General features: G+C 43.9%; 6 protein-coding genes and 1 long non-coding RNA gene across 26 annotated transcripts; 6 read left to right on the top strand and 1 right to left on the bottom strand.

Moving 5' to 3' along the window:
* Positions 1-13,110: 13,110 nt before the first annotated feature.
* On the top strand, positions 13,111-15,376 carry olig1 (oligodendrocyte transcription factor 1). Of its 2 annotated transcripts, none has more exons than XM_048978837.1 (2): positions 13,111-13,391; positions 13,935-15,376. In XM_048978837.1, the coding sequence occupies exon 2, from the start codon at positions 14,020-14,022 to the stop codon at positions 14,755-14,757; it is 738 nt and encodes a 245-aa protein (XP_048834794.1). In that variant the 5' UTR covers positions 13,111-13,391; positions 13,935-14,019; the 3' UTR covers positions 14,758-15,376. The 2 variants fall into 2 exon arrangements, with proteins under 2 accessions (XP_048834794.1, XP_048834793.1); XM_048978836.1 differs by having other exon boundaries at positions 13,786-15,376.
* A 19,232-nt stretch (positions 15,377-34,608) lies between these two features.
* On the top strand, positions 34,609-37,383 carry LOC125710062 (granzyme B-like). Its single transcript, XM_048979247.1, has 5 exons — positions 34,609-34,733; positions 34,918-35,068; positions 36,099-36,240; positions 36,405-36,659; positions 36,749-37,383. The coding sequence occupies exons 1-5, from the start codon at positions 34,676-34,678 to the stop codon at positions 36,899-36,901; spliced, it is 759 nt and encodes a 252-aa protein (XP_048835204.1). The 5' UTR covers positions 34,609-34,675; the 3' UTR covers positions 36,902-37,383.
* A 4,412-nt stretch (positions 37,384-41,795) lies between these two features.
* On the top strand, positions 41,796-52,623 carry LOC125710323 (prostasin-like). Its single transcript, XM_048979909.1, has 11 exons — positions 41,796-41,932; positions 42,117-42,267; positions 44,647-44,788; positions 44,950-45,207; positions 45,296-45,444; positions 48,922-48,993; positions 49,555-49,670; positions 49,846-49,996; positions 50,251-50,398; positions 51,062-51,319; positions 51,460-52,623. Exons 1-11 carry the CDS (start codon positions 41,875-41,877, stop codon positions 51,607-51,609), a joined length of 1,653 nt encoding a protein of 550 aa, XP_048835866.1. The 5' UTR covers positions 41,796-41,874; the 3' UTR covers positions 51,610-52,623.
* Positions 52,624-59,953: 7,330 nt separating this feature from the next.
* Positions 59,954-61,917, top strand: LOC125709872 (uncharacterized). The gene is made up of 2 exons (XR_007382853.1): positions 59,954-60,435; positions 61,603-61,917. It is a non-coding gene; the product is annotated as an uncharacterized LOC125709872 (long non-coding RNA).
* A 19,240-nt stretch (positions 61,918-81,157) lies between these two features.
* On the top strand, positions 81,158-194,960 carry LOC125709747 (syntaxin-binding protein 5-like). 14 transcript variants are annotated; one of them, XM_048978499.1, is made up of 31 exons: positions 81,158-82,259; positions 94,519-94,616; positions 131,236-131,317; positions 140,352-140,452; positions 145,254-145,388; positions 150,815-150,878; positions 152,310-152,393; positions 155,524-155,647; positions 157,319-157,397; positions 157,759-157,913; positions 158,226-158,298; positions 160,327-160,474; positions 160,761-160,828; positions 161,378-161,418; positions 162,910-163,124; positions 163,209-163,375; positions 164,047-164,172; positions 164,927-165,078; positions 165,538-165,609; positions 167,036-167,107; positions 168,336-168,401; positions 168,522-168,554; positions 174,890-174,943; positions 177,330-177,482; positions 181,951-182,049; positions 185,065-185,304; positions 185,547-185,910; positions 190,362-190,527; positions 191,895-192,006; positions 193,756-193,976; positions 194,129-194,960. In XM_048978499.1, the coding sequence occupies exons 1-31, from the start codon at positions 82,092-82,094 to the stop codon at positions 194,168-194,170; spliced, it is 3,774 nt and encodes a 1,257-aa protein (XP_048834456.1). In that variant the 5' UTR covers positions 81,158-82,091; the 3' UTR covers positions 194,171-194,960. The 14 variants fall into 14 exon arrangements, with proteins under 14 accessions (XP_048834456.1, XP_048834470.1, XP_048834458.1 ...); XM_048978513.1 differs by lacking the exons at positions 165,538-165,609; positions 168,522-168,554 and adding an exon at positions 172,974-173,078; XM_048978501.1 differs by lacking the exon at positions 165,538-165,609 and having other exon boundaries at positions 81,159-82,259.
* Positions 194,961-196,804: 1,844 nt separating this feature from the next.
* On the top strand, positions 196,805-206,938 carry LOC125709750 (interleukin-18 receptor accessory protein-like). 4 transcript variants are annotated; one of them, XM_048978517.1, is made up of 11 exons: positions 196,805-197,339; positions 199,277-199,364; positions 199,470-199,728; positions 199,984-200,152; positions 200,346-200,511; positions 200,786-200,854; positions 201,107-201,230; positions 201,668-201,822; positions 202,013-202,153; positions 205,318-205,488; positions 205,906-206,938. In XM_048978517.1, exons 2-11 carry the CDS (start codon positions 199,301-199,303, stop codon positions 206,250-206,252), a joined length of 1,665 nt encoding a protein of 554 aa, XP_048834474.1. In that variant the 5' UTR covers positions 196,805-197,339; positions 199,277-199,300; the 3' UTR covers positions 206,253-206,938. The 4 variants fall into 4 exon arrangements, with proteins under 4 accessions (XP_048834474.1, XP_048834478.1, XP_048834477.1 ...); XM_048978521.1 differs by lacking the exon at positions 196,805-197,339 and adding an exon at positions 198,839-199,023; XM_048978520.1 differs by lacking the exon at positions 196,805-197,339 and adding an exon at positions 199,030-199,173.
* A 3,524-nt stretch (positions 206,939-210,462) lies between these two features.
* On the bottom strand, positions 210,463-281,844 carry kcnh7 (potassium channel, voltage gated eag related subfamily H, member 7). 3 transcript variants are annotated; one of them, XM_048978514.1, is made up of 17 exons: positions 281,278-281,844; positions 280,353-280,583; positions 250,103-250,258; positions 243,801-244,235; positions 243,455-243,475; positions 241,720-241,743; positions 240,336-240,550; positions 234,280-234,705; positions 230,367-230,766; positions 229,427-229,627; positions 226,194-226,448; positions 222,922-223,127; positions 221,390-221,474; positions 220,354-220,548; positions 217,173-217,335; positions 213,580-213,763; positions 210,463-213,485 (listed from the first exon to the last, which is right to left on the bottom strand). In XM_048978514.1, the coding sequence occupies exons 1-17, from the start codon at positions 281,351-281,353 to the stop codon at positions 213,189-213,191; spliced, it is 3,570 nt and encodes a 1,189-aa protein (XP_048834471.1). In that variant the 5' UTR covers positions 281,354-281,844; the 3' UTR covers positions 210,463-213,188. The 3 variants fall into 3 exon arrangements, with proteins under 3 accessions (XP_048834471.1, XP_048834472.1, XP_048834473.1); XM_048978515.1 differs by lacking the exon at positions 241,720-241,743; XM_048978516.1 differs by lacking the exons at positions 241,720-241,743; positions 243,455-243,475.
* Between the last annotated feature and the right edge of the window lie 6,514 nt (positions 281,845-288,358).

The following is a 288,358-nucleotide window of genomic DNA, read 5'->3' as shown; positions in this document are numbered from 1 at the left end:
AAGGAGCATATACTATAATGTAAGGAAAATGTTAATGTCTTTTAAGACATTTAGCTGTATAATTACAAGTAGTTAATTTAAAGTAGTACTATGTCCTGCACCTTCCGTGAGAACTCATTGTGTTACACACACACACACACACACACACACACACACACACACACACACACACACACACACACACACACACACACTGGCACATATGCACGTAGACTGGCAAGAAATGCTTGAAATATTAAGAACTAACGATTTTGTAATCTTGATGGTGGAAAGGTAACGCGAAAATTAGATGTTTTGCGGTATCATTTCCCTTATGTATGCCTATATGTTTTAATAGAATTAGAAACAACTTGACCAATTTAATAACATTAGTGATAATGCTGTAATAATGATTTGTCGTTATTATTTTGATTTTCCCCCTTTTTTAAAGTGGTGCATTGTTTCAAGATACAATTACAGTGATGGAAAAGAGCTGAAGTTACTTATTAGCAAACAATCATTAGCGGTTATTTTTAAGGACACTTCGCAATACAGTTTGCGGGTAGAAATACAGTTCATGTAACTCAAAACGACAGTGTCTTTCATGATGTGTTCAAAGTTTAAGTTTTTATGTTAGTTGTAGGTTTGCAGTGATGGGTATGATCACCATACACATTGCAGGATGTTATTCTAAAAGTAAACGCAGGAAAAACGTAATAATAATAAAAATAACAACAACAATACTACTACTAATAATAACAGCAATATTATTATTATTGTTGTTGTTGTTATTATTATTATTATTATGTTCTTCACAATTATTACTTACTAAACATAAAGTGCAACTGAAAGGATCATTAAGGAGTAATTTAGGATGCTGAACAAAAAGATCCCAGCAATAACAATATTAACAAACCGTGTATCTCTTTGGATTTTCCCTTTAACAAATAGTTATTCACATTATCTATAGTGGTAATTCGTTCATACATTATTATTATTATTATTATTATTATTATTATTATTATTATTATTATTATTATTATTATTATTGTTGTTGTTGTTGTTGTTGCTGTCTGCCGATTTCTAAGATTTTCATTTATTACGGGATCACCGTGTACTTAAATCTAATTAATACTGAAATGAATAATGTTCCAAAACATTAACGCCGACATTGTTATTGTGCTTTTTTTGGAACTTATTTCAGGAACACAGATCATAATAATTCGAAAGATTAAGCGGTCAGAAGTATTTTTTTCTGCTGAAAAGTGTTCAAAATACAAAAAAAGAAGGAAATTTAGTGTAGTGCATGTCGATGTCGGTTTATGCAATATCTTACATACACCCATGTGACATATAGACCTATTATTATTATTATTATTATTATTATTATTATTATTATTATTATTATTATTATTATTATTATTATTATTATTATTGCCGTTGTTGTTGTTGTTGCATGGTGGTGGTGGTATTGTTTCAATCGCTCTGTTTAAAAGTTGTCTGACAATACGTCGGTAGGGTCCGTTAGATGAGCTCTCTGCGCTATAGTGTGTATTTAATTTGCTACCGGCTGCACACACCTTCTGTTTCAGAGTACATAATGAAAATGGTTCACAAAGCGTAAACCGAAATGTGTGTTTATGTATGTCTGCCAGAGGAAAAGACCGATGGAGAGAGAGAAAAGGAGTGAAATCGTTTGTTAATTTTAGCAGGATATAATGCCTTTATAACCTAATATATGGTCTTTATTCCTGCATGATTAAATGATAACACATTTCCCCACAACATAAGCTTTTTTAAGACGAAGTGGAATAAACTTTGTTTTCGTTTTAAATACATCGCTACTTAAAATGTAGGCTACTCTGCTATAATCGTTGATTTCTCCACAATTATTGCCTACTTTATAGTGTTAAAAGTGCAAGAATGTCATGCATAATTAGTTGCTTTCCTGCTGGCAGTTCGATTCGATTTCTTTGCATTTTGCGTTCATTCAGCCTCATGCACCAATGTAATGAAACCATTTATGGATTTTACAAAATACTGTGATATCACGGACGTCAATATAACTTAGAAACAACTGACAACTCGAGTTTGCGCTTTTCTTTCATGTTTAATACAACTCAGCAAATACATACAAAGGACACCAAGTAAATAAGTCCGTTTTTATTATCGCGCCACCTATATAGAATTTACTAATTTTAAGCACACCGTTTATTCTAATATAAATTCAAGAATTTTGTTAGGAATAGGAGACGAGAAGAATTTAAACCATTGTAGAGATATTAAAATCTAGGGCAAAGCAACAGTGAAAATTAAATTATAAAAAAATTTGTGTTGTCATCTCGTTGCATCTCAGACCATAAAATATATGTAAAGTGCATGGAGAAATGCGACCCTTTTATCTCACGTCATCCATATACTGATGTGTATCATTTAATTCTATACGTCATTACGATGGGTATTATGTATAATTTAATAACCAAGTCGACCACCTCCCCTTCAGCCTTGCTGTTACCGTCTTTGATCCAGACACAGTATGCAATTAACTGTTGCCTTCAGCACACTCACACAAATCCCCTTTAAAGCGAAGAACGTGCAAAGAGATTGAATTACAAACATTTAAAATGACAATATAGAGCTATTAGCTGTTAGGCAACAGTTGTCGAAGCATTAATTTCAGCGACGTCTGAGAAATTCTGCATGACCCATACTCGTTATTTTTAAATTTACCCGACGCAGTTAACGGCACCATTGCGCAGTTATACTTAACCGCGGAGGGCGCACTACGTGGGAAGAAAACAAACTTTCTCGCGCAAGGCTGTATCTGGTAGATTGGTTAGTGTGTCCCTTCTGTTGCTAACGCCAGGATTCTTTTATATTTGGTTTTATATACGGGATGTATAACAACAACAAAAACAACAATAATAATAGTAATAATAATAATAATAATAATAATAATAGTAATAATAATAATAATAATAATAATAATAATAATAATAATAATAATAATAATAATAATAATAATGTTCATAGTGTGTGACTGTATGTGTGAGCTTGGGCATATGTGTGTCATTAGGCATCCAGGATGTCTAATGCTTTGCTCTCTACAGGCCCAAGTTCAATACTGCCACCCTAAGCTCAATACGTGTTTGAAAGTTGGATGGATGGATGGATGGATGGAAGCTTTTTAAACTGATGCAAAGTGATGCACAGCCTGTAGGGTCACTCTTCCTCTGACTTCTCTTTGTGGGCAAGAATGTCTTCGATGAGGCAGAAGAGGACTGGCGACACTAAACAGGGCAGGATGCAATTCATACTGAAGTAATGAAGTAAGTGTGACGGAAATCACACAGAGCCGCTTCTCTCGGCCAACTTCTTCTTTGCCTTCTCTGCTTTAGAGGTATCGCTCACTGACATCCCTTACCTGCCGGAAAAGGTAAGCAGCGAGAATTTTCAGGGGGTGTCTGGAGGCATGCTCCTGGCCGGGGAGACGCAGCAAATGGGCCCGGGGAGGGGTCTAGACTTCACTTTTTCCCTGCTTACTATCATGCAACTTCAAATCCGTAGCCCATCCACCCCTCCCCCAGAAGCCAACCCCCACCAGTAAAATTGCCCTTTGCTTCTTCGTTCCCATATCTGCTCCCCCTGGGAGAGGAATTTAGTCACAGTAACAGGTGGGAGAGAAGAAAGGGGCGGGACTCAGAGGTGGGAAGGGAATGCTGTAATCCCATTGTGCTGGAGAGCTATTGGCAAGCAGTGGTTAAAACCTCAGTCTGTCTATCTATCTATCTATCTATCTATCTATCTATCTATCTATCTATCTATCTATCTATCTATCTATCTATCTATCTATCTATCTATCTATCTATCTATCTATCTATCTATCTATCTATCTATCTATCTATCTATCTATCAGTTCAGTTTGTCTTTAAATGATTTGCTGAACCTCATCTAATATAAGTTTCCACCAACCACATTCACCGTATCATATGGCAGAATTAATTACCCCTCTAGCGCTCCAGAAATCTCTTCTCTCACACCTGATTTGCTCAGATCAGTGCTTGAACTGGGAAAAACACAAAGAACACAAAACAAGTGTCAGTGTTATTCAGTGCTTGAAGATTATGGGAGGTGCATTGTTTTGGACTAAAATAACGCATGAACACCTGTTGGATGGCCAATTCAATCGTTAAATAGAGCATGTAAAAATATGTAAATATATTTAATACACTTGGGCTGTGGTGATTTGTGTCAGAGTATTTATGTCATTTACAAACTTTTTTGTATGACAACCTCCATTTCTTTGCCTTATAGTCTTGTTAATATGAGGTTAAGTTTCCCTGTAACAATCACTAACTAGTGACAGCGGATTGCATCATTTTCGCAGCAGAGCAGCTGGCTCAAAAGAAAATCGTTCAAACTGAGCCACCACCAACTCAGGCTTTGTGCAGCTGAATATTCATAGCATGTCGCGGTGAGGTGGAGAATCCAGGCTAACACCAACTTACACTGGAATTAAGCATCACGGAGAACGGCGCAGATGTGCAGGCTTTTCAGGGAAATGCATCTTATTTTGTTGGCTGAAGGGATTATAGCCAAAGATTCGAGGAGAGGCATCGATGACAGAGGCAAACAGAAACAAGGAAACAGAGGGAGTGGAAAAAAAATAAAACTATTGGGTTTCTAGCAGACCCAGGGAAATGGGGCATTAACTATAGAGAGCTCAGAGGTCTGATTGTTGTTAAGACCATTGAATATCTTTTATATCGTATACCGGTCCTCGGGGACCCATAGACAGTCCATGTTTTTGCTCCCTCGCAAGGAGCAAAAATGTGGACCGCCTGACAGGCAGTCGGGAGGGAACAAAAATGTGGACCATCTGTGGCTCCCAGAGGACCGGATTGAGAAACACTGTCCTGTAGATTCTTCTCTTAAGGCACCTTGATGATAGCGACCTTCCTATTATGGAAGGATTTAGGAAAAGTCTTCCGGCTTGTGAAACAGTTACAGAAGATGAAGGCATTTATGATAGTTATTGGGTATGGTCACAATCACAATGGGTTAATCATGACATACTGTCACTTTTTTCATATGGGCATAAACCAGTAATATGCTCAGTAATATGCTTGGTATTAGCTGTAGGTATTTATGTAACAGTTTCTGCATTTTAATAAACAAACAGGGGTTAAAAACTTCACATTTTAGTCACACTTTAAAAAATTTTGAAATGAACACCATAAAACTGGATTATTTCCTATCATACAGTAACCAGGCAGAATAATACCTGCATTTATGCAAATTTTAATCTTACTGTATAGGCTAAGCGTTTCTTGTTATATTTCAGGCAATATTGCATTTACCAATAACCACTCTGAAAATGCCATTTTCTCTCTTTCCAGTGTTTCAAAATTTTGGGGAAAAAAATACTGCTGCTTCTTCAAAAAGATCACACAGTAAAATTACTGTCACGCTTTTCCAAAATCAACTTCGTTTTAATATTATTTTATATCACTTGTGTGTTTTTCTTCGTTTCAGTCTTTTATATGTATTTGCAGAAGTCTGCACTGTCAAATCAGTAAATTACACCTGACGAACGACATTCTCTATTTTTTTTCATTTATGATAGAAAAAAAAAAAAAACATTTGCTCCATAAATAAGCAACACGGGTAATAACAACATTGGTACTTAAAACAGTGTGTTACAAGGAGATTTTCTAGTTGTCTTGAAGAAGACCAAATCTTTCATGTCCTGCAGTGCCAGACCCTTCTCACATAGTTATTTTTTCTGAACTAACAATTTGCTCGCACATGATTTTGAGAGAACTTTATCTGAATTCCTGAAAAGCTGAAGCAGAGGGCCAGTTCGTCCTGGAACAGTTTCGGGCGTTTTCCTGTTCACAGCATGCAGTGCGTTATGAGATTTTTTTTTACAAGACTCAGCAGACTTATTTGCCATGTGTACACGCGTAGACAGTGCATGTACATAGTGGAAATATAGGTAATAGCGAAACATTATAAAGTGCAGTGAAATACGCATTATTAAAGGTCACTCTGTAAAAGTTTGTAAAGACACAAAGTAAAAAGAAAAAAGTAAAGCGACACAATAGAACACAAACTTTCATTTAAAAGAATTGCACATCTGAGAATATTGCACCATAATGCAATTATTATTTACCAATTATTTTTATTTTTTAATAGAAAGTTCAACCTTCACTTCTGGCCCACACTTCCTTATAGTCTACTTTTAATGAATAAAAACAATGCAAAATAATTTTGACATGAATGCTGTACCCTCAGTTATCATGTAAAAAACCTGGCATATTATTGCAAAATTTTATGTATATTTTTTGGATAGGGGCTGCTGTGGTAACTGTCCTTTTAATAGTTCTTTTAATTTGAGAATTAATCGTTCGTATATTTCAGCAGTTTTTAGCACCTCTATATCATAGTACATATTTTGTTATGAAAGAAAGTACCACTTTTAATTTAAACAGTTTCTGATTTTATTTGTGTTGCAATTTTTTTAAATGAGTGAATATTATGAATTTGTGCAATAAAACAGTTGAATGATTCACGTTGCTCTTGGACATTAGTATATAATTAAGAAGTCAAGACGCAAGGGGCTTGGCTTAAAGGGTTAAGGACTTTTACAGTTTACCAGTTATAATGAATTTTTGAGATTTTCTGTACTATTACAATAATTCCTGCTAACAGACGAGAACTGAGAACTTTAGACTGATCATGATTCCATTTGTTTCGACGGCATCTGAGGTTTCATGGTGCATCTCGTCAGAACAGAGCTACCGTCTTTGAGTGAATTAAGAGGGATTCAACAAGGGTGGAATCAGTATCCAACAAGAGGCCTGGTGAACAATCCCATGCTATAAGAAGAGACAGGGTGCATCAATGTATTTACTGAACGGATGGAGAGAAAGGGTGTTGTATGGGTGAGGTTTTGTTAATGGAGTCCTCCTGCTGGTCAAAGCAATTTTCAATGGGGGGGGTAATCCTGTCAAGTAAGCGGACCTTTGGATATTCATGGCGTAAGGAGCAGCGAGCGTTGGAAAGAAAGGGAGGTGAAAATGGGATTTAACTTCAAAGTGAGTGCGGGAGTACATCAACTGGACATTAATTGCATGCCTACGAGAGACAACGGCATCGCTGGAGCATGGCTCGGACTTGGTCAAGCCTGTCCCGGACAGGGTGGGGCAGGGGGGCAGGTTTGGGTGTAGATCCTGTGTGCTCTGCTTGTTGTGCACCGTCGAAGAAAAGGATGGCCTGCCTGGGGTAATTGTGAGAGATCCATCTGCCCCTGTTAAGGAGAAGTGATCAGATGAGGTCCCCTCCAAGGAACTCTGAGGTGGTTCTCGAGTGGACGGCCGTGTGAACCGCAGGCACGATTATCTACTGCAATCGAAACAGAAAAGAATATTTTAACTCAAACCACGACCTCACTGAACCCGAATATTATCCTGAAATGCTAGCTCCTTACGGAAATCTTCTCTTTATTTTTCCATGTTTTGAGTTGGGACATATGCATCGATACTGAAATAGGGATTCTTTCAATCTGGATATTTTGATTTTGAGAATCAATTCAAACATCAAAGGATCGATTTTTACCTGACAATTTAAATGCTTTTATTAAAAGGAGCAGGACGTGGACCATCACCAGGCAGGGATGCAGATAAAGGGAAAGATTTAACAGCAGCTCTCAGGCAAATTTTGTCACCAAATATCACTCATCCCTATTTAGGAATTAAGTCGTATAATGACAGTCAGGAGCGTAGGTTTCATATTTGGGGGATGGGGTATATTGGGGTCAGAGGTGTGATGTCACGGCGCCTTATAAGGCGATTCTATAGTCACTGTATACAATTACTTTTTTTCGTTTTTTTTTTTGCTGTTATAGGTATAATATAAAAGTGAAGTTTATCTATCCGGTTTACTGTTTTTCGTTGATAATAAGCTGTATTAACAGAGGTTAGGGTTCTCCAGATAGAAATTGTAAGGACATTTTTTTTATTAATCATATTTGTTTTTCATAAACCAAACATTGTATTTGATATTATTCAGGGGAGTGACCCCCCACCCCCCATTTCACCATTGCCCCCCCCCACCAAATCTATCCCTAAGATGGGAATTTTAGTTCACACTTCATCAGATTATTTGTGCAGTTACATCTGATTGCCATATTTTATGATTTTCCCAGGGGGCCATATACTCTGCAGTCTCCCACTTTTCCAGCAGGAGATGAAATCTGGCCTACATGCTGAGCCGGCATCCACTTCCACACCCCAAAGGTTCGTTGTTCAGCAGATGCTGCTACTTTGAGCCTGCTAGCAGTATTGAGTTGCACTGGCGTACCTTTCAGTTTATTATTAAATGTGATTAAGGCTCTGCTCTCAGTCTTGCGTCTGCCTCCCGCTTGCCCCACTCTGGCCCCGTGTCGGGCCCCCCAGATGCCCAGCGGCCGGATGGGGTCCGTTTACTGCCGACCCTGATTCAATTGTTGTGTAAGGGGGCACACGCTTTGAGCCTATCAGATGTCACAGTGGGATGCTACTCCACATGGTGACTCCCAACAATATTACCCATGTTTGGCATGACTTACACATAGAAAAATTCAAATTTTCCACAAATTTTGAAGATGACCCAGATTCCACAAAAAAAAAAAACAACACGTTGTGGCACGTGTTAGGTGGGTAGCATAATTTAAGTTAATAATATTGAGTAATAATTGAAAATTTAACACTAAATGATTTATATTTCCTAATCCTAAATTCCTATATTTAAATTTGCCATTTATGCATTTTGTTCAAACACACACACACAAACACACACACACACACACACATAGACACACACATGATCATACACAGGAGTTTCAGATTGGGTGAATCACAGTGATGGATGCGTGGGTGTGGCTGGTGTCTTACTTCTCCTTTCACTGTCCTCGTGTCCTTTCACAGCCTTGTTTAGCTCTGTTCCACAATTTATCTTCATTTGTTTAACGTGTCCTGACACTCTCATGAAAATCAATTCTGCATCAGCTTGGACTTGGACTTGTCAGGTTCAAATGGAATTGGCTTGTTAACACAAGACCAACCAGACTGACACACATACAGACACACACACACACGCACACATACACGCACAACAAGTCCAGACTGCCATCTGATCATAACTAGAGATTGGATGGATGGATGGATGGATGGATGGATGGATTGATGAACGGATTATCATCATTAGCAATCGATTCACTATAAAATAATGCGAAAGATTTTTAGTGCACCGATATCAAGACAAAATTTGTCAGAATACTGTCTCAGACTGTAGACTTTATATATTCTTCTTAATATTTGTTTAAGCCCCTTTGAAGATTAAACCAAAACAGTTGTAAATCAGATTTATTTTTAATCAGACAGGACTCCCATGCTCTGTTCCTCAATAGACCTCAAACATAATGATTGTCGGTGGGGGGGGTTTTGTTGCACATTTCATTGTAGATGTCATATAAGATTAACTTGCTTTTCTCTCTAACTCTCCTTTCCTCTTTCATAGTACGAATCCACCGCCCCCGCCCCTCTTTGGGGTGTGTGCATCCTCATCCATCATATCCCATATCCCTTAACCTTCTATGCCCCCCCTCCCCCCCCCCGGCCACCCCCTTCACCAGGAAAAAAAAACCCAGATTCAGATGCCATATAGATGAGTGTGAGCTGCAGTTTCCAGCTGATTCTGATGGGCGACGGTAGATCCATCACTGTCGGTCGCTGGCAAAAGGGGCTGATGGTGTATTTAGGACTCACTGTCATGGCGTGATCCCCGGGTTGTGCTTAGAGGGAAGGACAGCTTCGCTTCTGCATATCGTGCTTTTTTTTTAAAGTGATTACCTTCAGCAGAATGATTAGATCTTCGAAGGACTAAATCAATTAACTCTATAGCGTAATTGTGTATTAATTGTATATGTATAAGGAAATTCCTTTGCATGAGAAAGTTACTGTGGACAGGTTTAATGCTTTGTATTTTTTGCTTGTAGCATTTTATATCAGCCTTGCTTAAATTGGATCCTTAAATGCAAAACATATGTAATTTCCTTAATTATACTAACAAAAATTTCTCTTATTTCTGAAATTCAATTCAATTTCACTGTACTTATCTTTTGCTAAAAATGGCAATATTTTATCCATACTATACAATATATATGAAAGCGAGCTTCAAGGCATTCTGATGCTAGACAAACTGGCGGCTCAGTCCCTCAGTGTCAGTAAGGCAGCGTAAAACCGCACGCTACCCCGGCTGCGCGTATGTATACATCTTGCGCGTTAAATAGCCGCGATCACAGAGAGCGAATCATCAATGGCCTTTCAAGGAGCACCCGCGGGGTCACCCCTCCTCAGCCTGCATGGGACCAAATGCTCTGTCTCTCAGGCAAATGCTCCCAGAGGATGCTGGGAGGGACAATGGCCAGCCTTCAGCGATTGGTTCCACCTTATTAACAGCTTGTAATCTTCTCATCTCCTTGTAGGGGTCTGGCCGCCACACTCTCCATGACCGAATTAGGAGCTGAAGGGGACAAAATACTGCCTGCGTGACTCACTTTTGATGCATTAACCCTTCGCATTTTTGAAAGACGTGCCTGTTATATCAGTATTGTTGCCCGTGCACCTGTTCCCTCAGGAGGGAGGCGAATATAGACGTTTGCATCTGTTAATTTCTCATTAGCTTGTGGGCGCACATTTCAAACGGAAAATGTCTTTCGGTAATATTGCCTCAAGGTGTTGGGTCCAGCGTAAGCAGTTGGTCATATATTACTCCCATTGCAGATGAGACAAATGTACCGCGTTTGCCCCGTGTATGAATATTAATGATGGTATCACAACCTGGCAGTTTACAGTTTGCATTTGACCTTCTAAGTACACTTTTTTTTTTACATTTACAAACCAAATTCTTAGAAATTTGAATTATTGTTCTGGAATAAGGTCTTTTTTTCTGCTTTGATTAAAGAGTAAAGATGCAATTTTAACATGCAATGTATGGAATTGATGTCGTAAGAAGAATTTCCCATGGAATCAAGTCCATCTTATGCTAATCATTTGAAACAATCACACAAATAACTAAAAAATTATTTTAAATTTTTTTTTTTAATTTGTTACCAGCGCTCGCGTTCCAGTCCATGACAAGAGGCCTGGAAACCTCTTCAATCTGTCTACTGTTCAACTCCCTACAGTTATTGGACTACGCGATAACAAATTTATCGGAATTAGCGAATTGAGCGAAATGAGCAAAGCGGCGATTGAGAAACCATGACCTTATTTGCGGCCAATTGACATTCAGCCTGCGCTGGGGGCATTTGTCTCAATGGCAAGCTGCTCGCGCCTGCTACGCTGGTATTCATGGAGGCCGGATAGCTCCCACAAGCCTCTCAGGAAATTAGGTGAAATAAAAGGCATTTAGATCACAGGTGCAGCTTTGGGAGACGAGTTCTGTTGGCAGATCAGCAGACCAGGCTGGGAAAGCTGAAGGACAGGACACAAGCAGGCATCTGAGACCGGCACCGGTATCCGAGGCGGACGGGACGCCCCTAGCCCCAGCATCACTACCGCAGACAGATGGTCTCCCCCGGATGGACCCGGCTAAAGCCCCCACAAAGCCACCCCCCACCCATTTAACACACACACACACGCCCTGTGAGAGGCCTGTTCCTGCTTCAAGACCATGAAAAGGGGTCGGGGTGCTGGGGAGGCTTTTTCCGTGTGAAAAAGGATGTATTAGTCCCTGACACTGAGCTCCGAAATCAATTCCATGTTTTTTGCCGGCGAGGGGGGCAGGGCAAGGGGGGGGTGTGCAGGGGAGGGAAGTGGGGGACCTTTTCTTTGACATATTCATGGCCCTGGCTCCATTTTTAACTTCTGTCCGCGATCGCTTGTGTGCATCACTGTCCAGGCAGGTGTCCCTTTCGAGTTTGCACGCGCACATTGGGGGGGGGGGGGGGTGGAGAGAGAGAGGGGGGGGGGGGGACGACATTGTAGCCCTTTTCAGAGGAGAAAACTTTCTCCCCTCTTGTTTTTTCCCTCCTCTTCTTCTTTCCGTCTCTCCCATCCGAGCTGGTCCTCCCTAATCCATCAGTGGCAGCTCTATTCAGCGGCGCCGGGCAGGAGCTGGAAGCGCAGCCGCTCACACGCATCCTGGCCCCACCGCCGCCGCCGCCCGCCGCTCTGTGTCCCCCCGCAGCTGCCCGCCGCCCCGGCCCTCGCCTTTCATCCCGGCCCTTTCCTGTTCATCTGCGGCGCTCCCTTTCAGTCATGGGGGGGCAGGGGGGGACAGCACCAGCCGGGCAGCACCGGTGCCTGGCAGGAAAGTACCTCGGCACATGCCTTTGTGTTTGGGACGGAGAAAAGAGGGAAGAAAGGAAGGTCTCTTCTTCACGTCCTTTTGCATTTGCCATTACCATCTCCAGTCAGCGGCCCCTGTCTCCCAGCCTTCATTGTTTGTTTATAGAAGAGAGGCAGCAGCATAGAGGCTCATTTCAAGGTGTCTTTTTTCCTGTTGTCATTTTTTTTTCTGAAAAAAAAAAAACACAACAGTGGTGTTTCATTGCCTCACCCTTGTGTGTGACCTATTTATGTTTGCCTTCTTAAAATGCGATCTGTAAACGCCTTTGTTGCATTCAGTGTCCTGGTGCCTAATTAGCTTGGATGCTCATTTCTGCGAAAAGCCAGTGGGTTGGATGAGCCTTGCTACAGCTTTAAGACAAACAGGACAATGCTGATCGCATATGAGCCCTGGCTTAGTAACTGTAGTGAAAAGTTACGCGTGAAAAGTGTGCAGGTTACAAGCACAGCGAAGTGGGTGTTAGAAAACGATTGTTTATTATTGAAAGCAAAAATTAAGCAGTAAATTACTGAAAAATTCCACATTATGCAAAGTTAAAGTTCAAATGATCAAATATGCTTGTGAGTACATACATGTGAAACACTGATTATATATATATATATATATATAGTTTCTGATTAAGAAAAAAAGTCTCAGCCAATTAGAAAACTCGGCTGGTGACGGCAACACCTAATTGGCTATCGCTGTATGTGTGTTCGATCTTGAACTCGGGAATGATGCCATTCTCCACTCCCACCCATTCTCACTGCTTCAATCTACTCCCAGAGAAGTCCTCACCCTCTGACTAGATGTTTTCTCACACACTCTCAAGCCCGATTCCGGATCAGAAGCATTTGTCACCCACTGTTCCGAGACGAAGCTTCCAGGCACCAGTGAAAGCTGCCATCATCTTCCTGATCTACGACTGAGAACGTCGGTGTCACTTTGCAGAGAGAATCCTGGCTTCTCTGCATGCCTCCTCAATTGCTTGCTCCTCTACGTTTTGGACCGTGGTCTGGATTGTCTGGATGTAACAGGTAGTTTATCTGGGCAGATATCTGGAAGGGAGAGTCTGGATGTTCAGATGAAACCAGGCATGGACGCAGACGGACTACCATAAAGATCAAAAATTTAACGTTTGCGTGTTTCTGTATGTGGGCACATATGTATTTTTGAACACATGTTATTGTTTTGCAGCTGGTAGGTGGGGAAAACATTGTTCTGGGGAAGAATTGGCAGGAGAGACACAATTTAGTTTCTGTATTTTTCATCAGCTGTCTAAAGCTAAGCTTATGATCTGTACAAATTGTTTGTTGATATCCAAGAAATTAAGTAGTGTTAAGCAAAAAATTGTTGCTAGTGGAAAAAAAATGGCAATAGAAAAACTGATTTATTTGCCTTAACATTACAATTTTTTACAATCTTTTAAAGCAATTTTCCAGCCTATTAAAGAGAAGGACGACTTACCTGAAGCGTCTTATGGGAGGGCTTGACGACAGAATCAAGAAGCCTTAAGCAGATGTGGAAACTGGAGGTGACTTGTAAACTACTTCTCCTACAATCCTCTGTTTTAACTCTAGGAGGAAAGGACATTGAAAGTTCTCTTGCAGCCCTGTTGCTCTTGGCCTGGCCAGACCAGCACAGCTAGGGCCTCAGACACTAGAGATGAACACCAGCACCTCCAACAGCCCAAGCAGGAGAGACTCTGGCTTAGTCACTCCTCTGGGTGGCAGAGCTTCTCAACAGGCCCTGCCCAGAGATGTCAGCTCACTGGGGATGGGGCTTCTTCCTGGACCCGCGTTGAGCGCCATGGGGGCTGGAAGAGGGCCACAGAGGCCTGGAAAGCTCCCCAGGGAGCTGAACCCAGAGGAACAGCAGGAACTGAGGCGAAGGATCAACAGCAGGGAAAGAAAGCGAATGCAGGATCTGAACATGGCCATGGATGCCCTGAGAGAGGTGATGATGCCATACTCATCTCCTGCTGCCCAGCACCACCCCCACCATAGCCGCAGGCTCTCCAAAATCTCCACCCTCATCTTGGCGCGGAACTACATCCTGCTCCTGGGCTCATCTCTGCAGGAGATGAGACGGCTGTTAGGTGAGGTGAGTGTGGGAATGGGTGTGGGGGTGGGCAGGGGCGTTGGCCTGGGGGGAGTCACCCCACGGCTTCTCCTGGCGGGGAACTGGCCCTTCCTCACCACCCCCGGTCAGCTTCTCTTCACTTCCGACTCTCTGCTGACCTCCACCAAGAGCTCGGTCCCACTCCAGCCAACAGAGGAAGCTACTCTCATCCAACCCCAGTGGTCTACAGGAGAGGGACCTGGGGGGCAGCTCTGCTCCTGTGGAGCATGTAAGCTTCCACACGTCATTCATACCAGCCCTGGAACAAGGTACCCCAAGTGACTGAGAAAATCCACACCCCTTCTCTTTCATCACTGCGGCCACCTGTTCTAGCAGATAAACTTTACCCCATCTAACCAGAATGCACCTGTTATTAACTACTTACTTTTTTAGTATGTCAAGAATAACATGTTATGTTATATTATGTTTTCGTCTAGTTTTTCAAGAAGAACTGATGGCCACTTTTAAAGTGACTTCAGGCGTAAAAAAGAGAGAAACATAAATAAACATGTTAACATGATGCATGCATTTACACCTAACACACCTTTATTTCAAAGTAGTTTGCTTACAATCTAAAACACTGCACTCATTCCTGCACAAGTTAGATCGCTGCCTTTCGAATGAACTGTTGTAGAAATAGATCCACGGTTATAATATTGCTTTTTGCTCTTCATTCATTCTTTAGATTTTAATTAATTTCGAGGCTTTTCTTTATAGGTATTAAAATTGTTTCAAGATGGAGAATGTTTATTTAAAATTTTAACACGATCAAATTTAACTGGTTTTGTTTCACTGGTGCTACTGGAAAAAGTGACAAAATTATAGTAGATGATACATGTGCTGTCTGCTGCAATCCGTTTCACATTGTTCGCATAGAAATAAATGCTATTTTTGAACAGTCTGGTGTTAAGGACGTCGGCAGTGTTTCCGGCTGATGACTCTGTGCTTTTCTGTAGGTTTATCCTCATACAGCGACAACACACCCCACTGGCTCAACTTTTGCTTTTGGTGTAGCTGTTCTCTTCCAGACAGCTGTGTGTGGCATTAATTCAACCTGTGGGCTGGGCTATACAGATCAGGGATATAACTCTGCTTTAATGAAAGGCCCAGGCTCTTGGGGATCCCAAATAGTGAAACAGGGCCTTTTCATTTTGCATATTACCCCTGATCCCTGCTCCAATCATCCCCCAACGTGGACAAGATCAAAACCCACTGGCACAATTATTCCCTGACCTAAAATAAGTGCCTTTTAAAATGATTTTTCTTCTCTTCTCCTCCATCTTTAATGGAATTCTTGATGCTTTCCTCTATGTTGGAGGGCTTGTCCGGGTGTTTCAGTGACACACCCTACCTGCACTTCACAATATGTTCAAACACCCAGAAAATGTGTTTTCATCAAAGGGGGGGGGGGGGTGGGGGGGGGTATGGAGAGGGGGTATGTTTTCACTGCAAAAACTCGAACCTTTTGGAGGAAAAAAAAAAGCAGGCAGGCTATTTAAACTGCAGATAAGACACGAGAGAGGGAGGCAATCAGCCCCTTGGACAGAATAGACATGAATAATAGCAATAATAATAACAAAATACTCCAAATAATTGCTATCTCGGAATAAGGGGATTACAGCCGCGGATGTGTGAATGGCAAGTGCTGCGTGTAAAGCAGAGAATATGTTGCCCATTGGGGAGCACAAAAGGAGAGGTACATGCTATTAAGGGAGGGTCCCTTTAAAAGGCCTAGATTTCCTTGCAAGAAGCAGGAGGACGGATGGGAGGGGGTGTTGGATTCAGACCGCAAGATCAAAGTAGGGGGGTGCAACAAAAATCCTATTGCTTTCATTTACATATAGCTGTTTTATGTCTCGAAACATCTCAAAGGGATTACCTTTTTAATTTTTATTTATTTTTTCTTCTGTTACCTATCCCCACGCCTCCCCCTCTGACCCCCCCCTCGCCTGGACTCCCCCGTTTACCCGCCTTTGTATCGCCATACTTAAGCCCCTCTCTCCTTCTTCCCCTCGCTCCGGCGGCCGCTGGTGGCTTTGTTTGCTCTATGCGGGGGCTTCAGTCAGTTCGGCCGGCCGCTGGCCCTCACGTCGAACCCCCGGCTCCAGCTCTTGTTTCTTGCATCCTGGCCACACAGTGATTTGGGGGGGGCAGGGAGGAGGGGGGTGGGTGGCACAGCCATGTCAGATATGATGAAAAAACAAAGGGTCACAAGAGGAGTCAGAGAGGTTATAACCTGAAAACTCCTGCTTCTGAGCACATGCTTGACTTAATGACCGATCTGAAATGGATGCGAAGGTTTCACACAAGTAATATTTATTATCCTGTACTATGCACCAATAAAGGGTCGACACCCAGAGACCTGACAGTCAGAGGCACTGCTAGAGATTTTGGGCCCCATGAAAGCATACCGTATGGGGACCCTGACCCAGACCAATTCAATTGTGTCCCAAATTTGCTTCTGAATTGTTCTAACTTCCCCCTCTTCATGGCACCCCTGCTGATGGTAATTAAATATTAACTATTAAATGTTGAAAAGAGTGCTTCCTATATATATCAGTGAGTAATTATATTATTATGTTTTTTTTATGATACATATAAAGTTCCCCACCCTACCATTTAAATGAGCAGCCTGCTGACAGTGACATCCCAGAAAGACCATGGACCGGTTTCTTATACTTTGCTGATGACTGAAACTTCCGGAATATTCCAAGCCTGTGAAACAAACCCCTGTTATCTGCTAGTTCAGCAGATTGAGGCACCAGCAGGGGGCACCATCCACGGCAGCAGTTTAGCTTCCTACATTTAGCTGATGCGTTTCCTGAAAGCTACGTACAATCGAGAAAGCAGGATTAGGGTTAGGGTTAGGATTAGGGTTAGGGTTAGGATTAGGGTTAGGGTTAGGATTAGGATTAGGGTCAGCCAGCACCTCGCGCAATGGGGGTTAAGAGTCCTGCTGAAAGAGCCCAACTGTGAAATCAGCCCGTCGACCGCTACATTCGAACCAGCGACCTTCCGATCACTAGCACATCATCCCAAGCCAGGGGCACAGTTAGGGCCACAGATACCGTTGCAGATTCAGGGGGGCAAGCACTTTACAGGAGTCCTTGAGCGCATTCAATTATATGCAAAATTGAGCAGGGGGGCCAAAGGAGACATTTTGACAGGGGTCCAGGATTCCTAGCTCCACCCCTGTCCCATGAAGCTGAGCCACACATCCCCCGTTAAGCTCAGCTGGGCAGGTACATGTAGAACATGGTGCCTATTCTCGCTCATGAAGGTCTCTGTCTCGTGGGATCCTTCCTCCCACTATGTGGTCACTCGCCGCCGAATACAACGGGTTACAAATTCTCTCTGCACCCCCTTCCCACCCCCTGTTTTTTGTTACATTGTCCCAGAGCATGTGTTATTGCCTGGCCTTATTCACAGCCAGGGGAAGTTAAATTGCCCACCATTAAAGACTGATTGAGAACCATCTATCCTTCCCTTTGAGTGAATGGAAGACTGTGAGAAGAGCCTGGCTTGTCTTTTCATTCCTGCGCAAGTCTGGAGATTTATCTTCTCTGCCTTTATGCCCCCCCCCCCCCCCAGCCAGAGCCAGCCTCACTGTGAGTTATTTAGGGTGCATGAGCATATGAGTGCGTGTATGTGTGCTTCTGAAGGTGCGGCGTGGATGAAAGGTACATCTTCTTCCCGCTGCCCCATTTACGCGCCCTGTACCCTCTCTCATATGCCACAGGCATCTGGTATCTGATGCTTTGCAGTGCCACAAAACGTTTTTAATTATTTTTTTTTTGGATGGGGGGGGGGTCTTATTCTCAAGGGCCTGGTTCACCTTTGCCTTCCCAGCAGCCATGCCCTGTTCTCAACGTGGGGAGTCCTGAGAGTAGGAAGTGCTCAGCCATAAATATCCCCCAATGAATGGGGCAGAGGAGCGGTCAAGACCCCCCATTTAAATTAGCTTGTGATTCCCCCCCCTCCCTTACCCTGCTTATCTTTCTCCTAAAGTGTTAACAGTGGGACCTGTCCCTCTCTGCCATCACCCTTTCAATCTCACACTACTATAAAATTCCCAAGAAGCTCTCTGTTTCATATGCTAGCAAAGTGGGGAGAATGTTCTACACATCTTGCAGACCTGATTTCAAGGATTTCAGTGCAAACACTAATGCTGTGGATTTCGCCCCAGTGCAACACACAACCGAACTGATCGTTACTCTGCTCACAGAAAACTGGCCACACATTCATAGGCACATGCACAGGCAAGTGACTCGACAGTGTGGCACACATTTGTACATTATCTGCCCAATATCTCCGTGTGATATTTTAACCGGCAGCCCATTTTAAGATTTTCTAAAGACGGTCAATGCCTCAGCATTCTGCGGCTGTCAGAACACGATGACCTTGAAGAGGCAGCTCCTGTCCTCCTGCCAGCATGCCATTGGCCGTCGGTCAGACCACGGAGCGTGGCAAACTTGTGGGTTAACCTCGCCGGCTTTGCGTGGAGTAGAGGCTAACAGATCTGACTGTGTGTCAGCGAACAGCCCGCTTCACGTGAAGAGCAGAGCAAACACGAGCCGCTTTCGCACTACTTTAGCGTCCAGCTGGACTCATCAATCGGGGCAGGGGGGTTGCGGTGGGAGTGGGGCGCACCAAGTGGCAATGACCCCCTGGCCTTCTGTTTGCCCTTTGGACAGTTCGGAATGCCAGTTAACACGACACGGCCTTTTCCCTCCCTTTCCCCCGTAATTCCGCCTGGCTCATTCCGGCAGAGTTGACGTCCCCGCCTGACGGCCTCCAGCCCTCTCTTTCCTTCTGTTTGGGTCTTCCTTTCTTCCCCTTCTTTTTTGGTTAATTGAGTTGTTTGGCAGGCGGGCTTGTCAAACAGGAGCGCCGACGTGGGGAGTCCCCGCGGCGGGACAAAAGGACGGGGGTGTCTCTGACACAGAGAGAGAGATGCTCCTATTGTGTTCCCTTGGACGGGTTAGTTTTTCTCTGTTAGTGCTGCCTGACTGGAAGTTGCACCGAGAGAAGAATTGGAACTTGCCGGAACAGTGCCGCAGGACCGACTACCCATAACTACCCGCGGGACTTTTACGTTTGCATGGTCATGGGCTTCAGTGTGGAAAGACATTTTTTTCTTGAAACATAGCGATGAAAACTGCTAATATTTTGTTTAAATACACCATAATGATTTCATGATTAAAAACTAAAGACAGCAGCCCCCTTCCCGGTGACAGCTGATCATAAGAGCCCTGGGCAGAAGGGCGAATGGCCACCTGAACAGCATCTTTCGGCAGGTTACTGTCCTCCTAAATAAGGAGCCACACACTGCTGCACATCCATTCACCCAGAGTTTTATACTCTTATAGTCCTTTTAATTAAGCTTGTTTGCATCCTACATTTGGCTGTGTAACTTTATTTATATTTTTACTTTTTTATTTATTATTTTTATTGTACTCCCTCTGTTTTACTTTTATTCTTTTGTCTTTTAATATATATTTTTTTGTTTTGGTCATGTGTAACTTTATGTTTGTTTACGTCATACCCTGTCTTGATTATATGTTCAATTGTACGTTTAATAGTTTTTGTCATGCCGCCATTACTTTTTGGTACTTGGCAAATAAAGATTCTGATTCTAAAGGCAGGGCTACTCCCTACCGCCATTTGCAAGCATTCAGGCTGCACAGACAGTCAGTGTGGCATCACTTTTCATGCCCGGCGTTAGAGTACGGAGACATGGAGCGGTGGTGACTGTGAACTTGTGCCCCCCGCTTCTCCTGATTGAGCTGTTGAGACAGCACTCAGCTCAAAGTGCTCAGCAAATACTATAAAACTCTTTGTGGTTCCCCGCGCTGGACCCTGACCAGGGCTGAGCAAACACTCTCGGTCTGTACATCCAGGCTGTGACTTTTGGGGCCCATGCCGCCATCGCGCCCCTGCACTGATGACATAAAACCATCAGCGGGAGACTTTTGGGGCTGATGAGTGTGAACTATGCTAAATGCTATATAATAGGTATATGCTATCTTATAATATCTTATCATATATATTGTGTGGATTATGGTGCAACGAATGATAAAGGAAGGTTATTTAAAAAGAACATAAAGAACAGATTTAGTCTGAATGGCTGCAAGAAAAAATATGACTAATGACTGTTAAAAATTGACATTTTTGCCTTTCCCAAGTGACCAAGCACTCCCTGGACATCTTGCTGCTGTTATTGATGTTATTGTTGTTATTATTATTATTACTATTATTATTATTTCCATTATTGCCCTTTATTGGATTCACATTTACACTGACTTCAGAACATTCGAAATAACGGAGCTTCAATTGTATTTAAATCATTTGTCAGCTACATTGTCACTCAGGGTTACGGGCATCTTGCCACGTTATAAAAAACACCGGCAAATACATTTGTGTGTATGTGACTGTTTGGCTTCAGAGACAGATATAAATTTGCCTTTTAAATAAAAGATATAAGATTTACATATTTCGACACCTAGTTTGCTTTATCTGCATAATATCTTCGTGTGATATTTTACATACCAGCCCATTATGACACGTTCTAAAAACAGACACTATAAAATTCCGGAACGCTTCAACATTCCACTCCAGCTGTCCAAAATGACCCCCCCAAATGATTCCGCTACACACTCTCAGTGGAGGATGATGACCCCGCGTACAGCACTCCCTCACCGGCGTACCTGTCAGTCTGGGCTCACGCGTCCCGCACTGAGCAGACAGTGAAGGGCGCAGGGTGTTGGGCATACAAAGGAGACCATACAAGGTCTGGACTGGAGCCACCTGACTTCTTTGGCACCCCCCTCGCCCCCCTCCCCACTCCCCGCACCCCTCCCTGAGCCGTCATCCTTCCGCGTCAGCCTGACAGTGGTGCGCTGGATCGCCAGACAGCCGTTTTGCTGACCGCCGCAAGCCCTAGGCGCGTGGGCCCAAGGGCAGATGAGGGCGAGGGGGGGGCGCGGAGACGTTCCCCCTCCTCCAAGCTGCCCGTGTGCCACATCCAGCAGGCAGGTCACCGAGAGAGCGCGTCACCGAGAGCCGGAGAGGAGAGCGAGCATCTTGCATTTTTAATACACGTTACCGGAACAAACGACTTCGCCCTTGCCCTCTCAGGCGCAGCAGTAAATAAGTAGATTATTAAAGCATTGCAGGTGTTATGTACAAAGGTATACAGTTACAAAATAGGAGCTGGATCACTACCAGGCATCACCTGACAGTAATAAGCATTACCGCACTTATTTTTATACCGTTGGGATCGTTTTGTGAGGTGAATCGCTATATTGATATTATCTTATAGCCAGAAGGTGTGAAAACGTACCAGGTCTCAAAGCAGAGTGCACAGCACTGGGAGTGGAGGATTAACAAATCTGCCTCACTTGGGTGCAAATTGGTATGAAAGGGTGATGCCTCAAATGGCCAGTGATCTTGTTCTGAATGATCTAAGAGCTGGACAACAAATTCAGGGTAAAGATCAGAATGTGTGTCTCTGTGTGTGTGTGTGTGTGTGTGCGCGCGTGCGTCGTGAGTTTGGCGTGGTCACTGCTCCAGTCTGCAGGTGCCGCCTGGCTGGACTCCTCTTTTGCATACATTTGCATATTGTCAGAGGGACCCGGGCTCTGACAGTTTCCAGAGCAGTGCCCTGGACCCAGCCCAATACTGTCGGCTCCGGCTTGGGGCCTGTCAGAGATGGTCTTGGGGTCCGGACTTCACCAGGCACAGAAGTCCTCCAAATGTTAAAGAACAAGGAGCAGGAAAAAAAAAACTGTAACGTCACACTGCAATGTGTCCCCGAGTTTACCCCTCTCCCCCTACCTGTGCGAAGCAGGAGCACCGTACTCAACATTGTGTCTTTTTCTCTGCCTGCTTTTAACAGGTGCAATAAGGCTGCAGCCCTGTTTAACCTCTGCAGCCAAAGCTGATCTGAGATCAACCCGGTACTCCCCACCCGCCCACCCCAGTGAAGGCACTTTATATTTGTCCTCCCCCACTGGGGATAAAATAAAATATTTACCAAAGTCAGCCTGGAAGTCATCTAGGGTGACCCCCTCTCTCAGCACCCCTCAGATCTTTTGTAGGCTGCAAGGTTCTCGTACTATTACTTGACAAAATGCATGGGCGAAGACTAATTAATACAAGAAAAGGTACTCGTTAATTAAGCCATTAAGTAAAGGGTACATGAAGATAATTTCATCAACATATGCAATTATTAAGTTTTAATGGGAAAAGAAGATGAGAAGGGTGGGAAGTACATTAGAAGGGTAAAACAGGCAAAAATAATACCTGATATAATTAGATGTAGATGAGATTTGCATGTAAAATGTAAAGTTTCAGACTGTTTAGACTTTCATTTATTTGAACTAGATTACTTGGCAGAATTTATATGCAATCTAATACATGTGGTTTTATTAAGAAAGGGCATACTCACAGGCAAGAGATATTGCTATGAATATAAAGTATATTCAAATATCAACAAAGGCATAATGGAATGTATGACTACACAAGAGACCAAGCCAAGACAATAACACTTTTTGAAAATTCTGCTTACTTTCTTACGTTCTGCGTTATGTTACGTTATATAGTTGCCTATAAAGCAGTTTCAGCTTACCTGACGTACAAGTTAGCAAGGGCAGTTTGTGAGTGAACATGTGGCTTTACTGTGCGGGAAAGAATCATTTTAGTTTACTTAAAGGAACTGCAGCTTAAAATACGAAAATGCTCTCAACCAAAAGAATAAGAAACTTTCAAATGTAGCTACAAAGATCAAGGAATCAGTATCAAATTATATTAACCAAATTGAAGCGTATGTACTGTATATTCTACCAATTTAGGCAAGAGGCTTTTTATTGTGTCACTGAAAATATGTTTTTTGTTTTCAGAGACACTGTAAAGTTCTGAAAATGATTCTGCTCGTGTCATTATGTAGTAAACTTTGCAAAGCAATAAGGGTGTGTGAATCAGAAAGATAAAAAACATATCATTGATCACTATTAAGCGTATGCAAAAGAAGAAATGCAGGCCCTGTGTCTTTCCACAAGGCAATGGAGCACAGCAGTTTACATCTACTGCGAAATATTGCGGCAGAGCCAGTCTCTATCCCGCCTCAGAAAGGGCTCCTTTGAGCAGCAGAGACAAAGCCGGCATTAAAACAACAATCCTGGCCGTTCTGCCAGGGAACCAGTCTGACTCAACGCACATCTTGCAGCTCTTGTCTTTGTTTTAGCCAACTGATGTTTCGAGGCTTACGTCGACGAGTGGGAGAGATGCCAGCGTGAAATAATGACATGTACCCGAAAGGAGGAGGGAGGGGGGAGAGAGTGTTGACAGGCATGTGAGAGTGACAGATTCATAGATACTACAGTGTAATGGGCACTGGACAATTCGTTCTCTTTATCCGTGGACAAAGCTCACTCTGTTTGTCCGCGGCCTACAAGTGGCCAGGCCATCTGTCTATATCCCCCCACAGTAAAAACATTGTGGTATTACCCCCCCCCCCCCCCCCCAGAAAACAAACCTCATCCCTACGCTCCCCCTCCAAAATACCCAACACATCCAAAGCATTACATCGCAGCGGACCAAGCCAGAGGCAAGCACAATGAAAGCTCCCTTCTCAAGGCAGTGATATCATAGAGGCCAGCCGTGTCTCCCAGTCTCGCTCGCATGCCGGCACACGAACGCACCGCACCTCCTCTGCTACCTAGGGCCAGGATGCACGTGTATGTGCGTGAGTGCGTGTGTGTGTGTGTGAGAGAGAGAGCATCCAGAGTTCGGACAAGGACAATAAGATCTGGTCACCATACAGCACTAGTGACAGAAGACTATTGAAACGCTATTGGACTGATCCAAAGAAAAGAGAGTCTCTGTATCCCACAGGAACAGAGTGAGCCGAAGGGGTGGCAACAGGAGAGAGAGAGAGAGAGAGAGAGAGAGAGAGTTCCTTCAGACCTGATTCTCATGGAAACATCTTTCTGTAAGACGTTCTTTCTCTGCCCTTCCTCCAATCTTCCTCGCGGGGAGCTGGAGACAGAGACGGGTTGTATTGTCCATCGGCTAGGGCTACCCCCAGGCCGTCATACTGTGCTGCTTGTCTTAAGCCTCTGTTGAAGCTCAAGACTCATTCTCTTGTGGGACTCTTTCTCCTGCCAGCGTTGGACGCTGGACGTCGCTACCACCTGCACCCTGCTCTTGGGACACAGAGAGGTAGTCAGTGAAACGGCCACAGGGGCACCTGCAGCCCAGCGCAGTGACAGAACCCCCTTATTTACCATCTGACAGCCATCGCTGTCGATTTTTTTTCCTGTCTTTCCTTGCTCTCCGCGCACAGTACACACACTGTTTGCTGGACTATCACTGGCCAGTCACTCGTCTGCTTCTTAATCTCATGCAGGACACCCCGGCTTGGATTGGAACCACACTTCTTACCCCTCGAATATCCGAGCCGAGAGGGAAATACGCCATAAAACCGATGCTGCGCCGCTTCGAGCAGAATGAGCCATTTGTGAGGTGGCGGCCTTCGGATAATAAATGGTGTGCGTTTGCGTGTGTGCGTTTGCGCGTGTGCGTTTGCGTGTGTGCGTTTGCGTGTCAGCTCTTCAATATGTATCTGGTCTTTCACTTGGAAAGACAACCTCTCTCATTAAATTCTCTCCAGACACAGGCAGTAGAAAACCTGCAGTCCATGTCACACGTTCCCCCATCTTGCTGAGCAGAGGGATGGTGACCAGACATCGGAAAGGAGTTTCAGCAGTAGCCCAAGCACGGGCGTCATTATAGCCCCAAATATTATAAGCTTAGCCCTGAGTATTTCACCCCCGATGCCAGTCTTCCTTCAAAAAAAACAAAATGTCAAGCCCCGGGTAAACTTGACTTTGCCCCTGAGCCCAAGAAAGAGATTTGCCCTCTAAAAATTACAGAAATTTCACAGTGATGTACCAATGCTAAAAATGCTTGTAGCAACTTGGGAGCAAAATTAAATGGGAACAAGGGAAGGATTAACAGCAGCCTCAGTACTGTATGTCATGGAGTCAGATGTTCACACGCACGGGCAGTAGCCCGTCCAAAGACGACTGCTTCAGTTCCAGTTTACTTAAGGGCACGGTGATGCTCTCCAGGGTCCTGAAGCCTGAATCAAACGCTGCTATTCTGTCCAAAAACATACAGTAACATGTACACCACAGTGATATCAGCCTTATTTGGGTGGCCTGTATCAGCACAGAGTCCTGTCTGTATAAAAACTGTTTTCAGTGTTAAGAATGGCATTATTCATCTGTCTGCATCCATCCATCCATCCATCCATCCATCCACATACTACTCATCCAGGTGAGGGTTGTTCTGTCTGATCTGTCTATTCCATGAATTCTTAAAACAATCCAGCCAGAACGTATCTCTGTTAAATAAGAATTTGCATGCCCAGACCACTGATGGCATTTATTTAATGAATATTTATATACCATCACATCACGGAACTGGGCCTGGAGCTTGCAGTGTGTTTCCAGGATTGGCAGCTTTTTGGAGAAAAGGGGTCAGTTCTAATGTTAGAAACCATAGTAACCATCTACATCCCATGCAGCTGTTTGTCTGTGCAAACTTCCTATATTCATATATATTTAGTAAGACATTTCATATGACCTGTGTTACTTCAATAGATTCATAAGAGAGAGAGAGACAGAGAGAGAGAGAGAGACAGAGAGAGACAGAGAGAGAAAACTGGTGAAATGGCAGGACCTCTGCAGGATGCTGTATGCCTTCATAATTTCCCAGTGGACTTTCCTCTACTTTAAGCCCATAGCTAACCTTTCATAGCCCCCCCTTACCTCCTAAGCCCCCACCTCCTGAGAGAAGAGGCAACAATGATTCATCTCATAAATAAATGTTGACTACTGTGTTGTCTCCTTAATGTTGAAAATCTCCAATTACACACCCTAATTAACAGCCATGAGTCAGAGCGGAAGGCAGACACTAGAAGACAATCAGAGGTTCACTCGCTGTGACATTTATGGTCAATTAGAGCACAGATAAAAGCTGGGGGGGGGTGGGTGTCACACCTGTGTGGGACGATATGGCGAGGTTTTGGGGGAGGAAGATGGGGGGCACCAGGATTCACAGTGGGGTGCGAGTGGTGGCTGACCGGAAGCCAGGATGTTCGGCAGCACTCCCGTGGAGTGAGCTGGTAAGATAGCCGAACGTTCACGGGTGAATGGGAAAGCAGGTGTGAAAGCAGAACTGGGGTTCAGGTCAGAGGAAAACATTGTGTATACATTCTGTGGAGGAGGGGGGGTGGGTGTGAGGTTGTGGGATAGATAGATAGACAGATAGATAGATAGATAGATAGATAGATAGATAGATAGATAGATAGATAGATAGATAGATAGATAGATAGATAGATAGATAGATAGATAGATAGTCCCTCTTAATCTGGTGATCTTTCATCTGTACCATGTACATGGTTTTTACCAGAAGACAGGTTATTCTCTGCCGCTGCTGCCGTCTCCGTGCCAACCAGTCACCTAGCATCCCTCCGGCATCGTCTGGGAAATCAAACATTCAACGACACAAGTGAAACGATTCCTATACGACGACGGCGAAAGGAGCCACTTTCGTGAAGAGGCTGAAAAGTTGATCCACTGTCTGGTATTTTTAATGCGGCAGAAGGCCATTACACTGGGATTCTCAGGTAAAACTATTTTAAGGCATCTTACATACTGGCCAGTGTTCATTAACATTCAGCGGCATTTTATGTTTCAGCTTGTTTTTCCGATGCTTCCGTAAGTCACCTTGTTCGCCGTCTCGTCCATCCATCCTTTCCCAGGCACCTTCTCGCCTGCCTTCCTCCCCGCCCTTCCCTCCATGTTGCTCTCCTGAGCTTTGGCCATCCTCATTACCGAGTACTTTCTGCATGTTTCTTAATTGTGTCCCTTTTCCTTGCCACCTGCCTCCTGCCTCCCTCCCCCCATTAGCAGGTCTCATCTGTGCTCTCTAACAGCTCCTAATTGTCATCATAAGGCTCCCCTCCCTGTCACAACTGGAGAACAGGCCTCCGACCGACAGCGCGCAGCCTGGCCGGGGAGGACTCCCGAGACTGTGGCGGGCCTCGGCACACTGCTCCTGGGACACAGAGCAAGGCCTCTGGCAGGAAAACAGGGGCCCCACGGTGTATCTGACAAGGGCAAATGGAGCTGGGGCTCTAACAAGACAACGATGTACAGCGGTGTCGCTAACAACGGTAAATTGGGCCTGCACCCTGTAGGCAAACAATGTACAATAGTTTACTGTAACAGAGGCGCATTGGGGCAAAAAATGATTGTGAAGACACTGCAGGATAATTGCAGGATTAATAAGACAGTGTTAAAAACATCTAATGAGATAGATAGTTCTGACAGTAAACACAGAAGTAGAAGAATAACTCTATTTTGTAAGTTACGCTGCTTGCAGATACATGCTTTCTACTTAAGCTTGTAGTTATTATATCTTACATATGTTTAAAATGAAAATAAGTACAATTTTGTTTACTTGTTATGAGAAGGATATTATACTGGCCAATTAACAACACAATTATACAAATTAATAACTGAAAGAAAGAAAAGCTGCCATGTAAGTTCAGACCTCCTAAAACCTCGTTGTGTAAATATAGACCTCTTAAAAAGTCTCTGCTAGAAGTCCAAGCCTCTTATGAACAGAAGAGTATAAATCCAGACCTCCTAAAACACAATTGTTTAACTCTAGACCACTTTAAAACATTTCTGGTAGAAATCTAGGCCTAAGAACAGTACTATGTCATTGCAGACCTCCTGAAACACTGTTGTATAAATCTAGACCTCTTAAAAGTCTCCAGACCTCCTAAGAACTGTACTATATAAGTCTAGACTTCTTTAGAAAGTCTCTAGTGTCCAGACCTAAAAAGTGTAGTGTAAGCAAGCAGCGGCCTCGTCCTTGGCCCAAAGATGTGGCCAATTGATACGAACACCTCTGCAGTGGTGTGATTTGGCGATAGGGTGACGGTAACAGGGCAGCGTGTGCGAGGCGGAGGACCCCGGTTTGGGGCATCTGTCCCCCCAGCGTGGGGCCGCACGGGCCTGCAGCCGGGCAGCTGGAGGCTCAATCTGTTGTGCGGGTTGCTGTGGGGCGGTGGGGCGGAGGGGGGGGCGGGGGGGGGGGGTGGAGGAGAGCTCACAGCGGGCCGGCCGTTGGCGCGCTGGCTGGGACGAGTCGCTTGGCAGGCCTCAGCTGGGGGCTGACAGCTCAACACAGCTCGCACACCGGGGGGGCAAGCAGGGAGGGGGACAGGGGGTTGGGTGGGGGGGGGGCGCGGGGCACGGTAACAGAAGCACAGAGACTGACAGCCAGGCAGCCATCCAATCGCAGGCTTTTAGCCAACACTGCACCTCGGACAGGGACAAGGAGAGCAGGGACACAGTAACACAGTAAACAAGTAAAACGTGACTTAATGCTATTTTGATCTGGCAGCCCATGTTGCAAAGGGCATGATGTGTGTCTCAGAGGCACAGAGTGAGAATGAGAGAAAGATCTGCTTGAGATGGGAGCATTTATTTTAGCTTCCGGGTTCAGGTCTTCTTTCATTTTCAAACTCTTCACAGTGTATAAGAATTTTAACATGCCGAACATGTTATTTCTGTTTACAAAAAAAAAAAGCACTAATTGTCATTTTTGTTTCAGTGTCGCCAACTGCTGGGTGCCGTGCACCATCGCGACCCGGCCGCTACCTTAAGCGCTCACGCTGTGTGTCCTTGTCACGTCCTTCCTGGGTGCGCATCCAGAGCTGATAAGTGCTCACCCTGCAGCGATGCATGCTGCTGCTCTATATAAATAGCGAGATACACTTTACCCAAGTACGATGCTACTTCCTTTTAAATAACGAAAACAGTTTTCATGATGTTTCGGAGAATCGCAGAATGTGTCCTGTCAAGTCAAGTGTATTTGTACAGCACGCTATCGTACACAGTGGTTATAATGGCTAAGAAATAGCGCACAAAGTAAAGGTAGGCATAAGTAAAAGGATAAAATAGAACTGAGCATGAAAATAAAAAACTAAAAGAACACAGTATAAAATGTTATAAAACCTTTAAGAACAAGATATTACAAGAGGGAAGGTGGCAGTCGCATAATCAAGGTAAACGACATGAATTATGTAAAAGTAGTAAAGAAAAAAACTGCTTTCGTGAGACACAAATCCAGGTTTATTTCATATATTAATTAGCAAACAAACGCTGACAGAAGAATGCGTTTGAAGGTTTGATGTGAATTGGGGTGGAGCTCATTTGATAAGAGTGCGTCCGTGAGGATTACCCAGAATCCCGCTGGGCGCGGAGCCGCTCTGACAGGCTTGAGTGACAGGCTGAGAGGTCCTGCCAGGGGTTTGGCTTCGGCGCTCGCAGGCGTGCCTTCAGAGCCTCGCTGGCACCATCTGCCTTGGGGCCCGTCGGTTTTTTGGCACTGCCTCGCTGGCGCCCCCCCCATGGGGTCAAGGGCCCAGCACACAGCCCGCAAGCAGATGTCCCGCAAAACTCCACCCGGATCGTTAATTAAACGGCCAATGGACTTGTGTTTAGGGGCCGGGGCCCGCACCGGGTCTGGGGCTCGTGCAGGCCAACCACCCTGCTGGAGGGTTTAAATCGATGGTTAGAGGGCATGACCACTTGTGGTGGGGGGGGGGTTTCTCAGCAATGGGAGGGACAAGGCCACAATAGTATACATGATTAACAGTGTCTGTGACTTTGTGTGTTTGTGCATGTCCGGCCCACTCATGCGACCTCCTACTTCCCCCCACTTGCCCCCAGCCCCCATCCTCCTGTCCATCCACCCCCTCAACACCCCGCCCCCCGTCCAAGTCCCCTGCAATTCATACCCAGCATCTGCTGCCGCATGCAGTTATCATCTCTGGTGTCCATGCTGGGGACGCCTGTGTGCAATAAGTGGCAGAGCTAACATGTAACTGACAGGCGACAGAAAGAAGACACCCAGCCCCCTCCCCTCCCGCATGTGCGAGGCTATGTGTGCACAACAAGGGAAGTGCCGAGGGGGGGTGTCTGGAAAGCCTTTCATCCCGGGGCGGCTGCTGGGTATTCCTATTAACTTGTTAGCACGTGCTTTCACAGTAAAGTGATCAAAGGACTCCAGCGCAGACTGAGCTCACGCCGGGGTTAAGGGACCCGGAGGCATCACAGGAATGGAATTCGCCCTTGGAGCGGCTCTTCACGGACCGTCACGGGGGGAACGTAGGAGAAGGTTCCAGAACAGCCGACATGCCTCAGATTCGGCAGAATGCAGGAAAGAAAAAAAAATAATCTGTCATGCCAGTCTAATAATATTCAGCATCCCCAAAATGCTCCCATTATATCACCAAGCAATTTTAATTAAGTATATTTTGCACCATCTTTAAAAACCGCTCATTCCTCAAAACATTTCTGGCACACAGGCTTGCATCTCAAACATAACCTTGTCGGAAATCTCAGTTAAACTTTCAAGAAATGTCCACTTAGTCCCAATGCTTAGAGATTATCACCATCCAAAACATTTTCCTTATCATGCAAAAACTTTTAAATATCTGTTGTGCTCTTTTTGATTCCTGAATGCAACAGGAAAGTGTGCCATGCTTATAAATAAATAAATAGACAAGACAAGATAAGATAAGATAAGATAAGATAAGATAAGATAAGATAAGATAAGATAAGATAAGATAAGCCTCATGCCCATTGCTTCTGGGATAGGCTCCGGACCCCCCGCGCCCCAGTAGGATAAGCGGTTTGGAAAATGGATGGATGGATGAAAGATAGGATAAGATAAGACAAGATAAGGTAAGACAAGACAAGACAAGCTAAGATAAGATAAGATAAGATACCCGAATAGGGTAGGGGGCACCCAGGTGACACCTGACTGCGACAGATAGTTGGCCATTTCCCGAGGGTGGGACTGGACTGTGTATCGTCCTGAGGGGTTGCCAACTGGGATCCCGAGGCATTTTGACACCTGGTGGGCTGGACAGCTACACCAGTGCATGTTCCCCAACCTGACCGGACCTAGCAAATAAAATCACGGATATACCAAATCAGCGGTCGCTAAAAAGAAAGACAAAACCTATAAGTCCTGTGTTTTAATCTTAGGCAAGCTAAGAAGCCAAACTCAGCTGACCTGTCCCAAGAGCTGAACGTCCATTTTACATCAGCCTAATCTACATTTTGCCACATTTATTCTGACTCTGCTCTCAATAATCTACAGTGGAATGCTAGTCAGTCAGAAAGTCTCCGCCCACCACCAAGTTAATATTACTCTTTAGCGGTCAAATATTTAGCCTGTTGGTTTACAGCTACTGCTGAATATTAAACTACTATAAATATCAACATGGGATGAATCTATATCGGTATATTATATCAGGCTTGAGGTCATCTTGCAGGCCGTGTGCTTCGTTGTGGTGAATGAAGACACACTGACCGCTCTGCCGATTCACACAAACAAATAAGAAGCAGGAGAAAACATGAATTTTATGTGGATGGCAGTGATCAACCTTATCATAAATTTACCGATCAGATGATCCAAAGAACAACGTGGTTAGAGAGGAAAGGAAAGATTCCTGTTCAATATACCTGTGTGTGAGAGTAAGCAAATGCTTTTATTCAAAGTGCCGCATATTTTTAAGAAATCAGGGTCAGACAGCCCCTGGTCCAGTTGGGGTTAAAGGACAGGCTCAAGGGTCCAGTGGTGAAGTTAATCTACTGGCCGCAGAGTTTAAATCATCGACCTTCCGATCACTGACACCATTTATACACTGCAAAGCTACACACTGCCCCTATAGTTTAGTTCTATAATAAGAGGGTATGATAATTTATAGAGTAGAAGTAAACAGCACAAAACATAACCAATTAATACCAGCATTTCAGAGTATACGTCTTAAATGATCTGATGACGACAAGCACGGTTTAAAAATCAATATCAATCACTTCGTTTAGTTACAGTAATAGTGATACTTTATAATTTTTTATATATATTTAAAAAAATACTAGCAGAAAAGTAAAGCTAATTAATACAAAATTTGATCCCCCCCAGGTGGCATAGAAATACATCTCAGCTGTATCAAGGCCAACCGCAAAGTCGACGGAGAAGATAGTAAGATGTTCACCGACTCGACGATCGCCACCCCCTACGGCGCCCAGTCTGTGGTTTCTGCAATGACACACACTGATAAGACAGCCCCAGAGCTCCACGCTTCATTATTCCCATGCAAAGGTTACAGTAATCGTGTCATTGGCGAGCCCACTGCGCAGTAGTTAAGACAGGGAGTCAGGAGAGAGGGGGAGCACCGGCGCACCTGTTACCACCCGGGCACCGGGGAATTCTCACGGCTCGGCTCGCTTTGTTTCTCCGTGTGAGCTCTGCGGGAGAAGAGGTGAACTCTGGATATAATACAGCCAGCGCACGCTAGTGCGATCGCCGTGTTTTTTTATTATAATCCACCATAAAACTAGTGAAAATTCATATAAATGGCTCAGAGACGCCATCTTCAGGCAGACAGAAGTGTAACAGCGCACGCTCGATTAACAATATGAAAGCAAATACACTTTTTTGATTCTGGAAGTTTCGGATTTGTTACTTATATACTATAGTAATATAATATGAGTAGTGAACTTAGCGAGAACGGCCTTAGAAGTGAAAGTAATCATGAATAGAGAGGCATGCTGTGTTGGATATAGGATACAGCATTGTTTTGTTTTGTGCTAAAATGACCATGGTTTGTTGTAATCAATTGTATTTCCACAATACAAGTAACCAGAAGCAGAATCCTTCTAGGATACAGTCAGTTGGGAAGTCATACATTCATTCCAGTCGCCCATATAAAAAACAGACATAGATTTTTTTTACAAAGATGGAGCTGACTGAGTTTGAAAGCGATTGTGTGGGTGAGAGAGAGAGAAAAAATTGTTTGGGAGGAAAGAGTGTGTGGTTATTGCACTGTGCTTGAATTAGATGTGACAGTGATAGGAGGTTGTGAGTTTTACTCTCTGCAAATAAACCACCTTCTCAGAGAAAATGAACCATCTCTCCAGTGTGGTTTTCACTCTCTTGGTAATATTACCTAAAAAAGTTCTTATCTCCTTTCCTGAATTGTAAAAACACACTATCATTCTTCTCCAGGAGCCTCTGGGTTTGGCAGCAGGTGAGACAAAGCTGGCCCATTTTATCAGAAGCTTCCAAGGTTCTCAGTTAGCTTGCCCACCCGGCTTGTTATGCGTCACTCACTGCAGGCAGTAGGGGTGGTGGTCGGAGGTGTGAAACAGACGTCCTACGGTAGCTTTAACTGGAACAGTCAGGCTGTTAATGGCCAGCTTAACTCAAAAAGTACAACAAGACCAGAATGGCAGGCAGAGGGAAAACACCGCAATGTATGAACAAGGAACAGAACAGAAGCTGGCTCATAAATACACCACTAACAGCTGGACAAGTGAAAATCATAATTCAATTAACAAATCAAGTGGACTCGGGCCGACAAAGAACAGGTGGGGTGGATTACAGTTAAACAGGACTAGAGACTAGGGAGCGTTAGCAAACACAGTGATAAGTTGGACATAGGTAAACAAGGCACAAGCAGAGGAAACCAAACACAGGAACACAAAACAAAGATATAGAAAACCATACCAAACACTAAATAAAAATAAAAGCAACCCCATCGCCTATATCTGCACAATTTTATACATTTTGCTGCTGATATATGATTACCTGATTAGATATTTTCTTCATCAAGCAGTTGAACAGATGTACCTAATAAAGTGGCAAGTGAGTGTACATCCATAAATACAGTATATCTCCCACAATCATTTGATTGCGGTGATGGATTTACTAATGTTTGTAAATCTGCCAACCATTGCTCACCAAATTTGTTCTCATCTGTTACATTGTTGTTCTCCTGCAGTTAGAGCTTAACCACTGGATTTTATCTTTTATGTTTTTTTGTCCTTATAGTACCTTGTATAGACTCTTCATATCTTTGTAACTCTGGACCACATTTCTTGTTTTCTTGCACTTTGTTCTGGTTATTTCTATCTTCCTGTGAAACCCAGCACTGATCTACTTTTAGATAAATACATCTTCACCCACTTCCGGTTGCGTGATCTGTATAAAAGAGACCCCTGTACTCTCTCTGCCTGTCTGATGGGCTTTTTTGACTTTCATCATGCTTCTACTGCTGTCCCCGTTTTGTCTCCTTCTCCAGGAGCTTTTCCCTCCTACAGGTAGGGCCACCACTTTGCCTTTCCATTACTGTGTATGCTGTATGTGGCTGGACGTTTTATCTGAGAGTGAGTCCAGAAGTAAAGAGTTAAATCATATCATCACACTGTACCTGACACCGGTTCACCAAGCTGTGCTACTTGGTACCTGGATTCTGCCGAAAACGCAGCTGTTTATGTGGCGTAGGAGCGTCTGAGAGCGGTATCCTGGGAGGGGAGACCGCCAAGCCTCACTCCCGGCCCTACATGGCCTCCCTGCAGGTCCGTGGTGCTCACACATGTGGGGGCTTCCTCATTCGGAAGGACTTCATCCTGACTGCAGCTCACTGCACAAACGAGTGAGTTCGTCTGTTTTTATTTTTATTTTTCATTTGTTTAATCCTTCATCTCTGTTATTCTCTACTAATCTTGCATGGTGTAACCGAGGGTTTGCCTTTTTGTTTTACGGGGATCAATTAACGTTGTACTGGAATTATACAGAATGATAAAAATAAAATCAAGGGTAGGGAAATATGTGCGAAAATAATGGGAGTGAAAAGTTGCTGATCAGTGGGAGAGAAGTTTAACAGCTTAGATTTTTTGAGACATGATTGGAATGCATGAGAGCAAGAGGCTGTAAAAAGCCAGTGGAATACTGAGTGCAGGGATGGATTTGGGGTCCCCTGGTCTAACACCTACAGGTCACCCTAAGCTGCCTGGAATAAGCTGAAGAGCCTCCTTTGAGACCCTGACCGGGACAAGAAGCTGGAAGATGGATGGATAGATACAAAACAATCGTTATAATATGTAGCATTTTCATAGTTGTGTTTCTCATTGTTTTTGGCTTCACAAGTCCCTGTAGCTTCAGATTTGTTTTGTACTCGCTCTATTTCAATGTTAATTCGGTAATGCTTTACATTAACTGCACCTTCATAATGCATTCATAATGCATTCATAGAACATTCATAAGCAGCATGCAAGTACACCTTAACATCCCTTAGCAGCTTTAATATACATTAATAACAAACATTACATGATTATACAATTATAATGCTTGTTATTATTATATAATACTTGTTATTAATGTATATTACAGCTGTTATGGGATATTAGGATGTTAAGGTATACGTTAAGGTATATATTAAGGTATACATATGTTTATGAATGTTTTATGAATGCTTAATGAATACGTTATAAAGGTGCACTGAACGTTTTATGAATGCAATATAAAAGCATTATGAAGGTGGAGTTAATGCAAAGTGTTACCATTAATTCTATTGAATGTGTGCAGGTTTTCCAGTCTGCACTTTGGTTGTTTGGGGATACTGTTGTTGTTGTTGACCTGAACACAGTTTTGGACCGAAAGTAAAAATGTCCCTTATTTTACAGATGCAAAGAAATCACAGTGGTTCTTGGCGGCCATAATATCTCCAACAAGGAAGATTCCCAGCAGAAGATAGCAGCAGAAAAGTGTCATCGACATGGTCTACATACATTAGACAGAAATGATTTTGACATTGCACTGATAAAGGTGTGAACTTGACCAGGTTATCTTCCTTTTGAGTTCTGTTATATTAAAGTAATGCAAGAATCTCCTGAAAAAGTAAATCTCAAATGCAATACTTTTAACATTAATATCCACCAGTGTTACATTCCTCATTTTTTTCTAACTTAATCCAATTGCTTGCATAACAGCTCAGGAAAAATGCCACTTTGAAAAAGGGTGTGAAGTGCATAAAGCTGCCATCTGAGGGGGAAAGTATCTCAAGTCGCACCCAGTGTCTGATTTCTGGGTGGGGAATGAGAAAACCAGGTGGGGTAGCGGAGAATATCCTTCGAGAAGCCGCCGTTTCCATCCAGACTGATAAAGAGTGCAAGAAGATGTGGCAGCAGTACTTCCAGCCCAAAAGAATGCTGTGCACCTTTGATAGGAAGAAGGGAATCTGTCAGGCAAGGGCACTTTCTTTATTAATCATAAGACGGAGCTGTAGAATGTTAGGATCAAATGATGGTGGTTTTTCTCCATTCTCTTTCCCCAGGGTGACTCAGGTGGACCCCTTGTTTGCAAGGACAAGGCCTATGGAATTGCAGCATTAACAGACCCCAATTGCAGTCTGTCATATCCCGACATTTACACAAAGGTTTCCTCTTTCATCACCTGGATAAAAGAAACAATGAATGATAAATATTAAATAAAATGCTCAAAGAAGAAAAAAATATATAACACCTAAGGCCATATTTTTTATAAGTTATAAACACATTTATAATTCATTATAATGCATTCATAAAGCATTACAAACATCTATAATGCACTATCTATAGTGCATTATAAGCTTCATAAAGCATTCATAATGCATAATACATAGCTATAATGTGTTATGTCTATTGTTGAATGTTTATAATGCTCTGTGAATGCATTATTATTATTTGTTATGAATGTGTTTATAAATTATGAAAAACATGGCCTTAAGGAAATTGTTACCAAAAAAAAACATTATATTAACATATAATGTAACATATAACCTATTATCTCCTATTTGACATGCTTGCATATATCCTTAAAGGTTTTTTTTAATGCTTGTATGACATCTTTATATTGTATTCACCTGTCTAGCACTCTTTTGATACTGTTATAGTGTGCCCAACCACAATAAAATTCAATTTTTAAAATAAATGAATTTATAAATGTTTAAATTTTCATCATTAGCAAGAAAATTATTTAAGAAAGAACTCTGAGAAAGCATCAAGTCAGTATGTCGGTACAGCAAGCAGAACCATGTAACACTGAGGCTGAGCAGGGGATTAAGAGGTTTCCAGGGTGGGGAGTGGAAGGTTCATTCTTTAGATTTAATGGGGGAGGTTCAAGAATGGGATCAACACCAAACTGAACACAAAATGTAAACTTTGGTTAAAGACATCAGTTTGGCAGGTGGGAAACGAGCAAGAGCTCAAATTAAGAAACTCAGGTTCTTGCAAACTAACGACAACATCAATGCATCTGCAGAAGTAGTTTTTGGGTTTGCTGTCAAGCTGGGGGAGGAGATCATGCCTAAAGTTAGCATCAAGATCTTTCCTAACAAAAAGCTGTGGTTTTACAATACAATTTACGACATGCTGAATACACAAACTGCTGTTTATAACATGGCTGCATGTCCAAATTCAAAACTGCTTTATACAAACTACCATTTGCGGTGAAGGAAGCAAAAACCAGTTCTATCAATCCAACTAGAGTGGAGACTGTGAGCCAGGCCTTCTGGTCCTGACCTTACGAAGGCTCTCGGGGAAGAATGGTCAAAAATTCCCATAAACACACTCCTAAACCTTGTGGATAGGCTTCCCAGAAGAGGTGAAGCTGTTATAGCTATAAAGGGTGGGCCAACTCCATATTAAAGCCTTTGTATTAAGAATGTGATGTCATTAAAGTTCATGTGGGTATAAAGGCAGGTGTCCCAATGCTTTTGGAAATATGGTGTATCTCTGCCTCCCCCATCTGGCAAGAATGCCTGAAACTTTCTCAGCGTTTCAGAACTGGAAAGCAGGGTTTGCACACTTTTACTCATTTTTGTAACAGCCATAGAGGTGGCTGACTCACAAGCTACCATCTCCTGGAATGGACTGAGCACAAAACCAGAGATTTAGGTTGTAGTGCACCGGGGTGAGTCAGGCACAAAGCCAAAGACGATCTCAGCATCTATCGCTGGAGCGACAAAGCTGGAGGGAAAAGCAACATGCAGCCTGGGAGTCTGATTTACAACCACCGTAGCAGGTGTCACGCCATGGATACAATCACACAGAGAACCTTTTTCATCAGGGACTCAATACTCAGGGATGTGAGTAACTATTCTTCTTAAAAAAATTCTGCTTCCCCGGGTGCCATAGTCAGTGACAATGGAGAAAATGTTTGCTCTGGTTAGACTGATGTGCTGCTATGCTGGTCCCCGTGTTACTCCATGATTGTGGATATTTACTACCTGCGTGTGTTGCTTTCAATGTGTCGGGAATAGTGTTGTTGTTTCGATACATTTAACAGCGACATCTGGTGGACGGAAGATGTTATATCATGCAGTCTGGATGAGGGGCACCAACACCGCCTCATTGGATTACAATAAGATTTTGCGAACACTATTACAAATGTAAGTTACTAAGACTTTACAGACATCCTCTCTCCAGGGGCTGTGCATATGGCTCTGGCCAAGACTGCTGCAGTGTCCAACTAACCAGAACCACAACCAAAAAAGAGGTGCAGCAGTTCCTTGGGTCCACTAATTTTTACATGTGGTTTATCTGGAATTTTAGCTCCTTTGCCACCCCCCTCACCACCGTAACCTAGATGCCGCATCAGATAATAGGGTGGAATCTTCGAAGCACAAGCTGCCTTCTGATGACTGAAGCAGGCATTTTTCCAGGCACCCATTTTCTGTCAGCCAACCACTGATTGACTACTTGTTGTGGAGGTAGACACATCTGATATAAGCGTAGGAGAAGCGCTATGTCATCGCAGAGGCACACCGCCTAAACTGCATCACTGAGCAGCTGAATCTCACAAGTTTTCCGAAGCTGAGTGTAATTATGATGCAGATAATTGGGAATTCTGGGCTTTAAAATGGCCTTGGAAAAACGGAGACACTGGCTGGAGAGAGACAAAGATCCATCCCAGGTTCACTCTCAGAAAAAAGGGAAAAAATTGTACCTTTGCTTGTCTCTAGGACTGTAAGCTTGTAATTATACCTTTTACGGTACAGAAGTGGACTCAGTACAAACCGTATTAATGTACCCGCAATGGTACAGAAATGTTCCATCAGAGTCCATTTTTATACCTCAAAAGGTACAATTACCTCTAGCTAAGGGTACAATTGGCAGACCCTTGAGGGTACAGCCCCAGTGACAAGCAAAGGTACAAATTTATACCTATTTTTCTGAGTGTTCTGAAGATCACAAACATTTGGAGTATGTGAGTAACACTAAAAGGCTGAACCCTCAATGGGCTATTTTTGCACATGATTCAGATTCACGGTGACCTACTGGCTGGGGGAGAGAAACACCAAAGCGGTTGCCCTCTCCAGATGGTTTTACCAGGATCAAGGATCCATACTCGTGGATGCCATCCTGCCACAGTGCTGGTTCGTCGCACTTATAATGTGGGACCTATTTGATGACATCAGTCGTGCTTTTTAGAGTAACCCAGCACCGCCACTCGCACTAGTGAACCACCATTATGTGCCGGCATTACGTACCTGCGACAGATCCAGTGGGTGCATAATTCACTGAGCTCAGGACATCCAACGATTCAAGAGAACAACTAAGCTGGTTGGGGACCCAAACTTACGGCCAGATTTCGGAAGGCATCCCGTCACTGGATGGTGACAGTACTGAGCCGGTTATCACCCCCAGTCTAATGGATAGTTCAAACACCTCAAGGAAGGTATAGTGTGGATTTTGCTTTCTTAATGTTCCCATAGACCAGTGTTTCTCAAACTTTTTCAAATACATTTTTTTCAGGGACCACCTGCCAACTTGATGGTTATATTGTTGGATGACGTGCGGACATTTTTTAAATGTTAGCCTGATTTACCTCAGGTAGCATTAATCTACAACACATGAACTCATTCATTCACTGATTTCACTCCACTTGATCTGTTCCCTGCTCGGGAAGGTAGGGTTGTCTCCTTTGATTGTGAGAAAGCATGACAGTCAGACGTTTCTAGTTATTTATTTATTTATTTATTTATTTTTTTAAATAAATAACATATAGCAGGGTTTTAATTATAGAAGTTCCGGATTTGGTCCTACGAAACTAATTCAATGTAAGTCATAAAGTCGTGGAAAACTGCTCTAAATGAAAGACGCAATGTGAAAGTGAAACCATCTAAGGAAAAGCGAGCTGTACTTTGTATAGCGGTTACAGGGATGCCGCATTATTTGTATGATTCTTGCTAAAATTGCTGTGTTCGCCTGGAATCAGGAGTCTTTACACACTGCACGTAACCTGACAAATAATCAAACAGTTTCCTCCGGGATAATAAGAGAGTTCTGATTTCTAATTGTTAGTTGGGATGTCATGCATTCAGTTATATTAAATGCATGCAATCACCCATAAAGAAATAAATAAAAAAATTAAAACCAACCAAATTATGTATTACACAGACATAGGACATACACATAGATTGCCGTTCATAGTCCACGTGTCGATGAGAAAGTGCATGATATTTTGGTAAGTGTGTGTGTATTAGTGCACTGTGTAGATATGTGTCAGTGAAGATAAGCTGTGAGTCTTGCTCTCTGCAAACCACCACTAAAGGTGTGAAAACAACGGCATCCGTTTCTCATTTGGGCACATTCACCTCTCATATCTCAGAAAACAAACGACCTTCTCCGATCTCCAGTGTGGTTTTCACTCTCTTGCTAATTTTACCTAAAAAGTTCTTATCTCCCTTCCTGAATAGTAAAAACACGCTATCATTCTTCTCCAGGAGCCTCTGGGTTTGGCAGCAGGTGAGACAAAGCTGGCCCATTTTATCAGAAGCTTCCAAGGTTCTCAGTTAACTTGCCCACCCGCCTTGTTATGCGTCACTCACAGTCATAGGGGTGGTGGTCGGAGGTGTAAAACGGATGTCTTACGGTCTCACCTCTCACTTTGTTGATCTCTGCATAAAATTTTTTAGAGCTTAACCAGTGGGCTTTAGGATTTATGTTTTTGTGCTTATTGTCACTCCTTGTCATCATCCCCTTTCCTACAGTAAATCAGTCAGACCAGTCTCCCTGGTATAGTGGCTGTAAATATGTCCCTCTCTGTCCTGTGTGCTTATCATTGTCCCCTGTGAGCGTCCAAACTCCCTGTGGGCTTACATAGGGACCCACCCTTTGCTGAAGTCTCTCCAATAAAGCCCCCTTTGGGTTTTACCCATCTCCAAGTCTGCTTTTGGGGTTTCTCTTGCACCCCTCCTCACTCTCAGATGTGACACGTATGGCACCTTATATGGTCCGTGCATTTCTTTGTAATTCTGGATCACGTTTCTTCTCATTTTTTTTGTCTTTTTCCTCAGACACCCAGCACTGATCTACTTTTAGATAAATACATCTTCACCCACTTCCGGTTGAGTGATCTGTATATAAAGACACCCCTGTACTCTCTCTGTTTGTCTGATGGGCTATTTTGACTTTCATCATGCTTCTACTGCTGTCCCCGTTTTGTCTCCTTCTCCAGGAGCTTCTCCCTCCTACAGGTAGGGCCACCACTTTGCCTTTCCATTACTGTGTATGCTGTATGTGGCTGGACGTTTTATCTGAGAGTGAGTCCAGAAGTAAAGAGTTAAATCATATCGTCACACTGTACCTGACACCGGTTCACCAAGCTGTGCTACTTGGTACCTGGATTCTGCCGAAAACGCAGCTGTTTATGTGACGTAGGAGCGTCTGAGAGCGGTATCCTGGGAGGGGAGACCGCCAAGCCTCACTCCCGGCCCTACATGGCCTCCCTGCAGGTCCGTGGTGCTCACACCTGTGGGGGCTTCCTCATTCGGAAGGACTTCATCCTGACTGCAGCTCACTGCACAAAAGAGTGAGTTCATCTGTTTTTCTTTTTTTATTAATTTATCATTCGTCTCTGTTATTCCCATTAATACTGATGTAATATATATTTTTTGTTAATTCTTCATCTGTGTTATTCTCATGATGGTCTGACATAGAAATTGTTTGGCTCCTAAGGCACCTAGAATAAGCTCAACCAGGTGGAAGGTGAATGGAGCGATTCAAGATCATCACAGTTTTTAGCATTTTTAATGAATGAATGAATGTATTTCCATCCGTCCATCCATCCATTTTCCAACCCACTTATCCTACTGGCTCACGGGGGGTCCGGGGTCTATCCCGGAAGCAACAGGCACGAGGCAGGGAACAACCCAGGATGGGGGGCCAGCCCATCGCAGGACATACTCACACACCATTCACTCACACATGCACACCTATGGGCAATTTAGCGACTCCAATTAGCCTCAGTATGTCTTTGGACTGTGGGGGGAAACCCCACGATGACATGGGGAGAACATGCAAACTGCACACACATGTGACCCAGGTGGAGACTCGAACCTGGGTCCCAGAGGTGTGAGGCAACAGTGCTAACTACTGCACCACCATGCTGCCCCCATAATTAGACATGTAAATAGAATATAAACTATAGGATATAAACAAAATTAATAGAAAACAGAATATAATAAATAAAATATAAAACTGAATATAAAAAGAGTGTAAAGAAAAACATGTAACAAGTTAATGCTAAAAAGTAACTAAGTTTTCACTTCTCAATAAGAGACATTTTATAAGGAACTAACATGCGACGGTTTATTCTACAAGAGGACCAGCTAAAGGTGCAGACCTGATCCGAGAAGAAAACAATATTAGAAATTTCTGTACTGATGTCATAGGTCAAGGATAAGTGGACAATCGCACAAGGGAATACAGAGGAAGTAAGATGAAGACAGTAACTGAAAATAATTTGTTTAAATAGGTAGTGAAACCATGAGGATCATCGGAAAATAGGTTGACCCTGCCTTGAATTGATAACGGGCCTCTATAAGCAGAAGTAGCTGGTGTCCACAGATATACGACCCCTCCTTAAACTTTCCCACTTTTTGCTATGAAAGATGTTATTCGGGAGCAGATCACGAGACGTATGAAAGTGCCTGCTTCCCAGTGTTTAAATAGGGCAGTGATGTAGAAACAATGTAAAGATAAATTGAAAAAATGCCACAATGTAGGTGTGTAAATAAAATAAGTGCTGTGTTATAGGTTTTCTTCTCCTTGTGATTGAGTTTCACCATAAATATTTAAACACAGCACTTTTCATCAGTGTAGGAAAATATTGCTCATGCTAATAGGCAGTGATAGACAGAAAAACGCTCCATGAACCATCTGCTGCACCCCCTGACCCCCCCCAGATGACGCTGCTGGCTTGCGTTGAACATGCTTTGAGGTCGTTTTGAAGCATTGAGCATCATCTAGTTGGGTTAGAAAACACATCGCACAGCTCACACAGCATTGTTTTGGCCAACACCACAATAGTCATAAACATGTAAACATGAAGAACAGAGTGGGCTGAATTGGGTGAGATGATGTCTTTAGGATAAAAACTGTTTTTGAGTCGGTTTGTTCTTGATTTGATGGCCCTGTAGCTCCTTCCTGAGGGTATCGATTCAAACAGGGGTCCCGACTCTGCTGAGACAGCGAGAGCTGTAAATGTCCTCAAGGGAGGGAACCGGGCAGCCAGTGATTTTCTGGGCAGTGAAAATGACCCTCCATAGTGTTCTCCTGTCTGCTGAAGATCAGCTGGCAAACCATGTAAAGATGCAATAGCTCAGCACACTCTCAATGCAACAGCAGTCGAAGGACACCGGCAGTTTATCATCCAAGTTGATCTTCCTTATGATCCTCAGGAGATACAGTAGAGTCGCCACTGGACCTTCTTCAGAAGTGCAGTGGTGTTGGTATCCCAGGAGAGATAATTGGCTATGTGAACGCCCAGAAACCTGTAATCAGAGACGCTTTCCACACAATCGCTGTTGATGTCGACAGGCTCTAGATTGGATTTTATCCTGCTGAAGTCTACGAAGACTTCTTTTGGTTTTAGAATGTTCAGAGCTAGGTTATTCTTTGGGCACCTCATTGACAGCCTTTGAACGTCATTCCTGTATGCTGACTCATTTGCCCCTGTGATGAGTACCACCAGAGTTGTGTTATTTTCTTAGTTTTTATAATATTTTTGACCTCATCAGTCCCATAGGCATTTAAGGCTTAGCAAAAGCTCTGTTTCAGTTTTCACTGTATTGAAACAGTGCAGATTATCCAGTTTGGATGCTTCTAATATGGATGCTTGCGGGTATTATTGTTGTTGTTGACCTTACGCAGTGTTGGACCGACAGTAAAAATGTCCTTTATTTTTCAGATGCAAAGAAATCACAGTGGTGCTTGGAGGTCATGACATCTCCAAGAAGGAACCTTCTCAGCAGAGGATAACGGCGCAAAAGTGTTTTAGATTTCCTGGATATGCACATAATAAATATGATTTTGACATTTCACTTATAAAGGTGTGCATTTTATTTTGTGAACTTGAGCAGGTTATTTTCTGTTCGGGTTCTTTTACATTAAAGTGTAATGCAAGTTTCTCCAGATAATAATCAATATAAATATCCACGAGCGTTGTAGTCCTATTTTTTTTCCAAACCAATCCATTTTTTTTGTGTAACAGCTCATGAAAAATGCTACTCTAAATGAGAAAGTGAAGGTGATAGAGCTTCCAGCGAAGAGGGAAGACGTCCCGGATGGTACCAAGTGTCTGATTCCAGGATGGGGGTGGAGAGTCCCTGATGCGTTAGCAGAGAAGGTTCTTCGAGAGGTCACGCTCCCCATCCAGAGCAGTAAAGGCTGCAAAACGAAGTGGCAGAAATATTTAAAGCCTGGAAGAATGCTGTGCACCTACTTTGATGGCAAGAATGGGATCTGTCAGGCAAGTTGCACTTTGTTTATATGAGACATAACTGTAGTTTGGATGTCTGCCTCTAATGATGGTGGTCTATTTGTTTTTTTTTCCCCAGGGTGACTCAGGTGGACCCCTCGTTTGCAAGAACAAAGCACACGGAATAGCAGCAATGACAGCCATTCCATGCACTGCACCATATCCCGACATCTACATGAAGGTTTCCTCTTTCATCACCTGGATAAACCAAATAATGAACCAGAAATAGTGTCCTTGGAAAATAAAATGAGATTAACATGTTTGCATATATCCTCAAAGACTTTTTGGAATGCTTATAAGACGTCTTTATATTGTATTTAACTGTCTAGCATTGTTCTTCATCTATTCTGTTACCTATTATTATCGAGTATCTACAGTATAAAGCAGCGTGTTTGTATTTTTACTGTGTATCCACCCACCATAAAATGTTTTGCTTGATTACTTTGGAGTGTTTCTCAAATGACCATTCATATTTTCAAAGCAGCAAGTGTAATCCTCACACCATAACGTCACTTCTGCGCTCATCATCATTTCCCATTTCATCACACAAATTTATAAATGTTTTAGTACATAAATGCAAATTGTTTTGTACAATTTGTATAATTTGGCACAATTTTCATGTGCTTTAGTTTTGTTGGTCAAAATACTGTAGATTATGTAGTTCCCCTTTTATAATAACTTTACACTGAAAGCTACATATGTATGTGATCACTGTGTTAGCCACCAAATGCAAAACAGATAATCAAGCTGTCAAAATGATAAAAAAAAAATCATTAATTGCACTGATGGGGTAACATGGTGGTGCAGTGGTTAGCCTCACACCTCTGGGACCCGGGTTCGAGTCTCCGCCTGGGTTACATGTGCATGGAGTTTGTATGTTCTCCCCATGTCGTCGTGGGGTTTCCCCCCACTGTCCAAAAACATGCTGAGGCTAACTGGAGTTGCCAAATTGCCCGTAGGTGTGCATGTGAGAGTGAATGGTGTGTGAGTGTGCCCTGCGATGGGCTGGCCCCCCATCCTGGGTTGTTCCCTGCCTTGTGCCCATTGCTTCCGGGATAGGCTCCAGACCCACCGCGACCCAGTAGGATAAGCGATTTGGAAAATGGATGGATGGATGGATGGAATTGCGTTGATATAAGCTTTGCTGTGTTTCATTTGGAATTGTGAAGCTCATGAGAATGCTAACACTGATACTTTGACAATATATCTAAGGAATTAAAGATTTTGAGGGGTGGCGGGAATGTCCTTTTCTGGATTAAACAGGGGGGAGTCACACACTAACTAAAATTAAACATCAAGATTAAAGGTGCAAGTTAACCAGCTGAGAAACAAACAAGACCCTACTACGTGACTCATGGGCCTTACGGTGCTGAAACGGGTGACAGTGACAGTGTTTGGACTTAGCAGTGATACTGGCCAGGCAATTAAGGATTAAAACAAGATTCAGCACTTCATGCATTTTATATATATTTATAAAAATGAAGGTGTCGGACTTACAGTTTTTCTCAGTTGCTAAGCCACATTTCCCAACATCTTAACATCTTTCTCAAAACTCTTAGTGCATCTTCCAAGCCTGTAGACACTATATCACAAGTGTGAAAGAACCAAACATGCAACATGCCCAAAAGACACAAAATAAGTCATAAGTAAAATATTGCCACCATTAAGAAAACACACTTGATCGATGCACAGATAACGACACAAAAAATTAAATGTACTTGAACCAAAACCTGCCGCACGATTTCGTTTCTAGTCACAGGTATAAAATAAAATTCAAAAACAACTTTCAATGACATGAAACAAAATTATTTTTTACAATAGAAAAAAAAAATGCGATTATGAAATATATTACACAACTAACATTTGAAGCCAGCTCAGCATCCAGCCTGTCTTTTCTGTGCATCAGATGTGTTGTCTTCCTTCTTGAGTGCAGCACCCGCCCTCGGCATGCTTCCACAGCGATGTCCTCACAGGCAGCATCCATTGCACCCAGTAGAGACACCTGCTCACAGGGCCGATGGTCATATACAAGCCGCCTCCTGTGGTAGAAAAATCCATGATTATGCACATATAATGTAATTTCAATCAGTAATTACCACAGAAATTCATAATAACACTGTTGATTTAACTACGATGATTACAAATGATTAATTTCTGATTTGGAATAGTTATTATACTAAACATGTAATGCAATAATGCAAGCTTGCTTCAAGTACTAAGTTTTCACTTCTCAATAAGAGACATTTTACAAGGAACTAACATGCGACGGTTTATTCTGCAAGAGGACCAGGTAAAGGTGCAGACCTGATCCAAGAAGAAAACAATATTAGAAATTTCTGTACTGATGTCATAGGTCAAGGATAAGTGGACAATCGCACAAGGGAATACAGAGGAAGTAAGATGAAGACAGTAACTGAAAATAATTTGTTTAAATAGGGTAGTGAAACCACGAGGATCATCGAAAATAGGTTGACCCTGCCTTGAATTGATAACGGGCCTCTATAAGCAGAAGTAGCTGGTGTCCACAGATATACGACCCCTCCTTAAACTTTCCCACTTTTTGCTATGAAAGATGTTATTCGGGAGCAGATCACAAGACGCATGAAAGTGCCTGCTTCCCAGTGCTTTGTGCTAATAAAGTTTTGTAACAACAAATCGACTTCAGTGAAATTTCTACCACATTCCACGCTGAGAAGAATTCCTCTATTGGCTTAAGGAAGGGTGAGTGTAAGGTAAGAACACCACTAACATGCGGTCATGGGCAGTACACCATTCCTGGACTAGATTAGAGTGGTGAAAACTGACATTGTCCCAAATTACTACATAATGTGGCAAATCGGGTCTCAGCACTCTCTCATTCCCAGGAGTGAGAGTATTGTAAAACCCGGCCAAGAGGTCAAGGAGAAGAGCTGAGTAATAAGGTCCAAGTGACCATTTAGATAGATAGATAGATAGATAGATAGATAGATAGATAGATAGATAGATAGATAGATAGATAGATAGATAGATAGATAGATAGATAGATAGACTTCTGTTCATCAGATAAGCCTGTTATACATAGAAGCTTTATAAAACCATTTAAATCCCCACTGCCAAGCAATCTTTACATCCAGGCTGATCCCTGCCTGTCTTATGGCGCAGGTTCAACATGTTAGGAGGTTATGGAATTTTTATTAATTCACTGAGGACTCTCAGCAGGATAAGCAGCTGGAATACGGACGGAAGGATAAACAGGGAAAAACCCAGGACAGGACACCAAACCGTCGAAGGGCACACTGCACCATTCACACCTATTTAATAACTCCAGTTCACCTCAGCATGTTTTTAGAATGTGGTGGGGGGGGGGGGTTGGAAAAGAACCTGGAGAAATCCCATGACAACATGAGAACATGCAAACTCCACACACACAGAGACGGAGCAGAAACCCCAGGAGAGGCAGTGCGCCTGCAATAGAGAGAGACTTAAAAAGAAACACCAGCACAAGAAACAAGTGACAGTTAATTATAAAGGTTATTAATCTACTGATTACACTTTCCTGATGTCAGATAGGCCCCACCCACACTGAGATGCTTTCTGGTCTAAATTGGAAACAAGTTTTCAGAATTACTCTCTCAAAATGCTTCTCTCCAGTGATGCATGTTTTCTGTGGAGTCTCTCTGCACGGAGCTGTGAAACCTCAGCGAGGTGCTGCGCGGCTCCCTGCAGCTCAGCACTGCAGCGCTCTCCTCGCCTTTTCTGCATGCCAGTCTTTACCGGCACTTATGGCCACAAGGACCTGTGAAGCGACTGATTCCGTACTGTGAAGCGATCAAATGTTCAGGTCACACTGAAAGAATGCAGGACAAGCCCTAGTGGGTCAGCTATGAACATCCTTTGGGAGATCTTCTTTATTAAAGTGTAAAAGTGTCTACGATTGCACTTGCACACCCTCCAGTGTTCATAAGAAATATCTCACTTGTAGTACAAGGTTTGCCTATTCGTGTTTAGAAGGACCTAAGATTCCGTATGATGGTTTAATGAATGTTCCATTGTGAGCATGCAAATCAGGTTCTGCTGATGTTCATTTGAATTATGAGTTTTGATTGATTTACAGCAGTGTCACTCATATAAATGAAGAGAAACGTTCAGAAGCATTAAAAGATAGATGCATCATCAATGATCATTAAGTTTATCTGCTAGCATCTTCAAATGGGCAGCTTGGCTACATTTTTCAATTTGTTTCATTTTTTAACTACTTTGGGGCTGTTAGGAGAAAAAAAAAAACTACAAAATGAAAAATTACAAAATATCTTCCATGTCACTGTTGCCCACTTCCTGTTATGTGATCTGCATATAAAGAAACGCCTGCACGCTGTCTGTCTGTCAGTCGGTGAATTTTAAACTTCCAGAACTCATCATGCTCCTGCATCTGTCTCTGTTCTGTCTCCTTCTCCAGGAGCTTCTCTCTCTCACAGGTAGGGCCACCACTTTCCTTTCACATTATACTACATACTGTATGTAGCCAAAAAGGCAGCAGGAAAATGCAACTGGAGGGAAAAATCCTGTTACCTGGTGGTTGAGGCTAATTCACCAAGCTGCGCTACCCGGTACCTGGATTCTGCCGAAAATGCAGCTGTTTATGTGACATAGGAGCGTCTGAGAGCGGTATCCTGGGAGGGGAGACCGCCAAGCCTCACTCCCGGCCCTACATGGCCTCCCTGCAGGTCCGTGGTGCTCACACCTGTGGGGGCTTCCTCATTCGGAAGGACTTCATCCTGACTGCAGCTCACTGCACAAAAAAGTGAGTCCATCTGTTTTTCCTTTCTCATTTTTTTAACCCTTCATCTAGGAGGATGGATGCAAGACGATTGTGACGGTTTATAATACTGTTTATAACCGTTGATATATGATTGCTTGTCCCTAACACTCACGCGAGTGTGAAGGCTTGTTCAAGTGAGTTTTTTTTTTTAAATATAAGTTTATTTTTTAACTTTAACTTTGTTTTTTTTTTTGAAAATGGCTAAATATAACCCTGTCCTCGTCTTTGTTCTGTAGCTCCAAATCACTCACCGTTGTGCTTGGAAATAACAACATTAAGAAAAAAAAGTGGTTCAGGCGGGCAACTATAAAGAAAGTAAAACAGTGCTACAGCCATCCAAATAATTCAAAAAATCAGTATGACTTTGATATTGCGCTCTGCAAGGTATGTGTGTTAATGAAGTAAAGCTCACTTTGGTGACTTTCATGTTCATTTGGAATCATTCACGTGTTACACCATATGTCTATACATAGATATACCGTGTAAGAATTTAGTGATCAGTGGTCATCGCTGACACACCACAGTGCACAACAATGAAATGTGTTTTCTGCATTTAACTCATATGTGACATAGCAGGGGGCAGCTAATTCAGCACCGGGGGAGCAGTGCTGGGGGGCGGTGCCTTGCTCAGGGTACCTCAGTGGTGCCTTGTTGGTCAGGGATTCAAACCTGCAATCTTTCAGCTACAAATGCGCTTCCCTAACCCTTAAGCCAGCACTGCCCACAACATGTAATGTTTGAATATTAAACAATGAAAATTATTATTATTAATAATAATAATAATAATGAATGACAATTATCTATAGTAATGTTCAATGAAAAGTATCTGACATTACATTTGATAATCCTCATGACTCATTAATGCCTACACAGCTAGTAACTATAAGATGGATGGATGGATGGATGGATGGATGGATGGATGGTAGAAGGATGGATGGATGGACATTTTATGATCATTAATATGTGGGCATTTTTTTAGCTGAAGGAGAAAGTTGAATCAATATCTGCCAGTGTTGTAGTCTTAACTCTATCCATTTTGTGTTACAGCTTGCGAAAAGTGTTACTCTGAATAAAAAAGTGAATGTCATAGAGCTACCAAAGCAAGGAGAGAATGTCCAAGATCAGACCAAGTGTCTGATTCTTGGATGGGGGAAGACAAATCCTAATGGGGCTGCAGAGGACAGCCTTCGAGAAGTCACCGTCCCCATCCAGAGCAATGGAGGATGCAAAAAATCTTGGCATGACCACTTCAATGATAAAACAATGCTGTGCACTAAGGCTGACAGCAAAAGGGGCTTTTGTCAGGTAAATATGGTGCTCATCATCTTTTCCTGATGCTTTGGCTTATGTTGATAATCATTTTTTAAAAGAGGGTTATTTATATTATTGGTTAATATGTCTCTGGAGGCAACAGGAAGTAACATGAATACACTATTGTCTTGCAGGGGGACTCAGGGGGCCCTCTTGTTTGTAACAAAAAGGCATATGGGATAGCTTCATTCACTGCAGACCCCTGCACTGCACCCCATCCCAATGTTTACGTCAAGATTTCCCATTTCATTCCCTGGATAAATGAAACGATGAAGAGAAACTAGAACGTGTGTAGTGATGGGTACCAGGCGGCAGGATGTCTTCATGGTTTAAGCTTTAATTTCCTTTTAGCATGCTAGTGTAGCGCCTTACAAACTTTTTTTATGTTGCACTCATTTATTCGTAGTTGTTTCACATTTTGCTTTTTGGTGTAACATTTAACCTGTGCTTAAGCTGATATTTTATAATATGTAAAGACCCATAGAGTGAGCTTGAAATGCATCCAGCCACAATTAAATTATTATTAATTAAAAAATGTACATCATTATCCCCTTTAAATACTTGGAAAGTGATACTTCTCCCATGCATTAGGCTGTTAAAATCCATACCGACAGACATCCCTGTGTCGACAGATATGAACCAACGGATATAAACCAAGAAATTATGTATAATGTAGAGTATGCCATTATTGGTTATCTGCACAATGCAGCCACATGCTTGTCTGAAGCAATGTGGATCTATGGGTGGGCCTGTGTGAGTTTCTTGCTGCTCGTGCAAGATTTAACCCAGGCCCACTCATCAGTCACCTCCGCTGGTCTGAATGTTGCTTCTAAAGGCTCTACTGTCTGTGTTTGAGTTGTCATCATCATCATCATCATCATCATACTTCTTTTCTTGGCTGCATTATTTGTAACCCAGACCCAATGGAATATATTCAAGGCCAAGGTCTTTAACTCCATGCCTTGAGGGCCAAACCCCTACACATTGTTGTGGTTCTCCTCATTTAACAACCCAGATTCAACTCCTTGTGCTAATTACCACACAGCTCTTGAATGGAATCATTTGTGGAGAAACAGGGAGAGAACTGAGCTTCCCTCCTGGACTGGAGTTTGACCCTCCTGTTCTAGGTCTTTTATATTTCCAGAGTAACATTTCTGACTGGTAAGCTTTTTTGTTTTGTTTTGTAAATTTCCTTATATGCACGCTTTTTGTTTTGCTGTTGTGTACTGACGCTGGCATGAACACATTAAACAATGCATCACCAAAAAATAAAATAAAAATCATCCTTCTGACTGCCATTATTAGTTTTATTACCTAGCAAAACCAGCTCACCTGGTCAAAGACGAAGGTTCTGATCCTGCAAAACGTATCAGTGAGGTAAGACGACACTCAAAACTCAACTGCGGTAGACCGTGCAGATAAACAACGCAGTTGATTTACAGGCTCTGAGTTTCTAAAATTTTAATGCACTAGGTGGCAGTATAGCACTATAGAACTACTGCAAATGGCTTAATGGAAAAAAACGATCATCTCAGTGCACGTCATGTGTTGAGATGGTACATCTATACTCGTTTTTCTTGATTGCTTTGGCACGTTTCTCTAATGACAACATTTTCAAAACAACAAGTGTAATCCCTACGCCATAACGTCACTTCTGCACAGCCGAACATCATTTCTCGTTGCTTCACATACATTTCCGGATGTTTTAGTACATATATGGAAATTGTTTTGTACAATTCTCATAATTTTGCACAATTTTCAGTTGCTTTAGTTTTGTTTTTCAAAATAGATTGTGTAGTTTCCCACTGTAAAAATTTTACACCCAAAAGCTATATATGTATGTGACCATCGTGTTAACCAGCACATGCAAAACCGCTAACCAAGCTTATAAAACGATTAAAAACTACAGTATATTCCATTAATTGCAGTGATATGGCATTGCTGTGTTTTTGGTTCCCACAGTCAGTGACACCAGGGGGAGGAAAATTAGGATGATTCCAGGGGGCCTCAAAAATTTGGAACATAATTGGATTGAGAAATGATCTTATAGTCTTGAGAATATTAAGCATGTTTCATGAAAAGCAATGAAGAGAAACTGTAATATGTGTTGTTGGTACTTTAGAAAATGTAATAAAATGAAAAATAAGTGATAGATAAAATAACTATGTAATAGTTAAAACAGGCAGCACATTGGCTCAGTGGGTAGTGCCACAGACTCACATCACCAGGTGGTTGTGGGTTCTACTCCTGGGCCCAGTTCTGAGTGTGTGGTATTACTGGTATTGCTGTGTTTGTACAGATGGTGAATGAATCGGTGTTCCTAAATGATCATTAGCGGATGATCGCATGAGTTTGTGTCTCGCAGTGGACAACAGTAGGGGCCACCTTTCTGATTTCTGTGATCCAGATCTCCAAGCTCACAGAGACCCAGGGTAACTGCTTATGGAAGATGGATAGATGAAGTACCGGTGGATAAGTTTAACTCAACTTGACTATAACCGTACAAGCTCCAAAAAACATTTTTCTTTATGAGAACTCCACCTTGCTGAGCCATATAACAACAGTCACCCTTGATGTCGGCACATTAAAATCTTGCACGTCTAGCGGGCGATAGAGCAGCATCTCTATGCTGTACATAAAAGATCTTTCTTCAAGGTCGTCCAAGGTGACAGCACATTCTCAGCACTCCTCTGCCCGACCATTATCACCAGGCCCTGTTTGACAGCTGCAGCGTCTCCTCAGCCTTGGCACCTGCAGAAACTCACTTGCTCTTCAGCAAAAGACTTGAAACTCACCTTTTTGGACTGTGCATCAGCTCTGAACTTCTCAGCACATCCTAATCACATTCAAGAAGCCTCTTCTTTGCTTCTGAGGAAATTCACTGCTGCTCTTCAGGTGAGATACATTTGCATTTGATACGCTTATTTTCAGAACCTAAAGGCCTGATGATTTTGCCCTCATGTTTACCTTTAGATAATGACTTTGGCTGTATCGCAAGGCTATTATTTGTGAATCTAGCTATATAGCAAGTCCCTGCATCTTAAACAGGAATGCTGTGTTTTTATATTGCATGATACTGCAAGTTTTAAGGCTGATTTTTACTATGACACGCAGGTTGCAGCACTGCATAAGACTAACTGCACTTGCAGATTATATGCTTGCATTGAAGCTCTTGATCCAATGCCTGAATATACCGGTACTCACTGGAAGCTATAACCAGATTAAGATATGGAAGCGTAAAAATAAATGTGACTTAAAATAGCACAAAAAGGTGAATCATAATAGCAATACAATCAGTGATTAAGTGCTGGGATAAGCAGCTGGAAGATGATGTTAATGATGATGATAATAATGATGATTATGTCAATGATGATGTTAATGATGATGATGTTGATGATTATGTTAATGATGATGATGTTAATGATGATGATGATGTTAATGATGATGCTGATGATGATATTGATGATGATGTTCATGATGATGATGATGCTGATGATGTTAATGATGATGTTAATAGTGATGATGATGTTAATGATGATGATGATGTTAATGATGATGCTGATATTGATGATGATGCTGATGATGTTGATGATGATGCTGATGATGTTAATGATGATGTTAATGATGATGTTAATGATGATGATGAGGATAATGGTGATTCTTATTGATGTTTCAGTCATGTTAACATGGAGATAAATCAGAACAACAGAGTGACAGAGAATGTGGAGAGAGTCTGTGCTGTACATCCTTCATGATGGTTCTCAGAACTTTATGTACAGATCACAACGATGTCCAGTGAGAGTCCGCAGAAAATTTAAGCAGCAGAAACTGCTGCCAATTTCTACTTCGTCACACACTCACAGGCCTCAACACTCACTTTGTTATCTTCAGTAGCAGATCAGCGATGCTTAACAAGAAGAAATGGGTTGGGAGGGACTCAAAAGACAACGTGCAGTCAAAACAAACGTATCAACAAGGATCTGAAAGGCTTCTTTTCTTATTTGACTAACATTATACTGCAGTAGATTGCATCCCATTGAATAAGACCCTTTCTTTTTAAAAAGGTCTCACCAGCTATACAGTGACTAAAAGAACCTAACAGGGCTACAAAAAAGGTGGGAGGTCCTCACACTTTTTTGCTGTGTTGAACCATGCACAAAGTATTATATATTTGTGATATATTGCTGATATTGAAAGACAGGACCTGAACAAGGACTGTCAGTGCGTGGCTCAACAGGTTGGGATGTTGTGTTTATGCAGTGATCAGAAGATAGCCGGTCCAGATTCCAAGGTCAAGTAAGGCCATCAACCCCCAATCGTTCCGGGGACTGAAACTGCTTTCTTAAAAAAAAAAAATGTGCATCACTTTCGATAAAAGGATCTGCTAAATAAATTATATGTAAACCCACTTGAATGCCACCATGCAATTTTGCAGAGTTTCTATTCTGCAAAGAACGTTGGCCCCTGTGTCTACCCAAATCTTTAGGGTTTCTCCTGCCACCTTTACTCACACTGTCACATCTCCCCCAAACGTTCTGCTGCAGAGTGACACCATCCACTTTACAGCCACGCGATGATCCTCTCACACGTTCCACGCAGAATAACCACAGTCGACACAAACAGCAAATTGTCATCCAGGCAATTCCATTTGCAGCGGACTTGACTGATTTAATTTAGAATAGACCATTCCTGAAAAAACGCACAGGCCTCTCGTGAATAAATGTCCATTAAGGGCTAGACAGACAGCATTGCACCCTAATTCTCTTGTTCGACATGATCCCCCGGGTTTGGGTATATGAAGGCGATCGGCGTGCGGACCCTTTCTTCGGCGAGAGTCCCTGCTGCGCTAAACCCAACAGACTGGTTGCCAGGAGGCGGCCGTCTGCTGAGCGCTGAGTCATGTATAATTCATCTCACCTTCACCTTCTTTCTCCGCTTTTCCCGTTATTATTTACTGAACTCCGAGAACGTGAAGGGCGTAAGTCATCTACTTGACTTCTTGTCATAGTAAAAAATTCAAAGGTCACATGGCATTTATACCGGTTTCTGTCCCTTAATTTTAAAATTACCCAACAGCCCATCGGGGTTCTTATTGTACGTATGGCCAGGATCACTGCTATTCCATTTACTGTTTTTCCGTCATACTGTAGAGTTATACAAGAGAGCAGCATAGTAAAACTACGAGTTTGGAAACCCCAAAAAAAATCCACCAAAGGGGACCTATCGGTAGAGTTGCCGTACCTCACACAAAATTCACGTCTGGCTACAGGCCTGTTATGTACAGAAGCTCAGAGACATCACACCAGAATGAATGGACTGAGGGTCTTTGTCAGTCTCCCGTCCCTCTTATCCAGTACGGGGTCATGCTGACCCCGGAAGCCTATCCGAAGAAGCACAGCGTACCAGGCAGGACACCCCCCCTGGATGGATTGCCAGTCCATTGCAGGGTACACTATCCTGCCAGTTCATCTAAATGCATGCTTTTGCTCTGTGGGAGGAAGCCCACACGAACACCAGGGAGTGCATGCAAACTCCACACACGCACAGAGCCAGCGGCAGGGAAAAAAATCCCCCAGCCCCAGAGCTGAGAGGCCACAGTGGTATGCACTGAGTCACCATTCTCCCTACTGTGTGCCATGTCTACTAATTAAACTAATTAGGGGTTCATTGTCTAAAAGTGTTCACTGCATACAATGTTTCAGCTTACATTTGTATCGCCTTAGAGCCCTTCCTCATTTTCACAGTTCCCCTTTTCACCATTATAGCAGCGCTAGCAGACAGGTCTACGTCTAAAATATCCTTATTATTATGCCTGAGTTATTGGTATTATGACTGAGCTCTTCCCTCAGTGACAGCTAACATCAGTAATAATAAAATGGAAGGTGATTTTCCCAAGCAACATAAATTTCCGACCATTGGAGAATGGCGTAATTAATTTTCCCTCTCCGGTGACTCTATCTCAGCAGGGTGTGTCTGCCTATAGCGTGAAGGATCTCCTCTTAAGCCGCTGCCTCTTCCTCCTCATGCCACCATTCCTGCATGGAGTCCTCTGATAGTGTGAAAGAGTGAAATTCCGGTTAGGCCATCTGCTGTGACCAGGCTGTATTAATGGTAATGAAATTACCCAAGACCACAGTATGGGGCTGCTCCACGTACCCAAAGCTTGACCGAGGACTGGGGTGCTGCTACCGACTATAAGCAAAAACACTGATGAAATTTCCTTTGGAGTTTCACGCAAAGTTGTAGATGGGAGGTACTTCTTGTAAGTGTGTCAGCACCCAGAATGCCTTGCTGAAATGCAATCTGTCACATCTGGTGAAAGGTGCGTGCTGGTGTGTGTGTGTGGCGGTTAGATATACACCAAATGTCCCCACATTGTGATAAAAACCTGTTATTTGGATGTTGTGGGGACCATTTTTTTGTTTGGTTCCCATAAGGGGAAATTTAAGTGATACTGATTGATAAGTGATACTGATTGAATTCTGCCACATTTTCTTTTTAAAAGGAGAATTTCAGACCCATTTATTGAAAACAATGATAATAATGATGATACAGATTCTGACAAATTTACAGGCTATTTTTATAGTTGCGGGTTCCAACTTGCTTAAACGGAGTTTGCATATTTTCCCGCTGCTTGTCTGGGTTTTCTTCTGACACGTCCGTGTACTTACAGCTTTGCTGATCTCTGATCTATACATGATAGCCAGTGTGATGGTAGATATGCCCTGCGATAGACACACTTCGCAAAGCAATGGAACACCATGAACATATCTAGCAGAAATGTATTTAAGAAATATAATAACTGTAAAATTTAAGCTAGCTTGAAGGGTGTCTGGGATCCACTGTGTCTTGAGGCAAGTCATCATCTACACTGATAGATGTAGGCCAAGGGTCTCCAACTCCGGTCCTGGAGGGCTACCGTCCAGTAGGTTTTCTATCCTACCCGGCTTCTGATGAGCCACACCTGTTTCTGATATTTACCTGAGAGCTGGTGTGGCTCATCAGAAGCCGGGTAGGATAGAAAACCTACTGGACTGTAGCCCTCCAGGACCGGAGTTGGAGACCCCTGAAGTAGGCCATCAGCAATGTGACTATTGGAACTACTGACTGTTGGCAATACTGACTATTGGTTCTGCTGTTCTGAAAACGGATATTGCTTATTTGTTCAGTCCTTGGGATATACAGTAATGGGGGATAAGGAAATCTGGAAACAAAATGCACGTTTTTGTGTTTTGGACGGGGCACTACTATATCGAGCATCAATTATTGATGTGCATCCAAAGGGAGGTCTAGGAGGAGTGTCTTTCGACAAATCAGCCAGAATGAAGCCCTTTGATTCACTGCCGCACCCTCGACAATTTCTGAAGGTTTTTCTCACTGATCTCACTACAAGTAGTTATGAGCTGTGGTTGGGCTTTATGTAGCTATTAATCCTTTGTTCAATTCCGGGCTTTTTCTTTCAGCAGAATGGTGGTACAATTAAAGTGTTATTTTTCAATCACGCATTCACAATGAGGTATTAATTCATAAAAGCGGCATTTCCTCTTGATGGCATCTGCTTGAAATTTAATCATCATTCTCTTTACTGTCTCCTATGTTTTTTCCTTTGTATCTTAGTACGCTAACTAAAGCTACTCGAAAGAGTGGTGATAATGGGTCGATGTTGAGAGCAGTGTTTGTGGGATTATATTTTAACTATCCGTGGCACAGTCAGCGCTGCCTGCTTTTCTATTCATGTACCTGTAGAAGCAGCAGGTGTCCGCACAGATGCTTGCATGCAGGTTCCTACTTTATACCAAGCGCCCGTGTCTAATCACTGTATTAAATCTGCAATGTGTAGAGATTCTAAGCAGGTGTATCTCTCACACACAAGGCATTGTCTTCTCAGATCTGACGTACACAGGCCCCCAAAGAGCTCAGCTCTGAAACTTCACAATGTCTAAGCTATTCCTGTCATCTCGAAAGTCTCACAGGGAACGGTAAACCCAGCTGAACCCCCATCCTGGCTCCCAGTTCTCCCAGTACCTCTGACGCCCGACTCGGCTGCCTCTACGGAGAGACTGGCATATTTTTGCCAATACCAAACACACCACGTCCTGGGCTGGATCAGCAGGCATTGCTCAATTTTTTTTTGTTCTTACTGCATTGCAGTGCTCTTAGCTGAATGTTAAATTGGGGCAACACCAGCTGATGATTTGGACCGCAGAGGTAATAAGTGTTGTGAACATGTCAAGACTAGACAAAAGGCTCATTGTAAAATCTTTTTTGGCAGGTCATATGGGCTGTCAAAATTCTTACAGTGGTGACAAGAAATTAATGTTCTTATCTCGCAGTTTTCCATGGCAACTATTTCCCCTTTAATCTTTTGTCTTTGTTTGATAGAATAAGTGGCGTCTACTTTGGAAATATTACAGATATCATACAGTGCCTCCCATCACCCAGCATCATATTTGGTCTTTTACTTTCTGATTTTCTTACTTTCCCTTTAAGAAGGTGAAGTTGATGAATTATCCGTTTAATGTCAGGGGAGGAAGCAGCGTTGTCTGGTCCTGGGAAAGGACTGAGTTGGCCTCGGCTCCTTCTGTTCTTTTCTTTTTTTTAATAAATGGGCTTCATAAGGTACTATAATGTTCTTGGTCAGAACCAGCTGACAGTCTGGAATCACTGCGGCCATATGCCACAAGTTGCCATCTCGTTGTGGTTCAGCGTAGATATTATACAAACGTATTTCTATCGCCATCTAAGTCTGCATCGTTCGCTTGCACCCTCTGGGAACAGGCGGTGTTCCGGGGGCTCTGAGGATGCGCCGCACGTACCCCGATCGCTGCGATTAGGACGCAGCAGAACCCACTTTCTAACGATAAGGCGCAGCCCCGTCTGCCAGGCGGGCGCCGCGCATGACGGCTGACGTCACGCTGTCTCGCGACTCGGCGGAAAACGAAGCACGGGGGCGGGGGTGAGACTCGCGAGGTGATTTAATATAACGGCTAACAAATATCCCGGATTCCAAATTGGGGTTCGGCCACATTCCTGTGTAGCCTGTTTCTATCAGTATTCACTCAACATTTACACTATCGATCGACATATCCGTATTCGCACACTGCTTTCCGGTATGTACGAAATCATTATTTATTTCGGGTTTCTTTCAAATGCGTAAACGGCCAAATACATTTTGCTTTGTGGCACTATCCAGAGACTGTGGTGTGCATTTTTCTGAGACTGGTAAATGATCCATGCATATTTAAACCTGATATTTTATTCAAAGCTTGAGTGGAACCTAAAGCCTTCTAAACATAACTTACAGTTATGTCAGCAGAAACTAAAGTGAAATTATTGACATGTTCTGATTGTATTACGATTCTGATCCATGAAGTCAATATTTGCAGGCAGAATGCTCCTTGCACCAACTGTGAAGAATCATTAACTGTTCCTTATCAGCATAATTTAACCGGTTTAAATTAATTTTACTGGTTTAAACTGTCTTTTGTTTGTGAATGTGTGTCTAAATTTCTCCAATATTTCATCATTCAATTTAGGTAACACATAGACTGTTGTTAAGTCTGCCTTTTTAAGTGTTTGCCAATAGTGCTCAAGTCTGGACATTAACATTTACTTATCCTTGAAGTACAAGAGTGTACTTTTGTCCATTTAGGTAATTAGCTTTGGATCACTGTCCTACTGTACAGTAAGCTTTTGCCCTTGCATAAAGTTCTACGTCTCCCTCTGCTCATAAGGGATTGGGTGAAGTGTGCTGGGTCAAGTGTATTTGGGCCTCTGTGAGCTTGTCATTGTCTAACCAAAATTTTCTGCAATATAATTACATAAACTTCAATGACTATTTTGATCCTGAAGTCCTAGCCTCATACAGTAATAATAAAGGCTAAAAGTGTTTGTTTTTTTTACTGGAATCATTGCACTTGTGTCTTTTATAGTTGATTTACTGTACTGTTGCCAGGTAGATAGTCTGATTCTAATTCTAATATTGTATAAATATTACACCAGAAGATCATTATAGTATGTGAAACGATTGTTTATTTTAACCAGATTTGCCTATAGGCTGGTAAGAGTCAAGCTGTTGTATTGTAAGTATCGGCGTTTCTTTGCATAATTGACCTGGTGGTCTCTTTTGCTAATTAGCCCAATTTAAGAAGATGACTCTTGCATGTGATAAGACCTTTTGGACCTAGCATGGCGGCACGTCAGAGCCTGGCAAGGTGTGACCTGTGAGACATGGAGGGGCGGCCTGGCGGTTCACGTCTTTCACTTTCTCTCTCAAGGTCACCGGTATGGGATGCCTGCAAAGGAGCTGCCGACGGCTAAGGGTGAGACTGAAATCCCCAGCCCGTATTGGCTGCCTGCTGAAGGAGGTGGGGAGGATGCCTTTGTGAGCATCACCGAACATCCTTGTGTGATCCAGCTTATCTAGAGAGAGTCCATCACGCGCTCCTGACATAATGATAAGGGTGATTGGATCCAGCGGGGAGGCTTTTTCACCGGAGGGCCGCCGTGACCTTGTTTCCAACACGCAGCCTAATATATCGATTCTTCTCTCACTCGACCTCCTTGATATTAATAAAATATAAGTTTGTATACATCTGTCTACCTGATTTGTCTAATTTAATCTTTATTCCATCCATCTTCCAAACACGTATCCAGTAGAGGGCTGTGTATTTTATATCTGTTGTGGGAATGTTTTACTGATCAAATTTAGCATCCAAAGTAACAGCTGATTCTTTTCGGTTTCAGTTTGTGTTATTGCCACGCACATCGCTGTGGAATCGAAACGTACCACTTTATCTGCTCCCCCCCCCCCCCCCCCCTTTTCACTCTCCTCCTTTTGTCGCACACTTCACTGACAATCCACTGGGGCTTTGAGCATTTCAAGGAGTGACCCGGTAACTGGCGGCATTTGCTAAGCCGTTCCTCCCTGCTGGGTTTCTGTCAGATGCCGTTGATACTGAGGCAGGGACCGCACTGTGTTATCAGGGCCTTACAACAACATGGATAATCGCCAGAGCCTCTAGGATTAAGCACTGTTCCCAGGGGTCCAATGGCAGATTGTTTCTCCTGGGATGTGACCCAATCATATCCTTATTTCCTTTTGTTGGCTTGTGGTCAGTTGAGGAGCGATTGTTCGAGCTCCCTTCCAGCTGACAGTGGGATAAAAAAGCACAACTTGCTCTTGGATGTCTTCGTCTTGGAATCTTTATTTATACTCTACACCTCTTCCCCATGTTTTCTGTTAATTTTTTTCCTGGGCGCATTAACATCTGTCAGCTGGGCAACCGGGCTCGAAATCACACACGTAAAGCTCATTTTGTTCCCATTATTGATCCGATTGCCCTTTCAACTCCCCAAATGGCAGGGGGGTAGGGGGTGCACCTGGTCTGTGAGCATACGCACGTGGGATTATGGAGCATTTGTCAAGATCTGCGTGCTCTTCTGGTAGCTTTCCAGTAGGGGCAGCGTGCTTGCCTGATTGTGTGTTGCTTTGTGCGAGTTACAGGTGGAGGGGCTATTTCTGGTGCTGTGCACCTGTTATCATCAATTATGACTTACACACACAACATCTGTCCTCGTTTAAAAGCCATTAACCTTCTTCTGGCGCATGCTCGCTCCCATGATTACTGCAGCAAATCTGTCGTCCGTTATCTGACGGGGGGAGTCTCAGCACATCTCGCGTGAACTCGGCGCCTTTTTTTATGATCAAATGGGCAATTTGGAACCATTTTGCAATTATCGGGATTTTACTTAAAGTTGCGATCTGGCCCTAATCTGCATTCACGATATCAAATAAAGAGTTTCACTACTGAAGCGGCACACACAAAGGGTTCACGAAGTTTTCCCTAGAATTGTACCTTAGGTGTGTCTATTTTGTTGTAGTCACCCGTAGTTTTTGTGAAGGTTGCTATGGAGTCATCTTTGTGTTCTGATAGCTCCTATTGATGTCATTTTTTCAATGCTTCGTGTTTGAGTACCTTGAATGTATTCTTGTCAGAATATATCAGTTTGGAAACTTTTTAATATTGTGATCATCTATATAGAAATTCATCCACACATCTTATATAACCTCTTATGGAATGCAGGGTAACCTTGAGCAGAAAGCATCATAAGGCTACAGGAGGAACTCAGAGTACACAGGAAACCAGTTTTACAATGTATGCGTGGAACTTACATGTGGTGACCACTGTAGTTGTGATGACCATACTTACTAAATATGGATGGATGGATGGATGGATGGTGGATGGAAAAGAAGATCAAAGCCATGAAACGTCACGAAGATACAAACCTAGGAGTATCACTTTGGATAGCACATCTATGATGGTCCTCTTCTTTCATCTGAACATGCCCTTGGCACAACAGGGTATTTCAAAATTTCAGGGTAGCATTTCACTAAATCATGCTGCAATGACGAAACAGGCTGGTCACCTGTGAACCCAGTACACACTGGCGCTTTGAAGGAGTCCGAACAAAGGGCTCTGTTGTGTTATCAGAATTAGCTTGTTGCTACAGTCCTGAAGCCTTTTTGCTTTTCTCCCTGGGAACATCCATGTGTTGCATTTCTGGGCACGTTCATATTTATGGGAAACGAAAGTATAATTCTGGGGAGAGAGGGGAGGGTGCCGCAGCGTGGGGCTGCCAGACCTGGTTTGGACGGAAGCTTGTTAGCTGGCAGAGACCCTGCGGGCTCCACTTGGCCCTCTCGACAGCGACCTTCATGCCGTCTGCCGGAGAGTCTCGGCATCGAGGGCTTTGTGTGTCATCACTCTTGTGTGGGTACCAGTCCACCTGCCATGGTTCATGAAGGAAGCGGGAGGTATAGCCATCTCAGGCCAGAATGAGAAAAGTCTCACCGAAACAACGTTTGGTGCTTCTCTCCTAAACTTTTCTCCCTCGGGCTCTGTGTCTCGGCGTAATATTTGTCACCTTCAGCACCTTGCCCTGTACTCAGCTGATCATGTGGTCCATCTACTTTACGGACTCTCCCTTCCTGTCTCTCTCTCCTTCCCTCTCTCATTCCTCCCTCCGTTCGCCTCTGCCAATCGCTGCATCGGCCTTCTGCCTACTCCCTTTTGGCCCGAGAGCTTCTGCGAGCTGCAACACGGTGACGTCACCCCCCACGCTGCCGGACACAACCTCCGGGGAGTCTCTGTGTGGGTTTCAGAGTCTTGCTTTTCCTCGATGCAAATCACTGGTCTGAAAATGGAGAAAAAAAAAGGAAACTGCGGTTTAGGCTTTGTTAAGTCATGGTACTCGCTGATGATGTCTGCAGACTAAAGTTTCACTCTGCGGTGCTGCTGAGCTCTGCAGTTTCTTTCTCCAGGCGTCACATGGCTCGACAATTAGATTCGACTGCAATATTTTCAGGTAGATCTATAATTTAACCCAGTGTTTCCCAATCCGGTCCTTGGGGACCCACGTTTTTCTGGGTCCCAAAGGAACAGATAGGGAAATACTGGGTTAATTTGTTTCCACTCTGACTTTCACGCCTACTTTAGCTGCTTGTCCTACTCCTACCCTCCACTCCCACCACTGGCCCTGCCTCGGCTCGAACCCCCTCCCCCGGAGAGCCTCCTACATCCCCTGCACTGCTCCTTCGTCACGCCTCAGCTGTGGGCTGTGGAGAGGCCGGGGCGCGGCTGCCTCAGCAGCTCCCCGTCTCCGAGTGCCGAAGAACAGACTGGAAAACGGGCTCTGACCAACGCCCCGGCCATATGGTCGCACACCGTGTCTCCAAGGAGACATGCTGGTGGCAGAAACAAAGAAGGATTATGGTGGTTACAGTGGTCATTTCCCTTATCAAGAGATCAGGCCCGGAATAAGAAGCAGAAAAGCTGTGTGCATGCTCTTCTATTTTTAAAACCATTTGCATTAAATATTGCGTGAAATGGAGAAATGCATGCATTATCACCAAAAACCAACAGATACTGGCATTTTCTGAGCTCTAAAGATTCGTGTATCTCTTCCCTATTTGCACTTAACATGAATTGAAAACAACTGAATTAGAAATAGCATTATTACAGCCACTGCATACCGAACTGTCAGGCAGCAAACAAGTAGATGATTCAATTTTAATAATGTTGCATTAGATGTGACCTTTTTATTTATATTGCTACCAGCTGGGTATATATTTGTATGTGTCCCTATCCCTGGCACCGAAAAATGGATTCCAGGAAACACTGCCTTGCTTTTTGACACTGAAGCTTTATTTTTCAGCCATTTCTCAGAATGGATGCTTGGTGTCTCAGCTTGTCCAGACCCCTGTGTGTAAGACTGACTCACCACTGGTGGACGCTCATTAAGGATACCTAGAATATGCTAGTTTATGAGTCTGGACAAAACCCCTGTGACACCGGACAGTTACATTCTGGTAGTAAAGTCCCATCTAAATTCATCCAACTGAGAACTCGCAATGGTCTTTACAGGCATCGGTTACAATAAGGCTTTTATGACATAACCAAGTTCTAAATAATTCTATCTATGAGTTTTTATAACCATTTGATACTTTTTGGAAATTCCACTCTGTTCAGTTCTGTTTCCATTTTTTGTTTATTATGCTATTTAAACTACTATTCCCCCGAACTGTGGTATGTCAGTAAGCAGCACTGTGGTTTGAGTTTGTATTTGGGTGAACCTTTTGGAAATGGCACTATATGTAAACTGAATTGAATTGAATAGTAGTAAATATTGCATTCAAATTTGCTTAATAGCTTTGCCTTTGAAAATATTTATATCCTAACCACTAATCAAATAACATGGGTAAGTCCCTCATCCACGGATATAGTACCTGAAACTATCCACATTGAAACTCCTTCATTCAGCCAAATTTCCCATCCTTAACAGTTAAACTACTGCCTGGTAATGGTTTCTTAGATGCATTTAGATGAGTCAGGTCTTAAAATCAGTCACATTCATTTAAAATGAAGGGAACCATTATGAATGTAACAGCTCAATGACAACATTTCCGCACTTATCCCATAACCCCAGGAAACTGACCAAAGGCTGTCATTTCATGCTTTTAGGAAAATAAGCTTTTTGTTAGCTCCATTTTACTGCCATGTTTCAAATGTAATTTTAGTTTTAAACACAAACAATCTTGATAAAAGGTTCTATGGGTTAGTAATGGCCCTGAAGACCAGCATGGTGTGGCGATCCTAATTGTGCCATAATTACAGGCATGACTTGTATTTCGCTTTTCCCTTCCACTTCCCCCTGAACCTATTTAGTCAAAATGCTGACATCAGTCAAACATTTGGTAAATGTGTTTCCAGGTCGAAGGTCAACATTATCTAAAGCTTCTACTCAGTGACATTACCTCTTTTGTGTATGGATTAATATTTTTATTTAATCCCTGGTTCCACTTTACAAAAAGACTACCCCTTTAAAGGGGTTTTGAATGGTTTATAATCATTGGGATATAACACTTTTGAAATCCATCCATCCATTTTCCAAACCGCTTATCCTACTGGGTGGCGGGGGGTCCAGAGCCTATCCTGGAAGCAATGGGCACGAGGCAGGCAACAACCCAGGATGGGGGGCCAGCCCATCGCAGGGCACACTCACACACCATTCACTCACACATGCACTCCTACACAATTTAGCAAGTCCAATTAGCCTCAGCATGTCTTTGGACTGTGGGGGGAAACCGGAGTACCCGGAGAAAACCCCACAACGACATGGGGAGAACATGCAAACTCCACACACATGTGACCCAGGCGGAGACTTGAACCTGGATCCCAGAGGTGTGAGGCAACACTGCATCACCATGCCACCCCCATAAAAACATTATTATTATTATTATTATTATTATTATTAGTGAGTTACTATGATTTATAAGTGCCATATGGGAGCCCTTATTGTAGGGTGGTGGCTAATCCCTTACCTCACTGCAGTCCTTTACTTGATAAACATTTATCAAAGATGGATAAATTCAATTCCATAGCTGACTGCTTTATTTATAGTGTCACAGTTTTACACTGTCACGGAAGCAGATAAACTGAGAATCTCTCTTATGGGTATGACAGCAGTGCCCCCTCTGCGATGTGAAGCAGGATCGCGTCCTTAAGCAGCAGGGCACTGACTGACATGGAGGGCACAGGGTGTTACGGTCTCTGTTGACAGATTGGGAAAGGGGGCGATGTGGAGCTTCCTGACAGAGGCTGCTGAACACTTTACATGGAGTGATGAGCGTATTTGTGTACGGGAGACTGCATGGGAAGTCAAGGGAGCACAGCAACCTGGGGTTATCTCCTACCAGGCAAGCAATGGGGACCCAACCATTGAGCAGCATCTTCGTTCTACAAGATGATCAGCCCTGCTTTTGGCTAACTTTGACGTCTCTGTTTTAATAAATTTCTCACGAAGATGAAGGAGACCAAAAATCTGGAATCTTAAATGTGTATAAGAGAAAGGGAAAGCGAAAGTGTGGCCTTTATATAGCTGATGTGCAGATCATTTCTCTAAGTTTAGGCACATTGTTGTGGACTCACGGTCTCTGATGCAGATATTTGGTTCTGATTTGGTTAACACTTCATACGTTGTACTGGGAGCTAAGCAAGGATATAACATATATCTGTTATGTCCTGCCCATCATGTCCGCCTGACCCTCCCCCCTCTCCGCCCTGATGTGCCACACTTATTGCTTATTACCGCTCATTAGTCTTTGTATTTAAATACCTGATTGTCTGGTCAGCCCCAGTCTGGTCAATGATGTCGCTCCTCCTCTCTACCTGTGACCTTCCCCCTACTCGCCTTCTCGTTTTGACCCCTCGCCATCTTGTTTGTTTCCCTGCCCCCATTTAGTTAAATAAAACTGCTTTTTCTTTGCCAGCTGACTGCCTGTGCATCCATCATCCCGCATGTCATGACAGAATGACTGGACCCTACCAATCGCCTAGTGGGTATCCCCCAGAGCCTCTTGCACTCGGCATCTCCATCTGCATGCTTTTCCCACGCCTGACCCCCTCCTGGTGTCCGAGCCTCTCTCATATTGATGGTTTGTGGAAAATCCCCTCATCGATCTGCTAAGTGAGAGTGACCTGGAGGGGTCCGAGGAGGTGGAGAACCTCATGTAGTCTCCTCGCATATGGGACACCCGCCCGTATGAATGCTATACTGTGCTCATTGCCACGATGAGGATAACTTCTCCAGAGTATGAAGATGCTTAGCTCACTGCCTCTCTGCAGCATGAAGCCATTTGGCCTACCAGCCTCCCACACCTCGCCACAGCTTCGCCCACCGGCTCCCCACAGCTTGTTGCAGCTCCACCCATCATCTTTAACTGCAGGAGGAAGAAACGGAGGAAGAGGGCTGTGCCTGTGGCTGACGCCTCACCTGACCCAGTTGCTTCCACAGCCCATCCTCATCTCTGCTGCGCCTCAGGGCCCATCCTCCACTTCGCTACACCCCCAGAGGCCATCCTCACTTGGGCTGTGCCCTCAGCGTCTACGCTACGCCCGAGTCCCCGGCTCCCAGCCCAAGAGGGGCCACATCACATGCACCTGATTTTGCAGCTGTGCCATCCTGCCAGTTGTCCCGGCTTTGTCCTGCTCACTTCCAGGTGTCCAGTTGGCTCCTTCTTCGCCTCCTGCTGTCCCATCAGCTCCTGCCTCATCTCTTGCCGTCCCGTTGGCTCCTGCTTCATCTCCTGCCATCTCAACGGTGCCCGCCTCGTCTCCTGGTGTCCTGTCGGTGTCCTCTTCATCTCCTGGTGTCCTGTCGGTGTCCGCCTCGTCTCCTGGTGTCCTGTCGGTGTCCTCTTCGTCTCCTGGTGTCCTGTCGGTGTCCGCCTCGTCTCCTGGTGTCCTGTCGGTGTCCTCTTCGTCTCCTGGTGTCCTGTCGGTGTCCGCCTCGTCTCCTGGTATCCTGTCGGTGTCCGCCTCGTCTCCTGGTGTCCTGTCGGTGCCCGCCTCGTCTCCTGGTGTCCTGTCGGTGTCCGCCTCGTCTCCTGGTGTCCTGTCGGTGTCCGCCTCGTCTCCTGGTGTCCTGTCGGTGCCCGCCTCGTCTCCTGGTGTCCTGTCGGTGCCCGCCTCGTCTCCTGGTGTCCTGTCGGTATCCGCCTCGTCTCCTGGTGTCCTGTCGGTGCCCGCCTCGTCTCCTGGTGTCCTGTCGGTGCCCGCCTCGTCTCCTGGTGTCCTGTCGGTGTCCGCCTCGTCTCCTGGTGTCCTGTCGGTGTCCGCCTCGTCTCCTGGTGTCCTGTCGGTGCCCGCCTCGTCTCCTGGTGTCCTGTCGGTGCCCGCCTCGTCTCCTGGTGTCCTGTCGGTGCCCGCCTCGTCTCCTGGTGTCCTGTAGGTGTCCGCCTCGTCTCCTGGTGTCCTGTCGGTGCCCGCCTCGTCTCCTGGTGTCCTGTCGGTGCCCGCCTCGTCTCCTGGTGTCCTGTCGGTGCCCGCCTCGTCTCCTGGTGTCCTGTCGGTGTCCGCCTCGTCTCCTGGTGTCCTGTCGGTGCCCGCCTCGTCTCCTGGTGTCCTGTCGGTGCCCGCCTCGTCTCCTGGTGTCCTGTCGGTGCCCGCCTCGTCTCCTGGTGTCCTGTCGGTGCCCGCCTCGTCTCCTGGTGTCCTGTCGGTGTCCGCCTCGTCTCCTGGTGTCCTGTTGGCGCCTGTCTGGTCTCCTGTCATTGATTTGGAGGCCTTCTCGCAATCGCCTGGCTCCCTGCCTGCCGTCTTCTCATCCCCTACAGGTTGCTCTCAGGCTGACGCCTCAATCCGCCATCTCTGCCAGGCCAGTTTTGGTTGCCCGGCAGATGCCCCGCCAGAGGAGCAGGAGTGGGACCCTCTGGGCCTTGCAAAAAGTCCTGCTTCTTGGGCCCCTGTCTCAGGCCGATGGCCACACACACCCAATCCTATGTCCTGGTTCAGTAAATGATGTTAGCGGATGCCATGAAGAGGGGTTGGCCGTGTCTCCATGTCTCGGAGGGGGAGACAGGGGCACACTATTCGTGCCGATCCCTCCGATTCTCCTTTGCCTGACATTGTCCGCCTGGGCAACTCTGCTGAGGCTAGGAGGAGAGGACACAACACCCTCCTGCTCTGGCTCTGTGGTTCCCTTGGCATCCTCTGACTCCTGCCCTGTGGTTCCCGAAGCGCCCTCCTGTTCCGACTCTGCAGTTCCCATGACACCCTTCTGCTCCTGACTAGCAGCTCCCTCTGCGCCCTCCTACTTGAGCCCTGCGGTTTCCTCTGTTTGTTCTTTCTGGCTCTGCTGGGCCCTCAGTGCCATCCGGTCCCACTGACCCCTCTACCTGTTGGCCCTGTCCTGGTTCTTGTTGGGTGTCCTCTCTGCTGTCCCTGGATTTGTCTTTCATCTGTGCTTGGGTTTTGTTCATGTGGTGTTCGCAGGTGTGGTGTGTTCAGTCTGTCTCTGTGTTTGTCTCTCCTATTCCCTGGTTCCCATGGATGTCTGGCATTTCTCCCTCTGGTCCGTTGTTCCTGGTTTCATCCCAAGGATTATCTGATTCGTCTGTGTGATCCTGTTCAGCGTTAGTCTTCCCTGTTGTCCTTTTGGTCCCTGGTCTGGCTCCTGTCTGTTCCATGTCCATTTTTGTGCCATGTGTCCTGTCCAGTCCTCTCTGGTGGCTCAGCCCCTCTGGTCTTGTGTGGTGTCTGTTCTTTGTACCCTGTTCCCAGCCCTGTGTTTCCACCCTTGTGTCCACATCCCGGTTTATCCTATGTCCTTTGGGGGGGGGGGGGGGGGGTACTGTTACATCCTGCTCGTCATACCTGCCTGACCCTCCTGTCTCCCCCCTAATGTGGCCTTCTTGAGTCACACTTGTTGCCTCGTTAGTCTTTGTATTTAAGTACCTGTTTGTCTCATCGGCCCTTGCCAGTCATTGATGTTCCTTTTCCTGTCTGCTGTCTACTCATGTCCTTCCTCGTACTCAGCTTCTTGTTTTGACCCCTCGCTGTCTTTTTTTCCTTGTTTTCCTGCCCCCGTTTAGTAAAATAACACCCCTTTTTGTTTGCCAGCTATTTTACACAATATCCTGTAGAAAAGAGAATGATTGTAGGTGGGTTTTACATGTTTATGTTATATTTCCAATACTAAACAAAGATTGGTTAACTTTAGATATTTCCCAAATAAGAAATATCCTTGAAATTTTAAAGGCAAAAAAGATCTTGGCAAATTTTGTAAAAGTTTTGCTTTAGATTCTGTCTCGGTATCTTAGGATATCTTGAAACTGACTTAGTAGAAAATCTGAAATGTTTCTTCTCCTGACCTCCCTTGATCAAATATCTTCTGGCAGAATTAGTTTTTCTTGCTGTTTATACTATTCTAAATATGTTGTAGACATAAATACTACTTTAAAGATATCCTTTCTTTCATTTCTAATAATGATGACCCAAAAGTCTTAGTGAAAGTGTTTACATGAGTTAAGACTGTGATAAATTACTAGCATTTATTAATGACCACTTTATTATAAATATAATTCTTTGCATCATTGAACACAACTGTGCAGTTCAATTTGAGATATTCCTTGGGCTTGGAGGTGGTGTGCAGCTTAGGGGGGTTAGGACTCAGTGCCTCTGATCAGAAGGTTACTGGTCCAAATTGCATAGCAGACACTGTATTTTCACCGTTGGTGTTATATCCGCACGGACTGGGGAAGCAGGCGAAGACAAGGAAGGGATCGGGGAATAAGGGTTTTAATGGACACAAGGAGAGGCAAACGGGAGAGAATCGTCATAACAATACAATAATGGGACTAGGAAACTTAGATGCGCACTTAAATGCACAAGACTAATGAAAAATAACTTGAAACAGCTAACGACACTGGGATTCCATATGAGGTTAACGAGGGGGCGGGGCACACAAAAGGAGCAGATGATCGGGTCATGACAGAACCCCCCCCCCCCCCTAGGGGAGTGAGGCGACGAGAACAGGGACACGACTGGGGACTCCACAGAACCTAGGAAGACGGGGCACAGGGAACAAGACCGACACACAAAACAGGCACAAGGACAACAACCCAGACAATAACTGACACACCACGGGGAACGGAGAAAAACACAAGGGTACCAAAACAGGAGGCAAAGGGGAAACACCAACAGGAGGAACGAAGGGACCAGGGGGGAATACAGGCAAAACAGAGGGACGAGGAGGAAACACAGGGGGCACAAAGGGAGGAGGCAAAGGGCGGGGGGAAACAGGGAACTGGAGGACCCACAAGCGACCACTGAGCCAGGGCCAGGGGAGGCGAAGGTGAGCCAGGAGGCTGGGTGGGTGGTACCCGACCTCTGTATACATGTCCCCTCCCTTTCCAGGACACAGAGAGGGGGGGACCCGGTCGGGACCTCCTTGGGGAGAGGGGCCACAGGAGCAAGGTCAGGAGCCCGAGGAACTGGAGCAGGAGGATCAGGAATCACTTGCGGGTCTGGAACCATGGGGGGCATTGCAGGAACCGGCGGCACTGGAACCACGGGGGGCGCTGCAGGAACCGCCAGCACTTTAACCACAGGGGGCGCTGCAGGAACCGGCCACGCAGGTTTAAGAGACAGGCGCGTCCTGGAAAGGGCGCAAGCTGCTGATCCCGACAGCAAAGCGGCGGTGATGTGTACGTAGGGTGCTCGCAGGGGTGAAACTGCGATGGCGGCAGCGTCCGACGTGAACACCACCAGATTAAGAATCGGGAGGGGTTCTTCCCGATTCATTACAGGGCAGGCAGCGGAGACCATGACAGTTCCCTGGGGGATCTCTGCCGATTCCTCCAGTCGTCGGCTCTTCCGCTTCTTTATTCTTGCCGCTTTCAGCGAAGCTGGGGGTACCTCAGACAGCTGGCTGAAGGGTAGTCTGCTCTCCAAGGCTACCTGCCGCTTCAAAGCCGCCATAGGTTTTCGCGCACCTCTCCGGCAAGGTGCACGTCTCCGGGCAGAGACATCTCTTCCGGGATGTCTCTGCTCCAGTGGGATATAGCCCAAAATACAGGAGGTCCTGTCATTCTGTTATAATCGTGCAGGACACGGACCAGAGAAGCAGGCGAAGACAACGAAGGGATCGGGGAGTAAGGGTTTTAATGGACACAAGGAGAGGCAAATGGGGCAGAATCGTCACAACAATACAATGACAGGACTAGGAAAACAAATAACAACAAACAACTGGAAACAGCTGACGACATGGGGATTCCACACGAGGTTAACGAGGGGGCGGGGCACACGAAAGGAGCAGACGATCGGGTCATGACAGTTGGGCACCTGAGCAAGGCCCCTTACCCACAATTACTCCTAGGACCGGCTAAACCTACTGTTACCATTGTGCTTTGCTTTGTATAAAATTGTTTAATAAATAGATAAAAAACTTTTTTGGCTGGCTAAATCTCAGCATTACATGTGACATCAGTTTCTCAATCTTTCCCAGCTAAGAGACTTTCTCCTACCCATAGAGACATTCAGAGGGTCTGGATGGTTCCATTTTAACTTCACACAGCCCCTTTTGGCTCTGAGGTCATCAGAATGGCACATCCTCCTCGGGAAGGTCACTGCTTCCAACAGCCCCCCACTCCCCAATAGAGTGCCGTGTCTCTGCATTCCCTAATCACCACTGAGCCTTCTATTGTGCTTAGATCTATTCTGCCAGGAAATGGACACTGTCCGTCAGGCTTATCCCGTTACACACCTTACGCAGACAATGGCAGCCTGTTTGCACTACGGATCTGCAGAAGTGGGATTAGGGTGTAAAATGAGGCCCTGCAAGGAGAAAGGAGAGGGAGACAGGGACCCAGCGGCAATCCGTATTGTGCTAATGCACTTAGCGTTTGTCACCATCTCGCTTTCGGATGTATTTAGACTGATAAAGGTACACTGACAACAGCTCCTCCACGAGATCCATCACCACACTCCTCGGCTCTCTTCCACAAATGGGTCGACCACCATCTACACCCCACCCCACCCCTATGTGTGTGAATGTCCTCTGATCACTGATGTGTTTGAGAGTGCATGGATAAAGTGAAGGCTGAGCCAGAATGGGAGCTCCTTGAAAAAGCATCTGCACAATGCCCAATACTCAAGCAGCTGGAAGAATGAATGCTGGAAGAATGAATGCTGGAAGAATGAATGCACATGGCTTCTCAATCTCCTGCTCTTTGTGTAAGTGAAGAAGGGGGAAAAAACATTTCCTATGCTATTAAATGCAAGAAAACACCACTGGGAGATGATTACTAAACATCACTCACTTTTTTGCCCTCTGAGGAGATTTGGCAGGTACCCCTGCATGCATCCAATAATAATCGCTTCCATCAATGACTAACCCTAGGAAAGCAGTTAGGCAGCACAAGACGTCTGTGTTGCTTGAGAACTGAATAGCAACGGGGGAGAAAAAAATCATAGAGCTGTTTATGATCAATTATCTGTCCTTTCATGATAATTGCACAAATTGTGAGAATCCTGCGCACAAATATATCTTGCCCCTTTACTGTTCTACACCATTAAAAAGAAATGCGTCATTAAAATGTTTTTGGGATTGCAGCTACAACGACTTCTGAGTTTAAATTCTGGGCATGACGTTTTCGCAATTATTGCATCATTAGTATCTTGTCAAATCAATGGGATCAATCAGCTAATGTAAACCTCTGGATTTATCCACGCTGTGGTCAACCCCCCCCCCCCCCCCCACCCCCAGGTGGCAGAAAGCATTTAGTAGGGGGGGCAATCAAAAAATATTGGGACAGTTGGAGAATATCCTAGAACCTGGCCGAAACCCAAATGAAGACATGAGGAGCTTCACACTCACCAACAGGGCCAGTCCACGCCTTTTTGGAACCATGAGCAAAATCTGATTAACCTAGTTATCATCTGTCATCTTCTGTCTCAGCCTGACAAACTAATCAGATACGGGGCCCCCTGGTGGCCACTGGGCCCTAAGCAGCCGCTTAGTTTGCTAATGCCTTGGACTGGCCCTCCTCGCAAAGCTATACACAGGAACCAAACCCACCTCCCTGGAGCAGTGACATCAAAGTGCCACCCACTGAGCCACTTTGGGTAGAAATATATCTGTGTTTATCGGCTCCTACTGGAATCTGGAATCCACAACATTTGCAGTGACTGCATTTAGTGGTGCTTCTTCGTGCTGTGTGTCACATGAGCTTAGTGAGACTCTGATTGATATGCTCATCTTGCTCTGCCTCGGAAAAACACTTTTCAAGCTTTGCCATTCAACAGCTGATTTGTTAGGGCAATGCAATAACCCAAAGGGAAATGTATTCATTAACAGTCATCCAGGCCATTTATGTGTAAATCAGACCCAACGTCAGTCTGATGCTGCCCCCACTAAACTTACTCTATTAACCAGGATAGGGAGTTCAGCTTTCTAAGGGATATTTAAGAAAATAAGCCCCTTTCCCTCATTTGACTGAGTTGCAACGATTAACATGCATCTTTACTAGACTTCAGCTCCTCCTGACTTTGAAGTTAAATTTCAGAAATGGAATTTCCTCATTTATCAGTTTTTATGTGTGTTTTCCATTATAATACACTGAACAAAAATATAAACGCAACACTTTTGTTTTTGCTCCCATTTTTCATGAGATGGACTTAAAGATCTACAATTCATTCCAGATACACAATATTACCATTTCTCTCAAACATTTCTCACAAATCAGTCTAAATGTGTGATAGTGAGCACTTCTGCTTTGCTGAGATAATCCATCCCACCTCACAGGTGTGCCACATCAAGATGCTGATCTGACATCATGGGTAGTGCACAGGTGTACCTTATACTGCCCACAATAAAAGGCCACCCTGGAATGTGCAGTTTTGTCTCACAGCAAAATGCCACAGATGCCACAAGCATTGAGGGAGCGTGCAATTGGCATGCGGACAGCAGGAATGTCAACCAGATCTGTTGCTCGTGCATTGAATGTTCATTTCTCAACCATAAGCCGTCTCCAAAGGCGTTTCAGAGAATATGGCAGTACATCCAACCGGCCTCACAACCGCAGACCACGTGTAACCACACCAGCCCAGGACCTCCACATCCAGCAGGTTCACCTCCAAGATCGTCTGAGACCAGCCACTCAGACAGCTGCTGAAACAATTGGTTTGCATAACCAAACACTTTCTGCACAAACTGTCAGAAACCGTCTCAGGGAAGCTCAACTGCATGCTCGTCGTCCTCATCGGGGTCTTGACCTGACTCCAGCTCGTCGCCGTAACAGACTTGAGTGGGCAAATGCGCACATTCGATGGCGTCTGGCACGTTGGAGAGGTGTTCTCTTCACGGATGAATCTCGGTTTGCATTGTTCAGGGCAGATGGCAGACAGCGTGTGTGGCGTCGTGTGGGTGAGCGCTTTGCTGATGTCAATGTTGTGGATCGAGTGGCCCATGGTGGTGGTGGGGTTATGGTATGGGCAGGCATCTGTTATGGACGAAGAACACGGGTGCATTTTATTGATGGCATTTTGAATGCACAGAGATACCGTGATGAGATCCTGAGGCCCATTGTTGTGCCATACATCCATGAACATCAGGTTTCAGCAAGATAATGCACGGCCCCATGTTGCAAGGATCTGTACACAGTTCTTGGAAGCTGAAAATGTCCCAGTTCTTGCATGGCCAGCATACTCACCGGACATGTCACCCGTTGAGCATGTTTGGGATGTGCTTGACCGGCGTATACGACAGCGTGTACCAGTTCCCACTAATATCCAACAACTTCGCACAGCCATTGAAGAGGAGTGGACCAACATTCCACAGGCCACAATTGACAATCTGATAAACTCTATGCGAAGAAGATGTGTTGCATTGCATGAGGCAAATGGTGGTCACACCAGATACTGACCGGTTCTGAGTCCCCAGACCCCCAATAAAGCAAAAAACTGCACATTCCAGGGTGGCCTTTTATTGTGGGCAGTATAAGGTACACCTGTGCACTACCCATGATGTCAGATCAGCATCTTGATGTGGCACACCTGTGAGGTGGGATGGATTATCTCAGCAAAGCAGAAGTGCTCACTATCACACATTTAGACTGATTTGTGAGAAATGTTTGAGAGAAATGGTAATATTGTGTATCTGGAATGAATTGTAGATCTTTAAGTCCATCTCATGAAAAATGGGAGCAAAAACAAAAGTGTTGCGTTTATATTTTTGTTCAGTATAGATACAGCAATGTGTGTTATTTTTAAGCAGAGCACAGACCGCTGATTTCTTCCCTGCGATAAATTGAAGGTCATGTTCCCTATTTGGGGTCACGGCCGGACCTGACAACCAAGGCCGCCTTATTCTCAGAGCGGCTTACGGCTGGTAGGATAGGTTCTGTCAGGAAACAAATTGTAATGTGTGCAGTGCCGGTCTGGCGCTGTCCCAGAGGGCTGGACTGTGGCACCTCGGAGCTCAGAACCCTCGTGATAAGACAGGACCAGTTAGCACTGGTGCGACGGGCCACTGCCATGAGGAAGAGCGTGTGACACTCAAATGAAAATAGCGCCTAAGACTGTCTTATCAAAGTGAAGCGATAATGAGCTGATGTCTTTCTCAGTCGTAGAGTGAGCTACCTTGAAATGAATCCTGCACTTTTAGGTTTAAGCACTTCCAGTCCAAAGGCATCATTCCTTTCATGGCACTTAGTCCTTTGTCATGTCTTGGATAAAAGCTCCATAAAAGGCTTATTTGTCATCTATGACATGTTATAGAGCATCTTCACAAAGCACTTCTGTCGGGGATCACACCCCTGATGATGAAAATGTGCACAATGGAAACCTGTTAAAACACTCAATGTACATCTGTGACACCAGAGTAAACACAAATGTTACAAAGTGGTAAACACCAATGTTACATAACTATACTGTAGATGCATTTGGCGCTGTGTACAAACCTGCCACTGCGCTGTGCACATATTTCTTACATCGCTGTGTACAAACCTGTCACTGCACTATACACACATCCGAAACAGCAGTGTGTAAAAATCTGTCACTGCACTATTCACATATTTGTTATAGCGCTGTGTACAAACCTGCTACTGCACTATACTAGCTCCTGTTATTTTTGTGTACAAAGCTGTCACTGCTCTATACTCACACCTGTTAGTTTTGTGTACAGACCTGTCACTGCACTATACTCACATCTGTAACAGCACTGTGTACAAACCTGTCATTTCACTATACACACATCTACTACAGTGCTGTATACAAACCTGTCACTGCACTATACACACATCTGATACAGCAGTGTGTAAAAATCTGTCACTGCATTATTCACATATTTGTTATAGCACTGTGCACAAACCTGTTACTGCACTATACTAACTCCTGTTAATTTTGTATACAAACCTGTCACTGCTCTATACTCACACCTGTTAGTTTTGTGTACAGACCTATCACTGCACTATACATACATCAGTTACAGCACTGTGTACAAACCTCTCATTGCACTATATACACATCTATTACAGCTCTGTGTACAAACTTGTCACTGCAGTTCATGCACATCTGTTACAGTGCTATGTACAAACCTGTCACTGTGCTATTCACATATTCGTTACAGTGCTGTGTATAAACCTGTCACTGCACTATTCACACATCTGTTACAGCAGTATAAAGACTCCTGTTAAAACTCTGTACACAAAATGTGATAGCAATATGTGAAGAGCTGTTAGAGCGCTGTAAACACCAGTGTTACACGAAGTCCTTCAATGTTGTGTAAACATCTAATAATGATTTGCATTCAAAACTGTTACATTCTATATGCACCCGTTATCAAACAATGTGCACATGTGTTACAGCACTTTATATGAACCTGTCTCAGAACTATATAGGAACCCGGACCAAAGAGAGCAGAGTATTTTTAACATAAAGGGCAGCCTGATTAAGGGTTTTTCCTTCCAGAACTCGTTTGGCTCGCTGTCAGTTAGGCCAGAGTTCATTACCATTAACGCCATTTTCTCTCTCAGTTTTACTGTGCCTGTGCTGTTTTACACACACATAAATGTTTGTTTTCTACAAATGAGTCAGCATTCAATGTGAACTGCATAGGCTGGTTTTATGTCTGTGTTCGAAGGGATCCAGTGGAAAACGGTTGCCATGCTGCTATGGAAACACTGTACACAGTGAACATGCAACAACACATTTACAAAGTTTATCCTGTTAGCATGTGTTTCCTGCATACAGAATTTCAGTATACAAAAGTAACGAGCTGTTATACTTCGTGCAGTCATTGTATTCTATTGTTTTACAATGTGCAGTAGGTATTTGCATTAGAATAAAGATTTTCTTCCTTTATGTTATTTTTTTTAATGTGCATGCAGTTGTTAATGTAATGGCATAGTGGACATTAAAATGAACTTTAATAATCCCCTAATAATAATCCTCTGCTTTAAAGCTTTGTAAAGCTCTGTAATATAATACCATGTGTTTGATAAGTCAGAGAAGCTGTTGATCTCATATAATAAGCGCATCGTGGAATTTGTGTGATCACCGTTGCAGTCACTGCTAAGCGAGGCTCAGGGGACCTTTAATCAGCTCTTTATGTGCATATGATTATGTGTCTCCTTGGGCAACGGGCGCCCAGAGCGTGTCTGCACGCCACAAGGGCGCTGTGTGCTATCGCATGCCCTTCCCTGGGTGGCTGCTGGTATGCAAAAAGGGACAGACAGCACCACATGCCGTAGGGTAGGTCTGTAGTCTTTCTATGCTGGTGCAGAGACAACAGAGACCCGTGTGGATGTGCATGGACAGGCATCTGGTTAGCTGGTGTGCTAGGTTGGAGGAGCAAGTGTATAGCCGTTTTGATCTTTTCTTTCTACACATCCATTTAAAAGACGGGTGACGGGTACGTGGGACAGCTGGACGGCCATCGGTTCCTGCAGTGACTTGACTAAAAACTCTGCACCCATGAGTGGGGGGTGGGGCATCTTTAGATCTGGGGTGGGGCATCTGTGTTCCCTCATTAGGAAAGATTACACAGGTCACCTCTGTCTGTGCCTTGCAAAAGCATCAGAGTCTCAACTTCCCTTCTTCTGGACTTTGCCCTGTTGGTCTGAGTTGAGTTCATTATAACCTTCCTACGTGAAGCTTGTGGGATGGCAGGTGGTTGTTTATAAGAGCTAATAAGGACAGATCATTGTGTTACATGCTTTTTCAGGGACCATTAAGCTTTAATTACAGCCCGCACGTGCTTTAAGGAGTACCTGAAGTACGACGTTTAAGCGTATATAAAGATGAAGCTTCATTCAGTCTGAACTATAAACTGGCATAGCTGAAAATTTGTGTTAGGCAAAGTTGAAGGCATTTATTATTTGCAGTTGTTTGTAAAAAAGAATATCATTGCACAATGAGGAATTTGTAAATGAGGACACAAAACTATAAGTAGCAAAACGAACGTGTCGTCCATTCAGACCAGACACAGTTAAAAGAACGTTCATGTAGTCCTATGAAAAAGGCTTGTAATTATTATAATAAACATTCAAATTTACATGAGGTACTTGTCAGTGTCACTGTCTTGCATATGCCTTGAAATAATGTTGAAGATTAATATTGTGGTTTGTAAGGTGACGACTAAAGTTACGCAATACTACGTCTGGGGATATGACTAATTCAAATAAAACAACTATTAAAAAAAAAAAAAAACTACAGATTTTATTGAATAGATTTTTAATCAACATCTGCAATATCTAATTCCCGTATTTCCCCCGTAAAACACTAGATCAAAATACGGACGGCTCCTCTACCGCTGAGACACAGTGATGAGCCCCACTTCCTCATGCGTCGTTTAGACGGTGATTAATTACACATCTGTCAAGTAAAAACAGCTGGGTAAAGGCAGAGTCGACCAATCGGCTCAGAAATCTTACCCCTACACTACAGACACATTCATAATACGCCATTCGTGGTGTCTGTCAGTCGGGAGAAGGCTGAATACAAATACTTTCAGAGCTTCAAACGTGGAGTCGATGCAGCTCTGAAATCAATACAAATGATGATTTCATTCCTTCTTATCACTGGTCCGTAGCTGGTCTTTTCACATTGCGCCCAATAGGAGCTGGGAATGGGAGGAGAGACTTCAGAAGAGGGTTAGATGAGAGGAGGAGGCGTTAGATTTCAGTACCTCGGACAGCGACTGATACCCCACTGCAGGAAGGCTGGGCTGGAAGAGGAATTAAACGCACTGGATCTTAAACATTCTGCTCGAAGACACAATCAAGTTCTCAAACTTCACATTTGTGCGGCTTCTGAATTTTTTCCCTTTGTCTTTAGTGTCGGAATAAGCCTCCTGGATCTTCAGCAGCAAGCTTATATGCCATGTTTCCTTCCTATAATCGTTTTGGTGCAAATAGAACATATCTGTCGGCACGTGGTTAATTATTAAATAAGTTACATATTCGGGAGACGTTTTCTTTTAGTTACGTTCAGATAATCATTGCATGTAGATGTGCAATGCTTTTAGGGAGCTGCATTATCATGCTGGAAAACATGAAATTCCCTAGATTAGGCTTAACCCACCGTACATTTTAACACATCTAGTCAGTGTTTTGTTCGCGTTCGGTATTCTTAGTTCACATTTCATTCTTATTTTTCATTATAGATCCCTTTCGTAATTACGTCACACATAGACTAAAGTATTTAGTGGACATAAGATTTCTTATCAAGATGAAGTTCCTCTACGACTTTTTGAATTGCACTTAGAATTACAGGGGGAAGAGAGCGAGGAGCCGCAGACACAACAGCGTTCAGTTCCTGGGAGGTTTTTCCTGACTTCGCCTTCGTCTTTTTTTATCAATGCAATTTCACTTGTCCCGGAATCAAGTTTAAGCCATCATTAATTTTCCCCCCACATTATCTCCAAAATGAAGAAGTTTCGAAAGGTTCTGGACGGATTGACAACCTCATCTCCGGTGAATATCGGCGGCGCCCCGCTGTGTAGTAGCACAGCCGGTACCCCAACTGCGGCGCCGACTCCCAGAGAAATCGAAGTAGTGGAAACGCTTGTTTCCGAAAACTTTCAGATTTGCAAGGTATTGCTTTGATATTTTTGCATTTCACGTTTGTTATTGGTTTACTGTTGTTTTACAAATATCCCCATTCTCTCATAGCGTGATTTCCCTCGAGTTCGGCAGCCTGCGTCAATCCTGCTTATTTTGGAAATCTGAGAGGCGCTTTGGATGCTGTGATGTGTACAGCTCAACTGTTAATACCGCAGGCTACACATCAAACCCCGTTGCCCAGTCAATTGAATTGTGATCACCAAAAGTTTGACAGATTATGTCATTCGAGACTTGCCGTAGCCAGCGACAGCACCACGCAATACAATTTAAAGGCTGATTGCAATGAGCCAAATCCTTCCATTTTTTTTTTACTTTTCCCCCCACCAAAAAAAAGCTTGATAGCACACGGATCATGATGCACTGATGGCCCAAGCTCCATGAGTTCAGTCTGTTAAAACGGGTTTACGAACACGCGTCGCAGCCGCAGTTTAACCTCGTCCGCCTGTGCGCGTTTAATCGTTTGCTCGCTATTGCTTTCTGTGTGTCACTATATCGGCGATCACCACTATTTATACGGCTCTTACGTTTTCTGTTTTCTTGCCGCAGGGGAATATATATATATATATATAGCAGTGGTGGAAACATTATTACGCATCGATGCGTCTTGAGGTACCATTTTTACTGGGGATAGCGTGGGACTAGAAAAAGGCGCAGTTCATTCATTTAATACAGCTCCTGGTACCGGGATCTGTGCGGCGTTCACCTCATCCGGTTGGTGATTGTGTGTTTTCACTGATCACCATGCTTTTCACATTGACAGAACAGCTGCAATATTAGGATCCTCGAGTGGGTATATTTCTTCTTATCAGATTTAGTTTATCGGCTGTCTGGCCGGGTGATGACGGGACTCCCGATCTGCGGAAACAAATTGCCTTCAATCGATGACATAACTGGCGTCCGTTTCTTATATAAAGCACCACTTAGATCCTGCGGTACTATTTCTCGGTGATGTGATATTAGCGGGTCTATTTATAGAAGCAAGGGCTCTAATTGCTGCCGGCTGAAGTATTTGAAGCTGACTACAGCGATTATTTCTCGGCATTGGAGAATGTTTTTCTTCGTTTTCTTTTTTATATAAATCTATAGATATCGGTTGTGGAAGAAGGGGGCGGGGGCGGGTTGGAGTTGAGAGGGAAAGACGTTAAATGAAGCCAAAGACAACAATTCACTTCCAATGTAACTAGCGTGGCAGGGCGATTAAGGTGCAAGGTGCTTGAGGAAATACTAGCCACGTCGGCCTGTATAGCTGTGTCAGCCACAAATTAAAGCTCATGAAACATCTAGACCATAAACTAACTAGCTTATTAGACTCCTTTTATTTTTAATATATCTGAGCATTTTTTTAACCAAACCAGCCAGGTACCCAAACAACATCAATAACAGGCCCCTTCCATCACATCCATCACCGCTGAGCCCCATTACACAGAGAACATTGCACAAACGACAAAAAATGCTGACACAGGTGTAAGACATGCAGCTCATATGGCCCAGCCTGTTCTCTTGGGGAGATCATCTGACAATCCCACATACATTTCTCAGCACGCTTCTGCTGTTGCGCGGAAGGGTCATGTGTAGTGCTCTCAAAAAAGGCAGGCATACAATTTTAGGTAATGAAGGATGCAGCCCTGTTTATTTCGCGGTTTCGCCGTCTTTTGTGGCCTTGTAAACTAGAAAAAAAAAACCCAAGCTGAAGAGTCAGATGATCCGGTGATCTAGAGATGCTTTCCTGGAATACTGCATGGCGAGGGGCTCTCAGGATTGCAGGCTGGGTGGGTTTCAGGGAGCAGTTTTCCTCTGTGTGCGTGGCGTGGTCAGTGGGAATGGCTGCACGCTGAATGCATCAAAAAGCAGGCAACTTACGGAACACGTTTACTAATTCTGTGATATGCAAGACTCAGATCCTCTAGCACTTTTTTGCCAGCTGTATTTTTGTTATATACGCAGATATATTTTAGAGAGGAGACTCATTTTTATGTGGCTTCACTAAAACTCCTTTTGTTTGTGTGAAAGTAGCATCGGCTGAATGTCAGTGATAGAATCCCTGCTACAGCAGCATAATACCATTATGACTCCCCCTTTGTTGGTGTCATTCCTGGTTCACACTGCAGCCCAGTCAAGAGGGGGTCATGTGAAGGCCTTGCATTGAGGCTGGATGAATGTAATGGGGATCCCCCCCCCCATATTCTGAGGCCAAAGCGGTTGCCAGTGGTTATTCCAAACCGCCCTCCAGCCCAAGTGACCCTACCATGAAATCAAGCTATGTCACAATAAAGGTGTCTCCCCGCTGACCCCCCCACCCCGAGTACTGCGTTTTGGAGGGCAGAAGAATGAAAGATGACCAGATGGGTTGGCGCGTCGTCCGCTTGGCAAGCAGTTCACAGTGCCGAACGAGTCGTTACCCTGGACTAGATGCTGGACCTCTGACACCTCAATTAATTTCCTTCCTAATGATAGAGACAGAGTGGGCAGACTGTGTTACCTCATACCTCCGGAGTTGGGGGTTTGAATCCTGCGCTCTTGAATGTCTTTGTGGAGTTTCCACAGTCTCACGTGTTTGTGCTGGTTTCCTCCTGTAATCCAGTGGCCTGTAGGTGAGATGTCTGTGAATTGCCCATCAGGTGTGAGTGTCTGGACTATTCTGGTGTTGGACAAATTGTCGTGAAGGAAGCATGGATGGACATCAGAGACATTGTCAACAATGGACTCCAACATATTTTTTTTTATTCTAAGTATATATTCAATTGCTGATTAATTGCTAAAGTAACCCTGCCTCAGACGTGTAATAGGGTTGGGTAATCAGTGTCATCACATGCTACGCTAATTTTAAGGGTGTTTTTCACAGAAGAGCTGTACTCTCACTTAGCTTGCTGACATGTGTAATTCATACTCTGGCTTCTTTGTTGGCAAAAGTGATCCACCAAAGTCGGGGGTGCTGAAGAGGCGTGGACACCCTGGCCGATTGAGGGGGCCCTTGGATACATAAAAATATCTGTAAAGTTGATAAGGGGGGGGGTCAGGATCTCTAGATATGCACTTTATAAAAGATAAATACATTTGTATGAAGGTACGCCTTCATCGATATCTCTGCTCTAAGGAATAAAAACTATGCAAATATAGTGTTTTTTTGTCTCTGTTACTGCTCAATTAACTGGTTATGCATAAGTAATTAAATGGACATTCCTACCATTTTTAAATATATTTCATCGACTTGTCATAGGGTGTCCGAGCATCATTGCAAATATAATAGTTTCATCTTTAACACATTTCACAGCAAATATAGTTGGGCATCACCGAAAGTGGTTTTTGCCAGTTTTCTTACTTTTATCATGCGCAGTCGCTGCCACTGGTTCTGGTCCACGCCACAGAAGAATAATAGTTCAATGCCATAGATTCTACATCACTAAGCTGGCAATAGAAGGTTCCTTTCTAGAAGAAAAGGTGGAGGAAATATCACCAGCTCATTCCCTAAAGTAGGCCCATATGGAAAACATCTGATTCCATGACAGCATGACTGACAGGCAGAGGAACCAATCAGAATTGTATATAACCGGGCCTATTTATGTGCTTATGTCATTGTAAGATTGTGAGCAGGTCCATGCTGCCAAGAATAAATGGACTGCCTCATAAAATGCAAGTCAGGGGATTTATCAAACGAAAAGAAGTACATCTGAAAATGAAATTAAATAAAATGAAAAAATAAAAACAACAGGAACCAGTGGGACACATCTGATCTGCTGATCATATCTGTAGCAGCTACTCCCCCCTTCACCCATCGCACACACACACACACACACACACACACACACACACAGGTTTGTAATTGTCTTTCTGGGGACTTGCCATTCATTTCTATGGGAAAAACTCTAATCCCAACATGACGACCTTAACCCCCACCCAGCCCTAACATTAACCATAAGTAACCAAACAAAATACAAAACTTTTGGTATTTTTAGTTTTTTAATAGCATTCACAGATCTTTGTGGGGCCTTGGAAAATGGGCCCCACGGCGTGAAAAAAAAACAGGTTTTTATTATATTGTCGGGAACATTTGGTGTCCAAAAAGTTATATAAACCTAATCCAAAGAGACAAAGCGCACACACATCTGGCTTTCCTGGTCTGTTCTATTCACTTTAAACTTAGATATATTGATCTAATTTTCCCACAGTTCACTTCTTGTTTGGTTAGCAGTCAATAATCTTTAAAGGAATCAGTGACTCAAAAAATGCACTTTTCTGGCATGTGAATATGAATATATAAAATATTAACTTCCATGATTAATTTATTTATGCAATTATGCATTTGTTTTTGATTATAATATTCTCAGTGCCAACAGTGGGCAATATAACTGCCTAACAGCATGATTTGTTGTGATTGGAATGCATATAAATGTATATAAAAATATATAATGTGGGTTTATTAGTAAATGGTAACAAAGATGGTCATTGATACACTGCTGCTTTAAGGTTTATGAACCTCTTATATAGTTCTTCAAATATTACTTTTTCATGATGAAATAGTAGTTTAATAAAAGCAAATTAGTTTTTTTAAGAAAGATATTACCACGGCAGTTCTTTAATATTACGTATAAGTAAATTGCAATATGTGTGCAAGGTTTGTTAAGTCGTGTGTAAAAAGTTGGATGTCAAGTTAACCGACCAAAGAGTAAATCTCCAGAACACAGTTTGGTTGGCCCTCTCAAGTATAAAGGTAATAAATGTGAAATGTTTGGTAGTACACCAAGTTACACATTTGAGGGCCTCAGGAATCTTTTTTAAAGAACGTGCTAGTCATTTTTATTTGACTTGCGTATATCATCGCAGAATACTTTGGGATTCACCACACCAGAACAGCCAAATTGTCTAAAGGGGGACATTTACCGTTAGAGAACCGTGAGCTGGTATCGGTGGCTATATAGAAGGAAATAGAAGGAACATCGGAACCCATTTCATTTGCAAAATACCACCTGGATGATCCTGTGGAGGCATGAAATGTTCTCTGGATAGCTGAGCCGCTACCAAACACATGCACTCAGAGAAAACAAAGAACGTCTGCTAGATGCTGTGTACCACAAAAATAACTTTATCCCAACTGGCAAGCAAGCTAGTGGGAATGTGAAGATTAGTAGTACTTGTCTGCTTGGGGGGGCTAGACTGCTTACATTCATTGAGGGAATCTATTCATTCATCGTCATGCCAAAATATTCTGCTGACGAAGATTCTCGGATGAGATTAAGTTTAGACATTTTGAATTTGGGAACTGCCAAGTGAAAATCTAGGCTCCATTTGACAAGGAATGTTGTGAAGTAGACCGTTTATCATTGGTAGTTCTTTAAGTAACAATAATGGGTCCCAAAATTCCTCAAGGAAGACGTGAGACTGACGAGTCGCTATCGGAGATGCTTGGTCATAACTGCATCCGCCTTTGATTCTCACAATAATTTTGAGTTTTCTTCACATTGGTGGTGGAATGGTGGCTCAGAGGCTAGGGATTTGTGCTGGGAATCGGAAGCTTGCCAGTTTGAATCCCATGAATGCCAGGAGAGATTCTACTCTGTTAGGCCCTTGAACCAGATCCTTAACCTGCAACTGTTTCATCCTGGGTATGACGTTAACCTACATGCAGCCCCACAAGCAGGTCCTCCAACTTTCAGAGAAAATTGGGAGGTTGTTGGCAGGATTGGCACTCCAGCCCCTGGAAGAAACTTCACGCTGTTCCATTCCGTTCAAACTAGTGTGGTACTGAGGCATCACCCACCGCATGGCTGCACTCAGATTGTCATCCCTGAGGTGGTTTGTCGTGTGGTGGGCGCGGCAGTGTACTGTACTCGCTCTCAAACATTGATATCTCTGCTTTAAGGAATAAAAACTATGCAAATATAGAGTTTTTATGTCCAATACTGTGGTTAAAATTTCATTTTTGTGGCATGAAAGGCTCATACTATCAGATGGCACAGTCAATACATGGAATTAACTTGGGACACCATAACATAAAAGTATAATTCATGAAGCAAGCCTTCATCTTTAGTGTTTAGTATAGGAACATTACAACTTATAAATATTTCTTTTTTTCTGACAGTTGCTTCAGGGCAGCTGTCTATCTGTCTCCAGTGGGATCAGTCAACCCTACTTTTAAAACTGATGTGACTGCTTTCTGAGTGAGTCATATTTGACCCTGTGTTTTATGCCGAGTTCATATCTAGTGTAAGTATCTAGCTATGGAGTTGATGGGGATCAGTCACATGGTCACTTCACTACTCATGAAATAGCAATAGCATCAGGGACTAAGGTGAGTGTATGTGAGTCTATGCTTGCTCAAATACTAGTGTGTGGATACCTGCTTCTGATGAGTGCATAGATTCGTATGGGAGAAGGGTACTCTGGATTCTTTGCAAACTTCTTGTTAGTTTTCCCAAGTCAGAAATAAAAGTGCCATGCATATGTTTGTGAACCGTTAGCGAACACTGGCATTGCTATAGAAGCTAGCATTGTTGACGATGAAGCGCTAACTGGAGCGATTTACTCAGTGATGAATGGGAGGCCTTAAATGTTCACTATAGTGCTAAGATGAGGGAATCGAGGTAAATGGTAATTAAACAGTCCATTTCAAGACAATCCATTAAGGTGGCGGCATACTTATTGACCCAATAAACCAGAAGAGATCGTCTCCTCTCACTTGATTGGTGATCGAGATCACATTGCACCTATACAATTTGTCCCAGAAGAATCATAATCCAGATCTGACGTCTCCTCAACTTTTGTGAGACACCTCAGCTACGCCATGTTTTTTGTTCATTTTGTACATTATTTTCCAGCAGATTTTTAACGCTATCGGAACAAGCTGGACTTCATCTGATTCCCTTTTCGCTCCGCTTGTCTCCCGCTTCGGCACACGCCACGTCAGCGCCAGCACACTTGTAATGGGATATGGAAGAGGACCACTGTTCCACAGGAGGCGAATCGCTTCGTGTTTCGGAATCTCCATTGGATAGCATGGCCATTGGATGACTCAGCTGAAAATGGATCCTGGTGGCTTCAGGCCGTCCTGGACAGCTTCCGTCGCGGAATCCATAAACCTGTCAGGGTTTGCGTCTCGTGTCCATGCTGCATTTCTCTCTGCTCCAGCTTGTATATCAATGATTAGATACGAAGGTTAGGAATATTTGTGTGATTCCTCTTTAAATGTATGCAAAGTTCACATAGCAAGCAGTCTGAAAGTGTTTTCGAGATGGATGCCTCGTCAAGTCATGCATAGTAATATATGGCAGTATTTCCCAACCCAGTCCTCGAGGACCCTCTACATTTCGAGGATGGTCTACATTTTTGCTCCCTCCCGGCTCCCAGCCAATCAAGAACACCGAAAACCTGGCACAGGTGTGTTGGGAGCTGGGAGGGAGAATAATGTAGACTGTCTGAGGGTCCCTGAAGACTTTGTTGGGAAACTCTCCTGCAGAGAATGAATGTTCAGTTACAGTATGTGTATTCCTGTCTGACGCAGAGAGATGGCTGTGAGCACGCACCAAACGGTGACCTGCCCTTTTAGTGTCTGTAATGGATCCCTGTTCTTCATTTGATTATAGAGCACAAATATGCTGGGAGGCAAATTAGAATCTAATTTTTTAACCAGCTAAAAATATTCCTCAAGTTAAAGGAAGAGAGTGAAATGTTCATACGGTGTGTAATTGAAAAAATGACAGCAATCATAATTAGCTTGAAGGAAAATTAGGGAAGAACAAAACATACAGACATATAAAAACATACAGACATATAAAAACATACAGACGGAGGCGTCTGAGTCTTCGACTTGTGTCTGAATGTGCAATTTGTATGTTTCCTTTAGATTCTTTGGCTCTGCCCCACAGACCAAAGACATGCTAAGGCTAACTGGAGTTACCAAATTGCCTGTAGATATGACTCGTGTGTATATTGATGTCCCACCCTGGGTGACTCCATGCCGTGTTCCTGTAGCTTCTAGGATCCAGACCCCCAGGGACCCTGCAGAGCAAACGCAGGTATAGAAAACTGGTGGATGGATAGATCTTTAGATATCAGCTACTGGGCCTCGGTTTTGGACTGGACAGTACTGTTCCAGCAGTATGGGCGAGTCTTCGGCATCGGCGTGAGATGAGCCCCGGTCTGACGTATGAACATGTGCCTTGAGATGGAGGGAGCACCTGTTCGTTTGATATCGCCGTGTGAATGGCTGGCTTTTCCCCAGACAGCTCTTTTATCAGCTCCACTATTACATATTCAAAAAGCAGGGAAAAAAATCCTGTAGAAGATCCACGGCATAAGCCAGCTTAAATGACGATGATGAGATTATTTTTATTATTATTATGCATGACTTATATGGGACCTTTCATTACAAACCATATTTTTCTATTACTGAAGTGTTATGGCCATTTTCGTACAACAGACTCATAAGTTTACTTTTTTCAGTCGGCTGTTTTTTTTTCTTCTTTTTTCGGAGTGAGGGAGGGGTCTGCGAAGGCCTCAAGGGGCCCGTTTTTGGCTCAGCTGTGACTTTTATTGGCAGACTGAGGATTTGCACCAACCCTTAGCTCTGCTGGTTATAAATCCCACTCCCTCCGGAGGAGGAGGAGAAGGAGGAGGTGAAGCTGCTGGCGAGAGGCCAGTGAACCAGGGCAGGGAGGCTGGAAAGGGGCCTGGGGGAGGGGCAGCCGGAACCTACTGGAGACTGTTAATACAGATCTATTCTCCAGGCAGACAGAGAAGCTGTGCTTGGGCCTCCCTAGGCTCTCCTCTAATATGATTACATTTAGAAAATGTAATCCACCTCTTTTTACTGGAAATTTCTACCTATTGTGTCATTTCTGCGTACGATTAGCATTCTGATTCTGTTTTTAAGCTACGTGTTATTTACTTAAATGGAAATTCCAGTGCAGAGCAAATTTCACTTTATTCAGTGGCAGACAATTTCCTGCTACACCCCCCCCCCCCCCCGCAGAAAAAACACCCCTCTGTGGTCATCAAGATGGATTTGTAAATATTTACTGCAGGCTGCGCCCTTCAGATATATTGATAAAAACATTTCAGACCTTTGATAACAGCGCATGCACATTAAGAACATGTGAATTGCCCTTTATGCTTCAGCAATACTAGTATGCTGAGCATAAACAGCCATACAAGGTCTGCAGGCTTCTCTGAACAGTCAGCAGAAAATGGCCCATCATGTATATTCAGCTAGTATAAATACTTATACAGCAAATCTACATTTAATTTCATTTATGCTAATTTGCATAATTAATGCCTAGGTTTAATATTATTTCTGAAAGATGCATATTCATTTGTGATTTTATTCAAAGTAATCTAATGTATTAACTGAGCATATATTACTCAAATTATTAAGTAATGTATGCAATTATCCATGCGTCCGTCCATCCGTCCATCCATTCATCCATCCATCCATCCATCTTGTTACTTATTTAACATGGCATTTTGATGTCTAATTCCATAGAAATAATATTTTAGTCAGCAAATATAGTTGCAAATTAAGTGTCTATAAACCAGTCAAAGGCACCTCTAGTTCAGACATTCTAACAAGGTGTTAATGGTTTAATTCAGGTAATTAGCATATTAGATGTCAAATTTCCATGAATTATTACTAAGGTCATAATGGGTTGGCAGGTAAAATTCTCTTATAGACTCACCATATCAAGCATACTCTTATAGACTCTATTAGATTGAGTACATGAAGTATATTCTTATACACTCTAATAGACCCTATATCAAGTACACCCCTATAGTCTCTTATAGATTCACTGTATCAAGTATACTCTCATACACTGTAATACTCACTGTGTCAAGAATACTCTTACAAAATTCAGTAAACTCATTTTATCAAGTATACTCTTATTCACTGTAATACGCTCACTAGATCAAGAATACTCTTATACACTCTAATAGATTCACTATACTACATATACTCTGGTTACATTAAATACGATTCTTACTGCATGGGAAGAGGAACTTGGGATGGAAATTTCTGACCACACCTGAAATACTGCATTAAGTAGAATCGATAACATCACTACCTGTGCAAGACGTAGTTTGATTCAGTACAAAGTACTCCAGAATATTCATTATAGCAAATCTAAGCTAGCCAAAATATATCTTAATGTTGATGAACGGTGTGAGTCAATCTAACTCATATATTTTGGACTTGTCCCAGTTTAAAGAAGTAATGGTCTGAAATATTCAAGACTTTATCGGAAGCATTTAATCTAGACATGCAACCCAATATTGAAATGACTGTTTTTGTGGTTAGAAGAGATGGGCTTTCAATTAACAAAAAGAAGAAAGAAGCTTTTGCTGACAAGAAGACAGATCCTGTTAGACTAGAAGTGGGTATACAGGTGCCCACCCAGGGTCTCACAATGGCTTAGTGACCATTACAATGTCTTATACTAGAAAAAAATAAATACTCTCTTAGAGCGTCTATTCATTTTACGTTTTATGCAAAATGGAACCCATTGTATTCCATCTGACTAATCTCCAAATGGTCCATTATATATTTTCATATATTATATATATATATATATATATATATATATATATATATATATATATATATATATATATATATTTCCCCCCCCCCTTTGTTAGCAGCAAAGTGGGTGGGTAGAGGAATTTTTTGTGTAAAAGCATAAATGATGAACTGTCTTGCATCTTGGATGTTTGTACATTCTGATTCTTCTCGATGAAAATATTGTAAAGAAAAACAAAGAATTGCTGTGGCCACACACCGACTTTCACAGATACGGGAGAGAGTAGGACGTTATTCTCATGGATGGTCACCCAGGCACAGCTAAGCCGTAATAAGGAGGGGCGGGTCAGCGATTGATGCTGACACGATGAGCAGGGCAGCTCGACCTTCCTGTCTGTACCGCTTCAGCGAATTTAGGAGGAGGGGCAGGGTTCAGATGTCCTATCAGGGGCGAGCGTGAATGACAAGGCGGGGCAGTCTGGCTCCTCCCACGAAAGCAAGCCTCAGGAGGGGAAGGGAGGGCGGGGCTGACAGACAGCTGGCTGTGTGAAGTGTGAGTGCAGAGCAGGGGTGCAAAGGACACTCATACCTGCATTCCCTTCCCTTTGGCTGAGGCGTGGGCGGGTGTCCCAGCCTCGTGTCAGAGACAGCTGGGGACAGAGGTGACTCGTTCGTGTGCGGTTTATGGAGTGCGGCTGGTACATCACCCTGGAGTGCCCCCCAGAGGCTGGGCCTGAGGAAGCTGTTGAGTAAATAAACAAACAAACAAATAGTCTTTAGTCAAAATGGTAATTGGCAGGAGGTGAGCTTATATCCAGTGGTGGAACTAGAGATTTTGTACCTTGTGAAAGCATATTATATTGGGACCAATCCAATTATGTTACAAATTATTAAGACCCCTGTTACTCAGGGGCCCTTAGAATTGTCCTAATCCCCCCCCCACCCCATACAGCGGCATGTCGCACAGCGAATTCCCGAGGGTTCACTCAATTATTTTCTCATCTTTCCTTCATCTTGCCCCTCTACTCTCAGAAATCACCCTCATCCACTGTTTTTCTCTCCCTTTTCCTTGCGCCTGTTATTCTTCCGTTATCTGCTTCACTCCATTTGGATACCCTGGCCCAGCTTTAAAATAAGGGGAGGGGGCATGGAAGTGACGATAAACCTCGGGATTGTAGCGGGCTGAATGCAGGCGACCAGGCCTCGGCTCAACAGGGATGGCGGGACGGCATCTCTGGGTCAGACGGAGTGGTCCTCGCGCTCGGGTTCAGCCAGGCTCACCGCCTCCCCCCGATTCCCTCCCATAGCGACTGTACTCTGATTAACGATCACAAGGAAATTCTCACATGGACGGGCTTATATCACATATTAATAAACAGACTGAAGGATTATAAATATTCTATGATCCCTGGTCATTAAAACAACACTGCATTTTTGTGTTCTCGTAATCGCTCTGGGATCTGTGAAACCAAGCTGTTTTCTAGAAGATTAAAGGGCCAGCTCTAATTTTCACCTACTGAAGGAACTTTCCAGAAAAAAAAAAAGTGATTAACAAACAATGCATTTTATGATTCATCTCTGTGACCCTGCATTGGATTATCAGTCGCAGAACTGGTATAAGATTTTACATGCTGTGCAGGCTTACAGCGCTGTAGCGTCCTGCCTTACCATCACTGCGTTTCTGTACATGTGATTTACACGGCTTTTAACGTGTCTTCCTTTCAGACCGTCCGTCACGGATTCCCACATCAGCCAACAGCTCTGGCCTTCGACCCAGTTCAGAAAATCTTAGCCATCGGCTCTCGGACGGGAGGAGTGCGAATGTATCCTTTTCCTGCCTCTTTCGGCCTCATATGCATGAGCGCCGCGGTTTGATGTGCGCCTTAGTCTCCGGGGAGACGCGGCGTGTCTGAAGGACTCGCCCAGCCCCAGGTAAGAGTGTCATTCTGATATCCCCAGCTGCTCTCCTCCTCCCCCCTGGAGGCTGCCATGACACGTTGTGCTTTTTTATTACACAAAAATAAAAACGAACACACCAGCGATGCTGACTAACAAAGCTTACAGCGTAAACATGAATGGAGGCAATGATTGCACATGGGCGGTTTCTCAAACAGTGCTCGCACACAGGGACACACTCAGAGCAGGATAAAACCTTTAATATTTGTGAAAATAAATGGGTCGCTTTCTGAATAGATCCGAGCGCAGGCGAGGGCAGCAATTCTCATATCCTTAAGTAAAATTTTAATTAATTAATTTAAAAATGAATTTTTAATTCAGCGCTGCTATATATACGCACATTTTGACCTACATAGTCAAAGCCTGATTTTAAAATTTTTATTTATTTCATCATTAGGATATTTATAGCTCCGATGAGTCGAGTATGTGGAGTGCTGACCAGAATTTGGGGCTAATGTTCTTCATGCTTTGCTTCGTTTAAAATTCTTTGCAGTCAGCACTGGTAATGAATCCACAGAAAAATGGATAGGGGCTACTTAGTTTGGACTCCTTTTAAAACTTTTCATGGCCTCCGGTCTTTTCCTTTCAATTAGTGACTGCACGCTGTTTGTATATGGTGGTTATTCTCTTCAACGCAATCTTCTTATCTTTAGAAGAATACTCCTCAAAGGTGGAACCTCCCCTCATATTTTGTACGTGCCGATTGTCTTTTCTGGGGTCTGCAACTATAGCATATGCTGTGTTGAACACATGCCAGGTACTTTTTCTCAGTTCTTATTTAGACAGGGATAACATCTAACATCTGAGATGTGGCTAATCTTGCATATATAGGCCTGCCAAGCTGTTGATTAATTCATGTCTATGAGCTGTATGAAAATACGGTGTATCTCAGAAGGTGCCTGGGCCACTAGGTGGGGCCTTAGTCAAGAACAGAGGGTGCATCTGAAACTGTTTACTTGCACAGTACATACTGAATTTTGTTAGAAGCCTACTACTCAACTATTAATGAAGTGCATAGTATAAGTATGCTTGAAAACAGTATGCATACCCTCAGACATATTACAGTTGCTATCTTACATATTATCTGACTCAAATGTTTACCAATGACATAGCTTGACCTCCAACTTGGACCGTCTGAGGTTCGCTGGGGACTGGGTTGAGAAATACTGGCGTAGTATCTCATTCATACTTAGGATTCAGACATACTGCTCTCCTTGCATACTATATTTCACCTACTACATAGCAAACAAGTATTTGATTTCAGATGCACCCAGAGAGTGTGAACATCGCTGTCTCGCCTGAGCCAGTGTTCACATGATACATCCCTTCTCACAAACAGCTTATTATGTTGCGCTTTTGCTATAAACAGTTTTCATTGTGAAAACAGAATGGGAAGAGTTGAAGAAGAGGATAAAGAAGGTTTGGGATGGCAGGGAAGGTACAATAAAAGTGCCTGAAATGAATGAACAAAGGTACAATTAGTTCAGGTTAATATTTTTCCTCCAACATACAGTGTCCTCAAAGTCATGTGATGAAATGTGCATATAATATGCTTCATAATGCATTTATTAAGAATAAAAAGTGCTCAATTAGAGTGGCAAAGCTGTTCTTTTGGCCAACATTGAACTAAATCACGAAAGCCTGTGTTTTCAGGATGATGTCTGCATGCGTATGTGTCATGTTACAAAAACAGTAAAAACTACTATACTGTAATAATTTGCTGGAATTTCATTTTGTCCAAGAACTTTTACGAGTAGGGAGGCCAGTCTTAAACTTCGAGTTACCGTCTGTGGTTTCAGCTGCTATGCCTTGTATGTGCTCCGCAATGCCTTCTTTGCGAGTTCACCATTTTGGGTCTTAGACGTGCACATTTAATAAACAGGTATGAGCCTGTTTATTACACAGCAAGAGTGTGTAGGTGTGGACACCATCTGTCTCGGAGAAGGGGGTGAGTCAGGTGACCATCTGTGTTTCATGTCACCTGTTCCTTATGACAGTTATCTGTGTTTCTATGGCTGTGTGAAGCCCACTCCCAGTGCAGAGGCTCTGCATTGCGTATTCTCGCCCATTTCCCGTGGCATCTTTCCTGTGCTATCTTGCCGTTGTCCGCTTCACCTCCTTACAGCTCAGGTCGTTTCCCGGATTCCTCGTGTCAGATGGCTTCTGTCCTGAGCTGCGTAGGATTTCCCATTAACCGATACGAACCTTTTTGTTCAGCCTCCCACAGTGCATCCCGAATCCGTAGCCAGACCTTTCATCAAACTAACTTTACTTTTCACTTCGTAAGGTACATCCATCAGTCGTATGACCTCATATCCGGCATGTGGTCACTGAGAGCTTATCCTAAAGCGCAGGGAATAACCTGGATGGGACTCACCCTCAACGGAGGCACCAAATACCTACTTATATTGTGCCGCAGGAGGTAACCTTCCCAACCCAAGAGATCATGCAGTCATTACACATGTAGAGCGTGGGTGGAATTTGGGCCCCCAGCCCAGGAATTCTGAGCCAACTGTGCTACCCATTAAGCCGGATCAGTCTGATGTATGAAATCATGTATGGAAATTATATTATATGTTTTTTGGCACATATAAAAACCATGTATTAAGTATTGCTCAGTGCAGCTAGTGGTAACTAAAATAAGAGAATGAGCATAATTGCTTTGTAGAATGTGATTTGTTAATTATGCTGTGTGCGTGTTCACAATCTGGGCTCTGTATACAGAGTGCAGGTATAGCTAGTTAATAAGGGTAAAACCATTACACTCTGCGTTTTGAGATGATTTATGTAAATGAAATTCTCTCTGGTGGTGCTGTACTGTATGTGGAAAGTTCTGTAAATGGAGCTGCTGGTTGTGGTGCTGTACCTGGAGAGTTCTGGAAACGCATTAGCTGGTTGGTATGTTGTATGCCGAGAGATCCGGAAATGTACTTGTGACAGGGCTGCAGGAGTGACGCTGGGAATTCTGGGCCCCATGAAAGCGCATCATACAGGGCCTCAGACCCAGAACAACTAATTATATTTTACTCTATATGACTATATGTCACTCAAGGCCCCTTGCTGTCATTTTAATTCCTCCCCCCCCTTCATGGTGCCCCTGTGGTGCTGTACTATGCGGAGAGTTCCGGAAATGGATTCCCTGGTTGCAGTGCTGTACTATGCGGAGAGTTCCGGAAATGGATTCCCTGGTTGCAGTGCTGTATGTATTGTGTTCCGGAAATGGATTCCCTGGTTGCAGTGCTGTACTATGCATAGAGTTCCGGAAATGGATTCCCTGGTTGCAGTGCTGTATGTATTGTGTTCCGGAAATGGATTCCCTGGTTGCAGTGCTGTATGTATTGTGTTCCGGAAATGGATTCCCTGGTTGCAGTGCTGTATGTACTGTGTTCCGGAAATGGATTCCCTGGTTGCAGTGCTGTATGTATTGTGTTCCGGAAATGGATTCCCTGGTTGCAGTGCTGTGTGCATTGAGTTCCGGAAATGGATTCCCTGGTTGCAGTGCTGTGTGCATTGAGTTCCGGAAATTGATTCCCTGGTTGCAGTGCTGTGTGCATTGAGTTCCGGAAATGGATTCCCTGGTTGCAGTGCTGTGTGCATTGAGTTCCGGAAATTGATTCCCTGGTTGCAGTGCTGTACTATGCATAAAGTTCCGGAAATGGATTCCCTGGTTGCAGTGCTGTGTGCATTGAGTTCCGGAAATGGATTCCCTGGTTGCAGTGCTGTGTGCATTGAGTTCCGGAAATGGATTCCCTGGTTGCAGTGCTGTGTGCATTGAGTTCCGGAAATGGATTCCCTGGTTGCAGTGCTGTGTGCATTGAGTTCCGGAAATGGATTCCCTGGTTGCAGTGCTGTGTGCATTGAGTTCCGGAAATTGATTCCCTGGTTGCAGTGCTGTGTGCATTGAGTTCCGGAAATTGATTCCGTGGTTACAGTGCTGTATGCGGAGAGTTCCGGAAATTGATTGCCTGGTTGCAGCGCTGTATGTATTGTGTTCCGGAAATGGATTCCCTGGTTGCAGTGCTGTATGCATTGAGTTCCGGAAATTGATTCCCTGGTTGCAGTGCTGTATGTATTGTGTTCCGGAAATGGATTCCTTGGTTGCAGTGCTGTGTGCATTGAGTTCCGGAAATGGATTCCCTGGTTGCAGTGCTGTGTGCATTGAGTTCCGGAAATTGATTCCCTGGTTGCAGTGCTGTGTGCATTGAGTTCCGGAAATGGATTCCCTGGTTGCAGTGCTGTGTGCATTGAGTTCCGGAAATTGATTCCCTGGTTGCAGTGCTGTACTATGCATAGAGTTCCGGAAATGGATTCCCTGGTTGCAGTGCTGTACTATGCATAGAGTTCCGGAAATGGATTCCCTGGTTGCAGTGCTGTATGTATTGTGTTCCGGAAATGGATTCCCTGGTTGCAGTGCTGTATGTATTGTGTTTCGGAAATGGATTCCCTGGTTGCAGTGCTGTATGTACTGTGTTCCGGAAATGGATTCCCTGGTTGCAGTGCTGTATGTATTGTGTTCCGGAAATGGATTCCCTGGTTGCAGTGCTGTGTGCATTGAGTTCCGGAAATGGATTCCCTGGTTGCAGTGCTGTGTGCATTGAGTTCCGGAAATTGATTCCCTGGTTGCAGTGCTGTGTGCATTGAGTTCCGGAAATGGATTCCCTGGTTGCAGTGCTGTGTGCATTGAGTTCCGGAAATTGATTCCCTGGTTGCAGTGCTGTACTATGCATAGAGTTCCGGAAATGGATTCCCTGGTTGCAGTGCTGTGTGCATTGAGTTCCGGAAATGGATTCCCTGGTTGCAGTGCTGTGTGCATTGAGTTCCGGAAATGGATTCCCTGGTTGCAGTGCTGTGTGCATTGAGTTCCGGAAATGGATTCCCTGGTTGCAGTGCTGTGTGCATTGAGTTCCGGAAATTGATTCCCTGGTTGCAGTGCTGTGTGCATTGAGTTCCGGAAATTGATTCCGTGGTTACAGTGCTGTATGCGGAGAGTTCCGGAAATTGATTGCCTGGTTGCAGCGCTGTATGTATTGTGTTCCGGAAATGGATTCCCTGGTTGCAGTGCTGTATGCATTGAGTTCCGGAAATTGATTCCCTGGTTGCAGTGCTGTACGCAGAGAGTTTCGGAAATAGATTCCTTGGTTGCAGTGCTGTATGCATTGAGTTCCGGAAATTGATTCCCTGCTTGCAGTGCTGTATGCGGAGAGTGTCGGAAATGGATTGCCTGGTTGCAGTGCTGTATGTGGAGAGTTCCGGAAATTGATGCCCTGGTTGTAGGTAGGCCCAAAAAAGTTAGTAAGTGGGCCGAGAGAATGGATCGCCTAAATGGTGTCCTTGAATCCAGTTGATCAGGGGATGATGGCGTCTGACGCGAGCTGGGAAAATCTGCTGGGGCCTGGGTTAGGCCCATATCATGCGGTAAGGTAGTGGGGGTAAAATACAAGCTTCACTGCACTTTGTGCCATTATGTGACATTTAGCCTTTTTTTCCTGGTCGCTCTGAGGACCCTCCTTTGATCCCACCCCGCAGCCCGACCCCAGGTGCAGTCAGGGCCCCCCAGCGCCAGGCCGGGCCCCATACCTCTCTCACTCCTGTCGAGCAGCAGCAGCCTGACATTTCAAGCATTTCTGTGCACGAGATTTACAAGACTTATAGAGAGAGCGAAGCGTGGGGGGGGGGGGGGGGGGGGGGTTATAATTTTTCACACTGGGAGATGGGGGTGCTGGGCGGGTGAAGACCAAGCGGATGTAATGGCTTGACTCATGCATGAAGCTTTAGGAGGTGGTGAGTCTCCATCCTCCTCTGTCTCAGCCTCTGAATAAAAGGCAAAAATGGCCAGACTGCCTGTGACTGATCACTCCCCCCCTCGGCATAAACACACTCCCCTCCCCAAATCTCACCAATCTCTCTCAAACTTCCCGCCTCTGACTGCCCCCCCACCCCACACATCTTGTCGCATTGCTCATGCATACTGGTCCCACCTCTCGTCCCCCTCCCCTTTCCGGTCCCCTGCTTCTTCCCAATCTCCCACTGCTCTCCCCTCCACTCCTGCCAGGCCCCGCTCCTGGCTATTAGCACGCGTGTCACGTGTGGGCCTCACTGCGGCTCTTCTCCCTCTCCCCGGCTCGCATCTCGCATCACAGTGCTGCTCCCGCGCCTCTGTTCTCTAGCCGGGCTGGCTGCCGGCTCTCCATGTCACAATTCCCTGTCCCTCTATTGTGTGACCCTTTTATAGCACCCTGCGCGGGAAGTGCGGTGGACATATCTACTCCTGTCGTCAGAAATGCTGCTGTTTTTTATTTATAAATATTATCTAAATATAGCCTGTGCGCGGTGTCTGTGTGAATGAGGGGGTTTATTTATATCCTACTTTAGTGGGGGCCTTGCAGACCCCCACCAGTCCCAATCTCTCTCTCTCTCTCTCTCTCTGCTTTATGTCTTCTGCTTTCTCAGTTGTGCTCCCTGACATGTGTACCCTGTGGAGGTTTTATATCGCTCAGCAAAGCGTCTGTGTCATTTTCGTGCTCGTGGTGGGCACTAGTCGCCGGGGGGGGGGCAGGACCGCGTGGATCTTTTAGGCTGTGCCTGTCCACGCCCTGGTGCTGCCGTGCACCAGCCACTGCGCTTGGTTCTGCTCGATAGAGACCCCTATTTTCCGCGGCCCCCATCCCCCGAAGGCTCATAATTACGTCAGGGGGGGTTTTTTAAACTGATGTCTCTCTCGACACGCTCTCGTTTTTTACAAGTCTGTCTGGACGTCCGGAGCCCCCTATTAAAACAGACATTAAATTCCAGGGGTGATTTGCTGCTGCCCCTGTCGCGTGACTGCTGACACATCCTTACATCGTGTTCCACGAGTACAGTATACTATCTGGTTTGTTTCATCTGTGGCGTACAGGAACATGTCATCATCTGGGAACTTTCTCAGTGCGGGATGAAGAACACCCTCAGTGGAACCCCCCGTAGAACCCCACTATGGCTGCAGTATATTTTGATCCGACTGCATTGTTTTAATTTGATGTAGTCTGATTTATCGCTGCCATTACAGATTTGATTAATGAATAGTTGATTAATAGCCACGTGACGTTTTCATGCTTCTTCACGCAACAATTGAACTGAACTCACTTTGGTATGGAGATCCAGTGATCATAATCATTGCCTGTTTTCCAGATTAATCAGTCAAAGCTAGATGTATTGACAAATAGAATATGTCCAGTAAAAAAAAAAAAATTCTTGTTACTGTCACCCATGATTAATGTTTGGTTATGAAAGGAATACATCCATCCATCCATCCATCCATCCATCCATCCAGTAAAGGGTTACACTGAATCAGCACAGGAGCATGGAAGGTTAGTATATTTCAAGACATTAATGTGCTTTCGTTGCGTCTGGTTTTCTGACCGATACCACATTTCTCGGGTATGTAGAGCAATTGCAGTCCTGCTGCTTATGATTTTGTTTCACCTGCAAAAATAGTGATTGAGATCCTCAGCGATTTTGTGTTCCATGCTGGTCTAGGCGCAGGTCCAGCCTGGCTCACTTCCACAGCTCTGCTGTGGGGTGGGGGATGGGGGGATCACAGTGGTTTATGGCCTGTGTGGCGTAGCAGAGTTCCCTGTGGGTGTGATATTTCCCTCCATTCATGTGTGCCCAGAATATTCCTGCCATCTCTTTCTGAGGCGGGCTCCCCGGTCAGGCAGAACCCAGCCTGCTTTTCGGACGCTCTGCCACTGAGGTGGCCCCTCCCTATTCACCTTAAGTGCCGAAAGGCTCTGCGATTTAACGACACGTTTTAACTCCATTGTGCTGGGGTGTTTCAGCCCGTCTGAGCACTCCTCCTTCTAAATGAGCTCAGTTCCTTATACGGGAAGGCCTGCGGTGAGGACGGCCTTTTAAAAAATTTAACGAAAAAGGAAGATTTTTACAGCAAAGCCGATGACAAATTGGGAAAGCGGGCTAATGGCACTTGAACATTATCCTGCCTGGATGGGGATCAGGTAGTTGGGTGTTTGCTGTGGGGCCCCAGAGAACCCAGTGCTGCAGGGTGTGTCTGAAACACTCCCTTAAACTTCAGAGGACCTCCTTGCCTACAAAACCCAGAGAAACTGGCGAGAGCATACTCAAAGAAGGATACCCAACAAGAATGCGAATCGCCGCTGACCATCGGGTGGTGCCCGCTAGCGAGGTTTTACGCACGTGTGCTTGTCCGACACAAACCCGACAAAATAAAACATTAAATCAAATATATTAATTGTAATGTAATGATAGCATGCTCTGCGCGCCTTGTATTAAGACTAGGAAGGTATCTTGTTCTGAATCAAGAGCCTCCACAGCAGAAGCTTTGAAAAGAAGTGAACCGAGATGCGGCGAATCCATATTACGTTGAATCCAGGCGGCGAATCGAAACAGGTTACTTAAGGAAACCGAGGATTTTTCAGCTCAGGGTGATGGTGCGTTCGATAGTATTGATCACTGCCCAACACTGGTGTCGTCGCCATTGCATGGAGAAATCAACAACATTCCAGAGAAGCAGCTCCGAAGGCTCATTAAACTAAGAGCAAGACCAAGGTAAATACAGTGAGCAAGACCAACGTAAATACATACAGTAAACACCGGCATGTTCTCTTTCTGTGTTGTCTTCAGCAGTAATAGCTATTGAGATGGCAATCCCCTTGAGATACATGGAGTGTTGTTGTGTTCATTAGCTTAGTTTGGATCTTAGTTCAGTACACATACCGTTAAGTCTTCATTATGAATCTCGTTTCGAGTCATTCGCTCGAATAGCATGCCTTCGTTACTTGGAATGCAAAAGTGCTGTTCCAGGAGTGCGTTTATGCACCCGCCCCCGAGAGACCTGCAAGGCATTGGTGACGGAGTGGGTGGGTGATGGGGTTCTGGAAAACCAAAGCTTCCCCCTGTCATGTGTCTACGTGTGCATGGGTACCACTGGGACCAAAGTCCACCTGCAGTAAAGATCTGTAGCCTTGGATACGCCTTCGTAGCTGTGATGGCCATCTGGAGGAACATCGTGATCATGGCATAGGAGAGAGTTTGATATTGTGGGGGGGGGCATTTAATTTAAATACTGTACAAAGGTCTTGTTTAATTGGGGGGGATGATTGAACCCATATTAAATATATATTAAATATAGCATTAAAGCTGAGTTTTGAGGTAGGCAAACCTTATATTTGCAGTTCATTTGCAGTGCCTTATGCAGTGTTTCCTGACCTAGACCTTCGGGACCCCCAGACAGTCCACGTCTTTGCTCCCTTCCAGCTCCAACACACACCTGAACCAAACAATAAAGAACCCTGAATACCTGGTACAGGTGTGTTTGGAGCTGGGAGGGGAGCAAAGACGTGGACTGTCGGGGGGTCTGCACGGACTGACTTGAGTAACATTAGCCTAATGTTTTGAGTAACGATCAATGCTCACACTTATGGTTTCCGTTGATTGATATTAGAATGATTACTGTTAATGTGGAGGAGGAATAAGAGTGACTGCTTTGCTGGGTCTGTGAGCGCCCAGGTATAAATAATCGGAACTTTCTGAAGCATAAATAATATACATTTAATGTTCCTTTCTAGTTCATTGCACGTAATAACAATTAATTTTACGTTAATGGATATAATTATTGTTATTTCATATTTCACTTTTTCTGCATCCACATGTGTAATCGCTCTTTTAGCTTTTCCATTTTCTCCTTCGCTAATTAAGGGCTTCCCTGTTTGCTCAGGTTGCTTAAGTTGTGGATGGTGAATAAAAAAATAAACATTAACCATATCATTATGCGTAATGAATGAGCAAGACTTGCAATTAAACATGCCAGGAAATTGTGTGTAGTGCTTAATTTTGTCTTCCTACACATGCATGCACATACCGCTTTACTCTGATGTGTGATTATTTTAGTAGAAATTACAAACTCTCACAAGAAATCAGTAGCGTTCTGTAATATGTATACGGCGTTATATTTACAGCGCTTTATAACATATCGCATGAGATCTCTCAAACTGACTTCTTGTCATAGGTGTTTCCTGCCTGGAGTAGCCTGAAGCCCAACCCCCCACCCCCAGTGACCCTGACCAGGATATAAAAAATCGAAAGATCGCTTGCTTGATGGATGTCAGTTATACAATGGTGTGCAGGCCGAATTGTGATGGCTTACGGAAATACGTAATCTTTTGTGACACTGATGCATAATTCACAATGAAAAGATCTTACGTAAGGCATCATAACCAGATTTGCTAAGGAGAGAAAGGCGCTAGCGATACTCTGCTTCAGGTCTCCTCGTGCCATGCTGAAAAGCAGCACAAGCATAATGGAGATGCTAATTCATCCAACCACATGTCATACGATCGTGGGAGGACATCTGGGTAGCCAGGAGAAACCTGTGTGACACGGGGAGAACATGCATGCTCCACACACAGAGAGCGGAGGTGGGGCTCGGAGCCCCGGCCCTCGAGCTGTGAGGCACCATGCCACCCACATGATAAAGTCCTTCTTATGTCTCATTCTATTGCCTTAAATATTTAAATGGTACCTTTAAGAATAAGTCAATAAATGCAATAAACGAACACGAGGTTCTTCACAAATGTCATGTTCTCCACCAGTCACACCAGTCGTTTCTCATGTGTGGTTCCCCAAAGGTGCGATGAGCTGCCAAACCACGTCCAGTCGTCAGACTCCCTCTGCACCATCAGGAAACCCCTAAAGGCCAATCTGTTCCAGGAATTCCTCCTCCAGTCTGATGTCCCTATGTTCTGTAAATGTTCTTAATTTTGCACTTCTCATCATTGAATTGTCTTATTAGATTCTTGCTTTGTTTGGTAGATGTCGCGCAGCTCCTGCTCTAATACCACTTACACTAGTGTCTGGGCTTTCATCAGAAGCACTTAATCTAGCCTAGTTGACTCCTTGTCAGCTGTATGTTTATAACGTGCTATTTGCCTCACTTGGACGTCACTTTTGGACAGAAGTGTCTTATAAGTGAAAATAAATGTAAATTGCTTAATTGAAATCAAGCCAATGTGTGTGTGTATGTGTGTACATGTGTGTATGTGTGTATTTACTTATTATGTCTCTGTGGCTCCTGTTATTTACCCAGTTGGTCCAACTATTCTTTGGCTCCAACAGCCCCCCCTGCTATGTTGAGGGGGTGGGCCTGTCCAGTTTCGGCCAAGGGGGCCTCGCCGTGGTGTTAAAATCCAGCAGTCCTAGTTTTCGTAAGACTCTGTATGAGCAACCCTAACCCCCCCCCCCCCCACACACACCCCCCCTCCACAGCCAAATGGGATGCATGAACAATTCCCTCTTAACTTCAGGGCCCTGTGTGCTGTTAAAGAGAGAGTCGCTGAAATTTCAATTATAGACCCAATGGGGCATCTCTAAGGTCAAGTTTCAGTCAGAGAGGGATGAGGGAAGAGGAGGTAACTGACAAGAGAGGGGATTAGAGGCGATGCCAGGAAGCCGGGTGCGATTGGAAAGACAACGTGCTACTTTCCAGTAATATACTATGCAGCGACTCCTTATTTATTTAAAAAACAGTGTTTTATTGCAGTTACTTCTTATCTCTTGATCTTAAGGTACGTTGAGGAAATAGGTACATTCATTCCTTGCATGAATGAAGGCGAAATGCAGGCACGAATCTGCAGCTGGTACATGCTGTTGTTCGCCTAACTGTGCTGTCCTACGGCAACCTACTAGATCACATGGTGTCATTCGGCCATTTCAAAGCTGTGGTTCCAATGGCCCACTGATAAAATAAAAAGGGTAGCTTTGATTGCGTAAAGATTTTTTTATAATGCCGCCATTGTCCAGTGGTAGATGTGGCCTCGTGGCACGTCTCGCATAGTATGGGAACCGCAGATGCTGTTGCACTGACCCAAATTTCACCTCTCACAAAATGCCACATTCCAAAAATGCAGGTCAAGAAATGCAGCCTGTCATGCAATTTAACGGCAGCCAAAAAGCGTCCTGCTCAAAAATGAACAATAAGAGTAATACAGAGATTAGTATTTTTTCATTCTGGGTTTATTTTTTGTGAAGTTGTTTTGTGATGGATAGATATTGGGAAAGAGGAAGTGAATGGATTGCTTGGTGGTATAGTACAAATTTTTTGCTCTTATTGTATTTTGCGTTTTATAGAACTTCGTGTTTGTGTTTCTCTGTATAATATGAGTAACAGTATCTTCAGTTGTGTTGCTTTGTATAACGTTTGAGGGGGATAATTTTCTGTTGGCTAATTTGTTCAAGTCAAAATAAAGCCTTTCATAGAGCTTTCAGAAAGTGTAATTGCTTGATTCTTGGATTTCAGTGGAGAGAAAATATTTCTATAGGCTGTCCCTCTCCTCTCCAGTATCCTTACTGACTTCACAAGCTTGTGAGCATTTCACAATGATCTGAATAAAAAAAATCCGCAAATTGTCTTGCTGGTGTTTGTCCCTGAAGGATACAGTCATTTTGACTTAAATGTCATCATTTCCTGGTTGAGTCTGAACCAAAGGTTACAGAATGTAAATGTATAGTTTCTGGTCTCCTAGACTCCCCATTTGATCCTCTTCTCACACTGAATGTTCAAAAATTAAAAGCATCGGGATGATTTTGTTTCTTGCGACCTGGCTGCCACTTTGCTCGCTCTTCTGCTGTTGACTTTGGAATTTTGGGAAGACGACTAGGATGGGAGGCAGGGCAGTGGCTCAGCAGTCAGCGATGGACTATGGATGTCAAGTGTCAGCCCAAACTCTGAGTGTGTGGAGCTGCCTGTTCTCCTCCATGTTTGTGTAGGTTTCCTACAAATACTCTGGTTCCTCTGACTGGAGCGCGTGTCCTGCAGCCTCGCTGGCAGTGCAGCTCCAGGCTCGTCTCAGCCCCTGTGCTGGAAAAACGACTTGCCATGGTTGGAGACGCATTCCTCCCTGCAGTTGTTTTGCCTGCCTTGTGAGCTCATTTCATGCCACGTCGCACGCGAGCAAGCCAAAATGAAGCGTGCCTGACGACCGCGTCCTGACACCTCCCCGCCGAGCGAGATCTGCTCCTCGCTTTTCCCGTCCGGCATCAGTTAGCTGGTGAGTAGTAATAAGTTAGTTCCCTTGCATCTGCCCCCCCCCCCCCCCTTTTTGCCCCCCCACCATGCCAGCCTGCGTGAATGAAAGGCCGGTTATGGCAGGCGAAGGCCTCCGTTTCCGAACGGGCTTTGAGAAAGCAATCATCAGTGCAAACAATACAACAGCTGTCCCTGTTTATATTAGCTACGGTAATGATGGGTGCTGGCAGGCACAGTACGTACCCCCCCCCCTCCCCACCCGCCCTTATCTGATCGAATCGAGACAGAGAGGTTCAGAGCTCAGAGCAGCAGCCCAGGGGGATAAATGAGGGCTGTGGGAAGCCGGTCCCCTGGATTTCGGAACACGAAAGAGGAGAGGCCACAGCCCGCTGCCATATTTAGCATGCCAGACGCGGGCATCCAGTTTTTGCTCCTGTCCTAAAATGCTAATTTTGAGTGGCAGGATGAAAGTTCCAGTGAGAGATTGCGCTTCACACTGCTTATTTATTTTTGTTTCACGCCAACAGATGCGAGAAAGAAAAGCGCCACGTTTTTGTTTTTTTGTTTTTCCCCGAATGTGCGGAATGCGGCGCGGTTTCCATGACGACCACGATCAACGCCGCCAGCCGAGGCTGTCGTGCCGGGACCGCGTGACACGCTGACAAGTGGGAGGGAACAGCCGATCACTCGACGGGACGCTGCGACGCTGCGAGCAGCCAGCCTTTTTTTCTAACTCTGCCCCCTCCCTGGTGTTTGTTTGCTCTTGCAGAGCCCCTTCTACTCCCCAGCAATGCTTACGCCCTGGTCCTGTTGCGTTTAGCAACACCTGAGAGGGTTCTCTCATGGTTCTGAGCCATGTGACTCTCCTGGCCTGCAAAATGCCAGTAGCTAATATAAAAACAGGAATAAAAGTTTAATATATAATTACAACCCTACTTAATAAAGAACAGTGATCGGAAGGGTAAAATAACATAAAATGAAGGCCGAGCAGAGTAATCTTTATATGCAAATAAAATGAGGTGTGATCGCTTTAAGTGAGAGAGGTCTACCTTGACTTCATAATGAAGAAGGTCCACTCTGCTGCAGTCGATTAGTGCCGATTCTTTCCCTCCTCATCACATGTCCAGCGGGAGGGAACATCATGCATGGTGTGATTCTACCCACCCCGGGGCCAAAGAGTGTCCCAGTGAACTGGGGGGGGGAGGTAGAAATTAGGCTTCTTTCTTTATGATGCCTCTCCGCCTTGAGGCATTTCAATGCCGAACAGGTTTTCTGCTGTCATAGTGACCCCAATGTTTTAATTTCCCCTCCCGTTCGCTTGATTTCCCATGCTCGTCTCTTTCTTCTTTCTTACTGTTGCCGTGGCCCATTAGAGACGATTGATTTTGCGATCGGAGTACGCCCCCACCTTAACTTCCTGTCGTGAGGACGGCTCGGCTTGTTTAAGCCGGGATGTGATCGATGAGCCTCCCTTTGCTACAGGGTCCAGCTGGTGTTACGAGAACCTCTACCAGCCTGAGTCACATCTGGCGTGAAGAACGTCAACGAGATTTCGCTCCCGTCAGCAGACTTACGTAAGGCGTGAGTTTCGCTCACCTCGTGGGAGACTACTGGGGGGTTAACCCACGCGTGTGGGTTTATGCAAATGTCGGTTAGCGCTTTAGGGAACCTAGAAAAAAATAATACATTAAACATGCTATACTTAGTACTAAACTGCTCATGTTCCTCCTTAGACACTGAGGCTTGCTCTGACTATAGTGTGTGCATGTTTATAAAAGTCCACGCTTGAGTGTTTCGAGCCGTGCGTCCTCTTGCACTGAAGACCACGTCTTGCTGTGCACTTATGCCCCAGCATCTGCCCCGTACGGCTAACTGAGTGCGTCCATGTCAGATCGTGCGTGTAACCGGATCTCACCAAAAGCTTTGACATGTATCTTGGCGTAATGCTTTCAAATGATTGGGGGAAACATCATGCAGCCAGGTTTCCCAATTCCCATTTTCGAGGACAGAAGTGACATTTTCGTGTGCGTGCATCATGTGTGTATGCGCGCTATATATAGAACTGTCGTAAAACGTAATCACCTCTCACGCGGGTTCCATTGCATTCAGGTTTATCGCCAGAAGGCTGACAGTTTCGGGACTGACTGAGGAATAAATCCGATTTCCATGAAAAATATTAGACAAAAGCAGAAAGTAACAGCACTTTGGCTAAAATATAACCACAGTAGTTCTGTGTCTCTCTTACGGCTTAAAGCAACTCCTCCTTTCTCATGTTGTGCTTCCCATCTGATTCTGTCTTTCTTTTGGTTCACCTCTCTCTCTCTCTCTCTCTCTCTCTCTCTCCACATCCTTTCACCCGTCTCCCCACACACACCTCGCACATCTGTCAGGGAGCTGCCCCGTAGAGATGGAAACGTGTCCTAACAATCAGCAGGCCTCAGCCATAAAAAGGTAGCATGTGAGAATTGATTTTCCCTTACGGTGGGCCGAACCATGCCCGTCGGACTTTGGGGGAGGTTGGGGGGGGGTTGGTGAGCGGCCGCTGTCATCGCTGTCTGTGCTCCCCGTGCAGTAACACAGGATTTTATTATCTGCACTTAAATCTGTAGAGCAGAAAATTTTACATGGCTTCCCATTTTCGTTAGCTGGCGGTGGAGGGTGGGGCTACAATAGTGAGCTCTCCGTTTAAAGACACGAGGACTGAAAAAGGCCACAGCCATCAGAGAGTCACCCTGCCCTGCTCTCATTCTCTTTACATGGTTTCCTTATGCCTCAGAGAGGAACGCAGGCAGAGAGCCTGCCAGCTTTAGGGTCTCTGCAGCATCCTGTGTCCATCACTTCTCTGTTTCCCCTATTTTCTCCACTGCGGGATGACGAAGCAACGTAACGATGGAAGCCGGACGTGTGTGTCGCTTCTAAAGACGGCTAATGGCTATTGGGAGCATATATTCATCATTTGTTGATATTTTTTCTCGGATAAAGGGACAGTGTGTGAAAGCCGTCAGTGTCAGTCCCTGGAGAGGAGACATGTAGCTCTGGGTACAGAGGAAAGGCAGCATTTGTGTGTGGTGGACTGTGGATCCTCTCTGCTCCCCTGAATGGCACAAAATGTGCAAACCAAGGGTATATACAGCGGCGGGGTCACAGGGACACTGGGCCCAGCAGAAAGCTGATTGACCTCTGGAATGCCCATTTCCCTGTCAATTACCGATTCAGAACATTGGCTAATTATAAGGTTGGCCCATCTGTGTGAATTATCGCTCCTCTTATGCCCCTCCACCTTAAAAAAATCCAAGAATTGCTCCTGCTGCAAACCCAGGGCCTAAAGCTCTGAGTCCTTGTCCTGCAGGGGACCCCCTGTCCCCTTTATATGTCTATGATGCATACTGGTCTCCTGCGGTGAAGCAGAGCAGCAAGACACGGTAACTGAGCAGCATATTCCAGGGCTCATGGGAGTTTTACTTACACAAAAACGTTCTCAGGGCAGAATCATCATCATCATCATCATCATCGGAAACCCTTTATTGCTGATGCAATATACCATGGCACCAGTCACAAGTACCGGTGAATGACAAATGATTGGTTCAGAGAGATAATCAATCAGATTGTAGAGGAGGTGGGTCCAAGCAGCTAGAGGAGGCAAGACCAACCAATCTGATGTCTTGGTCCCACCTCTCCTAGTTGCTTGGGCCCACCTCCTCTCCAATCTGATTGGTTCAGAGAAATAGCGAATCATTTTTCGTTCTGCCCTCAGAATATTTTTGTGTAAGTAAAATTCCCACTAGCTATTTCAGGAAGTCCGTGGCAGGAAGCACCCTGGATAGGATTCTACAGTAGTTCATTACTTACAGTTCATTAATTACTTTAATTTCATTGCTATTTGCATTACTACTGCTACTTATATGTTATTATCTGTTAAAACAGTCAAAGGAGCGCATTTTGAATATCCTTTAGAGTAAGGGTTCCCAAATTGTTGATGCCTGCAAACCAACATGCATTGTGCAGAAACCTTGGCAGTGCTGGCATGGGGGAGTAGGGGTTTGCTGGGCGATAAAACTTGTGGATCGATCAGCAAGCTAGATTTAGTAAGTTTGTCCGTTTCCAATTTTTTTTCAGATGCAATTAGAATGTTCAAACATCAGGGGTTATAAAATAAAGACATGGCTTGAAAATATATGGTTTATTTATGGGAATAAACCAACCCCTCCCCCAAGCCACGGTACTTCAGTGTGTGGGTACTGCTTGGTGCCTCTCATATCATTCCATAGGACAGGGTTTCCCAGCACGGGCCTTGGGGACCCCCAGACAGTCCGTGTTTTTCATTCCTCCCATCTCCCTGCCATTCAGTCCATATTTCTGCTCCCTCCCATCTCCCTGCCATTCAGTCCATATTTCTGCTCCCTCTCAGCTCCCAGAAAAGTCGTGGATTGTCTGAAGATCCCCGAGGACCTGGTTGGGAAACATTGCTTTAGGGAGGGAATGGAGATCTTTGGAGATCAATGAGTGCACTGCGCAATACCCGCTAGACTAAAACATGATAACTGATTTATGCTGGCTGTTCATTTTTCTGCTTCTGACTGAGTGTGTCTGAATTTCAGATTCCATCTTGGCTGAATTCAGGATTTCAGTTGGCTGGTTATTCACAGTAAATGGTTTTACAAAGGGAATGTGCTACGTACTGTACAAAGGCATGATTCTGTCATGGCAATGCCAATAAAAATTATGGAGAATCAAATTGAAGTCTTTGTTTAAATTTATAAAATGAAATTTAAATTTTGAGGTGATGTTTTTTGTGTGATTATGTCAACACAGCTTTTAAAAATCACTTTTATTGGTTCCTCTTTGATTCATGCACTTTCAGTGGAGGCAGGCTGTTTGATAACAGTTAGCTTGCATCAGGATTTGGGGAGTTTGTGTACCTGACAGCGTGGGGCTTACACTGAGTCTGTATACATGACAGTGTGGAGATTACACTGCGCCAGTTTGCATGGCAGTGTGGAGATTACACTGAGTCTGTACAGTGCATGTCAGTCTGAAGGTTACACTGAGTCTCCATGCACAATAGTGTGGAGATTACACCGACTCTGCAAGACAATGTGGAGATTGTGGAGACACTGAGTCTGCACGACAGTTTAGAGATTAGATAGGTGTAAATTGTGGAGGGATGGGGATAGTGTATGTCATGTGTGCATGACATTGTAGAGATTACACTGAGTCTGAGTGCTTGACAGTGTAGAGATTACACTAAATCTGAGTGCTTGACAGTGTAGAGATTAGATGAGTGTAAATTTTGGAGGGATGGGGATAGTGCATGTCATGTGTGCATGACAGTGTAGAGATTACACTGAGTCTGAGTGCTTGACAGTGTAGAGTTTACACTGAGTCTGAGTGCTTGACAGTGTAGAGATTACACTGAGTCTGAGTGCTTGACAATGTAGAGATTACACTGAGTCTGAGTGCTTGACATTGTAGAGATTACACTGAGTCTGAGTGCTTGACAGTGTAGAGATTACACTGAGTCTGAGTGCTTGACAGTGTAGAGATTACACTGAATCTGAGTGCTTGACAATGTAGAGATTACACTGAGTCTGAGTGCTTGACAGTGTAGAGATTACACTGAGTCTGAGTGCTTGACAGTGTAGAGATTACACTGAGTCTGAGTGCTTGACAGTGTAGAGATTACACTGAGTCTGAGTGCTTGACAATGTAGAGATTACACTGAGTCTGAGTGCTTGACAGTATAGAGATTACACTGAGTCTGAGTGCTTGACATTGTAGAGATTACACTGAGTCTGAGTGCTTGACAGTGTAGAGATTACACTGAGTCTGAGTGCTTGACAATGTAGAGATTACACTGAGTCTGAGTGCTTGACAGTGTAGAGATTACACTGAGTCTGAGTGCTTGACAGTGTAGAGATTACACTGAGTCTGAGTGCTTGACAGTGTAGAGATTACACTGAGGCTGAGTGCTTGACAGTGTAGAGATTACACTGAGTCTGAGTGCTTGACAGTGTAGAGATTACACTGAGTCTGAGTGCTTGACAGTGTAGAGATTACACTGAGTCTGAGTGCTTGACAGTGTAGAGATTACACTGAGTCTGAGTGCTTGACAGTGTAGAGATTACACTGAGTCTATGCACAGCCTAAAGTTTGCTTTTTGTGTCCATTGACTTGTCTCTCTGGGTATTTGCACTCATCTATGTATATTTATCTATTGATTTGTCTGTTTGATTATTTCATTACTTGTTTAGTACCTTACTGATATGCAAAGAATGATATCAGTTTTACTTATTTGTAGTTTGTATTCAGCTGTGGAGGTTATACACCTCGTTTACTTTACTGTTTAAGGAACAGGAAATCAGTGCACTTTCTTTACAGAGAAAGTTGCCCTACCTTTGAAACTGAGCCATTTATTCATTTTATTGCATCTGCTCACACATTGAGTGTAGAGATCTTGTACAATGTGCATTAGATGGACATACAGTATGCTCAGAGCACAGCAATATTTCTATAATGAATAGTAAAAAATAAGATAAAAACAATATCACGTTAATTAAATGCGTGGTGGTTCTTTAAATTAGACTTACTGAAATAGCTCTTTATTCTTCACTTTTGCTAACAAAATAAAACCCCGATTCCACAAAAGTTGGGATGCTGTGTGAAATGTAAATAAAAACAGAATGTGATGATTTACGAATCATACAAACCCACATTTAATTGAAAATAGAACAAAGACAAGACATAACATGTTGAAACTGAGAAATTTTATTATGCTCAATTTCAATTTGAAATTTTGAAAAAGGGACAGGGGCGACAGAAGACCGGGGACGTCGTGTAATGCTAAACAAAACAGCTGCTTCCATATCTCACAAATAATTAGGTTCATTGGCAACAGGTCAGTAAGATGAGTGGGTATAAAAACAGACTCCCGGAGAGGCGGAGTCTCTCTGCAGTGAAGATGGGGAGAAGTTCACCGCTCTGAAAGACTGAGTGGACAAATAGTGCAACAAATTAAGAATAATGTTCTGTAATACTGCAAAGAATTTGGGAATTTCATCATCTGCAGTACATAATTTCATTAGACGAGTCAGAGAATCCAGAGAATATTGCTGTCTTTGTTCTATTTGTAATTAAATATTGGTTTATATGATTTGCAAATCATTGCATTCGGCTTTTATTTACATTTTACACGGCGACCCAACTTTTTTGGAAATGTGGTTGTATGTCTCATTAGTTACCTCCCAGAGTGCAGAGACATACAAAGATACTAATTGGCATCTCTAAAGTGCTCATTGTCTATGTGTGTGTGTGTGTGTGTGTGTGTGTGTGTGTGTGTGTGTGTGTGTGTGTGTGTGTGGTCCAGGTATACATTACATTTTGGGGACCAAATGTCCCCACAATGTGATAAAAATCTGTTACTTTCACATTGTGGGAACCACTTTTTCAGTCTGTGACTGCAATCGAAAAACTAAAAATACCAAAAGTTTTGTATTTTGTTTGGTTACTTATGGTTAAGGTTTGGGCTGGGTGGGGGTTAAGGTCGTCATGTTGGGATTAGGGTAGGATTTTTTTCATAGAAATGAATGGAGAGTCCCCACAAAGACATGAGTACAGGTATCTCTCTCTCTCTCTCTCTCTCTCTCTCTCTCTCTCTCCGTGTCTCTCTGTCTCGTGTGTGTGTGCGTGATATGGAATGGCATCCTGTCCAGAGTGTACCCCAGCCTTGTCTCCTGAGACCCTGATGAGGTAAGTGGTTAGAAGATTGAGGGATGGATTAAGTTTGATTAATTGATTCAACAAGAGTAAAAGCACTCACCTTGAGCACAAGATGGTTTCTCAGGCCATGGATTGAGTGTGCAGTGATTCGATGGCGGTTGCCATGTCGGAGTGGACCATTGTGTCCTGGCCGACAATGGATCTCCTGCAGAACCTGAGCAGGGCACCGGCTGGGAAGAGTGTGACCTGCAGAGCAGAGAAACTCTCCGCTTTGTGCATCCCGGCGTGCAAATGAAAAGACAAACTGAGATGGGTTGGGGAAAAAAATAAGATGTTCGCTTGAATGCTAAATGTGATACAGGCATGTGGTAACAGTATAGCACATCGAATCTATTCCACATGGAGGTTTATGTGGCTGTTTGTTTTTGTCCGGGGGCGGGGCTGGCGGGGGGGGGAGGGTGTCTGCCCTCTCCTTATCTATCTCCCCAGGCTGAGCGATGACGGCGGGCTCCTGACCTCTGACCTAAAATGTCTGTGAAGGCCATGGGCTTTACTGAGTCAAGCTCAAGCACAATTTCGCCACATCCTGAGATACAACTCATTCCGTCTGCCCTCCCCCACTGCACCCCCAGTCCAAAGTATAGAAATCACAGAGATTAATAGCGCAAGGAGAATCTTTTATGCCTTAGATCATAATAAATCGACACACCCAGTACATCTGCAGTTCTTCATTTCCCTTACCTTCGTTTGATTAACATTAGACAACAGCTGTTGCTTTAATTTGTTTTTAGCACAATTTATACATTTCCTTTCCTTTATCATATTTTTTTTTTTAATTTGGTTACATTTGCTTATCTCCTTCCTGTCTTTTTAGGAAGGTCATTATATTAGTGTATTAGTCTGGCCCCAAGCCAGGCCAATCACTCATGCCAGCCATAACTGACACAGTCTCGTAACAGAACAGAGGAAGCAGAGGACTTAATTATGTTCACAAGTGAATTTGCCGCCCCGGTAGGGCGTATGGACAAGTACGGCCCTACAAGCTCCTCAGCCATTTGTCAAGCAAGACGTTAAATTATGCAGCATCGTATTACGCACCCCTCCATTTCCGAGTGAAGCATATCCGTTGTCCCTCTCTTTTTTTCCTGTCTTGAACTCTGACCTGAATTTCACATACACGTTGCCCGATATTGGGCCAAGCAGGAGTTTGAAGGCTGCAAAGCATGTTTCATGCACTCAGCGAGACGACCGTTCAGTTGTCGGCTCCTGACCTGTCGCTGTGACGGCTGACCTCGCAGCAATGTGAGATGATGCCTGGATTCGGAGGGTTTGACATCAGAGAGACGAGCAGCCTCGCTTGTCTTTGATCAGAAAAGAGCTGGAATTAACATCCTCTGCCTTCTTTTGAATTCCATTGCTCTGTGTGTGGTAGAAAAGGAGCTTATTGTGACTTTACTGTATATTCTGACTTTATGATTATAGTATAGAGCAGTGTTTCTCATAGCTGTACTCAGGAACCACCAGACAGATCATGTATTTGGTCTCTCCCAGGTAATCGATAACACAGAATTCCTGGTTCAGATTTATTGGGAGCTGGGAGGGAGCAAAAAAGTGGACTGTGTGGGGGGCCCCAAGGACCGAGTTCAGAAACACTGGTATAGAGTACTTTGATTCCTAATTGAAACAGTTTTGCAGACCCGTTTAGCTATTAATTCTGACAAACTGTTACCTTGGACCCACCACCACCAGCCCATTTTGTAATTTTACATATTCATGGGCCCCTATAAAGAATGGGTCCCCTGAATCTGTCAGGATATTCATTCCCGAACTGTGTGCCTGTTGAGGACCGAAGGTGTCATGTTTAAATTCCAAGTGGGGTGTTGCAGTTATTTGCAAGAACGGGATTATGTTATAAAGTTTGTTTGTCTACCTTTAGTCTTTATTTACCTTCAGACGATGCCCTGACCTTCTCTAGTGAGTGTGTCCAGCATGTTGTGCCCGTTGAATATCCGTTCATCTCTTCCTGTTGATTTTCATTCCCCCCGCCTTGTCATTTAATTCTTCAACCCCATCGTTTATCAGAACTCCGTTTGATCTGGTTCCAATTAACGGAAGCGTGGCGAGCCAATGCAGTTCTGCTCCGGCCTATTACACACGACCTGTCCTCTCTCCGAATTTTTAATCAGGTGCCTTTTTTTTTTGCACTGCACAGACTTAATATAGGATACATTTATTTCCAGTTTAACAATGAAGCATTAATTGCTTAATCAGTAATAAGGGAGCGAAAAGAACTGGTTCTAAATGACACGACTCTGAAGTTGCACGTGCATTTCAAACGCTTGTGTCTTGTCCTGCATAAATTACTGAAATCAAAAGGCACAATGGAAAAAAATAAAGGGATTTATACCAGTATCCTACCTCCTTTATGCAGATATTGCCCTTTGCTGTAATTGTTTTCCTTTCATGTGCAATACAAATTCATGCGTGAAAGACAGGCGGAAAACGCGCATGCTGGCGGACACACTTTGGTGTGATTAGTCGTATTACAACAACACACCTGATTCAAGGCCTGTCTGCCGTTAACATTAGGGTCAAAAACGCAGATTATGGTCAGATTTTGTCATTCACAACTAAAGAAAGACTAAAGTTTCTGTAACCTCTTAACGTTTCCTTTTAAATTAGTACTGTAGATGTTTTTGTCCAACGTGACGTGTCAGCTGCACCATTCACGTTATGTCTGCGCTCCGTACACGGGCAAGGCCAGCAATCACGCTAGATGTGCACCATGCCTGAGTCTGACTAATCAAGCTCTGGCACATTTCAGCACGGTTAAGCGTACGGCTCCCGGGCACGGTAGGGAATGGTCACACTGGAATACGAACTAGACTTTGGGGGTCAAACAGACCCAGGCATGGTATGGGTCAGCTAGTGTGAGTACACCCTAAGTGGATGGCAGAATGCAAATATACAACTGTCAAGGCACTGACTAGGCGTCAGTGCAGCTAGGCTGAGCTTCCAATTAATGCCTGGTTATGAGCGTAAGCAGTATTCAGGCTTGCCAGCTCTCACGCGCCTGCCGTGACACTCACACTGTTAGACTCACGCTCATGCAAGAAATCGATATTCCATTATAAACCTAAAATTAGCCACATCAAAAGCATTGGGGCAAACCCCATAGACTATTTGCTAAGCAATAAAACTGTTACATACATGCTAATACGTGTGCAAACTTGTAGCAAATTGAAAATCCGGCTTTAGCCAGCCAGCTGAGCAAAGTTGGATACTCTGAGTATTGGAGCAGGAATTACGCAGCGTCTTTTCTGAACAGAGCGAAAATCTAATAAGACAACAGGCAAATGGGCAGGAAGTACAGCACTAAGAAATCCAGGGTCGAGTCAGAGTGCTGCCAGGCTAATGGTGTCATGTTGTTGATATTAATAGGCACATGTTTGGTCCCAGGTCATCCTGCATCATCTGGAAGGTGTCTTCAGGTTATAACTCATATCTCCTTATTCAAACATGTACATCATCCTATCAGATGTGATACCTGATACTGATCATACAGTGTATGAACTGCCCAAGCTCCAAATTTCAAATATTTTTGCAGATTACGATAATGACGCGTAAAAAAAAATACGCTGAAATATTAGTTAGGGAAGTTTGCGATAAAGAGAACTGCATGCATAAGTAATGAATGCCCTTGAGCTGATGTATTCTTTGTGAAGAGTGGACTTATGCCTGTTTGCAGTATTTACTATGCGCTTCTTTGGCGTCAGACTGCTTGGATGTGGATTGTAATGAGCCCTGGCCTAATCTCGAGAGGCCGTCCTTTATCTGCCTACAATGGTGAATTATAAGTCATTGTTTGCTTTGAACTTCCCGGTTAAAATGCGGCTAAGGGCCACGCTTTGTGTTTTTGCTCAGCTAGTTGTGGCATATTTATCTCCTCCTGAAATATTAATGTACTTGTTTCAGCTGTACCTCAAAGAGATGCAGTTTTTTTTTTGTAGGCTCAAAAGCACAAATGGCATTTTCAATATTAATGATAACTTTACTCTTTATAGAGAGGTGAGATATTAAAAAAAAAAAAATAGAGGAAAACAACTGAGTACTTGGTTTGATTATGTTGTGGTTGCATTAGCCCCTGGGTACAGAAATGTATCCTAATGATGTTTTTACCTTAAGACCACGGCGCAGGGACAACATGCCGGCACCGCGGTGAGTGCTGCTGCTTCACGTTGCTGGTTTGGGTCTCTTGAAGTTAGCAAACTGTCCGTGTGTGTGATGTGTGAGAGTTTATCCCTACAGTACTCTGAATAGGACAAGTGGATAAAGAAAATGGATGGATGGACAGGTAGATGGATGGGCTATGTTATATTATTGTGATGCTACTTTCCTTTATGTTATATTACTGGGATTTTATTCACTTAAGGGTTAAATATACATAGTTCTCTAGACTACTGGAAGTTGTACGGCACAAAAAAATAAGCAGTGGGCTGTTTTTAGAACCCGGGTGGCTCAGTGGGTTATAATGTTGCGCAACAGTGCCGGAGTTGTGGGTTTGATTCTGTCCTTGGTTCAGTGTTTTTGAAGTTTGCTTGTTTGTTTGGGCTTCCTCTGTACACTCCAGGGTCCTCCGGTCCAGAGACACGCGGCTTAGATATCTCTAAAACGTCTTTTGTGTGTGTGCCCTGTGATGTATCCATGTGCTTGCTGGAGATAGGCTCCAGGGGGGACACAGGCCTCCTTGTGGTGAGTGATTACAGAAGATGGCAGCATGACGTTTCAGGCACGCTTGCCTTACTCTCTCTCCCAACTTCATGCCTCTGGTAAAACACTCTGCCATGCCTCTTAACACAGTCCTTGGATGTTGGGTCCTCATCTCGACCTAAAAAAACTGTGCCTTCATTCCAAAGGGGCTCAGTTATGGACCGGCTCCCCCTGAAGTTTGTGACATATCAGGACAGCAACAGCGCAAAGTCCCGGAAGATTGCATGTGAAATACGGCTGAGGTTTGCGGAGATCGCCGGCCGTTGTTCTCGTTCTCAGTCTGGACATGCCTGCTCGTGTGACGTGGCCCCGTGCGGACGGCATTCATCTCCATTTAAATAAGAGCAGGAATGTCATCATTCAGCTGCCAGGTCAGATCAGCTGGAAGGTTACTCGCGCCAGATTAGGCCATTAATTCAGCCATAGGCCAACCAGGCGGCAAATGGGTTTAGAATAAATTTGGTAGCAAAGACACACCACTGATATCACATTTATTGGGGTTATTGTTTAACGTGAGATGCCACATGAAGTCTGACCAGGTATATTTCTATAAGTACAGGATGATCAAAGCCAAACCTTTATTATCATGATTATAAAGGCGTGTGTATTATAGATAGAAGTAATCAAAAAATAAATCATACCCAACCGATCAGATAAACTACAAACCTATCATGAAATCACACTGAACACAGCATTTAAGTAAAAGGACAAAAGCTACTGCCATCGGTACGTCAGCTGGGGGTGTTTGTCTGATACATGTGTAGAGATTCACTAAAGGAGAGGAGGGAGTCAGTTTGGATGGATCCGGGCTGCTAATACGGACTCAGATTCCATTCTGGAGGAGGTGCTACATGCAGACACGCTGGTATCTTTTGGCGCCCTTTTGAGAAGGTAGCTCCACGCTTATCCGTAAGGCCTGGACAAGTAACAACATCAAACAGCAAACAGCAGCAGTACATGCAGCTTCCTCTGTCTTATATAGATTCCCGTGAATTTCCCCAATACATCGTTTCTGTGCCAGTTAGTATGTGCAATGAGGACGGGTGGAGAGAGGAGATATGCGTCACGCAGAGCAGGGCTAAATTAATTCAGAGAAACTCTCCATGAGGCTGACGCAGCTTCTCACAGCTGATTTAACGCTGCTGAGTTTCAGTGAGCTGCACCTCATGTTGCCGTCTATTTCTGGGGAAAATGAAAAGAAAGAAAGATGTTTTTAAGGCGGTAGCATGTCGCTAATGTCACTAAAATAAAATCTTTCGCGTATTGTCTCTACAGATAAGGGAAATTATGACAAAACAAGATTCAAGAAAAAGGAAGTTCTACTTTTTTCCGGATTTATTAGACAACTGAATACAGAGGTGTCTATCAGAAAGTATTTGATGTTCACATTTAAGGCCTTCTGATTACTTGTCGGGTGAGTTTGATCTGCCATGTTCCATTGAGTACAAAACCTGCCTCGTTAGTGGGGAAACATTCTTAAGAGCAACTGATGGTCTGTGTTTGCAGTCAGATGCAGCCTCTTAGACAAACGTCTGAATGATCACTCAGCAGCCCAGGAGCCTCAACGGCCCATCTGAAGAAACACATTTCCAGGCATTTTGTCCCGTTCCTCACCACAATGAAGACTAAGTTCTTGCAGTCTTTAAAAGCAAACCATTCCCTCCAGTTTTCTGTGGATGCATATGTCCAGAGCTGGTCAGTGGGCTAATGACTGCTATATATTTAACACGATAATCCATTTTGACGGTTTTAAAAATGTGTCATGAAAAGAGCTGGCATGTATATGTGGTTTGTTCTGCTGAACAAGGAAATAAAAGTACAAGGATGTGCTTATTAGTGATGAAAAGCAAATCAATATTGTAGACAGAGAATGATCAATGAATGTATGTTGCGGGGATTGTGCTTTACGTTTGCATGCAACATGAGAGGCACCTGCCAGAAACGCCAACTGTAGATTCACTGGCTAGTCAGCTCAGTGAAGATGAGCAGAACTTTCCGAAAATGCTCAGCTCTGCAGTTTGGTGATTTCTTTTATAATTCATCTTGCCTTGATTGCCCAGTGGTCATGTGACGTGTCACCTCAACGGACTGAAAAAAAAAGATTAAAGATGTCAACCACAGTAAATTCAGTCTTGAATGATAGGGTGACTCAAAACAGATATGGTCACCTGACTCTTCCTCACAAATGGCCACGCCTCTCTCTGAACTTTCAATAGACTTACATTTAGTGGTTAGAATCAAGTTAACCTTGTGACCCTGAACAGGAGAGGTTAGAGGATGGATGGAGTGAGAATGGCACAAGCTATGCTTAAAGATATATTTAGATAATAAAAAAAAAAACGGTGATTTTAAATTGCCTGTAAAACAGGCTGGGATTTTAATGCAGGTCAGCAGTGATTCCCTTTATCTCTGCATTAGACCTCTGCTTTCCTGGATATATGCTTCTGCAAACCAGGACCATCTGCCGGACACACACAGACGCACACACACCATTTGGCTTTGTTTTGTGCTCTCTGAGGATCTCCCTCGTCCTCAAGCTGAAGGTTGCTGCTCTCCCAGGAGGTGCCCTGCTGTACCAAGACACTTTACCTTAACAGCTGCAGTAAAATTTATACCTGAATGAGTCAGTGAAATAGTTGCTTTGCACAGGTCTGCTGCCCTGAAAGATTAATGGAAAAGAGTGAGAGAAGAAGGAAACAAGAAAGTGTTTTTGTTCACTTCTTCTTATATTCTCTCCATTTCTTCTTCCTGTTTTTCTGCCTCTTCATCTCTTTCTGTAACTCTGTGGTCTTTCTACTCACTCAGCCAGCTCCCCACATCCATCGATCTTTCGTTTATTTTATTCACGTGGTAATTAAATAATTAGTTTCAAAATTACATAGATTGACAGTGCCTCTATCAGAGTGATCCGCTGGTGATAAATAATTCAGTACTACGTATGGTAAGACTAAACAATGCATTCTCTCTCTCACTCGCTCTCTCTCTCTCTCTCTCTCTCTCTCTCTCTCACACACACACACACACACACACACACACACACAGTCACATGATCAACATAATTTAAATAACTACATACAAAGAACTCCTGGAATATATTGCTGTGAGGATATGAATTGCAGCACAGAAAAAAATCTGACATACATATTTGTATTTTTATTTTATTTTTTTCATTGCAGTCACACATTTTTTTAAATTAAATTTCCCGTTTCCCTGATAAAATGCTTCACATGACATCAAAGTCGTGGGTTTTTTATTTTGGAGATTTTTGGTCACCATTATGTAATATATAAATATTGCGACAAACTGAATAGTATTTATTCTTTTTCAGCATTGCATTTGGGGTTTATTTTAATTTATTTCCCTGTATTTTCCTGGATGTTTTTTCTCATGTCATGCACTTCTATCGCACTCCCCAATGGAATATGTAATTTAGAAATGTGATCTATCGATTTAAGCTTTTCATTCAATTAAGGTAAATATGTAAACATGTGTGAATGCCCCAGTTTGTCCAAAATGGGGTTTGAAATTCCTTTTTTTGTACTCTCTGTTTCCCTCTCTGGCTTTCCATTCCATCTCATCTGCTCCCAAAGATTCCAAGCTGCCGTTAACGGCAGGTGAAAAACTTGTCAGGGAGCAGAGACTTTGCGTGGTCTATGGAGATGGGTGTTGGTTCACGCCCCTTTCCCAAGTCATCTCTTATTCTTATCGCATCAGCAGGCAGCGAAAGCAGGAGAACAGCTTTGTAATCACTGCCGTGAGATTGGAGACCATTCCCATGGTCTCCTAGGTTTCCTGCAGGGGAGAAAAATAAACTTTGGCAATATGATGTAGTTCATTGGGATCAAAATTTCATACAAGTATGGTGGGTAAGCAAAGGTGGAGAAGGGGTAAATTCTCTCTCCATTTGTGCACGACCACAGTCATTTCATTTAATTTGTGTGTCTTTATTACTGAGCTACAAGCCTGCGGTCAGTGGGGAAAAAAAATCCTTTTTAATGGGATTTTCAATAATTGCCCCTCTTCCAGTGTAGATGGCACTGTGCCCTGTTTGGAAAACTTGAGACCCACACTGAAGACACTTACAGATAATATAATGTGATATATGAGTCATTCTTATTCCGAACAGCTCAATTACAGCAACTGGATCTGTATAGTTAGTTCATTGAACGGATTCAGTAAAGATTTCAAGAATTAAACTTGAAAGCATTAAAAATAGCTAACAATGTCAGAGCACAATAACAACAGACTTAATTGGTCGTGTTTTTCATGGTCAAAAATTTGTTTATCACACTTCAGATATTTTCCTGCCCCCTTTGACTGGACATGCCTGCGCTTGTAAATTAATGCGAGGTCTGGCTTTGCACCTCGTGTGACTGAGCACTAATCCATAACCACTCAGTGCTTAATTTGTGTACTCTGACATCATACTGTAAAGTCCATGATGATGTCATACACACAAATCAGTGTTTACGAATGAGAATTACTTAAAAATGTGGTATTATCCAGAGGCATTGTTGTGCTTATTTTAAGGAAGCCTTAGCCCTTATGAAGTGTTTTTAGACCCCCAAATAAATGTGTATTTATTGGCTTAAGTCTTGAATAGCTTATTGTATTGTATATACAGTAAGTTTACCATTCCCCACCCCAGTAATGACTCTCTATCTAATCATTTCTAACTATGCCCCTGGTATTATCTATCGAAACCTGTTCCTTAAATCAAACTTTTCATCAACTTGCACTTTTCTTGCACCTTTTTGCAGTCCTTCTCATTAACATTAGCATCCACAAATGCTGCTCCTCTCCTCGCTATCTCTGCTTGTTCTCATTAGCATTAGCATCCGTAAATGCTCCTCCTCTCCTTGTTGTCACTGCTTGTTCTCGTTAGCATTAGCATCCACAAATGCTGCTCTGATTTTCGCTATCTCTGCTTGTTCTCATTAGCATTAGCATCCGTAAATGCTGCTCTGATTTTCGCTATCTCTGTTTGTTCTCATTAGCATTAGCATCCACAAAGGCTGATCCTCTCCTCGCTATCTCTGTTTGTTCTCATTAGCATTAGAATCCACATAGGCTGCTCCTCTCCTCGTTATCTCTGTTTGTTCTCATTAGCATTAGAATCCACATAGGCTGCTCCTCTCCTCGCTGTCTCTGTTTGTTCTCATTAGCATTAGAATCCACAAACGCTACTCCTCTCCTCGCTGTCTCTGCTTGTTCTCATTAGCATTAGCATCCACAAATTCTGCTCCTCTCCTCGCTATGTCTGTTTGTTCTCATTAGCCTTAGCTTCCAGAAACACTGCTCCTCTCCTTGCTATCTCTGCTTGTTCTCATTAGCATTAGCATCCACAAATGCTGCTCCCCTTTCTGCTATCTCTGCTTGTTCTCATTAGCATTAGCATCCATAAATGCTGCTCCCCTTTCTGCTATCTCTGTTTGTTCTCATTAGCATTAGCATCCACAAATGCTGCTCCCGTTTCTGCTATCTCTGCTTGTTCTCATTAGCATTAGCATCCACAAATGCTGCTCCCCTTTCTGCTATCTCTGTTTGTTCTCATTAGCATTAGCATCCATAAATGCTGCTCCCCTTTCTGCTATCTCTGCTTGTTCTCATTAGCATTAGCATCCACAAATGCTGCTCCCCTTTCTGCTATCTCTGTTTGTTCTCATTAGCATTAGCATCCACAAATGCTGCTCCCCTTTCTGCTATCTCTGTTTGTTCTCATTAGCATTAGCATCCATAAATGCTGCTCCCCTTTCTGCTATCTCTGTTTGTTCTCATTAGCATTAGAATCCACAAATGCTGCTCCTCTCCTCGCTGTCTCTGCTTGTTCTCATTAGCATTAGCATCCACAAATTCTGCTCCTCTCCTCGCTATGTCTGTTTGTTCTCATTAGCCTTAGCTTCCAGAAACACTGCTCCTCTCCTTGCTATCTCTGCTTGTTCTCATTAGCATTAGCATCCACAAATGCTGCTCCCCTTTCTGCTATCTCTGCTTGTTCTCATTAGCATTAGCATCCATAAATGCTGCTCCCCTTTCTGCTGTCTCTGTTTGTTCTCATTAGCATTAGAATCCACAAACGCTACTCCTCTCCTCGCTGTCTCTGCTTGTTCTCATTAGCATTAGCATCCACAAATTCTGCTCCTCTCCTCGCTATGTCTGTTTGTTCTCATTAGCCTTAGCTTCCAGAAACATTGCTCCTCTCCTTACTATCTCTGCTTGTTCTCATTAGCATTAGCATCCACAAATGCTGCTCCCCTTTCTGCTATCTCTGCTTGTTCTCATTAGCATTAGCATCCATAAATGCTGCTCCCCTTTCTGCTATCTCTGTTTGTTCTCATTAGCATTAGCATCCACAAATGCTGCTCCCCTTTCAGCTTTCTCTGTTTGTTCTCATTAGCATTAGCATCCACAAATGCTGCTCCTCTCCTTGCTGTCTCTGCTTGTTCTTCTGTCACTTTCATATTTCATATCTAGTCTGCTTGGGTTCCGACAGCTCGTTTGCTTTGCCAAAAGAATTCAAAATATTACTCTTTTATGTCTTTTAAACATTCCCTTTTAATTATTTTTGCTATAGTGCCCTGCAATGGGTTGGTGCCTCATCCTGGGTTGTTCCCTGCCTAGTGCCCGTAGCCCCTAGGAAAGGCTCAGGACCCCCCCCCCCCCCCCCCCCCCCCCCCCCACGATCCTGAATAGGACAAGCGGTTACAGATAATGGATGGATGGATATTTTGCTGTAACAACCTGGCATGTAACCTCATCTATTTTAGTGGTGAAAAACTGGATTTTTCTACACATGTATATGGTAGCTTTTCTCTTTCAAATCAAAAGGGAGATTAGCGAAATATATTAATTTGCGTGCGGTGGCAGATGTCAAAAATCTTTATTTCATTTTGTATTCATGCCAAAGTTTTACTCAAATTAATTTTAAGTTCAGTTATATTGGGTGTAGCGTATGAGGTGGCAGAGCATACCTGAGAGAGAGCAGACTGCTCTGTGCCAGAGGCTCCGGAGCTGAGCTGCGGCACAAATTAAGCTCTGCCGCCGCCCCCGAGGAATCGCAGGGTATCTTGAAGGTGGCTGGCAAGATTCATGGTGAAATAATGAAGATGCGAGGAGAGGCAGTGTACCATTAAAATATCTGTGTTTTGCTCATCCTCCTAAGGGGAGAATCCAAAGTTATGCTACTTAGCAAGATAATTAAACCAAGGACAATCGACAGCAGAAAAAGCATCATGGACAATTAAACTTTCATTTCGAATGTAAGTCGATGGACGCCCCAAACTCCTCTTGCCCCAAGGCTTGCCTCAGAGGGTCAAAAGCTCCCTGATAACACCACTTGAGCATGCCTGATTCGTGGCACTATTAACATCCTCCGTTCTTCACAGAATAGACAGCAGATGATATGAGAGTTTTAAATCATGTCAAATAAAAGGCACAATTGTTGCCGAAGAAAAAGTAGAGCAATTGAAGTCTGGTGTCTGGAAATCTGGTTTGGCTGCTAATGCGCTACATGTAAGCTTGCATTCTGTGGATAAGCCATGGTCCGCAAGCCTGGCGGGGGGGTCAATCACAGTTCCCAGCCCTCCTCGGCACTCGTCAGCAGACGCCATCCCCTCCCCATGGCGAGGGTACAATGGGGCTCTCTCTGACATCCTGGAGAGCTTATTTAAGTGGCTCTATCCTCCCCAGCTGTCACTGTTCTTCAAATCAGGACCTCCTGAGTTCACTTTTTGTTCCCACTCTGTACCCAGAGGAGGTCATGACAACTGGAATGGAAAAAAAAACACATGCAGGTGTAAGTGTTTGTAGGGTGGCATGGGGCTCAGTGGGCAGTGCTGTGATCTCATATCTCTGAGGGTTTTGGGTATGAGTCCCGCTGTGGTTCACTGTGAGAAGTCTACCTGTTCTGCCTGTGCTTTTTTAAAGTTACTCTCCTCTGCTTTCTACTCTTGGTAACTTCCCCATACTTTATACTCTTGGTTACTCCCCAAAACTTTATACTCCTGGTTACTCCTCTATACTTTATACTCCTGGTTACTCCTCTATACTTCATACTCCTGGTTACTCTGCTATACTTTTACAGTGCAAGATACATAATGCAGGTGGATTGTGTCTCAGTATTGTGTGTGAATGTGTTGTACTATGATGGACTAGCATCCCATCCTGGGTGTCCCCTGCCTCCTGTCCTGTATGAAAGGTCTCAATGACTCAGGAGATGTGATTATGGAAAACGGATAGCAGTCTTCTGCCTCCACATGTTTCATTAAGATTTCCTTGGCGGTATACATTGCAATTTAATCAGAAATTGCTAAAATCAAGCAAGCGCACCTGCCTGCCGAGCAGGGATGTGGATTTAAAAACATCCATTTTAGGGTACTGCTTTGCCTTCATAGATCTGGTTTTCATTGGGCTGTTCTGACCTGACCTAATTTGTGCTTCTTCCATTGATTCCATGCCACTCAAGTGTGTCATTACAAGAAAAGCAAGGAAATATTGTATGTAGTCTTCTCTCTTTTTAACTTTTTTACATTTTTTTTTGCATCACTGCCACTTTTAATCGTTCATATATGGCATAGAATTAAAAAAAGAAAATGAAAAAATTGACCAAAAAAAATGGGAAAAAACCGTACAAGGTAAACTATGATGCTAAATTGTGGGTTCTGCAATTTGCATATTCTGCTGCAATAAAGACTGTAACTGGAAATGCAGTTAAAAGTGTAAATTAATATTTGATTAGTCATATTCATTCTTTTCTATTCTATCATTTGTTATGAGAGATTCATGGCAGTTAATCTAACGGGGCATACATGCATATTTAATATAAAGGCGCAAGGGCTTTTACAAAATTGTTAGGACCAGAAAAGTACTTAAAACCTTTGCTTTGATGATCCTAAATTAATTTACGGTTCGAAAATTAAGGCACCACAGAATTATTCAAAAGACCTCTGTCTATATGCTGTATAGGTATTCTCATTCATCTCATCTCATTTTCAAGCATCCATCTCTGTGAAATGTCCTGGGTCAGGTTGTAAATTTAATGCAGAGCTTTAAAAAGTCGGAAAAAAAAATTATGGAGGTGGAAGGGTACACGGAAAGTGCCTAAATGTCCCCATAAACACAGTCTTCATGAAGACATTGTATGCTTTTGGTTTACGTTCTGGACATTATTATATTTGATGCATTTCCACCATAGATTATCTTCAAATTGACCCTGTCAGAAATATCATAGCAAGATTACCAAATGGATGAGAGTTCTTAGGGTTGCGCTGACATCACCGATATGCTTTCTATCAGAACACTCTTGCACCAAAAATCAAGTTCGCTGATCCAAATATTTATACAATAAACAAGGTTTTTTTTCACTTCAGTGTTCCTAAAATGTACAATAATATACTTAAGCCCGCTCCCTCGCCTGATTTTCTGGTTATGTAACTGGTTATATATTGCAGGCTTATTTTTTCTTACTTTGCTTCATACTGTAATACTGCCGGATATTGAGAGAAATCGCATAATGTACCTGCTGTCTCATGATATAAATGTTCCTTCCATGGAGTCTGGTGGTTTAAGCGTTTTGCTTAGCAGTGAGGAGTGTGCGGGATCCGGGTGTAATCAGAAATCGACGTCTCAGAGCCGGTGGTGCTCACTCTGGTTCGGTATTACATGTCCTATTGCAGCTGGTTTTAGTACTAAAGAATACCTGAGTCTTAATGCGTAAGTCCTTTTATTACTCAGTTATGTTATTCTGTGTGTCTAGTGAGTTGTAAAGATTAGTTATTTTTTAAAAATGACAGTCTAAGACCTTCTGTAATCCCTCTGAATGGAATTAGGCAAACACTGCACATTACTTTTCAACAGCGCCGTGAGATGGGATGCAATAATCGTCATATTTTAATGGCTAATCCTGAGACTGGTACATGCCCTATACTGTGACTGGTATCCCAGAGGCAGGCATGTGATGGATTCTCCCGAGGCAATTTTCAGTGATATTGCTAATATGTTTATATGTCCGTGAATTTAATCAATGAAAACATCATTGAAACTGCGTGATGTAAATGCATATTTGCTTGCAAGTAAAAGATTGTGGAAACAAAAGTTTTCTGTGTGAATTCAGGTACACCACGTCATGGCTGGACGGCATGACCGCACGCTTTTCGTATGACTGACCATTTCTGTGCCTGATAAGTTGGCCTTTTTCATTTCTTAAGGGTCTGCTAACTTGGGAGGAGAATGACCATCATTTTTATCTGTGTGAATCCCCAAGGACGCTTTCGAGCAGCTGCTTAAAAGTACGGCTGACATAGAATTGTCTTTTACAATGAAAAAAGTTGATCTTAAGCCGTCTGACAATTGGGGGATTTTTTTGTGTGTGTCTCACACTCCTAGTGACTCACGGCGGCTTTAAATAGACATTATGGGTCTCTAAGCTGTGACCCACAAGCCCTTACTTCTGCTCTGTGGCATTCGGGGGATTGAATTCCAAACATCTTCTGCCTTTTTCTACAGTGCTTTTTTTCCCCAAACTGGGTTGCCCTGTGAATGGACCTGTATTTAGAAGTATGAGAAAGCTGTTTCATGCTAGAGTAGATTATAAAAGGGGTCTGGATTAATCGAATGGCTGCTTAATGTGATTCCTGCAAGCTCTGGGAACCATTTGATTTCCAAGTCAAAGCATGTCAGTTTACCTATTTAATGGTACATTAACCATGTTACCTTAAAATTAACAGAAGCTGTCAGTGGTGGTAATTATGTGACATTGGTTTGGGCCATTTGATTTGACTTTATGCATGTTGATTTAAAAATATATAACCAAAATGCATGGGTGGATTATTTCGTATAATAAATAATGTTTTTTTTTGAGTATTGAGTTTTTAATCTGTGGTGTGTTATTAAGCTTATTATTGCCCCAACGTGGTGGTGTTTGAGACTTTTGTCTGACCTCCTTGACTTGATGACATCATCAGATTGGGACGACCAGGCGTGGACTGCTACTGCCAGCATGACAGCGGAGCTGCTGTCCTTCAGCTACAGTTCCTCATCAATGAGGTAGGGGGCGCCTCGCGTTCTTTGCCATTATGAACGAGTGGGAGAGTCTTGTCACGGGAGTGTCATTTTGCATGTCACATCGCCTCATCTGGACTAGCTGACTGATGAGCCCTTAAGGTTGGATGTGTTGCACATGGTGAAGCTTCTACATGGAGGCTCATTTGTAGATGCCGATGTAAGTTTGCACCAGTGCCAGCTGTTACCTGGCAGATTAATGCCTCCCAGCCTTCTGGTATCACTGACTAATGACCGGACTATGTGTGTAGCTGTTCTGCGCTATTTTACTGCAGCATACGTTATCTCAGGTCATAAAACACACACGTGGCTTCCTGCTAACCACATCTGCTAGGCCTTGCTGTCATTGTCATGCAGATGTGCGGCTGTGCAGCAACAAATCAGCGCCCCAAAACACCCGTCGGGACCAGGGTGCAATGTACCCGTCTCCCGCTCCCTATGCCTCACATGGAAATGAGCTGGAGCCGCCTGACTCGCGGTTCTTGCTCAGCGTCAGCAGGCACAGGGTAAGGGTACACTTAGTAGTAAGGGAGATCGCGCTACCTAATCTGTATTTGCGAAGGTCCAGTGGCGCAGGAGCAACCACAACAACGACAACTGCAGTTACAGCAAAATGCGCAACTATTATACATTAGCAACTATTATTGAATCGCGCAATAATAATAATGATGTCAATCTTACCACCAACAACAAATAATTACTCTAAATTCATCTTATAAGCAGGGATGGACATAACTGGTACGCAAGTACGCATTCACCTTTAAGAACGATACGTGCGAAAACAAAATATAATGTATTTTAATCTTTATATGCTAACTCATAACTTCATTTGCGGTATACGGGTTAAAATGCAAGGTATTTTCTTGTCATGGCAGCGCAGATGCACATAAAATAAGTACGAATTTGCGATTTTACAAACAATCGGTTGTCGCGCGTATCGTTCTCAAAGGTGAATGCGGATTTGCGTACCAGTTATGTCCATCCCTGCTTATAACACATTTTCCACTGAAATAATGGAAATATGCTGATGATGGTACAGGATTGACGGTTATTCTGGTTATTTTCAATTTTTCAGTTAAACCTGGAATGGCTTTAGTTAGAATATTCAGATGCGCTATCCTTCGGCTCTCGTGAGTGGCGATGTTCCAACAGTCGTTGCATTTCATCCCACATCAATGTGGACTTTAACATGAGATAAACAGGCCCAGCGAAGGCAGAAATGGACTGCTGCACCGCCGGCAACCATCTCCCAGAATGCACTGCTCTCCTCATTTTCCAGATTGCCGTAGGTCAAAAGCCATAACATTCCATGCGACCCCCACGGTTCGAATGTGTTTAATTTTGCTCAGTCCTTTTCTTTATGGATATAACACGCATGTATGAATTTATTTATTTATACTTTTATTTTCCATGTAGGCCAGCGTATGATAGCACCCCGTGCTTAGTTTCTCGTTGCATGGCGATGCCTTGCAGTAATCAGTGATACATCCGTCTGTCCTCCACGCACCATGCCCTCCCCAGCATCCTTTTATCTACAGCTTGATATGTCAGGCCGAACCTGGGGCAGGCGGTGCTGGTCAGGCTTAGAGATAATGCACCCGGTGATATACACTGTGTCAGCTGGGGCCCGCCGGTGACCCCACAGCATCACTTATTTCCTCTTCGATTCCCCTGTCGGCGTATCTGATGGACGCCATCAGAATGCTTAAGAAAATAAGCAGCCCTTGCAGGACGTGAAGGTTCTTCCGCAAATGACAGAGCAGATTACGGTCATTGTACTGGTAGAGGGTGCGATGAAGCTTCTGGCTTTCCCTGTCCCAGCTCCCTTGGAGACGCACACACACTTGGACAGAGTGGAGAGCAGAGCTTGGGGTCAGAGTGTTAGGTCAACCAATTATTCTGCACCCCTGCAGCAGTGGGGCTTAAGGGCCAGTGCCCATGTGACACCTTAGGCAAGCTTCAGTAGACAAGCATGTCACTTTGTCACAGCCAGCGCTCTACATGCTCCTCACTTGGGGCGGGGGGCGGGGGGGGGGGGGGGGGGGGGTGGTCACTGGTGGTGAAACTTTGCAGGGAAGTGACACTGGAGGTTTGAGAAGTTGTAGGCCCCGCAGAAGACGACTCCCTGGGTGTGGCACCCTTAGCTTTTTATTTACACAGAAATGTTCTGAAAGGGCAGAAGGAGCAATTATTGGTTCAGAGAGATAACCAATCAGATTGTAGTGGAGGTGGGTTCAAGCAACAGAAAGAGGAGGGACCAACCAATCATGTATCTTGGTCCCATCTCTTCTCGTTGCTTGGACCCACCTCCTCTACAATCTGATTGGTTATCTCTCTGAACCAATAATTGCTCCTTCTGCCCTTAGAACATTTATGTGTAAATAAAAAGCTAAGGGTGCCATCCAATCCATGAAGTAGCACAGGTAAATAAGTAAACTAAGTAAAGTAAAACTAAAATTCCCACGAATGGATTCTTACTGTAAGGTGTAACTGTAATATGATTATTCTGAACCAGTAACTTTTTATGCATGAATCCCTGACCTGGGTAACCACACACTGCCTATTATCAGCTCCGAAATAAAATATTTAGTATCAGTCCGGCAGGCTCTTTCTTAATGCTTGTGGGGTTATTAGGTCAACACAGTTCCCCAGGGTCTCTCGTAAACAGGGAAGATGGAGGCAAGCTAGCATGGCAGTGCGCCGAGAGGAACAGCAGAGGTGCTTCTCTCACACTGTGCTCTTTGTCACTGGCTGCCGTTCGCCTGTCCTGGTGACTCTGTGTTTATTAATGAAGAAAAGCATGAGGCACACGCACCATTCAGGCTCAGAGCGCACAGTGGCCTACATTTACAGTAGTATCAAAAGCTGAATGGATTCACGTTATAATTAACTTCATTAATCAACAGAGCGTCACAGAATGAGTTGGGAAATAGCTAACGAGCAATTAAGCACCGCGTATACAGTATATACATGTATATGCATACAGAGATACACACAAGAGGCCTACTCTGCAAACATTTTAGGCAGCCAATAAAAATGATGTTTAAATAATCTTTATGTTGGTGTAAACCCAAAGTGCGTTGGTGTAAACCCAAAGTGCGTTGGTGTAAACCCAAAGTGTGTTGGTGTAAACCCTCTCCTAAAGTGACCCCAGTTTTTCAGCAACCGTCCATTACACCCCGGCTTTATTTGACTGGATTACTAGCACAACTCATATGGCTAATCAATACCTCATTGAGTTTTTTAAATAACTGAATTAATTAATTAAGTGAGCTGGTGATGACATTTATCGAATACACGGAATGGTCTGCTTCCAAGGAGAGGTTTGGGAACTGAAGCGGAGTTTATCTAGCTTTCCAACTAGGTATCAGTATTGAAAATGACAAGAAACTTTTTTAGTTTTCATTGTTTCTCTTTATTTGCATATGTTTTTATGTTAAATGGTGTTTTTATTGAGCAAATGATGACTCAGTACCCACATAAATAGCACATTTCCTTTTGCCCAGTACTGTACATACATACATATGTTTCTTTATTTTTTTTCTAAAATGTTATAACATGTTTCTGTGCAGTAGTGCTCAAAGCCCTTGGCAAGTTCCAGCACCTCCATATACTTCAGCACCCAATTTCACCCTTGTTGACCCAAAGGGGGTGGGGCTGACTGGGTTTGCTAAGTTGGCACCCCCTCAGAATATGCCACCTTGGACAATTTCTCCCCCTGGCCTTGCCAGGATCCGTCCTTGTGTCTGTGTATCTATTTACATGATTTAATGGCTGACTAACTAAAAACAAGGTAAAATCTCAATGTTTGTTTTGAAACTAGAAATCTGTTAATTGGTGTTTTCATTTTTTTAATCATCGCATTTATTTTGGAAAGTGTAAAGTAACACGTATGTTATTTTTGGCTGCAGAGTAAGACAACAACCTTTCTGGCTCTACTTAAGTTGTCATATTGAATTTGTCTGTCTGATTTTACATGTTGTTTAAGAAGCTTTTAAAACCAACTGGTAGTTGGAAGATAGGAGGCTTTGAACCCCAGTGTGGTTAAGATTACTATATGATGTCAGACACCATCTGATTATGCTGCCATCTCATTGGTTAATTTAGTGTTTGTTGATTTACTGTTGGTGCCAATCAGGTTAAAGCCGGCAATGACAGCTCACAGCAGTCCTGTCAACGGTGGGTTCTGACGGCTCACTTCTCCCATCACTGGCTATACTTTATGCAATGTGTCAAGCCACTTGTACAGTACTAGCCTTTAATGGCTTTGGTGTGTTTCTGATTCCGTAAAAGTAATAAATGGTTGAATAGCTCACATTGTAAACTGCATGAAGAGTGGCTATTGACAAAGCATGAGGTGAAGTTTATGAGAAGGCAACAAATGGTCTTTGAAGGAAGAAAAGCATTACAGGAGCCAAGCGGCCAGAGGCAGTCCGTACTGTATCTGCAAGTGGGAAGTCCCAAGCTTCTCAGGGCAAAGGAGCTCCGTTTGAGATATTTCCCCTTTGAAGAGCATACAGGAGCAGGGGACTGAGCCAGTCGTAGATCATGTGAATATAAAACGTGCTGCTTTGGTGGGGAAAGGAAAAGAGAGACGACATGCTCAGGCACCCCGAAGCATGAATGTTTGGGTCCTTACATGAAGCAAGGCTGTGACCTGGGGTTACTATGGTAACAGAATCATAACAGTCATATATAGTGACATCATAATGGGGAACAATGAGGAACAATGGGGAACAAATAAGAACAGACTCACCCAGCTGGGATGGACAGCCCCCCCATACTGTCTTTTCCATGGCTTTTCATTCCTTCATATTTCCAGGAAGGCATGACTGTGCTGTGGTACGAGCCGCTTCCCGCGCCATGCCCCCTCTGCCTGCGCCCATGCCCCCTCTGCCTGCGCCCATGCCCCCTCTGCCTGCGCCATGCCCCCTCTGCCTGCGCCATGCCCCCTCTGCCTGCGCCCATGCCCCCTCTGCCTGCGCCATGCCCCCTCTGCCTGCGCCCATGCCCCCTCTGCCTGCGCCATGCCCCCTCTGCCCGCGCCATGCCCCCTCTGCCCGCGCCATGCCCCCTCTGCCTGCGCCATGCCCCCTCTGCCTGCGCCATGCCCCCTCTGCCTGCGCCCATGCCCCCTCTGCCTGCGCCATGCCCCCTCTGCCTGCGCCCATGCCCCCTCTGCCTGCGCCATGCCCCCTCTGCCTGCGCCCATGCCCCCTCTGCCTGCGCCATGCCCCCTCTGCCTGTGCCCATGCCCCCTCTGCCCGCGCCATGCCCCCTCTGCCTGCGCCCATGCCCCCTCTGCCTGCGCCCATGCCCCCTCTGCCTGCGCCATGCCCCCTCTGCCTGTGCCATGCCCCCTCTGCCTGTGCCCATGCCCCCTCTGCCTGCGCCCATGCCCCCTCTGCCTGCGCTGGCCTGCAGGATGCCAGAATAAACAATGTCTTAATAATCCTGACAGGAAGGAAAGGGGCTAATTACGGAATGGCGGCGTGAGCTAATTGGAGCCAAGCCGTGATTGCAGCCTTGCTAGTGTGATTCCTGCCAGTGAGAATGGTTCATCCGTGCTGCCTGGTTTGGGGGGGGGGGGAGACTACTTCACACGCAGTTTGCCCAGCGTTCCACTATGGGGTACAAGCTAGTGAAATGGGGAGTGTGAGGGAGGAGGCAGATACAGGAACAATGTATTTCTGGTTTGACGAAGTGCTATAAATACAATCCTATTCATGTGTGTAGATGTCACTGACAATTGATGGCCTCGCACGATAGTGTGGAAATACAACAGTCGAATAGGACTGCATTGCTTATAAATCACACTTTTTTATTAGTCTGTCTTTCTGAGGAAAGAGGTATGTGAATATGTGAAAGAGGCAGGCGAAACGATCAGAACGTGTTCCTGCCCGTTAGCTTGTTTGGTTGTTTGTGTTCGGACTGGGTGAGATGCCAGAGGGAGGCACCGCCCACCCAAGTGACAGCCCCCCTGTGCTGCAGCTTCCCTGCTCACGCAGAACCAATCCATTGCACCCCAAAACCCCCCCGGGCCATGTGCAATTTATTTATCTGAGTCGGATTCCTCCACCCCGCCCCCACACACAAACACACACACACACATACACACATATATACTGCAAAATGCTGAGTCAGCGTGCTGTTGGCAGATGTGGACCTGCAGTACTTTATAAGGCAGTCTGGGAGCCGTATGGGGATGGGGGCACTCTTGCAGGATAATGGAGAAGTGCCGGCTGAGTAAAATGCTGCAGTGTGTTCACTACAAAACCATATTTTCTTGCACAGATACACACACGCGATGCTTGGGGAACAGCTTGTTCTAGAATGTTTCTAAAATTGTCGAAAAAGAAAATGACTATTAAAGTAGCTTTATTCAATAACGCTTAATCGTTTTTAGCCTTCGGCAAATTAACAAAATAAATGTGCCTAAAGGTATAATTTCAGAAATATGTCAGCATATGATTGAATGATATAATGTGGTCTTGAACTTCGTAATGCAAATAACAGGAGAATGCCCAGCTGGGACCTCGGCTGCACTCATCTCTGTCTTGTTTTCCTCAGCGTGACCCATGAGAATCAGAGGAGTTACAAGGCTTCCACTCGGTATCAGCAACAGAGATGAAACATCTCATCTCACCGTGGCCTGATTCAGATTGAAAATATTATGAAGATGCTATATCACATATTGCTAGACATAGTGAGATGTGCCAGGGTTTGAGAATCAGACGCTTGTGGGGTTTTCATCTTTCTAGTAGCAACCTCTTTCCCTCAGTACATTAAACCCAGACTATATCCATTAACTACAACCCAGCCATAACATTATCTAGGGGGATTATCTCACTTCAATCAGTTTTGTATCAATTGGAAAACATCTAACATAACCGTGAAGTAAGATGCCCGTTGCATCTTACTTCAGATTTCTCTCTTGCCAGACCTTTGTGCCATCCATCCATCCATCCATTTTCCAAACCGCTTATCCTATTGGGTCGCGGGGGGTCCGGAGCCTATCCCGGAATCAATGGGCACGAGGCAGGGAACAACCCAGGATGGGGGGCCAGCCCATCGCAGGGCACACTCACACACCATTCACTCACACATGCACACCTACGGGCAATTCAGCAACTCCAATTAGCCTCAGCATGTTTTTGGACTGTGGGGGGAAACCGGAGTACCCGGAGGAAACCCCACGACGACACGGGGAGAACATGCAAACTCCGCACACATGTGACCCAGGCGGAGACTCGAACCCGGGTCCCAGAGGTGTGAGGCGACAGTGCTAACCACTGCACCACCATGCCGCCCCCTTTGTGCCATAAAATGCATAATGTTTTTTAAAAAAACTTGTACATATTTCTCACACTGATTGTTGGGGCCTTTTTAGCAATTATCTGCGTACTGATTAGTTTTTGGAATATGGATGCCTGATTTTAACCAGGTTTGTATTCTTCTTGAGTTTGTTCTTGGTGTCATTAAACACCTCATTCCTCACCCTAAATTCCTCCTTCTCTTACCACCGTGAAGCTAGACAGTGTCCTTCTGGGAGTTCCATATAGCTGACTGCATAGTGGGGAATGTGTCTGGGGCTCAGCAGTGATTGGTGGAGACAGTGATTAAGAGAGGGGAGGATTTTTTTTCCAGCAAATGATATTAAGCCTAATAATCAAATCAGATTTCAGGTTGTTTACGATAACAACGGCATACATAATCAGGGCTGACGTAAACATATCGATCGTATCTAAATTAATCATACCAAAGAGTACAAAACTAACATGCTTAAATCAAATTATAAGTGCAAAAGACTGTAAATTTCGGTTTATGCTTTGGGTTGGTACCCTGTCTTGGTTTATTTCCTGCTTTACATCCGTAGCTTTCACGATAGGCTCTGGACCCCCGTAACCATGCATTGGACAAGTAGGTACAAAAAACTGATGGGTAGATGGATGGATGGATAAAATAGCAGGATGCATAAACAACAGGACTGTGATGTCATTGAATAAGATTACGGTTAAACACCCTTAAGATTGCAGATGACAGAAGGTTTCACAGAGGGAATCGTAAAGTAAATTTTAGGATTTCCGGAAAGTGACATTCCAAATCCCACATCAGTACGCAAACACACTTAAACACGTTCATGAATTCCCATCCCTGTACTCACAGCTCTGTGTGTTTACACAGATATCTGTGCAGGCAGGTCTTGAAGAGCGTGAGGAGACTTGCCGGTTAATTTACTTGGCTTCTGGAGGGTAATATGCTCACTAATCTGACACCAACTTCCCCTCCCTGCCTAACCCTTCGTGAGGATTCCTCCATGCTGTGCCCTGATTCATTTCAGGCCTGTTCCTCCATAAATCCCTCCCTTCTGCTGTACTTATGGAAAGGCAGCATTTGCACTCTACACGATATCAAAAAAAAAAGGAGATGCTTTCCAACGTAATGCAAATGCAACAGCCTGTGAAATCACTTAAACAATAATTATGCTTCAAGCAATCAGCAAATTTTACGAACATAAGATTTCCACAGGCCACTCACAGAATTTCTGATTAAAAATAGAAATTTGAATAACCTCATACCCTTTGTGGGGCTGTATTGTTTACTAGTTCTTGGTCTTGGGCCTGTACTGTACCTACAGACCCAGACTCCATAATCTGCTAAAATACACAGAATCTTTGGGTAAATGTTGACTCAGCGGGACCCTGTTTGCTTGCCTGAACTTGACACAGCCAAAGCAAGTCCCCCCTCCAACCAAGAATGTATACTTGCAGACTATAACCTCCAAAGATCTGCAATCACACACTTTATTTCATTACCGAAATCATACACAGAAGTGCTGTATGCTAACTAGCAAGATAAGAGGCTTGTTGATTAGCAGCTGTTTGATGACACTAATTACAGACTCCCTAGAAAGCGACCGCATCGTCGCTTTCCAAATGTTTGGAATGGAATTTTTACATGAATGATTTCGTGCCAGCTCATTGACGCGCCATACTGTGTGTACCCCGCCTTCCACTAGGGGGCGCTGGTCACAGCTTGTGCAGATGACACCCTGCACCTCTGGAACCTGCGGCAGAAGCGTCCCGCTATCCTGCACTCGCTCAAGTTCAACAGAGAGTGGTGAGTAGCACGCAGACACGTGCACATGCTCACACACTGCACGTACTCTGATCAGTGTGAGCCAATGAAAAGAGCAGTTCAATAGTCTTGATACACCTAAGTAGTACTACTATGCTTCTCTCTTTCTGCCATTTTTACATTTGTATCTGTTGCTTCACTAATTTCCTTTTTATACAGGGCGTACTACACAAAATTGCTGTTATAAAGGGACAGTATGCACATTTTGCCTGGGGAAATGTTTATTGCACTCTGCGAGTACATTTGATATAACAGAGAATAAGAATCACAAAATTTCACTCTTGAAAAATTTAATATGAAGATGTATGTTTTTTATGGAGTTTGGAAGCTCTAAAAAAATCTGTGTTATTGGGAGGTTTCCACATATAGATATTACAGTGTTGTACAGTTAATGTATACATTGTACTGTTATATGTTGCAATTTGAAAACTGTTTCTTTGTTCACTGGCACTGCATAAGTTCTATGATTATTTTAAGTGATTATTGATATGTATGGGTTGGAGTGCTGGCTCTGAGGCTAGGGATCAGTGGCCACAACTGGAAGGTTGCTGGTTCAAATCCTGTGAATGCCTGGAGTGATTCTCCTCCATTGGACTCTTGAGCAAGGCCCTTAACCTGCAATTTCTGTATCCTGGATATGATGTTAATCTACATCCAGCCCTACAAGGAGGTCCTCCAACATACAGGGAATAACTTGTGGGTTAGTGGCAGGATTGGCACTCCAGCCACTGGAACAAAACTCACACTGGTCCATTCAAACTGGTATGGTGCTGAGGCATCACCTACCGCATGGCTGCACTCAGGTTCTCATCCCTCAGGTGATGGGTGTGACAGTGCATTGTAATCAGTGCCTGCTCCTTACTGTGCCTCTCTCCTTTTATATGTATATAAACAGGCTATATTGTCTATACTAAAAGGCGTGTTATTTTACAATGATTTCCCAGGATGCTTCTGGGCTTGTGCATTCTTTACATCAACACAACGTCATGTTATGTTCCTCTGACCAGTAGCACGGACATTCAAACTCCCCTTCTCTCTCGACATCATTACTCTTCACTGGATCTGCCATTCAAACCAGAGACAGGGTTTGACATGCTTCATGTGTCTGTACTGTGGGCTTTTTAACACTACAGTATGTCACAGAGGCTTATGTGGAAGGTCAAGCACATAGACTGACCAGCCATCTTAAAACAGAGTAATCTATTGTTCCTTTAGCCTCCTGCATAAAAATATGTAAAAAATTACTACACAGCTCTCGGACTTGAATTGAATTCAAAACAATATTTTAAGAATGTTCAGAATATTCTTATTTAATGGCATTGCTACAAATTACTGAATGAAAAATTTGTCAATGCATTGTTTGCACTTGTATACAGTTAAAATTATTTTCACTAAAATAGTTTATTATTATTGTATTTGTAAAATGTTGAATTTGTTTATGCTTTGAAATTGTGCCTGATAATAATGTAGTTATCGAATCAAGAATGCTTTTATTTTGGATTTTTTATTTTATGAATGTGATGGGTGAGAGAACCAGTGTCAAATGTGACTTTCAGAAGGACACATTCCAAATTCATTCCAAGGTCTGAAGCAGATATACTCTCCACTGCTTATTGGAATCTTGTTTTTACTGTATTTTTCACCGAAAATCCGCCCACAGACTGAAACATCCATGTAAAGTCAATTCTGAACCTTTGTTGAAGGACCAGCCTTCATGGTCAATTATCAAGCGGCGATCTTGGCTGACCTTCCATTGTCCAATATGAAATCTCTTTTCATGTCTCCCAAGCCATGGAATACCTCTTAAAAACGATGCTGGCCACCTCTACAGTATGTGAAGCAACGATAGAGCTCATTTTTGAAGGAGAAGAGATGTGGACGTCACATCGACGCAATGTTTTCATTTCGTGGTCTAAGTAGTCAATTTGTTTGAAGTGGAAAAAAGCACATCTTTCAAAAAGGATTCAGATTCACCACACTGACAACTTAATCACAAATGCATGCTGGATGAATGACCTACAGTATAAAACATTCGTCAGCAATGAAAGTGTCACTCTCATTGTTTTATATCCTTTAAATTCACTTTGGTGAAATAGAGACCGCGGTTTCTTTAAGTTTCCTTGCTCCCCTAGAGGTTTTTATTGCTACTAGCCTAACCTAAGGGCCTTTTGATCATCTACTCTGCTGCATTCTGACTTTTTCTACTTGAACAGTATGCTATGTATATTTATATATGTATATCTAAAGCTCTCTGGAACAGCATGTTGAGAAGGGCACCTTCTAAAATAAATTGAATTAAACTGAATATAGCAGAACTGAATAATGAATATGGAACGTTCTGATTTTCCAATATTTCTCACCAAGCCCTAAAATCCATTTTAAAAATATTCTACTTTATCTTGATATGAAAAAAAAGAAAGTAGCATTCGTTTTGTGGAACCAAAATTCTCAACTTAATTTCAGTTAAGCGATATGAAAAGACCAGACCTTGTTATGACAATCATACTAAAATACTCATTTTTATGTAGTTCCCTTAAGGTTCCCCATATCTTATGCTGAGTTGGCCTTTCTCACCATAATTTCAAGGTCTTCCTCTCAGAAACATAAGGAACACATACGTTTTAAAGGTGTTTCTCGGACCCCTGAGAGGAACATTATCTAGTTCGTATGGCCTTCTTCATGGTCCTACTTAAACAACTAAAAGACTGCCAGGAGTTTACTGATCTAATGTAGCAGTTCCTCTTCGGCAGGAGGATGAATAGGTGGCACCCCTGAATACATCATACCGAGTGTGTGAGTGAGGATTATTTCCATTACATTATAGGTGTTAATAATTACGATGCCCTCCCCCGATATTCATGGGGTAAAGGACTGTATACAGGTAGTAGCTAGAGTCTGAAGCTTTATACTGTGTACAGTATATACCCACTTCATATATATATATAGTGCCTGTGATCAGAAGGTCGCTGGTTCAAACGCCAGCCTTGATAGAACAGTCACATGTCCATGGGCCCTTGATCAAGGCCCTTAACCCCCCTGTTTCTTGGGATGCCACATGTTGACTGACTCCGTGCTGTGAACCTCAAGCTGTAGAGAGCAAGATGGGGTAGGCAAAGAGAAGAACTGCTGTGTATTTGTGCAAATGGCAAATGAAGGATTTATCACTTCTCATCTCAGGAAGCGCAGGGTCCAAGGCAGAGGAGCAGCCTGGATGTAATGCCAGTCCATCTCACAGTACATGCTTACACTAAATATATCGGATCTCTTAGTCATATTTCCTTGCAGACACAGACACACACATAAACACACACACACAGATTAGGTATAGATATCTCTGTGAGGACCGTCCATTCATTTCTATGGGCAAAAACCCTAATCACAACTACTGTATGACGACCTTAACCCCCACCCAGCCCTAACCTTAACCATAAGTAACCAATGAAATAAAAGACCTTTGCCATTTTTTTTTTTTGATAGCATTCACAGATTTTTAGTAAGGCGACCGAAAAATATCCCTACAAAGTCAAAACGACAGGATTTTATGACATTGGTCCCACAATGTAGCATACTGTACACACACACACACACATACAAACTCCACCCACAAAGACCCTGGAGTACGGATGACACTCCCACCCTACCCTGTATGCTGATGAAGCAGAAATAAAAAAATAATAATAAATGAAGATAAAATAGCCATTGAAATCCATCATACTAACTCTCAGGACATTCTGACATGTTCTCAGTTTCAATAACCTGTATATGACCATCATTCCTCTACTTATCTATGTATATTTCTGTATTTGAACTGAATGAAAATATGCAGGATGTATATTTGCATCTATGTGATATATATTTGTATCTATATATGTGTCTATGTGCAGCATTTGACTAGAAACTAACAGGTTACTCGTATAGTAAGTATAATAGTATCTCTATGGTGAATATAAATCATTACTTTATAAGAAAGAGCCTCCCTTGTGTTTCAGTGTGTCGATGGTGGTGGCGATGAGGCTTGGTCATTGCTTATTCACTTGTCTTTAATATCACTTTGCTTCTCACTTGTTAAAACGACGTGTTGTTTACAATTTCTGAGATTATAAGTATGCAACTTATTGCAGAGTTAAGGTGACAATGATGTCAGCTTATCGACTTGGTAACTAGCTGCTGTCTCATCCCAGAGTGAATTTGCAAATGATTATTATGATTATTATCCTTCCAGGTGAAATGTTAATTACTGATATAAAGATTTATATATATATATATATATATATATATATATATATATATATATATATATATATTATAATAATAATATATTGCCTGAGCTTCGTTGTAACTTATGTGCTAATTACAAGTTTAACGAGATTTTTATTAGCTTGACTGGGTATACAGTAAGAGGATTATTACGTCATCTGGAGATAAAGCTCAATTACATACTGTATGTATTAAGTGAGCATGAATCTTGATGATGAAGTCTATTCTGAGACATGCCTTTGGGTTAAATAAGAAATGTGCCTTTTTTGATTTGGATTTTGAAATTTAGGAAGGTCGAACGCTCATGTTTGTCCAGTGTGGTCCTCCGTCTTACGGAAGGTTGACCATTCGTAGAGTTTTCACCCTAAACTCATGCATGTTTAGTTCTTAAAACCATCAGAGCCCCCCCTGACTGGAAGCGGGGTCCCTCACGCTCTCAGGCCCCGAAGCCCTGTCTACTCCGGGCTCCTCATAGGCTGATGTGCTGCCTCCTCATTCGCTTTGTCTTTAACTCTGTTACTTCCAGCATCACGTTCTGCCACCTGCCGTTCCAGAGTAAATGGCTGTATGTGGGCACCGAGCGCGGGAACACTCACATCGTCAACATCGAGTCCTTCGTCCTGTCTGGATACGTCATAATGTGGAACAAGGCCATAGAACTGTAAGTGTTCTCCTTTAATGAGGAGTTTGCCTCCCGCTGCCGACACGCTAGACCAATAAGCCTCCATTTCATGCCTATGTAAAAACCATAGCATTACCAGATCCATACCCTAAATTGAGGTGTTCCGGTCTAGTCGGATGACCAATCAAGCATGGGGGTTATTCTGTGAAACAACGTTAACGATACAGAACTGCCTGATTCGTTTAGTGTTTGACAGTGAGCCCCTCTCCTTGACTGGCTCCAGTCGAGTTCCTGTGGGTGGCCTGCGATTCCGCCAATCATCCGAGATTTGAATTGTGCTCATCATTTGCAGTTGGCTTGAGAGTCCGTGTGTGGGATGGATTTTTAAAATGAAGTGAACATATCTTAGAGATACCTGGCAGATACCTGGAATTTAAATTTGAACTCTCCTACTGTGTCTGTTCGTGAGATTATTATTATTATTATTATTATTATTATTATTATTATTATTTTTATTATTTTCATTATTATTATTTATAATCCCCAGCATGATAAAAGCCTGGTGTTGCGTGCTGCCATCTGTCTCGAATGGCAGTTTCTGAAGGAAGATGGAATGTGGATTATTTTATTTTGACAGTGTCTTCTGGAAGCAGGGCCAGGATCTGTGAACGGTGGCAAAATGAGTCACTGTGGTGTGAAAGCGCCAGGATGGAGCCAGCTTATTTCTGCCCCCCCCTCCCCCCCACCCAGCCCCCCAGCACCCACCCTGCCTCCACATTCTTATTTCAAAGTCTCTGCACTGAGGCTTTCTGTATATACATATAAACTCTAAACTAACTGTATCAGTAACGAGAGAATGTATTACATTTATTTCTAGTGCAAACATAATATATACATATCAATAACGGTGCTAACAGAAATGCAGCAAGTATAGAATCTTTGCCTGACTGTGTACAGAATATAACTGAACCAATATCCCCAAGTAACCTTTGATGACCTGAGACTGAGACCGAACTTCTTCTCCCAAGGGATTATGCTCATAAGGCACCTTATGGGCCGAGAGGAAAGCAAGAATCATAGGAGAAAGATTTGACGATGCGTTTCCTGCACATTGCACAACATCACGGCATTCCAGTTTGCATTCTCGCTTCTTCGCATCAACCCTTATTGTGTGCCGGCTATGAGCGTCTGTCCAGCACACATGCTGTTCTGCAGAGTGGGCCATCCTGACCCATTAAATTGCATGTTTTTATTTCCCATTTCCCATTACACTGTTGGGACCGGGTGTGACAGCAAACGTGAGATTATCTGACAGGCATTTCAGAGCACAAAGGCTGCTTGTGTGTTTTGCTGTTTCACATTAGCTGCGGGATGATCTGTGACACACTGGCCATAATAGCTGTGATGGACCTTCTAGGAGGGCCTCTGCTCACCCTGCCTCAGCTAAGCTGTCTCTAGGAAATATGGCCTCCTTTAAGTCCTTAATCCACTTGCTTCTTTGAACTGGTCTCTCAGATCCTGTCCCATGGCCAGGTGTAAGTGGGGGAGGGCACTGAAGGGGGCATTTCCTCCAGGATTTTCACTCTGCCAATAAGAAAAATGTTTTTTCTACTTTTATTTCAAATCTGATTGGCCAGTTTGGCTGCATAACATTCTACAATATAAAAACTACAAAACATATAGAAATTTGTAATATATCTTTTCCTATGAATGAGAAAGTCTCTGATAAAAATATGTTGACGGTCAAACAAAAACGCCAGATTGCCCCCCAAAATCTAGCCAGTCAGTCCATTATTTGACGTAATCTGTACTGTGATTTAATGCGTCAAATTTAATACTGAATCAAACAATTAAGTTACACAACTTGAAACCTCCTTTTCCAAGATGTTGATTTTCGCCCTAATTCCCTGCTTTTTAAGTATGTTATGGGTTTATTGAGAAACAGACAAACAAACACAGTGGTGATGTGGGATTAGCTTGCATGTGTGTCCCTGGTAACTGGGAAAGCCGGTTATGTTCCCCTTTTACTCCAAGTTAAATTAAATTGGTTCCTCATAGGGAACGCAGATTAAGACAAATCTGCATATTTATGATGTTTCATTGTTGATTTGTCTATGACTCAACTTTTAGAGCCCTTCTAAGATATGCAAATAACAAAAATAAGGTAATACTCACATATATATATAGAATCAAAGAAATAAGACAATTATCCTAAGGAAGTAAAAATGAAATAAAACTAAGGTGTCAAAAAAATTAAGCAGATTTCAAGTGAGGCGGAGCCCAGTTTTCCTGTTCAGGTAATTATATCATATCATGGCAGTAACATTATCTGTGTAAGTAGGACAGTTTGAAAACAGCCCTGATTGTATTAATCTCTACATAGCACTCACACTGCTCTATCAAATGTCTTAAACTCCCACATACTGTATATGTCTTACATAAAATGCTTTCTGGGGATTAATTATTTTCACATTTCAGAAAAATAATGCGGCAGAAGTTATTGGAACATATTCTACTCTTTTAAATAATATAATCTTTATCCTTTTTAATTTTTTTTTCCAGATTTTATGAGTTGTAAAAAAGTACTAGATATTCCAGAAACATAAGACTATCTGCTGAAATATACTGAAGGAAAAATATGAAACTACAGTTTCTCTTCACATATACGTACCAAGTTGTAAATATATCCTAGCTAGTATTGGATAATAGCTAAATAGGAGAGTGTAACATTAACTTATGAGGTATCAATGCTGGGATCATTTTTTGAGCAGAGTGAGACTTGTCCAGTAATTCTGGAAAAACTATATTAATTTTGGTGGAATTAAGTGGCTATTTCAACAAAAGTAAACAAAGTAATACTTTAATGTTTATTTCTTCTTTATATCCATTCATCTGTCTTCAAGCAATGGTTTTTTTTTAGCTTTTATCAAAAAAAAAATTCAAAAAAAATTTGAAATTACGTTAAACTTGAATTTTTTGATATAGCTATAGACATCTGAGGCATGGGAACAGCTGAATTTTACACTTGCTTGAAAGTCATTTGAAGGTTTAGGGAACAAAGAGATATTTTGGGAGCACGTCAAAGGAATTCCAAATTGAATTTTACATAATATTCATAAATATTCATTGTAACAGAAGATGAAATTAGTTTTTGACATTTAAGTCTGTATTTTAAATACTTGTTAATGCTAATTTTCATCGTCATCATGACTGATCTGAGTGTTATTCACCAAAACTGTAAAAATTGTGTTTTCAACTGAAAATTATTTATACTTTCCAGAATTAAATGTGGAATATCTATAGCAGGAGAACATTTTCAAACTAGCACAGTTATAATGAAATGCACTATGGCTTTAGCGTGCGATTCTGCTACTCAATAGCATGAATATTTATGAAATTTCCCGATATAATGTTTCGAAACAGTTCTGCTTTCTGTACAAGTATTTTGATTACTTAAAATTTTGTTTCGTGACCTCATTTTCCACTGTGGTGTTTGCACAACTGTGAATAAGCTGACTTCATGTTGTATAATATTTTGGCTTTCTTTGTGATAGACTTCTTTTCAGTGAAACCTCAGGTTCTTTTAGAGTCGATTTCTGAGGCAGGCTCCTTAAGCTTAAGCAGTTCATTCAGACAGAATGAAGATGTTACAGAAAGATGTTTCACACGGCCGGTTCAGTGTCTGTCTGTGTCTGTCTCTGCCCCCCCTGAGGGAAACAGGCCCTTTATCTATGGTCTTCATACAGACTCCTGGAGCCGGGGGTCAGACGGCCTCGGTGAGAGGAAAAGAACATGATTAGCGAGTAGCAAGGACAGAAAGAAGTATAAAAATAAGAAATATGAAAGGTATAAATGAGTGAACTAAATGAACATAATTAAATAACTACAAATTAACTACAGAAATCCCTCATTTGGAAAGCACAGTTAATAACCTAAAAAAATACATGATAGGAAAATGGAGGTGACAAGAAATTACTAGGATATCACAATACATCAGCTAGATGAGAAAACGTTAGTATTATTAGTGTTTTTTGCTTCGCAGTGATTAATATGTTAATTCTGCTTAAATACAAACAAAATTAAGACTTCAGCAGGAATTATGAACTTATCAGGGATGTTTTCGAGTGGTTGAAATCTCCCTTGGGCCTGTTTTCCGTCCAGATTGATGTCCAGCATAAACCCTACACTATAAATGAATATTCACTCATAATTACCTTCTGCTGTGCGTGACTCTGTTACCCTTCAGTGGGGCAGAGTTACTCTGTACTCTCTGCGTTAATCTCTTCACTGTCAGCTTGTGCTCATTAGCTTCTCTCTTCTGTCATTATCTTTGTTAACATTCACGCTCAGGTTAATGTTTTCCTGCACCTGCAATCCAGCATTGCCTTTAAAAGCTTTGCTTTCCCTTTTCTACATCCTTGGTTTTTATACTGACAATAATATACGTTCAATGTTTCTTAGCCTTATGCCGAAATGCAAGGTCACAGTGATAATGAATGGAAAGAAAATTAGTCACTGAGTGACAAGCTGCTATTGAAATAAACTGTAGATTTGTGTAAAGCAAACTTCGAATGCCCTTGTAAGGAGGTGAGCAGAGCCTGTGTTCTGCAGCTCCATATGTTAGCGCCATCTCTGTGTCTGCTGCTCCCTCTTTCATTCATCATTGTCGGGTGGCGGGGGGGGGCCTTTGTGAGAACCATGTAAACCCCTTAGTCCACAAAACCTCTGCTTTGCTCTGAAGTGAGAGTCCTGCAGGAACAGTAGCTGTGTCTGGGGCCTGTTCCCATGTGTCCCTGAAAGGCTTTCCCCTTTCCTTCTTGTGTGACATGGCGTACAGCTGGATTCTTCTATGGGTTGATGAGAATAAGCATGTCTTAAGGGAAGAGTCAAAACAAATAATAATAATAATAATAATAATAATAAACGGGGTGGAATGGATGGATGGATGGATGGATGGATGGATGGATGGATGGATGGATGGATGGATGGTGGCGGTGCAGTGGTTAGCACTGTTACCTCACACCTCTGGGACCAGGATTGGAGTCTGCGGTTAGCCACCTCCATGTGTGTGGGGTTTGCATGTTCTCCCAGTGTCCTCATGGAGATTCCTCCAGGTACTCTGATTTCCCATCCCCCACACTCCAAAAACATGCTTAATTGAAGTTACCAAGTTGCCCATAGGTGTACATGCATAAGTGAATGGTGTGTGTTTATGCCCTGCGATGGGTTGGTGCCCCATCCTGGGTTATTCCCTGCCTTGTACCTGGGCCTCTGCAGACCCCATGTGACCCCTAATAGGAGAAGTGGTTACAGAAAATGGATGAATGGATAAAAACAACATATGTAATATAATGTTGTCAGAAATGTGTTCTTCAAGGGCTATTGAGAAATCAAGAAGAACTCTCCAGTATTTGTAGACCCCTAAATTAAAAAATTCCTTTTTTTTCTTTTTATCTTATTTAAAGATCGACCAAAACGCATCCTGGACCAGTGGTTCACCTGAGTGACAGCCCACGTGATGAGGGCAAGGTGAGTGTGCGAAGGGGGCAAAATCCTCCCCCCGCTAAGTTTCTGTAACTTCACCTGTTATATCATGGACAAATCCTAGCGCTTTCGCTCTCAGGGATGTTCCCGACAACGTGGTTGACAATTACCGATCATTTTCTGCTTCTTCTTTCAGCTGGAGCCCTTATCTTTACAGCGAGGAAGTCAGGCTGTTTCAGATTCAGGCATTAGTCATGAACACAAACATTAAAGAATTGATTTTTCAGGGTGTCTAGGACACGTCGCCTGCTGTGAGGAAAAAAATATATAGATATCAAAATGACGCCAGAGGAGAAACATTTGTAAAACATTTTGGATTGTACAGTAATTGCTCAGTGAGAATCTTCTCCATGTGCCTGTTTTGTGAGTTGCAGTGTGGGCGTATGTCAGCACACTGATGGAAATGTAGGCCATTGTTATGTTTATCTAGCTACATACAAAATGGATTAGCGATTTCTCTCTCTCTCTGTCTTTTAAGATATAAGTATGGGGATGATTTGTGTGAACAAAGATGTTAATATGTTGGTAAATGGTTGTCGTATTCATTGGCTTTACACGTCCCATGAAGCACACAGAATCTTTAGTTGCTTTAACGATGCAGCTGTAGTTGTGTGATGTATTACAGCAGGACATCTCATTGTCTTCCATAATGTTCTGCCATCCTGCTGTACCTGTTTTGCCCCAAGCTGAGTCTGTCTTTTGCTAATTATTATTTTATTGCTCAGCTGACACATTTATTTAAAGTGACTTACAGTAGTGCTGGTTTGTACAGCTGCTTATAATTGACATTTTTGTGGCCGATTTGCTGGTGAGATTCAGGTTAAGCGTCCTACTCCAGGGAGCAGTTTAGGTCACTTCCTGTCTATGATCACTGGACGGATTGGTAGTTGCCTTTATAGTGGAAGTGTCAGTCCTGAATGAATCGCCGGGTATAATTATGTTACCCTCTGGCTAATATGTCATAAAATGTGTATCCAATTCAGCAGTTTCTCCTGACCCATTAATAAAGTTTGAGTTCATTCAGAGTTGACAAGAAAAAGAAAAACTTTTTGATCTCATATTCCAAATCCACTAAAACGCCTCTCTCAGACACTGGCCAATACCCATTTGAATGCTGATGGAAGATCATGACCCTTGAAGGCTAAAAGCGATCTGATTTTAATTTTGATTCAATTTTTAATTATCTATCAGAGGCAATTACTTGTTTGATTATATGATGTCCTTGTGCCCATGTTCTATTTATAACCCACCCTCTTGTTGTTGGGCCAATAGCTTCATCCATGTGGGAATCGCTGTCCATATACCTGTATTCTGAAATGCATTGCCTAGCCTGATTTCATTTATAGCCCTCTGATCAGATTTCGGTCTCTCACTTCATCCTTTACTTCCTCCTGCTTCTCCACCGTCGTCCCATAGCTACTCATCGGCTTCGAGAGCGGCACAGTGGTACAATGGGATCTGCGGGCCAAGAAAGCAGACTTCAGAATCTATTACGACGAGGTAGGTCCACATCTCCGATTCAAGCTGCGATACAAATGCATTAATATAAATTAAAATAATATAAATCAGTGTTTCACAACCCAGTCCTCGGGGTCCCCTCAGACAGTCCACAATTTTGTTCCCTCTCAGTGAGCTAGGAGGGAGCAAGAATGTGGAACAAAAACATGGGCTGACTGTGGGTCCCCGAGGACCAGATTGGGAAACACTGATATAAATGTATTAGCTAACTTAACGTGATATATAAAGTTAGCTAATAGTCCTGCAATACAGGTATACTGGTTACATACCTTTGGTGCTGGTTTTGAAGATCTAGTAATATCACCTTGAACTGCTTTGAGGACCTTCATGTTGTTACTGATTTGAATAGTTCGAATAGTCTTATTAGCTTCCTGCTATCTTTGATAGGCGTCGTGTAGCTCTTGCTCCAGTACTGCTTACACTTGTAGCTGGGGATTCGTTGGAAGTTGTTATTCATTGAATGTTCAGCTTAGCTGCACTTACGCCTAATTGACTCATGGACAGCCATATGCTTGTAACGTGACATTAGGCTTCACCTATACTGTACGTCATTTTGGACAAAAGTGTTTGTCCAATGAAAACTGCGTATGTCCACTTTTTGACAATTGTGAATTTTTACTATTGTATTTATACTTGTACAAGTTAACGTTTGTATTCACGATGGCTGTTTGTATGGAATATTTTATATTGCTCATTTTCACAACTTAGCGTTATTAGCTAGATGGCTCTGTGACTAACATCGTTGTTAATTGTGAATATGAAGCGAATTGGTTTGTTTGTTGTTGTCATCCTGTTGATGCTGACATATACGGCTCTCTGACAACAATCCACATCAGTCCATTTAAAACATGAAACCTCTCACTGATAGCTGTGTGACGACAGGTTTCTGTTATGGTTTACTTTGTAAAGCAGTATTTTTGGAGATATTGTGTTTTTCATTAGACTGTGATGGTATGTTTTTATTCTACGTGTTTAGCAGGTGACCTACTATTGCCAAAGCAGATTCAGCCAATTTTTGGAGCATTTAGAGTTAAGGGCCATGCAGGAACTTAACGACTAAGTCATTCTGCCAAACACAGGACTTGAACCACTCGCCTTCCAGCCATGGGCACTACGTCTTAATCTGCTGAGCCACATCGCCCCCTAATGCAAATAGATGTAAATTACGTATGAAATATCCCCACACCATACATCTGGTCTACTGGCATACCCCACTGCCTAACCTACCGGAAACATACATACTGTATTACTGTTCTCATAGCTGTCTCACTGTGATCTGTGTTTCCTGCATTCAGCTGGGTTTGACCAGGATGGTCAGTAGCAGTGCGGTATCAGACCTCCATGGGCTTTAGATTGCTGTTCTCACATCAGTGTGTGTGTCTTTGCATGTTTCTGTAATTTTTCTTCTTGTTTTTACTCTGGTTTCTTTAATCATTTTAAAAACACGCATTGAGGTGCATTAGTGTCTGTCGGTTCCCCTTACGGTGCTGTGGTGAATATTTGCCCTGCATTGGTTTATCATTCCTTTCAGGGAGCCCCCAGGTTTGTGCCCTACGCTGCCTGATATAGGCTGCAGCCCCCCTTGTGACCATATACTGAAAAAGTGATTGGAAGATGGATGGATGGATGGATGGATGGATAAACAGATGATTTTTCTTTTGTCTTTCATGAGAATAAAAGAATATGGGTTGCTTCTTTTCTTTGTTGCTTATGAAATCACACACAAAACTGCAACACAGCTAAAACAAAGGACTCTAATCAAGGGTTATTAACTATCTTGACATATAGAGGAGTTAGAAAAATAGGACCCAAGCGCGACCGCAGCGGAAGTGCTCAGGAAAAAATGTATGAAGATAAGTAGATCACTTCGGCTCACGCTGGCCAGCGGGATATCCGGCATGGGGAAGAGCTTTGATTCCCTACATGGGATCTCCTTTATGCAGGAAAGCAATCATATTTCAGAGATAAGAGGTACCGACACCTTCCTCTATATTCATATAGGCTTTGTAGGCTCTGATTATTCCCCAGTGCATTCTGATTCATCTGACTGAGCGGGAAAACATGAAAGGACTTCGTCTGAATTAATCACACAAATTATAATTAAACAATCCTTATTGTTCTCAAGAATAAACACGTCGAACGCAAATGCAAAATATAAGTACGCTGTGTATCAAGCCGCTGGTCAGGTTCCACTTCGCTGATCACTACTCTTTTGCAATTTTGTGATGCGAAGATTTGAGTCATATTGTGTCGTTTCGCAATTTATTTTAGCTATTGTCTGTGTTGCGTTTGTTCCCTGTGTCTCTACATTGTCTAATGCTTCTATTTTCTGCTATTTTTAGTTGTATAGTCAGCTGACAGTCTGCAGGGGGCAGATGACTGAGCAACTTATGAAGTACATACAACAAACCAGAAGCTTCTTAAATAATACACAATATCACCTTCCTGTTCCTGTATATATTGCCCCATTAAACAGAGTATTAATTTACCATCCATAATTTTGCATCTTCTATAGTAGAAACCCATCTCCCTTACATTTCTTCCTGATTTTACAATCAACATACAGTATGGTACTAGAATCAACATGGTTTTCCTGATTAATTTCATTGTACAATTATATTATTCCCATATATCATGTACCATAATGTTTGCTTTTTCTTTGGATTTTTTTAACGGCAGCATCTCCTCTGAAAACCGAGGCCCTTATTTTTAAAATGAATTCCTCCATATGCTCGCTGTAATGGATTTTGGCACAACAGAGTATAAACAATGTCAAACATATCTAATGTGGTCACAGATGTTACGCACGGGGGAATTTTATTAAGGAACCTCAACTAAAGATCAAATAGATTACAAGGCCTCTGCTGCTATAAAAGCAGTCGGGGGCATTTTACGGTGTCCGTACCTGAGTCATGTCTAAAGATGCTAGTTCCAGGAACACCCTAATGATGACTTATTTACGTCTAGGCATGCTAGCGAGGGCCACAAGTTTGGCATTAAGCTGATTGCTGCATTTCGGCTGCCTTGCTGGCTCCATGGGTGGTGTGACTGGCTCTTCAGATGCAGATCCATGACTCCAGTTGCTCCTCTTTCTGCCCCATCTCTTCCTCAGGCCATCCACTCCGTCAGCTGGCACCACGAAGGCAAGCAGTTCATGTGCAGCCACTCAGACGGCAGCCTGACCACGTGGAGCCTGAGGAACACTGCCAAGCCCTTCCAGGTCACCTTTCCCCACGGTAGGACCTCCTTCCTCTTCCGGCCCATCTGCCAGGTTCTGGTCCTCCCAAACTGGCGCACCCTCTCCAGTTTCCGGCCCTCTTCAAAAGCAGAGGGGAGGGGGAGGCGTGTGATCAGTCGGTGTGTGATGACGAACGTCTAGTTAATGGCGAGACTCCACGACTCTTCAAAAGCAAGGGTAGAGCGACCAAACGTGTCTCTTGAAAAGAGGCCCGGGATTTTGCCGATGCCAGGCGTCGGCAGACACGAGGCGTTCATTGTCTTTCACACCCACAGAACCAGGACGTGACTCACGAATCAAGGATAATGAAAGGACAGAGTCTAGGGAGAGAAAAGAAAAGAGGAACATCAAAAGACACTACAAGCAGCCCACGGATTATGAACGCCATCCTCACGGACAACTCGTGCTTACAAACGGACTGCCATAAAGTCTAGTACAGTGAAAGTCAGGTTAAATACAGTGGTTTATAATAAAGGGCACACGCATTACATTGTGATGCTCCTGAGAATTGCACTGCATGGCTTATGTGTTTCGTCAGCTGAAGGTACTGTATGTAACTGCTTTTATTATTACTGTATAATAATAATCATTATTATGTACTTTATTATTACTTTTCTTGACTACAGATTCAACTTAAGGACAGACTTAGGGAACGAATCTCACTTGTAACCTGGGGACTGACTGTATATATTGTTGAACATGTCTGCTCTTCATAGCGTGTAACCTGACATTTAAGCTTGTTTTTACCACCTAGCTCTACTATTTTTTCGTGACCCGTACCTTGTTGTGAGGCAAAAAAACGGAACTAAATAGAGTGAAGTAGGGCACACTGGGAGGGCAGAGCCAGGTGGAGTTTGGTGACTGGTTTCCGATCCGTGGGTCACTGTTTGGAAGAAGGCAGGCTGGGGCTCTCCTGACGCGCTCCCTGTTCCGAGGGTGACGTCAGGAGAGGCGTTTTGGCACGGCAGGCGGTCCTGGGACGTGCCGTCTGGCAGCAGCCTTTCTGGAGGAAGCCAAGGGCATCGCGGACCAGACACGCTGCCTCTCAGACTCATTTACGGCACTCGGACGTGGGGCTCCTTGTCGGATCCCTCTGTAAATGCCAGATGATGAAAGTCACACTGTGAAGGTCATAAAGGATCTCCAGCCAATTTAATTAGTCTCTTTATTTTGGTCTTTTAGAACAGTAAATTACTGTTAAAACAGCACATTGCTATCGATATCCATCTAACATGATTGTTGGACATTCATGGACATAAGGCCTTTGTCCATTAATTACATATATTTTTTAAGTTTCAAATTTCTTGTAGTATTTTGTGTAATAAAATTTTAGATATAACCTGACAGCTACATAAGTTTAGTTGAGTATTTTGTGTATTATGACCGCAAGCAAACAGTGTGAGTCCAGTTTGTGTTGCTGAGCAAAGCTGTTTTTGGTTCTAGCTTGTCAGCTTCAGTCACTCCTGAATCTTCTGCCCTAAAGCTGAGTTACATATCATATCACTGTCATTGCATCTTAGAAGCACAAGTGACATTGAAATGCAGGAATGTAAAGTCATGTAATCTTAAACCTGGCACGCGTACAGTACATGGCCACACATACTGTAAACAGGGCACAGGCTAGGAAGCTCAACTCCCTTGCTGCCTTCTAATGCTTCTGTCTCTGCAGGGAAGACCCAGCGGGACGGGAGGAAGCCGGAATCGTGCAAACCAATACTGAAGGTGGACTACAAAACCACGAGGAACAGGCGAGCGTTACAGCCGCCTCCCACGACGTGCGCCTCGCTTGAATTCTCTTTGCTCCGGGTGCAGATTTATTTTGGGATTTATTTTATTTTAAAGGACACGTTATATAAAAATATTGACATTGTGCAGAACAAGGTAGAGACTGAAAGAGGCAAAATGAGAAACATTTTTTTTTCACCGACAAAAAGAAACTTTTAGGTTCATTCTGTAGCTTATAGTGACTATATAGTTCATGTGTAGAAGTGCGCTTTCCTCTGCTTGCATGAGATAATCGAAATGCCACATTCTGCGTGACTAAAGAAGTAGATGGCTGAATGAGATGTGGAGTGAAGGGAGGTAACGGTTTGGACTTCGCCTCTACAGCGAACCCTTCATCATATTTTCCGGGGGGCTGTCCTATGACAAGGCCAACAGGAGACCGACTCTCACCATCATGCACGGCAAGTCCATCACAGCGCTGGAGATGGACCACCCCATCGTTGAGTTCCTGACCCTGTGCGAGACCCCGTACGCCAACGGTACGTATCCAACGGCACATTGTTATCGGTATTCCCGACGGCACAGTTTGTACTACAGCGTGACTCAGATTGTGTACTTAGTGATCTTCAGTAGCAGTGACTATACACCTGTGAATGTTTGTAAAAAGCTATTAACTTTAGTCTGTGAATATGTAGGGTAAGCAATTCATATGGGAGTGTCTGTTTCCCGACAAATACTTTAATGCCTCTGTGTTGTGTCATTTAATGTTTTTAAGCCAGAAATTGTCTTAGCAGCTGTCGGCATGCTAAACTGGGTGTTTTTGCGTTTGCGTTTTCAATGACTGGCCGCAGAAGTCCAAGAACCCTACGCAGTGGCGGTATTACTGGAAAAGGATTTCATTGTGGTGGATCTGACACAGAGCAAGTAAGTGCAGAGTATAAAGGAATGGGGGAAGTAGCCTGTGACCAGCAGCATTGTACTGGGCCTTTGTTGACTGAGGAAGGCGCGCGTTTCATGAGCGAGGCACTCCGAAGGGGACAGGTACTGTAGCATGGTTCGGTGATGTGGATGGACACGCCTACGGCATCCCACAAAACATTCAGCGTGTGATAAGCAGGTGGCAAGGGACACGCCGTGCCGGGAAAGTGCCGAGCCAGATTCAGCCAGTGATGAGCCCCAAAGTTGGCTGAAAGTTAAATTGTTATAAACGTTCCAATCTCTTTTTCTACAGCCACTTATCCAGTCCAGGGTCACAGTCAGAGTAGAGGCTATTCCCAGACACGCAGAGCACGTCCGTCACAGGCCGCTACAGACAACATAGAGGTACCAAAGCAAATGAATTTGGTGCACGGGAGGACTCCGGATTACGCAATAGCGTAGCACCTGGGGATTTTGTGGAGAACTTGCGAACTCTGCACAAACCCGCAGAGCGTGAGACTACCATGCAACCCACTGAACCATATGTCACCCAGCGTCCCAGACAGCTCTGAGAAATAATTTATCTTAAGTCGCTCTGGGCGAAAGTTCTACAAAATGAGAGCAACATTGCTAGGACACACTTGAGACTTCTTTGCGTAACATTTAGACATCCTCATAGGGCTTCAGAAAAGGAATGTGTTCCTTCTACAGTACATTGCTACTGTACCTTCAGCTGAGTAGTAGTAAGACAGCTTGATACGACATGAAGACTGATGATTCCTGCAGGATCCGGGTTCATTCATGGTGCAGACCCTGTAGATATATCGATTCTTGCTTTTTCATATTTCATACTTTCAGATCGCTGGGCGAGGAAGGCTAATTGCCTTAATTATTGTTAACACCAGGGGCAAAAATGTAAAAAGTATCTAAAATATGCTCCTTGAATGCAACATTCATGTCTTCCAGATGCATACATGCAAGCACACACACACACACACACACACACACACGCTCACACACACACACACATGCTCACACACACACACACGCTCACACACACACACATGCTCACACACACACGCACACACACACACGCGTGCGCTCACACATACACACACACGCGCGCACACAAATCCTCTCACCTTTTACAGACATGCAAAAAACATGATCACAGATGTCATGCAACAAAATAATTGTGAGTTAAATTATTTCCTACAATCAATACAAATAGCAACTAACTGCGGCACCTGTTGAGAAATGCATTTCTCATTACAGTAGGATCCTTATTGGCTACATACATTATAGATAGTTTGCAAAATACCCAACTACAGGCGGTCCCCGGGTTAAGAATGTCAAACTCATTCTTATGAATGGATTGCCATAAAGTCTATTATGCTAAAAATTCAGGTTAAAAACAATGGATCATAAGGAACACAAGGTGCAGTAAAGTACAGTATGTACCCTTATTATCGCTGTATTTCCATCATTATTATGTACTGTATTGTGATTTTTCCGACTTACCTACAAATTAAACTTAAATGCAAACTTAGGGAATGGGTCTCATTTGTAAAGTGGGAACTTCCTCTATATATGCTGTATATATAAATGGTTAAAAGAATGAACTAAGCAATTACATGTAGCGTAACAGTCTTCTTTTAGCTTCAGCACTGAGTGCTAATAGGTCTCATTTGTACATTGCAATATATCACAATCAGAATGGTTTATTTATCATCATGTACTTTTATATGTGGGGAATTTATTTTGGGGTGTCATGTAAAGCAATGAAGGGCAATCAAAAACTCAACATGATAAATTATATGGCTAAATAAATTATATGGTTGCTTGTTACTCTATAGGTTTCTACTTCAGGTATAAGGAGGGACTTGGGAAAGGTACTTAGGCGTAATTACTCTGAATTACCCTGCTGTAATGGCTGAAACTATAAGGCAGCTTTAGCGGCTTCATCGACCGGCTGCGTTTGCCCTTTCTGTCAGTGTGCTCACACATCTGCATTTTCCTTCGTCTGTTCTGCAGCTACCCCATTTTCGAGAATCCCTATCCCATGGACATTCACGAGTCTCCTGTCACCTGCACAGCCTACTTCGCAGACTGCCCGCCTGAAATTATACCCGTCCTCTATTCCATAGGAGCCAAACACAAAAAGCAGGGCTACAGCCATAAGGTATGAGGGGTCTGGCAAGGTGTGCCTGGGAATTAACTTTCAGGGCACATTCGTTTGAATATATTAATAAGTTAAGCGTCGTTTGCATGTGAAATGCGATGGACCTAAGGGTCTCTCTCACCCCAAAGACAGCGGTCTAGCATTGCCATTTGTGATTCGCCACTTAACGCCTAAAGTAGACAAGAGACACAGGTACTGCATTTGGTGGGTTAACCCAAACAAGGTAAACATTCAATTGAAAGTTAAACTTACAGGAATGAGGGTAATTTTTTTTTATTATTTTCAGGAGTGGCCGGTGAGTGGGGGCACGTGGACTCTGGGTGCTCAGACCTACCCAGAAATCATCATCACAGGGTGAGTACATCCTCACACTCCCAAATACCACGCCGACGTTACACATACCAGCTTTAAAGGGTCTCTATGAACCATGTAGAGTGCAGCTCCTACCCACTACCTCTGTAGCGATCAAACTAAATCAAAGCCAGTGTTGGGCATTTCAGGTCCAGATGCTACAAATCCAGACCAATGTTTTGTTTCTACCCACCAGTTGGGCATAAGAGTTACTGTGACAGAGCACTTAACTGGTTGGTAGAAACAAAATCTTGGTCTGGATTTGTAGCATCTGGACTTAAAATGCTAATGAAAACATACGAGGCTGAAAGTGATCAATCTCTCATTTTTTATGCACATTTGGGTTCTTAATGTAAGGAGCTGTATGTATTTAAATCATTCTACTGGGTCTACTGAATTGTTAAAATTAGTGTTAAATAAACAACAAATCTTATTATATTGAGTAATTAAAGTCTCGGGTTTCCTGTCCTTTTTTTCCGTAGACGTGTTCTATGGTTTTTCATTTTCACTCAGAAAAAAAATAAGAGCATCACCTGTGTCTTTCTGCTGCAGGCACGCGGATGGATCAATAAAATTCTGGGACGCATCTGCCAGTAAGTGCTTGATGTTTGGCTCTCATCAGCTCAGTGTGATGCTATGAGCTTCGCACCAATTGTCTGTCATTCTGTGTAGCTTTAAAATCTTTTTTTTTTCCCTGGGTGTGACCAATGACACTTGACTTTCTGTAGTGAGTGACTGCTTTGTAGGGAAGCCAAAATCACTCTGGCATTTTCCACCACAATCAAAAAGTTTTTTTGTTAAAGTCACAAAGCACAGAGCTGTGAACTCCGAAGCCAACTCGCGGTGTTTGGGTATGCGGTATAAAGCTTGTATAAATTACCTGTCCCATCACTATATTTATCAGTCTGTTTGCGTATTTAGTTTCTTTTCTTGCAATAAATGGAACAAATATATTTGAACAAATATGGTAGAGACGACGCGTAAAAATACACATCCCTTGTCTTCAGTAACTAGCTATCTCTTGTTTGCAATATTTTGTTGCTTGGAATTGAAATGACTAAATATACAAAATACAAACAAAAACATAAAGAATAACATGCAAATGAATATCTGACATAATCAGAAGGTATTATATTCAGACAACTACTTTAAAGGTTAACATACGGAAAATAAATGTAGCTCAGAAAAGAACAGCGACTGATGACAGTAATAAGGCGAAACCAAGTGCATCTGTCCCTTTCCCATAACCATGCATCCAGTGCAGGATCTTTTTCTTTCACACGGCTGGACTCTCTCCCAGAAAGTAGGGAATATGCACAAGGTAACTGTAAAGCCACTGGTCCATTTGAAGTCTTTGTATTGTGAGAGTTCCCAGAAGAAACCTATTGGTAGACAATCATGAAGATGTAAATTCTACACACAAAGCTGCAGAAATTAAAGCCACAACCGAGTAAGCTGCCCAAAACAATAGATATACTTAAAGATAATAATAATTTCATTTGTGCTAAAAATACTTTAGGGTCAGTTCCAATACTGTTTTAAATACTGTTATAGCCAGTCTTATGACTGCGTCTAGATCAGTGTTTCCCAACCCGACCCTCGGGAAACCCGCAGACGATCCAGGCTTTTTCTCCCTCCCACAGACGCTGGTCTAGGTTGATCTGTGGTGCTGCCTGTCCTCTTGCGCATGCTTTTGTGTTCGCGTTCGTGCTGCAGTCTGACGGCTTTTGAGTCCCGCTGTCTCATGCTGGTGTTCATGCTGATGTTCCCGTAAAAGCCTCGGGTGCACAGATGGGGTTCAGAGTTCTGCCGAACGTGCATATTTACTGCAGATCGCGGCGGAGAGGGTGTTTAATTGGATCATTTGGATGCACTTTCAATACAATTAATGGGGATACAGGAGATACAATGAGCCACATCAGCCCCTAGATTTCCTACCGTTGTAAATGGGTGGATTAAGACCGGTACTTGCCACTGGGGAAATTACAGAAATGTGTCATGCGGTTCTAATTATAAACCACGATAGAATGTTCTAGCATTAGTCTGTCCTCGCTTCCCGCTCCAATCCTCCCCACTGCTGCTAGTCACCCTGCAGATGCTCTACAAGCTGAAGACGTCGAAGGTGTTCGAAAAGCCCAAGGTGGGGGACGGGCGGGTGGCGGAGCTGGTGGAGGAGGATCCCTTTGCCGTGCAGATGGTCAGCTGGTGCCCCCAGAGCCGGCTGTTGTGTGTGGTGGGCATCTCCGCCCACGTCATCCTCTATCGCTTCAGCAGACACGACGCCACCACTGAAATCACCGTGAGTGACCACGCGGCACCCTTCCCCCCGGTGGGGGCGGCTCCGTCTCCGCAGACCGTCGAAAGCCGCTGCTCTCTCTCTCAGGCTCTAGAGGTGCGTCTGCAGTGTGACGTAGAGGAGCCCATCTCCCCGTCAGAGACGGACGCCAACACGGGCCTCTTGGATGCCAGTCTGCACTCCCCCCAGCACCCCCCTGGCAGTCCGGGTTCTGCTACCCCTGACAGCGTCAGAGACAGCATCCCCTGCCTCAGGTTAGTCAATCTGCGGCAGCTGGAAATGCAGGGAGTCAGGCCGTTGGCAGGGAGGCCCACGGTCTCCCACTGAGCCCAGAGGGGGCTGACCTGTCTCAGTCGCTGATTACATCTCTCCCCTCCAGTTCCTCCGGTGGGTGACAAGGACAGAGTCGGGACCGATACTGAATTATTGCTACATTTTGATCCCTTTGAGTGCTCTGATCCATGTAACCTGTGGAGATTGCATCTGTAGAGATGCTCTTAGATGTTCCAGAACATTCTCTCATGTTATGCTGGTGTCGGGGAGACTACCTAAGGTCAGGTAGGAAATGGTAGCTGATAAACCGGAGCCCAAAATGAAAGAGGGTGTAATTTAACAAGGCAACTTTATAATTGTTTTACCATGGAAAGGATCCAGTTTCCTGTAGGTGTTTATTAACAGTTCCTTGAGACCCAGTTGGGGGGGGGGGGGGGGGGGGCTGGAGCCATTCACAGGCAGCACCAGACACAAGGCAGGGAAGCAGCCCAGGATGCCAGTAAATGCTATGAGTACTTTGGAAACACTTGGTCACCTTAACCACGCAACTGAGAGCAGAACCCAGAGGAAACCCACATGAAGTGGGAAAACCCCCCATACACGCTCTTTCTCACTCACACTCTCTCATCTCGCTGACTCCACCCCCCCCCAGGGTGAAGAACCGACCGATTCGCATGCCCCCAGGTTATCAGGCCGACTTGGTGGTGCAGCTCCTCTGGGTGGATGGGGAACCCCCACAGCAAATCACCAGCCTCGACATAAACTCCGCCTACAGCCTGTAAGCAACATTCCCTTCACCTTCTTCTCCTGCTGCCTCATGCTTTCCTTTTCCTTCTCGCCCTCTTCATCCCTCTATACTGTTGCCTGTGTATTATGTAATCTGTTTTCTACTGCCCCCTTCCCTCATTGACATTCTTTTCTTTACTGAGTATGTGACTTTTTATTTATTCTCGTACTCTAAAAGATCACTGGGCTCCTTGTCACCACTTCTGTATCACTTCCTCTACACCAGAGCTATGAATCCATCCGCACATTTTCCAAAGACCTCACCTTATTCATCTATGCATTTATAAACCTCCTGCCTATTCTATTCTCCTTCTTCGCTGGAATCACTTTAAGATCGATTCTTCTATGTTCCTGCTAATCACACTCCAGCCCTGCTGTCAATCAAGTATTTCGTAAGCAGAGGATAGTTTGGGTAAAAGCATAACAGAGGTACCGCTGAATACAGAGTCAGCAAATCAGTTCAGTCAAGAAGAAGGCTGTTTTGAGGACACCTTTGATGAGCTGCAGCAGAGTACGGGCTCGGCACAATACTGCGGCTGGGTGGGTGGGCCATCCAGGGGAATTAGAAGGAAATGAAAGAAGATCTTAAATTATGTACAAGCAGCAAGGGTAAAATCAATCTAATGAGTATCCATTGGGCAGATCCACCCCGTCCTTCATCGCCATCCATCGGCAGGAGCTCACCGTGTGCATGTGTAACTGGCGGGTTAATTCGAGGGCTCACTTCCGCTTTCGACTGTAACCAGGCTGGCTCTGGGGAACTGCAATGGCCTGGTCGTGGTGGACTACCTCCAGAAGAACGTCCTGCTGTGCATGAGCACCCTGGAGCTGTACGGCTCAAACGACCCATACCAGCGCCTTACCCGCTCGCCACGCAAGAGCAGGCAGTTCGCTGCAGGTACGCAGCTCGTGCCTCTGCCTGCATGTGTCCCGCAAGAACTCCTGCCACTTCCGGCTCTGCCTTTCCTGTCACGTGCCAGTGCATGCCCACGCAAGACACATGCACTCAGATAAACATGCAGTTCATAAACCCTGACAAAGTTGGCATGTATACAGGCAGATTCATGTGTAAACAGATGGACATGCTGTTAGATTTCTTTATGCACACAATTGCAGACGGATACAGTCTCATTCATGCGTACATGTATGTTTTGACACTGAGGTGCTAACACAACTCTCTACCCTAACTAGGCATAGTTTGATGCTTGCAGGCACACATACACACTCACCCAGACTGCATGCTCCCCTCTCTACCTTGCATGGTCCTTTTCTCCTCGTCCCGCTTGGTTACATCTCTCTCGAATGTCAACTTCACTGTAGATAACTGCATCCGCATTATTAATCTGCACTGTTCCAGGTTCTGGTTCTGGTGCTAGTGCTGGTGTTGGCTACTGTCCCACTTCTACTCCTCTCTCCACTCACTGTACAGGTGCTAATAGCATATTCGTTTGTGTAAGACGTACCTTTGTTATCCAGCAAGATTGGCCATCTTGAGCTTCTCGGGCCAGACTTTCAAAAGTCAACTGCTCCTGTGAAAGGCAAGAGCATCCTAGTCTTAGATGAGATTAGAATGTAAAGATGCGTGTACAGTAATCTAGCTGAATATAAAGGAGCCAGTTTTCCTTAAAGGTCCAGGTTGACGTGGCTCTTGTTGGGCTATATCACAGTTTTGTTTGAGTTCTGTCTGTTGACTGTGGAGCATATTTCCCTGTTCAGTGTCCAGTCCTCGCCATTTGTTATGTTGATATCAGTGTTGGTTGTGTGTGTATTAGTTATGCTATCCTGTGTAGGTGTTTCACATATTTCTATACATGTCCATAGTCACTCGCGCTTCCGATACTATCAGCCTTACGTTACGATGTCTTACATTGAAAGATTCGCGGTGTTTTTTGTTGGATTAAATTCTTCTGGTTTTTTCACTTACGATATTCAGGCTTTGTAACATATTACTACGCATTGTGTTACAGCAAATTCTTTTACATAGCTATAAATCTGTAAGGTAGTTTTCATATAAATGTATTAAAATATTTGAAACTTACAGATTGAATCTTTAATAATGTTGCTAAACGTTTATTTCAGCAACATGATTTCTTGGTTTTATAAACAACTGCTTCATAAACCATTCGAAAAAAAAAAGAAAAACATATAAAGACATGTTTCCAATATTTTTGTGATGCTCTTCTGGTTCCTGTGTTTATTACGTGCATTTTGTCACACAGAATCAGCTTTCATCCCAGTGTTGCTTTTTCTGTATATGATTTAGCTAACAGCCACCAGCCCCCTCACACTTCATTATTTCTGCCAACCAAAACCTCAGTTATAATGTACATCTATACATTTTCATGTAGAGGGTTTATTAATGCAGCAAAACCTTCACAAATGGATCCCTGCAAGGATGAATTCAGGGGCACTGGCTCCAGGTGAAAGCTGATTGGTCTCTGGAATCTCTGCTCCCCTGTCACTCAGCAAATCAAAACATACCATTAGCTAATGATATGGTTGGCCCCTCTGTATGAATTATGGCCCCTCTTTGCCCCCACTTTATAAAGTCCTAGAATTGCCATTGGGAGTCTGGTAGCTCATAATCTTAAAGTGAGCTTGTTGGCTATCAGACTGAAATGCTAATATTGGTTTGCTTTCATTATAGGATAACATCCCGCCCTTGACGTTGTATTTCCCCTCAACGTAACTGGATCTTGGTTGGCTTCCCCTCCCCCTGTTTATCCTGAGACTGTTTGAGTTTGGGGTCCCCTTCCTCTGGACCCAGTGGCTGTTGTCTCCTCCTCACCACACTTCTCTTCTTTCCCCATATACATCCACTGTGGCTGCTGCTGTGACGGCATGCTGTCTGGCAGACAACATTTGCATGCGTGGCCTGTCTAACTTTTATTCAGATTCAAAGAAAAGGATTCGTACGTCTTACCAGAGTAAGTGCGGCCTCGCTGAAGGCGGGGGGGGGGAGGGGGGGGGATGGATTCCTGTTGAGGAGCACACCAGAAGGACAAATCAGGGCTGAGAAGGACAGTTTGTTCCACACCTGAACAAAAGACAAAAAAGAAATGTGTCTTAGTATTATTTAAAGGGGGGACCTGCAATTGAGAACATTTTGTTTAATGCAAGCCCTTTATCTAGATAATTCTTCAAGTGACTGATTTGGCCAGTTGGCCCACTGGCCATGTCCCAAAACCAAGGCTGGACTTATGCATGAGCTAATCTAGGTTGTCACCCAAGGTCTTGAGATGTAGAGGGGTGGGGGGGCAAATAATTTTTTCGGGTTGTTGCAGCAGCATTTTCAGCTGTTGGTAGGGCCCCAACAATGACTTTAGCCCAGGGGCCCCCAGTTCGGCCCTGGCTAAAGTGCTTCATCAGCATGTCCTTCTCGGTTGCTGTTTACCACCCGAATTGATCGTATTTAGTCACCTTTTGAAATTCTGGGGTTATCTGTAATGGTGAAAATGATAAAAAAAAAGGGTTTCTTCTTGCGTAACAGTGCCTGGTCCTGCAGAGGGAGAACTGCGGTACCGAAAGGACCCACAGAACTCTTTTCTCCTGTTTTATACTGTAAGATGAGAAAAAGAGTTGATCAGGGAATAGGCAGCATTTCCTTCCTCTCAGTTCAGAAGTCTGCATTATTAAACGATTCTGATATTCTTTTAAAAGACCACAGTTCCAGTGAGTTTAGTGAATTAGAAGTGAGCAGCTAAATATAAGGAAAAGGATAAGCGTGTTCAGCATGAGAACAGCTGTCAGATTATGGAAAATTAAAGATGAATACAAATGCACATTTTGAACGCACCATGTCACGTGCTGTACAGTCTATTCAACAATTTCCATTTTCAGTAATGAAGTAAAAAACAACCTCTGTGTATAAACTGTGTTATTGGGTTCAATTAATTGAGGAATATTTAAATATTCAAAAAAAGAAAGGTATAATTTTGATGTTATTTACCACAGGGCTAGGTATCCCTAGACAAATTAAATTGCTGGACAATTTTGATGGCTGAGAACGAGAGTAATACATTTTGGAATTTGACAATGGAATGTTGGCTATAGAGTGGCCAGTATGAGTAAGACGATAGTGATTTTGGTTCCCTCTCCCTCTTTGCACTTTGGCTGTATCGGGACATACAACTGACCTCCGGCTTGGTGCACCAGGCCTTACAGAACTGACAGACAACCAGGTGTCTCTGGAGTTGGACCGCAGCAGGTCGCCCACCTCAGGTAACAACATCCTGGCCTAATGACCTGCATCTACACAAAGACACGGTTACTCTGCCCGTTGGCACATTGATGTCCTTGGTGACCTCCATTGTTGAGTCTCACTTTTAGTTCCTTCACCAGGGCATCGGCAAAAAGGTGACCAAATGTCCACGGGTGAGTATCAGCGGAGTGTCCCGGTGTTTCGACATTTTCCACGTCCTTAGCCCGTGGAAGATGTATCCAGCGGTGGTGTGGACTTTCCAGGCTTAACTGCAGCTTTAATGATACGGGCTTTGACGCATGCTATGACGTAAACAGGTAACTGCCAAAATAAATGGAACGCCAACATACAGGCCAAACACATAGTTAGGCTAATTGGCATCTCTGAGTCGACCACAGTGTATGATTGTGTATGTTAGTGTGCGCATAAGTGTGACCTGTGATTGACTGGCATCCCATTCAGCTTTGTACTATATGCAGCGTAGGACAGGCTCCAGATTCCCCCCTTAGAATGACCAGAATAGGTGGTTAGAAGGGTGTATGGATGGCTGAATGGATGGATAGGAGGACCAACATGTAGAGTCTGATTAGGGCAGTTGGCAATTATGAGCAACCAAAACAGCTTCAGTGTGCTTTGCCACCAATTAAACAAGTGTCTGGAGCTGTGCGAGAGGCAGGGGGCACCATCGGCCCGTGAGACATTTCATTGTTGGTGTTTTGCAGATGGTGACGGAAAATACTGGCTCATAATCCAAAATCTCCCTTAAGCGTACAGTTGGCTTGTGGTCTAGTGACCAATTCAGCTATGGCACATGGTTTTGATCATTTTGATAGTCATCAGACCACTCAAAGACCCTGTGGATGAGGTCAGTATCATTCTGAAAAACTCATTAGTTTATAAATTCTTCGCCACAGAATGAACATGGTCACTCAGAATTGTTTTTGTTACTAAAAATGTGTTGAGTGGACCTAAACCCAACTATTAAAATTGTACAGTACTCCACACCAGACATACCAACAACATACCGAGAGAGCTAAACAAGCTCATTAACAGGAGTAACAAGTACCTGTGCACTTGTTGAGAACAGGGTGAAACATGACTCATCAGACCATGTGACTCCTCCCCAGTGTCTGTGAAATGTTGCATTATTAGATGCAGTTCATTCACTGAGTCTCCCTCATTATGAACTAGGCCTGTTGAAGCTGCCTACTCAGATGTTGGAGTGGAATTAGTCAGTTCATTCAGAGCTGCTTATCTGCTGTGCCGGTCGTCACGAGCACGGACACCAGAGTGGAGGAGTTTGCACATCTGCTGTACATTCCCTGCATCTTTCCTGTGCATCACCATGCCGACAGCACACTGGCTACCATTTCTTATGAAATACCAAAAGCTAAATTCCTTCACATGGAATCCCATGCTGTGTGTACCCCGATAATTATCCATTTTTCAGAGTCACCGTTCCTTGTCGAGCCACAATCCAAAAATAATGGGTAACTAAGCTTGCCTGTCATATTGCTGAGCATGATAGGATGGTAATGCTGAGGAATCACATGTGTGTGCAAGAGCCTGATTTAAATATACTTTACAGTCCTTTGTTTCCTTTATTTTGGTAGTTACCTACACGTGTCATGTCTGTAACCTGGATAATCCTAATGATGCCTAGTGTTAGTTGCCAGCCTGCTCGGTTTAATGTTACAGCTGCATTAAAACATTTGAAATGGACTGCGCTCAAGGCTATGACAACTGCAAGAGCTTGAAAAGGTTATGTGTTTGCACCTAGCCTGCTGAACAAGTTCAGCTCAGGAACCTTCATTAAAGAAACTCTGCCACACAGTGCTCCCAGAAGCTTTTACTTTTCCTCTGTAAGAGTGTGAATTTGATGTGAGATTTAAACTCAAACTAGTCACTAATGGCTGTGATAGTGTTTGAGGCAGAAATCAACGCAGAAAACTATGTACATGTTACTGGAATTAAAATTCTCCACACAGGCATACGAAAATAAGGCAAATCATGTACGCCCTGTTAGAACAGGGATGTCCTGTTCGGCATAACAGTTATATCCATAGCCTTTCATATCCTTAACCTCCTTCAAATAATAGGGCAATAGAGTAAGGACAGAGTCACCCATGGCTATCGATCAATCAGGGTGGCTAATGTGGCCTCAGAGGGCAATTTAAATATATACGATTTTGTATGAGTGTGATGTATTAGCTTTTGTGAGAAGTATTGTCAGGTGGCATTCTTATTTGTTTGTGTGTTTTTTTGAATATTTGAACTACCACCCCCCCCCCCCTCGCACATACACTGAATTAAACACATTATTATAAAGTTTATTTAGCACATATTGTTTGCTATTAATATGGTAATATGTAATATGTTTATGTAATATGAAAATCAGTGACAAAATTATGGAATATAGATGAGGCATCCCCACATGCTTTGTGACTTTTATGTATCCGTTAGTAATTTACTTAAAACGTAATTTCAAAGTAATTTCTCGTGTGCCAGAGGCAAAGAAAATGAGGTGAAATACGATGTGCTTTATTCAGCTTGGTTAAATCCCCTTTAGTGTTGCTTCTTCTCTGCCTTTGTGACTCAGCTCCTTCTAAAACACAACAAAGGCAAAGGGAAAACTTCTTTGTGGGAAAGAAGAATCCGCTTAAGCTGCTGATTGTGACAGAGAATGACGGCTCTCAGATGACTGATGTTTGCTTCTTTGCTAAATGAAAAGACAAAACTGATCCGGGAAGTTGAATCCCTTACATGTTCGGCGCCCACATGTGATGCACGGGTGCTTGTGTGTCATTCTGTAATAACGGAGTTCAGAATTCCAGGAAGAGAGCAGGCGGCTTTAATGATTCACAATGAGGGCGGAGTTGAAAACACAAGACAAGTCCAAAAACAATCTATAGCGAAAAACAAATCCAGGTCCAAGTGACACTCAGAAAGCAGGAACCACCAAAACAGAACCCGAGTAAGTTCCTGGTTTAACAAAAGGTCAGTTTGATTCCTCACAAAGGATTTACTTTGAACTCTTCCATATATAACCCGTGGCATAACTAAGATATGTGTGCCGACCTTTCAGGAAAGCCAGGCAGAGGTTTGACTGGACATTACCACAGGGAGTTTAGACTGATGGCCGATTTTACAAATTCCCTCACATTTTGTTAAATGCACTGGCTGTGGGCTGGAGATCCTCTGATCTAAATGCAGTCATTTTTCTTTTGACAGTAAAAAGTCAATGTTTTTGTTGCTTTTCGGAAAATCGCATATAAATCGCAAAATGAGGCAGTTCTATTTGAACATTTCATGACATGTGATATTTTTCTTGCCTTCACGTCTTGGTCTGAGAAGTACAAATGCACCCTTAGAAAGGAAAACCTTAAATAATGAATGTACACTGTCTCTGGCACTGGAACTAGCTTGTTCCACTGTATTTACTCATTACTCCAGAGTTGGATGACATATCTGCGACCTTCTTCCCAGAATTTTAGCCCTCTTTTCCAGCCATGTTCTCATGCACCCAGTGTCATGTTATAAATTAGAAAGAGAGATGATCTATTAGAAGTAATTTTCCTGGAAGCCAGAACCCTGAAGAGGAATTCGTCCCATTCCTCTGTCATCACGCTTACTTATCACAAGTCTTTTCCTTCAGATCACTCCTGTACAAAATTGAATAGTGATTCAAATGTGCATTCAGAGTTAAGATCTTTGAAATCTCAATTTAATTTTGTTTGGGCAGTAAGCTTGAGAGCAGAAGCTGCAGTTCTTTTGGTCCCTCTCAGTACCTCAGGAGGAGCACCAGATGCTTCAGACTCTTGTGTTTTAGCTCTTTGTAGAAATCAGAGATCTTCCTGTGGCCGGTGGAGAAGCACCATCGTCTCTCCTGGGAAAGTTCAGCCCCCTCCCATCAACATTTGCATCCATTGATCCTATACAGCTATTGCTCTTTTCTCTGATTAGTCACTTTAGTATTTTCACTTTTACTTCGGTATTTTTCTTGGCCTTTGGCAGGTTGTTGTAGTAGGGCTGCAACATTCAACAAAATGCGCAAAAAGCCCAGAGCTGTAGCCCAGAATATCCATGTTATGATATTTCGGAACGACATCATGTGTTTATTTGACTTTTAAGAAACTGTAATCGAGACATAGCAGTTTGGAATAGCTTCAGGCTACAGACCCTTCATAAACAATTAAGAGTCTTCATGGCATGATTGTCTGAACTAAAACAGGGTTCCTCAATTTATAAACTTTGAGAAAAAAAAAATGAATTAATGCCCCAAAGGATTATGGAAAATATATTTGTTTGGCTTTCTTAACACTTAAAAGCAATTCCATAACAAAATACAACGTAAAATTAAGACTGGTAATGCTTATCAGTTAATAAAAATTTATAATTAGTAACTAATTAAGAATTCACAGTAAAAAACACACACAGACAAGAAGATTCAAGAGCCAGTTACTTAGAGTGTTATACCCACATCCCAACATTGATCTCTACCTTCCTCTAAAGACTTTCTTGTGGAATCGTCCCTGTCAATCACAAACCTCCATTTGTCTTTTGCTTTTCCTTATTTTGGGGTTTCGTTTCAGTCTCGTACCCATTCCCCCCTCACAATGACCACTGCAGCCTGCCCAAACCCACGCCCAATCTGAAGGCAAACCACTGCAGTCCTGTCTTCTACTTGCTGGACAATGGTGAGGAGACTGAGGGCTCAGACATGCTAAGTGGCTACGCCGTCATAGCAATGAAGGCGGGGCTGTCCGTCTGATTGGCCAGCGCTTCTGCATCATCATAGGATGCTATGTTTATAAGATGGCCAGCTGAGCCTGTGCAACCCATTCCAGCTGTGATGCTGTCTTGGTCATTACTGTGTTGAGATTTTCTTAGCCACTGTGAAGATGCTTCATGTCCGCTAGAGCCACCACTGTGTTCCTCCGCAGTCCGGGGTGGAAGGAGAGGGGGCCATCTTGAATGCTTTGAATTCTTTCTTTGCCATCCTCTGCTCCTGCCATCCATGTTTTTTTTTTAATTGTCTCCTTTAACAGTTCTCCTATGTGTATTTTGAGTCAGTTGCAGTCAGTTTGATAGGAAAAATGATTGAAATGTTTGCCCTTCGGGGTAAGTTTATTATACTGCCGTGGGAAAAAATTAAGAGACCACAGCACGATTTGTTTCACTCATTTCTCAATTTCTGGGTGGGCAACTGTGAATAATATTTTTTTTTCCAAACTACAGCCTGATTCTTCCCTGTTTCTCATTAATGAAGGGCTTCTTCCTTGCTTTATGGGATACGAAACTGTCCTAGCAGTGCACCTCACACCTGCACTTAATGCTTCCTGTTCCTTTTGAAGGTCACTTGACGTCATCCTACTATTCATAAGAAAAGTTAACAGTCATCTCTGGCATTAGACTGTCGCTTCCGCCCTCTACCTGGCTGGTTTCTGGCAGTTCCCAGTGTCTCCTGCTTCAAATTTTAAACTTGTAAGCAACCTGCTGCTCAGTGTATCCTTCTGCCAGCAGACACATGAACAAAAACGTAAAAATGCAGATTTGTCTCTGGTCTCTTAAGTTTTTCAGTGGCTGTGTATTTCCTTCATATATTATATGTAGAGTTTGTCTATAATATAGGTATTTGCATTATTCTGCCTCATGCTTGTACTGAACAACAGTGTGAGGACTCTGAATGTAAGGTACCTCTCCTAACAGATGTGCCATGTTGATACTGAATGCAATACCCCTGACTGTCAGTACAATTCCCTGGTACCATTACAACAAACCTATCTAATTTTCAATTTTAAGTTCCAGTAAGTTTGGTGCCAAAGAATAGATCCTACTTCTATTATGTTTCACTGATGACATTTCAGCCATCATGATTGGATCAACAAAGGTTATCTTGACTCATGACATCGCTTATAAATTTGTTCAGCGTAACTGCTGAAAAATCCGAACGCCATTTGTGGAACATATTTAGAGGTTTACAAAATACCGCAGATGGCAAACATGATGGTATTACTTTGAGGATTATTGTAGGCTATAGTACGGATTCTTAATCCCTGTAGCTGTACGGGTTTGCGTGCGTATGAGTGTGCAAATGTGTGCATAGTTCTCGGAGTACGATATCGTTGATCGTTTAATCACCCGCAGACAATCAGCAGGCTAAATTATAACAGACATGCACTTTTTAAAAATGCGCGGACAGTTGATGATGTTTATGTAAAAGTCCTGGAGCAAAACACAGATGATTGGAAGTCTGCAAATGAACTTCTGCTGTATGTGGCTGTGAAACAGGGCGCCCTGGCAGACTGCTGAGCATGTGATCGCAATCACCTTTGCCTGCAAGAATGTATGTGCGCACGTTATCGTCATGGTTACTTCTCTTTTTTGTTTAGCAATTTTGTTTGCCTATCAAAACAGTGTTTTTTTTTGTTTTCTGCATCGTTTGCTTTTTTTTTCTTATTTCATTTTAGTTTGCAATTAACTGGTGCTTTTTTTTTCTTTGTTTCAGTTAAGGGACCTGGCAGAAAGTTAAGTCTGCCGACAGATCTTAAGACTGGTCTTGGTACGGTAGGCTAAAGCCAGCTATTTTCATTGTCGGTTTTATATTTTTTATTTTACTTTTGTTTCCGTTATGGTTCATCATTGGATGACGACTGGTTTTCTTTTTCAAGTTTGCTAGCTAAAATAGCCTGGTTTTTCGGGTTCATCTATTTTCCACTCATATGACAGTCTTGGTGACATTTTTCTATGGCTGTTTTTAAGTTTGAAGATCTGTCTCTGCTAGATTTTTCAAAGGTCACCCGTATCTCATGCTCATTAGCTCTGCACATAAATATCTCCAGGCAATCTCCCTGCACCTTGGCTGGGCCACTAACAGTCATTTTCGCAGGTTTGCAAAGTCACAACAAACCGAAATCTCCCGCTGAATCGCTGCACTTAGCTACTTTGCTCCACCAAACGCTCCCCTATTCATCCGTTCATCAATCTAAGCATCAGATCAGTTCATCTATTTTTGAAGCATCATGTGTCTAACGCAGTGTTTGTAGTGGTTTTGCTGGATGGCAGATGCAGTTATGTGGCGAGGATGTACTGGTGGTTATATAGTGGGTCCTTTATTATGCATTAAAATGTGGCTCTTAGACCAAAATCTAGATAAATAGCCTGCCCAATAAACAGACAGGATCACTGCACGGTGAGAGTGGGACAGCTTTGTGTTTGTGTGTGGCAGACGACAGCGAAGAAGACATTTCAGGTGGTGGGGGTGGGGGGGCATAAGTGCTTTTATATTTTTTGTTCAGACATTTCTGGAAATTACCAAGTCGAGTCAGGAGCCATGTGACTTAAAACCTTGAGCTTCTTTTTAAAATACTGCATAAACAAACTTTATCTTTTAAATAAAATTATACATACTGTAGTTTAGCTTGGTCGGGGTGTCTTGGGTGTTCACTTTGAGAATCCATTATGTTTGCATTTATTTATTAATTGTTTTGGTTCGTATTTTAATAGTGTCTTTTTCAATTGCCTTTTTTTTTGCATAATTGGCTGTGCCTTTTGGGGGTTATATCAGGCATATTTATGCTTCTGTTTAACTTATTAAAGCTGCTTTTGTCTGTGATATAAATTATTATGGTGTATCTAATTCAATCTCTAGGTCTGCAGAAACGATGAGTTTCTTCCATGATCTGCCCTGTGACTCTTAACGTGAACAAAATAACGTCTGCTTGACTGCTGTTTCTGCACTTGACTATGCTCTTTATTTGCTTATTTAGAAATATTGCTTTAGTTCTGTACCTGTGTGTGATTTTCCTTTTGGTTTGTCATTGCCGAAATGCTGCTACTATTCATAACCATTTAATCATTAATCATTTTTCATGGCACTGCCAGCTCTACAAGGCCAAATGGACATTTCTGACTCCCTTGCAGAGACTATTATAACTTAATGCATTGATTCACTGGCCTTCAGACTCTTCACAGCTTTGCTCAAAGTACCTTGAGAGACGGAAGCTTTTGTGCCTGTGTTTGTAGCCTGGCAGGGGAGCTGTAGCGTTTTAACTGATGAAGGGTTAGGGAAGAAGCCCCGAGTGCCTGTTATTGGACTGAAATCCGTCGTCCTTTCCTAATTGGGAAGACTTTGAGGTGACATCAGATGACGAGGTGCGCACAGTACACCTCCGGTCTGCACTAACTTGGCAACAGAGGAATCATGTAGGATATTTCATTTACCTGTCATCTTTATGACTTAAATATTCCCCTCTACTGACAAATCAAAGGAGGGGTGTCATCCTACCTGTGACATCTAGGGTAGCTGCATTGCTACTGTCTTGGGAGAAAAAAGAGATCTTACAAGAAACGCCATGGTGTCCATGACATCCGGGGTCTAATGAGCTTTGTGCAGAAAAGGGAAAACGCACAGACACACACACACGGACACGCGCACACACACACACTTACATAGAAAACGTTTTTTTTCGGACCATACACACAGATGCCATAAACTGTGGATTAGCCGTGATATCCTGTTGAACGAAGGTGGCGCTGGGAGTCTGAATGGGGGCCTGGCCCTTTATCTAGTTTGAATTTGCATGCATTCTGCAGTTCAGTCTGCGGCCAATAGAGACTCACTAAACTGCCTTAGAACCTGCTGATATTACTTGCTGGTTGCAAAGAAGCACACAGAAATACTAATGCAGCTTATTTATATTTTCTACCACTTTTACTTCTCTATTTATATATATTTTTTTCCTTAATATTTCTTTTGGCACGATCTGATAGAAGCTTTTTGAATGCCCCCCCCGCCCTCCCCCCCCCCCACCCATCCCCTACCCTCTGCCTTTATTCGCCTCTTTCTTTTCCAATAAGATGGCTGCGAACACATTTAGGCCCTGGATCCATTCGTTCTGCCCTGGATCCGGTTGTTCTCCGCTAACGCTTTGCAGTTGTTGTTGCAGATCATGTCAATGGACATTGCACTAGCCCCACCTCTCAGCCCTACGGCGCCGGCAGGCCCAAGCTGAACCGGCGCGGGCCCAGCCGACCGCCCTTCCGAAAGGTCCAGTCGGCCGCATGCATGGAGGTCTCGTTGCCTGCTCCCCACACGGAAGGTGTGTGCCTGTCTTCACCCTCCTGCTCCCCTCCCCACATCCGTCATCATCTCTATTGCATGCCTAGATAAGAGGATCTGTCCCACTCAAAGGGGTCTCAGCATTCACCTGGGTTTCTGCACCATGTGGTCAAACCTTGTTTTCCATTCATCTTCTAATGCTGCTTGCGCAACATATATTTATATATATATATAATTTTTTTTTTTTCCCAGAAGAGACAGGAATTGACCTTTCTGCAAATGAAATTACCCGCTGCTTTCCTTGTGCTTTAACGGGAGCTTGCTGTTATTGTTTTCGTTATGGTCAATTAAGAGGAAACAAAATGATGTCGAATTATTATTCAGAACTCAGAAACTGTGTTGTTGTGTCATCATACAAATTTGCAAAATGAGGGCAAAGGCTGAGGTCGATGGAAGTCCAGTTAAAGCAACAAAGATATCTGAAAATGAGTAATGCCTCATTACACATCTCACGCTGAGTGTTTCGTCAGCTGCTCATGTACTGGTCACTGCTTTCCATCCAAGCACCATCAGATGATCTCTACATAATTCAGTGCTTTGACCTGGGCTGTTTGCCAGCTACTATTTTTTCATTTCTCAGTTCATTTTTTTTTTTTGTATATAAATAAATGTTTAGCATTTCTCCCAAAAACTGAGAAAAACTCCTACCCGTTGAGGTTTGAGCAATGTCAGTGCCTCTCTTGTTCAATAGGACGTCTGTCAGAAACACGCATTACTTCCTCTCTCTTATTGTGTTGACCAGGTGACACTGCCACCCATTCTGTGACCCCCGATCTGTCCCTGTCTCTCTACACGCCTCTGATTGTGCCAGGTCTTTGGTTGTCTTGAACCTCATGTCACGTCATATCGTGTCTTTTTCCAGACTTTTGCTGTAGTGCTGTTTTTTGTTGCGGGGTGGAGAACGCTAACAAATACCTAGCACAGGTCAAATGAGACTCCCTGAAACATTCCTTCAAATAGCATCAAAGCTTGTAAGCATTCGAAATATTTTTTTCGTCTCCCAGTAACACCCTGCTATAATCATAAGGAGTATTGCGGAGTACACATTTTTTCTTTAAACTGTACTCTAGAAGATTTTGGGATCCAATAGATTTTTTTTAAAGAATTTAAATAAATGTTTCAGGCACATGTTTAGGCAGCCTTATTTGGTCACAAGGTTCTATGGGTCTATGGGTTCTATGGTCCTATAACTGTTTATGAAGTTATTTTACATAACAGAATATGAGTAATTTTAATAGGGATTGAGAGCCGGAAGCTTGGTTTAGCATCTCCTGTCAGGTTTAATTTACAAAATTCTGAATGGCATTAAACTTTCCATGTTGAGTAGGACATGCCTGGGTTTCAATACTTTGCGTATGGCTACGCTCTGGGGGGGTGTCAGAGTTTGCGGTTGCGGACGGGCAGGCTGGCAGGAAGGAGGCAGGGGATTTATTACAGGGAAGACGGCTATGGGTGGGGCGGGACAGAACAACAGCACTCACATCAGGTAACATCAATGACGGACCAACGGCAGGGCAAGACGTGGACTGATATAGTCAGAAGACATGACGAAATAACAAGGTACAGCTGGGCCTGATTGGAGAAGGATAATCAGGGTGCGTGGCACACAAGGACCGTACGAGCCGGGCATGCCAGGTGGATGACAAAATGAACCTCCCTGACAGAGACATTGTTGAACCACAATACTCAACAGGAAGTTAATGTTCTTCTAACGTGGACTGAAGGAGTGATGAGCCCCAAATAAGGCTAAGAATATCGAGTTATTTACTGAGCTCCACATTACTTACTAAACAAAGGTCATTGATTCTCTTCCTTACTTAAAATACTCAGCATTTTGACCTCAGCGTTTCACCAAAAGCTGTTTCTACATATTCTCTGGATTGTGTTTTTTCCCCAAATGACAGTCTAGAGATTTCTGTGGATGGATTTTAGATGTATCAACTGGAAGAATTGTTGTTAATCTTCAATTAATATGTTAATAAAGCACAACTTGAACAATTGAGTACTGAACATTAGCTTATATTGCATGATAACCATTAACATGTATGGAATTTTAATAAGGGCAATCTCATATAATGGGGCTGACTTTGTTTGGTGTAATAAGCCCTGCTTTTACATCAAAAGAGGTCTCATTTATGCAACAAAGATACTGGAGGAATTGAATTGCTATGTGGGCAATAACTCATCTGTTTTGATGTCGTACTCATGATAACTGATAATGAGGAGGCTGAAGTGGCAAATATTTACTTTCACCAGGAAGGGCCACACCAAGCCACGGGGGACGCTTCCGGACTGGTTCTCTGGAACGGGCAGTTTGCCGTACTGCAGATTGACGTGTTGTGTAGTCCGGTTATGAGATTGTTACTACAAACACCCAAGACAGAGGCTCAGTGTTTGCGAATCAGTCACATTCCAAGGCCTGGCTGCTTCATCAGACATCACTGAAAAGGCTATAGAGTATTCAAGGTCCATTGAAAAAAGACTTTAATGGCAGTTTCGAGCACTTATCCCAGCACTTGAACAGACATGCATTCAAAGAGAATTCAGTTCACGAAAGAAGTTACTGTATTTCTGTGAAAGATGTCAGGCTGAATACAAGATCAAGATTCCTTTAGGCAGTTCTGCTGCACTAGTGCTATGAACCTTTAATCTGTCATTATAAAAGATACATATTCTAATGCAGTGTATTGTACACCTAAGAAGGAGAGACATCAGCACTGACGTTTGTAATAAGGCAGCATCCCTTAGGGTAAACCCATAGCTTCTGTGTGTTTTTCATTAATAGGAAAATATTAAAGGTCATCCAATCCAATTCTTTATAAATGCAAATTCAAATTAAATTTCTTGAAATGCTACTGTGTCTCACAGATGTTTTCATTATTGTATATTCGGAAATCCCCACAGAGTTGGACAGGAAACAAAATATCGGCATCCGTCGTGTTCTTTGCACTTTGAAATTTTCCCCTCGGTTTACACCTCATAAGTCCAGCCTCGAAACAGAGAGAATTTATTTTTAAAGTAAATTCACATGCTTTGAAATGTCACGTTATCTCATAAATCTGCTTAAACATGCAGCATTTCAGTGTCTGGCCTGAAAAGTATTGCTGTGAGAATCACCTGAAATGTTTTATCATGAAGCGGGCTGCTCCCTGCTAATCTGCCTCACTAATCTGTCATTGGGGAGAAACTGTTATGTATATGGAGATGGAGATAAGATAGTGCTTCCTCCGTTGTCTTATCTTCCATCAAGCTTTTGTTTGTGACTTAAGATGTTTCTCTCCAGTTCTTTGCTGCTGCTTTGTCTGAATTATTAAAGCAGCCTACCACAGCAGGGAAACTAAAATAATTAATGGCCAATTAGGCGAAAAGGGTACAGAGTTTTAATTAGGTCTGCAACAGGGCATGACAGTGAGGGAAAAAGGGCAAGTGGCATTATTGATGTAAACAAAAGCAGTCATGCCTGATTTGCACGCAATCTTTTACTGTGATGAGGCTTTACTTATATAATACATCCCCATTCATTTTGTGGCTCTTATGTCGATAGTGAATCAGAGAAGCTGGTAGAAGGTGAATAATCCCAAATTCTTAATGCATTTCGGCTTGGCAATAGGAAATGCTGTTCCGACTTTGTTGGGGATGGGGAAAGCATGTGACTGTCTGTGGTATTCACCGTGTCATGCGTGCATCGTCATCTTTACAGCCCTTCATCTGAGCATTGCTGAGGCGTTGCCCCACCTTTACCTCCATCCATCCCTACCCTTCAACCACTTCCTGTCTCAAATCCCTTCCAAATTCCACTATGTTTTGTCGGACTTCTAATCCGTGTAGCTCTCAAGGGCAAACATCTCAGGCATGGTCATGTACCAACACACCAGGAGGCTCCAAATTGCCTGTCAGATTTGTTGCTTCTGCTCAAGCCGGTGAACAAAAGAGCCATTATGTTCTTCAGTTGCTGACACATTGTAACAGAGATAAATAAGCAAATATGCAATTAGTCAGCCATGGGGTATTACTGCAACATTGATCAAGAGAACAATAGTTGCCTGTTTTTATGCTTAAAATAACAATGACGACTATGATTTCCACCCTTCAGCAAGGGCTTCAGCTTCCAGTGAAAAGGCTACATTATGCATTCATATGTATTTGAGGCCGCCTTGGACCCTTCTCATTTGCGAAAGCACTGGAAGACATTTCCATCAACTCATGGCATGTTAATCCAGTAGCTGTAGAAACTGGTCTGTTTGCAGTGGCACTGTGTTTGTTTAGCCGATATTAAAAGCTTTTAAGGCAATGAGTATGAAAGAACAGCCGCGCGGTCTTGTAAAATCAAAGGGCAAAGGTCACTTTCTAACTGCTCACATACTCAATTTGATTTTTTTTTCTCCCTCTCTGTGATCGTTGGGCACTGCCTGTCTGTCTGTCTCTTGGTGCGGGACGGGGGGGAGTAGGTTGTGCTTCCAGGCGGGCAATGCTTCAGCAATTGCACGGATACAGTGTATACTCGCATGACGAGCAACACTCCACAGCGTACTCCTGGAATGAGAGAGGTAAGGGGGCGGGGCTAGAACCTGATAGGGTAGACTTGGCACTCTGGCTCTCCAGTGATCAAGACCAGCATTCATCTCAGTCTGCGGTCTCAGGACATATTAAGCCTGCAGTTAGTTTACTGTAACATTAGCTTGCTTGTGTGCATTTATGATATGGATTCATTGACAATGCATTAGTTTGGTTAGCTACAGAATTAAATGGTCGCTTATTATTCTTTAATAAGATAATTCATATTTACTCTGGGCAGAGGGTTACTGATAAAATGTTTACAGTTATGCATGTGATACCAACTTGCAATGAACAGGCAATTTGATTGCTACAGGACAGTATATATGTAGGCTAGTGACAGCCTCCGACTGGCCCATGGTTTTTCAGGTTGACTGTTAGCATGAGCATTTGCGGCTGTCATACAGCCTTCTCCTCAGTGTCTGAAATCGAAGGAACATAGCTACAGTACCTATCAAAAGTCTGGAACCACCTACTGAAATCATGTGTTTTTCAACAAGAAAACGACCCTCAAGTTTATGTAGTAAGTATTATCTTGTGAACAAGGAAGGAGATGGCTTACTGTGATAGATGACCGAGCCCCCACAATCCCCGCCCCCCCCGGCCTGAACCCTACGGAGCTGGTCCGGGATCAGTTTGTTCGATGAGTAAGAGCAAGGTAGCCAACCTGTGCCCGGAACATGTGAAAACACCTTCAGGACTGTTGGAGTAGCATTCCAGGTGGCTACATCTGGAAGCTGATTGAAGGAATGCCAAGAGTCTGCGATGTTGTCTTTGATTGTTTCTCAAATTAGAAAAAATTGGCTGTTGCAATATTTAATATGTATGAAACAGAAGGAGGGGGCGGCATGGTGGTGCAGTGGTTAGCACTGTTGCCTCACACCTCTGGGACCCGGGTTCGAATCTCCGCCTGGGTCACATGTGTGTGGAGTTTGCATGTTCTTCCCATGTCATCATGGGGTTTCCTCCAGGTACTCCGGTTTCCCCCCACAGTCCAAAAACATGCTGAGGCTAATTGGAGTTGCCAAATTGCCCATGTGAGTAAATGGTGTGTGAGTGTGCCCTGCAATGGGTTGGCCCCCCATCCTGGGTTGTTCCCTGCCTCATGCCCATTGCTTCCAGGATAGGCTCTGGACCCCCCACAACCCAGTTGGATAAGCAGTTTGGAAAATGGATGGATGGATGGAAACAGAGGGAATTTATTTTTGAAGTAAATTCACATGCTTTGAAATGCCACGTTATGATATCACATATGAAATAGCTAAAATAGAGATAAATACATTAAAGGCAGGTGTCCAGACTTTTGACTGGTGCTATGTAACAAGTATCAAATAAATAAATGTAATTATCGATGTTTGAAATTCATCGCAGTGACTCTAAAATGATAAAATGGACATAAATTTTATTGGAAACGTTTTCGTAAAACTTTTTATTGTGATTTACGACTCATTAGCTCCCAGCACTGTATGCTGATGTGAAATCTTGCATGAGTCTTCAAGCTTTGGACCGTGCAGCATCAGTTCCGTACAATGCAGATGCCCAACACAAGCACCTGAATGCATTGGGGCTTTTTGAATTGCTTACATGACAAACAGAGCCTGCACATTTACAGCGACAGGGCCACCTCAAGGCAAAAGCAGACTAATCGGCTGCTTCTAGGCTAGCTGCCACCAGGGGGCGCTTCATCTGATCAGCCCGTAGGAATGGGAAGGAAGATGACCAACGACCAACTAAGTCAATTGAAGTTTGCTTAGAGCCCCAAAAGGAGCTGGGCTGGCCCTGTGTGTGGATGATGCTGTTGTGCGGTCAAGGATTTCAGGCCATGGTCCAAGGTGTATGTTTACATTCATGTTCAGCACAGTTAGTGAGGGAAACAGATAATGTACATGCTTAAGCATTGATTTGTTGTCTCTTTGATATATTTTGAATTCTTGTTTGTTTCTTTATTTGAAGAGTTTATTGGTCAATTTATTTCTTCTAGGTTTATTTACATGAGATTACCGAATGGTTGATGATGTACAAACCGCATTAAAAAGACTTTATATCATGTGTGTTCTCGCCTCTCTCCCACCCCTTACTTTCTACATTTTTACATGACATCCCCTTTTTCTATGTGGCATTTTTCTCTGTCTCTCGCTCATTTACCCTGCATTTCCGTCCCCTCTGCCCTGCGTGTCCTTCCTCTCCTACTTTTCCGATTTACACATCATTTCTCGCCAACTCCTCTATTTTTACGTGGCATTTTTCTTTCCTCCTTAATGTCCTCCTTTCTTCTCGTCTGCTCTGTTCCATGTGGTTCTGTGTCTGTTTCCCATGGTACATCTCTCTGAATTCTCCAATTAATATGACACTCTTCCGTCGCTCTCTTTTATGTGACTCTACCCCTCCGATTTGCGTGGCTTTTCTCTGTCTCTTTTTTCTCGGCACTCCTCCGCTTTCTGTTCCGCGTTGACATGTCCCCCGTTTCACGTGACACTTCCTTCTCAATTCCACGATTAATGTGATGCTCCTCTGTCTGTTTCGCTCACATGACGTCCCTCCCCGGGGTTGCGTGGGGTTTCTCTGCCTCTTTCTTCTCGGCACTTCTCCGCTTTCTGTTCCGCGTTGACGTTTCTGTCCGATCTCCCGTTTCACGTGACAATTCTTTCACAATCCCACGATTAATGTGACACGCCTCTGTCTCTCTGATTCATATGACGTCTCCCCCTGGTTGTGTGGGGTTCCTCTGTCTATTTCGCATGATCTCTCTCCGTCTTCTTCTACGCTAATACCTCTCTCTCTGAATGTTCATGAGTTACGTGGCTCTTCCCCTCTGTTCTGTGACTTTGCGCTTCTTCTTTCCATGGTTTCTGTGTCTTCTCTGTGTTACCGGACCTCGTTCTTCTCCCTTTTTGTCTTTTTACATGGCATCTCTCCCTCCTCTCTTTTACATGGAATACCTCTACTCCCTTTCTTTATATTATTTTCTGCCCCTCCCCCTTCCACCCCACACGGTTGGGCCCTCGCAGAAAGCCGGGAGAACTCCTTCAGCCGCTCACGCAGCTCAAGTGTCTCCAGCATCGACCGCGAGACAAAGGAGGCAGTGACCGTGTTGCGATTTATGGAGTCCTACGCCCACAAGGTGGACGCCGTGCCCTCAGCCTGCCTGTGGGTGGGCACCAGCCTGGGGGTCGTTCTTGTCATCGCACTCTCCATCCCCACTGATGAAGAGGAACGCCTGGAGGAACCTGTGACTGTGATGCCCAGCGGTGAGTTGCTGTTGGATGCGTCCCGGACTGCTACGATTTCACAAGTGCATGTCATCAAAGACCTGCCCCCTAGTGGTATACCTGTATATTTGATTTTTTATTTTTTTTAGGTCCTTTGCACTTCCTGTTGAACAAGTTCAATTGATCTGCTTTGCCTCCAGTAGACAACAGGGGAGAAGGAACACAGATAATTGTAGTCACATAATGTACCCCCATCTTTTTTGTAATTTCTTCATCTCCAGGTACTGTGCTGACGATAAAGGGATCAGTGCTGACATTTGGGTCTTTGGACTGCAACGGTTCCCTTGTCTCAATCCCCTATGAGGTGTGGAGGGACCCTCACGCTCCCGAGGACCCTGACTGCCCCCGGAGGCGCAAGCTCGTCAATTTCTCCCCCTCGACGTCCCAGGACACGCCCGGGGAAGGTCACCTGGCTGTGGTGTGCTCCGAGAAGCAGGCCAAGGTCTTCTTCATGCCGGCACAGACCTGCCTCTACGTGCACCACATCACGGAGACCTCCTTCGTGCTGCGCGCCGACGTCGTCTCCGTCTACAACAGCGTCTGCCTGGCCTGTTTCTGTGCCAATGGGCACGTGATGATGCTCAGGTACCCAGGCCTACATCACCAGGCACCGACCTCCATCCTGAGCAGTCAAAGTAAACTCAACCTCAAAGTATTTTTATTGTCTTCGCAGCTCTATGATGCTCGAGTCATACACTGAGATCTTGGGTCATAGTTCAAATAATAATATTAATATGACATACAAAATAAAAAACATATTTTTATAAAACATAACCCCCTTGCACCACACCACTGCATATCATTTATGCATTTGTACCAATTGTTTACAGGCTACATGTCTTGATTTGTGTTTTGTTAGCACTGCTCAGGGAGTTGTTAAACCAGTGTCATTGTGCTGACAACAGTAATGAACTGAATTCAATTGAATAGATAAGATGCAAATTACTGTCAAAAACACTTAATTAGAAGAGCTACAACTGGACAATGGAATCGAATGAACAGGTGGAAAAATTGTGTAATAAATAGATAAAATAGACTTCCTGCGGGTCCTGAGTGTGAGATGCTGTCAGGCACATAGCGATGTGGTAAAATAACAAATTTCATTTCAACATCCCCCGTTTCCCGCCCCCCGGTCAGAAATGTCTACCGAGAAGAAGCTTGTGGTCGGGTTGCCAGACGCCACCTGAAATTTATTTCTAGCCCAAGGCCTGGATGTTATGAGTCCTGTACAAAGAGGAGAGCTGTCCGCCCTTCATTCACCACGACTTACTGCCCCCTGCCTTTTGCCCTGACGCCCGCTGTCCGCCCTTCTTTCACCACGACTTACTGCCCCCTGCCTTTTGCCCTGACGCCCGCTGTCTGCCCGTCTTTCACCACGACTTACTGCCCCCTGCCTTTTACCCTGACGCCCGCTGTCCGCCCTTCATTCACCACGACTTACTGCCCCCTGCCTTTTGCCCTGACGCCCGCTGTCCGCCCTTCTTTCACCACGACTTACTGCCCCCTGCCTTTTGCCCTGACGCCCGCTGTCCGCCCTTCATTCACCACGACTTACTGCCCCCTGCCTTTTGCCCTGACGCCCGCTGTCCGCCCTTCTTTCACCACGACTTACTGCCCCCTGCCTTTTGCCCTGACGCCCGCTGTCCACCCTTCTTTCACCACGAATTACTGCCCCCTGCCTTTTGCCCTGACGCCCGCTGTCCACCCTTCTTTCACCACGACTTACTGCCCCCTGCCTTTTGCCCTGACGCCCGCTGTCCGCCCTTCTTTCACCACGACTTACTGCCCCCTGCCTTTTGCCCTGACGCCCGCTGTCCGCCCTTCTTTCACCACGACTTACTGCCCCCTGCCTTTTGCCCTGACGCCCGCTGTCTGCCCGTCTTTCACCACGACTTACTGCCCCCTGCCTTTTGCCCTGACGCCCGCTGTCCGCCCGTCTTTCACCACGACTTACTGCCCCCTGCCTTTTGCCCTGACGCCCGCTGTCTGCCCGTCTTTCGCCACGACTTACTGCCCCCTGCCTTTTGCCCTGACGCCTGCTGTCCGCCCTTCTTTCACCACGACTTACTGCCCCCTGCCTTTTGCCCTGATGCCCGCTGTCCGCCCTTCTTTCACCACGACTTACTGCCCCCTGCCTTTTGCCCTGACGCCCGCTGTCCACCCTTCTTTCACCATGACTTACTGCCCCCTGCCTTTTGCCCTGATGCCCGCTGTCTGCCCTTCTTTCACCACGACTTACTGCCCCCTGCCTTTTGCCCTGATGCCCGCTGTCCGCCCTTCTTTCACCACGAATTACTGCCCCCTGCCTTTTGCCCTGATGCCCGCTGTCCGCCCTTCTTTCACCACGAATTACTGCCCCCTGCCTTTTGCCCTGATGCCCGCTGTCTGCCCTTCTTTCACCACGAATTACTGCCCCCTGCCTTTTGCCCTGATGCCCGCTGTCCGCCCTTCTTTCACCACGAATTACTGCCCCCTGCCTTTTGCCCTGATGCCCGCTGTCCGCCCTTCTTTCACCACGACTTACTGCCCCCTGCCTTTTGCCCTGACGCCCGCTGTCCGCCCTTCTTTCACCACGACTTACTGCCCCCTGCCTTTTGCCCTGACGCCCGCTGTCCGCCCTTCTTTCACCACGACTTACTGCCCCCTGCCTTTTGCCCTGACGCCCGCTGTCCGCCCTTCTTTCACCACGACTTACTGCCCCCTGCCTTTTGCCCTGACGCCCGCTGTCCGCCCTTCTTTCACCACGACTTACTGCCCCCTGCCTTTTGCCCTGACGCCCGCTGTCCGCCCTTCTTTCACCACGACTTACTGCCCCCTGCCTTTTGCCCTGACGCCCGCTGTCCGCCCTTCTTTCACCACGACTTACTGCCCCCTGCCTTTTGCCCTGACGCCCGCTGTCTGCCCGTCTTTCACCACGACTTACTGCCCCCTGCCTTTTGCCCTGACGCCCGCTGTCCGCCCGTCTTTCACCACGACTTACTGCCCCCTGCCTTTTGCCCTGACGCCCGCTGTCTGCCCGTCTTTCGCCACGACTTACTGCCCCCTGCCTTTTGCCCTGACGCCTGCTGTCCGCCCTTCTTTCACCACGACTTACTGCCCCCTGCCTTTTGCCCTGATGCCCGCTGTCCGCCCTTCTTTCACCACGACTTACTGCCCCCTGCCTTTTGCCCTGACGCCCGCTGTCCACCCTTCTTTCACCATGACTTACTGCCCCCTGCCTTTTGCCCTGATGCCCGCTGTCTGCCCTTCTTTCACCACGACTTACTGCCCCCTGCCTTTTGCCCTGATGCCCGCTGTCTGCCCTTCTTTCACCACGAATTACTGCCCCCTGCCTTTTGCCCTGATGCCCGCTGTCCGCCCTTCTTTCACCACGAATTACTGCCCCCTGCCTTTTGCCCTGATGCCCGCTGTCCGCCCTTCTTTCACCACGACTTACTGCCCCCTGCCTTTTGCCCTGACGCCCCCTGTTCGCCCTTTATTTCACCACGACTTACTGCCCCCTGCCTTTTGCCCTGACGCCCGCTGTCCGCCCTTCTTTCACCACGACTTACTGCCCCCTGCCTTTTGCCCTGACGCCCGCTGTCCGCCCTTCTTTCACCATGACTTACTGCCCCCTGCCTTTTACCCTGACGCCCGCTGTTCGCCCGTCTTTCACCACGACTTACTGCCCCCTGCCTTTTGCCCTGACGCCCGCTGTCCGCCCTTCTTTCACCACGACTTACTGCCCCCTGCCTTTTGCCCTGACGCCCGCTGTCCGCCCTTCTTTCACCACGACTTACTGCCCCCTGCCTTTTGCCCTGACGCCCGCTGTCCGCCCTTCTTTCACCACGACTTACTGCCCCCTGCCTTTTGCCCTGACGCCCGCTGTCCGCCCTTTATTTCACCACGACTTACTGCCCCCTGCCTTTTACCCTGACGCCCGCTGTCCGCCCTTCTTTCACCATGACTTACTGCCCCCTGCCTTTTGCTCTGACGCCCGCTGTCCACCCTTTTTTCACCTCGACTTTCTGCCCCCTGCCTTTTGCCCTGACGCCCGCTGTCCACCCTTCTTTCACCACGACTTACTGCCCCCTGCCTTTTGCCCTGACGCCCGCTGTCCACCCTTCTTTCACCATGACTTACTGCCCCCTGCCTTTTGCCCTGATGCCCGCTGTCTGCCCTTCTTTCACCACGACTTACTGCCCCCTGCCTTTTGCCCTGACGCCCGCTGTCCACCCTTCTTTCACCACGACTTACTGCCCCCTGCCTTTTGCCCTGATGCCCGCTGTCTGCCCTTCTTTCACCACGACTTACTGCCCCCTGCCTTTTGCCCTGATGCCCGCTGTCTGCCCTTCTTTCACCACGAATTACTGCCCCCTGCCTTTTGCCCTGATGCCCGCTGTCCGCCCTTCTTTCACCACGAATTACTGCCCCCTGCCTTTTGCCCTGATGCCCGCTGTCCGCCCTTCTTTCACCACGACTTACTGCCCCCTGCCTTTTGCCCTGACGCCCCCTGTTCGCCCTTTATTTCACCACGACTTACTGCCCCCTGCCTTTTGCCCTGATGCCCGCTGTCCGCCCTTCTTTCACCACGACTTACTGCCCCCTGCCTTTTGCCCTGACGCCCGCTGTCCGCCCTTCTTTCACCATGACTTACTGCCCCCTGCCTTTTACCCTGACGCCCGCTGTTCGCCCGTCTTTCACCACGACTTACTGCCCCCTGCCTTTTGCCCTGACGCCCGCTGTCCGCCCTTCTTTCACCACGACTTACTGCCCCCTGCCTTTTGCCCTGACGCCCGCTGTCCGCCCTTCTTTCACCACGACTTACTGCCCCCTGCCTTTTGCCCTGACGCCCGCTGTCCGCCCTTCTTTCACCACAACTTACTGCCCCCTGCCTTTTGCCCTGACGCCCGCTGTCCGCCCTTTATTTCACCACGACTTACTGCCCCCTGCCTTTTACCCTGACGCCCGCTGTCCGCCCTTCTTTCACCATGACTTACTGCCCCCTGCCTTTTGCTCTGAAGTCCGCTGACATCCTGCCCCTGGTACGGTTGCAGTCTACCCAGCCTCAGGCCCCTGCTGGATGTGAATTTCCTGCCCCTGACGGACATGCGCATCGCTCGCACCTTCTGCTTCGCTGAAGGCGGCCAGGCTCTCTACCTGAGCTCACCCACCGAGATCCAGCGCATCGCCTACAGCCAGGACATGTGTGACAGCCTGCAGGTCAGTAATCACCACCCCGTCACAGAAAACGCATCCCTGCAGTTCTCATGCAAATGGAGTCACATACTGAACATGTATGTCACCGACATGTCATAAATATACATGACATCACAGTTCCAATGTATCCATAAAACATATTGCCAGAAAAAATAATTAAAAAAAATATATATATATATATTTCCAGCATTTAATCTTGCTTAGGGCACCTCACACTTTGGGGCACTTTATTTATCTTGCCGGAAATATCCAGATAAAAAATCCTATAATTAAATCTTCCCCTGATTGAGCGCATTGCAGTCTAATATCCACTAGGTGGCAGCACAGTTTTTCATATATCTGATTACTGCCACCTGTTGATAGATATGTGCACCAACATTCAAAGTCTGAACCCACCTATGGAAATGTATTGTTTTTTCAAAAAGATAACAACCCTTTAAGTTATGTAGTAAGTATTATCTTGAGAACAAGGAAGTAGATGGCGTACTGTAACAGATGACTGAGCCCCCACAATCCCCCCCCCCCCCCCCCGACCTAAACCCTAAAGAGCTAGTCTGGTTAGACCAAAGAGTAAGTGCAAGGTAGCTAACATATGCACAGAACTAGTGGAAGCACTTTCAGGACTGTTGGAGAAATATTCCAGGTGGCTACATCTGGACATTGGTTGAAAATGCCAAGAGTCTGCAATGCTGTCAAAGAAACAAAGGGAGGGCATTTTCACGATTTGACAGAATGTTCAGATATTGAACATTTCTTTTGGTCATTACAATATTTACATGTATTCTTCATTGCCTCATGGTCATTCGCTATGCTCCTTTTCCCAATGCGATGACACATCTCTCTCTCTCCATATATATGTATATGTGTGTGTGTGTGTGTGTGTGTGTATGTGTGTGTGTGTGTGTGTGTGTTTGTGTGTGTGTGTGTGTGTGTGAGCAGGTATACCTATCCTTATGGGGACACTATGTCCCCATAACGTGACAGATATCCATTTCTTCCGTCTCTATTTTAAAACTCTATTTTATAAAAATCGGTGACTGCTATGAAAAAGTTAAAAATGCAAAAACTCTTGTATTTTGCTTGGTTACTTATGGTTATGGTTAGGGCAGGGTGGGGGTTAAGGTTGTCATAGTTAGCATTAGCATTTTTCCCATAGAAGTGAATGAGCGGGCCCCATAAGGATCGGTATACCCTACGTGTGTGTGTGTGTGTGTGTGTGTGTGTTACTTTTCTGTTTGTTTGAACCCATATTATTCATATATCATTCATACAGTCCAACAAGAGACTGACTGTCTATATGAAATCTCCTGAATATTTGCACATGGTGATTAATTTTTGGGACTCTGACTGTTAATTTTGATTGTTGCCAGGAAATGCTAGGGGAACTTTTCACACCAGTGGAGACTCCAGAGGCTCAGAACAAGGGCTTCCTGAAAGGTTTCTTCGGAGGAAACGCACAGACCTTTGACAGAGAGGAGCTATGTAAGTGTTACAGTGGCTCCTCATTTCACTGTGGTCGCAGGAGAACAGGATATTTTAATACAGACACTCCTCACTTAACGAATGAGTTCCATTCTTATGATTAAATCATTAAGCGAATAGGTCGATAAGCGAGGAGCCGCCCCTTACCGATATTTCAAACACACTGTACTGGTAGTGGGTTTGTGTCAGCCATCTTTAGATAGTGTTTTAATGTCACCTATGCACCATTTATAACAATTTTAATATACTTATAAACAGCGATGCACATAACTGGTAAGCAGGTACGCATTCATGTTTAAAAGCGATTCATGCAGCAATTGATTGTTGTAACAGCACAAATGTGTTTTTTTTTTGCATATGTATTTTATGTGGGTATGTATTTTATGCGCGTACGTATTTTATGTGGGTATGTATTTTATGCGCGTATGTATTTTTTGTGCGTATGTATTTTATGTGCATATATATTTTATGTGGGTATGTATTTTATGTGCGTATGTATTTTTTCTGTGTATGCATTTTATGCGCGTATCTATTTTATGTGGGTATGTATTTTATGCGTGTATGTATTTTTTGTGCGTATGTATTTTATGTGGGTATGTCTTTTATGCGCGTATGTATTTTTTGTGCGTATGTATTTTATGCGTGTATGTATTTTTTGTGCATATATATTTTATGTGGGTATGTATTGTTTGTGCGTATGTATTTTATGCGTGTACGTATTTTATGTGGGTATGTATTTTATGCGCGTATGTATTTGTTGTGCGTATGTATTTTATGTGCATATATATTTTATGTGGGTATGTATTTTATGCGTGTACGTATTTTATGTGGGTATGTATTTTATGCGCGTATGTATTTTTTGTGCATATATATTTTATGTGGGTATGTATTGTTTGTGCGTATGTATTTTATGCGTGTATGTATTTTATGTGGGTATGTATTTTATGCGCGTATGTATTTGTTGTGCGTATGTATTTTATGTGCATATATATTTTATGTGGGTATGTATTTTATGCGTGTACGTATTTTATGTGGGTATGTATTTTATGCGCGTATGTATTTGTTGTGCGTATGTATTTTATGTGCATATATATTTTATGTGGGTATGTATTTTATGCGTGTACGTATTTTATGTGGGTATCTATTTTATGTGGGTATGTATTTTATGCGTGTATGTATTTTTTGTGTGTATGTATTTTATGTGGGTATGTCTTTTATGCGCGTATGGATTTTTTGTGCGTATGTATTTTATGCGTGTATGTATTTTATGCGTGTATGTATTTTTTGTGCATATATATTTTATGTGGGTATGTATTTTATGCGCGTATGTATTTTTTGTGCATATGCATTTTATGTGGGTATGTATTTTTTGTGCGTGTGTATTTTATGTGCGTATGTATTTTTTGTACGTATGTATTTTATGTGTTTTATGCCAGTTATGTGCATCCCTGTTGATAAATGTTTATACAGTAGTGTATTGTGGACTGTAATTAACAGAATAGAGGAAATCGGCTCTAATATAGATGACTTAGGTTTGCATAATGTACAGCGTACAGTATTGGCTGGTCGGAGAGCTGATCGTAAGTTCACGCAGTCATTAAACAGGTAAGTTCTTAAGTGAGGAATGACTGTATAGAAAATACAAATTAGTTCATGCAGAAGATCTGCAGTTGCCTCTCTAGCTCCCAAGGCTTACTGCTTTACCACTTGACATTATTTTATTCACTCCTTCTTTCACCTTCTTTGTAGTTGGAGAGGCCGCAGCGGGAAAAGCCTCCAGGAGCCTGGCCCAGCACATCCCGGGCCAAGGAGGTCTGGAGGGAATGAAGGCTGCAGCTGGAGGAGTGGTTGGAGACCTGGCCAGGGCCCGCATGGCGGCCGAGGAGAGAGGCCAGAGGCTGGGAGAGCTGGAGGAGAGGACAGCGCTGATGATGTCCAGCGCAGAGATGTTCTCCAAACATGCTCATGAGGTAAGAGGAGTGGTAGGGAGAGCTGGGAGAAGAGGAGGAATGGAGGAAACTTGCTTCCAGGGGGAGAAGGGGCGATGAAGGTGTGAGTTTAAGGAATAGCCTTCTGCATAGAGGTGGGGAAAGTTCATGCTTCACCTTGATGTCTTTCACAGCTGATGCTGAAGTGCAAGGACAAGAAGTGGTACCAGTTTTAAAGCCCACCAGGGCCAAGTGTTCTGTCACCCCAGACGGGGATGCAAGAAGAACGTGGAGCTGCTGTGAGAGCGCGAGAGCAAGGGAGTCGGAAAAAAGACTTAATTTTATATTTGTGCGCTTCCTGGCTGCAATATTCCTCACCAGAAACCCGCATTAGGAGCAGCTGATGGTGGGATGCTGTAGGCTGTGGTAGGATGGATACAGAGTGGTCAGGGATAGAAAAAAATGCCCCCTCCCTTGCTTCCCTCCCCTCGTATTTCTTTCCCATGCTGGATTTCTGGCAACCTTTGTTTGGGGAACCCCCCCCCTTCCCTAGACACAACGCAAAACCACGCTGTGAGGATACCCCTAAAACTACAGTAACAAACGCCGATTGCATGAAACAAAAAACGGCTGAATAATACAACATAAAACTGCCATGAGAAAAGCAGCATGTGACTTTAAAGAAGAAAAAGGTTTTATTTAATATTATAGGCCAATTAAGGAAAATAACAAAAACTTTATATTTTTGAGATAGTAAAAAGAAAAAAAAATCACTTAAAAAAATGTGTACCTGCATTGCTAAAAAGGCCAAAATATTCCGTTTTTTTTTTTTTATTTAATGTGTTGGTTTACATTTTAGAATACCTTCACATACACTTCTCACCGAATTTCTATCTACACAGCCCTTTACTCCCAGTGGTTGAGCTATGCTTTTTTTAAAAAAAAAAAACAAATATATGATTTCCTATAAGAGCAGACCTGGGTTGGAGAAAGGCGGTCATTTGTAAACAATCTAATGAAAGAGAGCTTGGAATTTTCCATGTAGGAAGCGAAGGGAGATCTTCTGTGGGGCTTCAGCGCCATTCTAGGTACCACCCTCCTCATTTGCATGGCATTGGCTGCTGCTAGATTTTCCAAAAATGAAGAAGAACTTTCCCAACCAAAATGAAAGCAGAAATACCCCAAAGTGGCAAAACACAAGCACATACCTGCACCTCAGAGACAAACGCACACACAGTAAAAACAAATATACAAAATATATATCTTTAGGGATATATGACATAATGAGACAATTATTCTTCACAACTAACCAAATAACGATTTATTTCTTTTTCAGCAGCTGTATGTCACAGCTCATTAGCTTTTTTATCGTTTCCTTGGATTTTTTTGTGTTCTGTTTGCTCATCAAACTGTTATGCATCCACATTCATTTTGTGAGTCGCGGTGTTGCCTCCCAGCCGATGTATAGACGCCAAAGCCATGTACCTTGAACGCCCAACGCCATGCATACAGCTTTAATGTTGCCGTGGACTTGTTGCTTTTATACGTCAAAGAGGGCAGCTTTTCTTTCCCCACACAGTGACTCATCGTCATGCACAGTCTGGTTATGTATCAATATTTAACGCTGCCATATGGGTCAAACACAGGTTGCCATGTAAGACAAATGACTAAACCTGAAACTGGTGTGACACAACAGTGTTAATCAGAAAAAGGTTTCTGCGTCTACATTTTGTTTTATCGTCATCTTTTGAGACATTCTGTGGTTAATGACAGCCAACATCCAGTCATAGACACTCATCATGGGAAAAAGAAAACCTTTAAATGTATATGTGTGTACATAGAATCTTCTATATTATATGTCATGTATATGTGGACCAGATCAATATTGGGTCTCGAATCCTAAGTGCGTCATCCCAGCCCAGGAGTAAAGTGGACAAGAGTTCATCATAGAGTCATTTACGAAACAGTCATCAACAGATAAATATGGGTACAGTACAATCTGTCTTAAATCCTATGGATGAATGTGTGTATTTTTGTTCTTTTTTAAAATAAGATGGTTGAAGGTGATTTGAGAAACATTTCTGATGGCATGTTCAGGATCGGAGTCGGTGAGGATTTCCATGCCACGGTGCGCATTCCAAAGGAGGTATTTCCTGAAAAACATCAACAGGCCTAACCAGCATGATCCCTCCGTTCATTTTCCCAGACTCAATGCAATAATTTGTGATCGAATTTCCAGTGGGATATATGCTTTACTTATGTTTTTTTTTTGTTTGTTTCTTTAAAAAGAAATTCTGATTATTTACAATCTGCTGTTGTCAATAAAAACAGATATCAAATGTGAAATCAATGAGATTTGTGAAAACCGTGCGAGTAGCTTTATATGGTGAAAAAAAGAATAATAGGTACCTGTTTAGATGATGTATTTCCGGTTTTGATATAACAATGAACATCTTGGCAAAAAGCTGAAAAGGATTCTCTGTAACCGTTGTACCTGTCAATCAATACTTTACTTATATTTTGGCTTTCCTGAGATCATTTATCTGTGAATTTCACACTGTATTTTCTTTATGAAATAATTACCTGATTTGACCAGGAGTGGAAGCAAGGAGTGTCTTGTTTAATTGGATTCTATCACCGTCTGTTCTTATAGATATTATAGTAGTATAATAGAGATTATTGGGGAAAATGTTAAACTAAAATATGCTGATGCAAATCAAAGCAAAATAAACATTGATTGATGTACACACCAGTAACTTGATGATGATCATTTTTGCTAGGGGTGTGCCTTAAAAATGCACCTGTGACAAGAATTGAAGACAAAAGTTCATAAGGAAAAAGGGGCTTTCTTTTGTTATCTGGACTGCATAGTCTGCTGCAATGCCAATCCCCAGAAGAACCATTGCAGAGTTTCCATTTCAAGGCTAAATTTCTGTTCCTCAGTTCTTTTAATAGGCAGTGGAAAAGATCAATGTCACTCAGCCTGTGCATCACTTTGGATGAATGCATGCCATAATGAGAAGCATGGGAACGCGCAACATGCATGCAAGAAGCATGTTGCGCCGGAGTGACGGGTGGAGGGAGTGTGACCAGAAACGACAACCCCATCAGCGGAATTGATAAGAGCTTCCTGTGATGTACGCCACAAACCTGTCAAATGATTGCCAAATTAACCTAGCGCAGTGCGTGAGCTGCACACATAAAACAGAGTCTCGACGTTCAGCTGCCTGTCCACTGAAAAGTTAGTCAGAAGACTAGAGCAGAAGATCCATACAAGGAATGAACTGAGCCAGATCATATTGTTCACAATCTGAAGCCCACTGACCGGCATAAAATACGATAATTTAAACAACGGAGCACCAGTAGAAAACAAAGATTTCCAGGGACTACAAGGCTGCCTCTTGCGTAAGTAACAATATTGGAAACACTACTGTGTCTTTCCTGACACAAACTGACACGAAGCCCCAAGCCACACAGGCCAATAACCAGGAAACCTAGAACCCAAACAGGAGTGACCTTTAAAAAGTAAAAAGATGCCTAAAATAACTGTGGGTGTAAATGGTTAACTGTGAACTCATTGGGTGTTGGGGGTGAATGTACAGAAGATGTGTAGTGATGGGTATACTCAGGTATACGGCAAGTACCCACCTTAACATTGTCAGAAATGTGCATCAGTCAGGTGAGAAGTGCATATACAGTACGCAATTATACAGTATACGACTATACGACTGAGGTAGAAGATGACTATGGTCACAGGCCAGTAACCTGTGGACTGGGATTTGGACTGGATGGTGATAAACACATGTTCTAGTACAATATAAAATATATTAAATATAATATAATAAATATAAATACAGTAAGTGTCCTTTAGAACCTGAAGATCACCACCCCTGCTTCCCATTCTAGAACTGAGTTGCTGTGATATATGAATGTTTTACTCTGAAAAAAAAAAACTCTAAACAGAAAATAAAATCAGGAACGCAATTCGTTAGATACTTCAGGTTCCTGTTACAGTTTTTCTCGATTGCTTTGGCACATTTCATGAAACATACTTAACATTCTTATGATCATAAGAGCATTTCTCGAAACAGTTCATTCATCGTACAGCACAACACTATGGTTTAGCTGCAAAAGCCTGTAACTCGACCAAAAGAATTAACGCATGTCTCAAAAGCATATAATTCCACCAATAAATTAGTCAGTGCCACCAAAATGAAAAGTACGATCTGCATCGTTTTAACCACGAGAGTCAAAATGCTTAGATGTAGGTCTGTTGTGAAAATGTCGGCGTAATTATGCTCTTTAGCTCCACGATTCTCAATGATACTCATTTCCTATTTTCTCATTGTCACTGACCGATCATTTTCCTTTAGCAAATTTACACTTATTGATGTCAAACACAACAGTTTCAACTTTTTTAAGCTCCATATTACAGTATGTAAAGTTCACTGTCGCTAGAAATCACTCGCTTGTATTTCTCAGTCCTCAAGACACAGTACAATAGCAAACAATTAAGTCACACGTCAAAACAACAAAATGATGTACTGTGGGATCCAAAAAAAAGCTGATGCATCACCGCGTTGAAAATGTGAACTGTTTTTCACGTGGTGGCTAACACAACGATCACATACGTAGTTTTGGGTGTAAAACGAGTACAATGAGAAACTACGTAATCTAGTTTGACCAACAAGACTGAGGCAATTGAGAATTGTGGCAAATGATGACAATTATACAAAAATATTTGCATATACGTACTAAAACATTTAGAAATTAGTGAGAGAGAATTAGAAATGTCGTTCTGCACAGAAGTGACAATACGGAGTGGGGATTACACTAGCTGTTTTGCACATGTTAATTGTCATTTGAGAAATGTGCCAAAGCAATCGAGAATAAGTGTAATCAAGGTGGTTGTAACACGTTAGTTGGTTTCCGCTAAGCGTTTTTCTTTTCCTTTAAACCGCTTTAATGCACATGCTCATTGACAGCTTTTGGGAGGAAGTTTTCCCCTCTTCCTTTAATGTAATTCTTTAGAAACTGGGGGCCAGAAGACGGTTAGCAAAACGAAAGCATAAAAAGAGAAGCAGAGAAGGTAACACAGGAAGCCTGTTCGCACTGCCATAGTGGCGCTCCGATGTAAAGTCGAGAAAAAAAAATATTGTCGTTTGTTCCCTTTTTGCCGGCGATTCTTCCTTCTGTGGGTTTGCGGGCGAGGCTGCCCAGACTGACAAATGCGAATGAGGTGCATCAAAGATCTTCGCATGTCAAGCCTGGCTCTATCACGCTTATCTGTAGCTCTCCCACGACTTCAAAATGATTAAGTGGATATTTCTGTTGTCACGCAGGGACTGCGGCATTGCAATTATGTCATGCTCAACATGTGCTGCGGACTGACTTTGGCTGTTGTGATTTTTGGATTGTTGCAGACCCAAGGTAGAGTCATCACCCTCATCATCCTAATAATCACCTATGGTCTTGATTTGATGTCACCTGTACTGTCTTCTCTGCCCTTAACTTGTGTCCTAAATGCCGGTTCAGGTGTTTCTTCTGGCTCCGTGCCGTACGGGTACAAGGCTCTGGCTGGAGAGTTGTTCCTACTGCAGTGCGCTTCTCCGCGTCAGCCTTACCTATTCAATCAGTCTGAGAGGATTGAGAATAGTGTCATATGGTTAAAACACAAAGGACACACAAATGAAACCATTCCTGGGCAAGATGGCACCATTGCGAAACAAGGAAATTACCTGAACTTTACTATAATGGAAGAAAGACATGCTGGGAATTATTCTTGTTACAACGGGTGAGTGTATTTTGTGACGTTTGATCGCGCAATTACGTCGAGAAAACCGAACAATTATTTGTAAACATTATTTGTAAAACATTACTTGTAAAACGTATTGTAAGTTTTATATCCGTTTTATTAGTCGATAAAATATTGATAGTAAGAATCATTCAGTGTAAGTGCGGCCTGTTGATTCACCGTTACCGAACTGATTAGGTACAGTATATAGGCCTAAACTAAGCACCTTCTCCTGTGATCGGTGTTGGGCAACAGGAGCGAGATGCTGTCTTTTATCCTGGATGTGATGCCAAGGAATGGGACAGATTGCAGGGTACATGGGGACAGTGAGGTCACACTTATAGTGGGACGTAGTGGCCGGATCCAGTGTCCATGTGTGCATTATTACACCGAAGCTTCCAAGGTGGACATAAGGTGGTACAAGGTAATCTAGGGCACCAGTAATGGTTTTTGTCTGACATGTCTCCTTTAAAATGTAACCTTTAAATGTTTTATGATTTTCACTGATATATGTGCATGTTATGTTCTATATATGGACCTTTGAAGACAGTACGGTCTCTGCAATCTTATTTTCACTCAATCTGAGACAGAATTTATTATTTTTATTTTACCATTAGAAAAACAAATATTTAGCACTGGCAAACCGCAAGCTACACATGGAAGGTACTGAACTCCTTCTGTACACGGTGTATGTCGAAGACTATGCCATGTTTACCTGTGATGTCAGTCACATGGATGGGATGATGTGGACGGTTAGAAGATCGGTCTGGGTGACAGTGATCCGTAAGTCGTACCAGAAGTAAGATATTGTTCAGTCAGCAGGCCTATCATGTAAAGTCTATTTAACACATTTAGATTTTACAGAACATTTGGCAAACAAATGTCTTTTTAGACATGTATAGGCAGGCTAATAATGGCCATTAAGTAATCTCAATTCTTAAATGCGCCTACAATAATTATGCTGCTATGAGAAGTCATTTGTGTGCCTTTGGGGTCAGTTTGACCCCAGGGTAGGCGAGAGAGTTAAACTTGGTCATGTGCATTTGTACCACAATAGAGGAGGAAAGAGACATCCCACCCAGAATCCTTTACCCATACGAGAACTGTACTGAAGATGCAGAGCTTGGTAATGTATTTCTCATGGTCATGCAGCATATTGCCAACGTCATTCTCTGAACTTCTGCAGTCAAATATGTACAACAATTGACAGATGCTAATAAAGTTTTTCTTTTTCCTCAGGACAGTAGACAGTGTAGAAAAGATCAGTTTGATATTGACATTATGAGATGCAGGATATGTATGACAGTCTAAAATCAATGATCTCGATTTTATAAGCAAAGTTTTCAAGTCTGGTATTATGTGATTTGCTGCCATACAGGGAAGCCTAAAAATCTGACTTGTAAGGTGCAGCTTCCATTTGAGAGAACGTTCCGGCCAGTGGTCAGGTGGTTTGTCAGTTATGGTGGTCATGGCAGGGAAGAACTGCTGAATTCAGAAATCATGTGAGTATTGGCTTGTGTTCGCCAGCAGTAAAAGTACTTGAGTCTGCATCTTGGTGTGGTTTTATATGGAAGCGGAAAAAAAATACAGTTTAGACATGCAGATGCCCGCACGTGATATTGTAATGTTTGATGTGCATAGTTATGTGGAACGTAATTCAAAATAAGAAATCAGGATTGATAGATGAAACCTGAGTTGATACAAGGATGTTATATGTTAAATGTTGTATTTTTCACATTTTTACCAACTACATTACAGGTATAGGAGTGGCAGGTTGTGTAGTTTTTTAGAAGAAGGGGACTGTAACCAGAATGTTGTTTATTCAAGTCCCTGTTCATTGAGGAAGATGCTGACCTTGAAGTGTTTGAGCAAATATTCAACTTACGTTTAGGTTGAGCTGTATCATGGATAAATGTGATGTTTCTGAAAATATTTCTAGGAGGGTGCAGTCGAGCTTTGGGGAGAGCACTACCACTCAGATGGTACACCTCCACAAGGTGACGGAGAAGGAACTAGATGCCACCTTCACATGCTTTGCTCAGAACTCCATAGGCAACGTGTCCACAACAATGAGGCTGAGGAGAAAGTTGCAAGGTACTCTATTCCATTGTAAACAAAGTATTATTGTGACGTTATATTCCAAGTAATGACCTACAGATACCCAAGAAAATCGGCGGGATGTTATTTTAAAAATCTTTTCCCGGTAACAGAATGCTACAGTTACACAAGTCATACCTTACAACTGGAGCACTGTTATGATAACTCTGTGCTGGATCTCTTTCAGTTGGAGAACTGCTGCTGGTTATCATTGGACCAGTTGTGGCCCTGATATTTGTGACTGGGGTCAGTGTCCTGGTTCGTGCTTATTGGTTGGAGATTCTCCTTCTATACCGAATGCATCTTCCATTTCCAGACGCTATTGCAGGTCAGTTACTCATTCGGGCTGCCTTTTTGAATTGCTGTCATGGGATAAAATTATATCGCGATTTTTCTCAGACCGTCTGGTACATTTCTCAAATCTTGGCACTTTTGCAAAACAGCAAGTTTTGCAACAAACAGCACCGCACAATGGATTACCAGCAAAAGTCTGTAAGTTGCTCAAAATCCTTATTTTATCTCTCAAAAGTAAATATGTCAATGAACATGTCAGTGCCATCGGAATAAGTCTTTGTGTCATTGTGTACAAGCAAGATAGCTAAATGCTTGGTCCTGTTGTCAGTATAACAGTGTACTCTGTAAGTATTTTAAGACGTAAACTGTTAATAGGGTTTTGATGACTCTGACTGAAAATGCACATGCCTTTACTGATTCTTTATGGTATATATCAATTTCAACAGTACAAAGTTACACATACATTTACACATACATGTACATTTACTGCAGCACACAGACACATATGTATACATATATACACTGTTGTATATAATACAACGAGCTCATAGAGGAATGCCAGAGGAGAGGCTGGGAAGCCCGTTGTGAGCCAGTAGAGGTCGGATGTCGGGGTTTTGTGGCCCACTCCCTATGCAAAACCTACACCCTCCCCGGCATCACAGGAGAAAAGAGGAAAGCCATCGAGTCTGCCACAGAGGCTGCAGAGAAAGCCTCCAGGTGGATTTGGATAAAAAGGTCTGAAACGTGGGCCAACACTGCTGGGACACAAGTCGGGGTCCGATTAGCCCCGGCTGGGTCGCCTGAGGGAGGGTGTCTGATGTTATGAGATCCGAAACACCCGAGGATATCAGGAAACATCACTGATGTGTGTCCCAGCGCATCCGCAGATGTATCTACTCACCATCACACTGTTAATATGCACACATGTGTGGTCTACAGTATATGTAGAATATGTAACTGTATGAAGTATATTTATTGTATACTATAAAATGTGAATATTGTAATATATAAACTGTAATAGGGATGTATAGAGAACATGCTTGACATTATGATAACTGGTTCAACCATTTTGCATGTAATGACACATAAAATGAACTAATCTGTAGATGATTTGGCGGGGGCTGGGGGGGAGCGGGGGGGGGATTATTAAAGCAGCATAATCATTCTTCATCAACATGACATAAGCAACTGATAATGGAAGAAACAGCAAACAATCGTAATATAACATAATCATTTGTATGACTGCTAAATCATTTGCAGTTTTCCAAAAAGAATGAGAAATTGCTTTTATAACGTGCACAAGTGACTTGCACATGTCATTTTTGGAGAATTTCTATTCTCATTTGAAAAAATGCACCAGAACGATCGAGGAAAACTGCAAAGGGTAACTACTATTCTAAGTACTCAGCATAATGTATGTATTTCCATAGTTTGAAGTTGAGGGTTTCAGTTTCGTCAGTGTTTGCTGATTTGGCAGCCATGTTTGACCCTTGTCAGTCACCTTGACTATGAACTGTTGTCTAAATTAATTTTGGATAAAAAACATCCTTATGTGAAGTTGAGGGGCGGCATAATGGCACCCTAGTTAGCACTGGTTAGCAGTGTTGTCTGGGCCAGTCTCCATGTGTTCAGAGTTTGCATGAACCCCCACAGTTCAAAAACAGGCTGAGGGAGGTGAATTGGAGTTGCCAAATTGTGTGTGTGTGTGTGTGTGTGTCTGTGTGTGTGTGTGTGTCTGTGTGCATAGGTTATGTATCTTTTACATTGACGACCAAATCTCCCCACAATGTGATAAATACCTGTGAATCTGTAGTTGGTGGAACCACCTTTTCAGTCCCCACAAGGCGAAACCCAATTCTGTAACTGTAAAGATTATGCATGCCGAAAGTCTTGTAATTTGTTTGGTTACCTGTGGTTAAGTTTAGGGTAAGGTAGGGGTTATGGTTTTCATTGTTTAGATTAGGGTTTTTCCCATAAAAATAAATGGAGATTCCACAGAAAGATATGAATAGAACCATGTGTGTGTGTGTGTGTGTATGTGCGGGTATACCTATCCTTATGGGGACACAATGTCCCCATAACGTGATAAATATCCTTTTTTTCCCTTATGGGAACCAGTTTTCTGGTCCCCATAAGGGAAAACTCTATTTTAATAAAATCAGTGACTGCTATGAAAAAACTTAAAATGCAAAAACTGGTTATTTATGGTTAGGTTAGGGCAGGGTGGGGATTAAGGTTGTCATAGTTAGCGTTAGCATTTTTCCCATAGAAGTGAATGAGTGGACCCCATAAGGATAGGTATACCCTACGTGTGTGTGTGCATGTGTGTGTGTGTTTCTGAGTTTCCACGTGTGCCCTTATTATCTTAAGAGCTGGTATCACTGTAAAATACCAAAAATTAAAAATAGAGTAAAACACTTCAGATAAGAACAGATAATTGTTTAAGCAAATTCCCACAAAAGATCGACACAATTTATGCAGGTAGTTCTGTTTAATTTGCATAAATTGCCTAAAATTTATTCTGAATATATAGCTGGAGCCTTAGTCATACAGCTCTCAGACCACAGTTTTAATCTGTACGTGAGGCAGGGAAAAGTGTGTTATCAGATGAGGTTAATTTGACTTGGTAATTTCATATAAAAGAATAGGATGCATGCTTCATGTCAGAATATGCATTATATTCAGGGGTATTTTATTTTTACACTTGGTGCGGCTGCTTTAATTTCTCATCAGCAGTTCAGTATTACAGTATTTACTTTTTTGGTGTGATGTGACGCTCCTCTCCTGTTTGTAAAGCAGTGTTGCAAGGTGTGTATTATGTCGCTATGTTCTTGTCACTGCGTTGCTGCTCCATCTTGAAGTTTTGCTTCGGTAATAATACTTCCATAGAAAAGCGTCTGTTTCGGGTCATACCTCTGCTTTTTCATGTGCATAAAAAAATAAATGCTTGCTAGAAAAGGAAGCTAGCAGTACCTGTTAGTGTGACAGAGAGTGGGTGGAAAAGCAAAATACCACAAATATTTTTTTTCCCTTTACCACAAAACCTCCAACGCCCCACCTCTCACTTCCAGATAACTGTCAACAGGATGTGACTTACTTACAACCCCACAATGACCAGTTGTACTTATTTGTCTGTTCATTGATACATAAAGTGACACTGTTACATGCGAAATGAACCTCTTCTTGTAATTTCTGCAGCCGGAAAGGAGTATGATGCCTTTGTGTCCTACGTCAGTGGCTCTTCCCCAGAGAACGAAGAAACCGACCTCACAGGAGAACTCCTAGGTCTTCACCACTTTCTCCAGGTTTTGGAGCAACAGTGGGGCTACAGACTTTTTCTGTTGGAGAGAGACCTGATCCCTGGGGGAGGTGAGAGCTGCAGTGAAACATCAGTTTCTCACTTAGTTTCATTTACCGTTTTTCCTCATTTAGAGTCACTTTCGATCCAAAGCAACATTTCTGAGAAAGCAGCCAGTCCCTGGAAAAACTGCGGATTAAGGGTCTCGCCTCGGAGACCAACAATGAAATCACTTTGCCGATCGTGGGATTTGAACCAGTGACCTTCCACAGAGACACACGGTCTCTCCCGTGATCTGCCTGACTATATTAAGAGTTTCACGTCTAGATGTGATCACATACCGTGTTACTGATCATTATGTGCACCTTCAGCAGTGAGAAGCTGATCTTATCACCATCTTATTAGCTGACATTTTCCTTCAGCGTCTTCTCACCATACTTACAGTTGTTCCTCCGCCCCCATCCCCCCCCCCCCCCCCCGCCCTGTAGCTTACACCGAGGAGGTGGTGAAGTCCATCCAGAGGAGCAGGATGATCATCTGCCTGCTCAGCTCACTCTATCTCCGCAGCCCCTGTCTCTTTGAGCTGGAGACCGGCCTGAAGACACTGAAGGACGACCCTCACTTTAGGATCGTTCTGGTGTGGAGCAGCAGGCCTCCCCGTAAGCTTCCTGCCCTGCTGCTGCCACACATCGTCAGAAGGGCACTCCGCGTCCTCCCTGCCATCGGCTACACCAACAGAGACTTCAGCCAGTCCGATTCCAAGTTCTGGAAAAATCTTAGGATAAAGATGCCACGGACCAGAATGTGTGTTTCCTCTTCCTGGGAGGATGTTTAAAATTTCAGTCAAGTCGTCTTTCATATCACGCTTAACACAGATATTTATAATTACTTTTGAGCTAATGTTGCCAATTGTATCTTAGTGTTTTTATTCTACCTAACTTTTATATTTATTAATATTTATTCATTCATTCACCTACTATATCCATGTAAGTTACATTATTTATACTAGGGCAGAGTTCTTTAGTAAGTAGTTCTTTAATGCGTTGTGAACGTTTTGTATAGCTAAGCTCTTGTACGCTAAGCGGCTAATGAACCTACACCCACTTGAAATTACTGTTGAGGGGGAGTGAAACGTCCCAGTTGCCTTCCAGACAGGACTATTTCTACTTCTCTGTACAGTCATCCTATAAGCTGTTATGTAAGTTGGGAGTGTTCAGAGTTTGCTTACTGTAGAATAAGTTTCTGTTGCGTTGTCATTGCGAGAAAAAAACTCCATGCTACGTGGCTACATGCATGAGAGTGGAGGTTCCAGGTTTTGATGCGTTTAGATCTTGTGTAATTACTGTTTTTCACAAGCTGTGAAACGTGCAAAATCATTGTTGCTGTAAAACTCCTCGTTGCTTGAATGAAGCTGTGTCATACGCGGGAGGTTGACGATTCCTGAATTTACAATATGCTTCTAAACCTATTTTGAACAATGTATGGTAGAATTTGTTAATTGATAAAGAGTAATATTTTTTCCCTTGGTGTACCGAGTCTGTGTTTTACGGAGCTTTGGAGGGGACATAGGAGAAAAAAATAAGATAAACATTCCGAGTATTGCGTTCAGTGTTTATTCGGCTCAGTAAATTGGCTTCTCTAAATGGCCCATATTGTGCGTGTGTAGCACAGGCTGCCCCCCCCCATACCCCCCCCCCCCCCGGCAATGTCTCAGCACCAAAATGGCAACTTGGCCCAGGATTTTTTTTTTTTTTAAATATAATCATCCATCCAAACAAACACCAGTGATCTTCCAACAACCTGCCAGTTAAACAGAAAGGTCCCCATAAGGGAAAACTCAGTTTGACAATTTAATTAAAATCTGTTACTGCAATGAAAAAACTAAAAATGCAAAAACTTTTTAAGTTTTGCTTGGTTACTCATGGTTATGGTTAGGGCTGGGTGGGGTTAAGGTTGTCATAGTTAGTATTAGCATTTTTCCCATAGAGATGAATGAGCAGTTCCCATAAAGATATGTTTACCCGACATGTGTGTGTGTGTGTGTTTGTGTGGGTTATGTGTATATTATATTGCATTGATATTGCGAAAACCATATTTTCAGTCAAACCCAATTCTACAAAAATTGTGTAAATGCAATCAAAAAAATGTCCCAGGTCTTGTATTTTTAGTTACGTATGATTATGGTTAGGACAGGGTGGGGGTTAAGGGTGTCATGTAGGAATTAGAGTTTTGCTCATAGAAATGAATGAAGATTCCTCATTTAGATAGGTATGCCAAGTGTGTGTGTGTGTGTGTGTGCGTGTGTGTGTATATCCATCCATCCATTTTCCAATTCTCCATTATCCAAACCGCTTATCCTACTGGGTCGTGGGGGGTCTGGAGCCTGTCCCGGAAGCAATGGGCACGAGGCAGGGAACAACCCAGGATGGGGGGCCAGCCCATCGCAGGACACACTCACACACCATTCACTCGCACATGCACACCTACGGGCAATTTAGCAAGTCCAATTAGCCTCAGCATGTTTTTGGACTGTGGGGGGAAACCGGAGTACCCGGAGGACATGGGGAGAACATGCAAACTCCGCACACGTGTAACCCAGACAGAGACTCGAACCTGCGTCCCAGAGATGTGAGGCAACAGTGCTAACCACTGCACCAACCATGCCACCCCCTGTGTGTGTATATATATTCCATAATTCCATAACGATATATATCATCTGCTGAAGAGCAAAGTCCAAAACAAAAGTATACAGTGTTAGGAAGGCTAACTTTAATGGTATGAGACTGAAACTAGAAACTGTAAATTGGATGGAGTTAAATAGCAAAACGGTTGAAGAGGCATGGGAATTTTTTATAAGCACAGTGTTGCAAGTGCAAGAGGACTTCATACCTGTTTCCAGCTAAACTAAATCTATGAAACTGCAAACAAAGTGGTTTACTACGAAGATTAAGAATAAAGTCAGGAGGAAAAGGGCTCTCTTCCACAAATGGAAATTAACTAATGATTTAAAAACTAAGCAGGAGTATCTAAGTCTACAGTTTGAGCTAAAAAACAACATTAGACTCTCTAAGAGGAATGTAGAAATAGCATTGGAGGCTAAGGATGACAATAAAAGTTTCTTCCAATATTTTTATTCCAAAAGAGCTCTAAAAGGTGAAATCATTCATTTGCATGATAGTAAGGGCCTTATAATTGAAAAAGAAATTGATATAGTAAATGAGTTTAATGATTATTTTACACAGGTGTTCACGGTAGAGAGCATGAGTAACTTACCACCTTTTAGTACGAATACAGCATGGTCTTTGACCAATATATGTATAACTGAGGCTGATGTGGTACAAAGCCTAGCTAAGCTCAGAATAAATAAATTGCAAGGCCCTGATGGCATCTTACCTATAGTTTTAAAAGAGATGAGGGATATTCTTAGCCAACCAGAAATCGTTATCTGCGGCTGTGGTACCTTCTGATTGGAAGCATGCTAATATAACACCCATATTCAAAAAAGGGGATAGAATTAATCCAGCAAACTATAGGCTAATCAGTTTAATTAGCATTACTGGAAAAATAATGGAAGGTATAATCCAAGTGAAAATGGTAGATTACCTGGATGCTAATAACATTCTGAGGGATAGCCAACATGGATTTAGGAGAGGTAGGTCCTGTTTAATCTATTAGAGTTTTTTGAGGAAGCTAAAAGAGAAATTGATTACAAAAAGGCCTACTGTACGATGTGATCTACTTAGATTTCCAGAAGGCCTTTGATGTTGTGCCCCTTAAACGATTCTTGCTTAAGATCAAAGCTGCAGGGATTTTGGGAACTGTAGCAGCTTGGATCGAAAACTGGTTAACAGACAGGAAGCAGCGAGTAGTTATTAGAGGCACAATGTCACAGTGTTCATAGTGGGGTACCGCAGGGTTCAATTTTAGGACCTCTGCTGTTCCTAATTTACATTGATGATATTGTTAACAGTACATACAGAAAACTGGTTTAATTTGCAGATGACACCAAGGTGGGTGGTGTAGCAGATACTGATCTAGCAGCAGAGAGGCTACAATGGGATTTGGATTTAATTAGCAACTGGGCTGATACCTGGCAGATGAAATTTAACATAGATAAATGTAAGGTAATCCATGCAGGGAGCAGATATACTGTATAAAGTACAGATATTTTATGGATTCCACTGAAATAAAGGTAGCTTATTATGAAAAAGATCTTGGTGTGTATGTTGATGCTTCATTGTCCGACTCTCGCCAGTGTGGGGAAGCAATAAAAAAGGCCAACAGGATGTTTGGTTACATCTCTAGGTGTGTGGAGTTTAAGACAAGGGAGGTGACGCTACGATTATACAATTCCTTGGTAAGACCCCACCTAGAATACTGTGTGCAGGTTTGGTCACCATACCTTAAGAAGGACATTGCTGCCTTGGAAAAGGTGTAACGTAGAGCTACGAGAATGATTCCTGGTCTTAGAGGAATGTCTTATGAGGAGGGGTTAGCTGAGCTAAATCTGTTTAGCCTCAAGCAAAGAAGACTAAGAGGGGACATGATCCAGGTGTATAAGATTCTAACAGGTCTGGATGCTCTTCAGCAAAATGGCTATTTCAATATTAGTTTAAGTACTGGAACTCATGGCCATAAGTGGAAATTAGCGGGAGAACATTTTAAAACGAATTTGAGGAAGCACTTCTTTACACAGTGTATAATTAGAGTATGGAATAGTCTTCCTGCTAGTGTAGCGCAAGCTAAAACCCTGGGTTCCTTTAAAGCAGAGGTAGATAAGATTTTAACAACTTTGAGCTATTAGTTAAGTTCTTCCTGAACTTTAATGATTTGTTCTATGACATTAAATTGGAAAACAAAATCACTGCTTTTTGACTGAGTACCTTATAAGACTGTACCTAAATTAATATAGGTGCATTTACAAAGAATACAAGCATTCAAAATACATCAGAATTGTATTTGGTATGTGTTTAATTCAATTCCTTATAAGATCCCTAAACTGTTTATATACATGTATGTATATATTTATATATTTATATATATAGAACAGAAACATTCATATCAGCTGTAAAGTGTGCATTTTATAAAATATACAGTGGAAATTTTAAAAATGCATAAAAACAATTTTAAACATACTAGTTTTTAAAAGCAAAGACATTTTTTCTTAGCACAAGTTTGTTTAACCCATGTGCAAAACCTTGCAAATATAATAGTTTCAGTAAAAATTTCAATTCCTTTTCATTCAATGTTTTAAAATACCAAACGTTGCTTGCAGATCTAAGTAGCCATTCCCAAAAGCGTATTAAAATCACAACACTACCGCTCAATGTTTCCCAAAACGGTCCTCGGGGGCCCAGACTGGGTCGACATTTTTGCTCCCTCCCAGCTGCCTGCCAGACAGTCCCCGAGGACCGAATAGGCAAACACTGCATAGCTTAATACATATAAATAGTGCAGGTACCAGACCCATACTGATATTTCATGTAGAATGTTCTTAATATCGAAGTTTAGATATTTTTTAAAATACTTCCAGCTTCAAATTTATATACAACTTTATGTACCATCATACATTTTCAATAAATGACGGCTGAAAATATCAGTTCAATTAACAATGATGGCAGAAATACAGGTGAGGAATTTAGGAGGTCCTTGTCACTATAAAATGACGTATCAAAATAACTTGGTTTAAATTGTCATGCCTGTAGGACTCTGACCGAAGTGAACTGCCGTTGTACCAAGCAGATTCAGACTTTGCATGCCCCCGCGACTATGACGCAAGCCATTCTGGGCATTTTCTGCTACGGTAATGTGAATATAATGAGACTTTTATATGGATTGTTCAGCCATTACATTCAGGTAATTTCTAGAAATGAGACACTCTCCTCCTGTCCTCTGTGAGAGTGTAAATGAGTTGGGCTGCTTAAAGGAAGTACCATGTGGCAGTAGTTACAGTCTGTCTGTTTTTCTTGTTTCAAATTCTTTTGCGTTTGAAAAATTCACCGCATGATGTCCATTTCAGACAGTGAATTTCAAAACTGCTGTTAACCTTGAGATGGACAAAAACTGCCAACCCAAAGTACCATGGGTGGTGTTAAAGGCTGAGGACATCATGCCCCCTATAGGACAAAGAAGGCAAGGACACGCGACTATCAATAATACCAAGTCAGTATATAACAATAGCATTATCAATGTGATAAAACAGCAGGGAAAAATACAAAACAAAGTAATGTACTGGAGAAAGGTATAAATATATGTACGATAACTCTCATGATATATCTACTAAGTCCAGGATGACAAGAGCACTTATGGTACATATATTTATATGTTAAAATATATTCAAATGTATGTCTGCAGTGCAACTGCTATGTGGTTGGATGACATGCGTGTTTATATAGCACATCACGGCGGTCTTCAAGGACAATCAGAAAGGCTCAAAAAACCATATCTTTGTCAAAAATGTTCTGCATATAGTTCATTGTTTTACATTACTTTAGGATTTCCTAAATGTATAAACAGTATACTAAAATTCCAATTCTGACGTCTTTCACCCTCTCAAAGGGAAGTGGAAGTGAGAAAAAAATATCTCAAAGTGTATTTTACAGGGCGTCAGTACATCCTCACTTTGCCCACAAATATCAGCACAAGTATGATGCAGACGTTCTAAAACAGGCAAGCCATGACATCATTTCAGACTAAATAACATACTGCAGAGTGCAGGAAATTCCCTGTCAAAAAGGTAGAGTGACACATGTGGAATGTTTTTTTTTCCATATAACAATACATGAAAAAAAATGATTATGCAAAATCTGAAGTGCTATTTTCCAAGTATTAACCTAATCTTGACATCAGTGATTATCCTGCTATTCATTTTTTAACTCCACCAGTAAAAAAAAGGAATCTATTTTCTTATTTTTGGCAAATGTCCACAAGAGAAAGAAAAGAAAAATGCCTCGTTGTCTGAAATTCTTGGGGTCTTTTCCCCAGTTAATTCCCGTGAAGAAGAATAATCGATATTATTGCTCTTGTAGACCCCGGACAAAGGTGCAGTCTCGCATATAACCTGACGGATATCTTAGTTAACATGCTTATTTTTTTTTTTTTGTTTACAAAAGAACAAAAAACGTGATGTCAGTGTCTCCTGTCGCTACTGATTCATCAAACACGCAGCAATTCACATTTACTGATTTTATACTGTGGAATGTGGCGTAAAGACGGTAATTTGCAGCTACATATTTAATGACCCTTTAGCAAGCTTAACATAAGTGTATGTGTCCAGGCTTAGGCACAATATTGCAACGGTCTTTAGGAGCCTAAATTGGCTAAATATGTATTTTTAATGCAACTCTAATGCAATTCATAGTTTAAGTAATATATTTATAGTTTCATCAAAAAGAAGTGCATACTGATGAAAATGTATTTCAGTAACTTAATATTCAGTGCAAAAAAGACATGCAGATTTCAAATCTGATAGCCAGTCTTAAATATGTACATCATGCAAGAGAAAAAAACTTTCAAACATGCATTTCTTTCCTGGACAAGGTCCATTGTGTTGATGGCAGTGTTGCATCGTAAATGTATGTACATCATAAATATAATTTTATATACATACACTTTTTTTTTTACATTTCAATGGCGAACCACCATTTAAGAAATCTAAAAAAAATCACTCTGTTCCTTTGCATATGACAGTACAGTAGATTTCTCTACCCTGAGTCAAACTTCAATTTGTTATGCAGAAAGACACACAGGAGGGTCTACACACATAGAGAAGCTAACTAGCGGGAAGACTAGGGTCGGAGACTGGTCTGCGGAGTCCCACCATTCTGGTGTCACTGAGGGCCGAATCTCCCACCGAGGTCTCATGGGCTGGAAGCTGGAGCGATTTGGACTTGTGCTGGTTGAGAGAGGCTGTTTGGTTCTGGTTCTGATCGTTTCTGTGCTCCGAGTACACAGCCTGCTCCAGCAGGGACGGCAGGTTCTGTTCTGAGGCCCTGTCCTTATGGATCAAGCTTAATAAGCATTCTTTGGATTTCTGGTGGGACCGTTTGAGGTCAAGGAACTCGGGACTCTGCAAAAGACACCCACACACAAGCGAAAACGTCAGGTATGTTCTTCACGACGTCATATGCATCCCTTCAAATTGAAATGAGTGAGTCTGATACCGGCGATGAGGCGGCTATGAATCTATGGTCAGTGCTGATGGCAGAGACGGGCTGGACCCTGAGGGCGGGCCGGTGGTACTCAGGGCTGGCAGTAACTGTACTGTAGGCAGGGGGTCCTGAGGTGGACTGCCGTTGTAGGAGCTGTAGGATGCTCTGGATATCTGATGTCATCTGGGACTCCAACCTATTATAACATATAAATGAATTGCTTGTATCTCAACAGTATATACAGGACTGTGTAAAAGTCATAGGAGGCCAAACAAAATGATGTTTAAGTGATCTTTAGGCCAGGGTAAAACTACGGTCTGCCAAGCCGTGGGGGCTTAGCCAGTTCAAAACCTTTCCTAAAGTTACCCCAGTGTTAGCGGCAGTCGTCCGTTACACGCTTGCTTTTTGTTTTACTTGGACGTTACCCTAGCTCATACAGTATGGCTAATCAATACCTCATTGGCTTTTTAACTATTTAAATTAAATGTACAAACTGAGCTGGTGATGAAATGTAACAAATTTTTATTGTGTTAATTTGCATATGTGCTTTTTGTTCTGAGCAAATGCACATTTAACACTCAGACAAACTGCTTTAAACATTGTGTTGACTGACTTTTGCTCAGAACTGCACATCCATCCATCATCAAAAATCTTAGCACCTGTTCTGCTATGCAAATGCGTGTGATACTTCTGGCAATCACATAACGGCAGATTCGGGAGGGAAAAAGGCCTTAAAACCAGGAATGGGAGGATCCACATTTTTTCAGTTCCGATCTGATTTTGATGCAGAACTGCGCATACCGATTCCAATAGCTCTTTTTACTTTAATATTTTAATATAATGAATATATAATTATACTTTATATATTATTATTTTTCATCCTGTAAATACAAATAAATATATATTTTTAATTAGACTACTAGAAACATACACAATGAACTCTACCAACTTGTTTGTACATTTTGTTTTAAGCGTTTTTGAGGGATGTGCAGTTCAATTTCAGTAATTTCCAAATGAGTATATTCAAGTAACGAATGGTCGAAATACCCCACAGCTTTTACCCCCCTTGCAATAGCATCACTTACACGTCATATAGATAGCTTCATGCATCACAAGCTGTACCAAGAGCAAAAACAGCCCAATCTAGCGACTCCTAAATCATCCATTGCTTTTTTTCGTGTTACTCATTGTCTCGCACAACTGCGTGCGATTTGTTAGTGTTATTTCTCGCTAAACGACACTTCCTCCTCTCAAAACTTTGTTTCTACACAGATTGCAAATCACTGCGCTACTAGTTGTGGTTAAAAGCGTAAAATACTTCCAGCTCGTCACCCAATTATCCATTGTTCCTACGCTACTCTGCTTCAAAGGGTTTGTGCATGACGTCACAGTAGGCGGAAGTCACTGCGTTCACACGCACACAGTGGCAAAAAAAACTGACTGGCAGTGTTAGCATTCAGCTTGAATTCCCCGAAACACTAGATCTAAAATGGGAAAGCGCCGCCGTGCGATACAATAGATTTAACGTGAAATAGGAGCTGGTTTTTTTAGACACTGCCAAAAACGAAATAAGCTCTTTGCACATTACATCCATCCATTATCTATCTATTAATTTCTTTATTTCTTTACTTATATTGTCCACATGCTTGACTCAGCATTGCAAAAAAAATCCTTGCACCTTTACTTTTAGAAATTTATTTGTATGTGTGTTTTGTTCATGCCATGATACCACCCGCAACAAAAGGAATTCCTTGTACTTGGTGAATAAAAAGATTCTGATAAGTAAATATCAGACGTGGATCGGTCATGTATGTCCGATACCCAGTCCGTCTAAAAGGTCTGGATAGGCTCTGATATTTGGTGCATGTCTACTTAACAACCATTGCTAAAGAAATATATTCAGTGACTTTGCAAAAATATCCATTCACATTCCAGCTGCTTATTAAGTAAATCACCCTGTATGAATCTGAGGTCTGTCTCAGGAAGCAGACGGCAGAGGGCGACCTGGATAAAAATCCCAGAAAACACCCCCAGAGGTAATCACACATTATGGACAATTTTAAGATGTCAATTTGCCTAACTGATTGTTTTCATTTGGTGGGAATGGGATTAAAATCATATCTAGACTTTGGGGACCTCCCCCCCCCCCCCACGATGAAATTTGCCAGCTTGAGGTTTGCAGAGAAACCCATGCATCATGGGAATAATGATGCCGATTACAAAGTGAGTTTCCATTCCAAGGTCCTGCAGTTCCTAATAATAGCACTAGGGGGAGGACTTGCATTTAACATCTCTATATTTTTTTTCGTAATGGAGAAAAGAACAGCACATTGTGGACCTTAAATATTCACAAAACAACATTTTATCCCTAAATAAATCCCTAATCCAAAAATCCCTTAAAAGGATGTTTTTAAAACCAAAATATTCTACTGGCATCAGTGACAGCAGAGCTGTGGAACTGGATTATTGAACTGCACACCTCGATTCATTAACTACTGAATAATTCCGTAACTATCAAACAAACATTTAAATAAATGCTTAAGCTATACAGATGAAGCTGGCAGTGTCTTTACCCTTTAATTTTGAACCACAATGTTCTATTCACTATTCCGTTTTTTATTATTATTATTTAGATGAATGTTTAGGGTAATGTGTCACCGATTCCCCTGCCAACCAATTAACTGGAGCAGTGTCATGATGAGCCTTGAGTTTGTCCCAGGACGTGCGGGACAAGGGACACCCCAGACAGGATACCGTCTTGTTACAGGGGACTTATTCATTTGACAGACCATAAACCTTTGCTGTTGTCGTTTTTTTCTAAGCGAACACTTGGGGGAGCAAGAGAGCTAATACATTGTGATATAACTGTTCCGTCCTGAACTCGCACACTCAATTTTTGGAACTGCATTTAAAATAATACACACACTTCTGTTGACAGAACTGATAACAGAATAAGTCAAAGATGTGAAATCTACATGTCTAATTCAAGTCTTTAATGAGGAGTTACTTCACGCCTTTGACTGTCTGTTTCTTAATAACACAGATGTCTAATTCAAGATGTCTGCTCTATTTTTTTTTTTGTGCATTTGTTTATTTTTGAATTAAAGCCTTTGATGCTTGAGTGCTGAGTGACCCTTGAGACTGTCATCAGCCAAGCAGACCCAACCCCTTCTGAAACAAGAGCGGCAGTGACAGCACGGCGGAAAAGCACCAAGACTATTCTCTCAGTTATTTTAGCCTTGTTTGTTTCTATTTTTAGTGGCCACTGCTCAAACGTATCAGGGCAAGGGACTTGTTCCTGAAGAGGCACGTCGAACAGAAGCCTGAGGTTTCTCCTGGAAGTCTTGGAGACTTGAGCATGGGGTCAGACGAAATACGCCAGGAGATGTGCTGCTGTGAGGCCGAAAGACGGACTGCTGCCGCCGCGTAGCTTCTGTGACATGATGTCACCTCACTGCTAAAAATAGCACTCACATTTCCTCTAAAATAAGCCTCGTCTGTTTCTATGAAATTCATATGGATTCGGTAAATAAGTGCAGTGCGTTAAATTCACCGACGCGATCGACGTGCATAGAACCACAGGAGATAGAGGGGATGACATCTACCTGTTTAGGTGTTCCTGAAGCAGGTCTAGCCGCTGCTCCACCTCCGCGTAGGTGATCTCGCTGTCAGTCTCCGGAAGCAGGCCCTGTGCATCCTGCGACTTCGAGGACTCGTCTGGAAACTCCTTTGGCTTCTCGAAGGCCCAGCGATCACCGTGTGAATCTCCTGCGAGCCGGACAAATATATAAAAACAATGAAGAAACAAACAGCCAGGCCCCTACGTAAATAGGCTGGCCATTATTCAAGCACGGGAGAAGCAAAAATAGACGACTATTAATCTCCTCTAGCCAGCTTTATGTCGGCCTGCTGCTGGTAATTCATTAACTGGCACAGTAATCTCAGCCATCCAATAGGAGACTAGTTTGCTTGGGGCAGCCTGGGAAATATCTCTGACGGGCACCTGCAAAGGCTCACTTCACCACAGCTATTGATGGCCAAGTGCTCAACTCGAACTGGAATACACACAATGCACCTTGATGACAATCCGAAATTCTCTATAGCTGGGGTGTCCACTTTGCAAAGCTGGAAAATGTGCATTTTATGCACCTTGGCACAGAACAATGCACAATTAAAATTCAGTGCGTAACAAGCTACTGGCAGGAGAATGAACTATGAACATCCAAGATGATACGCAGTGCATTTTAGTGTGGGGGGGTTATGTCTTTGATAGGCAGTATGATGTCAGATGAAGTGAAATCTTAAATTTATGAAGTTCTGTTCCTTTAACTGCTAGCCAATTGCAGCTTCAGTACAAGATATTTGCTACTATGTGAAATTAGCTGCTATAGTGCAGTACAATGAAACACGTTATTTGGCTTTAAATTTATATGTCTAAGCTATATCTATATATGTCAGAGCATTCTGAGTAGGCTGTTTGTAGAATAAATCACTTTCAATTACCAAGAAGAATTTTTACCCATTCTTTTATCTGTAAAAAACTTTATTTGTCCCAAAACTGCATGCTAATGCAATTTTGTTTTCTCAGTAATAGGTCAGGTACATTCTAACAAAAAATGCAATGTAATGAAAATTTAAAGCTTCAATCAGAACAATGGAAAACACCTCTGTATTCTACATTTACTGCCTCAGACAGAACTTTCTGGAAGGTGCCAGAACATTCTCAATACTCGTGCATATGGATGTGCTGCCTTTCAGCAAAGGTTTCTAATTCCATAACCCTGTATGTTATATATATATATATATATATATATATATATATATATATATATATATATATATATATATATATATATATATATATACACATACATACACACTTGGTATACCTATCTAAATGGGGAGCTTCTATTAATTTCTATGGGAAAAACCCTAATCCCAACAAGGCGACCTTAACCCCCACCCAGCCTAAACCTGAACCTTAAGCAACCAAACAAAATACATGACTTCTGGCATTTTTACTACTTTGATTGAAATTTTATTTTTATAAAACTGAGGTTATCCAAATGGGGACATGGAAAATGTCCCCAAAGGTAAGGAAGTTTCAGGTTTTACCGCACTTTGGGGACATTTTGGTGCCCAGATGTGATTTGTGTAAACAGACACACATACACAGTGTGACATTATCAGGAGAGAAATCTGGGAAGCATTTCCTCAGATAAAGTCCAAACGCCAGGGAGGCATTAACACTGGAGGCGAAATATACCTGGAACACGGAGCCCACAGCCCAAGTGCATGCGAAGCCAACAGAAACGCAGAGGATTTCCCCAAAGCCTCCAAAGAAAAGGGACCCGCTGTGATTTAAGCTCTGGGAAGTCCCTCCTTCCACCAAGACCACTGTTCTCATGGATTTCCAGTATATGGTACCATTTTATCATCTAGGGAGCCTCTGTTCCTCACAAGATGTATGGACATTGCAGACTGCATGGCCAATATATTGTTGCCGTCAGGCATGAAAAAGTTATGAGATATTGCAGAAGCTCAGTGGTTTGGCTCCATCGTGATACATTTAGCCCAGTGTCTCAGGGTGTTTGCGAGCAATAAGCTTTCTCGCCTTCCTGCCAGTAATCATGTTATCTCCCCCAGGGCTGCATTAGAGCTGTCCGGCTATGTTGCATGAGACTTGCGGCTTGCTTTAGTCCTACAGCCCATTTTAAACCCGCTGAACAGCCCCGATACACTGAAGGAATCGGCAGCCCTGGCGGTATGCAAGTGGGACAAGGTTGAGCGTTTAACAGAAATTATTTGGTAGCTACCCAGCCCTTGAATATCTCACTCTTCCTCTTAAGGCAGAAATATACTTGCTGTTAACTACGTACGTATGTACGTACGTACAGAAGCGGCCCATATCCTGCGTTCTTGGCGTCGGTTTTTGTGCATGTACTCAAAAATTAACGGAACGTATACGGAGATGCAATACCTGCGTAATTTATAGGGGGCAGTGTTGCAAGATTTGCACTCAACGGTCAAGATGTCCGCAATTATCCTAATTTATCTGACGTGACAGAACCTCTCTACAGTGACAAAATAGCATGTAATAATAGTTGGCAAGAGATTTCAAACATCCTGAATATTAATTTGGAAATTTGTAAAAACAAGTGGCGACAAGTGCGAGACCGGTATGTTCGAGCGCGGAAAAAAAGTTTGCCGCAAAACGAAGCAGTGATCCTGCTGGTGTTTTTCCTCGTCAATGTCTCTCATTGGCAAAACCAGAGAAAAGTATTTCCCATTTTGCTGACAAGATCTATTAATTGGTGGAATGCACCATCGCTGCGATTTGCGTTTTCTTCTCTGGTGCCCTGTCAGTATATTGAAGATTAATAATTCTTCAAGTGAGGACATATTTGTTCGCAATAGCAGATGATGATTTTTAAGATACAGGTATTCATTCATTTATTTGGTTTGTGGTCTCGACACTGATCCCTGGTGGTAAGGAGTACACGCTACAGATTATGACGCACAGTACGGACGCAAGTACATCAGCACAAGCGTTAACAACGCAACTGTGTACGGATACGCATACGCAGCTCACAGCAAGTGTATTTCTGCCTTTAGAGTCAAGGCCAACTAAGCCCAAAGATGCTAAAAAAGGACAGCTATGAACTTTTATTGTCACCATCCATCTCCTCCCAGCCCGTTCAACAACTCTTACCGTCACCAAGGCCCCCAACCCACAGAAATCTTGGGCCCAAGCGTCACTCTTCGGGCGCTGATCCTGCCCCTTACCTTTGTACGGCTGACTCCTCTCTGTACACTCTTTGGCCGGGACATCGGCGAGTCCCACACTGTGATCCTGCACCAAGGGGTAACCCTGTATCCCAGAGCAGACAGGGAGCGGCTCCACTGTGGACACCCTCCTGCTCCCCGCCTCCTGCCTCAAGGAGGAGCATATCAGCTTGTCCGCCTCCTTGTCTTCTCCCCCTGTGGGACGGTTATTAGTGAAGGTTTTCAGGGAACGTGGTATCCTCGGCTCCCTCGGCGAGGACCAGCAGTGCAAAAATGACATTAAAGAACTTGGACGTGGACAAAATGGACTCAATGGGATTGTTAATACTCTCCCTTCCTCACCTTGTAGAAAGCAAAGCTCAGGCTAGCTGTCTCAAAACAGAATGGTTATACCACACTACAGAATTAACACCGAACAGCATTTTTAGCTACAGTACAATAAAGATGTTTTTCCCTGACAGGGTTATTTCCTGCACCGAAATTCCTAAGAGGTTAATCATTAACTTGTATAACAGCTAAGAAGCTCAAGCCTGATTCATTAAACAGTGGTGTTTGTTTCTCCACCAGTAAACTGGTGCACACATCACAGCTCTTTTTACACATTCATCAACCATATTCAGATTCATTATACCTTTATTATAATAATTGCCACAGCAGTTCAAACATAAGTAACATACATGTGTTGGATTTAATTTATTCTAAATATTTGGTTTCCATGCTCTCATGCACAGGATAAGTTCATAAGCCAGTTCAGAATAAAGTTCTTCGTTAGATTACATGAGGAATGAGCGAGTTTTGGTTCCCAATACTGCAACGTATGATGAGGAAGCCTGACTTCAGGTCATTGGTGGTCTCATCTCAATAACAACAAAAACCAGACTGAGTGAGTTCTGGAAACTTGCTCTTCACTTAGGAATATGTCATGGTTAATTTCACAGGATTATAAAATGTACATCAATATCTCACAAACACATTCTGAATTGAACAGAGACACTCAGACCGTTTACATTTTAGTACAGAATTAATTTCAACTCACCGTGCGACAACTTCCGCCTGAAGGAAATCTTTCTTTTATATTTAGTGTCTTCTACATCCGAGTCACTAGCCTGAGAATAATGCGTCTGGGAAAGCAGAAATAATTGGCATTGAACCCAGTGCGGAGGACACCAATCCCATTTCACAGGCTACCAAAGAGCTTTTCGCTGCACCGAAATGTCTAACAGATTAATCAGAGCTTAGCTAAAAAATGAAATAAAATGTATAATATTCGAGTTGCATAAAGAGGAATTTTTCTGCTTCGCGGTAAACTCGCGGTATACTAATCATAAGGTGGCAGGTGTGAGGCCTAGAAGCGTCGTAATGGTTCCAGTGACACATCCAGCTCCTTTGTAGGGGTTGGTGAGGTTTGCTTTGGATGAAAACATCAGCTAAACTATGCAGTGCAAATAGCAGGTGGCTGATAATTTGTCTTAGGAGGTATGTTGGTGCTTTGGGGGTAAATACACAAAGGAGTATGTACATTTTGGGTCCTGTGCCTGGCTTTATGTGTTGGGAGTGCGTGACAGCTTAAAAAGAAGAAACTGCAGCACACACTGTATTTAAGCAAAATGCAGTGGCAATAAGACACATACTGTACATTACAGTGTGCAGGAGATATGTTATGTGCAGTAGCAGGACATCCATGTCTCCGGTGTGCAGGAGATATGTGTCATTTAAAAGATATACTGTATACACATATAGCTCGAGCTGCCAGTTTTTTGTTTTCTATAAAAAGAAATGATGATACAGTTGTAGTTTACAGTAATAAAATAAAAAAAAAATACTGGTTTTATATTAAGGAAATGATTGCAGATTTTTGATGTATTTTTATTGGTTTCCATTTAAATTGTATTGGTACAGTATAGTGCAAAATGTATTGTCGAGAAAACCTACTACCAAATTACCAACATCAGAATTACAGATACACTGTATTCCTTATTTTATGAATTTTATAAGTTTGTCTCTTGCCTAAATGTGCTGGGCAATATTAGCTTTTTTTCAACCGGTAATAGATCTGCTCTGACCAAACTTTAAATGCTGCTGAATCGCTGAGTAAATTGCTGAAATGCTTTCAGGAGGCTTCAGATGCAATTAACAATCGCAGAATTACAGATTTACTGTCATTCTTAGCTTATGAGTCTGATAAGTTTAACTCTTCCAGCTCTGACGTCCAGATTTGCATTATTTTAAATTGGATTATTTGATTCATGTATAGATTGACACATAAACAGAGAAGCGACAATAGAAGTGTTCCCGGAATGTTCTTAATGTTGCACTTTCTGCTGCTTTCAGCAGTTGTCTATTTAGAGCCTTGCTTTATTTGGAAAATGCTGTGTTATTCGGAAGATCAGTCTAGCTGTACTTATGCCAAATAAACTCCTTGACAGCCATATATATGTCTGTGATGTGCCATTTGCCTCACTTGTACGTCACTTTGAACAATAGCGTTAGCTAAATAAAATACGTTAATGGAAACGCGACGACTTGTGATCTCGTGAATGCTCTATAATTCACACCAGAGTAACATACCTTTGCAGGATCATCCCTAAGGTTGAAGGTGAGCTCCAGATTAGTTAAGAAGTGGTCAGCAAACTCAGGATACATGTCAAGAACCTCCAGGAGTTCCTCCCGCTGGACTGTGTGCAGGTCGCAGTAACTCAAGGCTCTGACATCAGCGTTGGACTTCCCAGGTTTGGCATACAGATGGATCATTTCCCCAAAGATGTCATTCTTCCCTGAAGAACAGAAGCGACTCATCAAACAGGTGGATGCCACGTTCACCACTTACGGTATTTTATTCCAACTATAGCATTGATATTTTATTTAAACCATATTATCCAAAAAGTGTCCGTCTATGTGAACTATGTGATGCACCTATTTCACGTCACTTCGGAGATAATGTCATAATATATAAAAGACTGATGACGTCCTTCGTAATTGATAATTAAACACTGCTTGACAAATCAACTTGGTTTTGAATTAGGAACCTCTTGTTTGGTTTTCTATAGATTTAGTTTAAGGTCATCTTATGTTTCCAAGGGAGCCTTCTCAGAGATGCTTGGTCCAGGTAAATGTCAAATGCCTGGCATTTTCATTAAAGTGAAATGTGAAAGGTCAGCCTGTCACATGACTTTACGTGTCACATGAGAGCACCCAGTTGGGCATAATTGTTGTCGTGGGAGTTCACACCTGGCACAGCATGCAGCCATGCCGGAGCTTCTGAAGATCTCATTTTAGTCCAATGTACTCCACTAAAGACTCTGATACAGAGCAGACCAATTAGAGTGGTCCAGGAAAGCATCAACCAAACTAAATCAGGGTGGTCCGGGAAGACTGTGTGTGGTACAGTACAGAGCTACCAAACTAATCAGGATGGTCCAGGGAGGTACTCTGTATAGCGCAATACCAACCCAACTAAATCAGGGTGGTCTAATAACGAACTCTGTATAGTGCAATACAGACCAGCCCAAGTAAATCAGGATGGTCCAGGAAGGCAGACCAGTCCAGCTACATCAGGATGGCAGAATGGCTGGAGGTCCCTTGTCGAGAGAGTTGAAAATCACAGACCACAAAAAGCTGAGTTCCGATTCTTTAATCCCACAAGGGTCACATACATCCCATACAGGAGCTGGAGTGACATACGGCTTGATCTTCGCTCTGGGATCTGGAGAATAAACGCACAGCCCAGCACAAAACCCAGCAGGACAGGCTGCTGATGTACAGCTCTTATTCGTCTCCTCTACCTCTTCTCATCAGGAGAAAAACTCCATCTGCAATGATTCAGGGTGTGGGTAATTCTATTTATTTATTTCATTTTCACAGTAATAACGCCTTTTCCGCTCACGCACAATCCAGTGACGCCGGAGAAGCCAGCTTCTGAAGATTTTCGTTACACTTTTCCGAGACGAGAACAGCACGTCAGCAGTTCCGCAACTTCTGCGGTTTCGTTTCCTTGCAGAGCGCCTGCGACTGTACGCGAGAGAGCTTCAGTGTGTCTGCGTGCCGTGCTCAGATTTACGCCCCGTATCCTGTCCCGTTCACGCCAGCGGTTGGGCTGAAAAACCATTCACCACTTGAAAAATGGGCCGTTTAAATGAAATTCAGCCCACTGCACCCGCCCGCGGCTTATCGCCTGACACAGGAGGGAGAAACATCCCCCCTAAACGCATTCCAGAGCCGTCAATAACACCAGAGAACCATAACGATCGATTCCAGCATGCAGTTCATCATAAAGAGCTAGCAATTAGGCTCTATATATCTCTTTTTCCTCCCACACTCAATTTCTTCTCTTCCTTGCGGTAGATCAAAATCCCGCCATACGCCGTAACAGCTCTTATGTTGCGACCCCCCACCCTAGCTGCGTAACAGGAATGTCAGGCCTTCTCCCATCTGACCTCAGAATTTCTTTCCTGCCATGGTGCTGTGTGAGTGGGAGCAGAGCTGGGGGGGTAAAAAATTCACGCCATTGAACGAGTGATGCGATTCAGCCCCTTTTAGGAACTCCGGCTTCCAGGAAGCGCTCTGTGTGATTTACAGCTGACAGATGTTTTCCTAGGCTGGGTGAACGTGCTCGGGGCTCTGAGTGTGTACTGCACCTCGCAGGCCCCCTCTGCATTTCCTTAGTCCTCCATCCCAGACCTCCAGCAATGGAGTCACAACAGACCATCATCCGAGGACAGGTGCAGCTTTTTAAATAAAACACACTGAATGCCAGTTCCAGAGCCAACCCGAATGCCAACCTGTGCCACTAGGTGTTAGCAAGTCCATTCATCCATGTTCTGCAACCACTGGATCTATTCTGGGTCACTGGGGGGGTGGGGGGGTTAGCCGTGGTAGAGACTCAAACACTGGTCCTAGAGGTGTGAGGCAAGACTGCTAACCACTATATCACCATGCCACCCTACATCAGCAAGCAACCCCCACAAAAAAGGCACCCCTCCCCAGCAATGGGGTTACAGCGCTCATATTATACATACATTACTGGTCTCTGCAGGTGTAGTACTTCAGGAAAAGTCTGGACTTGATGATGTTTTATTGCTGCAGGCTTACATATTTATGTTTATTATTTACATATATAGCGTATTGTGTACTAAGTATTCTGCCTTGAAGCCAAGTCCTACCAACAAAAATTTCGTTATGTGAATGCATAACAACAATAAAGAAATTCCATTGTATTATGTGCTGCAATTGGTACATTAAAAGCATCACGTATTAAAATACCTGAAATCACTTCAGTGATCTCACTCAAGAATTATGAAAACACAGGCAATATTCAAATGTGAACTAAAACTACATTAATTAGTAGAATAATCTTTCGATTTATAGATAAACGTTACATAAAAATTAAGCTAGCTTGGGAGACACATGGGAGCGACATAAAAGGATATTTTACAATGGTTGCCTGCTTACTCTGATCATGTAAAATCTATCAGAACCCATCCATCCATCCATTTTCCAAACTGCTTATCCTACTGGGTCGCGGGGGGTCCGGAAGCAATGGGCACGAGGCAGGGAACAACCCAGGATGGGGGGCCAGCCCATCACAGGGCACACTCACACACCATTCACTCTCACATGCACACCTACGGGCAATTTAGCAACTCCAATTAGCCTACTATCAGAACCATAGGTGGTTATTTTTTCTATCTCAGCCCCTTGAAAATGTTATCGTGGGAAAACTTGCTTGACCAATTTAATAGTGGAGTACCGGAGTGGAGGCATCCTGTAAGCCCCTTTTCCCGTAGGGTCAAATTCTAAAGTCGTCCCTGATCGGGTGACGAACTGGAACTGCTGGTACCCACCCAATATGGCCACCACGATGTCGTCCTTCAGAATCTCAATGGAGCCCCGGGACAGGAAGTAGAGTGCAGTGAGGACATCGCCGCCGTGCACCAAGGTGTCGCCAGGCGGGCAGTGGGTGGTCTTGAAGCGCATGGCCAGGGCCCGCAGGCAGCCCTTGGTGGCGCCCCGGAAGGCTTTGCAGTGTGTCAGCAGGTTCTGGTTCAGATGAAGGCAGATATCTGCCTGCAGGCACTCAGGGAATCCTTTAAGGACCTAAATACGAAACAGAGTCGGAGCGTAATACTGACAGCAACAGGTGAAGCTGCCACTGGAGTCAACTCAATAAATAACTATAATACCACCGATAAGCAGACAAATAAGTAAATACAAAAAACAGTGGAAAACAGTGAGCATTAATAACTTCGCACATTTTTTAAAATATCTGTCTTCCAACTGCTCATCCTGGGCAGAACAATTGGGGGGGGGGGGGGGGGGCTGGAGCCCAGGGCCTGAACACCAGGCCGTCACAGGCCACACGCACATGGGCTGCTGGCATTTCAGAGACGCCAATTAGCCTGCTAGCGTGTCTCCGGACCGCAGGAAGAAACCGGGGGCCCCAGAGGAAGGTCACATGACACAGAGAACAGGCATGCTATACACGGGGGGGGGCTCCATTCCAACCCCCCCACTCCTGGAGGTGTGAGGCAGCTGAGCTGTATGTACCCAGAAAAGCCAATATTTTAGAAATAAGTTCCAACTTAAGCATCTTATTTTACTGCATACTTGTATTTATCTCCAAGATTAATTGCCATGCAGTGTCAACAGAAATAAAACACAAAATACTGTTTGGCTGCTCCTTTTGCACACATCACACGGCCTCTTTCATGCTCAATGAGTCTATATAAATGCTCATGAAATCATCACCAGGCACAGTCAGTATTTACAAAGCACAGCTTGCTGGCTCTAATGAGGCAGGGTCACACCGAGTCTTTGATGACGTGGGACTAAATACTGTAACTGTGAAGGTAAATGAATAATCTCAGTCCTGCAAATGTCATCAGCCAGGCAGATGAAGTGTGCAGTAGCGCTGCAGTGTATTTCAGCGATTCTTCACGTGTTTGCATGCATATAATATGTTAACCATTACCCCAAGCTTATGGTGATCAAAAATATAAAAAGTAAATTAATAGATAATTAATAATCCATATGTTTGAAAATATTAACTTCTTATCCTGGTGAAGGTCATGGGCATTTAATATTATTATGATTATATTTATTTGTTTGTTTGTTTATTATTTTTTTTGTTTTGTTTGTCTATTATTATTATTATTATTATTGCAAACTAATGGAGCCAATTTCCTAAGAACCACTCATACCAACTTCTCCACATCTGTAAAACGATATAAATCCAGTGCTGTAACTTAAACTGTTTATTAATTTTACAAGAAAATGGTAAAATATTGCAGCTAAACCAGCTGAAATTAACAAATTCATGTGCAACTTTCAGTGACTGTATCTTTACTCATAAATATTTTTCTATTTACTGTAGTTACCGCTGTTTGACACTGCAAAGAACATCTCACAGAATGCTGCTGTGGGTGAAAACTGTAAAACGTTTAGCCAAAGATAATGTGGCCATGAATTAATAATGTAGCCGTGCATTAATGTGCCTGATTCTTGTATTTATATATGCACCTCTAGATAGGTACACATGCTTTGTAATAAGGCAAATAAGAATGCCTTACTTTCCTAGAGCATTTATCCCTGTTTTGACAGAGTGAGCATGAATACCATCCATCCATCCATCCATCCATTATCTTTCGCTTATCCAAGGTCGGGTCATGAGGGCAGCAGTCTAAGCTGGGAAACCCAGACTTCCCTCTCCCCGGCCACTTCGTCCAGCTCCTCCGGGGGAATCCCAAAGCATCCCCAGGCCAGTCAAGACACATAGTCCTTCCAGCATGTCCTGGGTCTTCCCCGGGGCCTCCTCCCAATGGGACATGCCCGGAACACCTCACCAGGGAGGCGTCCTGGAGGCATCCTGACCAGATGTCCGAGCTACCTCATCTGGCTCCTCTTGATGCGGAGGAGCAGTGACTTTACTCTGAATCTCTCCTGAATGATCAAGTTCCAAGTTCTAAAGGAGAGCCCAGCCACCCTGAGGAGGAAACCCATTTCGGTCGCTTGTACTCACGATCTCATTCTTTCGGTCACTACCTACAGCTCATAACCATAAGTGAGGGTAGGAACGTAGATCGACTGGTAAATCCTGAGCTTTGCCTTTTGGCTCAGCTCCTTCTTCACTATGACAGACCGATGCAGCGCCCACATCACTGCTGATGCCACACCGATCCGCCTGTCGATCTCCCAGCATGAATGCCTCTTAATGCATTATAGCAGCAGTTAAAATGAGTGATGGGTTTTTGGAGCATTTGTTAAGCTAAAAAGCCATTCTCTTCCAGAGCAGCCAGTCAGTGTCTGTATTTGCTTCTGACATGCTTAGTCAGCATGATTCATTAACCTCTGATTGGACGGAGAGATAATGACACGTCTGAATGATATTCCATCTCCACGGGGGTCCTGGCTTCTGCCAATTAAAACCGAGCTCCATGAGTGTTTCTGATAGTCTCTATGGACCCATGGAGCAAGAATTAGCTAGTAGCAGAAAAGCTCATGAAAAGCTCATATTCCTGCATTTTTGTAACAGACCAGAAATATTATGAATTACAATAAATTTCTGTTGTGTTTCTCTGGCTATACAGATTGCCACTTTATAAACTGTGCTCCGTACGCTTTTTAATTTGTAAATGGATATTAATCTGTCAGCTAGTACCTTCAGAGAAGTAAGAGGAGTGGCAAGCGATGTATTCACATAAAAACAGCAATGATAATTATATTAAACACAAATACCTCCTGCTCTTCCCAGAGTGATGACGTCATTCCGTTTGGCGTGAATCAGACATGAAAGAAACAAGTGTCTCATGAGTAAACTTACCAGAATGCGACAAAGATAAGCCCATCATTGCAAGCTTCACAATCAAAGTTAATTTTTTTGCTGCCATTGTGCTCTCAAAAAATAAATGAATTATTTCATTATCAATTTCATAATAATATGAACATTAAATACACATTTAAATCAGTTTAGCATTGATAAGGGAAAAAGCACAATGAAAATGGGAAATGGGAGACTGCTGCGATGGATGGTGCAATGGACGGGTTCTGCAGCTGACCCGGGCTTGGCGTCATTCACGCACCATATTCATGTCGATGCCGTTGGTGTAGGTCCAGGCGTGCTGGAAGTACTCCTCCAGTCGCTGGCGCAGGGGGTTGGGGATCTGGTGGAAGCGGATGAATTCCTTGACGCGAAGCATCTGCAGGTGGTACCTGGCCGTGCCAGAGTAGAGACGCTGGATGATGGCCGACACGTTCCCGAAGATGCTGGCGTACATGAGGGCTTCGGGGAAGAGCAGAGGAGTCAGGGTTAGGACGAACATCACTACACCGCTGATCGCTGCGCGTAAAAACGTAACTGCTATATCGTCGCTGTCTAATGAATAACACGTTTCTCCAAAATTACATTATTTTGGAAGTATAAAACAAGGAATTCCCATCCTTAAGCATTAAAGAATAAATCTAAAACAGTTAGATACAAACTAAACTTTATATTCACAATTATCAAAATTATGTCTATTAGCTAGCTATTCTGCTATCAATTTGAATTTGTTAAAAGTAGCTATATAAAGTAATCCATACAAATGACCAACATGAATACAAAAGTTAACTAGTAAAAACATAAACACTAATCAAATAGATAGTTTCATAAAAAATCTTTTAACTGGTCAATTAGATGTCAAATGACATCTCTAGACAGAGAAGAATAGGTGTGATCCATCTAAAGTAAAAATGTTACAATCATCAAAAAGTGGACATATATGGTTTTCATCGGATAGCAACGATATACATGGAAAGTTCTGGTTCAGAAAGTATTAATCCAGTATTAATCCAAGATTTTGCTTCAACCAGTTCAGTATAAAGAGTCACAGTCACAGAGTACTCAACTAGCTGGTTGAAACAAAATTTGTACTTTCTGAACCTGAACTTTCCACCTCTGAATGATATACAGCCGTGGATTTGTTTAGTAGTACACATGCAGAAATGCAATGAGGAGATCCAACGAAAAAAACCAAACGTACAGCCAATTAACATGACGCATATGGAGAAGACCTTCTCTGAGTTGGTGTTAGGGGAGACATTCCCAAACCCAACGCTGGTGAGACTGCTGAAGGTGAAGTAGAGGGCCGTGACATATTTGTCCTTGATGGAGGGTCCGGAGTTGGGGTCACTGTAGTTGTAGCGCTTCCCAATGGACACGCCCAAGTTGTCCAGCCAGCCAATCTTGTGCTTCAGGTACGGCTTCTCCACATTGCCGATGGCGTACCAGATGCAGGCCAGCCAGTGGGCAATGAGGGCGAAGATGCACATCAGCAGCATCAGCACTGCCGCTCCGTACTCCGAGTAGCGATCCAGCTTCCTGGCCACTCGCACCAAGCGCAGAAGCCTGGCCGTCTTCAGCAGTCCGATGAGCGTGGTGGTCTGAGGGAACAAACATCTTCAAAATGAGCCCGCAGCCACACACCAGAGACTGTCCCACACTGGGAAGTATCATCGCTCAGCCATTGACATGATGTACAGCTCTTTGGCTTGCAGTATGTTCAGTAAGGAAAGAGGATGAAAGAAAAGCCAAGAGCAAGTGCCCATTTCCTGAAGTCTGACAGCTTGCGAACGTACATGCAGAGGCAGAGGAACAGGACTCTGTAAAGTTACATTTATACCACATTTTATAACAAAAAAAAGGTTCAAATATACAGAATCAGCAAAAGGCTTTCTGTCATAGTAAACAAAATAACCCACTTGTGTGAATCCCATTAGGGCCTGCAGAAGGCCCTTTATTAATCTCTTAGTGTCACACAGTTTGCGCTGATTGTTAGCTAGCTGTCAGACGGCGCGATGCACGTCGGCGCTGGTGTGGGGCTGACTCCGGAGGCGCAGAGCATGCGATTTATGATTCCCAAAGTGGAAACAATGCGATTGTGTTCCCCGGAGCCCACATGCAGCAGGAAATGTTAAACACGGGGCTTGGCGAGTGATTTTGAAGGCCGGCCCGCCTGTCGCTGTCCCTCCTGCACTTGAGACAGGGAAGAGGACACTTCCACCTGTTTCCTCCGATAAACAGCCCCTTTACGATCAATTACATAAATAGGAATCAATCAACCGAGCAAACTGTTCAACACACACATGAATCGTTCTTTGATGGCAGGCGGGCAGGCAGCCTTTAATAAGAGCAGGTTATCTGTCAGATACAGCCGTGGCACGCAATAGCACGTCAGTAACACCTGTTTCACAGAATTTATAGAAGACATAAAGTACCAAACGAGTGGATGGTAAAACCGGATTTCACTCTTGACACCTGCTTTTGACAATTACGCTTAAAAAGGGGAAATGCATCTTATCAATCTGATCACTGCAGTGGAAATGGACATGGTAAAGCGAGGGGATTGTGATGTATTTACCGCCAGTCACTGGAGCTGCTCTTCAAGCATAGAGCAGATGTAGAGCAGAATTCCTGGGTATCTTACTGCTGCTACAGAATGCTGCCTATGACTTTAGAACCTTATTCTGCTATCATCTATCCACCCACTTATCCAGGGCATATTTACCACACTATATTTTTCAATAAACAAAATATACGAATGGGTAGATTTACTATATTTCACCCTGCCACCAAAATATACAGCATAATGGGAAGTGGAACCAACTAATGTGGAAAGGAACCATAATGGCTATCTATGCAACGTGCCAGCTATTAAATAATCAATCAGTCGATATGCATTACTCCAGTAATAAATGTTTTGAATGTTGTAGAGGGATTGTAATAGAATGGATTTCATGCTTGATTAATTTGAAAATTCAAACTTGCATGTTCTTGAAAGCTTCCACCTACCAGAGTACACTTTTCACTTAGAGGTCCTGGCAGGATCACGCCAGTCATCATTAATCCGGAGCCAATTTCCCCGAAAGGACAGCCAAAAAATGACTAAACAGCCTGCACTGGAATGCTGTGTCTGTATGCATATAAATAATGGCCCATTAAGGCAGTTTTTCCACTCTTGTGCCAAGAACGGATGATGCCTGAAAAGGAGCAAGTTATATTTTAGTCTAATTCAGTCAGGATCTAAGAGTAGGTATTAAACGTAGGTGACTTAGCAAAAGCAGGCGGTTGACGATTTGACCTAGTTAACAGATTAGTCAGTGACGGCAGAATGCCATCCGATATTTCAGGCAGTCTTAATTGCAGACAATGTACAAGGAGTAGTTACAGAACAATATTCAGAAACCTGGGTCATCGTTCTTTGGGCCAGAACTATGCTAGTGGAATTCCTGCTGACTGTGTGAAATGAGGGTTAAAAAAAGTGATCGGCTAGAGAAATTAACTGCTGAATCGGCAGTGTAATTTTAGCCGTAGTGTCAGCGGGCTCCTTGTCCACTCAAAATGTTTCCATGTCACTCGCGGGCTCCGGAGCTTGTGGCAGCTAGGACACCAGTTATAGGCCGAAATGGGGACTGGTTTTGCAAAGGGGCAGGATGCAGTCGATATGAAGGGGACCGGGGAGTTAGTGCAGATCCCAGTGGCAGCCAAACGAGAGCCGGACATTGTATGTCATCGAAACCGTGCATCTCCCCACCATTTATCCGAAGGAGAGCCGGGACCTGGTGCCAGGTAGAGCAGGACACTAGGCTGAAGGCTGAAACACACCCTCAGTGGCATGTGGATCCATCATAGGGTGCATGCAATCACACATTGTGGGCAGGTGAAAGAGGCCAATTAGCCAATAGGCAAGGCTTTGGACTGGGGGAGGAAAGCAGAGCACCTGATGGAAAGCCACATGACTGGGAAAGAATGCAAACTCCAAACAAATGGAGCCGAAGTGAGACTCAAGGCCGTGACACGGGTGGTGCGAGGCAATAGTGCTGCCCACCAAGCCATAGGGCTGCCCTATTCACTGAAAATAATTACACCCAACTAAAATTCCTTCACTGATATAATGGAAGAGGAAAGCCATTTGCAAGGCCGTTCCAGTGCCCTTGTCACCACAGGCTGATTACGTCACTGGTCGCTCTAACAGAAGGCAGGCCAGGATCATACACTACTTTACCATCTGTAATTTGTGTTAACAACAGCAAGGCACCTTCTTCTGAGGGAAACACAAGCAGAAGTTTGCTGAGCCAACTGGCCGTGAACCAGTTTTACTTTCCTCCTGTACCTACTGTTGAGGATTTTATATTTCCGGGCCCCTGGCTAGTCTCCATAACCATTTTTTGAGGGGGGGGGGAACATTATCTTTCTATAATCTTTGTTAAACATTTTGGGATGATTATACTTGGGATTCAGCTGAATTAAACGTAATTTCATAGATGATGCATATCGCCTTTTTTTTAGGATATTTCCAAATAAACGTACAAATTTAAATAAACCTATTTAACTGACTTTTGTATTTACATTACAGTATTTACACCTGACCGGGAGAGGGGCTATGGGTTTCCTGCTTTTATCTGTCTGTATCTATATTTGTCACTGCCACTCAAAGAGCACTCGAGAGACGAGGGAATCCACTGCACGGGTGTCACAAAAGCAGGATGAAAAGCTGACTAATCGCAGCTCTGATGGAGGAAGATCCTCCTGCCTGTCAGCTCCACAACAACCGGGGGGAGTTACTCTTATCCGGAGCTACTGAATGTCTCCCACGTTGAGAGGCGTCTCCAGAGAGACACAAATGAAGCCGATCTTCCTGGTGGGGGGGGGCATGACCAGACACACCGCTCTGCCTTGGGATGATCAACAGCACTGGAAACTGCGCCTCATTTAAATGTGGTATCGACTGCTGTTCTGTAGGCCATTAAGGCACATTAACATTCCATTTAATACTCTGTTAGCCATTAGCGTTGACTTAGATCTAAGACTACGAAATTAAATTCTCTGTGTTCAGATTTTGATTAAAGAAGAACAGTTTTGTTTTAAGGTGACTGTTTCGATTGATCTATGCTTACTTCCTCTGACCCAGATCCAAAAATGAGCAGGTCGAATGGGATGGCAGCCACCATGTCGATCAGGAACCAGCCCTTGAAGTAGTGGATGGCGATCTTCCCCGGGTGGCTCACCACCTCGTCGTTGAGGTTGACGTAGGTGGTGCGGAAGTTGATCAGGATGTCTATGATGAACATGATGTCCACCATGAGGTCCACCACGTTCAGCGGGTTGCAGGAGTAGCCGCACTCGCGCCGCTTCTGCTCCTCCCGGTCATTGAGGAGGAAGGCGGCGGAGTAGGGCGTGAAGATGGCGGTGTAGATGACCAGCAGCAGGATCAGCCAATCCCACACGGCCTTGAAGGGGCTGTAGTGGAGTATGGTGAACTTGTCGATGCGTGGGGTCTGCAGTTTGTACTCGGGCAACACGTCTGCTCCTAATGAGAGCACCTGTAATAAAACAGGTAGACATTTTAAGCTATCTACATTTACTTATTTAGCAGACTGCATGTTCACCAAAATGACTTGTCGTTGAGAAACTTGTGTCAGACAGTCTCGGGAGCAACTGGGGGGTAAGGGCCTTGCTCAAGGCCCCAACCGTAAAATCAACTCTATTGAGCACAGGATTTGAACCAGTGACCTTCAAGTCCTAAGCCACAGAGAATGCACCACCCTGAGCTGTTTTTGGAAGAGAGAGAGGAGAGGTAAGGAGCACGTGCTGACTACAGCACGTTACCATACCCATCACACAACAAACCCACCTCAGGGACGAGAACCCGAGTGCAGCCGTGTGGCAGGTGATACATCAGCACCACACTGAGGTTTTTTTACGATAGCTGGAGTGCCAATCCTGCCAACAACACCCATATTCTCCTTGCAAGTTGGATGCCCATCTTGCAGGGCTGGATGTAGATCAACTTCAAACCCAGGATGAAGCAATTGCAGGTTAAGGGCCTTGCTCAAGGGCCCAAGGGAGTAGGATCACATTCACAGGAATTGAACCAGCAACCTTCTGATTGGTGGCACAGATGTCTAGCCTCAGTCAGCAGGACAGATCACGATTAATATTTCATCCATCCTGCCATTCAATAATCGTGTCCATTACTCTACCTATGGATGTTCTGACCCCATGCTCTCTGCCTTCCTGCCCTCCATCTGAGCTGGAGTCCTGATTCAGTCCCCATGGAAGGGTGCCATTGTGGATGCGACCTACAAACTGCCACATTTTGGGTGCAGACTTCAATCTGCCACCCATCACAGGCCAGTATGGAGAACTGACTCACTGATGGGCTTTGGCTTTGCCCTTGACCAGTCTGCACCTCCCTTAGGCAAGCAAGCCCCCTCTTTCGTATTGCAGTGTTACCATGCCCTGGCAGGTCGGGCAAGCAGCTGACCTTCATTCCTCCCCCCTACTCTCCTCTGTTGTCATCTGACTTTCTTTCTTTTCTTTGGCTTTCCCCTGTTTTTTTCCGTATCATTCTCCCTTACTGATGTTGCACTGCATCACAACACACACATGTGAAGCACCCTGGAGCAAATTTGTTGTGAAAGGCGCTATATAAAAATGAACCGAATAGAAATGAAATCATCCATCTTCCAACCAGTTATCCTGGAGAGGGTTGCTGGGACACCTTGTATTGGCAATTAAAATATCACATTTTCTGAACAGTTTGTTTTGTTCCCTGGTGTTTTCAGTATGATATTGAGCTTAAGGAACATATTTTCACATTTACAGAAATCAAAAAAGATGCCGATCACTAATTTTGGTTTGGGGTAAGAGTTCAGATTATGCTGCGGAGTGAGTCTATCTGCTTGTCTGCTGTAATTCTGTCTCTATGCTTTTTAAGTGAGCGAGCGGCATAAATATTGCACAGCTTTATTACAGTCATCACACAATGCATCCTGTAATGTACTATAGCAATTTTAGTGGAAATAGTGTTACAGTGTTATTTAATGTGTTACAGCCATATCATGCCCTATTGATTTCACCAGTCTTGCTTATTCTGTGTGTATCCACCGTAATATAAGGCGATTGTGAATCTCAGTGCAGCCACATAACCCACATAACCCACATAACACGAAGTGTTTCCCTTGGACTCAGTGTCACCAGCTTTGCTCAGCTGGCTGGCATGAGATTTTCAATTCGACACGTTTGCACACGCGTTACCATGCATGTCACAGTGTCATTACCTTGCAGATAGTCTGCAGGGCTTGCAAACTACCCCAGTGATGTTACTGATTTTAGTTTCTTAACAGGGTAATATAAACTTGCCATAAGATTTCTCGTGTGAGCTTGACAGTCTGAAAGGGTGAGTGTCACGCTAGATGCGTGGCAGTTGGCAACTCTGTGGACTGCTGTTCACATTTGCTAGTGTGCCAAACATGTTTAAATTCAACAGCTGGTATAGGGAGCACTGTGGATCTTTTTGGCCTTGAACAAGAATGCGGATTACCGTGTAGTATAACATATTTAACAAAACAAGGGCACGGAATAAGCTTCTATATCCTGTTTAGAATAATTACCGTGGAGGTTTTGATTTAGTATATAAATTAAAACATTTTCTGATGAGGAGGAGGAGCAATAAAACCACCACTTTCTTTCGCACTGATACTGAGGTAATTACCATGGTAAGTGGCTGAGATGTTCGCCCCCCCTGGCTGTCACGCACTCATTTAGATAGCAGGTTATTACCGCAGCAATCCAGGTAAAGTACCCAGCTCAAGGGTACGGCGATAATTACGAGATGTGTGGGGATGCAAGGCGAAGCCCAAGTGGGACGTCGAGGCGTCCAGCCGTCTCTTTGCACGCTTCTCCAGACGGTGCGAATTTAATTTACATTACATTGCATTTATTTATATAGCAGAATTGCCTTTGCGTTACCCTTGCGTTATTGTATTTAGCGGCTTCATCAAAAGACGCGCTTCGAAACCAATCCGAAACTACACGTCAGCAATCGCACACGAATATACGAGCGGCAGGGGATAGATAATGAGTTACAAAATAAGTCACAACAAGCCATGATTCCCTTTGTTAAATTCATGCTGTTTTATAAAAACTCTGCACCACGTCACACTTCGGGGTAGCTTAATCGGATATGTACAGTAAGCGAAAAGTTTCAAAATAGAAGAAAGTGTACAGTAGAAATTTATGTTGTAATGCAAAGTAAAGCTTGCTGAGTGAACAATTTATGAATCTAATAAGCATGTGGAAAAGCGGAGGGGAAGCAATCATCTGGAAGCTAGGAGACACTTGCGGGCTCACATTTTAAAATGCGCAAAATTACCCTAGGGCAGAATTACAGGAAAAACTTTTTGCATGTCATGTAAAAATAACTTTATTAATATGGGTCAGCAAAACATTTTTAATCAGAAAGTAATGGCATCAGCTGTCATATTAATAAAAATGAAGATGAATTATGCCGCAATGCCTTCTCTATATTACCAGGAATAGCCTGTCGGTGAACAAACGTTGCCATTAATACAAAGCAATTTTTTATTTTTTTTTATTCTGATCCATACAGTATATTTTCAAGACATTGTTCATTTTTTTCCCCCATTAAATTTAGAGCCTGGCCTTTGAGACTGGCATACTGGATATAATTTTATATAAAATTTTAATTGCATCCAGACTGTCTCAAACTATTCTATATTTCACACTGGTGAGCTAAGTGCACCTAAGGGTGGACTGAAATTCATGAAATGAATGATGTTCATGGTTATCTTTATAGGACTCGGGACCGTAAATGGTTGCGCCATTGAGCTGTTTCTGGGGCATGCTGTCCTTCAGCATTTACCTGCCTCTCTCACCATAAGTCCTCTGACTCTGTCCTCCACATAATTTTCAAGGCTGTGTCAATTTTTTGTGTGTGTATGTTCAGCACATTTCGGAAATCAGGAGTCATAAATTATACATTTGTTCTCCTATAGATTTCAGCCAGGCCTGTATACAGCGTCTTTTCCCGGCCAGGAAGAAGCCATTCTGAAAAGATTAAGGACCACATTGCTGAGGCTGGGACATTCCTGAGTACAAAAACCTGTCACTCGCTAAAGCATTTTCTGGGTTTAATAGGTTCTTATTGTCATGAAAAAAAAATCAAGCATCACAGATGCCAAGGGAGTAAAAGTGTAAGGAGAGTCTCACTACTGACTGCCTTTGCAGACACTAAGCAGTAACACTAATCTGGAAAACGGCTGACATGGCTTCACGTTAATGATTATATTATTTAAAGGCAAAAAGAATGGATTAGGGAACATCTAATATATAGCTCCCGAATTATAAGAAATAACATGGGCATAATTAACTTGTGAATGCGACACATTTGAACAATATATTTCAAGTCACGATTTTATTTGGCATCGACATCTAGTCATTGTTTTCAGACTTGGCTCCCACAGAATAAATGATAATATGAACTCCCTAAGCGGGCGAGGAGGCACAGGGAGGATGTCAGATTTGCTTGTGAAATCACGTAGCGGTCCGTGAATGAACCGCCGCAATTTTTGGAGGGAAAAAAAACTTGGGGAATGTTTTTTTTTAGACGGTTCTTTGTATTGCGAGAGTATATTTTGAACACAGTACATGAAGGCGGTCTGAAAAAAAAAAAACGATTTGATACAAGCGTTTCTTCCCTCACTGATGAGGCATGGAAATGCTCAAAGCGCCATGTGGTTTGAGCCAGGGACGGATTACGGACCGGGCCAGCGGGGCCGCTGCCCAGGGGCCCTTGGGGTGCAGGGGGCCCGTGGGGCCCCTAGCCCAAAACAATTTGCAACGCTTATCAACAATGTATTTTCGTTTGTCTATTTTAAAGGGCCTACATTCTTTGATCCTCTGCCTACAAGGGCCCCTGACCCTATAGGGAGGGCGTTTGGCTGCCAAGGGCCCTTGAATTGTGGTGGTTGTGGTGGTGGTGCTGGTGGTGGTGGTGGGGGGGGGGCCTCGCGAACATTTTGCCCAGGGGCCACACAACCCATAATCCGTCCCTGGTTAGACCACGGTGTCTTCTTGCCGCTAGCTGCTTTGTGAGGTACCTACATCATTCATCTCATTATTATTTACTGAATTTTGAATATACTTGTTCCAGTCATTAGCTGGTGGTCAGCTTCTTTTCGCAAATCCCAATCTGTTCATGTTTGAGACACACACACATATGTACGGCTGAGAGTGAAGCTTGGGGTCTGAGCGCTGGGTCAGCCATTTATTTGGCGTCCCTGGAGTATCTGGGGGGGGGGAGAGCGGGGGGTTAAGGGCCTTGCTCAGAGGCACAACGGACAGCCCACTATTCTGCACAGGAATGTTGGTTATTTATTTATGTATTTTTCAGCGGAGTGACAGACAATCATAATTGTCCTTTAAAATGAGCGAAGCCAGCAGATGACAAAGAAGACCGGGGCGTCGAGATAATTCAGCCGCATAATGAATCAGAGTGCGGCACATGATGTGAGCATGTGACCAGAACACCACAGTGGGCGGTGGCAGTGAGAGGTGCGACACGAGTATCAGATTAGGAGAGAAACTCATGGTTCCTAGAGGTACGACCAGCATGTGGCCTTCATCGAGAGGCTCATCCATTTTACGAATGATAAGTGAGGCATCCGCACTCTACTGTAACCTGCTGAAAATACCTGCATAAAGACAGGAGCAGACCCTTTGCTGAAGCACCCCTGTAGAATTCGGGGGAAATCAGCTGATGAATGTTGGAACAAGAAGGGACATACAGTATACCGTTTATTTAGAACTTAGACAGGTCAAGCCACCTAACCATGTTTTTCGGATTGCAGTTGGCAAGTGGGGCACTCAGGGGGAATCAGAAGAACTAGAAAATCGGACATATAGAGACTTTACCACTTAAAATGAAAGCACCTAACGTGGTGCAGCGCCATGGGGAATACACAAGCCAGCAATGATCAGCGATAGCTGGCTGCATCGACTCCTGGAAATTACCAAGCGAAACGTAAGTGACAGAAGCCTGACAAAAAACATTCTTCACTTCCTGAAAAATGATGTATAAGGGGAGATTGAAAAAGAATGAGACCACACTTTTGGCTGAATAATCACACGCTTGCCGGCACGGTCCTACCTGTGTGACTTTCTCTGTGACATTGTGCGTTCTATCCTTGACCTTTGGGGCGATGATGGTCTTTTCGGAGGACGGGGGAGAGACGGTCTTCTTGTCGTTGTTCGTTTCCGAGAAGTTCAGGGCGATCAGAGGGATTTTGTTGATGGTGCTGTACTTGTTCAGGTTGGAGTCAGAGGTGGAACCCAAGAGACTGGACTTTATATGGCTGAATGGACCTGGAGAATACAAAACATCGGGAAATGGGTACTGGGACAAACAAGAACCTCCTCTGATTAAGCGCAGAGGGACTTTGATGTGGAGGCTGAGAAACGCCCTCTTCACCTAACTGTCCCTCAATCCTGTTCCCTTCTCTTTCAACAGCCATTAGCAGCCATTACGCCGCTGCATAGACATCTCAAATTTGAGGCTTTCAGTGGGGAGTAAGAAACAACAAATATGTGTTTTAGGTACACAAACCCCTTAAAATTTAAAAAGTACATATGTAGTTTGTCTACAAGGGGTTGAGTATGTGTATTGGGACCACTTAGAGCAGAAGCATACAGAAATGGATGTGAATTTAATTGAAAACGTGCTCTGAATTTGAATTAAACAGCAATATTACCTCATAATTATATGACTTGAAAAAAATTATTAAGACAATCCCATTGGCAAAGCCTGCAGGTCCAAAGGTTTATATTCAACTGCACAAAAAGTCTTCTTCTAAGGCAGTGTTTCCCTATCCGGTCCTTGGGGACTCGCAGATGGTCCACGTTTTTGCTCCCTCCCAGATCCCTGCTGGACAGTCTACATCGGGGGTGTGGAATCTTATCCACAAAGGGCCGGTGTGTGTGTGTGGGTTTGTGGGGTAACCTTTAGGTCAGCCGTTCAAACCCATGTGTGAGGACTCTGCAGACAATCAGTCCTCTAATTAGTAATCAAATTAGCAAGTTGCGGCAAAGACCCGCACACACACTGACCCTTTCTGGGTAAGATTGCCCACCCTTGGTCTATATTTTCACTCCCTCCCAGCTCCCTTGGAGAGAACAAAAATGCAGACTGCCCGTGGATCCCCCAGGACCGGAATGAAAAACGCTGTTCTATGGTATAGAAGAGGCATGGACATCAACATCAAGAACTGTTTTACGGTACCAGGTACTGTCAACACAGGCATTCATAACGGGTGGGGGTGATGAGATGGAGGAGCAGGCAGCACATGCGGTTGTTGGAAGCAGTGGAGGATCTCCTACCCTGAGGCCCCACAAAGCCCTGCTTCACTGTTCTTAAGCAACCAGAGCATGTGGAGCATGAGTGGGGGAAGGACCACACAGACAACGACGTCCGATGCCACTGAGGACCACATGCTAAGTGCTTCAAACGATACACAGAGTAAAAGCTCAGGCCATACCCCCTGCCATCCAGGAACGGGACACTAGTGTTTCAAGGAGAAAGAAAGGAAAGAGTAAAAAGAAAGCTACCAGGAAAAAAGTAACTAAAAGCAAGCCGTTAGCACTAGCGATCATCGATGAAAAGGGCTGGTAGCAGAACGCTCGTGGGAGTTTTACTTACACAACAATGTTCTGAGGGCATGAGGGAAAACGATTGGTTCAGAGAAATAACCAATCAGATTGTAGAGCAGGTGGATCCAAGCAGCTAGAGGAGGTGGGACCGAGATATCTGATTGGTTGGTCACACAAACGTGGCTCCTCTGCAATCTGATTGGTTATCTCTCTGAACCAGTCATTTTTCCTTCTGCCCTCAGAACATTCTCGTGTAAGTAAAACTTCCACAAGCAAGAAGATCCGTGGCAACATTAACTGGGGTCATGGGGTGTGAAAGTACTATTACTGTAATACTCGTGGGGACCCTATGGTGAGTGTGGTTTGGTACAAGCAAGACTCCAAAGAGACAGATGAAGGATACAGAGGACTGTCCACTGTATTTACAAAGATGAACTCCGGAATCACGTACAAGCTAATGTTCCTGATGTTCTACTAAACACTGATACATTTCCCTTAGTCTACAGTGTTCAGTCAGACTGAGACACCAAATGATATGATTTCCAGTAATTTCCAGTTATATTATATTTTATTTATATTATATTATATTTTAGGTTTTCTTCTCTTTGATTTCCTCAAATTATGGGACAAATTATGGCAAATTTTGAATTAAAAGTAAATTGGAAATATAAATGAATATATATATATATATATATATATATATATATATATATATATATATATATATATATATATATATAGTCAGATCTAGTGTGAACCTGGGGAAGGTTAGTTATTTTCAGTAGAGCCACAGGCCAATCTACACTATAAGATCTCAACACATATATTGTATTAAAAAACATGGCTTTATTACACGGTTACTTTTTAAACATGGTTACTAATAAAAATGAGTTGTTGCATCATAATCACTGCATTAATAGGTAAACCTGTTTTTAAATAGTGAAGGGAAGAAGTATGTCTTAGCCACTTGTACATTATTCAGTGTCAAATGGCTAGCATGAATTAATTATTCATGAACAACATAATACAAGGGAAAGTTCTGCACATGACAGGACATGTTTAGTTACACGGCTTGCAAGCTGCTGTGTTTCTGGACAAACTGGGGGTAGCTGAATTCCTGCATTGCGAAGATAACTGGTTCCTTTTATGTTTACGTGTTTATGTGTTTACTTCTGAGAAACTGGCATCATAAGATGGATGATACTAAATAAAAACAAAAACACCTACAAAAAAATCATACCAGTGTCATTCCTCTCATTTTGTCATTGTCACTGAAACTAAAGTCTTTTTTTTTCAGGGGACAGACACTGCATTTTTGCTTTACTGATGGTTTTAAAAAATCTCAAGCAGACCTTGTTTTTCTCAAGCAGCTTTGAAAAAAGGGTCAGAATAATTACACTGGGGTGACGGGAACTTTACATCAAGAACAATTTCGTCAGGAAACGCATAAAGATGCATGAAAAGCCTCCGGGAAGAATCCTGAGAAATGTCAGGGTGTCTATCAGTTAGACGCAGCAATGCGGAGAACAAGCAACCGCTCTACTGTCAAGTTACTGCGCAATAAATTCATGCAGCCAGCCGGCCAGAAAGCATGGAAAGCACGTGCAGGAAGCGTGTCTTTACCTTTGATATTGCGACCGTTGTCTGAAATGGAGAAAGACATGGTGAGAAGAGGAGGGGGGGGGGGGTAATAGAAAATACTAGAGACAGATAAGATGGATTTCTCAGTCACTTTATGCGTCATATATCCTGTAACAGCCTCAGAGATAATTTATCGTAACAGGTTGACGCCATTATGCTGCCATCCTTGAGGGTGATGTAAGTAATAGCGCGGAACCTTCGTCATTTTACGATAATTGGCAGGTCACATGGACAGCACTGTCTGTAGAGGTATCGCTGTTATAAATCTATGGGAAAGACTTATCTGATGCTCTAGGAGAGAATGTGGAATTGGCGTGTCCGTAGCTACCTTCGCTGGCGTGCCGGTCTCTGAATGTGCTCTTCGAGTTGGAGCTGAACCCTTCCATGTCCTGGACGGAGGAGGCCCTTCTCAAGCTACACATGCTCTGACGCGAAGAGGAGCGTCCCAGGCACAGGGGAGATGGGGGCTGTTCAAGGTACAGCCTGTCCCACTGCCATTTTGGAGAGGAGTGGTCCAGGGGACCAGACTCGTTAACAGCAAGGGGGAGCTGTCCCGAGGCAATGAGGGCTCGGGTATCATCGGGGTCGGAGATGCAGCAGCTCTCCTTGGTGGGAGATTTAAGGTCCTGTGTGACGTCGACATCATCGCTGAGCTTCGGGGAGTCGATGGTGACGCTGTCGGGGTCCTCCTGAGGAAGCGACTGCTTGCTGACGCCCAAAAGTCTCAAGGCGGGGAGCCGGAATCCGAAAAACCTTGACTTTCCTGAAGGAGAAAGACAATGGATATTATTAGCAAGCGCATGAACACTATGTCCAAATCCCTTTTCATAGCTTACACACCCATTTTGTATAGTAGCAAGTCTTGTGAAGTAAAAGGCATGAGGTGAAATGTTACCTGCAGTTTAGAGTGAACAAATTATAGGGAACATGGGAGTAAGGAACCGAGCGGAATACCAGGCGTTTTCATGGTGTATGTCCTCCAACCCCCAGTCAGCAAAATCCATCGTGGGAGACCCCAGTATCCAGGGCCGAATTTTAATTCATAAGAGGAGGCATAGTTTGCACACATGGGTCAACCTTATCATTAGCCAATGATATGACAGGGGAGAGGAACTCTGGAGGCCAATTAGCTTTTGTCTGTGGCCAATGCCCTTGTGGCTCCACCCCCATATACACCCCCTCGCAGGACCTGACTCATAACCTCAGGCTCCAAACCACAGAGGTACGAGGCTCTAGGCCACCTTGTCACCGCTTTGTCACCGTAGTTAAAACAAAATAGTGTTGGCGAGTATAAAACTTCAGAATTAAAATCACAAAACAGAAAAACACATATTGACTAAAACAGCCTTAAATGGTTGTATTTCGAGACATTTCTTTAGATGCACGGATCTTATTTTCCAGTTTGACCTTTCGAACAAATGCAAAGCTTTCGCCAGGAGGATGAGCACTTGACAGTGCTGAATTATTTACTTCTCTGAAAAAAATGCACATATAATAAAAGAAAATAAGGGGTTTGACTTTTCTGACTTGTCGGGAGGAACTAAAAGAACCACGGACTGTACTATACTGGTGCAATATCCTACAGATGGAAAATGAGTCAAACCCCGAAATGCACTCATGACAAAATGGCTTATTGATTGAAGACGTGTTTAACACAATTTCCTCTTCTTACATATGGTAACGAGAGAAATTAAATATGCTGATTCTTAATATGCAGACGTCACCACAGTGAAGACAGCACGGTTGCGGCTGATACTGTCTTTTTTCTGCCAAAGATATATCTGCATCAGAACTGCCATCAGCCAGTTTTGGATCATTTTCTACCCCTTTGCAGTTCGACAGCTCAGCACAGAGTGACAACCAGAGGTCAACACCATGGCAAATTCTGAGGGATAGAGTAACGCTTTGCTTTCCTGTTTCAACCATGGCTTTCATTTATATTTATTTCATACATTTATAATTTCTTTTGCCATATCTTATGTTACAGCAATTTTTTCTTATTTATATTATATTTATTCCATAAATAAGAGTCAGGATCGGCCCCTGCCCTGTCTTGTCTGTCATTTCCCAGCTTCTCCAGTAGATGGCGCTGGCCATCCCATTCCTCCTGTTTCAGTTGCCCTTAGTCTTTAGCGTTGGGTTGATTGTAATGACTCACACCTGTTCCTTGTTTAGCCGTTGTTACCCTTGTGTGTATACATGTGCCTGCCCTTGCTTTGTGCCCCGGTGGGTCATTGTGTTTGGTTTCTGCATATTCTCTGATGTGTACAAGTGACTTGTTAGTACTGTGGTGATTATTCTAGGTGTTGTGCTCGTGTTCCCTCTATTTGCCCTCACTTCCACCCTGTGTTGCTCCTCGTGTATCCAACCTTCTTTTGTTTTGACCCCCTGCGGTTCCTTTTGTTTTATGTGTTTGAGTTACTTTTGTCAGTAAGCCACACTGTCCGATTGTTCCTCCGCTCCACGTGAAAATATGTACCTCTACAGTACCTACTCATACGTCTACATTCATGTTTGCGAGTGCCTTTGTCTGGTTCTGTGCTGTGTAATCTTGTAGGACGTTACGTTACACTTGGTACTTCGATGAAGAATTTTTCAGTACTGATGTAAAAAAAAAAGGCCAATGAAAAATTGTGTCCTTTTCTTCTCTCTTAGCGGAGTGATAGTGGACTGGGCAGAGACAAGGCCGAATCTCAGGCTTGAGTTAATCCATAGCGGATGCATAGGTCCCGCTTATCAAATGTAACATTGATTCTGAAACAAACTGCAGACATTTCCTAGAGTCAATGTGGGCTAAGTACTAAGAACTAGTGAGAGAGATCACCAGCCCAGGCAAAACTGCAGAACCGAAACTCAAGGCAAAATAAATGCTTCAGGGATACCCGACCCCTGTACAGTTGCACGTTAAGCACCGAAGGCATCTGTAAAGCTGCCTGCGGACTCACAGAGAGCTATCGCTCCACCGTGTGCTCATTAGCCACGACAGGAAGATGTTTCCCGCAATACATCACGAAGCAAGTGTCTCTTAACACGCCGCGGGGGAAGAAAAAAGACATGAGAATGCATTTTGGGGAATGAGCCCAGAGTCTGAATAGATAGAGGGACGTTTCTATACCTTCTAGTCACCGTTTATTAGCCACAGTTTAGCCGAAGTTTCCTTGTCATTTTCCGAACCTTTTCCAAACAGCAGACCCACCGATTTCACACATTTCATCGCTATTTTCCACTTTATGTCTGGGTGCCGGATGCAGTAGCATGCCCATTTTAATTATGTGTGCTCGTGCCCCCTTAGCATACAAAGCTAATTTATCGCTAAACTGTAACGCCTCGTGTCGAAAGACTCCTGCTAGCCCTAGTTGAGTCTTCAAAGTGAAAAGGGGTGATTTCCCAGATAGCAGCTACGTAGCAAGTCTTCTGCGCCAGGAAACTAAGATGCCTGTAATGTTGCATGACTCATTTTGCCGTAAGACTGCAGCTGCAATGAAAGTGCGACATTCTCAGCAGTCGTGTTGCTGTGGACAATATACTAAGGATCTAATATGCTTTTTTTAATAGTTCAATTCACAATGCAGCCACCATGAAGTGACGCGAAACAGGCATATGCCATTAAGAACCATCTGGATTTTTCCGAACGTGACCGACCAGCTCTCTCTTCATATTAACTTGAATAAGATCTGCAAGTAAGAAACAGCTGACGGGCAAAATATATATGTATATATATATATATATATATATATATATATATATATATATATATATATAATTAACTACTTTGCTGCACATAATTACACAAACCCATTATTTACTTAATTTTTTATACAAGGGCAGGTGCTGACATTATAATACTAAAACTGGATTTGAGATTTTTTAGAAGTATTAATACAAGCAACTCATCAAATATAAAGTACAACAATGCTGGGACATATGTACTGTGATATGCTGGGATATTTGGGACTTGAATGTTTGTTCCTTAGGCTGGGCTGCTTCAGTAAATGTATCATGTGCAGCTTTCATGCTAAGCAAAGTATGTAGGAATAAAATGTTTAATGGCAGGGATCTGCTGACAACCAAACAGCCCCAGTGTTTTTCTTCTATAATCAGTGGCCATCAGCTCCCTTTTTGTCAGTCTTGAAATGGGAGGCAGTGGGGTTATCACACAACGATACCCTCACTCATTACAAATGCGTATATCCCAAAGTGAAAGTGAAAGGCAGGTTTTTACTGGTCTGTTTTAGCCAATGTGTGAGCGGGGTTCACAACAAAGGGTCTCTGCTCCTGAGTGTGCTCAGTGCGGCACATTCCCAGGGCCTCAGGCAGGGCTTATCTGCTTCCCAGTGTGCTAATTTCTCCTCTCCTCTCTGCAAATCCCTCTGTCACAGAGACAAGCAATTAGTTCTGATTAGCTGTGTTAACAGCACGTTCTCATTAGAGGTTTCCCCACACTACGGGTGCTGGATGTGGATTCGTCCTGCACTCTGCAGCGTGTTGTGCTGCGCCATGTTGTTCTGTGGTAGCAGGTTAAGCAAACTGTGCGTTGAGTCACTGCATTGGGCTTTATAATTCTCTTCTGTGCTGCACCGTGCTGCTCTGTAACAGGAGCTAAAGTGTGCAGAGTTTCCACGGTGTTTCCCACACTAGTGCCTTTATTAATACTGAGATATACCCCCATTGAGTTGCCAAGTAAAGGTCGCACATCGATGCATTGAAATCCAGGGGTCCACTGGACCCCACTTACTTGGACCCTTGGACCCTTGAAACTGGAGGTGGCACCAAGACATCTGATTGGTTGGTCCCGCCTCTTCTAGCTGGTTTAACCCATCTCCTCTACAATCTGATTGGTTATCTCTTTCAGTTCTCTAAACCCTCTGTTAATGGCAGGGCCGCATAGGCCGAAAGCCAGCCCAGCGCTGCCTCACGCTCGCTGCTGACTCATGCCCAGCAAAGTGGGAACTCCACTCAGCGTTCAGCTGGCCTGATGCAGAAGTGAACTGAGAGAGCAAAAAAACGGCAGGGGAAACCCCTTCGCTTTCTGAGTTACATAACAGCTTTTATCCTAGTGAGAATAGCTGAAAATGTCCCGCATTAAAAAAAGATGCAGCGGAATAAATATTTCAGATTGTTGCTTGCTACCATTTATAAAACCATCACAGCCAGGAACAAAAATCCCTTATAGCCTGGGAACGTTTTGCACCTCGATTTTTCCGAACCTGTTCTCCAGACCATGTTAAGTTTTGCCATCCAATAGCAGTCATCCGAGGAGCTGTCCTCGAAGGTGAAAAGAATGCGACATCTTTTAAAGTATTTGGTGTCAGATCACAGCATTTATGGAGAAAGTCGTGTCAGAAAGATTCTAGCGTTGAAGAGGGTATAACACCCACTTCCAGTTATTTAGGCAATTTGAGAGCAAGATATGTACTGTGAGTGCCCTCCAAACTTAGACTATCCATTTTACTTGCATGCAAAATTATCAAGGCTGAAGGTACACTCACGTTGAGTGTGACGGCGAGAAGTTGACCTTGCAGGAAATAATGAATAGTATGGAGAGTCCAGTTTTTGGAGCTAAGACGTAGCTTTGCGATCACCTGTGTTTTGTGGAAAATCTACAGAAAGCTAAGCAGGGACCTTCTGGGGTGGGGGGGGGGGGTTCTGTTGTACAGGAGGGGGAACAGAAGGGGTAGGGGACACAGATGGGAGCTCACAGACCCCACTGGGGAGGCGGGGGAGGGACTTGGCCTTGTTACCAATCCGCCAGAAGGAAGCAGGGGGGGGGAAATGGGTTTGTGAGGATTGGGAAGCAGAAGTTCTGATGAACTCTGGACCACACCGCTGCCACGTCAAGGAGAGTGAGGGACACGGTAAGTGCCTAGCTTGGGTCTAAAGGCACATTAACAAAGTCCAGTCACTTTAATGAAGAAATACTGCATCACATTTCCTTTTAAAATGGCTCTGCTTCCCACAGCAGTGTATTGTCTGACCTGCTGACCAAACGGAGTCATTTCCCTGACCAAAGCATTAACCAACACCATTCCCGAAACAGTTCTTTTGTCACAAATATGCCTCTTTTCTACAAAAGGAATTGTTTGCACTTGCATTTACCTTAGGAAGCAATTACACTGAAAACAAATGATTAAAGACCTAAGGTTGAGCTAATTTCTTCCTGTAATTACATTTAATTTTCTCGATCTTGCAGTTAATCAGCCCAGGTACCGAGGACGAGCTATTGCCAGTGCAACTGATCTGTTTATTCCAAAATTTCAGTTCCTTCAGTACAAATCTGCATATTGCTCAGGCATGTCTTCTGAGAATCCGATTCTTCTGCTTGGGATTGGGTAAGGATGTGTGGCATGATTCATCCTGGAGCAGACTAAAGTCCATCACAATACTTAGTTGTAATTGGAAAAATCTAATTCACATGCACACAGCTGGGGTGAGGATGTGAACTCACACTCTTACAGCTCCTTTGAGAGAACACTAAATGCAAGCCACCATTACCCCCTTGAAGACTTTCATCCAGATTTAATTGGTTTTAAGAGCCCCCAAGACAAACGTGGGCACGGTTTTGAAATCAAGTATGCCCGCCGAGCACATGGGAGTGTGAGCTTGGCACAGCAGCACTGAGGCGGCACTCACTGAGTTCACGTCGCCCTGGCGATGGCTGGTTCAGCTGCTCCAGCTGGTCACTGCTCCCGTCGTCGAGCACGTAGTCAAAGTTTAGGATGAACATCATCACCGCCCCTTCCTCATTCTTCACGGGGATGATGTGGGTGGTACAAAGGAAGTCAGATCCTAGAAGCGGAACAACAATTGCAGATCTGTTATATTAATACATCCATCTTCCATGACCAGTGGCGATTCTACAGACACTGGGGGCCCTAGGGAACAAACACCATGGGGGCCTCCAACGCACCCCACCTGACATGGTAAAATTTATCAGCATTATTTTAGCGTGAAGTCTAAATTAATAATATCAACAAAGAGAATTTAATAAACACAATTCCTTTATTTTCACTTTACTGTGGAAAAACAGAATACATAAATAAAGCAGATTTGTCGCTGCAGTGTACTATGTAATCTGACCAGCAGGGGGGGGCCTAGGCAGTCACCTGCCTCGCCTGTTCCGCCACTATGCCTCTGTCCATAACCATTCACCCAATATAGGCTGCATCAACAGATAAGCAGGTTACTGACTTCATGTAAACTCATATTTAATATATGCCCTGTTTAACTGGCTCCAGACCCTCCCATTACCCTGTACTGGATGAACACCTGAAAGCGGGATGGATGGATGGATGGATATACTTAACCTACTGTAAATAGGACAATCTATCAGTTGAGTGCAACAGTGTAACTGTATGTGTTTTTGGTGGAAAGGAGTAACACAACACCTGCAGACTTAAACAAATTTTTGCACATCATACACTGCTCAAAAAAACTGATATGATACGGACTGGGTAATGTGTTAGGAACAAAAGGATGCCACATCATTTGATGGAAATGAAAATGATCAACCTACAGAGGGCGGAATTCAATGGTACCTTGAAAATCAAAGTGAAAAACTGATGCAGCAGGTTAGTCCATTTTGCTGAAATTTCATTGCAGCAAATCAAAATCATGCTCAGTAGTCTATATGGCCCCCATGTGTATGCATGCCTGACAACGTCAGGGCATGGTCCTAATGAGACCACGGATGGTGTCCTGGGGGATCTCCTCCCAGATCTGGACCAGGGCATCACTGAGCTCCTGGACAGTCTGAGGTGCAACCTGGCGACATCAGAAGTCTGTTTCTGGTTGTTTGGTCGGAGACATTCACACCAGTGGCCTGCCAGAGGTCGGTCTGTAGAGCTCTGGCAGAGCTTATCCTGATCCTCCTACCACAAAGGAGCAGATACTGGTCCTGCTGATGGGTTTAGGACCTTCTACGGCCCTGTCCAGCTCTCCTAGAGTAACTGCCTGTCTCCTGGAATCTCCTCCATGCCCTTGAGACTGTGCTGGGAGACACAGCAAACCTTCTGGCAATGGCACGTATTGATGCGCCATCCTGGAGGAGCTGGACTACCTGTGCAACCTCTGTAGGGTCCAGGTATCGCCTCATGCTACCAGTACTGACCCTGACCGTAACCAAATGTAAAACTAGTGAACAAACAGTCAGAAAAGATGAGAAGAGAAAAAAAAGTTCCTTTAATTTTTTTGACCAGTGTGTGTGTGTGTGTGTGTTAGGGCTGGACGATTTATCAATTCCAAACTGAAATCTGGATTTGAAACAACGCGATTAGCAAATTGCAAAGGTTGCAATTTAGGATATGCATTACACTGTACAGCACGTCGGACTCAGGGTTTAAAACTGTTGTGAAAATAATTTTACAAATTCATGCTGTGCTCCCTATGTGACAGTTATTCTCACCAATCACAAGCGCCGTGCATCTCGCGTGCCAGTCATGCTCACCAATCAGAAGTGGCCCAAGAAGACTGCCTATAGGCCCACAAACAGCAAACACGTGAAACCCAAGGAAAATGTTGCATTAACGGTGCAGAAAAAAAATACTGATTCTGCTACTGAGCTTTGCCTTCCTATTTCATGTTCCGAGATTGTTTCAGAAAGGTCCTATCATCAAAAGAACCTGCAAGCTCCTTTTAAACACCAGCGACGACATACCTAATACCTTTTGCTTTTTATTAATGGGCAATAGCATTAGCATACCGCTAACCCCTCAAAACAACGAGACAGTCAGTAATCCTCACAGCAGCGGTGACCCCCAAAAAGCCGTAAAACCCATAATACAGTCGTGTTTATGTCATATGTTTCTATGCTTATTAATTTAAGCATTTCCAAAGATAAATCTTGTGAAATTAATCTTAATTCCACAACAGTAATAAAATAAAAGCCTCATTTTAATATAAAAACTAAAAGAATTTTAATCTCTTTAATCGCTATTACAGTTGGGTTTGGGCACAAGGTCTTCTTATTTAGAAAAGATACAAAAAGAGACGCATATAATGTTTATTCATTCGTTTTGTATTTGTCCGAGTAACAAAGCAGTAGAATGATAAATCGCTTCAGTCAAAAACTGCATTTTACTTCTCATTTCAAATAAAATGCAGGGCTGGCAACTTTGGTGAACTGCATGGAGGGAGATTTTCTGTTCTCTGTTCTGCACACATTTACATGTATGTAAAAGTTTTATTACCTTGTAAATAGTCTGTAGGGTTTGCAAATGATTTTTTACATTTGTTTTTGATGCAGCTAAATTTAAGTTCAGAATGGAATCATATAGATTTGCCGTAACATCACATGCGTAAGAGTTTGCAACAGTTTGCAACCCTGAACACGCACGTTTTTTGTTTCACCTGAATTGATTAAGCGGAAACTAAATATGGAATCACGAATAAACTACTTCTATTTATTCAACATTTTATAAAAATGCATTCTGCATTTAAAAATGTCCAGCTTTACGTACGGTTTCAGGACAGAACAGCCACTCTGTTATGAACATTACAGCTTTTTGGTTGAGAGTGTTAGATTCGCTGCCTTTATTAACACTAATAACACCTTAGCGCAAACAAAAAGGCTGAATATCTGCAAGATCGCTATTGCTTTTCTTTTTGCTGCAATTGTTTTCATTATTACTTTATTTAACTTAACACACCACATCTTTAAATTCTCATTCTTGCATTAGAATATAGACCAGTCAATATTTTGATGGTATCTCATGTAGTAATGATGCGTATCGCAAATCGACTCGTAAATGCAATGTCTGTCACAAAAATCGCGATTAGATATTTTCCCCAAATAGTTCAGCCCTAGTATGTATATATAAAATTCTTATCTTGTGGATTATTTACCTGCACATTACAATCCATTGATGTTGGATACAGAGTTATTCTTAATCATATACAGTATAAGGCACCAGTGCACTAATGGGAATATGAATTGCATTTCATATTCATTACGGGAAGATAATCGGCCTCCTACTCATACACGGGTAATAAAAGGCCTGCTATTAAAGATCGCAGTTGTGCCTTGTGGTGAACACGTACACGTACAGTGGGATCACTTAAGGCGAGGAGGGTTACACTGGTGATGGACTCATCTGAAGGACAGGCTTAAGGGAGGCCGGAAAATCCCCATTCACACATGCAGGAAAAGGACTCGGGACCTGAGCCTTGGCTACCGGCGCTACTGCAGCAGCACTTGACAAATGTTATTTGCGTTCCTCTGTGATTCTGACACACTTACATAGCAGTCTGTCATTTCTGAATATCAAGCAAAACCCACAGGTTCTGACAGATGTTTCCTGCGGCAGAATCCCTGTGCTTCATAACGGATCCCTAACGTGTACAAAGCAGTAAACCCAAAATACAATAAATGTACGGAATTTTAAATTTAGTCTTCTGAGACAATGTCAGATACGGATGTATTCATAGATCTTATGAGCTCATGGTATCTAATCGTGTAGGAGATTTACATCTGGATTACATGCTATGTCTGCTTTATAGTTCAGCTTTACAAAAACTGATGTATATAATGCTGGATATGTGTTGCATTCTCTAGGTCCACCTTGTGTCTTCACTAATTAAAGTAACTAGTTAAAATGAGAACGGTATTAAAAATCCTTAAGGGATAGCTATGATGGGGATTTGCATAAACACAGTTTTACTGTTTGCAGCTCTTCATTAGATTCTTACCCCCCCCCCCCCCCCCCCCCCCCCCCCCCCCCCCCGCCTGCTCGAGATCCAGTGGGCGGGGCTTTACCGAACCTGCCAATCCCCGGCAGAGACGACATAAGACACAAGCATGTATGTTTCCTTCAATGGCCGGTCCAGTCAAAATTAAGCTTTTTGCTGTTCCTACACATGAATAATTTTGAGTTTTCCATTATAGCGGAAGTACATGTGACAGTAGCAATGCTAGTAATAGGACAAGTACCAGTAGCAATAAGAGTAACAGCAGTAGTAGTAAGAGCAGTAGTAACACTAGCAGTAACAGTAGCAGTAACAGTAGTAGTAACAGTAGTACCAGTAGCAAGATTGGTGGTAATAGCAGTACTAACACTAGCAGCAATAGTAGTAATAACAGTTGGACCAGTAGTACCAACAGTACTAAAAATATAATAGAAAATGTCCTTTTCCAGATGTTTGGTAAGCAGCAATGGGATTGTTTCCTCGCATTTCCCTTCCCAGAGATGTCCACAATCCCACCTCCATCTTAGATGTAGCTGCTGCAGTTAATTCAGACGTTTTGTATCCAAAGCATTATATCAGATGAACTGGGTCAGTACAGAAGTAAGAGCAGAGAGAGCAATGATTAGTGGATACTCTTAACTCAAACAAAAATGACATCCATTTACTTCTTGTATAGGCTTTTATAGAAAAAGATATATCATATACTATACTCTACTACTTGAATCACCAGTCATTTCCAGAATAGATCACTACATGCTCCTATTTGTAAATCTACAAAAATATAAGGGAAAAAACAGACAGCAGGCAATTGAATAACCATGTTATAAGATGTATTTTAAATATATTGTATGACCAAACATTCAGTGGATTCCAAACTCCCGATTGTGTCTGTGTGGAGTTCGCATTCGTACTCTCCTTCCCCACCTGGGTCACCTTTGGGCCATCTGTTTTCAGTGCAGTGGTGTCAATAAATCCCCCCTGGTGTAAGTGTGTGCCTTGTGACACGCTAAGGTTCCATCTAGGGTATTCCCCTACCCCTGCTCTGCTTGGGATGGGCTCCAGGTTCACTGTGGCCTCTACTGGATTAGCAGTTATGGAAGACAGATGGACACACATCCAGAATGGTGAGCAAATTAGCATTTTGGCTTCTGTGGTGGTACTAGCTTTTCATTCCGGTCGGCAGTACAGAAATGGGGAGAGCCCATGGAGAAACTGCCAGGAGAGTTCAGTGTTTTTTTCATTGCTGTGTGGATTCAGACTCTCCCCCATTCACACTCTCTCTCTGTCTCTCTCTCTCTCTCTCTCTCATGTTGTCTCAGTCTCTCTCTGGCTCTTTATAATGGTCTCGCTCTACTACCTCCAGGGAGGGAATGTGATGTGTCAAAAAGGGCAAATAAAAATAAAAACACCCAACAATGCAAATGTAACAAAGTTGTTTTGGTATGTATAATTACTCAAAATTCCTTATTTATTAAAATCCTGGTAAAATGAATAGGAGAGGGAGTAAGGAGAATTCCCAGAAGGCCCTGCTTCATGGTGCCTCCCACTGGTAAAAAGGGGGCGTGACGTGTTTCCTCTTCCTCTTTCCCTGTCTCTTCGAGGAAGAGGTAACATGGCTCTCTCATTAACCCAATTAAATAGAAAATAATCCTTTTATTATTATATAAAATTCCTGTAATAAAAGTTTAAGCATATCATTATTAATATATATCAAGCAATATTTTAATGTATGAACTTCAGTTGGTTTGTGTTTTTCTTTTTATTGTCGGGGTGCACATGGGCAGAATGTTGAGCTGCTACATGCTGCTGGGGAATTAATGCTTTGCTCTTCATTACCAGGTATGTTTTGTTTGTTTTATTTTTTTTATATATTGATGTATATTTTTTTTCATTTTCCTCTTTCCCTGTCTCTTCGAGGAAGAGAATGTTGAGCTGCTACATGCTGCTGGGGAATTAATGCTTTGCTCTTCATTACCAGAGGAAAAGACACGTGCCAATAAAGGGACGTCGGATCCCGAGTCCAGAGGAAGCCACGCGGTGTCGTCTCTCCCTCTCCCGCACCCACACACCACACACAACAAAAAAAATACACAACGCAGAGTGAGAGCATCAGCTCTCGGACTTTAACCGGGACTATGTTTTAACTGGACTCGCTTGGCGCGATCGGGCCGTAAACAAAGACCCAAACGAGACCGGTTACACAAATCACAAGGGCCTTTCCCCATCCTCCAAGGGCTCACCTCACATAGATCCAGCCAGTAGGGCTCGTTATTTAGCCAAATGTCCACTCACTCAATATAACTGCCAAGCGCTGGGTGGGTTAATGGGACTACCGGTCCCTTCAAAGAATCTGTCTGTTCAGCTGTATGGAAGCTCTTTTATCAAATAAACACCAGATACCGCATACTACTTTAACTTACATGGCATAGTTCACTTATATCAGGCTGTTTCTTCTAACATCAGTCAATAAAACCTACAGCGTTTGCATTTTTCTCGCCAGAACGTACTGTTGTCAGAGTACATAGCCTGATGACAAAGGATCCTCTCTTCTTTCCACCTCAACTCTGTAGAGCAGTGCTTCACAATCCGGTTCTCAGGGACTCACAGTTAGTCCACGTTTTTGCTCCCTCCAAGCTAACTGCCAGACAATCCACATTTTCGCTCCCTACCCAGCTCCTGGTAGCACTGTCTGTGGGTCCCTGAGGACCGGACTGAAAAACTTTGCTGTGGAGTGCAGAGTGAATGATGAAGGACTGAACATGGAAGCCTACAGACCACAGCACGTGAGGTACCGATTTAGTCTCTCAGCTAAGAGTGAGAGAATCGGGGATGCTTGGATTCCACTTTCTGAAACGTGTAAAGTTCAGTGACGGAGGGAGGGTGTGGAGGTTCCAGGGGTGGTCCAAAGTCTCATGATGCCCCTGGTCATTCATTTGAAACTGTTGTATTAATGATATAAAATTCTTCTGTATTCTCTCCTAGCCTGGACATACCAGACCACACATCCCAGTTTCATTACCTCCTCTCTTCCCCAGGCCAAAACGGCTACCCTCTGCATTTGTTCCTCTCCACGGTTTGTTAAACCCCAAAACTGCCCATTCCATCCTCACCATCACTGTCTCACATTGACCTGCTCACTGCACGCCGACTGCAGTGCGTCCAACCCTCACCTTCATAACTGCGATGAAACCTGGGCGTTTCTTAACTTTCATTACACCTCCTCCTTGTGGGCCTTCATCACATTAAAGGAGGAATGTTGCCACGGAGACACATCCGGGATTCAGTTTGATCTTAGATGTGCAGAAAGATAGAGGCAGGGCTGTTTTTTCTCATAGACCAATTAAAACGGTGTCCCAAATACTTTAGGAAAAAAATCCAGTCAAAGGAATTCTCGTACAGTAACTTTAGCTTGTGATTTCTTTAGACTTGTATCTAAGAACGATTTGCCGCATCCCATACACATACCTTTCCGATCATACGCCCACAGTATGGATCTCCAATGTCAAATGAATAGCCAGGATTGCTGGCAAGATATCAAAAGCATATGTCCTATGACCGAGCCAGGGTTAGCTTTTAATAGATCAGTAGGAGTCACGAAAGGCCAGGACTGGCCTTGTCTTTTAGGGAGCAGACTTCAGCCTAGAGCAGCTGTCAGTCCCCTTTGTACAGTCACACTGGTAACTATCTTCTTACTCGCCAGCCTATTTATTAACAGCTCAGAAATTTTGGTGCAGCTATTAAACGTTGACCTGAGCATAGTTTCGGTGTAAATGCAAATACACGTCTTACATTAAGCCATCTGTGTACTGTGTGCTTTAATAAGATTCCCCTCGATGTTCCTTAAGTGAAAATCAATGGTTAACGCATTAATCGCTGTATACCGGAGGTGGTGCAGTTTCCTGGCTGAGACGGACAGGAACGAAAAAAAAAAAGAATTGTTTGTGGAACTAATTTAACAGAGCAGATGGAAGAGAAAAGCAGTGCAATAAAAAGTGAACAACGGGGCACTTTTCATCCTGCCGCCCGCTGAATGTCACCTCTATTCAAATGCATAAACGCGCTCGCCTGCGCTTAATGTCTGCAGAATCAGGTGAATGGGAGATAGGCACCCCAATTTAAAGCCGTTTTCCACAATACTAATATTCTGGATGGCTGTTGCAGAACATTCCAGTCTTGTCGGACCTTGTCTTGTACTACACATCAAACTGTATGCTGAATAGCCTAATTGGACGACTTTGCACACAATATTTAATATTCTGGCTGGCTGTTGATTGCCCTCAAAGCAATGCACTAGCTACCTGACTTAATTAGCTTGATGCTAATATCTTTTTATTACATTTATGGTTTATTATGCACACACACCAACACAGTAGTGTGTGTGTGTGTGTGTGTGTGTGTGTATGAAATACAGCTAGCTAAATGCTATTGGTTCATTTGTTTTGGACCCCGAATAAAATAGTAGAAATTATAATCTCTTTCTTCCCCTCTGTAATACCTGCTTTTATATGAAAATGATACACAGTCTCTCACCAGTGAAGCCTGTCCATAGCGCAACATAGATTTCATCCTAGCACTGCCTCCCACCCATCTACCCATTTCCCCCGTGAACTCTGTACTATATATACTGGAAGGATCTGTCTTTGGGCTACAAGAGCAGAATTGCCCATTCCTTTGGCCAGGAGATGCTGCGGAACACGAGCTCATCTCGCCGATCACTCTCCACCTGTGTGAGGTGAAGCACTTGCTCAGATGTAGACAAACACACCAGGATGTCAAAGCTGAGGTCTCATAAGGTCTTATCAGCTTAAACATTTCCCTCTCAGCCTTTCCATCCTCCCCGAGGGTGGTCTTGGGTTTCACTGCACTCCTGCAGAAGAGCTTCCATTAAACAGACACATTAAACAGTGTACATTTCAGTTGCAGGCCGGGGACCTGAAGAGGGATGACAGATTCGTAACGCCGATGCACTGAGGGGTGCCCTTTAAGTCCTTAAACGCCCCGAACTATGCCAGCTTAGTTACCATTCTGTTCACCGATGCAGAATTATGGGCTGTAACGTCATGCTCTTTTATCCATTTGGATAAAATTAGTCATAAGCTTCACTTTAGCCAAAGGGAATTAAAGCGTTTAGCCCTGGATTGTTGAGTGTAATGTAGTATAATATTATGCACTACATAATAAAATTAAACAATTTAATCCCGTAACTGTTAAGTGAGTGAGTCTATCCTAGGCCTCACAGGGAACAAGGCAGGGCACCATCCTAAATGGGAAGCAAGATCTTCTGTGGACACACATTAGGACACTCTGGGCAATTTTCAGGCACCATTTCATCTAACGGGGTGACAGAACACAACCAGGAGGAAATCCCACAACCCTGAGGAGTCCATGTAAATTTCACACACACACACACACACACACACACACACACACACACACAAGCTGGTCTTCCTATCTAAATGTGGACCGTCCATTCATTTCTACGGGAAAAACCCTAATCCCAACAAAGACGACCTTAACACCTACCCAGCCCTAACCTTACTCATAAGTAACCAAACAAAATACACGACTTTCAGCTATTTTAGTTTTTTGATTGCAGTTACAGATTTTTATGAAAGGGGAAAGTTTCCCCTTGTGGGGACCGAAAACATGGTCCCCACAATGTCAGAATAACAGCTTTTTAATCACATTAGGGGGGCCCACACACAGACTCGCACACAAAGACACTCACTCATAATGTTCTACTCATTAAGCAATAGCAGCTTTGCCCGATCAGTGTATATAAAAGTCAAATATATGTTAGCTGTATTATTACAGGTATGTGGCTCATGAATACACAATATATTACATTTTTTATATGAATACACGGTATATTCAACAATGTTGCAACTATGCAGGGTCTGTTAATATCATGTTGATGTTGAAGGATCGTCCAGTCTATAGAAAATAATTATTGTATGAAGACTGTGTTAAAAACCCATAGAGACACTTTACTCATCAAATAATTTGTAATATGTACATTACAGCAGGTGGGTAATTTATAAAGAGTCTGATATAATTAAAGCAGCAAATCATGAAACTGCTGATTCGTATTTTTTATTAATTTTTTTTAATCACCAGAACCATCCAAATGCTTTATAACAAACGACGACTGAGTGTCGCTCCAAATTCGGGCAGGGATTTGCGTAAAAGACACTGAATCCGTACGAGAGAAGCTGTGCTGCTATTATTAAACCAGACTGAGATGGACCTAATCCAGCAGTAGAAAACGATACAAAGGATAATCAGAGATTCCTCTTCGGGAAGCGCTGTGCAGACAGAAGTGGGAATGTTGTACCGTACAGCCCCATTTCCAAAAAAGTTGGGATGCTGTTTGAAATGTAAATAAAAACAGAACGTGATGATTTACGCATCCTCCGGGGCTAGAAGAAAGGGATCATCAGGGTTGTTTTAAAAAAAAAAACAGCATCCGTGATGGTATGGGGGTTATGATGGTATAGCATTAATGCCCATGGTTTGGGTAACTTACACATCTGGTAAAGCACCATTAATGCTGAATGGTATGTACAGGTTTTGGAGCAACATCTGATGGCTTCCAGTCTACATCTTTTTCAGAGGAGGCCGTGTATATTTCAGCAGGAGAATGACAAACTGCATTCTGCACGCACACAACAGCATGGCTCCGTAGTAGAAGAGTCTACGTGCTAGACTGGCCTGCCTGCCGTCCAGATCCGTCACCCAATGAAAACATTTCACGCATCCCGTCACGAAAAATACGACAAAGGAGACCCTGAAAGGTTGAACAGTTGAAATCCTATATAAGGCAAGAATGGTACATTTCATTTTCAAAACTCCAGCAAGTAGTTGTCTCAGTTCACGTTTACAGAGTGTTGTTAAAAGAAGACATGATGCAACACAGTGGCAAATTTGTCTGAAACGTGTTGATGGCATCAAATTCAAATCTAGCATATATTTGTCATTAACCAATAAAATTTCAAAGGCTCAGCATTTGATACGTTGTCTTTCTGCTATTTGCAATTAAACATCTGTTTATACGATTTGCAGATCAACACATTCTGTTTTAATTTAGATTTAACGCAACGTCCCAACTTTTTTGGATTCAGGGTTGTACGAATCGATAACTGGCATCACGTGCCTCGCTTTTCCACGTTCAGCCAGTCAATCGCTCCAGCAAACATATAAACAGATGGCTGCACTTACATCTGCTCTGCTTTCAGCTTTGTGAAATATAATTAGTCTCAATTTCCACCACTGCTAATTAATAAAAAGCAGCTTTGCCATTAGCTACGTGCTACTCCTACAGCTTCAGGCCAGGCTCACTTCACCCCGCGCTCCTTCACCCCACGCTCCTCCACTCCACGCTCCTCCTCCACAGGCTCCTCCTCCACACGCTCCTCCACTCCGTACTCCATCACTCTGCGCTCCTCCTCCCCGCGCTCCTCCACCCCGCGCTCCATCATCCCGCGGTCCTTCAACCCGTGTTCCTTCACCCCGCGCTCTTCCACCCCGCACTCTTTCACCCTGTGCTCCTTCACCCCGCGCTCCTCCACTCCACGCTCCTCCACCCCACACTCCTCCACTCCGCGCTCCTCCTCCCTGAGCTCCTCCACCGTGCGCTCCTCCACTCCGGCCTCCTCCTCCCCACGCTCCATCGTCCCACGCTCCTTCACCCCGCTTTCCATCACCCCGCACTCCTCCTCCCCGTGCTCCTCCACCCCACGCTTCATCATCCCGTGTTCCTTCAACCCGCGCTTCTTCACCTCACACTCCATCACCCCGCGCTCCTCCTTCCCGTGCTCCACCACTCCGTGCTCCTCCATGCCGCGCTCCTTCACCCCGCACTCCATCACTCTGTGCTCCTTCACCCCGCACTCCATCACTCTGTGCTCCTCCACCCCGCGCTCCATCATCCCGCGGCCCTTCAACTCGCGCTCCTTCACTCCGCACTCTTCCACCCCGTGCTCCTTCAACCCTGCGTTCCATCACCCCACGCTCTTCCACCCCGCGCTCCTTCACCCTGCACTCCTTCACCCCGCGCTCCTCCACTCCACGCTCCTCCACCCCACACTCCTCCACTCCGCGCTCCTCTACTCCAGCCTCCTTCTCCCCACGCTCCATCGTCCCACGCTCCTTCACCCCGCTTTCCATCACCCCGGACTCCTCCTCCCCGTGCTTCTCCACCCCACGCTTCATCATCCCGCGTTCCTTCAACCCGCGCTTCTTCACCTCGCACTCCATCACTCTGCGCTGCTCCTCCCTACGCTCCTCCACCCCGCGCTCCTCCACCCCGCACTCTTCGACCCCACGCTCTTTCAACCTGCACTCCTTCACCCCGCGCTCCTCCACTCCATGCTCCTCCACCCCACACTCCTCCACTCCACGCTCCTCCACCCTAAGCTCCTCCACTCCAGCCTCCTCCTCCCTGTGCTCCATCGCCTCACGCTCCTCCTCCCCGTGCTCCACCACTCTGTGCTCCTCCATGCCGCGCTCCTTCACCCCACACTCATCACTCTGCGCTCTTCCTCCCCACGCTCCTCCACTCCACGCTCCTCCACCCTAAGCTCCTCCACTCCAGCATCCTCCTCCTCCCTGTGCTCCTTCACCCCACGCTCCATCACCCGCACTCCTCCTCCCTGTGGTCCTTCACCCCACGCTCCTTCAACCTGCGCTTTCACCCCTCACTCCATCACCCCGTGATCCTCCTCCCCGCGCTCCTCTACCCCGTGCTCCTTCACCCCGCACTCTTCCACCCCGCATTACATCATCCCGCGCTCTTCCACCCTGCGCTCCATCATCCCGCGCTCCTTCAATCCATACTCCTTCACCCCACACTCTTCCACCTCGCGCTCTTCCACCCTGCGCTCCTTCACCCTGCGCTCCATCATCCCGCGCTCCTTCAATCCATGCTCCTTCACCCCGCACTCTTCCACCTCGCGCTCTTCCACCCTGCGCTCCTTCACCCTGCGCTCCATCATCCCACGCTCCTTCAATCCATGCTCCTTCACCCCGCACTCTTCCACCTCGCGCTCTTCCACCCTGCACTCCTCCACCCTGTGCTCCTTCACCCCGCACTCTTCCACCTTGCACTACTTCACCCTGTGCTTTTTTCCATTTTTAAGGAAACTGCCCAGAAATTGTTGAGGAGATATGAAGATGGCCCAGAGCGTGATGCATGTAAACAGAGAAGAGTGTGTGTGGATTAGGTTTATATTACATTGTGGGGACCAAATATCCCACGCAATGGAATAAAAACCTGTTTTTTTGATATTGTGAAGATCATTTTTCAGGTCCCTGCAAAGATCTGTAAATGCAATCAAGAAGCTAAAAACGCCTAAAGTTTTGTTTGGTTACTTATGATTAAAGTGGGTAGGGGTTAAGGTCGTCATGTTGGGATTAGAGTTTTCCCCATATAAAATGAATATAGAGTCCCCACAAAGATATAATTATAAATCAGTGTGTGTGTGTGTGTGTGTGTGTGTGTGTGAGAGAGAGAGAGAGAGAGAGAGAGAGAGAGAGGAGGGGAGACAGAGATCAAGAGAGACAGAAGCAAATGATGTTAATCAGAGTTGAAAATCCAGTGTTTTGAGCCATTCAGCTGGGGTGCCCAAAGTGAAAAGCTGCACCGCAATGGCAGTTGAATAACAGACACCGACAGCAAGGCCTCCAGACACTGTTTTAAGCTGAGGCTCTGCACAGACGCTGCATACATGCGAAAGAGGCAAAATGGACTATGGGGTGTTTTCCCTCTAAACCAACAAACCCACGTCAGCCCCATTCTGTCAAGAGAGCTCTCTTTGAAAACAAAAAAAAATGAAACAAACAGGAACCTAATTGGTCTCTCTTCTTGCAACCTGCAGCATCACAAACAAGAGGAAATTTTCATATTTTAATAGCGGGAAAGGTTGACTGCAGCCACCAGCGTGGCAGAGGGATTTGATAAGAGGCCAGGCCGAGTTACCCACAACACGCAGCAAAAGCAGCAGGTGCAGAAGCGTTAAGGCACTGGGAGGAAGACATGCTCCATGTGCAGAGACAGCATTTCCGACAGTTACTATACAAAGTAGCCAGTCACGGGAAGAGTGAAAGGCTTCGCAGTCAGTTCTGCTGAAATGCAGGACAGGTACAGGCCTGTGTGTCACTCTGTCACCAAACAGAATCTATTTTTACCCATGGTGCCATTCTATTTCCACTGTTATCGTGTAACACTGTCCGGGCGTCCAGACAGCTGCAGTTCCAATACTTTTTTTTTTTATATTAAAATGATGTTTGTATAGCAGGGAGTCTGGAGCCTATCCCAGTAAACACAGGGCACAAATATGATGTCAGCCCATCACAGGGCACACAGACGGTCAGAAGATGGATGGATGGATGGATGGATGGATGCATGGATGGATGGATGGATGCATGGATGGATGGATGGAAATTTTAGGGACTGGGAACTGTTGGACTGATATGAAGCTGGTATATGAGGTGGCAATCTCCATATAACCTTGGATACTGGGTCTCTACCCATTACCTATTCAATATTCACCCTCCCCCCACTGTTTGTCTTCTGAAATTAATTAAAACGTGACTGTGACTTACTGTTTACCTCGACGTGCCTGAGGGATGATAACCAAACCCTGAAACCCCACAGAGGCGCTCACATTGACTTTTGTGTCAGTCTCTTTCATTATTTGTCTTTCCCGTCCTCTGTTCTGTTGATCCCATGCCGTTCCCATCCTTAATAGGAAAACCCTCGACCCAATAAAACTATTTATCGCGTCTCTTCCCAGTGTCCCGAGCTTCTGTTCCCCATCCTGACTTGAGCGATTCCGACAGTAACCAATAAATATTTCTTCCACCACCCTTGCAATCCTATTCGCTGCCTAAATTGGTTTCTTTTCAAAAACCTTTGATCGATGGACCCTGTTTGTTGTCCGGCAGTGTTGAGAAATCCCGCGGAATTACAGGGCTTTGCATCGTTCCCAGAGCAGTAACAAATCATAGCAATAAATCGTCAAGACTGCCTTTAATAGGCTAATTTTAATATTTGTTACCTGCTGTGGTTGTGCTGGTACAATGTCCTGTTTCTTTCAAGCAGGCCTCAATAATTATTAAAGGGCCAGAGAAATGATAAATATCCATCCATTTTCCAGAACACTTATCCTACTGGGTCACAGGGGGTCCGGAGCCTATCCCGGAAGCAATGGGCATGAGGCAGGGAACAACCCAGGATGGGGGGCCAGCCCATCTCAGGACACACTCACACACCATTCACGCACACATGCACTCCTACGGGCAATTTAGCAACGCCAATTAGCCTCAGCATGTTTTTGGACTGTGGGGGAAAACCGGAGTACCCAGAGGAAATCCCACGATGACATGGGGAGAACATGCAAACTCCGCACACATGTGACCTAGGCTGAGACTCGAACCCAGGTCCCAGAGATGTGAGGCAACAGTGCTAACTACTGCACCACCATACCGCCCCCAGAAATGATAAATATAAATTATTAAATCTAAACAAAATGAAAAACAAGACAACTGAGTGATGTGCCAAGGTACGCAATATATTTGACAGTAACCTAACCACACAGAAGTTTTACTTGCACAAAAACGTTCCAAGTGCAGGACGCAAAATGATTGGTCCAGAGAGATAACCAATCAAATCGCAGAGGAGGCAGGTCCAAGTGTCTTAGTGTCTTATCTGTGGTTTGTACCGCAATCCTTCTGTCTGAAACTTTTGCGACATACAAGTGAGGCAAATAGCATAATTGAAACATATGGCTGCCAAGAAGGTAACTTGGCATGAGGGCAGAGAGGCCGAGCTTGCAGCAAACGCCCAGGTATGAAGGGTAAGCAGTATGGGAACAGGAGCTGCATATCAAATAAAGCACGACAGTCATAATGCAACTGTGCAAAGCAACAGAACATTCAGGGTACATATGATATGATACATACTGTGCATGAACAGATTTAATCCTGAGTATATATACGTATTAAATACCTACAGCAAATGCAACGTATTCCTTCCACACCCGAATGCATGTACCCAATAAACAGCATAGCGGCTATAGATAGCAGCCGGCGGCTCCGGGCCAAGCAGTCAGGGGACGGGGCGCACATCTCACATAGAGCTGCCACGCAGAGCTGCCTCTCACCACGGAAATAAAGGCGAACTCTGACCCAGCAAGTGGAGTGCCCTTCTAATCCCTTCATTAGCTATGAGAAAGAGCTGGAGTGCTGCGTGTACCACACCCCGGCCCACCCACTCTGCATTCTTACATGTATTTATATACTTCACTTTTCAATTTGCGTGTTCTGTCTTGTCTGTTTCTGAGACTGAATACTGTCCCTTTTTACTCGTAAAATGTTTTTGTCTCTTAAAATTTTTCATTCAGCATTATTTGAAAATGAGCCTGTCCGATAAATAAATTAATTGATTGATTGATTGACTGATGTAACTCAAGTTACCATGTTATATGTGCACATATATTTGTGAAACATGTGGGTTGGAAGGTAACAGCAGGCCAAAATGAGAGCGCTCGAAGTGAAGAGCAAGCATTCGCAAAACAACATTTTAATGCTATTTTATGATATTTCAGGCCATTTTTTTGCCATCGCGGTCTCAGAGGCACCCGGCCAGCAGGCCCTCTGATTACCGTCTGCAAGACAACAGATGCCTTAATCAAACAATTTGTTATCCTGAAACAGGTCTCTGTTCGGCTGCTTTTAAGTCAGCGAAAGATCTTAATAAACTTTGTATATCTGTGTATTCAATGAGTCCAGACAGACAAGCAGCAGCAGCAGAGCCATATTTGCTATATGAGCCTCCTTTCTGGAGTCAGACAGGAGCAGAGTGACAGGACACCACAAGGCTTTCAGGGAAACGAGAATAGTCTCCATTTCTGCACCCACCACACACTCACGCATTGCTGCACTGGGACTCTCACACTGAACGCTGAGAATACAGAACAGGTAGAACACATCAGTGCAGTTAATCCATGTTTCTTGAATCTTCCTCAACAGACAGTGGCTGTGACACACGCCTGCACACGTAGGGTATGCCGATCCTTATGGGGCCCGCTCATTCACTTCTGTGGGGAAAATGCTAACACTAACTATGACAACCTTAACCCCCACCCTGCCCTAACCATAACCATAAGTAACCAAGCAAAGAGTTTTTGCATTTTTTGTTTTTTCGTAGCAGTCACCGATTTTTATAAAATTGTGTTTTCCCTTAAGGGGACCAGGAAACCGGTTGATATTTATCACGTTATGGGGACATTGTGTCCCCATAAGGATAATTATACCCGCTCGCACACACACACACACACAAGCACAAACACATTTTCATGCGAAAAATTTTGTGTGGCAGACATTTCCGGAATAATAAGTCTTTTGCCTACTTTTTTAGCATTTAGAAAATAATTGCAGATGAAAACGATAAGAGACCAGAACTGCAACCATAAAGAAAAAAATATTCCTTTGCTGTCAGGGGTGTTCATATTTAATAAATGTGATTTTCATAGGCATGGTTCCTTCTTGCATCAGATACTTGGCTTCAGTTGCATGGATGATTTTAGCCAAAGTAACTTGCAGCTTTTAACCACTTATGCGCCCCTGAAGTTCTCATCGTTCCAACATCCCTTAGGTTCAAGAGACCTCTGCTTCTCTATTAACTTCCTGTCCTTATTCATGCTTTACCTTAGCCAGACATTATGTAACAGGAACAGGAACAGCTTTTAGCCTTAGGTGTTCTGGGGAAATATCCAACCACACAAAAGCATAAACTCTCGGTCAGGTGCGTTACAGGCATTTACTGGACAACAAACTGACTTCCGACTGCTTATCCAGGATGGGGTCACTGGGAACTGGGCAACACCTGGGTGCAGGAACACTGTGGACAAGACGCCAGTCCATCTCACAAACTATGGGCAATTTAGAGTCCTAATCCAGGTGACTGCCTGGAGTATCTGAAGGAAATGCATGAAGGGTATAACCGCATAGGGAGAAAAGGTGGGATTTAAAACTCTAACCCCAGACCTGTGCATCAGCAAATTACCCAACGCCCAACCATGAAACCCTTACTGCACAAGGCCTGTATCACGAAGCCCGATGTCTTACTTAGCTGGATAACTTGCAGGTTCTAAGGTACCCCAGTTTAAATGGACTTTGTTCACTTTATGATGCAGGCTTAAATAATAATAATGAAAATAATAAGAATATTAATCATCGGTTATTAAAGGGGGGGGAGGGGGGCTTTCATTCTGGCTCAGGCACCGGCCCCCTCCCACCAGCACAGGTGTGGTTAAAAGAGGTATTTTACGATCAGCAGCAATGACTCAGATGAACCACACAGATCTACACCCTAATAGATCTTACATCCATATGAAAGACAGCACTCTGTCTGATGTTTGCTGTCTACTGCCAAACAAGGGACACCAACCTGTGCAGTCATCCTATATGAATAAGAATGAGTATCGCTGTGCCTCTGATGATGTCGACACCTTGGGAAGGCAGACGACCGTCGCCATGAATAAGACAACGGAAGAGCACAATTCTATATTTGCAGCTGCGATTCTGTTGCTATGGAAACATTATGCTGCACCTCCAATAATTGCATAGCGCAACTTTCCATTTTGCTGGAAACCTGCATTAAAGCAGCCGATGAGGTGAGAGGGCAGGAGACTCAACTGTATAAATGAACGTGTAAATTTGCTATAACTATGCAAATCAGGCGCAACAAATGAAAGCTCGCGGCAACGAATGAAATTGCCCATCAGTGGTATAATTGTGCGTACTGAGGGCGAGTTCATCAGCAGACAAATCAGTTTTTACTGCTTCAGAGGAGCTCTTTTGGTCTTGGAGAGCATCCTGAGTCTGGGTGAGACTCTTTTACAGATTTGTAGTCGTCACTCTCAGTTTGTTAGCTCTCCATCATTGAGTGGAGATGCCACGCCCTGCTCGTGCCGATCCTCCCATGTGCCACGCCCCTTCATCTACCTCGTATGGAATCCCTGTGTTACCAGCTGTTTCCAGTTATGTTGATTAGTCCTGTGTATTTAAGTCCGTGTTAAAGTATGTTTCCCCAGTCCGGTCATTAACGTTGTGACGTCTTGTGTTTCTAGTGTTCTTTGTCGTGTTAATCCCTAATAAATCCCTCGTTCCTCGATTTCTCAACGCTCTGCTCCTGCTTTCCCGGTCTGTGCCCCGCAGTTCACAACAAGAGATGCACATTCAAAAAAAATTATCTTAAACCACAGAGAAAAACTGTTTAGTTAAAAATAAAAGGCCTTTGGTAATTAACCCAAGACAAACTGGAAAAATTATTAAGAATACATGCATTGTTGGAAGAACAAAGTAAATGGATTCATATCATCCAGGTTTTGCCCCAAAGCAACAACCTAACATTGTAACTATACATAGAGTCTTTTTTTTTAGAGGTGAACATTTCTTTTACAGTGGGTGGCTCAGTGTGTAGCTCTGTAGATTCATACTCCAAGGTTGGAAGGTTGGAAGTCTTGACTCCCACCCACCCCTGTGATTGTCTGGAGATTTTCATGTTTTCCCCATGTGGTACTGCAGTTTCCATCCTACAGTGGAGTGCTGTTTTGAATTACCTACAGTGTGTGTGTGTGTGTGTGTGTGTGTCGGGGTGGGTGGGTCATGTATATATTACATTATAGGGACCAGATATCCCCACAATGTGTTGAGCACCTGCTATTTTCACATTGTGGTCACTATTTTTACCCCCCCACAAGGAAAACCTCGATTTCATAAAAATCTGTGACTGCAAACAAAAAACTATGTATATATACCACAGACATGTTAGACTGCACCCATAATGTTATAAAAAGCTGTTGAATTTGATAAAAATCCGCTATCAAAAAACTATAAATGTGAAAAGTCTTGTGTTTTGTTTGGTTACTTAATGTTAAGGTTAGAGCTGGGTAGGTGTTAAGGTCGTCTTTGTTGGGATTAGGGTTTTTCCTGTAGAAATGACTGTACAGTCCCCACAAAGATATAAATACAAACGAGTGTGTGTGTGTGTGTGTGTGTGTGTGTGTGCATGTCTGTGTGTGTGTCCAGTGATAAACTGAACCACCTTCCAGGATATCCCCTCACCTCATGACTCTGCACACGATGTGCAGTTTTGGATGAGAAACAGATGAATGAATTTATGTCATATATTAGCTGTCAAGCTCAGATGTTGAGCCATATGCGGCGTTATAATTTCTGCTTCCATTGGTGGATCTGGTCCAGCACGACTGCTGAACTTCCACTCATTCAGAACGATTTTCTGTGAACAGTTTCCTGCGAAAGCCTTTCTGTAAACCTGTCCCTCTGCCAGCCCCACTGAGGACATCCAGTACAGACTGGAGTGATGTCATTTAGGGTTCCCGTACCAGCGAAGAGGCCCGTGATTGGCCCAGAACAGACTGACAGACATTCTTCCGACCTGGAACAGAACATATGTCTTGTATTTTCATAACGGCCTGGGCATGGGCCTTCCACAAAAGACCTTGTTGTGTCACCGTGACGAATAATTAGGTTAATGAAATTACATAAGTCCGTTCATTAAACCGTAGCACTGGCACAATCGTTCTGATTAGTCTGTGAATAATTTTGCATTTCTTAAGATTCTTCTGCTTCTGGTTAATCCTGCGTGCTTGTAAGGTTTCTGTCTGATAGCCTACTATCCAGGAAGACCAGGCTAAATGCATGAGAACACTTTGACCACAGTTAAAGAAATGTATCTGTTTATCTTCATGATGTCCTCCACTCTGCACCTACAAGGGCTCTCCTGGGATTCGAGGCCAACGAAAACCAACAGCAATACTGCAGAGAGGTATTAATGTGAAGTATATTATCTGACTAATGCAGCTCAACGCACACAAATGTCTTCCCGGTCTGATCTCACTGATCTCACATCATTTGTACCAGCAGATGCTTCAAGGCACAAACCAGAATGTTTCTGTGCACCCAAAGCATCAAGGACAAACTTCTCATGTGTGAACTGCTATTCTACATGCCTTCAGATTTTAACCATTTCATTTCATGCTGAGGACGAGTAAAGTTTAAAGCGTTTTCCACAAAAATAAAAAGTGTCCGACATGCAATTTTTTTACTAGCCAGCAGACTAGTGTTCAGTTTCACTTGCCTGTCCTTCATCTACATTACTCAACTCAGGCAAGTAGGAGAGCTTAATTTCCAGCCCTGTGTGAGCACTTACTCTGTGTTATATCTGATATATACCGATATAACAGCAGGTGTGGCCCTAGTATTTGTTATATACTGTTATATACTGATAGACGCAGTATGAGCATGAGGTTATGCAGTATGTAATATAGCGTATATTGCAATATATATAATACGTATGTGTGGTATATAAAAACAGTATATCCGTACATACATCCGTAAGCATTTCATTTATTGGTATATACTGATACACGAGAAGTCTTCGATTTTTTTGTACCCCATTTTGCTCTCCATGAAAGACCACGACACCTTTATAGAGGTGTGAGCAAGTCATAGTGATCAGAGAATAGGGTCAGTCAGTGGGCAACGCCCCTGGAAGAGAGGGGATAAGACCAGGCTCGAGGGCACAACAGTGATGCAATTACTCAGCCGACCACAGTATTCAAACCCATAGCCATCCAGATGTATCCACACATAGATATACTGATATGAGCGCAGTGTTTGATACGCACTGTAACAATACTGTTTATGAATGTAGCTGGTATACGGAAAAGTACATGAATATAACTGGTATCTGTTTATAGTGTGACAGTGTCCCGAGAGAGCCCGACACTCTAAATATAACATGCGTTGTTTTGTTTGCAGCCTTTCTGGTTATATGCAACCATGCACCTGCAGCTAGGTAGGCTGCGAGCCCACAAAGGAATGTCTCGGTAGCTCGTCCCCCCCCCAGCCAGCTACACCTGTCACGCCACATTTACCGCCGGCAACGTCTGGGGCTTCAGATGTAGCGGCACGATACGAGAGGGCGCGGGTCCCGGCGGGCGGGACAAGCCAGAAAAGCGGGCACTCGGTGGGCAGACACCCCTGGAAAAGCTGCAGACATTCATGATTAAAGCAGATGGCTCCCCGCTTATTGGATCGGAATCAAGGTGTTCTTCCCCCCCGCCACCCAAGATGGAAACAGCCCACTCGCTAGAATATCGTATCTCAATCTTTAGAGCAAGCATATTGAGCTTTGCATTCCCCCATCTGCATTGCTTCCAGTGTTCTGACATGCGTCCTGATACATATTCATCAGCAGGACCGGCATACGCCTCGGGCACCTGGACAAAGGAGGAAAAAAGGGGGGAAAGCGTTGGCATGTCCTGCAGCACAGCATCACGCGCTCATCTGCTTTGGGGGAAACACCTCTTTCTCATGGCTCTTGTGCCTATTTACCGCGTTTATTTACCGCATTCGGTCAGGAGCGTCGTGCGGCAGGATCAGCGGGCAGCCCGGCAGCACCTCTGCCGCTGTCACCTGAGCATAAAATGAAACGGACATGATTCCGAGAGCCCTCTTTTGGCCAGCTGCTCTACAAACAAGAAATATGCCAGAGATGATATGAGGAGAGCCATCTTGGTTTCCCCATGGCAGAGGTAACAGGATAAGCCGGTGGCAATGAAAAATGCATGTGGCACTGGTTAGGGCCAGCGAGGCGGGATTCTCGGCAGGTCAGCCACACGCCGGAATCCTCTGTCATCCAACCCCGCCATAGGATGCAGGAGAGCAGAACAGTGAAAGGGACGGGGGGGGTGAATGGGGAAAGCCCGGCCCCCACAGCTGCTCGTGCGTTCAGCAAGAACTCCACTCATCAATGATTCATTGTTTTTGCCGAAAAGACCAGATTCATTATTCAGGATGATAATTCTAAAATGGTCAGGGAGAGGGATTCTGACACGATGTAAGGCCAATAGCTATACGCGATCCTGCACTTCGGCTCGAATTAAGCTACCAGTCAGCCTGAGCATCTTCATTCTGCTCTGCCCACAGACGAGATCCGCCGCTAGTATCTGTGTGAAATTAGAGACCGAGGATACGGGAGATATCGAGGGCCTGTGATTGGCAGTGCTGCTAATTTTCAGATGCGAGCGTCATTCCGGGCAAAAGGAGACACGGTGAAACTGAGAATCGTGCGGCTGCAGAAGCCTTTGGGCCGAGCAGCACTCTACGGGGATGCTGGGAGCGCAGTCCGGCGCGGTCGGGCAACCAGAACCGATGTTGTGTAAAAGAGCAATGAAGTGCTGGATATCCCTCTGTCTCTATGCGTGCGAGTGAGTGCGCACCATCTTGAATGGCCTTGAATGGCGGTATCAAATTCTTCTTTGACAAGAAGCACAGGACCAGACAGCCTTGCAAATATACTGACGATATGAAGTGATCTGGGCAGATTGGGGAAAAAAAACAAGTTGCCTTTGCGTCAGGAATACAAACCCCAGCGAATAAAGAGAAGCAGGTGAGGTTTCCATAATTATAATTATGGCTTAGTTAGGGGGACAGATGAGGCCATAGCTCTCAAAGACATCGCGACTGAGCACGTGCGCGGATAGGCTTAGGAGGACATGGCCGCCCCTCCCAGAACACAGTAAACACACACATGTGAGCCAAAAACTGCAGGCCAGAAATACCTTCATTTCAGGTTTGTATAGGCCTGCTGCAAGGATTCACACCTTCTTAAAGGAGTACAGGAGCTAAGGACACTTACATTGTTCATGAATGTGATAAAAAGATGAATGACTTTGTCCAGCTCCATTCTTGAGCGAAAGGAAGGAGCATTTGAGTGACTCTTACCATTTTGAGGTTTGGAAATGCACTATGCTCACTTGGGTAATGTGTAGTGGCAATTTGTCTTCAGCTCTCTGTCGGATCCTACTGATTTATGCTTAATGATGGCCAGGCAACTGAAAATCTCTCTCTCTCTCTCTCTCTCTCTCTCTCTTTCTCTCTCTCCCTCTTTCGCTGTCTTACAACAATCCCTGTAGCTGGCTTCAGTCTCTAAATATAAGACCTACCTAAAATACTATCTGTCCCACAGACGGTTCCAGTCAGGTTTAGGAGGCCATCGGGACACACATATATCTGACTGACATTTTTTTTTCTTTAAGCACCTCTGTCATCAATATTGATCCAACGTCAGTGATGGTGGAAGTGGTGGAACAGGCAGAACCCCCCCCCCCTCCCTCCCACGGTGAAATGTAAGACACTTTTTGTAAAAAAAATAATAATAATCATGTAATTGTAAGATCGCTAAATTAGAAAGTTGAGCAACGACCCATCCTGATGCAAGAGGAAAGAGAAGCAAAGTGCAGCACTGGCAGTCAGTGCTGGGAGAGGGGAGGGGGAAGATAAGCGAATGAGGGAGCAGATGGGGTGTGGGGCTGCTGGGGGGCTCGGTGGGTAAGAATGAGGGAGCAGGTGGGGTGTGGGGCTGCTGGGGGGCTCGGCGGGTTAGAATGAGGGAGCAGATGGGGTGTGGGGCTGCTGGGGGTCTCGGTGGGTAAGAATGAGGGAGCAGGTGGGGTGTGGGGCTGCTGGGGGGCTCGGCGGGTTAGAATGAGGGAGCAGATGGGGTGTGGGGCTGCTGGGGGGCTCGGCGGGTTAGAATGAGGGAGCAGATGGGGTGTGGGGCCGCTGGGGGGCTCGGCGGGTTAGAATGAGGGAGCAGATGGGGTGTGGGGCTGCTGGGGGGCTCGGCGGGTTAGAATGAGGGAGCAGATGGGGTGTGGGGCTGCTGGGGGGCTCGGCGGGTTAGAATGAGGGAGCAGATGGGGTGTGGGGCCACTGGGGGGCTCGGTGGGTAAGAATGAGGGAGCAGGTGGGGTGTGGGGCCGCTGGGGGGCTCGGTGGGTAAGAATGAGGGAGCAGGTGGGGTGTGGGGCTGCTGGGGGGCTCGGCGGGTTAGAATGAGGGAGCAGATGGGGTGTGGGGCCGCTGGGGGGCTCGGCGGGTTAGAATGAGGGAGCAGGTGGGGTGTGGGGCTGCTGGGGGGCTCGGTGGGTAAGAATGAGGGAGCAGGTGGGGTGTGGGGCCGCTGGGGGGCTCGGTGGGTAAGAATGAGGGAGCAGATGGGGTGTGGGGCTGCTGGGGGGCTCGGCGGGTTAGAATGAGGGAGCAGGTGGGGTGTGGGGCTGCTGGGGGGCTCGGCGGGTTAGAATGAGGGAGCAGATGGGGTGTGGGGCTGCTGGGGGGCTCGGTGGGTAAGAATGAGGGAGCAGGTGGGGTGTGGGGCCGCTGGGGGGCTCGGCGGGTTAGAATGAGGGAGCAGGTGGGGTGTGGGGCTGCTGGGGGGCTCGGCGGGTTAGAATGAGGGAGCAGGTGGGGTGTGGGGCCGCTGGGGGGCTCGGCGGGTTAGAATGAGGGAGCAGATGGGGTGTGGGGCCGCTGGGGGGCTCGGCGGGTTAGAATGAGGGAGCAGATGGGGTGTGGGGCCGCTGGGGGGCTCGGCGGGTTAGAATGAGGGAGCAGATGGGGTGTGGGGCCGCTGGGGGGCTCGGCGGGTTAGAATGAGGGAGCAGATGGGGTGTGGGGCCGCTGGGGGGCTCGGCGGGTAAGAATGAGGGAGCAGATGGGGTGTGGGGCCGCTGGGGGGCTCGGCGGGTTAGAATGAGGGAGCAGATGGGGTGTGGGGCTGCTGGGGGGCTCGGCGGGTTAGAATGAGGGAGCAGATGGGGTGTGGGGCTGCTGGGGGGCTCGGCGGGTTAGAATGAGGGAGCAGATGGGGTGTGGGGCTGCTGGGGGGCTCGGCGGGTTAGAATGAGGGAGCAGATGGGGTGTGGGGCTGCTGGGGGGCTCGGCGGGTTAGAATGAGGGAGCAGATGGGGTGTGGGGCCGCTGGGGGGCTCGGTGGGTTAGAATGAGGGAGCAGATGGGGTGTGGGGCTGCTGGGGGGCTCGGCGGGTTAGAATGAGGGAGCAGATGGGGTGTGGGGCCGCTGGGGGGCTCGGTGGGTAAGAATGAGGGAGCAGATGGGGTGTGGGGCTGCTGGGGGGCTCGGCGGGTTAGAATGAGGGAGCAGATGGGGTGTGGGGCTGCTGGGGGGCTCGGTGGGTAAGAATGAGGGAGCAGATGGGGTGTGGGGCTGCTGGGGGGCTCGGCGGGTTAGAATGAGGGAGCAGATGGGGTGTGGGGCCGCTGGGGGGCTCGGTGGGTAAGAATGAGGGAGCAGATGGGGTGTGGGGCTGCTGGGGGGCTCGGCGGGTTAGAATGAGGGAGCAGATGGGGTGTGGGGCCGCTGGGGGGCTCGGTGGGTAAGAATGAGGGAGCAGATGGGGTGTGGGGCTGCTGGGGGGCTCGGTGGGTAAGAATGAGGGAGCAGATGGGGTGTGGGGCTGCTGGGGGGCTCGGTGGGTAAGAATGAGGGAGCAGATGGGGTGTGGGGCTGCTGGGGGGCTCGGCGGGTTAGAATGAGGGAGCAGGTGGGGTGTGGGGCCGCTGGGGGGCTCGGCGGGTTAGAATAAGGGAGCAGATGGGGTGTGGGGCCGCTGGGGGGCTCGGCGGGTTAGAATGAGGGAGCAGGCGGCATGTGGGGCCGCTGGGGGGCTCGGTGGGTTAGAATGAGGGAGCAGATGGGGTGTGGGGCCGCTGGGGGGCTCGGCGGGTTAGAATAAGGGAGCAGATGGGGTGTGGGGCCGCTGGGGGGCTCGGCGGGTTAGAATGAGGGAGCAGGCGGCGTGTGGGGCCGCTGGGGGGCTCGGTGGGTTAGAATGAGGGAGCAGATGGGGTGTGGGGCCGCTGGGGGGCTCGGCGGGTTAGAATAAGGGAGCAGATGGGGTGTGGGGCTGCTGGGGGGCTCGGCGGGTTAGAATGAGGGAGCAGATGGGGTGTGGGGCCGCTGGGGGGCTCGGCGGGTTAGAATGAGGGAGCAGATGGGGTGTGGGGCCGCTGGGGGGCTCGGCGGGTTAGAATGAGGGAGCAGATGGGGTGTGGGGCCGCTGGGGGGCTTGCCGGGTTAGGCTGCTGCGCCTGTGATCAGAAGGTTGCCGTTTCAAATCCCAGGGTTGGCAGAGTGATTTCATTGCTGGACTCTCAACCCCTAATTGCTGCAGGGACTGTCTGACCCTGCTTTTATAAAAAATGTATGTCACTTTGGATAAGAGTACCAGTTTAATAAAGAATACGCACATTTTTAAGGAAGGAGCTCTTGTGTAAAACTCCCACAGCATAAAGAGGTAAAACTTTAAGCTGTTGTAGTCAACTGAGATAAAATCATCTCCTAAAACACTTTTAAAAAGCTAACAGAGACAATAAAGACAATATGCAGTGAAAATTTTTGAGGAAATATCCACATTGTACTTTGCTAATGGTTCGCTGAACAGACATGGCAAAGTGACACGTATTCTAACTGCTGAAGCTGGGTCCACACAGGGAAAATCCTCAATGAATTAACTCTTACATGCTCCTACAATAATTATGTTAGTATGAAAAAAGTCACCTGACGTGTGCGTTTGGGGTCAATTTGACCCCAGGGTAGGTGTGAGAGTTCAAGTGATGAACTTTTCCTTAGAACCCAGGGATGTGAAAATCCAACAGGGCACGGAGGGGGTTGTCACTGCTATGACATCCGGGAGCTCCACAGGGATAGGAGTGCTCACTGAACAAGCATCCAGTTCTGAAAACTCTTCCAAAAGGAAAAATTGTAGATCCATCTATATTTGAACCACTTATCCAGAGAGCCTGGAACCCATCCTAGAAAAGGACACGGCAGGGGAACCCTGAAGAGGATGCCATTCCATGTCAGGGCACCCACACACAATGAGCTATTCAGAGTCACCCACTGACTGCAGGAGAAACCTGAGTAGCTGAAGGATGCCGGAATACAAACTGGAAGAACATGGAAACTTCAGAAAGATCGGGGCCTGGGTGGGATTCAAACCCACAACCCACAGTGCCGACGGGAGGCTTTGTTATACATACAACATGCACATATATAGAAGTGCTGTCAAATGCCACCTTGACCCCCGTACTAGGGTTCCCTGGCGGGGGGGGGGGGGGGGGGGGGGTAGAATCTGCTAGAATCTCCATGGCCCTCTGACGCCACTGATGATAAAATACTGTGACATGATTACGAATGCTTCATGATTTGACAGCGATTCTGACAGCGATTGGTCCCATCTCGTCTTGACAAAACCCTGGCATCACAGCACACCCACAAAGATTTATCATCACCGTAAAGCGAGATTGTAAATCAATATCATGTACGCCATTTGTGTCCTCATTAAAACTGTGTTAGCGATGATGCAGGTGAGAGTCTATTCTGATGATGTAAGTGTAAAAATTCCTGAAGTAGCACTTCTCTCCTCCTTGCCCCAGTCGCTCCATTACTAGCAGCCCACCTGGCTTCTCTGTGGCTGCACCCCCCCCAAACACCATCCTTTCTGTGTGGAAGCTGAGCATACAGTACCCCCCCCCCCCCTCCCTCACTCCTGACCAACAGCAAAGCACCTATTCTAGCTTGGGAGTAGCTTGCCTACTTCTGCGGTGAACTGAATCATATCTCTGTGATTTGTGTCTCATATCCTCACCACACCCCTCAGTCTCAAGGTAGCATTTTGTGGTTTAATAAGAAGCCATCCATCTTGTTGGCACCTTACCTCCTATTTTTGTCATCTGGGAAAATTTACGCTACTAGAGATCAGATTTTGGAGAACGTGTGAGGACACACACATGCTCCGTTGGGGCTGGAGGAAAACGCTACACTTTTACAGTGCCTCCAGTAACATTAGCTCTTGAATTCCCTTCAGAAGCACAATACTGAATTAAATTAGGGTAAACCAATGTCAGAGATCATAGGAATTCCTATTGTTGCAGTTTGGCTTCTCTGCAACTTAACACACTGTAACTATGGCTTAGATGCTGGGGTACATGCCATTTTTATCTATTGTGCTTGTCCACTGATGTGTCTATTCATGTTCTGGCCATCCATGCTCTCCGCCTTCCCACATGTCTGGATGGTGCCCAGGGTGGACACCATCTGAGCTGGAGTCGTGGATGTGACTTAGGAACTGTAACATCTTGGGTGGAGACTTCAATCTCACATCACAGACCAGTATGGAGAACTGATGGAGAACATTGTGGATGACATTGAACAGGATGACCACAGTTTACACCTTGCTTTTAGCAATCAAGCCCACTCTGACTAGCCAACTTGTTGACCTTGGACACCCCCAGAGTTTCTTTTCTCCCTACTTTTCTGTTTTCTCTCCTCCATTGCCATCTGGCTTTCTTTCTTTCATTTCTTTGTCAACCCATTTCTCTTTTTTGTATTATTCTGCCTTAATGATGTTGTGATGTATCACAACACACCCATGTTAAGTGCCTTGGGGCGACTGTTGTGGAAGTTGCTATATAAAAATAAATTGAATTGAATTCCCTTTGAGAGTTTCCCAATGAACCTGTTGTAAGTCCTCTCAATCTCCTATTTACTCTTCGTACACATGAACTTCCATTTTGCACCATATATTTGTTACCTGATCCAGTGGCAACTGGAAATATATTCACCACCTGCCCAATGTAAAATTTTGTTACATTTTTATTTCAAAGGGAAATACTTCCCCACTGATAGCCGTGAAATAGAGGAGAAGATAAGATAATTTTTTTTTATATTGTTAGGCTGTCTTCCAGTGACAGAGCATATGGAGCTGTAATGTCTGGTGTTTCGCCAGTGCATCTGCCACACCCCTGATTACACCCTGTTATACAATCCCTTTGTTCCTTGGCAGCTTCACCAGTCAATGTGAGAGGTCAGTTGTCTCGCTCCTGGACAAGACATACGACTCCTTTGATTAAGCCTTTCTCTCTCACCACTAGGTCACGCAAGTGACCTCAAATAATCAAACCACAAATCTCAGGCACCTGACAGTCAGTCATCCTGTTGTAAATCGCAGTTTTGCATATAACTATGATCTTTTGTAGGCTTCTAGAGCAGTGTTTCACACTTGGGGTCCTCGGGGACCCACAGTCGGTCCATGTTTTTGCTTCCTCCGAGCTCCCTGCCTGACAGTCCACATTTTTGCTCCCACTCAGCTGGGAGGGAGCAAAAACATGGGTCGACTGTGGGTCCCCATGGACCAGATTGGGAAACACTGCTCTGCAGCAATTGGTAGGGTGCAAAGATTGAGTTTCTGAGCAACCACGAAGAAAGCAGGGGTCTGAGTGCTGAGAAGGCTTCAACACTTACCATCTTTGCGGTGGTAGGTGATTTCCACCTTCCTCTCCTCAGAGCCCAGCAGGGCCTGAGCCACCTGGGCGACAGCGTGCCTCTTGGTCAGCTCGCCGTGGAGGAAGTCGCAGGTGCACGGCTTCTGCATCACGTCCGGTCTGGAGAAGCCGGTCATCTCACAAAAGCCATCATTGCAGTAGATGATCGCACAGTTCTGAGCTCTGGCATTGGCTATTATAAACTTCTTATCTGCAAAGCAAATGGGGAGGATGTTAGTACTGGATACAGTTTTGAAAACCTATACAACTCTTGTTATTAGATATGGGAAAATGCAGCCCACACAGTTATGCAGTTATAAATATCGCTGAATTAAACCTCCACTGCTAGAGAGTTTGCACTTAAGTGTGTGTGTTTATTTTTATCCATACGAGGCCCAGATCGTAATATCATAATGACAGCACGTCTTACCTGCGTTTTATTGCACTGTTAAATAACTTAATTGACTTATACAAACAGAAACTGTTATACTTGTCAAACTGTTACGCTGTCAATGCGTGCGCCTATAGACATATGCACACATATTAACAGTGTTCAATGTATTAATACATTGCTAAATATTTTTCAGACATGTAATTCATCAAATGTTTATTTTTATGTCTTAATTCCAACTGACAATCGATGTGTTTTAATTTGCCAGGCTTTACAGCATTATTAATATTTATACCCGTAACAATGGGTTTTCCACGAAGTACAAAGAAAGACGATCAGTCATTCATCTCGTAATTGCGCCCGACTACATCTATTGTTGATTGTCTCAGCACATAAAAAGTATGAGCTAATACTGTCGATGCTTCACTTTCCAGAAATACTTTTGTAACTGAAACATATAAGATGTACACCATGTGCAATACTATATAGGTTTGCATGCTTGCATAATACTTACTCTGCCCCTCGAATTTCCGTATTATGATGCCCAGAAACGTGTTTTGTGGCGCAACATGACCTCGGCGAACAGGCATGATTAAAAAATATCTTCCCTTGTCCCAATGTAAACACGCTATCGCCGCGATCCCGTTCGTAAGTTACAATAGCTGTAGCCTAGCGATCACCCCTTTGTCACTATTCATCCTCGCCGCACGCAATCTTCTACTTTCTGCGACCTTTTTTCTTCTTCTTCTAAGCTATTCAAATACTCTCTTTCCAGGGTGAAAAACCTCGCCTTGTAGAAACACCTCGCCGACACCAAAAAAAGGAATCGGGGAAAAAGATGCGGTAGGATTTAGTTGGATAAACATTTCAAATAGCGCTGAAAATGGATGCGGTGCGGCTGTCCTCCGGAGCGATGTGGCTGGCGGTGGCGAATGGAAGACTGGAGGGGAGTGACGTTACCCGGTGGCTTTATCGCTCTCAGCTCCGGTACCTGGAGCCTGGGGAACAAGATGTGTATCCCGGAGTAAAAAGAGAGAGGGATCAGCTTGTGGATATTGCTGATTCGCTGCTCTACACACACTCCCACTCCCTCTCTCTCTCTCACACACACACACATTCGCCCGTACATATATTCGTGTGTGCGCGCACACACACACACACACACATATATATATATATATATATATATATATATATATATATATATATTGTATATTTACTATAATTTACTATACATACTGTCATTATATAAACACAGGTAAATCTTCAATATAGGTTGAGAACTGTACATCCGTATAAGTCACAAAAGATAAAGCCTTATATATCCCAATACATACATTTCCTCTAGTATGTCTTCTCTCTTTTGCTAAGAGCTTGGTTTTTATGCCAGACAGAGAGGCAGTTTGGGGCTGCTGACGGCTGCAGCCTTGTCCATGGTTCTGAAGATGTTCCATGAAGCAATGGGAAAAATTTATTTGCATAAAAATTTGTAACCCTTAAGCGACACTACATTTGTGATAATGGCCATGTTCCCAAATACTGAATGAAGCTGAGCTTACAGTCCAATGACAAATATGAGCATGCGGAAGCCTCAGGCTGCTATGACCCACGAGATCCGACGCTTGTTTGTTTGTACGTATAAATCATCTATCAGCAATAAACTGAGGCTTCAGTAACACGATACTTAAATATGTAGTTGAATGTTTTTGTCAGTGTGAACAAGAAAAATTCTTATATGCACTATGAGAGGGGCGGCATGGTGGTGCAGTGGTTAGCACTGTTGCCTCACACCTCTGGGACCCAGGTTCAAGTCTCCGCCTGGGTCACATGTGTGTGGAGTTTGCATGTTCTCCCCATGTCGTCGTGGGGTTTCCTCCGGGTACTCCAGTTTCCCCCCACAGTCCAAAAACATGCTGAGGCTAATTGGCGTTGCTAAATTGCCCGTAGGTGTGCATGTATGAGTGAATGGTGTGTGAGTGTGCCCTGTGATGGGCTGGCCCCCCATCCTGGGTTGTTCCCTGCCTCGTGCCCGTTGCTTCCGGGATAGGCTCCGGACCCCCCGCGACCCAATGGGATAAGCAGTTTGGAAAATGGATGGATGGATGTACTATGAGCTATAAAGTGTGTTTGGCAGACTGGTAATACGTCTCCCATTCTACTGTGATATGGGAGCAAGATATGCTTCATTTTTAATCGCCAGACAGGGCAAGGTGCAGTCACTGCACAGCATGGCTGTAGATTGAGGGGGGGTCCCCTTATGTGTATTGTGTTTTAGAAAGACAGAGTAATGGAGGAAGACATTGGTGGTGGTTTTTTTCACCAAGAAATACTTCAAAAAAATAATGAAAAATGTAATCATTTCATGCAAAATAACTGATATCCATGCAATATTTTTAATAAAACCAAAATGTAAGTGCTGGCAGACTTTTGAAGAGGAAAAAATATGTTGGTCACCTTATTTGCTCTTTGCTGTCTAGCAAGAATGGCTCAGGTATGTATAACACTCCCTTAAAGGCGAAAATGTACCACACTGTACAACAAGCAGCATTATATCTCTTAATTTTTGGAGCTAAATAAAATAGGTTATGTATCATTTAAACGAGAATCCTTCATGAGTTTAAATCTGAATCCTAGTGTCCAAAGAACGGATACAAAAAATGGGCCGACGCTTTCAAAAATTACAAACATGGTTATTATACTGCGCAATATTGCTTTGTAACGACAGTATATCCTGTACGTCCGTCAACAAGCAAGAAAGTGAATCAAGACAACGCACAGATGAAGAGATTATTCATGAAGAAAGATTGTAACTTGTTCAATTTTACCAATATATACTTAACACTACTTTCCAGTCTTCCAGTCTCCTGCTTAAAATATTTTGTCTGTGATGCATTGATAAACTTGCAGGATATATATATATATATATATATATATATATATATATATATATATATATATACACACACACACACACACACACACACGGTTGGCAGAGCACGATTTGCAACTGTAATCTGCACTATGCTGAATATTCACTTAATTAATTGCCTGGCTTGTCAGAAATGCTTGTTATTAAGGATATGGTCACTGGCTTAAGAGACTTGCTCTCTACCAGGCTCTTCAACAGGGGCAGATAATCCAATGTTTTTCCTTTAAAGATTCTCATAAGAAGGCAGAGGACTGAAAATCATTTTCAATGATTGAATTCAATTCAATCCTTATTGGTCCCGTGTTTACAGCTGCCACTCACGCTGTCACCGCGCTCTGTTCCGGCCCTTCCTACGGCCATGTTCCCTCTTCCCGGTATAAGGAGTCCGGATCTCACTCGTGTCATCTGGACAATGCAGCGGGAGCAGCCGGCCTTCCGGAACTCTCCCAGCTGAGACGATCTGCTGGCACCCAGTGGCTGCCTGCATCAGACTAGACTCACTTGGCAGCGACATTAAATAAGAGGAAAAGCATGCCCCTCCCCCCACCCTGTCTCAGGTGGTGCATGCGATATCCCCCCTGCAGCATCCTCCCTTACGCGCCATCCAGTCACCTCAGCTGACCTCTTACGGTCTGGAAAACCCCACTGGTGTAGATAATCACACGGATGCTGGCGTGAGAGACCCGACTTGGACACGGTTTTCTGAATGGCACCAGAAACGACAGACGTGCGGCTTGTCGAAGACCCTGCCGGTGACGCAACGTGCCTCAGTTTGAATAACATGCAGGGAGGTGTAAAGGGAGCAGCTGAGCTCCCATAAAATACCCTAAATAACTTCTTAACCCGGTCCTTGAGGCCCTCCAGACAGTCCATGTTTTTGTCATGTCAAGCCAAGTCGTTTTATTTATATAGCACAAGATCCAGCAGCTGCTTTACATCAGTAAAAAAATATATGCATAAAAACCAATGGAGAAGCAAATTGCATAAAACAAAATGAACTAAAATATGTGACATATGACAAAAAAAACATTACAACTACAAAAATTGTAATAAAGCCCATTTTTCTCAAATGTCTCAGCAAATAAATGAGTTTTTAGTCTCGGCTTAAAACATTCAATGGTGGGGGCAGATCGGACATGGAGAGGGAGGTTGTTCCACAACTTGGGCCCGGCCACGGAGAAAGCGTGTTCACCTTTCCTCCTCAAAGGGCTGGCTGGGACAGAGAGCAGCAGCTGATCGGATGACCTCAGGGCTCTCGGTGGACAGTACAGATGTATGAAGTGACTGACACAGGCTACTGGCCCCCCATTCAATGCTTTAAAAACAAACAGTAAAATTTTAAACTCTACTCATAAGTTTTGCTCTCTGCTAATTCCCTGAGAGTTGGGAGGGAGCTAAAACCTGGACCGTCTGTTGTCCCCAAGGACCGGAGTGAGAAACACTGCCCAGCTACAACTGTAACCCTTTTAACTTCCATCTCCTTCTGGGAAATTTTCTCCCAGCTTAAAATAAAGCATTCAAAGGTCCCAGCCACCGACAAAACCTGCTACATGAATGGATTCCTTTCATCCCTGCACGACAGGCCGGAATTTAAGAGTCAATGATCACATGATTAAGCTATAAAGAATAACAAGAAAATTTGATGAAAACATGCACACTTTTTATTGTGTCCCAAATACATTAATAATCTTCTTTTCTGCCCAGTAAAGTGGGAATCAAAAATGAAAAAAAGGACCTTTTTTAGCTGTAACTTTCATAAAGTTTATATCAAGCAGTAGTCTGGAATCCATTTACATAGTTTTTCAGACTTTTCAGACTGTCTCTCCAAACTGCGCACACAACATAATCATTGTCAGAAACATAATTGTTCAGGAATATTGTTTTTCATGCCACCGCCACAACATATATTTGTATATCTGCCAAATATTGAAATGTTTTATTTTTTTTTCCCTTTTACTGGGCTTTTTTCCTGTGACTTACATCCACTTTGTATAACTGCCGACACAACCCGGACGGGATGCCAGTCCACGGCCCAGAACACAGTCACCCATAAAATCACACACTGTTGCCATCTTTGAAACACCAGTGTACCTGAGTGAGGAGCCTGGAAATGCTAGGAAGGAGCAGGACTAAAGGATGTAAACGCCACACACACGAGTCAGGGGTGTGTGAGGCCATAACTGTACCCACTCTAACAGCCAGTGGCCACTTCATTACCTACCTACCCTCTGTAGTGCCAGACAGAGGCGCAGCCACAGGGCAGGCAATGGGCTGGGGCCCCGAGCTTGAAGGGGGCCCCCGAGAGCAGCCGGTTACTTTGCAACAGGCACTTTGCAACGACAAATCTGCTTTACTTGTGTATTCTGTTCTTCACAAAAGTAAAAATAAAAGTCTTGCGTTTATTAAATTCTCTTTATTGATATTATAAGTTTATGCTTCACAGGAAAATAAAGGTAATAAATTTTAGCGTGCGGGGAGAGGCGCATGGGGGGCCCCGTGGAACCTTTTAAATGGGGCCCCTAGAATCGCCTCTGGTGCCAGGGAGGAACCCCTTCTGCCTTCAGAACTACTTCACAGGCAGATAAGTACTTGGACAAGCCATTTGTACCGCTCTGTTGTACTGGGCTGTTTATTTTTTTCTTCGCCATTGTAGCCTTCCTGTTAGCGTTAACGAGTCTAGCCAATCTCCTGTGAACTTATTAGCGAGGTGATTTTTGGCAACAGAACCACTTCTGATTCGACATGTTTCATTCAACACGCCGCTCCCTATAAACCGCAGACACTGTGCTGCATGAGAATCCCAGGAGTGAGGCTGTTTCTGAGATTCTCTAACAACCACGTCTGGCAAGAGCAGTTGTGCCGTAGCCGAGCCGCGCAGTAGGAGAACCGCTTCACCCTGCCTGTGTATATTCCATTACCACCACAGTAGGATGTTCACGTTAATGAGCAGGTGTACCTAATAAAATGGCCACTGAATGTAATTTGTCCAATAAATCATTTACATATACCTGCACTTGACTAACATGCTGTCCATGGTGTACCCCCTACCTGGCACCCGTTGCTGCCTGGACAGGTCTCAGACCTCCTCCTGTAATCTTGAGCACACTTACACGTCATCCACCTTCCAACCACTGTCCTCACAAACATACACAAAACCTTGTGAAGCTATACTGGAAAAACAGCCAGAAAATGGATGAATGGATCGATATAAATTCACACACCTTCTCTCATTTATTTTCGTTCGTTCGTTCTTAGCTGGAATCCTGGCACTTGTCAAAGAGATGCAATTAATACAGTTGGATATTATTAACAATAAAAGTTAAGTACCTCAGAACCGCCACCGCCCCCCCCCCACCCCCTCCCCCCCGGCACCCCCACCCATGGCCCCCACCTCTCAGAACATTCACCCATGCATGTAGTGAGCTGGTGTCCACGGCGACTCGGGTAACCTGAGCACACGGGGGGGCAGAGAGGACTTGGCATTGGGCCTTGTCATCTGCCGGCTTGCGAAGAGCAGGTTCATCGTTGGGGGGTGGTGTTCTCCCCCCCAGATGAAGCCTGTCCCTTTTACTGCACGGATGAATGTGACTGTGAGCCAGGAGGGTCAGCGGCTTGCTTGTCCCAGCTTTCGGAGCGGCACCAGATTTACTGACCCCACCTGCACTACCCGCAAACAAAACATTCACAAACATGTCCCTGGCCCACAAGGGCACAGCAGACCAACTATTACATCCCCGATTACAGTGACTGCTTTCTGCTGGTCACTTTGTTCTAAAAATATAACTCCAAAAAAAATAAATCAAAAACAACAAACTGTGACAAACCAACCGGCCGATTCGCTTCTGTTTATCGTCAAGTAAGCTGGGATAAACCAAGTAGTAATGACACATAAAATCCTCTTTTCTGCCTTTTTTTTATTTCAAATGGGTCCCATTTTTATTGCTATCAATGGTATGGACTAGCATACAAGGCTTAATGGACTCACTGAGAAATAAATGGCTTTTAAAATAAAAACAGCCCCCCCCAGAAAACCCACAGAGAGAATTTGCTCTGAGAAAATCCCTAAAAGCTCTCAAATGAGAGGCGGTGCTTGTGTGTATAATTTTCTGTCCAGACACTACATTTTAATGTGAAAAGACCTTAAGCTCTCATTCACATGGGAGACACTGACAGGTATAAGGGGGCCTTTCGTGCGAACGCCGGATATCACACCCTTTGCTCGCCGTCTCTTTCTGGCAGTGGACAGGATGTCTACTGTGTAACGTATTTACAGTATCCTGAGGGATTTCGGGGAGAAGAGGATGCACACGCCGTACATCCCTTTTGCTTCGCACCCCTCTGCTTTCAGCTTTCACCAACAATATTAACAATATTGTAATCTGTTACAAAATGAACAATAAAAAAATATATATGAATAGGCAGTTTGAAGCTTATTTGTGATTAAGAGAGGCTATTGTAAAAAAAAACACACTTACAGAGCTCAATGGATGGATTACAGCCAGTCAGTGTGCAATCTGGGGTAACCATAGAAACCCCCCCCCCCACCCCATCCCTCTGCATCCTCCTGTGCTTTGATCGGTTTTGGTCAGACCGTCGCAGCAGAGTCACATACTATAAGACTTAGTGTCCAAAGGCTGCAGCTTCACATGTCAAGGTGGTCGTTCAT

This window comes from Brienomyrus brachyistius, chromosome 16 (assembly GCF_023856365.1).
Source record: "Brienomyrus brachyistius isolate T26 chromosome 16, BBRACH_0.4, whole genome shotgun sequence".
Taxonomy (NCBI): Eukaryota; Metazoa; Chordata; class Actinopteri; order Osteoglossiformes; family Mormyridae; genus Brienomyrus; species Brienomyrus brachyistius.
The sequence above is the reverse complement of the archived record's forward strand: the minus strand, read 5'-3'. Positions and strand labels throughout refer to the sequence as shown.

What these genes read in the sequence shown, in the direction of transcription:
- kcnh7 (XM_048978514.1), bottom strand. Translation starts at nt 281,353, where the DNA reads ATGCCTGTTCGCCGAGGTCATGTTGCGCCACAAAACACGTTTCTGGGC. An exon ending in ACGGAAATTCGAGGGGCAGA is followed by an intron (nt 280,584 to 281,277) that starts GTAAGTATTATG and finishes TTTGCTTTGCAG; the next exon opens with ATAAGAAGTTTATAATAGCC. An exon ending in CGGCATCGACATGAATATGG is followed by an intron (nt 226,449 to 229,426) that starts TGCGTGAATGAC and finishes TGTTTCGTATTT; the next exon opens with AGGTCCTTAAAGGATTCCCT.
- LOC125709747 (XM_048978513.1), top strand. Translation starts at nt 82,092, where the DNA reads ATGAAGAAGTTTCGAAAGGTTCTGGACGGATTGACAACCTCATCTCCG. An exon ending in GCCCACGTGATGAGGGCAAG is followed by an intron (nt 150,879 to 152,309) that starts GTGAGTGTGCGA and finishes GTCGTCCCATAG; the next exon opens with CTACTCATCGGCTTCGAGAG. An exon ending in TCAGAATCTATTACGACGAG is followed by an intron (nt 152,394 to 155,523) that starts GTAGGTCCACAT and finishes TCTCTTCCTCAG; the next exon opens with GCCATCCACTCCGTCAGCTG.
- LOC125709750 (XM_048978517.1), top strand. Translation starts at nt 199,301, where the DNA reads ATGCTCAACATGTGCTGCGGACTGACTTTGGCTGTTGTGATTTTTGGA. An exon ending in GGTCTGGGTGACAGTGATCC is followed by an intron (nt 200,512 to 200,785) that starts GTAAGTCGTACC and finishes GTACCACAATAG; the next exon opens with AGGAGGAAAGAGACATCCCA. An exon ending in CTGCTGAATTCAGAAATCAT is followed by an intron (nt 201,231 to 201,667) that starts GTGAGTATTGGC and finishes AAATATTTCTAG; the next exon opens with GAGGGTGCAGTCGAGCTTTG.
- olig1 (XM_048978837.1), top strand. Translation starts at nt 14,020, where the DNA reads ATGAACACCAGCACCTCCAACAGCCCAAGCAGGAGAGACTCTGGCTTA.
- LOC125710323 (XM_048979909.1), top strand. Translation starts at nt 41,875, where the DNA reads ATGCTTCTACTGCTGTCCCCGTTTTGTCTCCTTCTCCAGGAGCTTCTC. An exon ending in GCAAGAATGGGATCTGTCAG is followed by an intron (nt 45,208 to 45,295) that starts GCAAGTTGCACT and finishes TTTTTTCCCCAG; the next exon opens with GGTGACTCAGGTGGACCCCT. An exon ending in ACTTATGGCCACAAGGACCT is followed by an intron (nt 48,994 to 49,554) that starts GTGAAGCGACTG and finishes CTGCATATAAAG; the next exon opens with AAACGCCTGCACGCTGTCTG.
- LOC125710062 (XM_048979247.1), top strand. Translation starts at nt 34,676, where the DNA reads ATGCTTCTACTGCTGTCCCCGTTTTGTCTCCTTCTCCAGGAGCTTTTC. An exon ending in GGAGCTTTTCCCTCCTACAG is followed by an intron (nt 34,734 to 34,917) that starts GTAGGGCCACCA and finishes TATGTGGCGTAG; the next exon opens with GAGCGTCTGAGAGCGGTATC. An exon ending in GGAAGAAGGGAATCTGTCAG is followed by an intron (nt 36,660 to 36,748) that starts GCAAGGGCACTT and finishes CTCTTTCCCCAG; the next exon opens with GGTGACTCAGGTGGACCCCT.